Source organism: Phoxinus phoxinus (assembly GCF_949152265.1).
Source record: "Phoxinus phoxinus genome assembly, chromosome: 21".
NCBI lineage: Eukaryota > Metazoa > Chordata > Actinopteri > Cypriniformes > Leuciscidae > Phoxinus > Phoxinus phoxinus.
This window is the reverse complement of record NC_136896.1, coordinates 18,345,820-18,634,177: the sequence shown is the minus strand read 5'-3', so window position 1 is coordinate 18,634,177 and position 288,358 is coordinate 18,345,820. Positions and strand designations below refer to the sequence as shown.

At 40.3% G+C, this 288,358-nt stretch overlaps 4 protein-coding genes and 1 long non-coding RNA gene across 8 annotated transcripts in view; 2 read left to right on the top strand and 3 right to left on the bottom strand.

The window, feature by feature from the left end:
* plcd3b (phospholipase C, delta 3b) overlaps window positions 1-54,368 on the top strand; it is a 69,250-nt gene extending 14,882 nt beyond the window's left edge. The window contains exons 5-16 of the mRNA XM_079595429.1: window positions 548-677; window positions 926-1,151; window positions 1,272-1,473; window positions 4,835-4,976; window positions 5,617-5,769; window positions 8,118-8,240; window positions 18,189-18,336; window positions 18,667-18,783; window positions 18,882-19,060; window positions 41,669-41,804; window positions 53,771-53,920; window positions 54,004-54,368. Coding sequence (XP_079451555.1) covers window positions 548-677; window positions 926-1,151; window positions 1,272-1,473; window positions 4,835-4,976; window positions 5,617-5,769; window positions 8,118-8,240; window positions 18,189-18,336; window positions 18,667-18,783; window positions 18,882-19,060; window positions 41,669-41,804; window positions 53,771-53,920; window positions 54,004-54,146 — 1,849 coding nt within the window. The 3' untranslated portion in view covers window positions 54,147-54,368. The remainder of the gene's footprint in view (window positions 1-547; window positions 678-925; window positions 1,152-1,271; window positions 1,474-4,834; window positions 4,977-5,616; window positions 5,770-8,117; window positions 8,241-18,188; window positions 18,337-18,666; window positions 18,784-18,881; window positions 19,061-41,668; window positions 41,805-53,770; window positions 53,921-54,003) is intronic.
* On the bottom strand, window positions 41,831-45,033 carry LOC306989581. The gene is made up of 3 exons (XR_013795665.1): window positions 43,215-45,033; window positions 42,434-42,524; window positions 41,831-42,080 (listed from the first exon to the last, which is right to left on the bottom strand). It is a non-coding gene; the product is annotated as an uncharacterized lncRNA (long non-coding RNA).
* Window positions 54,369-61,566: 7,198 nt separating the features above from the next.
* On the bottom strand, window positions 61,567-66,019 carry nmt1b (N-myristoyltransferase 1b). Its single transcript, XM_079595430.1, has 12 exons — window positions 65,902-66,019; window positions 65,714-65,819; window positions 65,471-65,615; window positions 65,277-65,395; window positions 63,676-63,767; window positions 63,474-63,590; window positions 63,224-63,394; window positions 63,004-63,112; window positions 62,361-62,531; window positions 62,097-62,264; window positions 61,807-61,944; window positions 61,567-61,690 (listed from the first exon to the last, which is right to left on the bottom strand). Exons 1-12 carry the CDS (start codon window positions 65,937-65,939, stop codon window positions 61,670-61,672), a joined length of 1,395 nt encoding a protein of 464 aa, XP_079451556.1. The 5' UTR covers window positions 65,940-66,019; the 3' UTR covers window positions 61,567-61,669.
* A 5,366-nt stretch (window positions 66,020-71,385) lies between these two features.
* On the bottom strand, window positions 71,386-83,138 carry LOC306989444 (putative nuclease HARBI1). The gene is made up of 3 exons (XM_079595182.1): window positions 83,125-83,138; window positions 72,197-72,308; window positions 71,386-72,102 (listed from the first exon to the last, which is right to left on the bottom strand). Exons 2-3 carry the CDS (start codon window positions 72,306-72,308, stop codon window positions 71,732-71,734), a joined length of 483 nt encoding a protein of 160 aa, XP_079451308.1. The 5' UTR covers window positions 83,125-83,138; the 3' UTR covers window positions 71,386-71,731.
* Window positions 83,139-103,172: 20,034 nt separating this feature from the next.
* On the top strand, window positions 103,173-249,690 carry svild (supervillin d). 4 transcript variants are annotated; one of them, XM_079595179.1, is made up of 29 exons: window positions 103,177-103,555; window positions 112,530-112,600; window positions 141,491-141,927; window positions 155,233-155,267; window positions 173,244-173,302; window positions 176,260-176,360; window positions 184,488-184,623; window positions 185,426-185,901; window positions 187,402-187,537; window positions 203,798-203,945; window positions 204,149-204,232; window positions 204,354-204,434; window positions 204,525-204,705; window positions 207,875-208,047; window positions 209,749-209,904; window positions 210,011-210,147; window positions 210,783-210,930; window positions 226,266-226,411; window positions 226,539-226,714; window positions 227,507-227,645; window positions 227,735-228,032; window positions 228,212-228,469; window positions 228,569-228,776; window positions 229,369-229,502; window positions 231,055-231,210; window positions 231,352-231,495; window positions 238,869-238,981; window positions 244,141-244,296; window positions 248,929-249,690. In XM_079595179.1, exons 3-29 carry the CDS (start codon window positions 141,557-141,559, stop codon window positions 249,013-249,015), a joined length of 4,437 nt encoding a protein of 1,478 aa, XP_079451305.1. In that variant the 5' UTR covers window positions 103,177-103,555; window positions 112,530-112,600; window positions 141,491-141,556; the 3' UTR covers window positions 249,016-249,690. The 4 variants fall into 4 exon arrangements, with proteins under 4 accessions (XP_079451304.1, XP_079451305.1, XP_079451306.1 ...); XM_079595178.1 differs by lacking the exon at window positions 112,530-112,600 and having other exon boundaries at window positions 103,173-103,555; XM_079595180.1 differs by lacking the exon at window positions 112,530-112,600 and having other exon boundaries at window positions 103,177-103,551.
* The last annotated feature ends 38,668 nt before the right edge of the window (window positions 249,691-288,358 follow it).

Genomic DNA, 288,358 nt, shown 5'->3' with positions numbered 1-288,358 from the left:
CATTACCCACAATGAGGTTGCCTTGCTCAAGGCACCTAATGCTCAAAAAATGGCTGCTCACGGTGTGTGTGTGTGTGTGTGTGTGTGTGTGTGTGTGTGTGTTCAATACTCACTGCTGTGTGTGTGCGCACTTTGATGGGTGAAATGCAGAGCACAAATTCCGAGCATGAATTTATAATTAAGTTACAGCAGATATATTTAAGTGAAATGTAACAAAGTATTCATCATACTATAGGCTATAAATAGAAGTAAAAAAAATTATGTCAGAAAAATATTAGTTCTGCCGTTCATAAATACCAGTAGTGACATTGTCATGTTGCTGGAAATAGAGTAATTGTTATCCAAATGTATTGGTCTTTATCAATGCCAGAATTTGTGTACACAATGTACTGATTCATAATCTAGGGAGCTGATTGAGATTCTGTTATTCAGTTTATAAATGTAGGAAAACGTTTGAAAATGAAAGACAATAAACTGTATAATACTAATTTAATGCATTAAACTGATAATCCAATTTTAACCGGTTAATACCCTTGACCACTCTCACTTGGATTTATGGCTACCTGAAACAAGCTGATATGAACAAAGATGGCAAGATGTCATACAAGGAGGTCCAGATCCTTTTCAAGATGATCAACATTGACCTGAATGACGAATATGCTGCCAACCTATTTAAGGTCAGCCTTTATTCCTAACAAGTACTTGACCTGCTTTGAAATGCTTCCATTGGAAATACTTTCATTACAGAACAAATAAAGTTATGTAAAAGCAACACAGACAATAATGAACACTAAAGAAAAAATGGATTTTAAGAACATGAAAGGTATTTCATGCTCTTAAAATCCTTTTTTTATTTATTAGAATGGATAAATTAAAATAAATGAATTTGCTTGATATGTGTATAAATATATAAATTGTGTATCAGAAGTGTGATAAATCAGAAGACGGACGGCTTGAACATGAGGAAATTGAGCTGTTTTGCCGTGAGTTGCTACGTCGGCCTGAGCTGGATGCAGTGTTTCAGCAGTACTCCGCTAATGGTTGTGTCTTGTCCACCGTGGATTTGCGAGAATTCCTGAAAGACCAGGGCGAGGACCACACACTTGTGCATGCTCAGAGCCTTATTCTCAACTATGAACTCAATGAATGGGGTATTTGTACACTTAATTTACAGTAACAATCAGTATTACAGTAGTTTATTGCAATTTGCACTTTTTTTCCAGGCATGTTATACTGACCGTAGAGATGCATCTTTGTTCTGTCTTTTGCAGCCCAGAAGAACCAGTTTATGACACCCAATGGTTTCACCATGTACATGCTGTCTAAGGAGAATGATGTGTATAACCCAGAGCACAGCAGAGTCTACCAGGACATGAGCCGCCCACTCAGTCACTACTTTATCTCCTCCTCACATAACACCTACCTCACTAAAGATCAACTCATCAGCGAGAGCAGCGTTCACGCTTATATCAGGTAAAATGCTCAAATTTATAAAAAAAAGACAGCACTGGTGCTTTAAGCTGATAACGTGTTCACATTTAAATGCATACTGGACGAGATACCTTTTCAGTGAAATCTTACAAACATATTTCACACATATGGTTTTTTTATGAAAGTAAAAGAGTAGCAAAACTCGAGAGCACGTAGATGTGAATTTGAGAACTTGTACACAAACATTTACACTCACAGCTCCGATGTGAAAACGTACTCGGTTACCTAACGTAACGGCTGTTCGAGCGCGATCAAGCGCGGCCGTCCTGTCGTCGCTGCGAAGATGGCGGAGGCTGAGTGGAGCCCGGTCTCTGGGCACGGCGCTTCTTCTTCCGCGGGCCACAGGAGAGAGGCGGAGCTACAGCTTCGGCGTCAAACACGGCAAGTAGAGCCCGCAGGGTCGACATTGCCAGTTCTTCCCAATGGATGCAGCCACCCGAAGAGAGAGCGAGGGCTGCATGTTCACGGCCCAGGCAGAGAGCGCAGATCACGTGGCGGTCTCCGGCACGAGCCGCAGGAAAATCGAGGCATTTTGCAACAAACGCCTCGCTCTTTTAGCACGTGAGTTTACGGAGAGATTCTCAGTTTTTAAAAAACGATACTTCTGTTGCCGGATAGCGTAGCAGGCACGGATGGCTGAAGGTGGCGAAGACGGCAGACGACGCTTTCCTAAGCTAGCTGGTCGCTGGTTTCGACGGCGGCGGCTTCTCTGAGTCCAGCGATGCGTAGACCCCGCTGAAGAGATGAAAAATCAGTGTTAGCAGCTTCTGAGCCTTCTTATATACGCTAAGCCACCCCCATTTTGGCGGGCTATGTCATTGGGCGTGCCGTCACACGTTTATTGACGTCTATTGTATGCGATGATGTCACGAAACCCGTGTCCTCGGGGACGCTCTGAAGCGTTAACATGGCTTAAAGGGGCTATGTGGTGTTTTCAGCAGGATCTAGTGGTGATGTTTCAGATTGCAACCAATACGTTTACAAGCGAGTGCTTGACAAAAAGTCAGTAGACGAGGTGAGAGGCTCGGAAGTGCGCATGTAGGTCTAAGTCACGTCACTGGATTTCGCGGCAAATCCTACCCGGAGACTTCACATAGAAATATGAATACTTGCTTTCAGAGGTAATAGCAAAACCTTCCAAGTGGATAATTTTATTGTGAGATTACAACCCCTTCACACACAGGCAAATTATTAATTTTAGTAGAAAAACTCCACATAGCACCTTTAATGCATTAGACTGATATTAAAATAAATAAATTATATGATCAAATATCAGTAAACACCATACTAATAATGCATACTACAGAAAAGCAGATGGGCAATATAGATAGCAAAGTACTGGATATTGCTAGTCAATATAAATGTAAAGATAGGATAAATGAAAATCAAGTCAAGTCAAGAATATTTGTATAGCGCTTTTCACAATACAGATTGTATCAAAGCAGCTTCACAGTATTAAATTAAAATAATAATAAAACGTCCATGTTTGGTAATGCTAATCAATAGTATTATTCATTGATTAATTAAATTGAATATCCCCAACTGAGCAAGCCAAAGGCAACAGTGGCAAGGAAACGAAAAACTCCATCAGGTGACCTAATGGAGAAAAAAAAAAAACCTTTGGAGAACCCAGCCTCAGTCTGAACAAATCAATATCCAATATAGGACTATATGAATACATTTAAAAAGCATAAAAAAACACATAATATGTCATATATATATATATATATATATATATATATATATATATTTATCCTATTTTTAAATTTAGATTATCTTTACCGTCATCTAACACACAAGTAATAAATGACTAACACTGTTAAATGCAATCTTTAGCAAATTTCAGAATGAATATCCATTTTTAATACTTTACTTTATAACGTTTATGATTGATTTAATTTTTTATTGTTTTAGCTCTAACCATATTTTTTTGACAAAATAGTAATATATATATATATATATATATATATATATATATATATATATATATATATATATATATATTATATTATATTTATTAGTCAATATATATATATATATATATATATATATACAAGTATTGCCCATCTGCTTTTCTGTAGTATGCATTATTAGTATGATACTGAGTTTGATAATATCATTTATTTATTTTAATATCAGTCTAATGCATTAAGCTAGCGTTTCAGAGTGCCCCCGAGAAGTCCCATTTCATTGGCTATAGGCGCCAACCAATAAAAGTGGTCCTTTGAACACCCCCGCTCCCTCCCCCCTTTCTCTCTCGCCACCACTGAGTTGCAAGTGCACAAGTTAGTTTTGCACCTAATATGCAAGGGGGTAATCCATCCACCGTAAACCGAAGCTTCCCCATGAGGGGCAGCCATTGGCTTTCAAGCCATCACCCGCTGTTAGCATTCCATTAACTCCCATTCATTTTGGCGTTACTTTGACAGCGAATAACTTTACATCTGAGGCGTTTAAAGACTCAATTTGGCCATTATTTATTTCTAAAGAAACACGACAATGTATAAAAGGGTCCATTACCTTGTATCTTACGTTATGGCCCTGTAGAAGCAGTTTTTGTAAAAATAGGCTAACGATTGTCTCATAATCACCCGACTCTCTCGCACAGTTGAGAAATTATCGTATAGACAGCTCACAAGCAATCGGGGGGACGTGGAGGCATAAAGTCCGATAAAGATTCAAGGGAATAATTCGGATTCGGAAGGGAATAATTCAGATTTCTCTTGGCACAGCTACTAGAAGACTTACAACTGTCATACATGTTTTTCACGTCACATCTACGTCGTCATGCTCAGTTTGAGCCTGCGCCAGTACGCTCAGCCATCAGGAAGTGAGTGCTTCTAATTCACTTTACTTTTCTCTGTTGAAACCTATGGGGTCGCTGTGCCCAGTTTATATACCGTCTATGAATATATAGCGAAAAGAGTAGCAAAAATCAAGGCGCAAAATTTGAAATTTTAGTGATAGATTTGTGAAGGTGCAAGTGCCTAATTGAGGTTGTACTGCGAATGTAATATTACATGCAAATATATTACAAGTTTGTGACTGTCATTGTATTTTTGTGAATGGCATTTTACACATTTGTGACTACTTGTCTACAGCTTCAAATTCAGATCACAAGTTTGTGACTATTGTCTGCGAGTGCAAATTTTAACATTCAACTTCAGATTTTTATTTTACAGGTTTTCACATCGGAGCTGTGAGTGTAAATGATCGCGTACAAGTACAAATATTTATTGTACAAGTTCTCAAATTCACATCTACGTGCTCTCGAGTCTCTTTTACCTTCATACTTTTTCTTGAGCAAATATTGTAAAAGTGTTTATGTTTGTTTGTGGCACAGAGCTCTAAGACAAGGCTGTCGCTGTGTGGAGCTGGACTGCTGGGATGGGGAAAATGAGCCAGTTATTTACCATGGGCACACCCTCACATCTAAAGTGCCATTTAGTGAGGTGGTGAAGGTCATTGCTGAATATGCTTTCAGGGTGAGCACAGGAAGTAGCTCTTCATCTTCAGCTCAATGGGTGATGCATTTATTTTGGGAAATAATCCAAACGGTTATTTACTTATTTATTTTTTACCTTAAAGGGCACCTATTATGCTACTTTTACAAGATGTAAAATATGTCTCTGATTTTCCCAGAGTGTGTATGTGAAGTTTTAGTTCAAAATACCCCACAGATAATTTTTTATAACATGTTAAAATTGCCACTTTTTGGGGGTGAGCAAAAACGCACCGTTTTTGTGTCTTTCCCTTTAAATGCAAATAATTTGCTGCTCTCAGCCACCTTTCAAGAAGAGGGCGGAGCTTCAAGAGCTCATGCTCCGGTGGAAAAAAAGAGAGGACATTCTCACACAATAACATGTCAGAACCAGAAAGCGAACCCCATCCTAATGATTGCCAAAACTTTACTAATCAGTTTTATGAAGTTTATTGTACATCGTCATGCAAATTCCACTCACCAATTCGCCAAGGTGATTAGTGCTTCTAAAGGAGACCCCATTTGTCAGTCTACATATTGTGTTTAGCCTCTTTCCTTTGAAAATAAAAATACCAAAAGGCAAAATAAAATAAAACATAATACACAAATACATATGTATACATAAATATATGCTTATTTTCTAGACTTCTCCATATCCTCTTATTCTGTCTCTGGAGAACCACTGCTGTGTGGAGCAGCAGACAATGATGGCCCAACTGCTGCAGTCAATTCTGGGAGACAAACTGCTCACCAAACCTCTCAATGACAAGCCGCTTCAGTGGCTACCATCACCAGAGGTAAGTCGGCCTTTCCTTAAAAGAGTTTCCATTAAAGGGGTGGTTTACTGCTTTTTTTTCTTTGCATGATTGTGTTTATGGGGTGCAATATAACATGTCTAAGTCTTTTTTTTTTTTAAGCCTTATTTTTAATAAATTTCACCTTTATTGTAAGCTGATTTCTCCTCTGTCATTTGAACGACCGGTTGACTTCCTGATTCTATGAAACCACTCCCTCAGAAACAGGCAATGGGCTCAGATTGGCTAGTTGGGCCGGTGTGTTGTAATTGGCTAAACTGCATAGTGCACGTTGTCCGTGAAAATTCACGCCCATCACCTTTACGGGCGAAAGTTGCATGTGATCCGGTCAAATGTAAATAATGGTGTCAATACTGCCGTACAGTTTGAGCCAGAATCAGACCCAGAAAGCGGCAATGAAGAGAGTCAAGCAGAACCTCCTCAAACACGGCTCTTACAAAACAATTCTGAATGGTAATTTTTAAAAAAATTATTATTCTATTCTACTATTATTATATAATAATTTCGATACGCTGTTACTTGAAAATGCCACTGCTGCTTGTTAGCTTTTGAGATACGGTTTTCTCCTGATTAAACATTTAATATAACAGAATAAATGACTGAGTAATACCGCAGCTGAAGTTTGCTGTTGCGATTACATATAATTTTTTGAACTTTATACATGTTTGTCTTATAAATAGCATTGAACTAACTGGCTACTATAAACAAACCGCGTTGGCATTGGTTTACGTACTTGATCAAATCGGAAAATTACGTCATAAAGTATACATGGAAAATACATTTACAAAGTTAGTACATAATTACAAATTCAGGTTAAAAATGTTTGTACGCGTTTGTCATAGACACACGAAATAGCATAACTAAGTGGCTATAACGCCAGCGCTGGCATTTGTTTACGTCCTTGATCAAACTAAAACATTACGTCTGAAATTATACATGCAAATACATTTAAAATTATTAAGTCTTACTTACAGGTTGTGGCCCAACAATGGCTGCCTCTGCGTTTAAAGTTGGATGCTTCATGTTTTAGTAACAGTTTCTTGTTTAATCCGGCATTGAATTCGTGGAGATTCTGGAAGCTGTCTTCCATAAAATGCGCAGCACGGAGAGCTACCTACGATTGTAATTTTCAGGAACATAATCAAACAGAAATGTTAGCCATTGTTGACGAACTGCAGCGTCCGTAGAAAGCCCGAACACAGAAGACCTGACAGCTGCGTGAAAATAACACACTTTCGACGGCATGGCTACAGCTCTCCACTATAACTCTTCCTCTTCCACAAAGCCGCAGAAATATGGCCACGCCCCTTTTTTTTCCATATTGCGGAGGGAGGGTTGATGTAAATGTATGGGTTAGTTACGTATAAAACCCGGGAAGTATCTCGTTGTAGTCCCATTCGAGTCGTTTTTGTAGGCATTAAACTTCCTGATTTTTAAAAGACGATATCTCTGCTTACGTTGAACTTTCAGCGCAGCAACTTTGCAGATACTGTTCATGCACCAACAGCAACATTACACACTATTTAAAATGAAAAAAGTGAAATCGCAATCAACCACCCCTTTAATTGTACTCTAAAACCAGTAAAAGCAGTCTATCTGTAATGTTTTGAATTGTATGCAAAAGACAGTGCTTGATGTTTCTGGACTGTCATAACAGTTCTTTTATATAGGTTAACTGTGAGTATATCTGAGCATATGCACCTCTAATCTGTAAGAATACATAGATTTCATTGTCAATAGATGAAAAGCTAACTACAAAGTGCTTTTGAATACTTTGTGTAGACTCTATTGAAATGTGTTGGTCTCATTTTACCTTGAATATGTCAAGTCAAGTCACCTTTATTTATATAGTAGATTTTTACAATACAGATTTAAAGCAGCTTTACAGTGATAACAGGAAAATAATACAAGTTCAGTGATGGTTAATTTTTGTTGTAAAAAAAGTGATTAATTTAGTTAATTTATATATAATTTATATATAAATGTCCAGCTCAGTTCAGTTCTCATATAATGGTGTCAATGCAAGCAGATCAATAATATTGTTTAATATTAAGTGTCCCCAACTAAGCAAGCAAAAAGTCAAAGGTGACAGTGGCAGGGAACCAAAACTCTATCAGGTGACAGAATGGAGAAAATAGCAAGTGCTATTTCTCCTATTATACAGTACATCCATGTTCAACACATTGTCTATATCTGGAAAGCCAGGGGCCCTGAGCAATGTCACCACCTTTCTCCCCTCTAGCAATGGCCCTGCTTAACACTGACCATGTGAAATAATATGTGTGGTGATAGATAAAAATATATATTGAGATATCTTTTTTTTATGTCAGGGCCTAAAAGGGAAGATCTTGATAAAAGCAAAGAAGATCAAAGTGAAGCAGGACAGCTCCAGCTCTGACTCAAGCTCCTCAGATGATGAATCTAAAGCTGAAAGCAAGCCTAAAGCATGGAAGGTCAGTGTCTGTCTTTTTGCTACTTGTTTTGTGCAAATATTAGGGGTGTAACAATATATCGTGTCACAATAAATCGCAATACAAAAATGCAACAATATATTATGTATCGTGGATAGTGACACTAGCTGTGTCCCAATGTGAAGGCTGCATGCTCCGAAGGCCGTATTTGAAGGCCGATTGGCCGTATTTGAAGGCCGATTGTGTCACAGCGGCGCAATGAAGGCTGGCCCAATTCAATTCTGCATCCTCTGAAGGTCAAGGCCGTGTTCGAAGGCCGGTTGCGTCATCGCGGCACGACGAAGGCTACCCTGATTCAAAAGCGACGCCAAATGCACCCTTCATTTCTCTGTGAAAGAAAGGATGCATAAACGGATCCTTGCGGCCTGATTCTACCCCATAAGTCATTGCGCGCCGGTGACGACAGCATTTTTTTTTTTTTTTTAAATGACGGCCGAGAGTTCGGTGGTGGACGGCAAATTCACATTTAAATGTAAGTATTATGTTTTCATTTACTCAAATAGCTAGCAAAACCTGAGTTAAAAGCCACAAGTTTTGCTTTCTCATAAACTTCATCTGAACTCCTTCGTCACCATTGCATGGCTTCATTTGTGAGGTGATTTCAGGCAAAACTTGTGCAAATATTATTTTAATAATTATTTCAGGGAGCAAGGAGCAGACAGCTACATTTATTAAATTGCAATTAAATAATAAACTAAATACATTTAATTACTATTTGCACTAGTCTGTCTCACTTGTGTATTATAAGAAATATCACTCACCCTATAAAGCCCACAACAATAAGAAAAGCAGTAGATAAGGCAATGGGGTTTCACTTTTATGTGTTTTTGTAGTGCTGTCATGCAAGCTATGTCTACAAAGGTTTTAACCAAATTTGAGTATCCAGAAATATGATTTTTGAAATATTTTGTATGCATGTCCTCATCTGTCATATTTTGCAGTGTTAACAATGCTTTAATGTTAAGATTGCACCCCCGTGTTAATATTTCTCACAAGTACCCTTTTCTGCTTCTTTAGAGCAATTCTGGAGAAAATGGGTCTGCTGGGGAAGGTAACTCCCATACAGGTAAAAAAACAATAATGGGACAACTTAAAAAAAATACAAAGTAAGACAGTTAATACACACATCTTTGCTGAAATTTATTGTGCTGTTGTTGTTAACAAGCCATGGTTCATTTGCTCTGCCTTAAGGCCCTTTCACACTGGACGCGATTTTGACGCACGAATAATTCGCGCGATGGTTTTATTTTTTGATCAGCTGTTGTGTAATGAGTGCTTACACACCGAACGCGAATGTGCTGCGGCGAAAAAACGTCTTTTTTTTTTCCGCTTCGATGTCGATTTTTTTTTTACTTTCGCGGCGACAGAAAAGGCTTCAGCCAATCACACACAGTGGATTGTTTATTTGATTGCATGTAAACGTAGCCCTCACCTCAGCAGACTGCCAGACGCTGCTCCGGACCGATTGGTTCCCTGAAGTTAGTGGTTTGTCTCGTCAGATGCGGTGCCACTGTCTGAACGAGCTCCTCAAATTGTCCCTATTTCGCACGCGAACTATTCGCTTTTTCGTTTCGCTTTTTCGTGTACGCGTCCGGTGTGAAAGGGCCTTTAGGATTGCAAGTGTCCTGGGACAGGTGAGGGTGTGAGTGGGAAACCCACTGCTGAAACTTGGCCCTGGTTTGTCCTCATGGATGAGGTGTTGGGACAGAGGCACTCCACCAACCCCCCTGTCCTCAATGCCTCAATCGCTGAGGACAGACCAAGGCCGAGTTCAGCAGTGGGTGCCCACGGTGAGGAGGAGCCAGGGGCAGCACGAGCACCAGCATCAGCATCAGCACCAGCAGCAGCAGCGTGAGCATCAGCAACACCAGCACAAGCATCAGCAGCACAAGCATCAGCATCAGCAGCACCAGCACAAGCATCAGCAGCACCAGCACAAGAGCTTGAGCACCATCAGACCATGAAGAAGGCGAGACGGAGAGGACGAGTTTTTGGACTTGATTAGAAAAGACATGGGACTGCAGAGGCGAGGAGAGCACAGGAGAGTAGGGAGAGGATGGACAGGCTGTTTTATCATCTTGAAAGAATGTATATGTGTATTCTTTAACTTTTTTTTCACTTATATTTTTTAGAAGGAAAAAATAATAATTTCTGTACATTTATTTTTATGCAACTTTAAATGTGTAAATAAAAGATAATTCATTGCTCTGGACATTGTTTATTTTTGTAATGACAGTCAGAATTTCTACATGAAACAAATTCTTTTTCCCCCAACTATTTACAGCATACGTTAAACGTCTCAAAATCAACATAAACAATTCAATTTACAGTACATAAAATGAGAAAGAATGATGTAGACTTGTATTCAACTGAGCAGGGAGACCCTGGTGTGCTGCTGGACTGGGATGGGCTCCACTAGAGACCCTGGTTAGGCCTCCTGCTGGTGGGACATCATCTGGGATGGTCTCCAGAGTGTTTGAGTGCATATTTCCACTATCCACTAGGTTGTCTACCAACGGGTTTGCAGGGCTGACTCATGGAATAATTATTGAGATACTTTATTACGCTAAAGTACTTTTCATTATACGAAAACGTGCCATTTCCCACTTTTAATGTTTGATTTTCAAAGTACTATTTGAGTACCTTTAAGCCCCTTTTTGGATGAAGTAGATCCTTACCTCTAAGGAAAATGTGCCGTGTCATCTCAGGCTATCTTATTTATTTATTTATTTTCATATAACCAATGTAAATGTGTGTTTGGTCAACCCTGTTACCGACATATTAATTACTTTTTGAAAAGGTTTTAAATGCATATATAGAACAAATCTGATATACAATGAAAGATAACTCAGATATTTTAGCATAAAAATTATGATGATTCTACGGATGTAAATACTCACACACACACACACACACACACACACACACACACACACACACACACACACATCTTAAATCAAAATTTACAACATTGAACAAAAGCCATAACTTCTATTTACTCTAACTCTAACCTTGGGTTCTGGACTTAAGAGGTGGCGTCATGCACTGATCTATGATTGCTGCACTTGTTGCTTTGGCTGTTCTGTTTTTCACTTGTGCTGCTCTCCAGTTCCGCTGCTTGGCTCTCCTTTCTCTGTCATTTAGTTCACTAACTGACCGCTTTTTCCCTGTGTCTCTGTCCTTTCTCCATTTTGCCCTCTCTTTTCCTAAATATGCTTCTTGTCTCTCAGGATCAGCATCTCTATGTTGTCTGTATCTGCGCTGTTTCTCAGCTGCAGAAAGAGGCATCCTAACAAAATAAAATAAAATAAAAATACATAAAACACTTCAACAGCAACCTTAATTTATTGACTTCTCATAATAAAAGTAATAATGACTTTTGGTTTATAAAGCATTTATAAAACCCAATGCACTTGTGTGTATCAGTATAGATCAGTAACCTCAACACATTTTAGCCTACCTATCAGTAGAATAAATAAAAAACATGATTTTTAGGGATGAAAACTGTAAAAACATGTATATTATGTAAATACTACTAGTAAGAAAAGTACGACTGTGAAGATTCTCAGTCATCCAGGTCATAGTTATCCAAAAAGGGTTGATTGGGTCAGGGCTGACAACCCCACAGAGGTTAAATACAGAAATTTGAACATTTTGTGCCAGATGACGATTGGTCGGAGTATTATATAATAAAAAACAGGCATCAATGAATTATGAAATATTTATGTATGTAATATGTGGACTTTTATTGAGTCCACACACTACCTTTAATTATAAAAAAAAAAAAAAAAAGAAGTTTAAAAATGGTTTGGGTTTTTTCTTCTTCTAGCTATCGAGCCTAGATACTCACTGAAATAACCATATATTTTGGCTCGAGAGCATCAGTTCGGTTCCCGAGCAGACTGTGGAATACCTACGTTTACACTAGTGCATTTTCGTTTAAAAAGCATTACTTTTGCTACGGTTACGCGCGCCTGCCGTCCACAATACTCCGACATTTTAGACCCTTGAAAACGGAGACTGACCCCTTCAGTCTAGTCCGCAGCAAGACACGCAAGTGACGCAACCCATAGCAACGAGTCATGGCAACGGCACCTCAGACTGACAGAAACGTAAAAATAAACGTGAATTTAGGCTACTTTAGTTTTGTACACATTTTAATTTTAATTATAATCAAATGCATTTTGTTTTATTGAAAATAATATTATCATTGATATTTGTTTGAGAGTGGCACTTTCGATTAATTTTGAAAAAGGGCAAGGGCTCGAGCACCAAAAGCTGAGGATGACGGAGGATCTCTTTTCTAGTTTGGAGATGGATTCGGTCCACCGCATCTCTGAAAAAGAATGTGTGGATGGTTAGTGCTATTTAAAATTGAGAAAGGGTCCCACTGAAACTACTTCAGAGGCTCCTGGGGCATATGGTATACGCAGCCGCTCGGCTTCCTCCATATGAAGACCGCTTCAGCACTGACTTCACGGCCAAGTCCCGAGGTGAAAGGACCCTGGCCTGCCGCCAAACCCTCAGTCCGTAACAGACCTTTTGTTACCGGCTGAGGGGCCACGTACAAAGGACATGCAGTAACGGAGGTCTGGGCGCCCCTCCGACTGCATTGGCATCCATTGCCTCGAGTTGCTTGCAGTTCATCTCGTTTTGACACACCGCTACTCAGCGAATTTGTGCTGGTCTAAAAAGAAACTTCTGAGGTCGCTGCTCAATCGTGCCGCTAACGAGCCTCATGACAGCCTATAGCCCAGGGAGAGTGGAGTCTCCGTCCCCAGGCGGTCCAGCTGTTTGTGACCACTTCGAGCTGCACAGTTACATCTGTTGCCCCTCTGGATTTGTCCCTCCACCAGTTTTTCCTGTCTGAGTGGACATCCCTCGCCACAGCTGGCCCCGGGTCCCCCGCAGAAATGCGTTCCCCAGTGAGCCTTCTTACAAACAACTGTGCTAAAGTCAGGGAGGAGATGGAACAGGTCTTGCTAGTTGCCCCTTATTGGCCCAACCAGACCTCTCCTCTCAACCGCCCTTCCATGACTCCTTCCTCTGAGTACATTCTCAGGGATGGGGCATGATGGCACCCACGTTTAGACCTTCGAGAGTTCCAGGTCTGGTTCTAAAAAGAATGGGACGGGGAGGTTCTGGTTACTACCGCAATATATTTATGCCGTAGAGGGCATCACTTTTGTGAGAGCACCATCTCAATGAGGCATGCCCCTCTTAGAAGTGGAACCTATTCGCTGAATTGTGTCTTCTTTCCGTGAGGAGATCCCGAAGGTGTTCGATTACTTCAGTGCTTATTTCCTGCTAATGGGTTGGAGTGAGGGCTGTCTCCTCCACCTCAAAATGTTGTTGCCGCTGTATTGACGCACATCATGATGCAGTGGATACAAATCTGTGGGAAGCACGACTTGATCGTCAGGTTCCTGAGAGGAGCAAGGAGACTGAATCTGCCTTTACCATCTTGGGACTTATCTCTGGTGCTACTGCACTGCAGAGACCTCCCTTGAGCCCTGCAGGCAGTGAGATAAAAATCCTGTTTTTAGAGAAACAGTTCTCCTGCTTGCTTGGTCTCTATCTAGACTAGATTTCGGGCCGGCTAAGGATATGGATAAGGATAAGACCCCAGCCTGGATATGTGCCCAAGGTTCCTACCTCTCATATGGGACCAGGTGGTGAGCCTGTAAGCGCTGCCCCGGAGGAGGCAGACCCAGCCCTGGCTTTCCTCTGTCCGTCCGCTCCATTGCGGTTACACGTGCTCAGAATGCAAAGCCTGGACCTCAGACCAACTCTTGTCTGTTACGGAGACCAGCAGAAGGGAAGGCTGTTTCCAAGCATATTGATTTCTGTCAAAGAACATTTTGAGACAACATTGCTACTTTCAACTTCCATAGCTAAGCAGTATGAATTATTAGCTCTAAATCTATCTTTGTCTAAGAACCTGCAGCTCACCACAGCTGGCTGTTGTAGACCTCCGTCGACAACTAGTTGTACTTTACATTCAGTAATTAAATTTGTTGGCTTTTTTGAATTAAAAAGAACTGATCTTACTAGGTGATTTTAACTTAAATTGGATGCATACAGTATCCGATCATTTTAAAGTGCTTTGTGATAATCTAAATATTTTTCAATTAGTAGATTCACCCACTAGGCCTAACTCGAAATCAATGGAAAACTTTACTAGATCATTACAAATGTCCCACATAAATACTCGTCAGTTTCTGTATTCACTAATGATATCAGTGACGACTGTGTTGTGGCAGTAGTTAGAAATATGAAGTTACCTCAGCAAAATCCAAAAATTATTACGAGGCGTTTCATAAAATAGTTTTACGAACAAGCATTTTATATGATCTTGCTCAAATTTATTGGGATAAAATTGTTTTATACCAGATGTTGATTGCGCATGGTAATATTTTTCTGATAATTTTATGCTAATTATCAATAAGCACACACCCATGAAAATTTTTTGAGTTAAATGTCGTGATAATCCGTGGTTTTCGACTGCCTTACGTGATCTCATTCAAGAGCGGGATGCCGCATGCATGGGCTAAGGCTAGACAAACAAATCTAAATTCTGATAGGCTGCACTTTAGGTAGTTTCGAAATAAATGCACGGTGGCGAACAGAAAGGCTAAATCAGATTATTTCCTTGATAGAACTACAAAAAATTCAACAAACTCTAGGAAGTTTTGGAGGAATATCAATTTCTTTACTGGTAATAAAATTACAGACCTTCCTTCCAATATAATTAAAGATTCTATCAAAATCGTAGATAAAAAGCAAATGCTTAATAGTTTTAATAAAAATGTTATCATATCAGGGTCTTTATTTCAAACAAATAATTATATAAATTCAAACTTAGATTTTCTTGAAGCAGAACGTAATCTATGGCAAAGTGAGTTTGCTCTGACGTCTGTTCTGCTTTAAAAGAACTGGATGTGAATAAATCGCAAGGTCCTGACCATATTGCTCTGTTGTTTTTAAAATTAGCGGCTGATCTTATCTATCCCGCACTGACGTATTTGTTTAACCTTTCTTTATTAACAAACAAAATTCCACCAGTAAGCTGGTGTATGGTGGGCGTTCTGCCGCAGTATGGCTGCCGTCACTTCATCCAAGTGGATGCTGCACATTGGTGGTGGTTGAGGAGATTCCCCCTTCTATGTAAAGCGCTTTGAGTGCCGAGAAAAACGCTATATAAATGTAATTATTATTATTATTATTATTATTAGAAACTTTTGGAAAAATTAGTTAGTGAGCAATTGACACAGTATTTAAATACTCATAATATTTTGTCTATTAACCAATCCGGATTCCCTAAAGGATACAGTACGTCTACAGCCGTTTTAAAAGTCTTAAATTATAGTGGAGTCCTTAGATGACAAGAAACACTGTGCATGTCTTTTTATTGACTTATCAAAGGCCTTCGACACTGTGGATCATGATGTGTTACTAAAAAGGCTTCGATCAGTAGGACTATCAGAAAATGTTATTTTATGGTTCAGTTCTTATTTAAAGGGAATAACCCAATGTGTTCAGGTGGAAGGTATTCAGTCAGATCCATTGGAGGTCGTTAAGGGAGTCCCTCAAGGATCTGAGCTAGGACCGCTATTATTCAGTATATATAAATTGTCTGGATTTTAATATTGAAAATACAAGGTTTAATTTTAATGCAGATGACACTATTATATATTATTCAGCTTCCTCTTAGCAACAATCGGTGGCTTTTTTACAGTCTGCTTTCGATATAATCCAAAATTGGTTTTGTGCCTTGAAGATGGTCTTAAATGAGAAAAAAACTAAATGTATGCTATTTTCAAACTCTAAAATTTCAACTGAAAATTCAATCTCTCTTTTGACTTTTCAGGGTAGTCTGATTACATCAGTACCGGAGTACAAATACCTTGGTATTATTATCGATAACACATTATGTTTTGGTTCACATATCAAATATTTAAGGCAAAAACTCAAGAAAAAATTAGGATTTTATTTTAGGAACAAGTCATGTTTTTGATTTAATGCGAGGAAGAAACTAGTGTCTGCTACCTTTTTACCAGTTTTTGACTACAGGAGTGGAGTGGAGTCTAGGTCCAAGTCATAAAAATGGACAAATGTATGCGGTGAGGACCAGCCTGCCGCATTACAGATGTAGAGATGGAGAGAAACTCCTGAAATTAAAGCCTTAGAGGTAGCCATACTCCTAGTAGAGTGGCCCCGGACAGCCAAATGTGAAGGCTGTCCGACCTCTACATAAGCAAGTGAGATACTAACTTCTCAGCTACTCAGCCTCAGCTACTCACTTGCTCAATATCTGTTTAGCTTTTCCTGATCTGGTGTATTAAGGTGGAGGACAGAAGGCCTGCAGCACAAATGACCCACAAATTTAGTAGGGACCCAGGAATACAACCCGGCCTGGGGTGAAGAAAGACTATCACCAAACCAGGTGCAAATCCAAGTACGTGCAGGCCTCAGCCTCATGTACCACTGAAAAGACGAAATAAGGATCTCTCCTCAGAGATAACCCAGCAAAGAAATATTAATTTCAGAAATCAAGTACTGTACCATAGGGCAGATAGCAAGATTTAGAAGGCGTTCTCCGCACCAGGCAGAGAACAGTTTACATTTCAATGCATATTCAGTCTTCTGGTGGAGGGAGCTCTAGACTGGATTATGGTCTCTACGACCTCTACGACCATATCGGGAAATGCGTACAGGTGTAGCCTCGACCAAACCTAATACATCGCATCCAGTCCACGCGGAGCTGGATGCGTCAGGGAGAACCACAAGGGCAAAATTTTGACCGAAGTTCTCCTAAAGAAGCTCCACCACCTCAGGGTGAAGTCTCCATTCCCCGGGCCTCAGCCCCTGCCTCAACAGGATATATGCTCTGATATACGAGACCATCAGTGTGTTGTCTGGAAGGACAGGCACATGGTGACCTCTCGGGTCTGATAGGAAGTATTGAGATTCTCGGAATACCGCCATCATAATAAGCGTCAACAAGAAGCCCCCAACACTGAGCCTGGGCGAGGAACCAAGGTTCTTTCACATGACCGAGGCACGTAGGCATAGCCGCATGACCTGTCTATTGGCCAGGACACTCCCGTAAAAGAGATTTTAATCTCAGTGAGTCTTCTTTCCTGGTTAAATAAAGGTTTAAAAAAAGCAGAGGTTGGCCCACTAAATGTGGTTGCCTTCATCTTGGTGAGAAAGTTTTCCCAAGATGCACGTGCCCATCTGCGTGGGGAGCTCCTCCTAAGTAAAGAGAGTATTTCTCCCTCCTAGGCGTTGACACAGAGTGCCTCGCTGAACAGATGTTAAATAGAGTTGGGGGCTGGGCAACACGACACCTGTCACATTCGCTATCCTGTGTCAAACCGCTGATTGCCGGGGGTTAAAAGGTTAGTTCACCCAAAAATAAAAATGATTTTATTAATTACTCATATATCATATAAGCGATCTTCCGAATATTTGGTCTTAACCTCTCAATTCCTATGGATTAGTTTTACGATCTCTTTATGAACATTAATAAAATAATTTACATTTTTTGGATGAACTATCTCTTTAAGAAAAAAAGTTAGTTTTAAGACTAGTCTAAGCAGTTTATGCACCAGGCCACTTTTGTGCTGGTTAATACTTTTGTTGAAACCATGATACATTGTCTCCAGGATAATTTGATGGAAAGAAAGTTCAACAGCATTTATTTAAAATGTAAATATTTTGTAACAATGTAAAAGTCTTTACTGTCCCTTTAGATCAATTTAGTGCAGCCTTTTACACATGTTTGAATCGGTGTATCTTACTCATATCACTACTCATTGCATATACTTTTGTTTTTATTTTTACTAATTTAATCACTTTTTTGCAGTCTGGCAGTTTAACAAATTTTATTTGAGTAAAAATGTTGCTTTTTCTTTTCCTCGGAAGGACTGTAAATTGAGTCCAGAGCTGTCTGATCTGGTGGTGTATACACGCAGTGTTGCCTTCAAACAATTTGATCCATTTGCCAAGAAACCTCCCAATGAGATGTCCTCTTTCTCTGAGAGTGATGCATTGAAACTAATCAAAGAATCAGGTACTATATCTATTATTGTGTTTATTAACATTCAGTGATAAACATTGCATCCTAAATCTTTTTTGAATAAAATAGCTGACATTTTATGTATCTTTACAGAGTTAAATATTAATATAGTAATTTGACAAAATTACTGCCTGAGTGAAAATTCACAAGTGATATTTAGAGTGATTTATTTTTATTTTCTTCACACGACTTTTCATATTTCATTGTTGTCTCCAAAAGTGCAGTAAAAGTAACTTTTGGAAATATATATATATATATATATATATATAATAAAAAAAGATAAACATGTTGCATGGGTTCTAAATTTCTCTCTTTTTTTCATAGGCAAGTTGTTTGTACGTCACAACAGCATGCAATTGAGCAGGATCTACCCATCTGGTCAGCGGGTGCAATCCTCCAACTACAATCCTCAAGACATGTGGAATGCTGGTTGTCAGATGGGTAAACATTTAATCAAAGAAAACGTGCAGACTGCATGTTTTTTAAAATTACTGCACAGTCAACATTTATAAATTACTGACAGAAAAATTATTTTGCAGTGGCATTAAACTTTCAAACCCAATGTAACGAGATGGATCTAAACAGAGGCCGTTTTTTACCAAACGGTCGCTGTGGCTATGTGCTAAAACCAAGCTTCATGTGCCAGCCTGATTCAGAGTTTATCCCGGAAAACACTGGGGGAGGCCCTGGCCACAACCCAACACTGCTTACAGTCAAGGTGAGTTAATGAACAGAGGGATCTTTATGAAAACTAAACTTCTGTTGAGAAGAATTTGCCTGTCTATTTCCTGCTAGAAAACAAATTAAAATACTAGGGTTGACTACATGATGTCACAATATTTGACTTCCAGAATCCCGCCAGTGGAGCGGGCCGCTGCTATGCAACTGTGCCCTAACTCCACCTGGCGTGGAGAACCGTCTTCCTTCCCGGGCCTGTAGGTACTCGTCGGACCTATCCGGCAAGGCTTACAAGGCCTGTGGGGAAGCTCTGGCTGTGTCTGGCCGACATGCGGGAGACCGACAAGGTCCGGTTCCTTAACTCCCCTGTGTCCCAGACCGGCCTCTTCGGCGAAAAGGTCGAGAACTTCACCCTGTAGTTTTCAGCTGTACAGAAGCAGACTGAGGCCATCAAGCACATCCTGCCGCGGCGGTCAGCTGCTGCCCCCCAAGAAAGTCTTCAAACTACCGTTCAAAATGCTCATGCAAAAAGATTGGTTTGCAGCGATCGACCTGAAGGACGCGTACTTTCATGTCTTGATTCTTTCTTGACACAGGCTGTTTCTGCGCTTTGCGTTCAAGGATTGAGCATATCAGTACAAGGTCTTGCCCTTTGGTCTGTCCCTGTCGCCCTGTGTCTTCACGAAAGTCACGCAGGGGGCCCTTGTTCCCATGAGAGAACAGTGCGTTCGCCTCCTCAACTATCTCGACGACTGGCTCATACTAGCACACTTTCGAGACCAGTTATGCGAACACAGGGACTTCGTGCTCAGGCACCTCAGCCAGTTGGGTCTTCAGGTCAACTAGGAAAAGAGCAAACTCGCCCCCATGCAGAGGATCTCTTTTCTCGGTATGGAGTTGGATTTGGTCGCACAGACAGTAAGTCGGTGCTGAACTTCTTGAACACGTTCAAATGCAGGATGGCGGTCCCACTGAAATTCGTTCAGAGGCTCCTGGGGGATATGGCAGTGGCAGCAGCGGTAACCCCGCTCAGGCTGCTTCATATGAGACCGCTTCAGCACTGGCTTCACGGCCCGAGTCCCGAGATGGGCGTGGCATCACGGCACTCACCGGGTGGCAATCACACCAGCCAGACCTTCAGCCCGTGGTCAGATCCCTCGTTTCTGCGGGCAGGCGTGCCCTTGGAACAGGTGTCCAGGCATGCTTTGGTATTCACAGATGCCTCTGCCACTGGCTGGGTTGCCACGTACAATGGGCATGCAGTGTCAGGGGTGTGGACGTTCCCCCAACTGCATTTGCACATAAACTGCCTCAAGTTGCTAGCAGTAAATCTGGCTCTGAGCCGCTTGAAAAGACCGCTACAGGGCAGGGACGTGCTGGTCCGTACGAACAACAGTGCGACCATTGTGTACATCAACCGACAAGGTGGTCTATGCTCCCGTCGCATGTCGCAACTTCCCGCCTTCTCCTCCTCTGGAGTCAGAAGCATCTGAGGTCGCTTCGAGCCATGTATGTCCCCGGTGTGCTCAACCGTGTGGCCGACGAGCTATCACGACCTGTGCTCCCCTGAGAATGGTGACTCCAACCCCAGGCGGTTCAGCTGCTCTGGAGAGAGTTTTGGGAGGTTCAGATAGACTTCCAACTGTTTTACTCCCTGACCAAGGGAACTCTCGTCATGGATGCACTGGCACACAGCTGGCCCCAGGGCCTCCGAAAATATGCATTTCCCCCAGTGAGCCTACTTCCACAAACCTTGTGCAAAGTCAGGGAGGACGAGGAGCAGGTCCTTCTGGTGGCTCCCTATTGGCCCACCCGGACCTGGACACAGTCCCTCCCTGGCCATTCCTCTGAGGAAGGATCTTCTGACTCATAGACGGGGCACTCTATGGCACCCGCGTCCGGACCTCTGGAAACTCCATGTCTGGTCCCTGGACTGGATGCAGAGGTTCTAGGTTCTTACTCCCTGAGGTACTTAACACCATCACTTCTGCAAGGGCGCCGTCCACGAGACGTGTGTACGCCTTGAAGTTGAAACTGTTTGTCAAGTGGTGCTCTTGAGAAGACCCCTAAACATTTTCGATAGGGTCCGTGCTTTCCTTCTTGCAGCAAGGGTTGGAGCGAAGGCTGTCTCCCTCCACCCTCAAAGTACATGCTGGCGCTATTTCAGCTTATCAAAACCACATAGATGGCAAAAACGACCTGGTCGTCAGGTTCCTTAGGGGGGTGAGACGATTAAATCCTCCTCGACCCCCCTCCATACCCTCTTGGGACCTTTCCCTGGTGCTTCGAGCACTTCAGGATGCTCCCTTTGAGCCTCTGCAGTCAGCAGACCTAAAGCTTCTTTCCATGAAGACTCTGCTTCTGATTGCACTTGCCTCTGTCAAGAGGGTAGGGGTCCTGCAGGCATTTTCGGTCGACGAATCGTGCCTAGAGTTGGGGCCGGGTGATAACCATGTTGTACTGAGACCCCAGCCTGGCTATGTGAACAAGGTTCCTACCACTCCCTTCAGGGACCAGGTAATGAACCTGCAAGCGCTGCCCCTCGAGGAGGCAGACCCAGCCCTGGCTTTGTTCTGTCCCATTCGCGCTCTACGTATGTACGTGGACAGAATTCAAAGAGTCAGGACCTCAGACCAGCTCTTTGTCTGTTGCGGAGGCCAGCAGAAGGGAAAGGCTGTCTCCAAGCAGAGGATGACCCACTGGATAGTGGATACCATCGCCTTGGCTTACCAAGCACAAGTCGTGCCCTGCCCACTCAGGTTGCATGCACACTCCACGAGAGGCGTTGCATCCTCCTGGGCACTAGCACGTGGCTCCTCGCTAACAGATATCTGTAGAGCTGCGGGCTGGGCGACACCTAACACATTCGCTAGATACTATATCTTACGTGTAGAGCCGAACTCCTCCTGTGTTCTCACCCTAACCGGGTAGAAGCACTGAGAGGCCCCGCTCTGTCTGTTTGCTGCACCCTACCTTGCACCCTTATTGCTCCAGAGTATAAAACCTGTCGAGTCCTCTAAACACCCTCGGCCCGTACATGGCGGAGCGTCCGATGCCAGGCCTTTATCTGCTGAATCCTTGAGAACCGGATCTAGGCTGGGTGCCATATGTGTGACCCTACGGGAATCCCATATGTGTTTATTCTCCACGGCTACTCCTAACGGAAGCCTGTGTTTTTCCCTAGGGCTAAGTCACCCAGTATTCATATGTAGTACAACCTTCAGGCTAGAAGAAGTGGCTTCCGCAGCATTCTCCTTCCTAACAGAAAAGGCACGCTTTCCCAGTGTTATCTAATAATCTCACTATGGGTTATCACGGAACAACAGTGTCAGATACACTCTGTGTAAGCCTCCGATAGGGAACTGATAGGTACGACTGATAGGGAATGTCACGTTACATATTGTAACCCTCGTTCCCTGAAGGAGGGAACGGAGACGTACGTCCCGTTGCTACATCTGCTTATCAGGCTTGGCTCCTCAGCAAAAAACTAGAGTGTAAACGCACCTGCTCCTCATTATATACCCGCGCTGCAAGGCTGAACAGCTGATGCAAATGATTGCACGCCAATGTATATTTGCTTGTTTTAGTTTCACTCGAAGAAGATTGGCCTCAGTGGTTCATGTAGGTTGTCTACAAACCGGAAGGTTGGTGGTTCAATCCATGGTTCCACCTGACCAAGTGTCGAGGTGTCCATGAGCAAGACATCTAACCCCAGCTGCTCCCGACGAGCTAGATGGCGCCTTGCATGGCTGACACCACCGTCGGTGTGTGAATGGGTGAATGTGAGGCAATATGTAATGCTCTTTGGTGGCCATTGGGTCTGTGAAAGCGCTATATAAATGCAGTCCATTTACCATTTACCATCTAGCGAGATTCCTATTCGTCGGTCACGGCGTACGTCTCCGTTCCCTCCTTCAGGGAACGAGAGTTACCCTATGTAACCGAGACGTTTCTCTGTAGGTGGCTAATCATGTTATTAGATTTGTAAACACAAATTAATAATAAAATGAAAATAATCAATAATAAAAAAAATGGTGGACCAGCATGTTGTCTTTTGGGTGATGGTATGATCCCAGCAAGACCACAACAAAACGTGTGCATGTGTTACACATCATGTTTCTTAGAGTGTGTTTGTAGTTAAATATAATTTTTGTTTAAAATTTTTTTTTATTTAATAAATTATTTAAAGGGTAACTGAACCCTGAAACAACTTTTTTTAGTTAATAATCTGTAAGACTGGGGCTTTATTAGTGCTGTATTAGTGCAAGTAAATGTTTTGACAAAGTGTTTAAATTCTACAATATATGGTGTAAAAATTTCTGAGTGCTGCCCTCTTCAGGTTGAACGGTGGCTACTGCAGTTGAATTTTCCTATTGGAATTTGTGGTGCCTTGTGACGTATGATAGCTCTGCCAACGGCTCACTACCCACGCCCCTAGCACGAGCTGCAGAGGGGGGAGATTCTTTGCTTTGTGAGAATATTCGTGTCACTAATACTATTTATAAACATTTTAAAATCTCTAAAATTACTGAATATAAGACTGTAATTGTAAATGATAACACAATTTTTATTTTGCCCTCTGTTCGGGATGACACCCTCTCCGCTGTGCTCTGCCCATTTTTCCAGCATTCTTCAAATATTGTCAGTGGGTGAAGTTATGCTCTGACCAGGGGTTTAGTTACCCTTTAATAAAGAAAAACACATGTTGCTGGTTACATGTTTACACAGTAAAATCCCCAGTGTTAAACAAACACTGTTCAGTTTTCATATGGTCCTAGTCTATAGACAGTGTTGGGGATAACGAGTTACAAAATAACGGATTACAGTAACGATATTACTTTTTTGGGTAACGAAGTAAAGTAACGCATTACACTAAAAATATCAGTAACTATACTACTTTACTAGACTATAGGAACGCGCTTTCCTGCGTTACCCAAGCCGTGTTTTCATGTGTGTAAAGCTCTGATCTGTCGAAGTGGTGCGTGCACGCCTGTGTGTGTGTGCTTGCCTGGGCACCGTTGCCATAGAGATCGATTTGAGTGACGTAGCTGCTGGTGCGAAGGACAGAGAGGAATGGAGATGGAGACGCGAGTTTCGGTCTGTGGCGATATTCACATTACTTTCAGTTTATTGCTCGAAAGGACAAAAATATTTGCCAGAAATTCACTCTATGCCCTGGCAGGCAAGTACTGGCTATCGGGACTACCGGGAGATTCACGGCTTTTTGGGCCGATCCGATGCATCTAAAACTTTTTTGTTCGTTTGTCTTAACGGCCCATAAAACTCGTACATCGGCGGCCCATTCGTTTTGTTTTGCTTAATTGGCGGCGCTGGGTAAGTGCCGGTGTAATGCATTGGTTAAAAAAAGTCAGCGTTAGTTTTTTTTCTGACAGAACGGCCCATGAAACACGTAGATTGGCCCATTGGTTATTTTCTTGATTGACACTGGATTGGCCCAATCACATCTTTAAACACCTCCCCCTTTGGGCTTTGAGCGAGCGTGCAGTGTCAGTGTATCTGTCAAAATCTCTTATATACGGTCTATGGTCAAAATACAGATGGAGAAGAAAGTTTCAGTTTTGCAGTTTCCGTCAAAATAAAATATAATGTTTATCTCTGTCCAGCCCTGATCATGTGTCTACCACCACGGACATAATCCTGTTGTTTGTAGATTTTACAGTGAGGCATATTTCTTTGTGCAGACAGGGATATTGTTATTTTATATGGTTTTACATGCCATTTTTATCGGCTACATTTATAAACGTACTCGGTTACTAACGTAACCTCGGTTCTCTCTAGAAGAGGGAACGAGTACTGCGTCGAAGAACGCTACGGGAAAGATATTTCTTTGTCGAGATTGAAGCCTAAAATTAATCCTTAATTTTGTAATAATGTAAAACGCTTTTCTGAAGCATACAACCTAGGCGGAGCAATACAGCTCACCCATTGGCTGCTCTGCCAGAAAAGCACAGCCTATGCGAGGCCAGGACGCTGACCAATGAGGGCGCTTCGCGCCCTTCTGCGTCACCTCCCGCCCAAACAGGCGTGGCCTAGGCCTATAAATACGAGCATAGCTGTCTAACACGCCGATTTTCGTCAATGAAGCGACGCAGCGCGGACACGCACGGCCATGAGACGCAGTACTCGTTCCCTCTTCTAGAGAGAACCGAGGTTACGTTAGTAACCGAGTACGTTCTCTTACGTAGAGTTCTCTCGTACTGCGTCGAAGAACGCTACGGGAACCCCATGTAAAACGCCGTGCGTGCTCTTGGACCGACACAGACACCTAAGGGCGCGCGCGCCCTGGTATACAAGTGCCTACCCCAAGAAGTATAGGGAGAGCGGCTAAATTAGCATCATCCCTTTATAGTAGTGCCTCTTAAGGCATAACAGCATATATATGTAAATATAGATATATATGAGGGGTAATAGCATGCTCAAGGGACACATTGTCAGTGAGTGATGCTTAAACATTGAAGTGACCTGGGCCGCAGCGCGGGGCAGGAACACTTATACACATTAAACATTGAAGTGACCTGGGCCGCATCGCGGGGCAGGAACACTTATACATATTAACATAGAAGTGACCTGGGCCGCAGCGCGGGGCAGGACACTAATACATAGTCTTCTAGACCGAGAGCAGTTTAGCCTGCAACGCAGGAACCTCTAGGTTATAGAACCTAATAAATGTAGACGGGGAGGCCCAGCCTGCCGCCATACAGATATCTTGTAACGAGATTCCGCTATACCAAGCCCATGAAGAGGCCATGCCTCTCGTGGAATGTGCTCTGATGCCCAAAGGGCATTCCAAACCTCTAGATGCGTAGGCTAGCGCAATGGCGTCCACTACCCATCGAGACAGACTCTGTTTCGTCGCGGCTCGCCCCTTGGAGCGTCCGCTGAACGAAACAAAGAGCTGCTCCGTCTGTCGAAAAACAGCGGAGCGGGACACGTAAGCTCTTAATGCCCTGACCGGGCAAAGGGAGCTATTTCCGTCCTCTGAGGCCGGCAGGGCCGACAGGGAGATGACCTGAGCCCTGAACGGTGTGTTGAGGGACTTAGGCACGTACCCATGCTTCGGTTTCAATACGACTACAGAGTCGTTTGGCCCGAACTTCATACAAGAAGCTCTCACTGAGAGCGCTTGCAAGTCTCCCACACGCTTCACTGAAGCGAGAGCCAAAAGAAACACGGTCTTGAAAGACAGGTGTTTCATGTCAACTGAGTGAATAGGCTCGAAAGGGGCCCCTTTCATAGCGTTCAACACTGTAGAAAGGTCCCAAACGGGGACTGAGGGGGGCCTTGGAGGGTCTAACCTCCTGGCGCCTCTAAGGAAGCGGACCACCAGGTCGTTCCTGCCTAGTGAACGGCCAAGCGTTGGATTAACGAACGCTGATATGGCAGCCACATAGACTTTGAGCGTGGATGGGGTTCTTCCCTTATCCAATAGCTCTTGCAAGAAGGAGAGAATCTCCGGTTCTCCACACTGAAGTGGTGACAGACCTTGATCTGAACACCATCCAGAGAACACCGACCATTTGGAAGCGTAGAGCCGTCTAGTAGACGGAGCCCTAGCTTGCTCGATCGTGTCTAACACTCCTCTTGGGAGGTTAGCGGGTACCCGTTTATGGCCCATACGTGTAGGGACCAAAGCTCGGGGTGAGGATGCAGAATCGCGCCCTTGGCCTGTGAGAGGAGGTCTCTCCTCACTGGAATCGGCCACGGGGCAGTACTTACAGTCGCATCAAAGCTGGGAACCAGGTCTGATTCGTCCAGTATGGAGCAACCAGTAGTACTGAGCATCCGCTCTCCTTAATACGCTCCAGCACTTGAGGCAGGAGTGAGACAGGAGGAAAAGCATAGAGCGGACGGCGGGGCCAGACTCTGGCCAGCGCGTTCGTGCTCTTCGAAAAGAATTCTGGGCAGTGAGCGTTTTCCTGGTTTGCAAACAGGTCTATTTCCGCTCTGCCGAACGTTTTCCACAGCAGACGCACTGTCTGTGTGTGTAGGGACCACTCTCCCGTAGGAACATTGTTCCGTGAGAGTCTGTCCGGGCCTACGTTCAAGTGGCCTGGCACGTGTATTGCTCTTAACGAGCGCAGGTTGTGCTGGGCCCACACCAGTATGCGTTCCGCTAACCTGAATAGGTTTCGGGACCTCAGGCCACCCTGGTGGTTTATGTAGGCTACTACCGACACGTTGTCCGAGCGGACCAGGACGTGGTGTCCTTTTATCCGGGGACAGAAGCGCCTCAGCGCAAAGTCCACCGCCATCATTTCCAGGCAGTTCATGTGCGGTAGTTTGGCTCGCTCTGCCCATTGGCCAAAGAGCGGTCTGCCGTCGAGCAGTGCTCCCCAACCTGAGGTGGACGCGTCCGTGGACACCACCTTCAGGCTCGAGGAAGTCCCCAGGCTTACACCTGACCGGTACCAGTCTGACGCTCTCCATGGTGTCAGGGCTGAAATGCATTCCTGAGTGACCTTGAGGCGATAACGACCGTGTAACCATGCTCGGCGCGGTACGCGCGTTCTCAACCAGAACTGTAGTGGGCGCATGCGCAGCAGGCCCAACTGCAGCACTGTAGAAGCTGAGGCCATGAGGCCCAGCATTTTCTGAAATCTCCTGAGCGGCACTATGTGGCCGCTGCGGAAGGATTTCGCCATTTGCAGGGTATTTCGCCTGCGCTGTGATGACAGGCGTGCTGTCATAGACAGTGAGTTCAGATCCAGTCCTAAAAAGGAGATCCTTTGACTGGGAAACAGTGAACTTTTCTCCCAATTGACTCTCAGACCTAAGCACTCGAGGTGATCGAGTATTAGTGTCTTGTGGTGAGCGAGTTCTGACGGCGACTGAGCTAGAATCAGCCAATCGTCCAAATAGTTCAGAATTCGAACGCCTCGGAGTCTCAGGGGTGCCAGCGCCGCGTCCATGCACACTGTAAATGTACGAGGTGCTAGAGACAGGCCGAATGGCAGGACTGTGTACTGATATGCCCGGCCCTCGAAGGCGAATCTCAAAAATCGCCTGTGACGTGACGCAATTTGTATGTGAAAATACGCGTCTTTCAGATCTATCGCCATAAACCAGTCTCCTCGGCGGATTTGCGCGAGGATACTTCTGGTCGTGAGCATTCTGAACTTCCGCTTTGTTAGCGTTTTGTTCAGACGCCTTAGATCTAAAATGGGTCTGAGACCCCCGTCTTTTTTCGGTACCAGGAAATATCTGCTGTACAGACCCCCTTCGCTCTGAGATAAAGGCTCTATGGCCCCTTTGCTCAATAGCTTCGCTATTTCGGCTCGAAGTAGATGTGCTACTTCTGTTTTCACCGTGGTTTCGACTTTCTCCGTGAAACGGGGAGGGCGTCGATGAAACTGTAGCGAATAGCCTCTTTTTATAGTCTCTAGCACCCATTCTGAGACCCCGGGAAGTCTTTCCCATGCATCTGCACGTGTGACTAGGGGTTGAATGTAATCTGGGCCCTGGTCGCGAAATGGCGGCGACACGAGAGCAACCGTGTGCTGTGACATGGACGCCGTGGCGTGTGAGGCGGGGGGCATGTTTAACACAGTATGCATCCCGCGCGCGCTCGGCTCTCTGTGTCGAGAGAGAGCGCGCGGGACGAGTCCCGTAGGGCTCGTTATGCTTGTGAATAAACGTGGGCGCTTGGTGGCGGGCACATTTATAACACCGGGGACACTGAGTTTGTGTACTGACTGACCGTTCGTTAGTTTCGTTTTTACAGAAAACCGCGGAACGTGCAGTGTGTAGTGGTTGTGGGCACTTGGCAGTGGGTCACGCTCACTACATGTAAATCACAATCGGCATGAGCCGATTTTATGTGTGCAGACCCTGTGTTGTTCAGGGCTGTGCTTGCACGGGTTGAAAAACCGGGCTCTGGTCGCGAAATGGCGGCGACACGAGAGCAGTCGTGTGCTGTAACATGGGCGCCATTGCAGCGTGATGCGGGGGCGCGCTTAATCGAGCGGGCAGCCCGCGCGCGCTCTCAGCTGAACGAGAGAGCGTGCGGTGCGAGCCCCGTACGGCTCGGCATGTTTGAGAATAAATGTGGGTGCGTGAACGCGGGTACATTTATAGCACTGGGAAGTACTGTCTATTAGAACTGACTGACCGTGCATTGGTTTCGTTTCATAGAAACCGTGTGACATGTAGCTTGTAGTGATTGTGGGCGCTTGAAAACGGGCACGCTCACTACATATAATGCACAATCGAAATGACTCGATTTATGTGTGCAAGCCCTGTATTGTGCGGGGCTGTGCTTGTGTGTACAAATGGGCACTGGGTCGTGGGCATACAGTTACACACATTACATCATCGGCCATGGCCGGGACACCGTGTAGCACAGAGAGTACTGTCTATCAGAACCGACTGACCGTACATTCGTTTCGTTTTTACAGAAACCACGGGACATGCAGTGTGTAGTGATTGTGGGCACTGAAAAGCGGGCACGTTCACTAACTTACATGTGAAGCACAACCGACAGGAGTCGATTTTATGTGTGCAAGCCCTGTATTGTGCAGGGCTGTGCTTGTGTGTATGAATGGGCACTGAGTCGTGGGCATTACGGATACACACATTACACCATCGGCCGTGGCCGGGACACCAGAAAATACATTTTCAGATTTACCTGGGGCGTCGTGAAAACGGCGTTTGTGTGCAGGCAAACGAGCATTGATGCTGATTTGGTGACTGCAAAATACACTGGCACGGTCGCGTATGTTGGGACTGTGCGAGCGAGACATTTTAGTGAAATCCGGCCGCGGCGGGATTTTAACACTGTAGCTTCCCTCGAAGCAGAAGTGCGCATCCTGGCTAAAGACGGGGCTTTCCGGGACTCCGCGCTTTCTTCGTGAATTCAGGAAGAAAAGGGCGCGGGTCGTGAGGACGGTAACGTACGTTCCTCTGCAGAAAAACAGCCATCCAGCCGGTAAGCGCATCGATGCTGGTCTTTCTCCGTCGACGCTCATGAGCGGCGGGGGAGGTGAGATCCTCGGAGCTCGCCCATCCGAAGCGGGAGAGAAAAGCAGTCTTCCTCCACAGACGCGGCTTCACCTTCCTCGTTCATGACGGACGCGGCGGCACACAGCGGCCCTTGTCCGTCGATCATAGAGTCCAGCGAAGCGGGCGGAGAAGCTGGCGGCAGCAGCGGCGAGCACCTCATGGTGAAGGGAGGTTCCGGGCTCTGCTAAGCACGGCGCTTTCACGGCGCGGCACTACAGCAGGCGGAAAAGATGCAGCTTCAGTAAATGAACGCCAGGCGAGTCCGCAGAGTCACCGTAGGCATCAAATTACAGCGATGGCAGCCGCCATCGACGAGAGCTGAAGCTGCGTGATACTCACAGGCAGGAAACACAGCACGTGGTCCCTGTCGCTGAGCGGGGCTCTACACGAGCCACAGGAGGTGCGAGGCATCTTGAAAAAGACGCTCGGCTCTTTTAGTGGTGGAAAAACTGTGTGTCGCGACGGCGAACACACACACAAAACACACACACATAATGTAAAGGATATTCCACGCCGGAGAAGCGCAGCAGGGAACGGCGGCTGAAGGCGGCGAAGACCAGCGGCTTCAGGTAAGAGGCGCGTCCTGCTGAGGTGCTTGTTCCAAACGGCTGTGGCGGCTCGAATCCAATCCAGCGATGCGTGCAGCTTCGTTGAATTTTAGAAAATCGGCGTGTTAGACAGCTATGCTCGTATTTATAGGCCTAGGCCACGCCTGTTTGGGCGGGAGGTGACGCAGAAGGGCGCGAAGCGCCCTCATTGGTCAGCGTCCTGGCCTCGCATAGGCTGTGCTTTTCTGGCAGAGCAGCCAATGGGTGAGCTGTATTGCTCCGCCTAGGTTGTATGCTTCAGAAAAGCGTTTTACATTATTACAAAATTAAGGATTAATTTTAGGCTTCAATCTCGACAAAGAAATATCTTTCCCGTAGCGTTCTTCGACGCAGTACGAGAGAACTCTACGTAAGAGAACACTATGCAGACATGCAGGCTAAATGATGATAGGGCTATGATGTTTGTCCATGTATCTATTCTACACGGTAAATTAAGAAACGGGAAAGTAAAGTAATAAGTAGTGAAGTTACTTTTCAAATGCAGTAACTAGTAAAGTAATCTCATTACAATTTACAGAAGTAACTAGTTACTTTTTTTGAGTAACTACCCCAACACTGTCTATACACAGGTTTCTTGTATACAAACAATACCGGATGCGCGCGCATCCAAGAGGCAAGACCGCTATATTTTATGCCGAGTTCTGTAAAAGAACATTGTAATTAACGTAGATTTCGCATTGTTTGTAAATTCTTGTTGACTCAATAATAAACTGCAATTTCAGAGTTGAATCTGTTTGCTTGTGTTTCATTTGCATATTAATATAACATTATGTAAAACGTTAGTTAGTTGACTAGTATGGAATTGTCCAACTAAGTTTGCGGATCATAAAAACATGACATACCCTATGCATTTAGGTTAGTTTACAGCACTACAGCTCCGCGTTATCTCTGCTTCTGCTAGATATAGCCGTAAAGACTGTTGCTTTCTGCCTCTTAGATGCGCGCGCATCTATGTGATGACGTTGCACAGAAACCCGTGTATAGACTAGAGTGTAAAAGTAACACTGAAGCAATGTTGCAGTTAGTGAAATGAAGTAGATTCATTCTACAAGAGGAACAACAAGAAAAAGATAAAAGGGAAGAGATGAGCAGAAACACAAAAACGTACTCGGTTACTAACGTAACCTCGGTTCTCTCTAGGAGAGGGAACGAGTACTGCGTCGAAAGAACGCTACGGGAAAGTATTTCTTTGTCGAGATTGAAGCCTAAAAATTAATCCTTAATTTTGTAAACATGTAAAACGCTTTTCTGTAGCATACAACCCTAGGCGGAGCAATATCGCTCACCCATTGGCTGCTCCGCCAGAAAAGCACAGCCTATGCGAGGCCAGAGACGCTGACCAATGAGGGCGCTTCGCGCCCATTCTGCGTCATCTCCCGCCGAAACAGGCGTGGCCTAGGTCTATAAATACGAGCATAGCTGTCTAACACACCGATTTTCGTCACGAAAGCGACGCAGCGTGGGCACGCACGGCATGAGACGCAGTACTCGTTCCCTCTCCTAGAGAGAACCGAGGTTACGTTAGTAACCGAGTACGTTCTCTTACGTAGAGTTCTCTCGTACTGCGTCGAAAGAACGCTACGGGAACCCCATGTAAAACGCCGTGCGTGCTCTTGGACCGACACAGACACCTAAGGGCGCGCGCGCCCTGGCATACAAGTGCCTACCCCAAGAAGTATAGGGAGAGCGGCTAAAATAGCATCATCCCTTTATAGTAGTGCCTCTAAGGGCATAATAACATATATATGAAAATATTAAATATATATATGAGGGGTAATAGCATGCTCATGGGACACCATGTCAGTGAGTGATGCTTAAACATTGAAGTGACCTGGGCCGCAACGCGGGGCAGGAACACTAAAACATAGTCTTCTAGACCGAGAGCAGTTTAGCCTGCAGCGCAGGAACCTCTAGGTTATAGAACCGTATAAATGTAGACGGGGAGGCCCAGCCTGCCGCCATACAGATATCTTGTAGCGAGATTCCACTATACCAAGGCCACGAAGAGGCCATGCCTCTCGTAGAATGTGCTCTGATGCCCAGGGGGCATTCCAAACCTCTAGATGCGTAGGCTAGCGCAATGGCATCCGCTACCCATCGAGATAGACTCTGTTTCGTCGCGGCTCGCCCTTTAGAGCGCCCACTGAACGAAACAAAGAGCTGCTCCGTCTGTCGAAAAACAGCAGAGCGGGACACATAAGCTCTCAATGCCCTGACCGGGCAAAGGGAGCTATTTCCGTCCTCCGAGGCCGGCAGGGCCGACAGGGAGATGACCTGAGCCCTGAACGGTGTGTTGAGGGACTTAGGTACGTACCCATGCTTTGGTTTCAACACGACTACAGAGTCGTTTGGCCCGAACTCCATACAAGAAGCTCTAACTGAGAGCGCTTGCAAATCCCCCACACGCTTCACTGAAGCGAGAGCCAGAAGAAACACGGTCTTGAAAGACAGGTGTTTCATGTCAACTGAGTGAATAGGCTCGAAAGGGGCCCCTTTCATAGCGTTCAACACTGTAGAAAGGTCCCAAACGGGGACTGAAGGAGGCCTTGGAGGGTTTAACCTCCTGGCTCCTCTAAGGAAACGGACCACCAGGTCGTTTCTGCCCAGTGAATGGCCAAGCGTTGGATTAACGAACGCTGATATGGCAGCCACATAGACTTTGAGCGTGGATGGGGTTCTTCCCTTATCCAACAGTTCCTGGAGGAAGGAGAGAATCTCCGTTTCCCCGCACTGAAGCGGTGACAGACCTTGGTCTGAACACCATCCAGAGAACACCGACCATTTGGAAGCGTAGAGCCGTCTAGTAGAACGGAGCCCTAGCCTGTTCGATCGTGTCTAACACTCCCTTTGGGAGGTTAGCGGGTACCCGTTTATGGCCCATACGTGTAGGGACCAGAGCTCCGGGCGAGGATGCAAAATCGAGCCCTTGGCCTGCGAGAGGAGGTCTCTCCTCACTGGAACCGGCCACGGGGCAGTACTCTTCAGTCGCATCAAAACTGGGAACCTGGGTTGATTCGTCCAGTATGGAGCGACTAGTAGCACCGAGCATCCGCTTTCCTTGATCCGCTCCAGCACTTGAGGCAGGAGTGAGACAGGGGGAAAAGCATAGAGCGGACGGCGGGGCCAGACACTGGCTAGCGCGTTCGTGCTCTTCGAAAAAAATTCTGGGCAGTGAGCGTTTTCCTGGTTTGCAAACAGGTCTATTTCCGCTCTGCCGAACGTTTTCCACAGCAGACGCACTGTCTGTGTGTGTAGAGACCACTCTCCCGTCGGAACATTGTTCCGTGAGAGTCTGTCTGGGCCTACATTCAGGTGGCCTGGCACATGCATTGCTCTCAACGAGCGCAGGTTGTGCTGGGCCCATACCAGTATGCGTTCCGCTAACCTGAATAGGTTTCGGGATTTCACGCCCCCCTGGCGGTTTATGTAGGCTACTACCGACATGTTGTCCGAACAGACCAGGACGTGGTGCCCTTTTATCCGGGGACAAAAACGCCTCAGCGCAAAGTCCACCGCCATCATTTCCAGGCAGTTTATGTGCGGTAGTTTGGCTCGTTCTGGCCACTGGCCAAAGAACGGTCTGCCGTCGAGCAGTGCTCCCCAGCCTGAGGTGGACGCGTCCGTGGACACCACTATGGAGTTAGAATCATGACAAAACCTCGCACACGCACAAAACGTGTTTTACTCACACCCAACTATTCACAAACAAACTCAATGTGGTTTGCAAATACAAAACATCACTCACAAACTAATGCATTTTGTTCTGCAAATAAAAAACGTACCTTCAAACAAACACAGTATGTTTTACATATACAAAGAAACGTATTTCTTCAATGACAAAAATATCCTCCAAGTACAAACTAAAATCTTTCAAGTACCAAAAAAAATCCTTCGAGTAAAAAAAAAAAACCTTCAAGTACAAAACAAAATTCTACAAGTACAAAACAAAATCCTTCAAGTACAAAACAAAATTCTACAAGTACGAAAAACTGTCACGTGACTTTTGTCACTAATTTTCCGCCTTGCTGATCCACACACAAATGCCTTCAGATCCACACACGCTAATAAACGGTCATGTAATTCGCAGTCCACAACAGCAGGTGCCGTTGTTACCGACTTGCTTGACGCCGCCACGGACATGGAAAGAGAAGAGAAGAAGAAACGCTTAACGTGGTGGCGGACGGTTTTTGACAGGGTATATGCAGGAATCCTGAAGTTAATTTCAATACCTTTTTAAGACTTTTTGAAGACCTTCTCAAAATATTTCAAGACCTCATCGCCACTTCAAGTTAGGGGTGGGCGATATGGCAAAAATATCATATCACGATTTTTTTTCAGGAAAATCACGATTAACGATTTTATCACGATTCCTTTTCATGTTGGTTTTACTATTTTTCAAGTGACTGAGCATCACAGCCAAACTAATGTCCCTATTTTAAAAACAAAGCCTTTGGTAACAAAATATAAAATAAAAAGAATGGCAGACATTTAGGCCAAAGTGGCGAAGATAAAAAATCTTTGTCATTATTTTCTTTGTAATTAAAAATTAAGAACAAAGATACACATACACGACTTAATATACAAATGAAATAAACAGTGCTTTATTTTTTTCAGCTACAGGTGTATTTAACTGCATTGAAGAAAGTAATTAAATTAACAAATATGAAAATAAGACACAACTTAGACTTCACTGTATACATTGTACAAAGCTACTATTAAAGTTCTCAGTCAAGAGTGAGTGATTTGCTCTTTGTATTTTGTCGTTTTATTAACAGGGATAGTTCTCCCAAAAATTTTAATTGTCATTGTAATTGTAACTTAGTCCAGTATCTCTGTTAACAGGCTTTTAGTGCATGTGCGCGTCGGGGTGTAACGTTATTGCGCTCAGAAAAGCGCTCGTTAGAACAGCGCATCAGCAGCGAATGACATGTATAACCGGCTTTAAAGCACATGCAAATAATTAATTTTTATGAACTAGTGTCCCGTTCTTCTGCATTTCATGTGGATATACGTCGCGCTGTACAGTATGTTGAGACGGAGGCGCCAGAACTGCAAACTGATAGAACGCACAATATTTCTTCAAAAGCAGATCGTGGAGACAATTATCATCCACGATCAAGAGATAGGCCTATCGCACACCCCTACTTCAAGTTCTAATCAGCAACACACCTTTAACTTAATAAACAGTTGTTTGTGCCATGTAGAGGACGATGACACATCACCTAATAGTTTTAGTTTTTTTATTTAACATCACCTAACCGCGCGTTTCGCAAAATATGTGACATCACCTCACCTGTATGCGGCAATCTGATCTCACTGACCGACTACGCCGTTGTTTTTTATTAGTAGCTAATGGGGAGGGAAATAAATATATTCATGCATACTTTTGAGTCAAACTCTTTGGACAAAGCTTGAACAAAATGTAATACCTCATAAAATCGGGATTAAGACTTTTTAGCCTAATACCTTTTAAGGTATTTCCCAAAATGGATTTATCAACTTTTAATACTTTTTAAGACCCCGCGGACACCCTGTTTGAACACGATGAGCGGCCAACAGGTGAGTTTACAGTCGTTGCTGGTGAAAAATCAAATGTTAGTATATTTAGTTAGTAAATATCAAACTCCAGTCCAAAACGAGTCCAAAAGACGTATAATAGGTGGATCTGGCAACACGGAGGCTGCACAGCGCCCTCACAACACGCTCTGAACAACACGTTCACTGTTCTAACGTTACCTTCTCGCAGCGACATTAATTGCAAACACTCATATGAAGTGGTTTTAAACGGCTAATTAATCATTCAAAGAGCTTGACATTTTTTTTTTTAATATAAATAAAAATGACCGCGGTCCGGACCTCGGTGACCTCATAGTCATAGCTAGCTACGGCCATTCACCCTACCCACGACAGACATGTCTGGAGTTTGATATTTGCCAACTAAATATATACTAACATTTGATTTTTCACCAGCAACGACTGTAAACTCACCTGTTGGCCGCTCATCGTGTTCAAAAACCGTCCGCCACCACGTTAGCGTTTCTTCTTCTCTTCTCTTTCCATGTCCGTGGCGGCGTCAAGCAAGTCGGTAACAACGGCACCTGCTGTTGTGGACTGCGAATTACATGACCGTTTACTAGCGTGTGTGGATCTGAAGGCATTTGTGTGTGGATCAGCAAGGCGGAAAATTAGTGACAAAAGTCACGTGACAGTTTTTCGTACTTGTAGAATTTTGTTTTGTACTTGAAGGATTTTGTTTTGTACTTGTCGAATTTTGTTTTGTACTTGAAGGTTTTTTTTTTTTACTCGAAGGATTTTTTTTGGTACTTGAAAGATTTTAGTTTGTACTTGGAGGATATTTTTGTCATTGAAGAAATACATTTCTTTGTATATGTAAAACATACTGTGTTTGTTTGAAGGTACGTTTTTTATTTGCAGAACAAAATGCATTAGTTTGTGAGTGATGTTTTGTATTTGCAAACCACATTGAGTTTGTTTGTGAATAGTTGGGTGTGAGTAAAACACGTTTTGTGCGTGTGCGAGGTTTTGTCATGATTCTAACTCCATACACCACCTTCAGGCTCGAGGAAGTCCCCAGGCTTACACCTGACCGGTACCAGTCTGACGCTCTCCATGGTGTCAGGGCTGAAATGCATTCCTGATTGACCTTGAGGCGATAACGACCGTGCAACCATGCTCGGCGCGGTACGCGCGCTTTCAACCAGAACTGCAGTGGGCGCATGCGCAGCAGGCCCAGCTGCAGTACCGCTGAGGCTGAGGCCATGAGGCCTAGCATTTTCTGAAATCTCTTGAGCGGCACTAAATGGCCGCTGCAGAAGGATTTCGCCATTTGCAGGGTGTCCTGCCTGCGCTGTGATGACAGCTGTGCTGTCATAGACAGCGAGTTCAGATCCAGTCCTAAAAAGGAGACCCTTTGACTGGGAAACAGTGAACTTTTCTCCCAATTGACTCTCAGACCTAAGCACTCGAGGTGATCGAGTATTAGTGTCTTGTGGTGAGCGAGTTCTGAAGGCGATTGAGCCAGAATCAGCCAATCGTCCAAATAGTTCAGAATTCGAATGCCTCGGAGTCTCAGGGGTGCCAGCGCCGCGTCCATGCACACTGTAAATGTACGAGGTGCTAGGGATAGGCCGAATGGCAGGACTGTGTACTGATATGCCCGGCCCTCGAAGGCGAATCTCAAAAATCGCCTGTGACGTGACGCAATTTGTATGTGAAAATACGCGTTTTTCAGATCTATCGCCATAAACCAGTCTCCTCGGCGAATCTGCGCGAGGATTTTTCTGGTCGTGAGTATTCTGAACTTTCGCCTTGCTAGCGCTTTGTTTAGACGTCTAAGATCCAAAATGGGTCTGAGACCCCCGTCTTTCTTGGGTACCAGGAAATATCTGCTGTACCAACCCCCTTCGCTTTGAGCTTGAGATAAAGGCTCTATGGCCCCTTTGCTCAATAGCTTCGCTATTTCGGCTCGAAGTAGGTGTGCTACTTCTGTTTTTACCGTGGTTTCGACTTTCTCCGTGAAACGGGGAGGGCGTCGATGAAACTGTAGCGAATAGCCTCTTTTTATAGTCTCTAGCACCCATTCTGAGACCCCGGGAAGTCTTTCCAATGCATCTGCACGTGTGACTAGGGGTTGAATGTAATCTGGGCCCTGGTCGCGAAATGGCGGCGACACGAGAGCAACCGTGTGCTGTAACATGGACGCCGTGGCGTGTGAGGCGGGGGGCATGTTTAACACAGTATGCATCCCGCGCGCGCTCGGCTCTCTGAGTTGAGAGAGAGCGCGCGGGGCGAGCCCCGTAGGGCTCGTTATAATTGTGAATAAACGTGGGCGCTTGGTGGCGGGCACATTTATAACACCGGGGACACTGTGTTTGTGTACTGACTGACCGTTCGTTAGTTTCGTTTTTACAGAAAACGCGGAACGTGCAGTGTGTAGTGGTTGTGGTCACTGGACAGTGAGCACGCTCACTACATGTAAAGCACAATCGGCATGAGTCGATTTTATGTGTGCAGACCCTGTGTTGTACGGGGCTGTGCTTGCACGGGTTGAAAAACCGGGCTCTGGTCGCGAAATGGCGGCGACACGAGAGCAGTCGTGTGCTGTAACATGGGCGCCATTGCAGCGTGATGCGGGGGCGCGCTTAATCGAGCGGGCAGCCCGCGCGCGCTCAGCTCTCTCAGCTGAGAGAGAGAGCGCGCGGTGCGAGCCCCGTACGGCTCGGCATGTTTGAGAATAAATGTGGGTGCGTGAACGTGGGTACATTTATAGCACTGGGGAGTACTGTCTATTAGAACTGACTGACCGTGCATCGGTTTCGTTTCATAGAAAACGTGTGACATGTAGCTTGTAGTGATTGTGGGCACTTGAAAGCGGGCACGCTCACTACATATGATGCACAATCGAAAGAGTCGATTTTATGTGTGCAAGCCCTGTATTGTGTGTACGAATGGGCACTGGTCGTGGGCATACAGTTACACACATTACATCATCGGCTGTGGCCGGGACACCGTGTAGCACAGAGAGTACTGTCTATCAGAACCGACTGACCGTGCATTCGTTTCGTTTTTACAGAAACCACGGGACATACAGTGTGTAGTGATTGTGGGCACTGAAAAGCGGGCACGTTCACTAACTTACATGTGACGCACAATCGACAGAGTCGATTTTATGTGTGCAAGCCCTGTTGTGTAGGGCTGTGCTTGCGTGTACGAATGGGCACTGAGTCGTGGGCATTACGGATACACACATTACACCATCGGCCGTGGCCGGGACACCAGAAAATACATTTTCAGATTTACCTGGGGCGTCGTGAAAACGGCGTTTGTGTGCAGGCAAACGGGCCATGATGCCGATTTGGTGACTGCAAAATACACTGGCACGGTCGCGTATGTTGGGACTGTGCGAGCGAGACATTTTAGTGAAATCCGGCCGCGGCGGGATTTTAACACTGTAACGTTAGCTTTCCTCGAAGCAGAAGTGCGCATCCTGGCTGAAAACGGGGCTTTCGGGGACTCCGCGATTTCTTCGTGAATTCAGGAAGAAAAAGGCGCGGGTCTTGAGGACGGTAACGTACGTTCCTCTGCAGAAAAGCAGCCATCCAGCCGGTAAGCGCATCGATGCTGGTCTTTCTCCGTCGACGCTCACGAGCGGCGGGGGAGGGGAGATCCTCGGAGCTCGCCCATCCCTTGCTACCCGAAGCGAGGAGAGAACAGCAGTCGTCCTCCACAGACGCGGTTTCACCTTCCTCGTCCATGACGGACGCGGCGGCACACAGCGGCCCTTGTCCGTCGGTCAGAGAGTCCAGCGAAGCGGGCGGAGAAGCTGGCGGCAGCAGCGGCGAGCACCTCGTGGTGGAGATAGGTTCCGGGCTCCGCTGAGCACGGCGCTTTTCACGGCGCGGCACTGCAGCGGGCGGAAAGATGCAGCTTCAGTAATGAACCCCAGGCGAGTCCGCAGAGTCACCGTAGGCATCCAATCACAGTGATGGCAGCCGCCATCGACGAGAGCTGAAGCTGCGTGATCCTTACAGGCAGGAAACACAAGCACGTGGTCCCCGTCGCTGAGCGGGGCTCTACACGAGCCACAGGAGGTGCGAGGCATCTTGAAAAAGACGCTCGGCTCTTTTAGTGGTGGAAAAACTGTGTGTCGCGACGGCGAACACACACACAAAACACACACATAATGTAAAGGATATTCCACGCCGGAGAAGCGCAGCAGGGAACGGCGGCTGAAGGCGGCGATGACCAGCGGCTTCAGGTAAGAGGCGCGTCCTGCTGAGGTGCTTGTTTCAGACGGCTGGGCGGCTCGAATCCAATCCAACGATGCGTGCAGCTTCGTGAATTAAGAAAAATCGGTGTGTTAGACAGCTATGCTCGTATTTATAGACCTAGGCCACGCCTGTTTCGGCGGGAGATGACGCAGAATGGGCGCGAAGCGCCCTCATTGGTCAGCGTCTCTGGCCTCGCATAGGCTGTGCTTTTCTGGCGGAGCAGCCAATGGGTGAGCGATATTGCTCCGCCTAGGGTTGTATGCTACAGAAAAGCGTTTTACATGTTTACAAAATTAAGGATTAATTTTTAGGCTTCAATCTCGACAAAGAAATACTTTCCCGTAGCGTTCTTTCGACGCAGTACGAGAGAACTCTACGTAAGAGAACTACAACTGACGTACAGCCTCACAGCCTTAAATGAAATCAACTGCAAATAAAATCAATATCTCACCAGAGGAACTCCAAAAACAGCATTACCATATTCACTTATTACAAACCAGTTTGGGTTTATTTATTTAATATGATAGCCTACATGTTGTTGTAGTCTGTTTAAAGGTGTTTCGCCATTATGGTGATTTATTTTCCCTAATGAGCACTTGGCCATTGAATAAATTCTCTTTCAGCATTTGTTGATCAAATTTTTATTAACTGTCCAATTGAAAGCGCTCTTCTCATAACCCCTGCTATTGGACAAACTGCTAATGATTATGCTTTTATTAGGCATTTATTCTTTAAATGTTATTATGCAATGTACACAAGCTCTTTTTAACTGATTTGTGTACAGATCTTTTGAAACAGGAGACCATTAATGCTTTGAAAGGTTTTACCAGTTTACTAGTGACTGATTATTAATGTAATCATAAAAAAAGTCAGTTCTACTTTCAGGAGTGGGAGCAAAATAAATTACAAAGTTATAATCATATAATTCAATAAATCATATATTTTAATCTTAAATATTTTTTCCTTTACATCATTAATGTGTTAAATATAGAAATATGCAAGCAAAAACAATGTTTGTCCCCAAAACACTGCTTGCATACAGACAGCTGGCCTACTCACACTCAACTCTGCAAGACAATGCTGGTGAACCAGATTCACCAGCTCCGTTTTGCTTGAGAAGAGAATATGCTGGTCCACCAGCTAGACCAGCTCTAAGCTGAATTTTTAAGCAGGGATGTTCCTGGTTTCCTTTTATTTTTTTAAAACATATAATCATTTGTATTGTTTCAGGTGATTTCAGCCCAACAGCTGCCTAAACCTGACAAAGAGAAGCTCAGCTCCATCGTGGACCCTCTTGTATGGGTGCAGACTTATGGGGCTCCCATAGACAACAACACAAAGAAGACGCACCGTATTGACAATAATGGTACTTCAGATTTTTTTTGGTGGCATTTATTAATTATACACAGATGAGCCAAAACTTTATGACCAGCTGCCTAATATGTTGTTGGTCCTCTGCGTGCTGCCAAAACGGCGCCGACCCGCCAAGGCATGTACTCAACAAGACCCCTGAATCTGTCCTGTGGTATCTGGCACCATGTTAGAAGCAGATCCTTCAGGTCCTGTAGGTTGCGAGGTGGAGCCACCGTGGATCGAACTTGTTGCTCCAGCACATCCCACACATGCTTAATTGGATTGATATCTGGGAAATTTAGAGGCCATAGGGCATATTACATAAATATCTAACTTTAGAATCCTATCTTATCTGTTTGGTAACCATGGCAATTTCAGTTAGAACCTAATTTAGAAGAATAGCTGAACATTAGAACTTCTCGCCTTTGTTCATGATTAACATTTCTCCAACTCTAGACTATAAATCACATAACAATAGCTCTGTCTGAGAATGAAGTCACATTTATTAATGATACAAGATGAAGACTCCCATGACATATACTGATAGACTTTGCCTTTTCTACCAAGCTTATCAAAACTTCTCTTTCGGCAGCACTTAATTTAAAGCACACCTATTTAATTTCTCCATTCTCTAGCACTTACTTCAAAACAGCTGCTTGCCTGTTGTTGGTTGCTTGGTAACAGACCTGAGAGTTGATTACCGAACAGGATGGAGCGGTTAAAGATTTCCTAACTACAGATAAGATGAGATGAGATTTTGTAAGATAGGATAAGAATCCTAAATCAAGTTAAGATTTGCTTCTGTAATACAAATTTGTGAAAAAATCGTAAATTAACATGTCAGATCTTAACTTAAGACTTAAGATAGAACGTTTCTGTAATACGCCCCCTAGACAACACCTTGAACTCTTTATCATGGCCCCTCTTGTGGTCCTCATTTGGGAGTCACACTTGTGGTCAATGTAATATATTTTTGTTCAATAATATTTTCTCTTATTATTTTTGTATTTTGAGAGAATTTTATGGTACTAATGAATGTTTATGCAATAATTATGGTCCATTTTTCTAATTTACAATTATTTTTCAGATTTCAGATTAATATAGAGACTGAGTTTTGAAGGCAGATTAGCCCCACCTGGGGCCTCATTTATAACCGTTTTATCTCTGCGCAAGCTTTAAAAACGCAAACCTGTGAAAAAGCTAACGGCGCGCACATGCGTATTACGTCTATAGGTATGTGCATTTGAATATGTGCACTGGCGTGTAGTCTTTCTTTACAACTTGACCTCAACAAATTACTTGTCTGGCCTTAAAATGTATAATACAGAATTATGTATTGCTTCCGCGTAGCCATGTGAACCGGAACTATTTTGACAACGTTTTATATGTACAGAGGTAAAGGGAAGGAGAAGCAGGCCTTTACATTGTGGAGACTATTTGAAACTTCAAGACTGCGTTGTCGTTGTGTACAGGCGCAGGTCCTTCATCAGATCTGGATACAGCCTGGTTCCATCGGACTGCGGTAAACCTCGGGATAAACAGAGAGACTAAAATTAGCGTAGACGCCATTCTACTTATGATATAACGAGTACATCAGGATTTATGGAGAGTGTTCCCGGTTCCGGCTGACCTATTCTATGCAGCCTAACATTGAATTATAGAGGTTTATAATGTGTATGCTAGGTCAAAGAGATGTGTTTTTAGTCTAGATTTAAACTGACAGAGTGTGTCTGCTTCCTGGACAATGTTAGGAAGACTGTTCCAGAGTTTTGGTGCTAAATAGGAAAAGGATCTACCGCCAGCAGTCGATTTTGATATGTATTATCAACTGGTCGGAATTTTGAGATCGCAATAGACTATAAGAAGGACTATAATGCGTTAAGGGCTCCCTCAAGTACTGGGGAGGTAAACCATTTAGTGCTTTGTAAGTAATCAGGAATATTTTGAAATTTATACTATGTTTAATAGGGAGCTAATAGAGTGTTTATAGAACCGGGCTTAAATGGTCGTACTTCCTGGAGCTAAACCATTTAGTGTTTTTTAAGTAATCAGCAATATTTTAAAATGTATACAATACTTAATAGGGAGCCAATGCAGAGTTGACAGAACCGGGCTAATATGGTCATACTTCCTGGTTCTAGTAAGAACTCTAGCTGCTGCATTTTGGACCAGCTTTAGTTTGTTTATTAAGCGTGCAGGGCAACCACCCATAATAGCATTACAATAATCTAGCCTTGATGTCATGAACGTATTAACTAATTGTTCTGCATTTTTCATTCAGAGCATATGACGTAATTTAGATATAATTTTTAGATGAAAAAATGCGGTTTTACAGACACGTGACTTTCAAATGAAAGATTGGTATCAAAGAGCACACCCAGGTTTCTAAACGACGACAAAGACTTAACAGAGCAGCCATCAAGTGTTAGACAGTATTCTAGGTTATTATGTGAGGAAGTTTTTTGTCCAATAATTAGAATCTCAGGATTATTTTAAATTCAATAGTAGGAAATTACTGGTCATCCAATTTTTTATATCAGCTATGCATTCGGTTAATTTTGTGAATTGGTAAGTTTCGTTTTTAAGAAACATACAGCTGAGTATCGTCGGCATAACAGTGAAAGCTAATTCCATGTTTCCTAATGTTATCTCCTAATGGTAGCATGTACAGAGTGAACAGCAGCGGTCCTAGTACTGAGCCTTGTGGTACGCCATACTGAACTTGTTATCGATAAGACATCTCTTCATTTACTGCTACAAACTGATAACGGTCAGATCACTATGATTTAAACCATATTAGTGCAATTCCACTAATGCCAACATAATGTTCGAGTCTATTTAAAATGATGTTGTGGTCAATAGTGTCAAATACAGCACTAAGATCGAGTAACACCAATAGAGAGATACAACCACGATCGGATGATAAGAGCAAATCATGTGTGACTCTAACGAGAGCTGTCTCGGTACTATGGTACGGTCTAAATCTGGACTGAAAATCCTTGCAGATATAATATCTTTCTAGAAAGTTAAATAAGTAACATAGTTGTGAGGATACTGCTTTTTCTAGTATCTTTGACAGAAAAGGCAGATTCGAGATTGGCCTGTAATTGACTAATTTTGTATGATCAAGTTGCATTTTTTTAACAAGCGGTTTAATATAGCCAGCTTAAAGGTTTTTGGTACGTATCCTAGAGACAAAGACAAATTAATGATATTAAGAAGAGTTTTTAGACATAATGACTTACTTTTAAGTTTAGGATTTGAACGTATTTTTAGAAATTCTCAAATACTTATTTTTGGCAATATATATATATTATATATTATATATATATATATATATATTAGGGCTGGGAATCAAAAAAAAAAAAAAAAACTAATTAATTGCACAATTTGCTGTGGTTAATTGCAATTAATTGCATTTCCCCCAAGCTTGTAATCATCAATATTTAAACGTAGAATCACCTAATTAAACAACACAGAAAAAAAGGAACAGAAAATAGCCCTATATTCACATAATATTAAACATCAATATATCAATTTATTATTCTTCATTCAGTTCTATGCAACATACTCAGATTTAACAGATTTTATTTTTATTTTATCTTTTTTACTAATTATCAATATAAAGTATAGTCCTACAAAGCTAATATTATCAGAGCATGTGATCAGAGCAGGCAATTTTACCATTGTTGCCCAGCATGGCTATACCAGCCCAGTAGGCCATTGCAAACATAAGTCTACTACTAAGAAATTTCACGTTATTTGAGCAGACTTTGATTGGAGCGTTTGGGCCGTGAACGTTGATCAGAGAGCACAGCGCGGCGACACACACACACACACACACACACACACGGAACGGAGAGCACGGCACACACACGGTGCAGAAAAGACCAAGGGGGTAATCCATAAGCCGGAAACCGAAGCTTACCCGGGGGCCGCCATTGGCTAACAAGCCATCGCCTGCTGTTAGCTTTCCATTGACTACTATTCATTTTGGCGTCACTTTGACAGCAAATAACTTTACATCTGAGGCGTTTAAAGACTCCTTTTGTCCATTATTTATTTCTAAAGAAACACGACAATGTATAAAAGGCTTCATTACCTTGTATCTAGGGCTGGGTATCGTTCAAATATTTTCGATACCGATACCTTGACTTCGATACCGGTTCCTCAACGATACTCATTTAACAACATTACCTCAAAAAAACGTTGGTTTTATTTTTTCAGTTTGTTGACTTTTTCACTCTCATATTTTGAGTCTGTAAAAAAGCACCAATGCTAAAATGTTCTATGTATCCTAATCATTTAACAACATGTATTCTTTAGGCTACTTCAATGAGCTTGTTGTTTCTGATTTAACTTAATGCATTGTTTAACAATGAATCTAAATTCAGCAGCCATATCACCCTGTAGCCCAAGACTGGTTGCCCACTGAAGCTAAGCGGGGCTGACCCTGGTTAGTAATTGGATGGGAGACCTCCTGAGAAAAACCAGGTTGCTGCTGGTAGAGGTGTTAGTGAGGCCAGCAGGGGGCACTCACCCTGTGGTCTGTGTGGGTCCTAACGCCCCAGTGTAGTGACGGGGACAAAGACACTGACAAAGAGCGCCGTCCTTCGGATGAGACGTTAAACCGAGGGTCCTGACTCTCTGTGGTCATTAAAAATCCCAGGATGTCTTTCGAAAGAGTAGGGGTGTAACCCCGGCATCCTGACCAAATTTGCCCCGTGGCCTCTGTCCATCATGGCCTCCTAATCATCTCCTAAAGTCCCTCACGCACATACACGCAAACTCTACACAAGAGGCGCGCGGAACTCTCCACGCACATATTCATATGAGACGCGAGCGCACACACACAAACTTGCGGCCGAAAATTTGGTGGATCCAGCTTCTATGTATTTGAATTCAGCTTTGCTAATTGTAGACAGCAACTTTGTTTTGTCAAACGAGCAATCAGGCAACTTTTTAAATGCAAATATTCCTCCTAAAACTCCATCCTTGTCCTTCTCCATCATGACAGGATGACTTGGTTCGCACACTCACAATAGCAGCCGCAACAGGAAGTCATTAAAACGAGGCAAAAAAAAGTGCTGCGTCAATTGCGTTATTTTTTAAATGCGTTAAACATCTCAAATTAATCGCAAAGATTAATGCGTTTATTCCCCCAGCCCTATATATATATATATATATATATATATATATATATATATATATATATACTTACATACATAGAAATTTGAATCTGTTGACGTTTTTGCATTATTACTACGGATCCGGGCCATATCCAGATCAGATGTTGGACTTGCACCAAGACATGACCACAACGCATCCCTGAAGTGTCAGCAGAGATTGTGTCAACTAGACTCTCCCCTGTGAAGGCCTCATCGACACGACAGCCATCGGCACTGATCCACAACAAACCCGTCTCCATACCGTGTGATGACTCCAATCTTTAACCAGATGGAACTGGATAATATTCTGATTGTTGCAATCCAATCTGACTTCTGACCTATAATGCTGCCTGAATCATAATCATACACTGTTCGTTCGTTGGCCAGAGGAGAATTGGCCCCCGACTGAGCCTGGTTTCTCCCAAGGTTTTTTTTCTCCATTCTGCCACTTGATAGACTTTTGGTTTCGTGCCACTGTCGCTTTTTTCACCTTTGTTGCCATTGGCTATTGGCTTTTGGCTTGCTTATTTGGAGACAGTTAATTTAACATTTAATTTAATATTCAACAATAATATTGATCTGCTTGCATTGTGTTACGATGAGGCAAGGACGAAGCGGAGAGAGAATCCACACACCAGCACTACTTTAATGAAACAAACAGGTAAACCAGGGAATACAACCGAACTCAGGACAGGAACAAAGAACAGCAAACAGCTACAACGACCGACAAAAAACAACTGAAGCACAGAGGTTTAAATACACAGTCAAACTAGCTAAACAAGATAACAAGGGGGTGTGGTTAATCAGAAACACCTGGGGAGACTAATAAACAAGAAAAACAACAAAGGACTACAAAACATGGCACAGAACAGGAAATAACAAAAGTCCACACAAGACAAGGGGAACACAAGACAGGAATCATGACACATTGGGTGCTTCTCAATATCCCTCCTCGTCTCCTCGCTCCTCCGTCCTCCATCCTATGACCCGGAAACCGATCAAGCTCAGTCATCTTGAAGGACATCTCAATTCTCTAATTGCACCGCGAGGATCGAGGAGTGAGGAGGCTTCCAGAGGAGCTATGAGCGAGGATACACAGATGTATCCTATGCGGAAGTGTTTTATTGACTTGTGTGTGTAAACGCAAGTGTAAATTCTCCTCCCCCTTCACATCGGTCACAATAATTTTATAGCTATATCATTTTATTGCAGTTTATATAAACCACACGTCACATATCTCAACAGGGTATCTTGCTTTATTATTATTTATTATGAATTTCTTAAATAACCAAACTTCAACAACATAAGGGCAGATCTTTTGAGCGCTGCTGATGACGCTGTAAAGTGACGCTCGAGTGATCAAGTATTCCAATGTATAAAAAAGCTTTCATTCGATTCCTCCGTCCTCATTTCCTTTCCTTGCAGCCTTCCCCCGCATCCTCGGGGTGGAGCTGAGACGCGAGGAAAGGAAACGAGGATGCACAAATAAGAATTGAGAAGCACCCATTGATGCATCATCCAAGTGGATGCTGCACATTGGTGGTGGTTGAGGAGATTCCCCCCTTCTATGTAAAGCGCTTTGAGGTCTCAGATAAAGCGCTATATAAATGTAACGAATTATTATTATTATTGACACCATTATATGAGAACTGAACTGAACTGGATGATGACATCACTTTTTTCTCCAGAGCGGCTATATATATATATATATATATATATATATATATATATATATATATAAATTAACTAAATTTATAACTTTTTTACAACAAAAATGAAACATCACTGAATTTACTTCAGGGTAACTTTACATCTGCTTTACAACTTTACATCTGAAACATCACTGAATTTACTTCAATTTACTGGACTGTGACGCTATTTTCTTCTGGAAACAAACTTTGTTGCAATATTTTCCTGTTATCTCTATAAAGCTGCTTTGAAACAATCTGTCGTGTAAAAAGCGCTATATAACTAAATGTGACTTGACTTGACAGCATTTGGCATTTTGTTACACATAACATTAAAATTTTATAAAAGTGTAACAAAAATTTACTAAAATGCTTTATCACAGCTTAATCCATCTGGATCTGATCTAATTTCAACATTTTATTTCAGTCCTCTGACTAATTTTTTGCTGTATGGTTATAGCCATACCAGTTAATTTGTGTGTGTGTGTGTGTGTGTGTTTTACACTCTTGATGTTTTAGAGTATAACCCCTTCCTTGCTGTCACCTTTTATTTGACATATTTTTTCTATTACAGTCACATCAGTTCATAGGTGTATGTGTTTGTTTTGCACTCTTGATGTTTTAGAGTTTCACCTCTTCATTGCTGTGCTATTTTTTCCTGCATCGTGGCTGTAGATTTGTAGATTGTACGCACAAAAATGTTCTGTATTTTCATATTTTCTTTCCCCATTTCCCATTAATTTCCTGTGGCGGAAATTTTTGAACGTGAAGACCACAAGTGTGACAATTTTTTTGAATTCTTAGCCTTTTCAAATCATGCCCTCAATTTGAATGGAGCAATCGCACTCGGGTGCGTACCAAAAGCGTACGCTTTCAAACGAACTCTGGAGCGGTTTGTTTGTGGTGAGAACATGATCCGAACTCGAACAGACCCAACTGCCAAAGAACTGCGCATTTTTGGGCTAAACCAGCTGCCGTAGTCAGCTGCGCTGTGCATTATGGGATGAGGACTATTGTTTGTTGACAGTTTGCACTTTTAGCATGGCAGCTTGCAGACAAACTTGGAGTTGTGAGGAGGTGCGGAGCCTCATAGAAATTTGGTCTGATGACCAATGGTCTGATGTGATGTGGTCTGATGATGTGTAGGTCCCAACTTTAAAAAACTCACAAGAACAGCGAAATCTGTGTCCCAATTCAGGGGGTGCATCCTCCGAAGGCCGCATTTGAAGGCCGATTGACTCACAGCAGCGCGACTAAGGCTTTCCCAATTCTACCGTTAGCCAAGTCCGAGGTTTTCCAACGGGTTGATTTCCACCCCCGTAAGTACCATTTCGGTGCTCCAACAGCCCCAAAACATCCCTCATATTCACAAATCCTGTTGAGAATTTGGCCGCCCAAAGGAGAATAGACGATGGGCTTTTTGGGCTACTTTTGTTGCATAGACCTGGCAACCCTGCCTACCGTCCTTCTTTCCCAGGGCCGCGAAGGATAGAACGAGGAACCAGAACCAGCCAAGAGAAAACGAGACTGAGAGGATGAGCTGACCGATATATTTAGGGAGGAAATTAAGTTTCAGAGAAAGACAGAGGAGAGGAGATCACAGGAGAGCAGGGAGATAATGGTCAGATTGGTAGAGAAATCAACATTTGGTTATGTGAATAAAAATGTGTAAATGAAACAATCGTATAGGCTACATTACTTTTTAAAATTATATTTGTAAATTTAAAAAAAAAATTTTTTTGAAGGAGCCTTCAAAGTACCGACCTTCAAAGGATGCAGCCCCTGAATTGGGACACAGCTAGAGATTCTGTTGGAATTTCGTTAATTTTTGACCAATCGAAGTGTAGTTATGGAAATACGTTCAAGACACATCTGGCCAACGAGTGATGTGGATGTTGTCACGTGACTGCATTTTGGTTCGTTTCATTAACTCATCAACTGATTCGGACCAGAGCAATCAGTGTGGTGTGAAAAGAAACCAAAACGGCTGAAAAATGCTACAAAGTATATGACTCCCTTGGTCCGGACCAAATTAACTGAACTACAGATGTGAAAGCACCCATAGCCACTCTGATTGGTCTGCGTCAATGCAGCAGTGTCATGGACTGTGTCATGCAGTGTCGTGCACAGTGTCAGCAGTGTCATGCACTGTGAGTTGACACATTCCTCCCATAACCATCATTAAAATAATGAATTAAAGATCCACAGTAATAATGCCACAGTGGACGTTCAATTGGCGCTTAGCAGACGGGAAAGCCATCGTTGCCCTCATGCATGGATGAGCCTTGAGGGCACAACACTTTCTCACCGGTGTTGTGGTTTGTCTCTCCTCGGACCACCGTTGGTAAATTCTCATCACTGCTGACCATGAACAATCCACAAGCCTTGACGTTTCAACGATACTTTGACCCAGTGACCTTGCCATAAGAATTTGCCCCTTTGTCAAAGTCACCTAAATATTTATTCTTGTCCATTTCTCCTGCATCCAACACGTTGATTACGATAACTAATTGTTTGCTTACCATCTAATCTACTCAGACCTTTATGTGGCCTTGCTAGCGATATTCGCTTAAAAAATGATGGTAACGCTTTAGATTACAGCCCGGAAAGTACTGCGTAATTACAATGAAATTACAGTGTAACTTTCGGTAATTACAGTGTACCTATAAAGTACTTATGTGTAAGTGTAGGGGAACAATATGTAAAGTCTTGGGAATAAAGGGGTAACAACCAGGAAAATACTGCGTAATTAAAACTAAATTACAGTGTAACTTTCGGTAATTACAGTGTACCTATAAAGTACGTACGTGTACTGTAAGTATATAGGGAAACAATTTAAAGTTTTGGAATAAAGGGGTAACAACCAGGAAAAAAAAAAAATTATTTAGGCAAATTATTAAGTATTTTAGAACTACGGGGTACTTATACTATAATACAATCTTACTTTTGGGAGCAATTTAGCGAGTAGGCTACATACACTGCACCTTTTTGTAAGTGTATACAAATACAAGGCTTTTTTTAAATTACGGGGTAGCCTATATATCAGTGCATTTATAAAGTAGGCTAATTTGTTTTTTATTGCAAAGGTGCACTGATTAAGTTGTTTCAAGGCAAGTAAAACTATTGCAACTTTTTTTTTTTTTTTAAATGCTGGGGAAATATATAGTATGACATTGCGGGCCGTAAATTAAAGTGGTGCTTCTTACCCTCTTGTTAGTTACAGGGTAAGTACAATAAAAACACATGTAAACACACAATCTGATATCACTTGGAAAACTTTATTTGAAAAACAACTTATTTTAAAACGGATTTACAACACTTTCTCTTGCTTGGTTTCCTCCTCCTCTTGTTCCTCTTCTTCTTTCTTTCCACTGATAAATCTTAAGAAGGAATCCCATGTCTCTTGCTATTCTGTATTATGTGTTAAAAGAAAATAGAGTATAGAAATGTCCTCACCATTTACTCATCTTTTACCCTCATGTCATCCGAGATGTATATGAATTTCCTTCTTCAGATTAACACAATTTTTTTTTTAGAAAAATATATAATCTCTGTGAATGCATAATGCAAGCCCATGTGTTCCTAAAAGTTGACATCAAACAGCACATACAGCAATAACTAAAGTAATCCATACGACCCCAATGGATGAATCAATGTCTTCTGAAGTGAGACGATAAGTGTTTGTAAGAAAAATACCAAATATTTAAACATTTTAAAGACTATCGCTTCCGTTCCGACCAACTGTCACTTGCGCGTGCATGAGAGGGTTGAGTTCACGCTTGACACGCGTGACGTAAGCGCGCCGAGAAACCGAATGTCGATTTTTTTTTTTTTTATTAATGCTCACAACAAAATACAAACAATAACACATAATAATAATGAAAAACAAACAATACAGAAGAACAGAGATGGCAGTTCTCGCGCGAGTTTCACATCTAACTCCCGCGAGAACGTAATGAACGCGTGAAGCTTCACCAAACACGAAGCCAAGCCGACTCTCATGCACTCGCTGGACGCTGGTGACAGTTGGTCGGTAGCGAAAAGATGAGTAAATTACGAGAACATTTCTGGGTGTACTGTATTTTCTTTTAATACATAATACAGAATAGCAAAATACTCATTCTTAAGATTAGGCTAATCAGTGGAATGATAGAAAAAGAAGAAGAGGAACAAGAGGAGGAGGAGGAAGTAGGAAGCCATGCAAAAATGTATACTTTCTGTCAGGACTTTAGTATTTGAAATGAAAAGTTGATTTTAAAAAAGGAATAAAGAATAATAAGTGTAATATGTTGTAAATCTTTTTTGAAATAAGTTGTTTTTCAAATAAAGTTTTCCAAGTGATATCAGATTGTGTGTTTACATGTGTTTTTATTGTACTTACCCTGTAACTACAAGAAACAAGAGGGTAAGAAGCACCACTTTAATTTACGGCCCGCAATGTCATACTTACCCTGTAACTACAAGAAACAAGAGTATATTTAGCCAGCATTTAAAAAAAAAAAAAAGTTGTAGTTTTACTTGCCTTGAAACAACTTAATCAGTGCACCTTTGCAATAAAAACAAATTAGCCTACTTTGTAAATGCACTGATATATAGGCTACCCCGTAATTTGAAAAAAAAGCCTTTATGTATTTGTATACACTATTATTACAAAAAGGTGTATGTAGCCTACTCGCTAAATTGCTCCCAAAAGTAAGATTGTATTATAGTATAAGTACCCCATAGTTCTAAAATACTTACAGTATAAATAATTTGCCTAAATAATTTTTTTTTTTTTCCTGGTTGTTACCCCTTTATTCCAAAACTTTACATTGTTCCTCTATATAATTACACGTACGTACTTTATAGGTACACTGTAATTACCGAAAGTTACACTGTAATTTAGTTTTAATTACGCAGTATTTTCCTGGTTGTTACCCCTTTATTCCCAAGACTTTACATATTGTTCCCCTATACTTACACATAAGTACTTTATAGGTACACTGTAATTACCGAAAGTTACACTGTAATTTCATTGTAATTACGCAGTACTTTCCGGGCTGTAATCTAAAGCGTTACCAAAATTATTAGTCATAATGTTTTGGCTTATCAGATGTGTTTTAAACAGGTTTTTCCCTCCTCAGGCTTTAACCCCAGGTGGGACTGCACCTTTAAGTTCCAGCTTCATGTGCCAGAGCTGGTATTAGTACGATTTATGGTCGAGGACCATGACTACGCCACCAGTAATGATTTTCTGGGCCAGTTTACGTTTCCTTTCACAAGCATGCGGACAGGTATGACTTTTATTGATTGTTTACTGAACACAAACTGCCCTGTTTTGACTGCACACACTTATTCTGTATCATTTGTTCTGCAGGTTACAGACATTTGCATCTGCTGAAAGCAGACGGCTCTAGCATGTCTCCCTCCAGTCTCTTCATCCATGTTAAAATCACTCCTGGCTACAGCAGCCCTACCAGACAAGCGGGCACAGTACCTGAGAATAAAGCGTGCCGTTAATTTGAAGTGCCCCTTTTATCTGGGAAGTTACAGTTTTTTACAGCAACTTTATCCACTTTATATTTTATTAGTACTGTCAACCGATTAAAACATTAACTAGATTAATCACACATTTTGTTTCTGTGATTAAAAATACTTACATTTTTTATATATTTTATAATGTAATAATTTCACAGTTAATCTCCAAATTAATGTAGAAAAACATAATGATGGGTCTCATTCACTAATAATTTTGTGGATTATTTCGTAACACTGGAGAACTTCTCACGAAAAATCTCCGCCTAATTCACAACACATTCGTACCATAGACTGTAAAAAAAGATGGACAATGCACCTTCACTCTCTTCCATTGTTGAAAGGTCAAGCTGCCAATGTCCCAATATGGCACTGACATCTTGCGGTGGTTTGGGACCTGATTCTGCGTGGTAGTGAACGTGAAGAATACCCGCATTATCAAGGCCCGGCCCACACTCCCGTAGAAATTGTTAATTCAGTTTACTGCAGAACAACTCTTTATGTCGGTGTGAAATAAATTGAAGTATAGAAATTAAAGCTGAAGCTCCAATCTCCTCCTGAAAATGCCCCCAAAAGTCTGCCGGTACCTCAGTAACTACTTCGCTCAGAGAAGCTGTCAATCACAGCTGTCAATCATGACGTAACACTCCAGCATTTTATAGCATTAAATAACTAACTAAGGCCAAACTTATTTCAAAGAACAAACACTTAACCTTACATCATCGTGATAAAAACTACCTAAAATGACAGAAAACATCTTTGGAAAAAAAATATTTGAAGTATAATTTGATTGTTTAGTTTGCCTTACGTCCAATTAGACTAAATGGAGAGCACGGGTTTACGACCTATACTGGGGTCAACCAAATGGGGGCGATCAAGAAGCTTTGGCTCAATTTTCAGGACATGCGGCACGCTTGGTTCATACCAAGGGGGTAATCCATCAGCCGGAAACCGAAGCTTCCCCGGGTGCCGCCATTGGCTGACAAGCCATCACCTGCTGTTAGCATTCCATTGACTCCCATTCATTTTGACGTCACTTTGACAGCGAATAACTAAAGAAACATGACAATGTACAAAAGGCTCCATTACCTTGTATCTTACGTTATGGCCCCGTAGAAGAGTTTTTGTAAAAATAGGCTAACGATTGCGTCATAACCACGCGACTCTCTGTCGCACAGTCCAGAAATTACCGTATAGACGGGCGAAGAAGCTCGCAAGCAATCGGGGGGACGTGGAGGCATAAAGTCTGATAAAGTCAAGGGAGAAGCCCATAGAGAGTGATGAAGTTGATCCTGCTGCTAGCTCATGGACAGCTAATACTCATGCTCTCCGTCTCTGCGAGATTCGGAAGGGAATTATTCAGATTTCTCTCGGCACAGCTACTAGAAGACTTACAACTGTCAGACAGGTTGCTCACGTCACATCTACGTCGTCAAGCTCAGTTTGAGCCTGCGCAGTTCGGTCAGCCATCAGGAAGTGAGTGCTTAGTTCTAATGATGTCACTTTTCTCCGTTGAAGTCTATGTGGTCGCTGTGTCCATTTTATATAATGTCTATGGTTCATACCAAGCGGCAACCTCCCTGTCCCCTGTCTTGAAGCCAACACCGATGTGAATTAAACTGCAATTCATACATTTGTACAACGTTTGGTGCAAAATGAAAATTTTATTATATAATTTAAATTTGGCATTTCATACAATAATTTTAATATGTAAATTGAATACATATTTTAAAGTTTTATAAGTTGCAAAATAAAAAAATTTGTATTACAGAAATTATTAGATAAGACTGTGGCAAAATTATAATTTATATGTTATTTTTCTTAATTCCATTTACATCTTTAAAGTGAATTTTACTGCAGACCTTATAGAGATAAAAATAATAAAGTGTTTAAAATAGTAGGCTACATGTGTTAAACAAATTATTGTAAAAATTATTTTTAATTGGGGTTAAAACGATTGAAGACAAAAGTTAATCATTTTAGCATGAAAATGCAGCTTAATTTGCTGGCATTTATCAGATATCTGAAAAGGAGGAGACATAGCGATGATGTGAGTAATAATACATCTCTGATCTGTTTTACTCAGTTGGAATACAGTGAATCAATTAATTAATTACCTTAATTATTATTTGTGGAACAGATAAGGTGCTATATGGAATAATATTCCAGACTGTACAAAAAAAAAGTATCGGTTACATACAGTATGTTACCCTAGTTCCCTGAATAGGGAACGGGACGCTGCGTTGAAACGCTGTGGGAACGCCCCTGCGTGATTGCGTCATGAAGCACGTATGGAATCAGTCCAATGGTGAGACGGAACGTCATAGGCGGGTGACGCCATCGACCAGGAAACTATAAAGAGCTCCTGAATCATAACAGCACTAGCTTCTGATTGGCTGAAGCAAGTTGATCACGGGCATGCCGGGAGTATGGCAGGGTGACGCAGAATCTCGTTCCCTCTTCAGGGAACTAGGGCTACATACGGAACCAACGTAACTCAAGCTGTGTCTAAACACTGTGGGAACGCTAATGCCCACATCGCCATAAGAGCAAATGTCCGTCCGTGTGAAGTCAGAGCGCACATTCAGACGAAAGCACCTGCACCACTGGAGTGGAGCTGAAGTCAAGATCGTAGAACCTCACGAATGTGTGCGGTGAGAACCACCCTGCCGCATCACAAACATCATGTAGGGAAACTCCTGACAATAAAGCTTTAGAAACAGCCATACTCCTAGTCGAGTGATATGCTCTCCACACCAGGAAGTGAATAATCTCCACTTCAAGGCATATAACTCCCTCTTGGATGGAGATCTGGAGTTGAGGATGGTCTCCACAACCTCAGTTGAGAGACCTGAACTTATGAGCTGGGCTCCCTCAGGGGCCAAGTCCACAGTTTCCACAGTTCTGAGCGGGGGTGAAGGATCGTCCCACTCGCCTGAGAGAGTAGGTCCCTCCTGATCGGAATATCCAGAGGAGAGCCGTCGAAGATAGACACTAGGTCTGCAAACCATACTCGGGCCAGCCAGAACGCCCTTTCCAGAACTACTTGGAGCAAAGCACTCGGTCACACCTGCACCATAGTGTCCAACCCCAGAGGGGCTGGATGGCTGAGAGAGAACCACAGTGGACATTGTGATGTTTCCTTGGAAGCAAACAGGTCGACCTCAGCATGACCGAAGATCTTCCATAGAAGCTCCACCACCTCAGGGTGGAGTCTCCATTCCCCGGGCCTCGGCCCCTGCCTCGGGAGGAAGTGTTTCAGAGCCTGGAACACCGCCCACATTTCTAGACAATTTATATGCCACGATAGATGATGGTCCTGCCACAGACCTCGGACCCACCAACCCGTGAGGGAGGTATTCGTCGTTAACGTGACGCGACGACAGGGAGCTCCCAGCACGGGCCCTTGGGACAGGAACCAAGCGTCTTTTCACATGACAAAGGCACGAAGGCATCGTCGCGTAACCTTGATAATGTGGAGCAGCTTTTTGTTGTGATGGAGAACGACATCTCGATGCCTGATGCTCCGATTGTGCTAGAATCATCCAATCGTCGATATAGTTCAGTATATGAATGCCCTGGAGTCGCAGCGGAGCCAGAGCTGCCTCCATACACTTTGTGAACATGCGGGGTGACAAGGCTAGGCCGAACGTAAAAATACAATATTAGTAAGCTCTGCCCCCGAAAGCAAACCTCAGGAACTTCCTGTGTTGTGGAAGGATGGATACATGGAAGTACGCGTCCTTTGGATCTATCATGACAAACCAGTCCTCGGATCTTATTTGTGACACGATTTGCTTGAGAGTAGGGATGCACTGATACCATTTTTTCAAAACCGATCCGCTAGAAAAAATTCTGAGTATCGACCGATACGATCCGATACCAGCGCAGTTTTTTTTTTATTAAGTAGATAACTACTTAACTTCTATAACTCTGTGTTTAACAAACAAAAGAGTTGTTATCAGTTCAACACACAATCTACTTAATACAGACAACTTCATTATAAATACAGACAACTTCATTATAAAGAAAAACAACAAATCAAAAAATCATGTGATCATAATCTATGCCAAAAATGCTATTATAAACTAGCCTGGTTCTACCAGACTCTCGTGCATTTTATTTGTACAGAGAGTCTGTCCTCTCTCCATTGACGAGGGTTAACTTCCTTGAAAGCGGGTCCTCTGTTGAAGTTTAAAACTATTGGATCTGCCCAGAGCCACTCTGGATCTGCCTTAACCAATTGCTAATGTTTGGTCGTGACGTATGACGACTCAAACTAGCGCACAACCTCAACGTCATCGTTCTCAGCCACTCCTTCTGTTCACTGATTGGACCAGTAAAAAATTGACTGGAGAAAACCCAAGAATATACCACAATCCCAGACGTAGTACTGAAGGAAAATGTAAATTGAGCGGAAGTACGTAGGAGGGTGGAGCCAGGCTAATTATAAACTAGATTAGTGGATAATTCAGCAGTAGAATTTACTCTAGAAAAATCACGAGTGCACAATAATTTTATAAAATCTAAACATTTAGTGAAAAAAACATTATTTAGTGGGGAACAAATAAGAGACAATAAGTATAGTACTAAATCTGGTAAAATGTTACACATTGCTCTTTGTATTGTTGTAAAATACATTAATGAAAAACAAGATAAAAAAATCATACAATACATACATTCTATACTATAAAATTAGGATTTTTTTTTTAAATGTATAGCGCTGCTGTTTAATGAAACACACATATGTCCAAAACGGGCGGGATACTTTTCCGGAAGTGAAAAAAACACTGTAATTTCAAAAGCAGTTGAACGTGGCATTGTCATACTTGGTACGGCATCTTAAAATGTAACCATATTCTTGCCAGTGTAATGATATAATCCACATTTGACCAAAATCGAGTTTAAATGGACATACGTGCATATTTTACAGTAACGGTGGTTGATACGCGTTCTTCCGATCATTAATTAGAATGGCCAAGTCGCGTTTCATATTGACAGATGAATAGGCTACGCTCAGTTTATTAAATAACCTACGTCTCAGTTTATTAAATACGCTCAGTTTATTAAATGTCTCTTGCAAACTATGAAGGAACAATGAATCAATACACTGACATGGCAATGCTAGACAGATACTTTGTTTGCACAGTCCTACCGTTATTTAGTTCGTAAAAACTCCTCTCCACTCCTAGACGTACGTCTGGCGTCAGGGGGGAAACGTTTATCTCCATAAAGTTAGGCCTACTGTAAAGGAAAGTCATTGTCTCACCAGGCTATGTTTATTTGGCACTTTATTGCAGAAAAGAAAAAGATGAAACTTCATGAGACCAGCGCGGCGAGATGCCTCCACAGGGTGGGAGAAACGCGGCGTGATTGACAGCTTTGACAATAAATGGATATTCGTGAAAATCAGATGACATGAGTTTTACATTTCAGTTACTGTGCACGTAAAGAACAATTATTGTGCTCTGACTCTACTCCATTGTAGCACATGCGCATCACGTGTTCGGTCGATAGGTAAGCTTCCTTGTAGCTCAAACAGTAGAGCACCGGCGCCCGTCACGCCAAGATCAAGTATAATAATAGTAACATTGAATCATCTTGTTGAGAGTTTCATCGTGTTGACTGTCGAAAACCGAACTCGACGCGCTGTTTGAATGCTGAATGGAGAATGACTTGTGACTTGATTTACTGAGTCACCAAATAGGCCAGCAGGGGAAAGCGGGGAGTCCAGAAGGAACGATTTTTCTCTTTCTATCATTCCTGAAAGGCTAATTTAAAGATGTCTCTCCGTAGCCACCAGGGCTGCCATAGAACGGCCCACTGACTTGGCCGTCTCCTTGGTGGCACGGAGAGATAAAGCCTTCTGGCTTGGAGGGTAATGCCTGTGCTTTAAAGGATGGCTCGCAAGCGTCTCTTCAGCCCTGGGCATCGCCCCATAACCGATTTGTCTAGACCAGCGATTCCCAACCCCCGGTCCCCGGTCCCCGGTCCCCGGACCGGTGCCGGTCCGTGAACCCGTTTGTACCGGGCCTTGAAATATTACCAGAATTTAAAAAAAATATATATATATAGTAATTGTAATTTTTTTATTATTTTTTAAGTGCTATGACATGTCCAAAACATAAACGATAAATAAATCAAAATGTGTTTCTTTGAGCGACTTGCGATTGCTTAGCTTCTCATTGGTTCTGGAAATATGGTATCTGACCGGATTTTAAAGCACGGAGCACGTGAAGTGGCAGAGGTGGAGAGATGATCGGGTCCCAGCAAACTTCCATGGCCCATTTCATTGCGGACTGTGTAAAAGAAAGGGCGATGACCAACTCAAAAAGGAAAAGCAGGTCCAATCATAATACGATGCCTCATATATTAGATATGGATTTACGTCAACAGGCGATTCTGTGGCGCCAAATCCATTGTGTTGTTTGTGGTGAAATACTCTGCAATGAAGCCGTCAAAACAATCCGTGTCCTAACTACACGCAACACGCGATAAAATGCGTCTTTTCCATGTTAATCAGAGTTTTCGTCCTAACCACCCGCGCCGCGACGATTCTATTTTAGAAACTGTTTCTATTTTTCTGCGACGTCGCACTGGAACAACAAACACAAAGTGTGGGAATGATAATTTCAGGCACTGTTTATGTGCTTTATTTAATGTTAAAAGCATGTAATGTGTCTTAATGTTAAAAGCATGTAATGTGATTTTGGATATAGGCTAATTTGTAGCTGTAAAAGCAACAATGGATAATTTACCTCAGATCTTGAAATTAAACAGATGGAAACAACGTTCAAACTGTGAGCAAACAAGTTATTTGACAAAGATTGTTTTAGTAACTTAGTAGCCTATGTATTTGAATACTGTGTGGTGTAATATTTGTGAATTTGTTTATGTAGCTACTAGCTACTTATCCATTTTTTTTATCCCGCCTTTAATGTTCCGTCATGCCATTGGACTGATTCCATATGTGCTTCATGACGCAATCATGAAGGGGCGTTCCCACAGCGTTTCGACGCAGCTTGAGTTCCATTGAAAGGGAATTCAATTAGAGGACGCATATGTTGTGTGACATGATCCAAACGCAATTTAATTTGTGTTTCCATTTTCTTTTCTGTGCATCTAACGTATTTATTTCTTTATAATGTTGATAAAGTTCTCTATTATGTTTTTATATGTTACACAGACATTTTAATAGGTCTTAGTAACCCAGTTCTGGCAGCTTGAAAGAAGTCAGTACTGTAGTTTTATGGTTTTCTGCTCATTCAAAGCGATTAATATAAACTAGGATACTGTATTTTAAAGATAATTTTGTAAAATCCAAATAAGCATTACAGATTGTTGTTGGCAAGGGTTTAAATAACGTTTTCAATGCTTGTTCATTAAATAAACACATGGATACACATTTCAGATTGAGAAATGAGGATTTATTTAATATTTAAGAAAAGTGTACTTTTTGAGTTTTGTGCTTATGTCATTTCAGTGCACATTTGTGGTGGAAAATGCCATTACTTCAGCACAACACCCACCTGAAACATAAAATACACAGTATTAGTTAATTACATCTATTTTTTTCTACTTTTCCTTCGAACCTTCAAAAGAACGACGAAGAAGAAATTTAAACTATCACAGAATGTTTGATTACCTTGTCTGAGGATATTTCAGGGCATCTCCAGTTGTAGAGGTAATATTGCTTGTGTACCTCTCCCATTCTGAACTTAAGTGGCTCCAAAAAAGCTTTATTATCCATTACATCCATTGCAGAGAACACATCAAACCCCCTCTGAAAAGACAGAACAAGCTATACAATTAAAATAAGCATAATGACTCTATAGGTCAGGGTAGTTTGGATGTGACAGATGGGCAGTACATATCTTCATGCGAGGCACAATCAATATATTCAGCTGTATTGCGTTGATATGCCCTTTGACTTACTGCTTTACAGATGATAAGGGTGTCCTCCATTAGCTGCAGCAGAGGGGTGGCTTTACTTATGCAGTAGAGAACACAGGCTGCCTTCAGGCCTTTATGCACAGGGTGGTTCAGAGCCGTAGAGGGAAGAGTGTAGAAACTCACCATGTCAGTTACTGTACCGGTCATGCTCTGCATACAGACATATGAGTGGCATTAATGCAGCACATGACAGCTACCATATATGTCTGAATGAGAGAGTTGAAAGGTCCTTTTCATCATACTGACCTCCACAACATATGTGTCAATCACACCATCTTGAGGCAGAAGCCAGTGCTCAACATCCTCCAGGGTCAGAACAGGAGAGAGATGAAAAGCCTTTAGATGTTCTCTCAGAAGGGCCTGAACCACTAGCACATCCTGCACTGTCATGGGACGAAGGCTAGTAGTTTTTGTTGTCTGTTGTTATAGAAAATAAGGAGAGAGATTATTAGTGTTGTTAAAAGATGTACATACTTTCTCTCACATCTTCAAAAGAACTCCAAACAAAGACAATGCCACTATATGTGTTTATTTATTTTGGAAACGAAGCAATATGAAAATGAAATAAACCTATACAAATTGTTAAAAGTCAAAAGATTGGAGATCCACTGCTCTAAACTAGCCACAAATGCTTTTAATTTTTAATTTTTTTTTCAGACAGTTTGGGATTACTATGATTTTTGGAAAGATATTGATACTTCTATTCTTGTTAATCACTGTTTACACCTACTGCCTTATAGAGAAATTAATTTCAAATCATTCCATAACATTGTAAAACAACTTGTTTAACTACTTTAAAAAATATTCACTGACATAGTTCAATACTCAATGACAATCAGAATTTAAACTTATTGCAGGAGACATTAGGGACTCTGTAGGGCAGTCTGACCTCAGGAAGCCGATTTAGCTTGAGGGCACGCTGCAGGGTCATGTTACGAGTGAGAGAGAAGAAATTCAGGTCAATCAGCTTGCGTGGGTTCAGCGATCTGTGCCAGTACCTTTTAACAACCATAAAGAATAACATAATTTGGTTTTAAACAATAACACAAATAAACCAGCAGAGGTGGTCTGGGAGACTAAGAGAAATATCCTCACAATTTTCATCATACCTGCAGGTTGCAATAGGCTTTGGTAGGACCGCACTGGTGCTGTAGACTGCTTGAAATATACCCTGCCGATGGACACGTCTGGTGATCTCCTTGATTAGGACTGGTGCCACTCTTTTTGAGCGAAGTTTTTTGTGCACACACAGAAAGTTCACTTCCACCATCTTTAGCTCTCTGTGGAGCATATTTGTCATTTGTATCAACCAAAATTATTTTAATAATTTTAACCAACTGAAAAAAATTATTCACTTACGTGTCAAATACTTTCATAGTAGCAGGAATGGCATTTATGAATCCCACTAGTTTTTGACTGGAGTTTACTCTGACTCCACAGTGCCACTGTGATTGCCCTCCAGGGGGGCATAGAGCCCTGCAATAAGTGCAAAAACATAGAGAAATTATAAGATCAGTTGTTTGTGATCATATTGATGTAACTATTAAGAGATCAAACATACCAGAGCAGGAACTGTGAAGAGTAGTGCAGACGAAGTGTGTTGTCATCCTCCTCTGTGTAGTTTTCATTCAGCAAATCACAAAGTTCTCTCAGCTACAATTACATAGAGAAACATAAGGAGGGAACTGGTTACATGGTTGAAGATAAAGATAATCGTTCGTCTTTTACGGCAGTACCTGTAGTTCCCAATTGGTGCATGAGCAGAAATGCAAAAATCTATTTAAGCTATATCCTATTTGTGCGACGGTGTCATCAGACTGCTTTGTCTTAAAACAGGTATTTTGAGCAGGAGGATACCAAAGAGCAAAAACATAATAAACAGCGCCCTTGTAAAAAAATAAATGTTCTTAATTATATTGAATGTGCACTTACAATACTATTAAAATCTTAAGATTATATATAAAAAAACTGTACTTGCAGAATAAATGGCCACTTACGTGTACTTATAGGCCTACACTTTCATATGATTCTTCACTTAACACTTAAACTTTTAAAAAGAAAAAAAAAGAAGAAAAAAGGTCAAATTAAAAGTTTTACTTTACAGTACCATAAATACTTGTCACCTCATTCAGTAATACTATACTGTCACCATTGTCTATTTCAAAGACACTAAGTAATTATGAAATTACATTAAAAAGTTTACTAAAGTTCTTCTGAAGTGGGTCAAAAAAGCAATTTTAATTTCAACTAACTGCACTGAGTATAAATTTAAACTAATACATTTTCCTTTAATTTTAAATAACATGCATTCAGTGTCCGAAAACATTCAGTTTACACATATTCTTTTAAATTATATTACTTCTGTAATAATTACAGAGATAATATAATATTAAAGGTGCTCTAAGCGATCTCGCACGTTTTTTAGGGCAAAACATTTTTTTTTCACATGAACACATTGTAAAAAAACGCGGTCTCTGCTGAGAGCCCAAGCTCCACAAACAGCAGCAAAAACAAACTGAGCAATAAACAGAGCGACCTGCACCACGAAACATAACAAACTGTTCCAGCCAATAACCGACAAGAATGATGTGGGGTGGGGTTTGGGGGGTTGTTGTGTGGATGAGGAGGAGGGAGGGTCTAGCTAGCCTCCGTTTTGTTTGATAATAATTCAAACATCAACAAGAGGTTACGCCAACCGAGATCGCTTAGAGCACCTTTAATAATGAATAATTAGTAAGGGTAGTCCTTATCATTTATTTACTTTTGGTACTTTTTTTTTTTTTTTTTACTACAATTAAAAAGAGTACTTAAACTTATATTAGAGTAATATTTCATCAAGGCATCTATATTTTAGCTAAAGTGTACTTTGTCCATCCCTGGATTTCAATTACATTTTTGTTCAATAAATAACTTTCGATGGACTGAATATAGCACTTTCACAGACCTAATGGCCACCAAAGTGCTTTACATGTTGCCTCACATTCACCCATTCATACACCGACGGCAGTGTCAGCCATGCAAGGTGCCATCCAGCTCGTTGGGATCAGCTGGGGTTAGGTGTCTTGCTCATGGACTCCTCGGCACTTGGTCAGGTGGAACCAGGGATTGAACCACCAACCTTCCAGTTTATAGACAACCTACAAGAACCACTGAGCCACTCACCTGCTCCTGATTGTCCAGGTTGAGCGTGTCCCAAATGAATTCCTGTGGCAGTGAATACGACTCTTCTCGAACGCTGGGCATCTCTAACTTAATCGGTCCATATGATGTCACTTCCTCATCTAAAAGAGAATGAATGCCATTTGTAGAGCTGCACACAGGTAATGTTGTTTCTAGTTGTGCACAGTTTATTATACCTATCTTAGGGACTGGCTGGGTATCCCAAAAGCGGTATGTGTGCTTATAAGCCTCCAGTAGACTTTTAGGAGGCCCTTGACCAAAAGAAAACAGGTGCATGGCTTTTTGAATCTCCTGTTGCTTCTCCTCAGGAAGAGAGTCCAGCTGGAAACAAATTGAAGTTATTTGAAACAGGTAAATATACAGAAAAAAAATGATACACAAATAAAAAAAAAGATACATCGAGGCAGATTATTAGTTACCATTTCGAAAGGGTCCTGTGGCCCCTCTTTAGCCCATGTTTGGTCCTTGTGTTTCTTTGTCTTCTTCTTCTTGCCTTTGGCACCCCTGTTTTCCTCAGAGGCTAAGCTGTTTAAAATCAGTACATTTAAAAATAAAATAGAATTCAAAGAGAGAGAGAAAAATGACAATGAATAGATACAGCACTTACAGGCTTTTCTGCTTGTCCATGAAAGGGTTTTCAGGCATTGGAGCAGTGAAGTGATCATTCAGCTCTATAGTTGTGGGTGTTTGTGCTATAGGAGCTTATCTTAATGTGCTGTTAGGGCAGGAGGGAGACACCCAGCCTCCAATATGAGTATCTACCAATCAGCTGCCCTCCACACCCGCACATGATCACTTATCTCAGTGTAACACTTCAAGCTTGCTTTCAGAGCCACTAATAGTAAATTTTAAACCATTAGACTGCATAAGTAAGGGTAATGTGTTAAAATTCCTATAAACTTTTTTTCAAATAGATTTAATAGCCTCACTGGGGCAATACATGTTTCCCTTATCAATACTTTGATTAATTTTTTTGCTTTTTTTATCATAATAATAATAATAATAATAATACATTTTATTTGTAAGGCACTTTACATTTGACCCCAAATCTCAAAGTGCTACAGTGAAACATAATTAAAACATAATTAAAAATCGATACATTAGACAATAAAAACACAACATGTTAAAATGACGGGGCTAAAACAAGCATTAGCTGTTAAAATAAGCCTGTGTAAAAAGATGGGTTTTTAGTCCTTTTTTGAATGTGTCCACTGTTTGCGGGGCCCTGAGGTGGTCTGGGAGGGCATTCCACAGACAGGGAGCAGCGACTTGAAAGGCCCTGTCGCCCATTGTTTTGAGCCGTGTCCTGGGCATGACCAAACGGTGCTGTTGGCCTGACCGGGTTCTGGTTGATGAATTTGGAGTGAGCAACTCAGTGAGATAAGGGGGGGCCGCACCGTGCAGACAGTGATGAGTCTGAAGAAGGACCTTATATTCTATGCGGGACTGAATGGGTAGCCAGTGCAGTGAACGGAGGATGGGGGTGATGTGCTCATGTTTTCGCACCCCCATCAGGACCCTGGCAGCGCTGTTCTGAACATACTGGAGCTTTTGAAGGCTCATGGCAGGAATCCCGATGAGGAGTGCATTACAGTAATCCAGCCTGGAGGAGACAAAAGCATGGACGAGCTTCTCTGCAGCAAAAAGGGAGAGGGAGGGGCGCAGTTTGAAAATATTGCGTCGGTGAAAGAATGCCGTTTTGCAGATGGAGGTGACATGACTGTCGAAAGAAAGGTGGGGGTCAAATTTTACCCCTAGGTTAGTAACAGAGGAAGAGAGAGGAGTGGTGTGTCCAAAAAGTGAAACAGTGGTGATTGGAGAGGAGCGGAGTTGATGAACGGTTCCAGTTTGAATGGCCTCTGTTTTGGAGCCATTTAGCTGCAGGAAATTTTGACTCATCCACGCCTCTATCTCCTCCAGGCAGGAGTTAAGGCGTGCAGCCGTGGCAGAGGGGGAACTAGAGGGAGTGACTTGAAAATAGAGTTGTGTGTCGTCAGCATACCAATGGAAATTAAGTTCATGCCTGCTGACGACACGACCCAAGGGGAGCATGTAAATGGTGAAGAGGGTTGGACCGAGTACGGAGCCCTGGGGGACCCCACAGATGACAGTGTGGGGTCTAGATTTTTCATCCCCCAGAGCTACATACTCGGTTCTATCAGTAAGATAGGAGTGAAACCATTTCAGGACAGTACCTGAGAGACCTGTGTAGTGTTGAAGTCGGTGCAGGAGAATATGATGGTCTACAGTGTCAAACGCAGCAGAGAGGTCGAGAAAAATAAGGAGGGATGTGGAACCGGAATCAGAAGCCATCAGCAAATCGCTGGTGACTCTGATAAGAGCGGTTTCTGTGCTATGAGATGGACGAAAACCAGATTGAAATTTCTCATATAGCCTATTTGATTTGAGATGATTATGGAGCTGGGTAGAAACAACTTTTTCCAGGAGTTTGGAGATGAATGGGAGATTAGAAATTGGTCTGTAATTCGACAGCAGTGTAGGGTCCAGGGTGGGTTTTTTGAGGAGGGGTTTAATGAGAGCAGTTTTAAGGGAGATGGGAACATAGCCTGTTTCTACAGACATGTTTATTATTTTGGTTATAAGGGAACTGATAGAGTTAGTGTGAGTTTTAAGCAGAGGAGACGGGAGGGGATCAAGGCGGCAAGTGGATGTTTTGGATTTACGAATTATGTTTTCGACCTCCTGCTGCGTTGTGGGGCACAGTTGTGATAGGGTTTGGGCAATGGGTGTTGCGGGCAGGTCTAGTGAGGTGCTATTTAGAAGTGGAAATGAGGAGCGAATAATGTCAATTTTTGAAGTGAAAAAGTCAAGAAACCGGTTGCAATTTATATCGGTTGGACTGTAGAATGAGGAGATCTGTGGTTTGATGATGTGATTTATTGTGGAGAACAATTTTTTGGAGTTACGTGGGTTGTTGTTTATAAGTGTTGAGTAGTGTTCTGACCTAGCCTTGGAGAGTGCTTTGGCATAAGCCCTACGATGTTCCCGGTAGGCCAACTTATGCACCGTCAGGTCAGATGTTTTGCAGGCACGCTCCAGGACACGGCCAGACCTCTTCATCCCTCTCAACTCGTTTGTAAACCAGGGGGCAGAGCGAGTAAACGTGACTGTCCGGGTTTTTAATGGAGCAAGACAATCCAGAATAGAGGTGAGGCTGGTGTTGTAGTAGTCCATTAAGTCGTCAGCTGATGAGTTTGGAGAAGGGGAGAGATGCTGGAGATGTTGACAGAGGGAGGTGGCGTCCAAGTTCTTGATGTTCCTGAAGGTCATATGGCGTTTTGGTTTAGTGGGAGGAACAAATATTGAGACTTCAAATGTAACCGCCAGGTGATCGGAGACACCCACGTCATACTGAAACTGAGAGGGAGTCTGTAATGACAAGATCGAGTGTATGCCTCCTATTGTGTGTGGGGGTATCCACAAACTGTTGAAGGTTAAGACAATCCAGGGTTTGTTTGAAATTTGAGGCCAGTTTACAGCTATGGGACTCAACGTGTATGTTGAAATCACCAATAACCAGAATATTTGAGTAAGCTGTGCAGAGGGAGATTAGAAAATCATGAATGTCAGAGATGAAAGTTTTTTGTGGTTTGGGAGGGCGATAGACGAGGGCTATTGTTGCTGAAAAAGCTTTTTTGCAACTGAAAACCAGACTTTCAAATGAGCCAGTACTGGGCACAGACATGGGGGATAATTCAATGTTGCTGCGATGTAAAACAGCTAGGCCCCCACCACGGCCAGTTGTACGAGCCTTATCGAGGTATTTGTACCCGGGTGGGCAGGCCTCATTTAGGGATGAGTATATTCCAGGCTGCTGCCATGTCTCTGTAAGACAGAAAATGTCTATCCCCTTATCCAGGATGTGTTCGTATATAAGTCCAGATTTGTTTGACAGGGACTGCACATTCAGCAGTTCAAATGTCACTTGAGCTCTAAAATCCAGTTTATTTACAGGGCGGAGAACCCTGCGATCCACTCCAGGTTTTACAGTGCACCGTTTACACCCAGCACTATCTATGCCAGGAGTGGCGGTACTCTGATGACGCAGACGATGACGTGTCAATTTCGCAACGGGACGCGATCCCGACCAGAGGGATGGGATGGAGCTGTGGTCACCGGATTTTAACACAACAAACCGGCGCCTTGATCCCCTATGGATATATCGAGGTCGGTACGGAAGATCCAGTTGCTGCAGGGGAGCTCGGTTTTTGTTATTGAGATCTCGGAGATGTTGCATCGAGGTGTCGGACCACAACATGATGCGTGATGTGTTAGCGGCTAGCCGATATCCAGGCAAGTACTGGTGAAAGACAGCGACACAAGCCAAAGTAATCCACAGCTTCCACAGGGATGGTATTTCACGTGCAGACATCCGCTTGAAGGCAGAGGCAGTGCAGAACCCGAAGTTTGTTCCAGGGCTCAGGGATTTGAAGTCAAAGAGTGGAAAATACACTCTAACTTTGCCGGATTCAGCTTTCTACTTCTGTAGCGCTATCATTAACTATAATAAGAATAGTACGGTAGGGCAGGATTTGCATGAAATTGCAGAGAAATTGCAGAGAAATTGCAGAGAAATTGCAAAGAAATTGCAGAGAAGCGGCGAACAGCCAGCGCCAGCGTCCTCTCTGTCTTAGCACCTGGATCTGGCTTCTGTACTGGAGCACGTATCATAACGTGCTCAAGGATCATAACAAAATCCTATGATTTTAAAGTTTTCTGTAAACTAAAAGGTTTAGTTTGCTATAATTTGTCAAGATGAGTAGTCAAGTCAAGTCATCTTCATTTATATAGCGCTTTTAACAATGTAGATAGTTTCAAAGCAGCTTTACAGAGATAAACATATAATTTAAGGTAACAGAGATTGTTTTGGCTTTATAGCGGTTCTTAAATAATGTTATTTTCCAGCTAAAGTTAGTTTTGATTGATTCACTTCGAAATGATCATTTGTTATTAAATTAGGGGGCGCTAAGACGACACCGTTCTTTCTAAACAGACTTTAAACTTGAACCTGTGATAAACGCTGATGGCACTCACGTGCGCATCAATAATTAATTATATAGTTATGTGCGTTGGAATATATGTGCACAGGTTTGTACATTCCCTACAAACCATGCCTAAACAAAATACTTGTCTTGCCTATAAATGTTGATACAGAATTTTATTTGATTTTATCACTTCGGGGTAGTCAAGTCAAGTCATCTTCGTTTATATAGCGCTTTTAACAATGTAGATTGTTTCAAAGCTGCTTTACAGAGATAAACGTATAATTTAAGGTAACAGATTGTTTTGACTTTATAGCGGTTCTTGAATAATGTTATTTTCCAGCTAAAGTTAGTTTTGATTGATTCACTTCCGTCGAAAGGATAATTTGTTATTAAATTAGGGGCCGCTAAGACGACACCGTTATCTCTACGCAGACTTTAAACGCGAACCTGTGAGAAACGCTGATGGCGCTCACGTACGCATCAAGAATTAATTATATAGTTATGTGCGTTTGAATATATGTGCGCATGTTTGTAATTCTCTACAAACCAGGGGCCTGTTGCACAAAACTAGGATAAGGGATTAAGCCAGGATATCTTGGTGATCCTGGCTCAATTGATCCGTAATCCGGTTTCACTAAAGCTGAATAGGGGGCAGGAGGATATGTTATGGTATAAATTACCATGGAGATTTATTCTGTGGAGCTAGCCTGCTCCAGACCAGGCTAAATTCCAGGATCTATTTAATCTCATCCCTAATGTCAGTCAGCAGTCACCACAAATGGAAACCAATAGTAATTTCACTGCTCACTATACATTGTTATCACATATAACTAGACCCACTGTCATTATTTAAACGTTTGTGATCATTAATTTCAATCATTTTGGATAAATAATGATTTTTAAATGATGTTGCTATCATTAGATAATTTACAGTTTCCCATAGACTATAAGGCTATATATAAAATGATAGAATATTAGGGCCATAGAGGGGAAAAAAAGACAAGTCATAATATTGTAACCAGTTGTTTTAAAGGAGGACAGTTGTTAAAATGACAGATGTGGGGCATTTCGTGAAATTGTACTTCAGTATGGTTTCATAAACAAAGACATGCTGATGTGCCAGAATATTAAGTATCACATTGTCATAAGTATCAAAACTGTAAAAAGAATATGTAGCTTTTCTGCAGAAAGAACCAGCCTCATAAATGTATGACTTTATCCTTTTTCCTCAGTGTGGCCCTAGTACTCTGTCATATAAACAAATACACATTCCATATGAATATAAAAACACAATGTGTAACATTATGTTCCTTTATTGAATAAGGACAAAACAAAGCAGGTAAACCATCAGCTCCTTTCGAAACTGAAGTCACAGTGACTCTACAAGATGGAAAGCACAGAATCAAAGCATATTATACTATTATACACATACTAACTAAAATAATTCAACACATATTGGTCCCTCAGCAGCCGACCACTGTCGTCATCAGGGAAGATTGCCGGATTGTGCCAGTCCATGGCTGGTGGCACTCTGGGGGCCCTCTCCTTCCTCAGGCAGGCCACATTGTGGAGGACAGCACAAGCCACAGTAATATCACATGCCCTAACAGGGCTGACCCTTAATTTGTGAAGGCAGTGAAAGCGTGCCTTCAGGAGGCCAAAGGTCATTTCAACTCTGGCCCTGGTCCTGGCATGGGCATGGTTGTAGGCCTGCTGTGCTTCCTGGGGGTCTGTGAAAGGTGTCAGGAGAAAAGGCTGGCAGCCATACCCCCTGTCTCCCAGCAACACACCAGAGAATTCACCTGTCAACACAAAATCTCATCATTACTACCTCATAAACACAGTGATATTCTTGACACAGCCATGATGGTTATAAATAGGGGTTGTGTGGCTTACCTTGTGATAGGCACTGATAGATTTCAGAGGCCCGAAAGATTCTGGAGTCATGGACTGAGCCAGGCCATTTTGCCACAACATTGCTGATCACACAGTCAGCATTGCAGACCATCTGAAATCATAAGATGAGGAAATTTACACCAATCAATGCACATCACTGGCAATGCAGAATGTTCTTGTAATTGATTTTGACCTGCTGCCATGTCCGTTTTGGCCCGTTCATGTTTAATCTACATCACACGCACACACACGCACACACACACACACGCGCGCGCGCACACACACACACAAACACACACACACACACACACACACACACACACACACACACACACACACACACACACACACACACACACACACACACACACACACACACACACACACACACACACACACACACACACATTCTTTATCACAAGAACATTTAATGGAGTCACACTGCAAAAAATGACTTGGTATTTTTGTCTTGTTTACAGTAAAAATATATTTAAAAAAAAATCTTAAATAAAGATGTATTTTCTTGATTTGCTAAATGACCTAGCAAAATAAGTATAGTTTAGACAAAAAATATAAACTTTAAGTAAATGTGTGCTTAAAACAAGCAAAAAAAAATTACAAATCTGTCAATATAATAAGAAAAATTCTCTTGAAATAAGTTAACTTTTTCCATAAACACTTAATTTTAGAAAAGTTCTCTTGTTTCACTGGCAGATTTTTTTGCTTATTTTCCTAGGTAATTTTGCTCAAGAAAATATTTAAGATTTTTTTTAGATATTTTTTTTAAACTGAAAACAAGACAAAAATACTAAGAAAGACATTTTTGCAGTGCAGTGAGCAACCGACCTTGAGTCCTTTGAAAGGCGCTATATAAATTAAAGTGATTATTATTATAGCTCAACTATTTATTCAATTAAATTTTATTATATATATAGCACTTTTCTCAATTGTTTCATTCTGTCAAAGCAGCTTTACATTAATAAAAGCAGGAGAAACACACAAAAAAACGGTGGACAACATAAGAAGCAGAGTACAATGGCTAAGATTAAACCGTACTGAGCGTAGTAACGTTAAATAATAATGTAAGGCTTTAATAATAATTTATCATAGCTTTATACAGTGTGATGAAGTTACTTTACACAATTTCACTCATATCTGCAGTGCATTTCAAGTAAAAATTTAACCGTTTCATAATTACAGTACAACTGCGTTTTTGGAGATGTGAATTAATTATTTGAATTGTAATTGTGATGTTTCAGCGGAGCGGTGAGTGTGTAATTGTGCACTACTTACGCATTCAGGCGGTCTGCAATAGGGGAGAGCGGGGCACAACCTAACGCATTTTGGTTTTGGCTCAATTATTTAAAAAATAATTAGGTTAGATTAATCTTTTTTTTTTACACAAGAAACATACACATCTCTGCTACAAATGAACACTTAAAGTTTTTTTCTAGGACCTTCCATTTTCGTACAGTTGCACTGAAAGTGACAGAAGTGCAAATGTTACAACTTACCCCATATGCGGGGTTAGTTGTAACAGACAGAGGGGTTAGTTGTAACACTTGTAGTTGTAACACTTGTAACACACATAATTCAGTACTATTTTATCTGTATAGTTTGATATTGTTTGTACATCTGTATAGATAGATATCCATACATCCATCCCTCATCCAATCATCCTTCTATTATGGATCAATATCACGGATAGAGATATAGGAAAGGGCTGCACAGTTTTGCATGCAAAATTATTATTATTATTAATAGTAACAGTAATAATAATAAAAACAAGCTTAAAATCACATTTTAAAGTGTTTATTACATGAAAACAGGCAATATTTTTAATAAATAAACAAGTGATCAATAGAGTAAACAAATCCCATAGCCTACAATATTGTGAACACTTGGCGGCTTAGTTGTAACACTGTGCTACAACTAACCCCGCTGTGTAAAAAATATTTTAAACCTAGCTAACAGTTGCTAGGAGTTGCTGACATGTTTCAAAATGGTGCCATGTTTTAGCCAACAAGACAGTGATTAAGGCAATATAAAGTTAGATTTGGTGACATACACACACAACTCAGAAACAGAAAAATACGTACGATGAAAAAAAATACTTAGATGGTGTCAAAACACTCTTTGTCCCATATCTTTACAAAATATTACCAAAACTATTCACCAGGGCCGTTTGAAGGAATTTGGGGGCCCCAAGCAAAATGGACATGGACATAGAACTTTCACAACTAGCCTACCAATGCTTAAAATCATCACAAGCTAATGTTTGATGCACATAATTTATTGTGTGGTTTTCCTAACCCCCATAAATAGATTATCACGGTGGAATAATTAGTAGGCTATAGCATGCTATGCCACTTTCATCAAAACCTATTACAAGCTATAGCAATGTCATGTCATTAAATACGATAAACAGTGACTCTGGAACAGATCTGCGTCTTCCTTATCCCGTTAAAAAAACACATTACAGCAAAAAAAAGTTGCACTAACTGTTCGTTACCAGCAGCATTTGCCGTCAGGCAGGTAGCTAACATACACATATTTTTGCTAGCCTACCTGCTGCAAAATTACACCACTTGTACAAGACAAGTAGAGCTATTTTATCCAGTGTAATTTATCACTTACCACTATCTTGTTTTTCTTTTTCTTTTCTGGCTTCCTGAAGCATAATTCCGCTTCATTATGACTACCGAGGAGGTTTTGTATTTTGCCGGCCGCAGAGATCGCGTGGTTGGCTGGCTGCTGTCAGCGAGAGGAGCCCTCTTGAGGGGTATCCCGATAACAGTGTCATTGCACTTTACTGCATTGACTATCAAAGGGGTGCTCACGCAGTTTGTCGTTGCATTTTATTCTTAACCAGTCGTTGTCTTGGGGCCCCAGGCCAGCTCGGGGCCCCAAGCAATTGCTTGGTTTGCTTGCCTTGTCGCGACGGGCCTGCTATTCACAAATCCACGGGAGACCGTCTTCTGGCAGCGAGAGAAAAAGAGCGTAAACACAACCCGCGTGACCCTGAGTAACTACGTAAAAGGTCCGTGTTACATTTAGCCCCGCGTTAGGTTGTGCCCCGCGCTCCCCTACTTTGCCACGCTTCTTCTCTTTGCTTTATCACTGTGGCGGTGTTGCCTTTCTTCTTAATTATATCTTTTACCTCCTCGTATGCTTCCGACGGGGAAAAGTACGCGGCTCTAGTTGCCATGGTAAATCAGTTAATCTGTGATCTGTGGCGGGGTCTATTTGAGTGAGCCGTGAGCGCGCACCTATCCAGGATTGGTTTCACCTGGCTTAATGAATCCGTGTCTGCTCATCCTGGCTTGGTGTTTGTGCAACCAATTAAGCCTGGACGCACATGTTTTGGCTTCATTGAGCTCAGCTGAGTCATTTATCCCGGATGTCTTAATTCTACTTTTGTGCAACCGGCCCCAGGCCTAAACAAACTACTTGTCCTCCCTATATGTCACGGAACGCACGACAACGCCTCCTCCTGGTTTCACTAGATCCCTCTCTCCTGCATACTAGGACTTCATTTCCCATTATCCTTCATGCTCGTTATTCCCTAATCACCTAATTATGCTTTCATCAGTCTCGCCTGTGCACCCTCAGCTACCCTTTATCTGGACTGTTCTGTGTCATTTGTGAAGTATTTTTTTACCCAACCTCTGTCTCAGTGTGTAACCCTTGTTTTCTCTGTGCTTGGATTTGATCTCGTGTGTTTGAACTTTGACTCTGAAGTCGTTTTGTGAACCTTTGCTGCCTCCCTCTGAACTTTGCCTTTTTGACTTCGATTCTGGATTACCCTTGACATCTTTTGAGTTCCTGTCTGATTATTCTCTGTTTGTCATCACCTTTAATAAATATCTGCAAATGGATTCGACCGTCTCCGCCTCTACGTCACAGAATACTTCACCAAATCAGGATCCAGCTGATCTCAGTCGACTGACCTCCGAGGTATCTAATCAAGCTAATGTTCTCACTGCTCATCAGCAACAGCTGGTAAAATTAACCGCTCTCACAGAAAAGCTCGCAAGAACTGTTCAATTCCTATCGCAGCTGTGGATCAACCTTCTAATCCAACTGCACCACCTGTCGTGAGTAACAACTCCTTTCAACCCAAATTATCGCACCCAGAGAAATTTGATGGCTCACCCCCTGCTTGTAAGGGATTCCTGTTGCAGTGCAGTTTGTATTTTGACCAGCAGCCACAGTCCTACTCCACTGATGGAAGCAGCGTGTCCTTCATATGTTCCCTACTCACGGGTCGAGCTCTGGAATGGGCCACTGCACTCTGGTGTGGCGGTCAGCTCTCTTTCCCATCTTATAACGAATTTCTGACTCCATTTAGAGAGGTGTTCGAGCACTCAGCGGGAGGAAAGGATCCAGGTGAACTGCTGCTTACGTTATGCCAGGGGAATTCGACCGCAGCGGACTACACGCTCTCTTTCCATACCCTGGCTGCCCAAACTGGATGGACGGAGGAACCCCTCAAGCTCATTTATCGCAAGGGACTTAACCCGAACCTCCAAGGAGAACTGGCGTGTCGCGACGACGGTAAAACTCTAAATCAAATTATGGAGCTTGCTATCCGCCTGGACAACTTGTTACGCGCCCGACTCACACCTCTTAGATCCAGTCCTCTTGAGCGTACTCTCCCCAGTACGGAGTCAGAACCTATGCAGATTGGCTACACACGCCTCTCCACGGCGGAACGGGAGAGGAGACGCCGTAATCATTGAATTATAGAAGTCTATAATGTATTATGTGAATGCTAGGTTAAAGGTTCAAAGGTTGTCCGCTAGGTTCCCGGACAATGGTAGGAAGACTGTTCCAAAGTTTTGGTGCTAAATAGAAAAAGGATCTACCGCCAGCAGTCGATTTTGATATTCTAGGTATTATTAACTGGCCGGAATTTTGAGATCGCAATAGACGTGAAGGACTATAATGCGTTAAGAGCTCGCTCAAGTACTGCGGAGCTAAACAATTTAGTGCTTTGCAAGTAATCAGTATTTTTTATTTTATTTATACGATGTTTAATAGGGAGCCAATGCAGTGTTGACAGAACTGGGTTAATATGATCATACTTCCTGATTCTGGTAAGAACTCGAGCTGCTGCGTTTTGAACTAGCTGTAGTTTGTTTATTAAGCGTGCAGGGCAACCAGCCAGTAGAGCATTACAATAATCTAGCCTTGAGGTCATGAACGCATGAACTAATTGTTCCGCATTTGTCAATGAGAGCATATGGCGTAATTTAGATATATTTTTAAGATGGAAAAATGCGGTTTTACAGATACTAGACACGTGACTTTCAAATGAAAGATTGGTATCCGTTAATTTTGTGAATTTGTAGGTTTCGTTAGGTTTTGAAGAAATATACAGCTGAGTATCGTCAGCATAACAGTGAAAGCTACTTCCATGTTTCCTAATGATATCTTCTAATGGTAGCATGTACAGAGTGAACAGCAGCGGTCCTAGTACTGAGCCTTGTGGTACGCCATACTGAACTTGTGATCAATAAGACATCTCTTCATTTACTGCTACAAACTGATAACAGTTAGATAAGTATGATTTAAACCATGCTAATGCGATTCCACTAATGCCAACATAATGTTCGAGTCTATTTAAAAGAATGTTGTGGTCAATAGTGTCAAATGCAGCACTAAGATCGAGTAACACTAATAGAGAGATACAACCACGATCTGATGATAAGAGCAAATAATTTGTGACTCTAATGAGAGCTGTCTCGGTACTATGGTACGGTCTAAATCTGGACTGAAAATCCTTGCAGATATAATTTCTTTCTAGAAAGGAACACAGTTGTGAGGATACTGCTCTTTCTAGTATCTTTGACAGAAAAGGCAGATTCGAGATCGGCCTGTAATTTACTAATTTTGCATGATCAAGTTGCGTTTTTTTAACAAGCAGTTTAATCATAGCCAGTTTATAGGTTTTTGGTACGTATCCTAGAGACAAAGATGAATTAATGATATTAAGAAGAGGATCTATGACATCTGGAAGCATCTCTTTTAGTAGCTTAGTTGGTATAGGGTCTAACATACATGTTGTCGATTTAGATGAATTAACGAGTTTGCTAAATTCTTTGTCCCCTATAGCAATAAATTAATTTAATTTTTCCTCAGGGAGACTACAATGCACTCCCTGATGCGATACTGTAGTAGACGGTTTTTGCCTAGTTATAATTTTGTTTGGAAACTTCTGGGTTTGAAGCTTTCTTTTTCATTAGTTTAGCCACTGTTTCAAATAAATACCTAGGCTTATGTTTATTTTCTTCTAATAGGGTTGAAAAATAAGCAGACCTAGCAGCTTTTAAAGCCTCTCTGTATGCAATCGAGCTCTCCTTCCATGAAACGCGAAATACCTTTAGTTTTGTTTTCTTCCAGTTGCGCTCTATTTTTCTGGCTGCTCTCTTAAGGGCCTGAGTGGGCTCGTTGTACCACGGCGTTGGACTATTATTATTTTTTTAAGTGCAATGGAGCAACTGTGTCTAAAGTGCTGGAGTTAAAAGTTTCTGTCGCAATATCAAGTTTCAACTATATTAGATAGTTAGAAAGATTGATTAGTTAAAAAGATAATAGATAGATAGATAGATAGATAGATAGATAGATAGATAGATAGATAGATAGATAGATAGATAGATAAAAATAGTCAGATGATAGATAGATAGAAAGATTAGAAATATTAGATAGAATGGAAGCTTAAATGAGTCTCGATTGATTGGAAATAGTACATAGAATGGCAGCTCATGGAGTCTAGTGGGCCTTTTCTATTGTCAAAAGTTAGAAAGAAAGAAAGAAAGAAAGAAAGAAAGAAAGAAAGAAAGAAAGAAAGAAAGAAAGAAAGAAAGAAAGAAAGAAAGAAAGAAAGAAAGAAAGAAAAGTTAAAAAAGAAAGAAAGAAAGAAAGAAAGATTGTTAGTACCAAAGTTTGAATAAGTTTTAAAAGTTTGAAGGTTTTCAGTTAAAAAATATTCGATAGAACGGCAGCTAATGGAGTCTAAAGTACGAGGCCTTTCCAACTGTCAAAATTTGAATTTAGTTTGGAGTTCGTAATAGTCCCCCTATTTATTAATGCATTTCTATCGTGAGTTAAGACTACACAGTAGTTGTAAAGTTAGTTATTTCTGAATGGATGTGAAAGTATGAGGTTTAATTATTGTGTTCGACATGCTAAAAAAAAAAAGGAAAGCGTGGGTAAAAATAGATGTATCTTATGTCGTTGTCTTACTTTAATGTAAAAACATATAGGCCTACCTGTGTAATATCAACTGAAATGGTTAGGGGCAAAATATATAATTTAATCCATGTTGTTTTTGTATTTCATGGTTAATCTGTTGATTGGTAATGGAATAGTGTTCTATTGGACTGTGGCCTCAAATAGTTATTTCATTTTTTTTGTGTGTCAAAGAAGTCATAGAAAAGTTGATAAAGACGACTGAATGTTTAAAAAAAATTGGCTTAATGCATACAAATTCACACAGTTATAAAATTTGAAAAGTTATACAATTTTAATTTTTTATAGTGCACTCCTATTAGCCTACAGTACCATCGAAAGTACAATAACATACTGTATTAAGTCATGGTATGGTAACTGTAATAGGACTGACAGGAAAATGCTGCAAAGAATTGTAAGTACAGCACAGGATACCAATGGGACCCAATTACGAGACCTGGACTTATAAAAGACCTGTCTCACCCAAGTCATCACCTGTTTAACCTTCTGCCATCTGGGAGGAGATAGGAATATCACTCCTCGGACTTCGAGGAAGAAAAATAGTTTATTTTCCTGGGCTGTGAAAATACGGAACACAACTTCTGCTACCATAATTCATTATACCTTGTTACAGTTCTTTTCAATTGCCAAGAAGCGTTTGCCAATTCTTAAAATACTTTTTATAAACTCTTAACACAGCAACACACCTACATCACACAATTAGCAAAATAGTTAATTTTCTGAACAAAACCACAATTTGTTAAATAAATACATTTTACATTTTAAAATGCAAAAAAAAAAAAAATTATATTCGATTTTGATACGGGTTTGCAGTATTTTGATAGAGATAGGTCCTCCACCCTTCGCACGGCCTTCCTAGTGGAACTGACAGTGCCATGGGAGGACTCAGTGCAGGAGGCATATGAACGTAAGAGACTAAAGTACTCAGAGCTGGCAGCTGATGCTGAGCAGCGTGGGTGGAAAGTAAGGATCTACCCAGTGGAGGTCGGCTGTAGAGGGTTTGTCGGCCGCTCCTCAGTCCGGTTTTTGAAGGACCTAGGAATGCGAGGTCAGGCTCTGCAACAGATTGTGAAATCCCTTTCCAATGCAGCAGAGGAGGCCAGCCGATGGCTGTGGTTGAAGAGAAAGGATAGTATCTGGGCCTGTAGACAGTAACCGTAGTTGAGCAAGGGGGGATCACAGGCCGAGGGGGGCTCACCTGGGACAATCATGGGCACCTCAATCATCGAAACACTCGTGAAGGAGGGTGCCCACCTGATGACCCCAGTGAAGTCAGTGATCCTCAGCACTTGTCTCAATATCTCTCCTATTTCCTGCTTATAGTATATCCATCTTGGGATATGTGGATTCCGGGATTGTAACATCTAGTCCTTTACCTAAGCTATCAAAACACTGCAAACCCGTATCAAAATCGAATAATTTGGTCAAAACTAATTTTCTATCCAATATGAACACATAGTCAATCATAGCGCAATGACTGTCAAAATACTAACAGTTGGTGGCATTACAAAAACTGCATTACTTGTCACGTTTCAGTTCTATCTGTATAGAACATACAGTATGAAAGTCATTTTTTTATTCATTCAGCTGTGTGTGTGCATTAGATAGTATGTGTACAACATGAAATCTAAATGTGAAGAAGTCATCAATACTGAATTAATCTACAACTGAAAAAACAAAAACAAGTGACAGAATTGCTGCAGTAAATGCTTTATTAGCAATATCAAATTGCTGTCAGTGATCGACAAAACTAAACAAAAAAGAGAAACATACATGGTCTTTGGTTTAAAGAGATTTTAAAGAGAAGGCACAGAGGAAATTCCTGTTCTAATCGATACGATCTTCATCATTTGGCCACATGTTTTCGTCTACATCACATTGTATGTTGTCTCTCGCTGTACACCTTGGATAGAAATGTCACAGGTCGGGGTGGACTTCCCTCCCCTTCAGCAACGTACCACCTCGAGGAGTTACCTAGAGACACCAAGGAACAGACAAGGTAATGATCAAAAACGTTTATTTTTATTTACTTAAAACAAGTCCAATCTCCTTTTCTATCCAGCAGGTGGCGTGGGTAGTTCACCCTTCAGTTCCTCTCGACCAGAAGTACGTGATGGAGCAATCGCTGTTAAAGCTTCGCACAGTGGTTCCTCTTCGGCTGGAGGTAAGTAATGGAGGGTAAGTAGTGGCTCAGGCACTGGCGGGGGTTTGCACAGCAACTTCTCTTCGGCTGAAGGTAAGTAATGAAGGGTAGGTAATGGCTCAGACACGGACGGGGGCTTGCACAGCAACTCCTCTTCGGCTGGAGGTAAGTAATGGACGGTATGTAATGGTTCAGGCACGGGCGGGGGTCTGCACAGCAACTCCTCTTTGGCTGAGGGTGAGTATTGAAGCAAGCGTTAGTGGGAAACTGACAGCAAAGACAGGGGATTACCCATCTCACAGGACAGCATCAATTTGTTTTGAGTGTCGCCTCTCTTTGAGATAGCGGGGAGGGTCGGGAAGGGAATCGTCAGCCGTGCTCCAGTACTCCGTCACGGATGGTCCCCCGAGGAACTCTCTCGCTCCCTCCACAACAGTCAGGCCACAGCACCAATCAGTCTCTTCCCCTCAGAACAGTAACGGCTACTGACGCCAGCAGGGCAATCCTCCAAGCCACAGTAACAGTGTTCGATGGCAGGAGGGGATAGGTTCTCTATGTGCACAGAATGATCATAGTGAATCGAAGACTTAACATTCAGCCACTGTATCTTCTTACCACAGGACAGCGATGACAGCATTCGATGGCAGAGAACAATTCCTCACAGAGCAACGATGGCAGTATTCACGGGCAGAGGACAATTTCTCTATGTTCACAGAACCCAAGAAGTGTATACAGGTTTCAGTCGTCAACAGCTGGGCTTTCACTCCACAGGACAGCAACAACAGCATTTAATAGCAACAGGCAGTTTCTCTATGTTCACAGAGCAAACGTGATGAATAACAGACTGAACATCCAGCAACTGAATCTTCTTACTACAGAGCAGCGATGACAGCATTCGATGGCAGAGAACAATTTCTCACAGAGCAACGATGGCAGTATTCACGGAGAGAGGACAATTTCTCTATGTTCACAGAACCCAAGAAGTGTATACAGGTTTCACTCGTCAACAGCTGGGCTTTCTCTCCACAGGACAGCAACAACAGCATTTGATAGCCACGGGCAGTTTCTCTATGTTCACAGAGCAAACGTGATGAATAACAGACTGAACATCCAGCAGCTGAATCTTCTTACCACAGTACAGCGATGTCAGCATTCAACGGCAGCGAGCAGTTTCTCATAAATCCACTTCCACTTGGACAGGACAAAGTTGCATTCCTACACAGCGTATACTCAATACACAACAGTTAGCACATTCCAGTTCGGCCTTCAGAGCCTACGAAGAGACGACTGAGGGCAGGCAGACATAAAACTTCAGTTTCCACACTAGTGCATAATTCAGTCACTTCAAATGATCACACGTGTTCACTTCACAATAGGCACTGCAACTCACATCAACTCACAGTGAATAAGGTCTCTTATCGTAGCCCCCAGTCGACTCGCTCCGCTCCACTGGCAAACCGTGCATCCAAACTGTATATATGGTTGGCGTTAGAGTCTCAACTGGCATTAAAAAGTTCAGAACAGAACTCACCGGACGCCGGGGGGGTTCACCACATCATAGCATTTTCTTCCTAGTAGGGAGTTCTTTCCCGATCTGTCCTCTTATCGTCCGATACAACCAGTAAATCAACCGCAACGGATTGCCTCCAGCCTGAGTTCGCCCAAAAGTCCTCTTGCCCAAACCTCCAGCACAAAGCGCAGACTTCGCTGTCACGTTTCACAAAAAGAGCACTCTCCCCTTCTGCCCATCAACCGGATCCTTTTATAATCCCCCTCGTGGCTCAATCTCTGCTTCTCGCCCAGCTGTCACTTGTTTCCCTAATCAGCAAGCTCCGTCAGATTGTTTACACCGGAAGAACCCGGAACTGTTCCGGTGTTACATTGAACTTGCTCCCTCTGGAAACAAACATAGAGCGGGGCAGTTCCACTTGATCGTCACCCCGTGACAGAAATGCTTAGCATGCCTTATCCACCCCTGACAGTCTTCAACTGAGATGTCTCTGCAGCCAGCATCCATGGCATCCAGGAGGGACATTTGGTCATGTGGCCGATGATCACATACTACTTTCCACCTCCAAGCAGAATAACATTCCTCAATGGGGTTGAGGAAAGGAGAGTACGGAGGACGAAAAACAGAAATCTTTCTTGGATTTGCTGCAAACCAGGAACGCTACATTGTCCCATGTAATCACAAATGTCCTCATGTTTCCTCCCACCTGTTCTCCTTCTGGCACCAGTTGTTGGTGGAGGTCATCTACTGTAAAAGCAAAAGGCGGCGCTCTGTGTTGTAGGGACCAATCTGGCTTTTCTGCAGAACCAAACCAGCACTTTACCATACCTGGTCAAGTGCCTAGACCATGCTGGTGGCCAGCAGTTACTGTAATACAGTAAATAGCAACTGCATTGATAGCCCTTATGAAATGCATGACTTACCTGTTGGTTTGTTGAAAAATCCAGATAATGGAAGCAATGGTTGACTCATCGTCTTAATCATACTCTAGATTTAATTATATCATATGGAACCGATCCAACCGATATAGATATTATACCGCAAAGTGATGATGTCACTGATCATTACATGGTAACTTGCATACTACGTACGGCTGAAATGTGTCATGTTGTGCCGCGTTATCGACCAGGCAGAACAATCCTTCCTACTACTATAGATAGATTCTTGAATAGCTTACCTGATCTATCTCAGCTTCTCAGTGAACCCAAACAAACAGATGAGCTAGAGGAAATGACTAGCAGTATGAGCACCATTTTCTCTAGTACATTAGAAATTGTTGCACCAATTAGATTAAAATAGGTTAGAGAGAAAACGTACTCGGTTACTAACGTAACCTCGGTTCTCTCTAGGAGAGGGAACGAGTACTGCGTCGAAAGAACGCTACGGGAAAGTATTTCTTTGTCGAGATTGAAGCCTAAAAATTAATCCTTAATTTTGTAAACATGTAAAACGCTTTTCTGTAGCATACAACCTTAGGCGGAGCAATATCGCTCACCCATTGGCTGCTCCGCCAGAAAAGCACAGCCTATGCGAGGCCAGAGACGCTGACCAATGAGGACGCTTCGCGCCCATTCTGCGTCATCTCCCGCCGAAACAGGCGTGGCCTAGGCCTATAAATACGAGCATAGCTGTCTAACACACCGATTTTCGTCACGAAAGCGACGCAGCGTGGGCACGCACGGCATGAGACGCAGTACTCGTTCCCTCTCCTAGAGAGAACCGAGGTTACGTTAGTAACCGAGTACGTTCTCTTACGTAGAGTTCTCTCGTATTGCGTCGAAAGAACGCTACGGGAACCCCATGTAAAACGCCGTGCGTGCTCTTGGACCGACACAGACACCTAAGGGCGCGCGCGCCCTGGCATACAAGTGCCTACCCCAAGAAGTATAGGGAGAGCGGCTAAAATAGCATCATCCCTTTATAGTAGTGCCTCTAAGGGCATAATAACATATATATGATTAATATAAATATATATATGAGGGGTAATAGCATGCTCATGGGACACCATGTCAGTGAGTGATGCTTAAACATTGAAGTGACCTGGGCCGCAACGCGGGGCAGGAACACCAAAACATAGTCTTCTAGACCGAGAGCAGTTTAGCCTGCAGCGCAGGAACCTCTAGGTTATAGAATCGTATAAATGTAGACGGGGAGGCCCAGCCTGCCGCCATACAGATATCTTGAAGCGAGATTCCACTATACCAAGCCCACGAAGAGGCCATGCCTCTCGTAGAATGTGCTCTGATGCCCAGGGGGCATTCCAAACCTCTAGATGCGTAGGCTAGCGCAATGGCATCCACTACCCATCGAGATAGACTCTGTTTCGTCGCGGCTCGCCCTTTAGAGCGCCCACTGAACGAAACAAAGAGCTGCTCCGTCTGTCGAAAAACAGCAGAGCGGGACACATAAGCTCTTAATGCCCTGACCGGGCAAAGGGAGCTATTTCCGTCCTCCGAGGCCGGCAGGGCCGACAGGGAGATGACCTGAGCCCTGAACGGTGTGTTGAGGGACTTAGGTACGTACCCATGCTTCGGTTTCAACATGACTACAGAGTCGTTTGGCCCGAACTCCATACAAGAAGCTCTAACTGAGAGCGCTTGCAAATCCCCCACACGCTTCACTGAAGCGAGAGCCAGAAGAAACACGGTCTTGAAAGACAGGTGTTTCATGTCAACTGAGTGAATAGGCTCGAAAGGGGCCCCTTTCATAGCGTTCAACACTGTAGAAAGGTCCCAAACGGGGACTGAAGGAGGCCTTGGAGGGTTTAACCTCCTGGCTCCTCTAAGGAAACGGACCACCAGGTCGTTTCTGCCCAGTGAATGGCCAAGCGTTGGATTAACGAACGCTGATATGGCAGCCACATAGACTTTGAGCGTGGATGGGGTTCTTCCCTTATCCAACAGTTCTTGGAGGAAGGAGAGAATCTCCGTTTCCCCGCACTGGAGCGGTGACAGACCTTGGTCTGAACACCAGCCAGAGAACACCGACCATTTGGAAGCGTAGAGCCGTCTAGTAGACGGAGCCCTAGCCTGTTCGATCGTGTCTAACACTCCCTTTGGGAGGTTAGCGGGTACCCGTTTATGGCCCATACGTGTAGGGACCAGAGCTCCGGGCGAGGATGCAAAATCGAGCCCTTGGCCTGCGAGAGGAGGTCTCTCCTCACTGGAACCGGCCACGGGGCAGTACTCTTCAGCCGCATCAAAACTGGGAACCAGGGTTGATTCGTCCAGTATGGAGCGACTAGTAGCACCGAGCATCCGCTTTCCTTGATCCGCTCCAGCACTTGAGGCAGGAGTGAGACAGGAGGAAAAGCATAGAGCGGACGGCGGGGCCAGACACTGGCCAGCGCGTTCGTGCTCTTTGAAAAAAATTCTGGGCAGTGAGCGTTTTCCTGGCTTGCAAACAGGTCTATTTCCGCTCTGCCGAACGTTTCCCACAGCAGACGCACTGTCTGCGTGTGTAGGGACCACTCTCCTGTAGGAACGTTGTTCCGTGAGAGTCTGTCTGGGCCTACATTCAAGTGGCCTGGCACATGCGATGCTCTCAGCGAGCGCAGGTTGTGCTGGGCCCATACCAGTATGCGTTCCGCTAACCTGAATAGGTTTCGGGATCTCACGCCACCCTGGCGGTTTATGTAGGCTACTACCGACGTGTTGTCCGAACGGACCAGGACGTGGTGTCCTTTTATCCGGGGACAAAAACGCCTCAGCGCAAGGTCCACCGCCATCATTTCCAGGCAGTTTATGTGCGGTAGTTTGGTCCGTTCTGCCCACTGGCCAAAGAACGGTCTGCCGTCGAGCAGTGCTCCCCAGCCTGAGGTGGACGCGTCCGTGGACACCACCTTCAGGCTCGAGGAAGTCCCCAGGCTTACACCTGACCGGTACCAGTCTGACGCTCTCCATGGTGTCAGGGCTGAAATGCATTCCTGAGTGACCTTGAGGCGATAGCGACCGTGCAACCATGCTCGGCGCGGAACGCGCGCTTTCAACCAGAACTGCAGTGGGCGCATGCGCAGCAGGCCCAACTGCAGTACCGATGAGGCTGAGGCCATGAGGCCCAGCATTTTCTGAAATCTCTTGAGCGGCACTATATGGCCGCTGCGGAAGGATTTCGCCATTTGCAGGGTATTTTGCCTGCGCTGTGATGACAGCTGTGCTGTCATAGATAGCGAGTTCAGATCCAGTCCTAAAAAGGAGATCCTTTGACTGGGAAACAGTGAACTTTTCTCCCAATTGACTCTCAGACCTAAGCACTCGAGGTGATCGAGTATTAGTGTCCTGTGGTGAGCGAGTTCTGAAGGCGATTGAGCCAGAATCAGCCAATCGTCCAAATAGTTCAGAATTCGAACGCCTCGGAGTCTCAGGGGTGCCAGCGCCGCGTCCATGCACACTGTAAATGTACGAGGTGCTAGGGATAGGCCGAATGGCAGGACTGTGTACTGATATGCCCGGCCCTCGAAGGCGAATCTCAAAAATCGCCTGTGACGTGACGCAATTTGTATGTGAAAATACGCGTCTTTCAGATCTATCGCCATAAACCAGTCTCCTCGGCGAATCTGCGCGAGGATTTTTCTGGTCGTGAGCATTCTGAACTTTCGCTTTGTTAGCGCTTTGTTCAGACGCCTCAGATCTAAAATGGGTCTGAGACCCCCGTCCTTTTTCGGTACCAGGAAATATCTGCTGTACAGACCCCCTTCGCTCTGAGCTTGAGATAAAGGCTCTATGGCCCCTTTGCTCAATAGTTTCGCTATTTCGGCTCGAAGTAGATGTGCTACTTCTGTTTTTACCGTGGTTTCGACTTTCTCCGTGAAACGGGGTAGGCGTCGATGAAACTGCAGCGAATAGCCTCTTTTTATAGTCTCTAGCACCCATTCTGAGACCCCGGGAAGTCTTTCCCATGCATCTGCACGAGTGACTTGGGGTTGAATGTAATGCGGGCCCTGGTCGCGAAATGGCGGCGACACGAGAGCAACCGTGTGCTGTAACATGGACGCCGTGGCGTCTGAGGCGGGGGGCATGCTTAACACAGTATGCGTCCCGCGCGCGCTCTGTTCTCTGAGTTGCGAGAGAGCGCGCGGGGAGAGCCCCGTAGGGCTCGTTATGCTTGTGAATAAACGTGGGCGCTTGGTGGCGGGCACATTTATAACACCGGGGACACTGTGTTTGTGAACTGACTGACCGCTCGTTGGTTTCGTTTTTACAGAAACCGCGGAACGTGCAGTGTGTAGTGGTTGTGGGCACTGGACAGCGGGCACGCTCACTACATGTAAAGCACAATCGGCATGAGCCGATTTTATGTGTGCAAACCCTGTGTTGAACGGGGCTGTGCTTGTGTGAATGAATGGGCACTGGGTGGGCATTGCAGTTACACACATTACACCATCGGCCTTGGCCGGAACACCAGAAAATAAACTCTTTTTTCGATTTATCTGGGTCGCCGTGAAAACGGCGTTTGTGTGCAGGCAAACGGGCTTTACGGCCGGTTTGTTGGCTGCTGAATACACTGGTACAAACACGGAACTTAGGGCTGTACAAGCGGGAATCTTGGGTGGAAGTCCGGCCGCGGCGGGACCCGAACACCGTCTTTTTCCTAGCATAGCTAGGATGGCGCCAAGGCCTCGGGCTTGAGTGTTACCTTGGGCCGAGGACCACGCGGTGGCGGGCGGCGTCCGGCGGAGCGAGACCGTGGTCTCTCTCGGGCCTGTTGCTGCTGGGCCTGTGCGGCGGGCGCGGGGCGCTGCTGAGTTCGGGCAGGCGGCTGTTTAGGGCGGCCTGTTGCGGAACTGGAGCGCTTTGGCAGGAAATGTTTCATGGCCTGCGAAGTCTTCTGTACCTCGGCGAATCGGTCCGCGAAGTCCTTCACGGAAGATCCGAAGAGGCCAGTCGTCGAAACGGGAGCGTCGAGGAACGCCGAGCGCTCCGACTCCGCCATTTCGGAGAGAGTTATCACAGATGTCTCTCGGAAACGGTAGCTGAGGCCATAATCCTGCCGATGGCGTGTGCGGCGGACTTTGTAGCACGAAGAGCTAGGTCTGTGGCGCTACGTAAGTCCGGAACACTGATCGCGCCCGGGCCTTCCTCGTCTAGCTTGCGGAGGAGGTTGGCCTGGTGGATTTGAAGCACCGCCAAGGTGTGCAGCGCCGATGCAGCTTGTCCAGCGGCGGAGTACACACGGCCGTTCAACGCTGACGATGTGCGGCAAGCTCTGGATGGTAGGACTCCCTTAGCCCGCCGTCCAGCAGAGGGTGGGCAGAGGTGAGTCGCTACAGCTTCCTCGACCGGAGGGAGAGCGTGGTAGCCTCTGTCTCGAGCACCGTCCACTACGGAGAATGCTGGCGAGGCAGAAGTACGCACTCTGGCTGAAAATGGCGCCTTCCACGATTTCGCTACCTCTTCGTGAAGCTCAGGAAGAAATGGGGCGTGTCTGGAGGGTGGCGCAGCGCGGTCTCCAGAAAGGAAGCAGCCATCCAGCCGGTTAAAAGCAGGTTGTTCGGGCGTCGACCACTCGAGGCCGAGGCTCGACACGGCCTGTGTGAGCAGACGCATCAGCTCTGCCTCAACGCTGATCTTCCCTCCTCTGCGTTCCGGAACAGCGGGGGAGGGGAGGTCCACGGAGCTCGCCCATCCCTCGCTCTCCGAAGCGAGAAGCGAGCAGCAGTCGTCATCCCCCTCAGATACAGCTTGCTGGTCATCCTCCATAACGGACATAGCGGCGGGCTGCGGCTGTTGTCCGTCGGTGAGCGACTCGAGCGAAGCGTTGAGAGGAGCTAGGGGCGGTGGCGGCGGCGAGCTCCTCGTGGAGGGAGGTTCCGGGACCCGCTGAGCGCTGCGCTTCTTACGGCGCGGCGCTACAGGGGGTGGGTGAGCAGCTTCGGCAAATGATGCAAGGCGAGTCCGCAGAGTCGCGATGGGCATCATGTCGCAGTGATGGCAGCCGCCATCACCGAGAGCGATAGCTGCATGTTCCTCGCCCAAGCAGGAAACACACAGCAGGTGCTGGTCCCCGTCGATGAGCGCGGCTCGGCAGGAGCCGCAGGAAACGCGAGACATCTTTAAAAAGACACTCGTGCTCTTTCTGTGAGAAAAAATGCGTGTCGCAGTAGGCGAACACACACACAAAACACACACAAAGCAAAAGGATATTCCACGCCGGAGAAGCGCAGCAGGGAACGGCGGCTGAAGGCGGCGAAGGCGGCGGCGACTTCAGATAAGGGCTCGTCCTGCTGAAGTGCTGTTCCAAACGGCTGTGGCGGCTCGAATCCAATTCAGCGATGCGTGCAGCTTCGTGAATTTTAGAAAATCGGTGTGTTAGACAGCTATGCTCGTATTTATAGGCCTAGGCCACGCCTGTTTCGGCGGGAGATGACGCAGAATGGGCGCGAAGCGTCCTCATTGGTCAGCGTCTCTGGCCTCGCATAGGCTGTGCTTTTCTGGCGGAGCAGCCAATGGGTGAGCGATATTGCTCCGCCTAAGGTTGTATGCTACAGAAAAGCGTTTTACATGTTTACAAAATTAAGGATTAATTTTTAGGCTTCAATCTCGACAAAGAAATACTTTCCCGTAGCGTTCTTTCGACGCAGTACGAGAGAACTCTACGTAAGAGAACTAAAGCACCATGGTACAACAGTGCTACGCATGTTATCAAGAGAGAAACTCGTAACTTAGAGCGCAGATGGAAACAAACAAATTTAGAGGTCTTTAGAATCGCGTGGAAAGACAGTATGTCACGTTATAAAAAGGCTCTAAAAGCAGCCAGGGCTGAGCATCTCCGCAAACTAATAGAAAATAACCAAAACAATCCAAGGTTTTTATTTAACACCGTGGCTAGATTAACAAATAAACAGACATCACCTGAACAAAATATTCTGTTACATTTGAATAGTAATGATTTCATGAATTTCTTCACTGAGAAAATAGAAAGCATCAGAAACACAATTGTAAATGTACAATCTTTGACAGCGTCTTATGATTCAGCCTCAATTATCGCCCCCCAAGAACAACTACAGCGCTTTACAACTATAGGACAGGAAGAGCTAAATAAACTTATCACTGCATCTAAAACAACAACATGTTTATTAGATCCAATACCCACTAAACTACTGAAAGAAGTGTTACCTGTAGTGGAAGAGCCTCTTCTCAATATTATGAACTCGTCTCTATCTTTAGGACATGTTCCAAAAACATTCAAGCTGGCAGTTATAAAACCTCTTATTAAGAAACCACAATTAGATCCAAATAACCTAGCAAATTACAGACCCATTTCAAATCTTCCATTTATGTCTAAAATACTAGAAAAAGTTGTGTCCGCTCAACTGTGCTCTTTCTTGCAAGAAAACGATATCTATGAAAAGTTTCAGTCTGGATTCAGGCCACATCATAGCACAGAAACTGCGCTGGTTAAAATTACAAATGATTTACTTTTAGCTTCTGACCAAGGCTGTATCTCAATACTAGTTTTACTCGATCTTAGTGCTGCGTTTGACACTATAGATCATAAAATACTCTTAGATCGACTTCAAAATTACACTGGTGTTCAGGGACAGGCATTAAGCTGGTTTAGATCGTACCTATCAGACCGTTACCATTTTGTCCATTTAAATGGGGAAAAATCAAAGATAACGTCAGTAAATTATGGAGTGCCGCAGGGATCTGTATTAGGCCCCCTGCTATTCTCAATTTATATGCTGCCACTTGGTAATATTATAAGAAAACATGGAATAAGTTTCCACTGTTATGCTGATGACACTCAATTATATATTTCATCAAGACCAGATGATAACACTAAATTATCTAAAATGACAGAGTGTGTTAAAGATATAAAAGATTGGATGACGTGTAATTTTCTTCTATTAAATTCAGATAAAACGGAGGTATTACTGATTGGTCCAAAAAGCTGCCCACAAAACCTCTTACAATACAACCTTAATCTAGATGGACGTCCTGTTACTTTATCCTCTACAGTAAAAGACCTGGGTGTTATACTAAACCGCAACTTGTCTTTTGAAAATCATATTTCAAATGTCACAAGAACAGCCTTTTTCCACCTTAGAAACATTGCTAAGCTACGTAATATGCTATCAGTTTCTGATGCAGAAAAGTTAGTTCATGCATTCATGACCTCGAGACTAGATTACTGTAATGCTTTATTAGCTGGTTGTCCTGCATCCTCCGTAAACAAGCTACAGCTAGTCCAAAATGCAGCTGCTAGAGTTCTTACTAGGTCAAGAAAATATGATCATATAACATCAATTTTATCATCTCTACACTGGTTACCTATTAAGTTCCGTATCAATTACAAAGTATTGTTACTGACCTATAAAGCCCTAAATGGTTTAGCTCCTGTGTATTTAAGAGATCTTCTATCGCCATATAATCCATCGCGCTCTTTAAGATCGCTAAATTCGAAGCTTCTGGTCGTACCTAGGATATCTAAGTCCTCTAAAGGAGGGAGGGCATTTTCACATCTAGCTCCTAAACTCTGGAATAGCCTTCCTGATATTGTCCGAGGTTCAGACTCGCTCTCCCAGTTTAAAACTAGATTAAAGACGCATCTCTTTAGCCAAGCATTCACATGATGCATCTCATACCTTTTATACTACAGTTAAATCAGATCAAATGCATTCATATTATGAACAGCAGCTACGCTAATTATTTCCCATCTGTCTTTTTTGTTGTTATCTCGGGACGCCTGTCCCGAGATAACTCAAATAGAGTTCGTCAGCTCCAGTTATGTATCCAGCCTCTCATGGAGACTTCAGATGCCCCAACGCCTGTGATGAGACGACTCGACGCCTGTGAAGAGACGACCCAACGCCGGCGATATGTTATGCCCTAAATTTTATGATTAACTAACTGTATTTTTGTATGTATATTTTTGAAATGCATTTTCTGTAAAGCTGCTTTTTGCCTCTCCCTGGTCCAACTAGTCCTCTCCCTGGTTCAACTAGTCCTCTTCCTCATCAAGACATTTTCTTTCTTTTTCTGCTCCTCTGTGTTCTGTGTTGCTTTGAAGAAAACTTATCCAAAGAGTGCCTTTTTATTGTGTACGTCCATGTAATGGAAAGTCTTCAACACCTGGCTATGTCTCTGATTGAGATTGGAATCAGCTATTTCTTACTGTAATGATCAGTAATTTGAAAATGCTTATCAGCTGTTTGAATATGTTTTTCCAATATTTGTTTCAATACTTTTAAGTCAAGTCAAGTCATCTTCTTTTATATAGCGCTTTTAACAATGTAGATTGTTTCAAAGCTGCTTTACAGAGATAAACGTATAATTTAAGGTAACAGATTGTTTTGGCACTTCAGCACTGCGTTGTCATCGGGTCTAGGCGAAGGTCCTTCATCAGATCTGGATACGGCCTGGATCCGGCAGGCTGCGGGAAAACCTCGGGATAAACAAAGACACTAAAATTAGATGCAATTCTTCTTATGATGTAACGAGTACATCAGGATTTAAGGGAAGTGTTCCCAGTTCCGGCTGACCTAATCTATGCAGCCTAACATTGAGTTATAGAAGTGTATAATGCATTATGTGAATGCTAGGTCAAAGAGATGTGTCTTTAATCTAGCTTTAGGCCCCGTTTACACGATGGGAAAACGCAGATATTTCTCTGCGTTTTGGCCTGTCATTTACACGAAAACGCCGTTTTTATCCCAGAAAACGATCATTTCTAAAAACTCCGGCCAAAGTGGAGATTTCTGAAAACGCCGGTTATGTGTTGTCGTGTCAACTGGGAGAAACGGGGTTTTAGGTTCTCTCTTGTCGATTCTGAGGATTCTGATTGGCTTGCATGGCTTTATCCTTCTCCCTACACTGCCGCCCATAGGTTTGGCATAGTTATAAAGGCGCTCGACGGCGTATTTATGCGGGTTGTGTGCACGATGTTATTATTGAAAACGGAGGGGGAGAAATATTCGTTTCTCTAAATACCCGGCTATGTGTAAATGTGGCCTTAAACTGACAGAGTGTGTCTGCTTCCCGGACAATGGTAGGAAGACTGTTCCAAAGTTTTGGTGCTAAATAGGAAAAGGATCTACCGCCAGCAGTCGATTTTGATATTCGAGGTATTATTAACTGGCCGGAATTTTGAGATCGCAATAGACGTGAAGGACTATAATGCGTTAAGAGCTCGCTCAAGTACTGTGGAGCTAAACCATTTAGTGCTTTGTAAGTAATCAGCAATATTTTAAAATGTATACGATGTTTAATAGGCAGCCAATGCAGTGTTGACAGAAAGGGGCTAATATGGTCATACTTCCTGGTTCTGGTAAGAACTCGAGCTGCTGCATTTTGAACTAGCTGTAGTTTGTTTATTAAGCGTGCAGGGCAACCACCCAGTAGAGCATTACAATAATCTAGCCTTGAGGTCATGAACGCATGAACTAATTGTTCTGCATTTGTCAATGAGAGCATATATGCGTAATTTAGATATATTTTTAAGATGGAAAAATGTGGTTTTACAGATACTAGACACGTGACTTTCAAATGAAAGATTGGTATCAAAGAGCACACCCAGGTTCCTTTCCGACGACGAAGACTTAACAGAGCAGCCATCAAGTGTTAGACAGTATTCTAGGTTATTACATGTGGAAGTTTTTTGTCCAATAAATAGAATCTCTGTTTTTTCAGAATTTAGTAGTAGGAAATTACTAGTCATCCAATTTTTTATATCAGCTATGCATTCCATTAATTTTGTGAATTGATAAGTTTCGTTAGGTTTTGAAGAAATATACAGCTGAGTATCGTCGGCATAACAGTGAAAGCTAAGTCCATGTTTCCTAATGATATCTCCTAATGGTAGCATGTACAGAGTGAACAGCAGCGGTCCTAGTACTGAGCCTTGTGGTACGCCATACTGAACTTGTGATTGATAAGACATCTCTTCATTTACTGCTACAAACTGATAACTAATACACTAATAAAGAGATACAACCACGATCGGATGATAAGAGCAAATCATTTGTGACTCTAACGAGAGCTGTCTCGGTACTATGGTACGGTCTAAATCCGGACTGAAAATCCTCGCAGATATCATTTCTTTCTAGAAAGTACTGTAACAGTTGTGAGGATACTGCTTTTTCTAATGTCTTTGACAGAAAAGGCAGATTCGAGATCGGCCTGTAATTGACTAGTTTTGTAGGATCAAGTTGCGTTTTTTTAACAAGCGGTTTAATCATAGCTATCTTAAAGGTTTTTGGTACGTATCCTAGAGACAAAGATGAATGAATGATATTAAGAAGAGGATCTATGACATCTGGAAGCATCTCTTTCAGCAGCTTAGTCGGTATAGGGTCTAACATACAAGTTGTCGATTTAGATGATTTGACGAGTTTGCAAAATTCTTCCTCTCCTATAGCAAGGAATGAATTAAAATTTCCCTCAGGGAGACTACAATGCACTTCCTGATGCGATACTGTATTAGACGGTTGCATAATAATAATTTTGTCCCTGATATTATCGATCTTATAAGTGAAGAAGTTCATAAAGTCATTACTGCTGTGTTTCTTGGAAGCTTCTGGGCTTGAAGCTTTCTTTTTTATTAGTTTAGCCACTGTTTCAAATAAATACCTATGATTATGTTTATTTTCTTCTAATAGGGTTGAAAAATAAGCAGATCTAGCAGCTTTTAAAGCCTCTCTGTAAGCAATCGAGCTCTCCTTCCATGAAATCCGAAATACCTCTAGTTTTGTTTTCTTCCAGTTGCGCTCCATTTTTCTGGCTGCTCTCTTAAGGGCCTGAGTGTGCTCGTTGTGCCACGGTGTTGGACTATGTTCTTTAATCTTCTTTAAGCGCAGCGGAGCAACTGTGTCTAAAGTGCTGGAAAAGAGAGAGTTAAAAGTTTCTGTTGCAGTATCAAGTTCTTCTAAGCTATCCGGGATGCTGAGATGATGAAACTGATTAGGAAGATTATTGATAAAGCAATCTTTAGTGGCAGAAGTGATAGGTCTAACACATTTATAACACGGAGTCGGCTTTGCAGCCTTGGCTAAGACTATATGATCTGAGATGTCATCGCTCTGCTGCAGTATTTCAACGGCATCAACATCTATTCCATGTGATAGTATTAGATCTAGAGTATGATTACGACAAGGTTCTGACACATGTTGTCTAACTCCAATTGAGTTTACAATGTCTTTAAATGCCAATCCCAATGCATCTTTTTCATTATCTATGTGTATATTAAAATCACCAACAATTAGTACTTTATCTGCAGCCAATACTAATTCTGATAGAAAGTCCGCAAATTCTTTGATAAAATCTTTATGGCCAGCAGAATTTTCAAACGTGATTTATCGTTTACACTATATATTTTTAAATTAAGCACCAGCACTTCAAAATAAATATATTTTAAACTAGATTTCTTAGTGGTTTTGAAAATATTACTATAAATTACAGTAACACCTCCTCCTTTGCGTTTCAGACGAGATTCATTTTTATAACCGTAATCTTGTGGGGTTGACTCATTTAAAGCAGATTTTTGAGCTGATATTGTTGCAGAAGTAGATACTTTATACTGTATCTATGTTTTGGAACATTACGTCTTCATTTCTGGCAAGATGCATTTAAGCATTTATAAAAAATGCTTAACTAATCCTAACTAATTCTTTCTAGACACTTTTAAATCCAAGATGGCCGCCACCAGTCTAGTTCTTTTGTTTGTGTGCATGCGCTGAGTACTCTTTATGTGTTTTTATTTTCCTGGCTTTTGTAATACCTAACAAAGGAAAGTGAATTTTTCCCGGGAAACTCGAGTTTATTGAGCTATCACATGGTGCCTTGTTGTACTTGGATCTGTCCTAAAAGGAGTGGGATTATTGCCCGTCGGCCTGCTGAGGATTTGATCTGCTGAAAGATCCAGGGAAATTTGAAATCTACTTTGTATTCTGGATGGTCTGGGCTCGGTTTGTCCCACACGCCTGGATGGTAGTGATGTAAAATAACAATAACTTGGATTTAGCGTGCCCATGCTCTTCCTGCAAGGATCACGGATGCTGCATGCTGGTTAACACACTGCACCTGTGAAGCGTCTCAGGATGGATTAAACCATAACAAGTTTCACGGATCACCGAAAAGCTTGCGTGTTGGTCAATATATTTGGACAAGCGAAAGCGTCTCAGGATTGTTCTACAAGATTTGCAAAACTCTGCAGTAAGCCCTTGGAACCTTTTGTCTGTTCAGCTTATGTTTTATGAAAGCACAATGCATCTTTTACTACTTTTATTACTCACAGCATTCAATGATGGATTTAAGTCGCGGCCAACCCCATTTATTGGAGAGCAAAATCGGGTGAGTACATTGCAAATATCTTATTTCTCAACTAAGGAGGCATGCAGTTATCACCAGTCTATCCATCCTGCACAGCAACAAACACTCTATAATCATCTATTTCAAATGAATCTTTCGTTACACCTGTTAATAATGAACTTTTTAAATAACTATTTTACTGTGCAACATGGATTTTCATCACACTTGTCAGCCAGTGATTGTGATGAAAAATACAAGGTGAAATCTATTGTCTTACTACATTTGCTGTTATCTGGGAACGTACAGCCAAATCCTGGACCTGACTTACTACAAACTATAAATTCCCCATGTGATTTTAAAAACAGATCCAGTCTTGGAATCATGTATTTTAATGTTAGAAGTCTTCTTCCAAAAATGGACATGTTACAGTTTTTTACGATTACTATGACAGTTTTTTTTCAATACATTTAACAATTTTCCTAAACTCTTAACGCACCAACACACCTAAAACACACAATTGGCAAAACGGTTAATTTCATGCTCAAAATCACACATTGTAAACTAAACTCCAAAACTAATTTTCAAATTACAATAATACACTAACACAATACACTATGTCTAACAAAACACTGCAAACATGTTTCAAAATCAAATAATTATTCAAAACACTAACACATGTTCTCTTCCAACAGGAACATTTAGTCAATCATAACACAATGACAAAAAAACCCACTAACATCAGCTGAAATTAGAGAAACTGCATTATTTTATGTGTCAGGTCTGCCCTTATACAATAGACAGTATATTGTATTGATCATAGATTGTGTTTTGCACTGTTTTGTTTTGTTGGGTTTAGTAAATGCATGCATTTTGTTTCTTTTGCTGCAGAAATTCAATACAAAAAATGAATGACCCTCTCAGAGTAGCTTTAGTTTATGAAAAAAATAAAATAAAAGACAGAGTCAGAATTCCTGCAGTAAAAACTTTATTTGCAAAAGGACATACTGCAAGATATACCTCTCCCTTGTTCTGGTACTCGTCTTCCTCTCCCTCGTGCAGGCTCTTTCTTTCTTTCTTTCTTTCTTTCTTTCTTTCTTTCTTTCTTTCTTTCTTTCTTTCTTTCTTTCTTTCTTTCTTTCTTTCTTTCTTTCTTTCTTTCTTTCTTTCTTTCTTTCTTTCTTTCTGTGTTGCTGTATATTGTTCCTTTTCCACACAAGATCAGCCCAAAGAGTCCTCTTAGAACATATGATCATGCGATTGAAAGGAACTCCCAGGAAACTCAAGGTTTATTGAGTTTCTTCATATGGTATCACATGGTGCCTTCTTGTACTTGGATCTGTCCTAAAAGGAGAGGGATTATTGCCGCCGGCCTGCTGAGGATTTATGAATAATATTGGAAAGGATGTGCAAACTGCTAAACTGCATCTTTATGCAGATGATACTGTGATATACTCAGTTGCCCCTTCAGTGAACCAAGCCACGAATGACCTTCAATTAGTCTTTAGACTTAATTGACTTAAATGAAAATGTTTCATCATACAAGTATTTAGGTTTTTGGCTGGACAACAAACTTTCTTTTAAAGTTCATGTGGAAAAGCTTGTAAAAAAAACTGAAACTAAGACTAAAACTTGTGCAGACTACTTTTTTAAGTGTTTTGGACTATGGTGATGTTGTTTACATGCATGTTGCCTCTAGTACTCTTCACTTTTTAGAGTCTGTGTATCACAGTGCTCTGCGCTTTCTAACTAACTCTGGTTCCCGTACTCATCATTGTACGTTGTATGAACTGATTGGTTGGACGTCACTAAGTCTACGTAGACAATTTCTTTTGTATATTTTTCTATACAAGGCCATGTTGGGTAAACTGCCGGCATATTTAATTTATGTAATATTCTTAAGAAGAATTCCAGCAGTTTTCATCTCCGTTCCACCAGGTGGCTCTCTTACCAGGTTCCAAGGGTTTTTACTGAGCTGGGGAAAGAAAGCCTTCTTTTACTTTGCGCCATGGTCTTGGAATAATTTGCAAAACTTGCTACATCTAAATTATTTAGTCCCATTAAACGAATTTAAGACCATGTTAAAATGCCATATAACTAAATTTAGCCTAACTGTATTATGTGACCTGTTCCTTTTTAGTTGTTATGTTTGGATGTTTTGACTATGTTGTATTTGTATCTAAATTGTAACTGGTGTGCCGTCTCGGCCAGGTCTCCCTCGGAAAAGAGATTCTGTCTCAAGGGACTTTCTGGTTAAATAAAGGTAAAAAAAAAAAAAAAAAAACACTATAGGAGAGAGTGGGGTGATTTGTGCCAGGGGGGAAGTAGATCCACTCCTTGTTTTTGGAAAACCATAGAATAAATTGGTCTTTTGACCACATAATTTTGAAAAGCTATTAATTTTACTCATCCTCCAAAGAAGAGAGACACATGGCATGAGAGGTAAACACATTTTAGCTCAAAAAACAGTTTTTTCTTTTCAAAGTACAATTTCTATGATTAAGGTTTTTGGATTGTAGTGTCTGAACAAATATTGACAAGTTTGAAAACATTTCACACATGTTTTAGTGCTTTAGCAGGCTATACAATGAGTCTATACAGTTAGCATGAAGTTAGCTCTTAACTGCTGGATCATGCTAGTTTTTCAAACTTGTGGGTCTGGGGTGATTTGTGCCAAAGGGCCTGGGTTAAGTTGTGCCAGATCCAGACCACCTAGACCTACATACTGACAGGGTATAATCTGGAGAAGTGAGGAGATGGGCATGCCTCATCAGTGTTTGACTTAGGCTTACCTGCCATTTGTTTAATTTAGCTAACACTGATTTCAGTTTTGAGTTTGCACTATGTTATTAAAGAGAAGTTTTATTAAGTTTTTAAGTGGCCTAAGTCACAATAGGATGTTTAGAAATTAGTCACTTTATTCTTATATGTTACATAATTGACAGACAGCGTTCTATGTCAATAGGCATCTATTGCCAAAGCCCTTTTGCCTGAAATGATTCACAAATATCATATATTGTGTTGCTTAGGTGCTCTAAATGGTTGCTAGGGCGTGGCTTGATAGCTTTACAATGATCCTGAGAGACTGATTGGTCGTCTGAGTAAAATGAGCCCGCCCTCTTGTCTCTGTTACACTGTGGTCCAGAGTTATGTTCAATACAAAATCCCTATGCAATTTACCACATAGGAAAAACGCATGCTATGGTATTCTAACAGTTTAATAGGGTGACACTATCTAAATAAACCTTAAATGAGTAGTTTTGAGTTTAATTTGTCTTGCTTTTATATAGCATTACAGTTCATAACATTAAAATGTTATTTTTTACTTCAGAAATCACTGGCACAATTTACCCCAACGTATTCCCCCAAAGGCACAACTTACCCCGCACCAGGGGCAAGTTGTGCCACGAGACCACTTTTTTCCCAAAAGCTATATTTCTGAAACAATTTATTTCAGATCCAAAGTTATTGTTCTCAGGGATGCACCACATCCTGAAATATATGTACATCTTTAAGTTGAAGGCATTACTGTCATGGCCTCACTTTAAAGTCACTTTGAGTAGAAACTGGCACAACTCACCCCACTCACCCCTAAAGATCCATGATTTTGGTATTGGGTATGCTTATATGTAAAGAAAATGTAGGCATTCTAGAAACGTGTTAATTGACTGCATTTTGTGTGAAAACAACATGAATTGTGTTAATGGTATGGTCACAACAGATAGATGTTGTGCTAATTGTGTTTAGAGTTTTGAAAATGTGACTATACTGTAGATTGGACGAAAGGAGGTTAGCAATTGACAATTAAAAAAAACTGTAAATTATCAAAGTCCACAGAGGCTAACATGTTAATCTCATCATTGTAGGCCTATATTGCTACTCTTTTTCATCCCATTTTTTTTTGTTATTTATAAAAAAATATTGTTAACCCCATGTGTAGTTATTGTTTTCTAATATTTGTTGTTTGCTGAGTATGGTGACTTTTTGTAATCTTGTTGTTTACAATGATAATAAAGCTCTATTCTATTCTATTCTATTCTAAATTACAATGTTATAGTGATTGTTGTGATACATCTGCATTGTTGATCTAGTCTGCATGTTAATGTTAACCAATGTACTGAGTGACGTGTGCATTCAATTTCTCTGTTATATGTTATGTGTTGAAAGAGAAAGAAATTAGCTCGATGCGCAGACAACTGTCTTCTCATTTATTAATGTCTATTTTCCCCCTTTTCCAGGGGTGCAACAGTTACAACATGACATTGCACATGTTTTTGTTACACCACCAGATGACAGTATACTCACTTCAAAAAAGAAAAGGAAAAGGGTTTTAAAGGCCTTCACTCTATTTTAATATGAAATATTGCATTAATTGAAAAATAATAACACATAAAATAAAAAGTAGCATTCATTTTTAATGGAAATTTCTTTTAAAATATTGTATAAATATTGCATAGTATCATAAAATTCCTTCAAAATTCTAAAGAATACATACAAAATTAACAAAAATATATAACTGATATTCCTGAGAAAAAGAAAAATTACATTTCAAGGCTTCGGTCACTTTTGACTGCGAAGGAGCCAAGTGTGACAAGGAGCCAAGTGTGACCCCCAAATGAAGAGTCTCAGAACACACATCACACCAAAGGGAAAATCTGATAAGTCTGTATAACCATCAAGATAATCGGGACCTTTAGGATTATCGGAATTTTGGACCCAAAATCGGTCGGATCTTGTCTGTGGGTGCCTTGAGCTGAAGTGTTTAATAAGGGAGTAAGTAAACCAATATCCTTTAAAAAGGTCTCTTCAATATAACGGATAATTAAAAAAAATGTTGAGTAAAATTACATAGTTCAAAGCCTATTGCACAATACTGGGTTTGGCATCATCACTGCAGCTGCAGCTATGTCCTCATCTCATATATGAAACATGAAAAGTTACTCATCACAAATGTTTTGCAGTTACCGGTATGTGTGTGACGGCTGCATGGCCCACCTCACATATTTGGCCTCTGCCATGCTTTAAATGGGCTATTTTGAAGTTTAATTTAATATTGTTTGTTATTTTATTTATTAAAACCCCTCATTAAAAAACACAGGACAAGTTAACAGTTTATTAAAATCTTGAATGTACAGCAGGGTGCACACTTCTTATATTCCTCTTTGCTATTTAAATCTACCTGAGTCCTATATTCCTCTGGTCCATAGGTGAATGGCTGCATCCCATGTGTCAGTAAACAAAGGGAGAAGACAACTCACCATATTATCCGTCGAATGCACACGTTTCACTTTTTCAAGCCATTGCATTGATTTAATAAAGTATATTTGACATTAAATGGCAATACTCTTTGTCAGTATTTACATCATGAACATGAAGAAAACAATATTATAATAGTCAAATGGGAAACATTTTACAATTCGGATACATATTTATTAATATATTTTCAAAAAGTTAAAAGTCCTAGTTTAATTTGCTTAGTTATTATGCAGTAGGCCTATGAACAAACAACAAAATAGTGTATGTAGGCTATCCATTGACATGACAATTACAACAAATATATTGCTCATTGTACAATTATTATTATTTTTTAATATTTTAGATATGGATCCGATTAAAATCCATGTGAAAATAGCTAATATTTAATAATAATAATAATAATAATAATAAAAAAAACATTACGTCTGTGTACTGCAATTCTCTTAACGATGAGCTCCGCCCCTCGCTTCCGTCCTGTGGCTGCTGGTTAAGTACTTGTGCTGGTCTGGCGCTGCTGGTCTGAAACTTCTGTCGCTGCTGTTATTGCAGCTGGATATATCTCACCACTACTGGCGTGGACAGGGGGCGGGATTTCAACTTTCAAACACTGCTGGCAAACGCACTCGTCTTCTGCAGTCTTTATATTGTAACTGTTATTTGTGCGATTGTTTATGGTAACGTTAGTACACCAGGAGCGGTGTCAAGCTATATTTTAGTGTTTCGCCACACGGATATTCGGTGCTTTAACCCCGGCAGAGCGCACTCTCTCTGTCGCTGACTCTGACCTTAAGATTCATGTGCGATTTCAGGTGGTTATGTATTTGTCTGTTAATTCACGCGTAGTTTTTTATCTGTTAAATATTCCGGACCTATGCTCGTGTCTAATGCCCGGCTGTGTTAATCGGATGGTCCTATTGCATTTGTTTTGATTCAGCGAAATTCTGGAAAAGTAGGTGAGTACCTCGTCCGAAATGTAGCCTATGACATTTTTCATTGTTGTGTTCTGTTGCTGAAAGTTGTATCTGTTAATGTTCTCGTAACTTTGTTATTCTGAACATGCTTCAATTTAACGACATTATTTGTTTAAAAACCATGGATAAATGTCAGAGATGTTAGTGTGTGATCATGGGCGGAGTGTGTTGCTTAATTCGGCTAAAAAAATTGTAAAAAAAATCTTTTACAATTTTGACTTTAGATTCTGAGTTCTGGCTGAAATGTGTGAGTCTGTGGGTCCGTTTTTGTTGAGATCGGATGACATGACACTCGATTTAAATCATCAATTGACCTTTCATTGTGATTGATCTGTTTAGCCATTTCCGTCTGTATTCTGCAAGCTGGTTGTAATTCAGTTCAGGAACATAATTGTCTGGTTTATAAAAGAAACAAATAGTTCTCTTTGAATTTAGAGTTCTGAGTCTTAAAAAACAAAGAACGCCAATGAGCTGTTTGGGAAATCGCACAGTAACCACCTGCAAAAACAAAGGCATTGCAAGTGAGGCGGACTAAACTTGAGGAATGATTTCACTTCAGCAGTGTCAAAGAAAAGTTATGTAAGGGGTGTGAAATTGAGTCATTGTGTTAGACGTCGGGGGCCGTACAAAACGTAACAGAAATTCTTACATTTTGACCAAAAAATCTTATTACAAGTAGGACTTGTTTAAGATTATGAGCTATTTATAAAGTAGCTAAAAGCAATTTTTAGCAAACACAGATTCTAAGGTGCTAACTGAGATTGCACTTAAAGGGATAGTTCACCCAACATTTTTTAATTATCCCATTTACTCTCAAGCCATCCTAGGTGTATATGACTTTCTTTTTTCAGCCGGACACAATCAGAGTTACATAAAGAAAAAAAAGAAAAGAAAAAATCCTGGCTCTTCCGAGCTTTATAAAGCTTTGAATAGATTTTGAAGGCCAGAAAAGCACATCCATCCATTATAAAAGTAATTAAATACGGATCCAGGGGTTAATAAAGGCCATCTGAATAATTAAAGTCCCTGTAAAGGCAAGAAAAAAATAATAATTATAAACACATTATAAATGTTAGAAATGTATTGCTAAAACATATTACAAAGACTGTGAACTGTGAAGTACTGAATTGTGGAGTTAGACCGTTAAACAATTTTTCATCGGTGTGTTCCGGATTTTTTGGGCGGGGCTGAAACGGGGGCTCGATGACGCACTGGAGCCCCTGAGCTCCTGGACACGCCCCTACTTGACGCACTGGAGCCCCTGAGATTCACATTCACATCAGTTTGCCGCTCAATCGCGAGTTACTGTCAGTACTATTTGTTACTACAGCCTACAGTTTGCTAGCTAGCTATCCCTTCTTCACGGAAATGCGTAGGCCTACTGCGATCACGTACAAAACAGATCGGTGTCCTTATTTAAATTTACCAAAAACAATCACATCAAGAAGGGGTGGATTAATTTTGTGAAGAGCCACCTTGATGGAGAGCTGAAGATCACCGGCAAAACCCGCCTCTGTAATGATCATTTTACACACGATAGATATATAGACTTTCGTCGGAGACAACTGGGCTTCACTGATGTTCCGCTGTTACTGGTGAATGGAGCCGAACCGACTATCTCCCGCCTCGGCCTTCATCCTCCCGTCGCGCCGACAACTGTGCCATCATCGGCAGTGCGTGCCCACCAATGAGTGTAAGTTACCTTGTGTGCTTATAAGTAGGTGGCGTGGTTTCAGCACAGCCGGCGGACACGTCCACAGCGTTTGAGATTAGAGACTACTGCTCATTTTTTCAAGATTTTGATACTTAATTTTGACTTTACAGGGACTTTAAAGCAAAGCAAGTAGTAGGCCTACATATAGCCTACTTTACCTGTGCTGTGCACGCAGTTGTTGTTGTCTCGTCTCTCCTCAGACACGGTGCTGCAATAGCGGAATTCAAAACGCACACAAGATGGCGCCATTTATCGGTGAATCCGATATTACAAAACCGACACCCGATTATGGGAAAATGCTTAAATATCAGGAAAAATATCGGTAAACCAACATATCGGTCGATCTCTAGCCAAGATGTTTTAAAATAACTTTGATTGTGTTTGGCTGAAAGAAGAAAGTCATACACCTAGGATGGCTTTAGGGCGAGTAAAAAAGACAAGCAGCTAAGGACTACGATGATGTTAACCCCAAAAGCCCAAAAATGGCCACCCTCAAACTCTGAATCATCCGAAAGTGAGCCTGCTGCAAGTCAGTGTCAGGACACCAGTCATGTCATTTCAATTAAATAATTTAATTAAACATTGAAACATTGATTTTAATATTTACATTTATTTTAAAATGGATTTGCATTGTGCAAAATGATCACATATGTCTCATTTATAGTTAAAGCAATGACGTAAACGAGTTCCATCAAAGGCTCCAACCACTCCAGGGAAGCTTGCAATCCTTATAAAAGCGGCTTGGTTTTTTTCGCGTTGTTTACAGATCAGCTGGAAAGTAAATGAACTGCCATACAGTAGTGTCCAAAAGTGATGTCTGGGTTAGGAAAATTTACATCTTCACCCTTTATTCAAATATTATTTAAAATGCGTTAAAGATTTTCATATTGCGTAGTTGTGCTTAGTCAATTGTTTTATTTGTGATAACGTAATGAAACATGCCAATGAACACATAAAACAAAAGAGAACCAGTGATTATGAACTGATTAGCCTATATTGTTGGCAATGTATTCTTTTTCCTGTGAGCTACAGCATGTAGTTTGCCTTTTTTTTGCCAAATAATTCTGTCAGATAAATACCTTCCAAGTCTTTGTTGTTCCTTCATATTTTAAAATATTTAAAAAATATTTTCCTCATATTTTGATGGTTTAAGTGAACTTGTAAGCTCATTAAAAACTAAAAACAAAAACCTTCTGACATCACTTTTGGCCACTACTGTATGTCTGGTGGTGTGGTTAGTGCCACAATAGTGGTATGGACTGATGGTACCAAGTGCACTGCTGCATTTTTCCGGTTGCCAAAAATGTCATTATTACTTTCATTACTGCAGTCAGAGCATTGATTTGTAAACGAGTGGCATAAGTTATTACATTTCTTATAAGGTCAGTTACAAAAATAATACATTTACAATCAAGCCTGTATCGTTTTATCAACTCCCTGTAATCATATTACCACAATACACTATATCTTTGTTGGAAAGTGTGTGGTCTTCTCCTATCTGCAGCCATCTTGTTACTCCTAACTAGGTTAGGATACCTCTCCAGCACTCTTGAATAATATAGGAGCTGAGACCTAGACTTAACTTAGGAACCTTTATGAATAAAACTTCTTAAGTCTAGATATAAGAGTAAATTTACATAGTTCTTATAATTTTGACACACTTAAGACAAAAATGTTACGCTTTATACAAATGGCCCCTCATCATTTGTAAGCTTTGGTAAACAGTAAAAAATATTTTGATTCAGGCATTTCAGTGGTGCAAATGAATGCCTAATACCTATGAGGGTTTAACATCATTCTTGGATTGGAACCTTGTGGTCTTACAAGCTGGGCTTGTTTAGAGAAGCCTTTGGAATATTTAGTTAAATTATTTGGGAGAAGCCAATAGGTCTAATTACGTCTACGTGTTTGCATGTGTTTGTGTAAAATTGCTAAAATCTAGAGCCTAACTTTTTCTGTTTACACAAAACAAATAGGCAAGCCCTGCCAATTGCCTTGGCATAATGTCATTGTATGGGTGGTTAAAAACTTTGCATCTGATAAAATGACAGTGTTATTGTTTTAAAATACACTGACAAGACTCAACTGGATTGTATTGAGTTGGCTTAATTGATCCCTGAGGGGAGATTTTTAGACGGATCGGGATCAACGAGGAACAGGAATGCTTAGGAGAGCTCAGGCCTGATTTTCAAGTACAGTCCAGATAAATAAAGTATCTATTTTTTGATTTATATTCATACACTGTAAAAAAAAATCAAGTCAACATTTTCTAGTGACTGGTCTCATCTACATTTTTCAATTAGTCTGACATATTATTTCTCATTGAGCCTATGTTAACAGACTATTGCAACAATTAATTCAATTTATTTTTACAGAATTTCACTTGGGCCAATTAATAAATTTAGATGTGACCAGTCACTAGAATATTTTGACTTGTAGAGGCAAACATTTTTTTACAGTGTAGTTTTTGTATTTTATGTTGTCTTATATTTCTCTCTCTCTCTCTCTCTCTCTCTCTCTCTCTCTCTCTCTCTCTCTCTCTCTCTCTCTCTACTGAACAAAATTGTAAAGGCAACACTTTAGTTTTTGCCCCCATTTTTGTGTACACAAAAGGCCTATTTCTCTCAAATATTGTTCACAAATCTGTCTAAATCTGTGTTAGTGAGCATTCTCCTTTGCCGAGATAATCCATCCAACTCACAGGTGTGGCATATCAAAATGCTGATTAGACAGTAGTGTTGTCACGATACCAAAATTATGACTTCGATATGATACCAGACTAAAATACCTCGATACCAATACTGAATCGATACCATGGGGAAAACTAAAACAGTAAAAGTAATTGAAAAATATGACAGAACTTACAATTCATTGTTTTATAAATTAATTTAAAAACAATCTTAAAACTCTGTTCCTGCCCTACTTTTTGACCATTCCTTCCCCTTTATAAAATAAAATAATAATAATGACATGCCAGTGTGTACGTCCTTACAAAGATGTTAGCAACATTGAGATTATTATCAATCATGTTAGCATTTGCTAACCTTTCACAATTCTGAACAGGTTTGGGATGACCAAAATCTTATTTCATGAAACGAGTTATTTCATATTTTTTTAATCTAAATTTATAATTACAATATAGATATTTAATTCAATTTTATCTTTGCTATTAAAAGTAAGCAAAAAAGCAAATTACAAACAATATGACAAATACTATAGGAGACAAATGAAATAAACAGTGCTTAATTTCTTTTTTGCATGCTGTTAAATAGTAGTGTACTGTAGCTGAACAACTAAAGTCTTCACTCTATAAATCAACTATAGATTGATTCTTAATAAATAGATCAAATTCATTCCGTCAAGCTTTGGGTGATTGTCTATTTTCTGTTGTTGTTTCATTAACATTAATCACACAGAATATTAGGCTGCTGGTCCAGCCCTTTAAGACCTCAACATAGGCTACCCAATGGAACACATACGATTTATTTTTTCAAACGGTTTTCGTTCACTAAAGACATACCCGACTGTGTTTACGTGAATAGTCGCCAGGACGTACATTTTTACCAAGAATTTAGATTATTCAATCCTAATGATGCGCGAAAGCGCCTAACTGAAGTCGTGATCACATGCTGTGTGAAGGGCATGTGCGCGCACTTTAGGTCTGAGCCCGGCAGCGCAAGCATGTCCCGCGCTTTTTCTCATGCATGCATGTTTCGCTGTGTGTATATATTTTACTGTTCTGCTTCCGCCGTTTAGTGATTGAAAACAGTGGAAGCAGAGCTCTGCACACACACATCTTGACTCTAGCTGTCACACATCAACGCAAAATAAAGAAATACTGCTCTTATTATTTAGAGGGCTGTCACTCTTAAAGTACCGGTAGGCTACTAATAAAATTTCATATCGTACCAATTTTAATAGCTGGATTTCGCTATACCTTTCTAGTATGGGTGCGCGATATTGACAAAATGTGATTACGATATCGATATTAATTTCGATATTTCAATTCCGATCGCTCAAATCACTTCAGGAGGTTTGCTGGGCCGCATTCCAGACGAAACTGGACAAGTGTAAATGCATCTGGTTGTTGAAACCAAATGTAAATTTTACTCCAAACAAAAATGCTAAAAATTAAACGTGTGAGAGCGTGTTATAGGCTATGTGTCATGTTATAGCCAGATACGACGATGCTACTGCAGCACGCATCACTGAAGCTGAGCATCGATTCATCAAGCCAACGTGCAAACTATCGCAAATCAAAGTGAAAGTAAGTCGCAGACGCTTAACACACAATCATCTTCATTAAAAGTAAAGAAATGAAATGATCTTACCAGGGCTGTTGCCGCTCTCTCTTATTGCGGTCTTTGATTTCGAAATTTTAGCTGACGATCAATAAAATGCAGCTCATAACTGCTTTCGGGTACGTGGACATTAAATCTGCATATAGCGCGGGAATTGAAGATCGGATTTATATCCGTTTTGCAAAAATACATTTATGTGACCAGGTGTAAATGGAATCATTTTGATAAATCAGATAGCTATCCGATCTGAGAAAACACATGAAGCGGCCAGGTGGCCTGATGTTTATACTTGTGCGCTGTGTGTGTGTGGGGACTGTGTGGTAGAGCGAGGGAGAAGTGAGAGAGTGGCGATTGGCTTTGGAGCTAGTAGCGACTAGAGTCATATTGAGAGAAACAAAGTGTCTTCTTTCTGACTACTGTGGGAAATCTGTAGCATGAAAAGTTAACCCTCTCCTTGATTGCATGTTGTTTATGGAGGAGGAGAACCAGGAAATTAGTCGGGGGAAATGCAATGCTACCAAGCGACGTGTATTTTTCTAGAGGTGCATGTCGGACGCATCATAAACAAAATATCGCAAGACTTTCGATATTATATCGGGCGACGTGATATCGCGATAACGATATTGATTCGATATATCGTGCACCCCTACTTTCTAGTACCGGTATATCGTGCAACACTATTAGACAGCGTGATTATTGCACAGGTGTGCCTTAGGCTGGCCACAATAAAAGGCCACTCTAAAATGAGCAGTTTTATCACACAGCACAATGCCACAGATGTCGCAAGTTTTGAGGGAGCGTGCAATTGGCATGCTGACTGCAGGCCCGTGAATTGAATGTTCATTTCTCTACCATAAGCTGTCTCCAAAGGGGTTTCAGAGAATTTGGCAGTACATCCAACCGGCCTCACAACCACAGACCACGTGTAACCACACCAGCCCAGGACCTCCACATCCAGCGTCTTCACCTCCAATATCGTCTGATATTGAGACCAGCCACCTGGACAGCTGCCCCAACAATCGGTTTGCATAACCAAATAATTTCTACACAAGCTGTCAGAAACCGTCTCAAGGAAGCTCATCTGCGTGCTTGCGTCCTCATCGTGGTCTCGACCTGACTGCAGTTCGTCGTCGTAACCGACTTGAGTGGGCAAATGCTCACATTCGATGGCGTCTGGCACTTTGGAGAGGTGTTCTTTTCACGGTTGAATCCCAGTTTTCACTGTACTGGGCAGATGGCAGACAGCATGTATGGCGTTGTGTGGGTGAGTGGTTTGCTCAACGTTGTGGATCGAGTGGCCCATAGTAGCGGTGGGGTTATGGTATGGGCATTCATCCACGACCATCACCTCATGTTGCAGCATGCTAATGAACGGCCCCATGTTACAAGGATCTGTACACAATTCCAGGAAGCTGAAAACATCCCAGTTCTTGCATGGCCAGCATACATGGGATATGTCATCCATTGAGCATGTTTGGGATGCTCTGGATATATGACATCGTGTTCCAGGTCCTGCCAATATCCAGCAACTTCGCTCAGCCATTGAGGAGGAGTGGACCAACATTCCACAGGCCAAAATCAACAACCTGATCAACTCTATGCGAAGGAGATGTGTTGCACTGCGTGAGGCAAATAGTAGTCACACCAGATACTGACTAATTTTCGGACTGCACATTTTAGAGTGGCCTTTTATTGTGGCCAGCCCTAAGGCACACCTGTGCAATAATCATGATGTCTAATCAGCATCTTGATATGCCACACCTGTGAGGTGGATGGATTATCTCGGCAAAGGAGAAGTGCTCACTAACACAGATTTAGGCCCTGTCCCAAATGACGCACTTCATGTGGACTTTCGGTCTCGTGGACTTAAATTGCGCGTGCTCGCTGAGTCTACGAGTCCGTAAGCCGTCCCATTCATCATTTTAACGCTCTGAAGTGTGCTCAGCAGCGCCCCCTTTGTACCCTTGAAGCGGTCTTCCGCGAAGCCCGCATAGATGCAGGCTTCACGCACTTTAACTACCCAGAAATCCTTGCGAATTTGCGAAAGGCCAATCAGACAACGAATGGGAGAAGAAAATATTTAAGTGTAAATATCATTATGGTTTTTATGACCTATGTGTACATTTTACCAGTTATTACCTACAGTTTATACAAACATATGGTCATCAACCAGTGGTTGATGTCTCAAACATAAATATATATTTATATTTATAATATAAACATAATATAAACACACTGAATAATAGGCTACGATCGCATCATGATTCATTAAATAAATATAACCGAATGTCAGGGCTTTACTGAATCATATGTAAATGTAGAAATATAATATTTAAACAACAACCAGACCGTCTTCCTATTTCCGGCGTGGCGATCGAGTCTGTCCCAAAAATACCTCTCAATGCGCCCTCGTGCACTCGCGCAAAGGGCCCTATAGGTCCTGCACTACATGATGTCACCAAAGTGTGGACTCTGAGTAAGTCCACAAGTCCGGAGTGTGCCATTTGGGACAGGGCCTTAGACAGATTTGTGAACAATATTTGAGAGAAATACCCCTTTTAGAAAAAGTCTTAGATATTTGAGGTCAGCTCATGAAAAATGGGGGCGAAAACAAAAGTGTTGCGTTTATATAAATATTGTTCAGTGTATGTATAACTTTTTCCCGATGTCTGCCTGCGCTTTTCTACCAAACAACCACTGTGTGTTAGTAAATAGCTCAAAACCTATTACCTTTTTTACCTAAAACTCCTAGCTAGGAACTCTTCAGAGGACTCCTAGTCATTAGATAAAATTCTTTGTCAATACAGCCCTGGTTCCTGTAAAGTAAATCATGGTTTTAAACGCCTGAGGAGAATTGCAAAGCTTGAACATGTTCCAACAAAGCATCTGAGAGCTCATGATTCTTCTCTTCTTTTGTTTATTTTGATCCATGTAAAAGCAGGGGTGGACAGAAGCCTCTTTGTCAGGTGGTGAAAGTGTTGCGGGCCAGTTGTTGAAGTGCTGTTTTTCATGGTGAGGTCAATTATTAACTTTTCCAATAAGTTTTTAGATTTTTACCTGTTATGGGCATGTTTTTCCCTAACCTAATTTAATGTATAATTCTTGCATTTAACCAATAAATTAAATTAGAATAATACGACAAATAGGGATGTTATTATGTCTCGGCAATATGGCAAAAAATATGATTATTTTATATTTTTTTATAATATATATTTTTTTCATATTGATCAATATCTATATTTATCATCATTTGCTTTCATTTCCTGCATTTGGGGGCATTCTAGCTAGGTTTGCTGCGTTAGTTGGTTTTACCTGTTACACTTCGGCTGTACACAAATTACATTACTTGGCCACCGCGGCAATAGCTGCAGAGTTGCAGCACATTGCAGCAGGAGTCAGATTTCAGTTATCACGTGGCGACAGTGAGCGATTACTGACAAGACAATGGCAAATATTAAAAAAAATATTCAATACAAGGCTATTCATTGCATTCCTGAATACATGACTTCTAATTAATCACACGTTGCAATGTTGTATGTAGAGGTCAGAGTTCAACTTTTCTAAGCATGCAGTAGGGAATCGTGTTCAGCGGTGACCTGACTTCCCTCTTAATCTCGCTCTCTGCTGCTCCTCCACATCCCAACTTTCCATTTCCTGGGTATTGACAGTAAAATGGGTGTTAGGAAGTTCCTCACTGTAAATATTTACATGGGCTCAAAGTTTTTTTTTTTTTTTTTACACTGTCTAGGATCAGGAGCTACAGAGCCTGGGCCAAACTGAGCAGAGACGTTCTACTAATACACTTTGAGTGTTAATAATGGAATGAAAATGGAGTAAATAGAAATCTGCCAAACTACATATTTAAAAATTGTTCAGACAACTCAACAACTTGATGAAATTTTTAAGTATGCAGTTTTGCACGTCCTAACAATGCACCAAATGCACCTGACCCGCGTTTTTTTAAAGTAGCTATAGTAAATGCTCATCGTAGTCATGGGCCATAGACAGAGGAACTAGGGGTGCGCATTTTTCTGAATGCTGTATGATATCGCCTAGTGTTTTGTAACAAAGGCTTGATGTATTCATTTATTTCGTTTCATTTTCTTAACAATTAAGATGATGCATGTGTTTATCCAGTCTAATCGAAGTGTGCGTCTCTTCCCCGACTTTCCCAACAAAAACCCCGCCCCCTCTCATCAAATACATAAAACTGACATTACTGAGCTATATGCGTTTAAAAGTAGCCTATTAAAATGGCACAATGGCATTGCTCAGTTCAACGCGTTGGGAAATCGGGCATTTTGTCCCGCGTCAGCTTTTATTCAAAAGTTAATAAAGCGCTCAACATTCAGGTAAATAAGGATTTCCCACTGTCATCTCTGACTGAGCTTGTGCGTCACCCTCGCGCAGTTATTCAGCCAATAAAGTGTAGACCTATGTATTTCATAGAACATTGTGTCTAGTACTATATAAATTACAAAGGTTTAATTGGCATCTTTATTTTAAAGGGCACCTATTATGACATTTAAAATGTTCCTAATATTGTTGTGGGAGTCCCCAACAACAGTTTTACATGCATGCAATGACAAAAAACACTTTTGTTTTCGTATAATATGCATTTATTTTTACCTGATTTGCTCACCGACTCCCAAATGATTCGTTCAACGACTCGTTTTTCAAACCCCTCCTTTGCGCGACGCTAATCTGCGTTGATTGGTCAGATGACCCAGCAGTGTTTACAGAGATAATACTTATTTTTAACACGGAGTGCAATGATGCTTTTATCAATTAAATTGTATTATAATAATGATTATAGTCCACTGCTTTATAGTTTGTAGTAAAAAACGAAAAATAAGATAAATAATTTAATGTTATGTTAGCGAGCATAGCCCAGAGTTCATATTGTAAAAGCACAATCAGTCTTTGTTTGCATTAGCCGGATGCATAAACATAACGTTTTTACAAAAAAAAAAATGCAGTTACGTTACTACGAGGTATTACTCTATTCTTTAGACAACTCCGAAAACAACGACAAACACTTCACATATCTCAATACAATTGTCATTGAAGACCTAGAAGCTAAACGGTGCTTACACAACAAACAAAATAATTAAGTATGCTACATAAAATATAAAAGCAAAAATTATTAATAACACTTACAGGTTGTGATACGGAGGAGGAAGCTGATGCAAATACACTTGGAACTGAACCATCCTTCAATATCAGCCAGCTCGCGAATCCAAGTTTGATTGCATTTAAAAAGCAATCGTCTTCAAAATGACGCGAACAAAGCACAAGGCTCGGACTATACTTCTGTGGTATAGTGATTTATAGCCACTTAGTCTTCAAATGCTCCTCCTTGGGCAGATGAAAAAAGTTTGCTTTTGAGCCGCACTTCAGAACACAGCGTCTCGTCGCCATGATGTTTTCCCTGCTGGCCTTGGAGCGCAATAAGTGGGCGTATCGTATTCAAATAACTTGACAAGTTGACGTCATATAGTCAGAGAAAAAGCTTCGGTCTTCTAACGATTCATAAAAATGACTCAGAGTCGACTCTCACTTTTGAAAGACAATAACTTTATATACGGTGCACTTTCATATTTCAAACTTTGCAGGATGTTTTTGTTCACTTAGATCTATGTTACACACTACATGAAAGGTAAATTTCAAAATTCCATAATAGGTGCCCTTTAAACGACCCGACCGACCGCGACCCGAATATTAGTGGTGTCAACAATAATCGATTCGGCGATGCATCGCAATGCGGGATATGCACGATTCAGCATCGATGCGGCAAAGTGCCATAATCGATTATGTCACTGTTTATTTTCTGGCCTTGAGTTGGACAATAAAGTTACTTTCGTGGGCATAACAACAACAACAATCAAGACGGCTGAGGCGGAGGGAGATGACCGCGATAGACGGGTAATTAAAAACGCACCCAAAGCTTGGAAAAGCGGACATCTGGGCACATTTCGATTCTACGAAGTTAATGGGAAACTTAACAAGACGAGGCTGAACACAGGAGCGCAGCTTCGCGGCTGAGACACGAATAGACTAACATAAAGCTTTTACTCTTAAACACAAAAGGCACGTCCATTTGAATAAACAAATAATATTTATTAAACAAACCAGATCAAGAGCAAAAACGAAATAAAATGCATAACTGAAAAATAAAGCATAGGCTCAAAACTAATACAAACAGTGGCACTGCGCATTGGGCTCCAATAATTATTTTCCGTCTTCTAAAAAAAAAATGCTGCCACACTGCCGATGTCTTTGTTGACATGGTAGAGGAGGACTGACTATGAATTAAACGGTCTCTCAATTAAATAAATAATATTTTGCAAACCTTCTAGCCTAATTTCTTCAGTCTGTCTCTCTTCTCCGGTGGGTTGGGCTAATCCAAAAGAAGTGAAAACAAGGGGGGTGTTCTGAAGACACACTGTTACCTGTGAAACAGGGGTGCTCTGAAAACACCCCCATTTGCAATTAGTGCTTTCCACCTGATGAAACGAACGCGGCAAAACTGATGAAACGAACGCGGCAAAACTGATGAAATGAACGCGCAAAACGAATAAAATGAACGCGGGAAAACTGATGAAATGAACGCGCAAAACGAATGAAATGAACGCGGCAAAACTGATGAAATGAACGCGGCAAAACTGATGAAATGAACGCGGCAAAAAATCGACCAATCAGAATTTTGGTCAAGCCAGAACGTATCGACCAACAATCAACTGGGAGATTACAGCCCTAGAAAGCAGTGATTTATGTTTTCTTTTTCAGGTTTGAAAATGCCATATCCAATACCCTGTACCATTCAATTTTATTTTGTTTAATGACATTTATGTCAAAGATACAGGAGAGTGATAATACACACATAGCAGCCAAAAAAATCTGTTGTTCAATATATGACTGCTTGTATTGCCTCATGACTGATGAAAAAATTGCCTTGTTGTGTGCAGTAGAATTTTGATGCATCGCAATGCATCGTAGAATCGAATTGAATCGAATCGTTACCTGGTGAATCGTAATTGAATCGAATTGTGAGGGCAGTGCCAATGCACACCCCTACCGAATATCATTAAAAATATTTTTGGATGACTCGTAACCACGGGTGACCGCAGGCACCCGCTCATTTTGGATCAACCCGCGCATCACTGCCATACAAGTCTGTGAGTCAGAAGTAGATATAGGCCTGGTTTCACAAACAGGGCTTAGATTAAGCCAGAATTAGGCCAGAATTAGGCCTTAGTTCAATTAGGGCATTAAAGCAGCTTTTACAAGCATGACTTAGAAAAAAACATTACTGGTTTGCACCTTGAGACAAAACAATGGCAGTGTTACAAGTGGCAAGTTACTTTCAGTTAAAACCGCTCAAACATGCATTTTAGTCTGGGACTAGGTTTAAGCCTTGTCTGTAAAACCGGGGGATAGTCACGCTGGGAGTACAAGCTGAATATTCCGTGCACAGTACATTGTTTTCTAATTCAATTTCACAGACCTCAAATCGGCTCAGATTGGCATATTCAATCTTTTTACACTTCCTGCACAGTACTTCTGTGATAATTTGAATTATTGTAGTAGCACATAATGAGATTGTGTGGAAAAGACTGTGAAGCTTTTTCATGACAACCATACAAACACAGATTTGAATGTTCCGTGGTACCTGAGGTCTGATCGGTTAGTCATACTTTTCTTAAAGGAGAACTCCGGCGCAAAATGAACCTTTGGTCTAATTACACATTGTTACCTAGTCAACCTTTATCTGAGATTTGTTTTCATGATTATCGAATGTAAATAGTTTTATCTCTAAAAACAGTTTAGCCTATAACGCTAGTATAACGCTAGTATATAGGGCATAGAGTAATGACAAATAAAAATCACTTGTTAATACCTCTAACAAGGCTCAAAATAGCCCCACACTAACACGGTAACATAATGAGGGTCCCTACCTTCAAACCGAAGCATTGAGAACTTTGTCAGTGTCCAGACAGTTTAAAAAGAAGATATTTTATACATAGTCAACTTCGCGTATACAGGCAGAAGCCATCTTTGAAAAACAGTCTTTACCAGTCGATCTACGAACGCCGATCCAAGTGCGCTGGACCATATGAGATTCTACACACTTCAGCTATTTGTATTCTTAAATAAAGAATAGTGTAGAAAATAATATACAATTTAAAAACATTTATTTTAAATGTTTTGCACAGCTTTTAAAAGGGGCAACAATATATGGCAGAAAAAGATGGGCTATTAATAAACTTTCAGAGCGCAAAACTATCATAATATGAAAGGTTCCAATACAGAGCACCACAAATAGCTTATGCATCCTGGGTGCAGAACGATGTGTTTTAAAGCAACATGCTGTAACAGCGCCCAGTGCTCCGCTTTGAAAAGGTTAGGGCACAAAGAGAATATATGTTGTGCGTACAACTCCTAGTGTATTATCCAACAACATGAGCTTTTTCTCTTCATAGGTTTAAATGTCAGTTACTGGAGACATCAGCTCTGTGGAATACTTGATTCTGATTGGTAAATCGCTCCATTCCAGCGGTAGCCTATGTTATCCCCCCGATAACAATTGGTAAAAACTGTTTACGCTTGCTTGAAAACTTTTTTCCTTGTGGAAGGTTAGCATTTGGTGAGCTAATAAAACATTAAAACTCAAATCAATATTTTGTCTAGTTATTTAAAGGGGTGGTAAAGTATGATTTCACTTTTCTAACTTTAGTTAGTGTGAAATGTTGCTGTTTGAGCATAAACAACATCTGCAAAGTTACAACGCTCAAAGTTGAGAAACCCATAGAGAGTGATAAAGTTGATCCTGCTGCTAGCTCATGTACAGCTAATACTCACGCTCTGTGTCTCTGCGAGATTCGTAAGGGAATGATTCAGATTTCTCTCGGCACAGCTACTAGGAGACTCACGTCACCTCTACGTCGTCAAGCTCAGTTTGAGCCTGCGCAGTACGCCTGGTGATCAGGAAGTGAGTGCTTCTAATGGGCCTCACTTTTCTCCGTTGAAATCTATGGGGTCGCTGTGTCCATCTTACTAACACACGCGAGCTCTTGAAGCCCTCTGTGCAGCTCATTTGGATTTAAAGGGCCAGGCACAAAACGGTGCGTTTTTGCAAATCCTCAAAAATGCTTTATAAAATGCTTGATAAAAATATCTGTGGGGTATTTTGTGCTAAAACTTCACACACACATTCTAGGGACATCAGAGATTTATTTTACATCTTGTGAAAATGGCATTTTACTACCCCTTTAATTGTTTAATGGTCTCACTCTCTTTTGTTTCTTGCAAACGCTGCTTCTGCCATTTTGCGACGATTGTTTTGTACACTGTAATTGATTATAAGATAACAAACAGGTACAATTTTAAAACAATTTAATCTCATATTAATATCTCTTATCCCCATTATTATTTAAACCAGTTGGAAACAGGGCTTCTCTCTTGCACGCTCAATTTCCGGGATATTATTTGCGGGCACTATCCCGCAAATCCCGGTAGACTCCTGGACCCTCCCGGAATTCTGTTTGGCTACTGTGCGCTAGACACGTCCCGATATATGGTAATATGATATAGGGGCCTGTGGGCCTAAAGTTAATCATTTTGGGTTGGTATTAATGTAAACACAAAAATCGGATACCAGTCGTCTAAAGGGAATGTAAATAGGCTGGGCAAAAACATTTATATGGTAAAATAAAATCTGATCTGTGCATTAAGCCTTGAAATGTAGACAGCCACAATTCTTTATTATTGTTTGGTAACGCTCTATAGGTTCCTTTAGTAGTTAACAGTAGTTAACATGAATTAACAATGAAAAACACTTCTATTATTTTTTTATTTAGTTAATTTCAACATTGTCCCTATTAATACATTATTAAAATCAAAAAAAGTTGTGCCTGTTAATATTATTTGATGGGCCTGAGCTAACATGAACTAACATCAGTTAGATCAGTTGCATATTTTATTAACCAATAAATGTAACACATGTACAGTGGGGAGAACAAGTATTTGATACACTGCCGATTTTGCAGGTTTCCCCACTTACAAAAATAAGAAATACAGAAAATCACATTGTCTGATTTTTAAGTAATTAATTGACTTTTAAGATGAAAATTCTCATAAACCATTTATTGCTTTAACTAGTTGTTGTGTGACTAACTGACCATCCTGCCCATCTCTGATGTCAAAGGTGGTTGCTAAATGAGTCTTGAGTGTTTAGAGACTCACAGCCAGTGAACATCAGGGTCATGCTGATAACACTGTGATTATGAAATGCTGGATATGCTGTAATGTTTGTACTGTAGTTTTTTTTTTGGTGAAACAAATGCACTTCCCTATCTCAGTGGTCTCTTTTTTTAAAATTCACTGTTAAAATATGAGAAGTCACCTGGTTTCAATGATTTGTTGGTGATAGAGCTGTAACATGCAGCCCAGATGGTTTTCTTCCTGTTTACTTTTAAATAAAACATCATGCCTCTTCAGAATGCATAATGTCATGTTGTTTACAGCTGTATACACATCTACAGTGCAAATGCATCCTTGCTTTTGTCACGTGATGCTGTGTTCAGTGTATTTCTTCTTACATGTGTTTGGGCATCTACATTTAGCTTAAAGGACCTATTTGCAGAAGTTCCCAGCTGTGTTGACAAAGTATTATGTGGAAAGACGTGCAGTCAACTAAATGCCTGAGCTTGTTTTCTTGTCCACGATGTTGTGATTTTGATCAAATAGTTATGAACTCGCAAATTTCTTAGTCAAGTCACCTTTATTTATATAGTGCTTTTTACTATACAGATTGTATCAAAGCAGCTTCACAGTGATAACATGAAAATAATACAACAGTTTGTTTCTAGAAGAAAATTTCATCATCGTCCACCTGAAGTAAGGTAGATCAACAATATTATTGAATATTAAATGTCCCCAACTAAGCAAGCCAAAAGCCAAGGCAACAGTGGCAAGGAACCAAAACTCCATCGGGTGATAGAATGGAGAAACCAGGTTCAGTCGGGGGCCAGTTCTTCTCTGGCTAACGAACAAACCGTGTATGATTATGATTTAGGCAGCATTACAGGTCAGAAGTCAGATTGGATCAGAACATTCACAATATTCATCCAGTTCCATCCATTTTCCTTAATGTGTGTGTGTGTCAGATGACCGGTTCATCTGCTGTTCACTACAACGATTACCAAATTACATACCACAGTTGCTACACTGTAAAAAACGTAGCTGTGGTTTAGGTTTTACAGATTTAACTTAACATGCCACTAATATGCTATTTTAAAGGATCCTACTTTTGTTTTGGAGATCTCCTACAACAGGTGTACATGCATCAAAGATAAAATAAAAAAAAAACACTTGAATTTTCTCATAATATACATTGCACATTACATTTTTCAGTGATTCTCGATCTCGAACGACTCGTCGGCCCAGTCTGTTACAATTGGTCTACCGCGTACAGACCCGTCGCCAGACCTCAGTCTTAAGGGGGGCATATGAAATGCATGGTAGGGCACAGTTATTAGCCTACAGTAATCGTATACTCTATTCGCGCAGCACGTAATCATAACCAACAGCAAAATGACCAGGTAGCCTATAGTCTACACATAGGCGCACATCAATCCGTTGCGGAGAGACTCTCTCTTCGTTCTGGTGAAATCACAAGACATAATGCACACAAATGTGTCCCTGCTTGATATACAACGACTGATTAAACGATCGGTTTTGATGAGGAAAAAAAAAAAACTACTTAGGTTCTGGGTTCTAATCCGCACTATGACACGCTAGGCAAAAGTTCTGCCACTGGACCATTAAAGTACATGTAGAATGGTCGGATCTATGTAGTTATTCTCGCCACTAACAACATTAGATCTCATTAAACGACAAATTAAGCACAATGTAGCCTACTATTTTATATATTTAATGTTTTAATGATAAAGAATGCAACACAAAATTAGCAACTATGATAATATACAATTTAAAGTATTTTTTTGAAGAGATCAAGTGGGGGGGGCACAAACATTTTGGGGGGCGGGCCCCTATGGCCCACCCATAGCGACGGCCGTGACCGCGTTTAACACTTTTTGGAAACGAAAAGACCATTGCCATAACTGGTAATGGCTTCAGCTTCAACTTTAGCTCCAGTACACACTGTAAAGAGAGTAACGATGGCGGCGATTTGACTATATCAATCCGAGCGCGTGCCCGATGATAAAATATGGGAAGAAATAGTTATTTAATCCGAACCTCCATCAAAAGGATGACTTGAACAGGACTCAGTTTGACGTACGTTATGAAATATTACAACTGTTATTCTTCACCATCAGCATTAACAAGTGTATGTCCATCAACAAACCGATATGTATATTTCTAATTTATTGCCATGCACATGCGCAAACTGTAACAATAACGGCGCATATAGCTAAGGACTAATGTGAATGACTGATGTAACATTAAAGTTTGTAAAACAAATCTTTCTCAATCCTTCATCATTTATAGACACAGTTTTAGGCTTAGCAGAACTAGCCTATTTCATTAAGACAGTAATAACTTTAGCCGGAAACTTACACAAAATAGAGCCCAAAACTACATATTTTGAACACCCGTTGAAAATATATAGTTCACTAATTAATCATACTTACAGGTTGTGATTCTGAGGAGCAAATAACTTGGGTACTGTTGTATTATAAATGTATTAACATTTGTAATTTAGGTTCCAATACAATAGTATATAAACTGAGAAAGTTCTGTACATTGTGTTTAGCTTTTAAGGTTATGCAGTGTCCAGCAAGAGATTCCTGCCAGTCCTGTTCTCTCTATAAGTTAAATGAGTCAGATTACTCACCTTTTGTATTTTATGGCTCTGGGAGCCCCTGGCCCAGTCGTTGAATAGTCAGGCTGATTGGATTAGCATCTATGCATATTTGAATGACACTGTTATGCTGATAAGATCAGGGATGAGGAAATTTTTGTAAACGAGCTGAGTCATGTACTTAATTTACATGCCACCTCTCTGTAAATCCCTCCCCCTTGGAATAAACTACAATGTATACTGCTTTAGTCAGACCTGGATGACTACAGCGACATGCAGCAAAGTCCTCAATAAAGAATAACTTCCGCTTGAAAGATACGACCAACGTCGCCTGGTCTCTGCTTTGACGAAGGAAAAGTTTCCAACAGTACTAAGTCTGACCTATCTTTCCAGAGCAAGTTTTCTTGTGAATCTCACATTGAATGCTTGCTAATGGAATTTTTATTTGAGGAATATATCAGTTTTACATTACTCTTTCTTTCTTCCATCAGTCTTCCAAAAAGCATTTCATTTTCCACCGCTCCTGTTTCTTTTTTTTTTCTCTCTCTCTCTCTCTCTCTCTCTCTCTCTCTCTCTCTCTCTCTCTCTCTCTCTCTCTCTCTCTCTCTCTCTCTCTCTCTCTCTCTCTCTCTCTCTCTCTCTCTCTCTCTCTCTCTCTCTCTCTCTCTCTCTCTCTCTCTCTCTCTCTCTCTCTCTCTCTCTCGAGTCTCTAGTTTTCAGGCTTGGAAAAAAATTATTTGCTGAGTGAGCTGGGAAACCCATCTGTAAAGCAAACGAGCTGGAATGCCATGATGAATCAGCCTACCTTAGGCCGAGGTGAAACCCCTCCTAACACATAAAGCTCTGTGTAATATTAAAACAAGGCCTGTAATCTGTCTACCTGCTCTTGTTTCTTGTCACAATTCCTTACGGCGTCTCTTTGTCCTTATCCACTGAAGATAATCCGACAGGGTTATGTTTGTGATCGCTCAGTGAAATGAGCGGGAACACAGGCAATATGCCCTAATGAGGTGAAAGCCACATAGACTTAAGTATTTTTTTTCCCATGCCTGACTGTCAGGGACTGTAGTGAACAGGACAGTACCCTACAAGGGCAGGACATTCAGCCAGTGTCTTCCTCTGTAGTGTTATCACAGTGTCTCAGGGTGGACGTATATGTGGCTTATACCTAGTTTGAGGGGAAAATGTGTGTCTTGTTAAACCTCTGTCTAGGTTTACTGATTATTTTATGAAATGTTTTTCTGAATAATCATGACTTTTAGAGACTAGATTGGCATTGGTATGTGTAAAAATGATGCAGGAAAGTGAAGACTAAAGACTGAACACTAGGCTCTGTTAGGGGTGGGCGCTAAACCGGTATGAACGTAACAACCGGTATTATGGTGTGCCATGATATGGATTTTGCGATACCGAGGATACCGTTTGATATTCATAAGTTCAAATTTTGTAGTTATATTGTTTTGTTCAATTTGGTGCTCTTTTACAACTTTTAACACTACTAATGACGATACAGAATCGAGGCTGAACTGAACGTTTAACCTTCTCCTCTACTGTGTCCAACTCGCGGGATGCACAGGCATTAATAATCAAACAGAGAGCATGGTAACAGTCCAAGTTAATAGAGCACAAACCCGCCTCCTTAAACACAACAGCAAGAAAGCGAGTATATGCAACTGCAGTTTGCGAACGCGTGAGATTTAACAGAGCTGCCAACGCATTCAGCGTGACACTTTCACACGCCACACTTCCATTTTCTCACGCACAGAAAAATCGAGAAAGCAAAGAGGACACGGAGACCAACATACAAGACAGAGCAGGTTACTTATGATAGCCTATAAAAAGTCTCAGCTCTCGGATTCTGTCAATTTTATTACGAAATTCAAACAATAAATGTTTCCGCTTGTAAATGTGACGTGACAGATCCTATAGCGCATCAATTCAAGCGGCACGTGAACCGATCATCTCTACTAGTAAATAAACACGAATGAACAATGTAGAATGTGAAAGATACAGTACAACTTATCAAAATGTATATTCCTCATACTCATACATAATATCGACCAATCAGTGTTTTCAACTGCGGAAAGAGGTCAATAAAACTATAGAGTATTTTGGTAAATATGTGCACTATATTACATGTTTATTATATATTTTTTTACTTCATTGAATAAAGTTGTTATAATAAATGCATTATATTTAATTTGAGTAATTTTTAACCTTAAATTATAGGCTACTACCAGCTGATATAGGGCTCTCTGTGTTTACAGCATAAGGTGTTTTTTTTTCTTGAGAAAATTAACACCCATCTTGTGTAGGCTACCTAATAAATTGTAAAATATTTTTCATTTCTATGTCCAATGAAATCTCTCACATTTTTCTAGTTATATAGGGTTTAAATGCATATTTTGCCTGTCATTTAACTAATAAAATGTGATTCCACATTTTTTTCTCATATCGCAATATAATATCGATATCGTCCGGATATCGAAAAATATCATATGTATTTTTGCTCATGTCGCCCACCCCTAGCGGCTCTGTTTAGAAAAGCAGTGCACTTTCATTCTGTCTGTGTTGACATGAGGCATAATGGCAAATGCTTAATCACACTAGGACTTTGCCTTTGAGAAATGTCATGGGAAATACTCCTCAAGCTATATTTTTAAACGTTATGAGAAAGTAGCAAAACATTTAAATGGTAATAGCATAGCTATGCTTAAGAATACACCTGATTTTAGGTGTCAGTCATGTCTGTAACAAAAATTGTAAAGATGAGTTTAACACAAGCCTTCTATAGAGTAGTGTAGGTACGATGTCACTTTGTTGGTCAATCGGCAGTTGGCATCACACTGGTTCCCTCAACAAAAACCCAATAGGATTTTTCAATAGGCTTTTGGATTATTGCAAAGAACAAGCTCTGTGATCAACGAAAGTTAATGATACTTAGAAGTTTTGTCCATCAAGATAAAATTACTAATGAACACAACTTTTATGAATTTTGAAGCCTAAATGCAGTTGCCAGAAGTAAAAAGCTCAACTACACCACGGTCCCACAACTTATTCAAGCTCACCACCACTAATCTTCCAACAACTCAGTTTTTATTTTCCTTTGTTTTCATTTTCTATCAATTATGCCTATTGAAGACTAATCAACCAATCAGAGTAAATGTAGGGCGGGACGACACGTGAACCCCACCCCGATCTGCAAGCTGCAGCCAGGTGTACTTGCTCACTCGTGCACACACTATCCTCCCAATAACAAAACAACAAAAATGACAGCGGTGAGAAAACAACAGTTAAGAAAGCATCTTACAGCGATGTGGATATGCAATTCACTGACATCATGTCAACAGATGAGGTACCGGTAATTGAAATTACACTATAGACTTTATAAATATGGCTGTGTGAGACTATAGTTTCAATTAATCCCTTTTCTTTGCATGACATATTGACAATACAGTACAGAATGGTTATTTTGATATTATCATGAACATTGTATAATCATTCATTTCATGTGTTGTAGTTGATCTTGTCATTACAGATTAACTTTGTCACTGTTACTGTAAAACAGCAAACCTTTTATTTTACTGTAAAACAGCAAACCTTTTATTTTAGCTTGTGTTGGAGTCTGTGTTGTGCTGTGCATTTGTTGACGTTAGTGGACTCCATGTCTAAGCTATCATTAGCTGTAGGGAACACAAGAGAGGCTCCCAGGAGTGCACATAAATGCCACATCCTTCTGATGTTCCTGGCAAAAACGTCCTTCACATGCTGTAGAAATCAGTCTACAGACTTTCATTGACAACCTAGGAAGTCAGGGAAGTTCTCATTTTTGAAGTTCAATGAGAAATGAATTCTTAGATCCTGCAGTAGATTTATTATTTGGCCTCACTAAACGAGGAATCGACACAGTTTCTATATAGTGTTCTACACTGGTACTTATATCACTTAATTTGGGACAGCAAAGAATGTGATTTGGACTTTGACTTACTAGTCATATGGTGTGTAACGTCTTGGAGATGTTGTCCGACAGAACAAGATGGCTTGTGCAGGTTACGTAAGCTCTTTCAGAAAGCGAGTGTTTAATGAGTCATATTTTCTCCTAAACCATCAAGTGGCTGTTGGTCTGTATTGCAGCTTTCTCAATCTGATTATGCTCAATCGCCATGGTGCTGGTGCCACTTTTGCTGTGGACTGTTTCATGCCTAAGACTTGTCTTAGCATTTGTCGGATAATGTTATTGGATTACACACTGATGATGCACACTGTGCTTCATCTCCACACGGCCTGTCACCTGACCCACAGTGATTAAACACAATCACACACTCACCAAACAGCCACACTCACTATTTAAAAACACGTTTGATATTTCTGTGCCATATGGTGAGTCATAAAGAATAGATATAATTCTACTATAGAAAAACAATGACACTATTTCTTATTTTGTTTAATTTATTGTCATTATAATACAAATCATAAAAATAACTATACAATTTTTGTTATTATACTGTCCTACAGATATAAACACAATATTGTGCAAAATTGTGCAGACCCACAAATAAGCACAGCAAACCTGGAGCTTTTCATTAAAAAAAATAGCATTTTAAATTGTAATCAGAAAAATTGCAATTTTATTTAGGGTTCGCCCCAACCCCCCAAAATCATACCACTAGTTGGTGAGTTACCTGAACAACTAGCCAACTAATCTGAGTAAGCCCTGTAGAATTAATTACCCAATTTTCGGTAATCATAAATATATGTACACAATTAATCCCCAAATGTAAAATCATCATAAATTAAACAAACATTAGTGTAGCTTCAGGAAGTGTTTATGATTATATCCTGCTAAAAATATCAAAACTAAAAATAAATGTCATTTAATTTTTTCGGTGTACAGAAGCATCACTGTATGGCATACTACAATCAGTCATTTATTTGAATTGAGATTTACTGGAGGCTGATGGTAGACATATCACTGCTCAATGCCAACAGTACTGCCCAGTCCCCATTGATATCAAAGCTTGTCATTGCCTTTCTTAATGTATTGCTGTTTTGCCAACAATATAAGAAATTTTGTGTAAAATCCCAGTGACAATCAATTAGAGCGGCATGCAACGGATGTTGTGATATTCTTTTCTTCCCTATAATTAAGTAGGCTATATCCGAGTGAAATGGCTTCTGGAATGAGAAGAATGTAGGTGGGGATTTGATTTCTTCCTTCTGGAATTATTAGGATCTTCTGAAGTTGGGTGTTCTAATCAAATGGAGGCAGATCTGAATTCCAGTTTCCAGTCAGTTGTGAAGTATATTTAGTCCCACCCTCCGCCAAGACATACGACATAAAGAGAACAGACATCATTCCAGGGGGAGGAAAGGTTAATGTTTTTGAATCGAGATTATGGGGGCATATATATATATATAAAAAAATGTGCACGGATAAATCTTTTATAAAAAGCACTGCAACATTCTGTAATGCCAACTTTAACTGCATGGTATTGACACCAGCCATCACATTTGAGAGAAAAAGTTTCGCTTGAGCAGAAAACATCAGAACAATGAATCAGACCCACAGGGTCCTTTGAGAATAATACTATTCTGTCCACATGAAGACTGACTCTCATTTGCCTAGTTGCAGTTTATGCTAATGATGGCGATTTATCGTTCACATACAGCCTGCGTGGTCCTTCAACACTGACTGTTTAGGCAAATATCTGGATGCTATGGAAGCTTGTTTTCCGCCACTGAATAAAAAAAATTAAAAAGGTAATTGCGACTGACAACTTTTTTTTTTTTACTTTTTAAACTTTTTTTCAGAATTGTGTGATATCAAACTCGCAATTGTGAGAAAAAAAAAGGTCTGAATTGTGAGAAGTTGTAATTACCTTTTTTATGTTTTATTCTGTGGCATAAACAAGATTCCATAGCATGCCTTCGTACACATATCAGTGAATCAGTATGCCAGCTAGTGCTCAATGTGGTGTCACTGTTTTAAGCAAATAAACACCCAAAGGCACCTCCAGCGATGCAGGTCAGTCAGTGGATTTAGCCTCAGGTCAGATTAGCCCAGACGTATCAGGAGCACAGATAACAGGAATGTGTTTGAGCCTTTGAGTTAAGCTAATCTTCCGTGGTGCAGCAGGATTACATTTAAAGACCCCCTGTAGTGAAAATCAAATTTTTAAATGTTTTTAAAATGTTAATAGTTTTATATGTCTGTGTGGTGTTTTTAATATGCTTTAAGTAAATTAAGACAAACATGTACAAATTCATCAGTCAACACTGCTACTGTTCTTTTTAAAACTGCAGTGTCCCAAAGACAGTCTCCAATTTTTGGGCAGTTTGAAACCACCCAATTACTACCGTCACAAATATGTAGCTAACCTGTCCCGTCAACATGTGGGGCGGGGCTTTTCTTCTCATTATTTCTAAGGATGCTGATTTTTAGAAGGCAGCTGTCTGACTTTTGAGATGGTCAACAGAAACTTTGTGTAACATTAGCAACACATTCATGTGTAACATTAGCAACACATTCATACCGCATTCAAGATGCACCTGTGTGGTTGGCCAGCCGTCTATCTCTGTTTCTCTGCCTGCTCTCTTTGTTGTGTCTGTTGCGTTGTGTTTGGTGTGCACTTTTGTTTTACGATCGATAAACACTGCTGGACATTCAAACCTCTGTTCTTGCCTCCAGCAAGGCCGGCGTGGAATGTTTTATAAATGAAGCATATGGCTTTAGTTTTTTTACATCGGATATACCAGACTGTATGGCGATGGCCTGCCATATGCAATGGATGGCCGTCGGGCATTTTTAGTGCTTCGGCCGACTAAGTTTTCTCAGTGTGTTCCGCACCGTGGGCAGACATTAGTCCTCGTCTGCTTTGTTTCGGCCGATTCGACATGTTTAATCGGCATCGGGCCGTTGGTGAAGGAGGGAACTCTGATTGGCTGTTCAGCTTAGTGAACGAGTCAGTGCACAAGAATAATAGCAAAACAGCAGGCAAAAAAGTCAAAACGGTACAGATAGAAGGCTATTCTAACGCAGACGACGCGAGGTGACAACACAGTCGGCTTTCATCAGCACTAGTTCTTTGATGTCGGTTAGGTGTGTTCCAGGCTTAACTCTACCCGTCAAAGCGGTTAAGGGAGTGGGTTAGTGACTTTCTTTGACTTTTTTTAAAACTGACTTTCTTCACTCGCTGTCAAATAGTTTCTATTAAGGCTTTTTCTACTTTTGAAGTTCAATTACTAAGTTTTGAGTGGAAGGGCCCTGTTCTATTAGCAGTGATCTATCGCCCCCCACATCTTGTTAAATATTTTGTTCTTGAATTTACAGAATTGATGGGGTTTATTATTGCAACAAATTTTGATAGCTTTTTATTAGTTGGTGATTTTAATGTTCATGTTTGCTGCCCATCAAATACGCTATCGAATGAGTTCTTAACCCTCATCGAGTCTTTTAACCTGGTACAGTGGATAAAACATCTTACTTGCATATATGGCCATACTTTGGATGCATTTCTTCACTCTTCACCCAGAGTCCTCGATCTCTGAACTTGTAATATCTGACACGTTGTTATCAGACCATAAGCCAACTCTATTTTCTTTGTCTCTCCCTGAATTAAACCGTCTCTTCTGTTGAAGCTCCAACACAGTCTCAGTACTACTAATCTCATTTTAATTCTGATTTTAATGAGCTGCTATTTAATGGTCTGAGTTCACAACTATTTTGAACTACTACTTCGGCTGGATTCGTCGTTTCCTGATCTGGATGTCGACCAACATATTGTGTCGATAAATACTGCATGGTTGGACATTTTAAATGCTCCTTTTAATCTGTTTAAACCAAAACAGATCATATGCAGACCTCGCCTGCTCAGACAAGCTTGTAGAAAAGCAGAGCGTAAATTGGAAAAGGACAGACTTCAATCCTCATGATATGTTCAAGGACTGCCTTCGGGGTTACCAGAATGCTGCCAAGGCTGCAAAAGCTGCTTATTTTTCTAATTTAATCACAATCAACTATCATAGACCTACAGTAAGGTCTTGTGTTCAGTTATAAATGCTGTTTTAAACCCAACTGTTAACCATATTCCAAATCCTTCAAATGCACTCTGAATCCTCTTTGGGTTTTTTCATTGAAAATTTTTCAAATTTAAGACCGCAGGCGATATGTTCACAGAATGATCCTTGTGCGTCTATTGAGCCGCTGGCCTCATGGGAGGTCTTTGATCCCATTTCTTCACACTATCTCACTGAAATTATAGCAACCCTCAGAATTTCTATCTCTCCTCATGATGTGATACACCCCCGGTACTTTAAATTCTTAACTGAGTCTGTTGGCCCTGGTCTGTTATCCAATAAATGTTTACTAACTGGTACAGTTCCTACATGCCTCAAAGTAGCAACTGTTACTCCTCTACTCAAGAAGCCTTCATTAGACACATCTGTTTCAAGGCAAGGCAAAGCAAGGCAAGTTTATTTATATAGAACATTTCATACACTATGGTAATTCAAAGTGCTTTACATTAAATAATTTAAATAATCACAAAATAAAAGCAAGGAAAATGAAAACAATTCTAAAATAAATTAAAATAGATATATGATACAGTTATAAAATGAATTAAAGATGAAAAAATTAAAGCAAAAAGATGATACATCGATAAACTTCTCATCTGGCAAAATAAGATTCAAATTTCTGAAGTCTTAATGTCAGGGTCAAGTCACCTTTATTTATATAGCACTTTTTACAATACAGATTGTATCAAAGCAGCTTCACAGTGATAACATGAAAATAATACAACTAAGTTTGTTTCTAGAAGAAAATTGCATCATCGTCCACCTTAACCCTCTGGGGTCTAAGGTGTTTTTGGGGTCCTTGATGTTTTGACATGCCCTGACATTTGGGCTTTTTTCAGTTGCTTATAAACATATTAATGGCAAAGGTGTTTATTACACTATATTTATCACAAACAGGACTACCATAATATGTGAGCAACATGTATGTACATGTTTGTATTTTTGAGAGAATAATGTTTATGCATGGTTATTGAAAAAACTAAAACTTCATGATTGATCATGAATAATGATGTGGTTCACACCTGAGAAGACAATGACCTACATAATGAGCTGCATTACGAGCCTTTCATTCAGGTGTCACTGGGTACCACAAAAGAGAATGTGAGGACATATTTTGTATGCATGCAAATTGTATAATATCCAAGGTAAACATTTCTAGTAACTATGCTGTTAATTCTCATACTGTATTTTCAGAACATTTTGGAATATATCCTCTCCCCAAATTTAATAAAAAAACAATAATAAATAATTTAATGATAAGGCTTATATTGACCTATTAAGATGTTGCTTATCTACCTTGTACATTTTTTTGTTGTTGCTATTTTATTAAAAAGTTTTCACATGTAAATCAACAACAATTACAATTTTAACAATATTTCAAGTGTAATCTTTCTTTGTAAAAAGTATACATTTTATCATAGTTTTTCAAAGTTAATGATTAATTAGTTTGAATATTGGAAGAAACACTATAATAACATCTTAGTTGATAATTCAATATACCTACTTTATTTTTGACAAAACATTTTCGGACACGTTTGAGAATGGACTTCACTGACAGAGAGAAGGCAGAATAATAAAAACGTTTAAGATAATAAATGTCCCCAACTAAGCAAGCCAAAATCCAAGGCAAACAATGGCAAGGAACCAAAACTCCATCAGGTGACAGAATGGAGATAAAAACTAGGTAGAACCTAGGCTCAGTCGGGGGCCAGTTCTCCTCTGGCCAACGAGCGAACAGTGTATTATTATGATTCAGGCAGCATTACAGGTCAGAAGTCAGATTGGATCAGAACATTCAAAATTTTAATCCAGTTCCATTTGGTTGGAGGTCGGAGTCATCACGTCGGTATTGAGACAAGTTTGTTGAGGATCAGTGGCGATGGCTGTCGTGTCGATGAGGCCTTCACAGGGCGGATGAGGCTGGTACTTCAGGGATGCATCATGGATGAGTCCAGGTGCAGGTCCACCATCTGATCTGGATACGTCCGGGATCCCGTTGACTTTAGTAACAGGGAAGGGACTGGTTGACACTTCAGGACTGCGTTGTCATCGTTTCCAGGCACAGGTCCTTCATCAGATCTGGATACAGCCTGGATCCGGCGGACTGCGGTAAACATCGGGGTAAACAGAGAGACTAATATTAGTGTAGACGCCATCGTTCTTATGATGTAACAAGTACATCAGGGAGTGTTCCCGGTTTCGGCTGACCTAAACTATGCAGCCTAAATTTAATTAATTATGTGTTATGTGTATGCTAGGCCAAAGAGATGTGTTTTAGTCTAGATTTGAACTAGGGATGGGCAACGATTAATCAAATCCAAAATAAAAGTTTGTGTTTACATAACGTATGTGTGTGTACTGTGTATAATTATTTTGTATAAATAAATACACACATGCATGTATATATATTTAAGATTTTTTATTTATGTATATCAAATATTTATATAGAATATTAATTATATACTGTATATAAATATATAAACAGTACATGAAAATATTTTTTAAATATACACATGCATGTGTGTGTACTGTATTTATACATACAAAATAATTATACACACTACATGGGCCCTATTTTAACGATCTGAAACGCAAGTGTCAAAGCGCAAAGCGCAAGTAACTTTGTGGGCGGATCCCGGCGCTGTTGCTAATTTCCCGGCGGGATAAACGACTCTTGCGCCTGGCGCAAATCTAAAAGGGGTTGGTCTGAAGTAGCTTCATTATTCATAGGTGTGGTTTGGGCGTAACGTGAAATAAACCTATCAGAGCGTCCTCTCACATTCCCTTTAAGAGCCGGCGCGCTTGTTCCATGGCGGATCGCTATTATAACGGCGGATTTGCCAGCGTGCGTCAGGAGCAGTTCACAGCCGAGGAGAACGACGTTCTCGTCAGGACCGTAAAACACAGAGAAGTGACATTGGGGATGATGGGAGAAACCCACGCAAATTAGCTTCGGTTAAACAGGCGTATAATTTGGGTAAATGTGTAGCCTAATCTAGATAAAAAAAAAAAAATCTAGATAGATTTTTTTCACATCTTCACGGACACAACAATGATTTCCCTCGTGTGTTAAATTTTTTTTCTTGTAATAATGTATGATTTGCAAAAATGAAAACTGCTGCGTCTGTTTATAATTATTAGAGAATCAAAGTGGATGTGCGTTAACACGCTACATTATGGCCAAGCACGCGCCCTTAAAATACCATATCACCAATGCGCAACGCGCCACTGTCTTTAGACTGTTTTTTTTCCTGGTTAGTGGCGCAATTGCTTTCTAAAACTGGAAAATAGCACCAGGGAAGTTTTACGCCAGAACACGCCTCCTCTTTGCGCTGAAGATCATTCCCTAATTTACCGACGTGCGTCTGTGGAGGGAAAAGTCCGCTGTGCGTGGGTGCAAAATAGGAATGATACATGCGTCGGTGTTCAAAGTCAATTGCGCTGGGTGCAAGATAGGGCCCCATATATATTATGTAAACACAAACTTTTATTTTGGATGCAATTAATTGCGATTAATCGTTGCCCATCCCTAATTTGAACTGACAGTGTGTCTACTTCCCGGACAATATTCGGAAGATTGTTTCAAAGTTTTGGTGCTAAATAGGAAATGGATCTACTTCCAGCAGTCGATTTTGATATTCTAGGTATTGCCAATTGGCCGGAATTTTGAGATCACAATAGACGTGAAGGACTATAATGCGTTAAGAGCTCGCTCAAGTACTGCGGAGCTAAACCATTTAGTGCTTTGTAAGTGATCAGCAATATTTTAAAATGTATACGATGTTTAATAGGGAGCCAATGCAGTGTTGACAGAACCGGGCTAATATGGTCATACTTCCTGGTTCTAGTAAGAACTCGAGCTGCTGCATTTTATCTGCCGTGCACGCGCTACGTGGTTTGGAGCACAGTCTCTGTCTCGCGGGCGTGCTCGCTGTAGATTCCGGAGATTTTAACTAATTCGCGGGCATCAGTGAGCCGCTATAAATATGCAGGAGACTTCCGGGAGGCTATTTTTTTGGTGCCCCCTCAGCTCTTGGTGCCCTACGCACAGCGCGTGATGCGCATGGTGGGAGCGGCGGCACTGAGATCAAGTTGTGTTTTTTTACAAGCGGTTTAATCATAGCCAGCTTAACTTTTTGGTACCTATTCTAATGACAAAGATTAATTAATGGAATTGAGAAGAGGATCTATGACCTCTTGAAGCATCTCTTTCAGTAGCTTAGTCAGTATAGGGTCTAACATACATGTTGTAGATTTAGATGATTTAACGAGTTTAGAAATTTCTTCCTCTCCTATAGTAATGAATGAATCAAATTTTTCCTTAGGGAGACTACAATGCACTCCCTGATGTGATACTGTTGCATAGTTTTAATTTTGTCCCTGATATTAATAATCTTATAAGTGAAGAAGTTCATTAAGTCATTACTGCTGTGCTGCTTGAAAACGTCTGGGCTTGAAGCTTTATTTTTTTCGTTAGTTTAGCCACTGTTTCAAATAAATAGCTAGGGTTTTGTTTATTTTCTTCTAATAGGGTTGAAAAATAAGCAGATATAGCATCTTTTAAGGCCTCTCTGTATGCAATCGAGCTCTCTTTCCATGAAATGCGAAATACCTCAGGTTTTGTTTTCTTCCAGTTGCGCTCCATTTTTCTGGCTGCTCTCTTAAGGGCTGTAAGACTATATGCCTTATTACTAGAGAGAAGAGTAGCACCATCCCAGGAGGGTTCATGGTTCCACATACTTAATGAAGCAAGGGTGTAGTTACATTCAAGCTATTTTAAGGCATGAAGTAATTATTTTCACAAGAAAAAAAAACATTGAAATATGTCATTGTGATTATCAATGATGAGTTGTAAGGGATAACATTATTGACTGGAGGGGTACTTCACAATATTTTTGCACCAGTCAGAGCCATTGTCTTGTGGGCAGTGCTCTGTCCATAGGTGCCAATTGGTTTCTGCCAATAGGTGCTCACACTCCATAACCCTGGTATAACTGGGCAAAGGAAGGTGACACATCATACACATATAAAAAAAAAGGCCCTTAAAGCATTTTAACATGCTCATTTCTCGATAATTAATTATACTTGGTGTTAGTTTTTCAAGAGTACTATCTTCTCACGAAGACAAACACACAAAAAACACAAAACCACTTATTCTTTCGAATGCAAGTGTCTAACCTGATTATTAATTAGAGTTAATTACTTAAAATACAATTTGTCATTGTGCAAAAAAACATAAAGCACAAGCTTTTTTGTCAGGTTATAATGTTTTAATGCTAAATATAACAGTTGAATTGTATTACGACCCGCCGGGACCAGATGTGAGATCCACCAATCAGAGATGTTCCCGAATCTCAATCGATTTATTTGATAGGTTAAAAAGAATGGAAAATATGTCATGTTTTTTTGTGGGTGCTTGGGGGTTCTCCATACAAGGCTCCGATATATAGTCCAACAGCCCTTAGGGTTACCCGAGTTTGAGTCCCAGCTCATGGTCCTTTCCTGATCCTGTGCCCCTTTCTCCTCCCCTATCGCCTACGGTCTCTTCTTGACTGTCCTATACCATATAAAAGCAAAAATGGCCAAAAATGTGTTTAATCACACTGCACTATATTAGTATATAATATAATATAATAGAATATAATATAATATATTGAAGACTACTTTTATGATGCTTTTTAATGGTGTGATCTGATGTTTTTGTCTTGTTTTGTGTTCTACAGAAGAAATAACATCATATAAGTTTGTAATTACATAATAGTGAGTAAGAGTAATGTAATTAATACATTTTGGGTGACCTTTTAAAAGTTCAGCACAGGATGGTTATTTCTCAATGAAGGTGGTCAAGTATATTCAAGGAAACTGTTCTCTGTTGTGAATTGGAAGGGGAAATGTTGTCTGTAGATTCAGTGTCAGGGGAAATCTGGTGTCGAAAGCGGTCCAACGCTCTTCCCTGCTGCCCTGTGCTATCCTTCAGAAAATTATGACCAAGGCTCAACTGTTAGTTTTGTAAAATAGCTGGTTATGATATAGCTGATTTAAATTTCCAAACATTTTATTGAATGTAGGCCTGATGGATGTACTTGGCAAGCACACGTGGGTTACTGTGAGATTTCAGGATATTACTAGGGAAGCTGCTTTTCAGGCAACACTTCCTCTCTCTTTCCATTGTGACTTCAGAGATCAAAGGTCGGACCGTTCTTCAGGGCTTTATTATTCGATTTGGCTAGAAATCAAACACATGATGTCACTATTTGTGATATATCAATAAAGATTTGGACACAGGTTTCCTCCACTGAGTCTTTAAAGCATTCAGAAAGCATTTTCAGCCTTTGAAATATTTAGTGCAATTGCTCAGCTCTTCAGTCTTTTGAAAGAGTTTTTAATGCCTTTGACTTTGCTCGTCTGCACAAGCACTGATTACTCCGTTACGTAACTTTAAAGAAACAGAGCGAGCTTGAACTTAGTCAGAAGCTGTTTGGTATTTTTTTATACCATTTAATATGTTTCCTTATGGGTCTTATGTTAATCAAGGTCTTTTTTTTGTTGTTGTTTTTTTGTTGCTAAAATCAGTCAGAACTTATTTTTTTTATGATGATTTCCATTCTTCTCTCTTACCCTTTCTCACACTAGGAGTCATTGATTCTGTGCCTTCTGTTGATAAAGAACTCTGGCAGACATGTAGGAACTGGTTTAAAAACTGTTGTTACCAAATTTGCTGTTCATAGTTTCTCTTTTTTTTTTTTTTTTACCTGTTAAAATTTTCCATTGGTAGATTGTACCTACCGAGTATAACCAGTATCGCTGTATGTAACAAGAATAGAGGTGTTTTTATGTATGTGTTCACCCTCATAGCCTTAGACACAAAACTACATTGCACCAGCATGAACGTTGAAAGTCATTTATTGCAGTGTGCATTTCACTTTTAGTTGTCATAATGAGAGGTAGAGAGAGAGAGAGGACACTGTAGCGCTCAATCACTCTTACTGTTTTTGCAGAAAATATTTGCGTGAATTCCCTGCATTATAAGCACAAAACTTCCTGCTGCTGATGTCTTTCCAAATGTATTCTGTTCTTGATATAAAAAATATGTACTTTTCCAAACAAGTGAGTTCTTGGTTTAAGCACTCCTTTATAGGTAGTAACAAGGAACACACAGTGGGACCCCTAGATGGCTTGTAGAATTACGCACACTTCTAATCATAGAGCAAACGTGAGCCGTTATGCCTCTCGTGGGATTTACTCCCTTGGAAGGAGAATTGTGGGTTCAGTTGTTTTTGGCATTTTTGGTCATGTTCATCAACATATTGATTTTATGATGACTCCTGGACCCTGTTATTGTTGGAAGTCCTCAGATGATCATATATTAATTTTACCTTCTGCATAGGTTCAACTTTAAGGGTATGGATTATTTATTTATAATTTTTCATGCTTTGTAACCAGACCTTGATAAATGTCCAGATAAATAAAAAATGTCTGGAGCTGTAAGAATTTACTTTGCACTGGCTCTTTAAATCTGCTGGTCTCAAACCAAAAAATTGGAAAATTACCAGGAACAAAATATTATAAATATGATTTGTTATAATGTCTGACCATTGCATCAACAGCAGCTCTTGATGGCATAAAAACATGAAAATATGTTCTGAAAACTCACTAACAATAGAAATAGAGAAAATGTGTTGCATATGTCTTTAGTCATGGGAGATTACGGCTCCTCTCAAAATGATGTAATCTCATCTGTGACTCCGCTATTACCTTGTTCCTCTTCCCTGCCATTCCACACCCTCCTCCCATCTGTCTTGTCCTTTGTTTCCATTATTTTATTATCTCACCTTCAATACTCTATCTTCATCAGCAATCGCCTTGCTCTCTTTTGGGCTCTATCACAAACTTATTATTTCCCCTTCCAATTATTGTTTACCACATCCATTTTGTTTCTTTCTGCCTTTCTCCCTCTCGTCCTTGCTCCGTGTGGAAACTATTAAACGTGAGGTCCCAGATGTGGCCCATTAACCCCTGCCCCCAGCAGCAGGAATCCAGGAGCGCCGTGCTAACTTCTCTTCGTATCCCCAAACCCCCGTTAGCATGCAAACACACCCTCACCAGCTCATAATTCATAGATTTCTACAGCAAAATCAGAACCTCCATCATTCACAGTTGTTTACAGACACACACACATGCACACACGGATACAATGCTAAATGATTATGTTGCCTTATAAGATACCATCTGCAACAAGCTCAGTGGAAAAAAATAATAATTATATTCTCCGAAATATTTATAGAACGGTAATTATTTAGTATAGTTCCATTAGACATTGATACATACTGTATATTGCCATTTATTTATTTACTTATGTGCTTACTTATTGGCACTCTATAGCCCCTTTCACACAACGCGTTGATCCCAGGAAATTTCCAGAGTGCCTTCTGTGTGAACGCAAACACGTCCCGGGATTGATGCCGGGATCGATCCCAGGTTGGGGACCTAGTAACATTGCCGGGATCAGTCCCGGAACGTGCCCTGTGTGAACAAAAGCCAGGACCAATGCCGTAAGAGGTGTGTCGTAGTGATGTTCGTGCCATCGCGTTTATGACACCAAAGTTTGTGTTCGTCATCAACAAAGAAAGAACGAAAAAATTTCTGTAAACTGGAACGAAGCAGAGACCAGGGAGCTCCTTACTATCCGCGCTGAAGCTGAGATCATTCACCACCTTTGTGGAACAGTACGCAATGCGTTAGTGTACATGTTTTCGACGCATACGTTACACGTCTCATCCTGATGTCACGTGTCTTTACGGGCAAACTGGCAGGTCCAGTAGTAATACAAATATTTATCTGGAACTATGTTATGGAATCTAGCATGTATAAACCTTAATTAAACAATTTAGTAATCAATTAAAAAGGTATTTATACCTGTATTATATAATATTACACTGTAGCCACATTGGACCAGCTTGGAAAATGCATGGACGATTCACCTGCGGGCGCCATCTTCTGGCGAGACGCGGGAATTCATTCGGGGCGACCATCACAGTGCATTATGGGTATTCTCTAGCCGTTGAGCCCAGGGCTGTGTTCGAAATCGCCCCTTATACCCTTAAATTGGCCAATATTTGAGAGGGCAGCTTTTTGCAGTGGTGCCAGAAACCATAGTGGACATTATCTAGTGCACTTATTTGATCCTACAATGCACCGCAATAACGAGTGAACGACTAATGTACGCTCAACGGCTAAAGAATACCCATAACGTACTGTGAGAGTCGTGCCAAATGAATTCCTGCGTTTTGCCCGAAGATGCCGCCCACATCTGAATCATCCATCCATTCATTTTTCAATGTGGGTACAGCGTAACATCATAGAGGTCTAAAGTCATTTTTAATTATTTTAATAAAGGGTATTATACATGCTAGCTTCCATGACAGTGTTCAAGATAAATTTTTTCATTACTACTGGAGCTGCTAGTATGCTAAGATTCAAATGATTATTAGACCGCAAAGCGGCAACCCTTCCGGCACACTCAGTGTGCGAATTTACTCGTTTACATTCACTCCTTCAAGTGGACTATATTAGTGGATTCATAAATGAAGGTATAGGGGGCAATTTCGAACACGGCTCTGAAGTGGGTGTGTCAGATAAGAGAGGCATGCATAATGTGTAGTGCTGGGGGTTCTGCAGGACAGGTTTGAAAACCCCTGTAGTAGTCATCAAACCGCCCTCATCAAAATCACTAATGACCTCCTGCTTGCTGCAGACAATGGCCTTATCACTATCCTCATCCTCCTTGACCTCTCCGCAGCTTTTGATACAGTTTCCCACTCCATCCTTCTTCACCGTCTCTCTGAGCACATCAGCCTCAGTGGCACAGCACTGTCCTGGTTCCAGTCCTACCTCATTTCTCCATCTCCTGAGGTACGCAACCTGGGCGTCATCCTGGACTCCACTCTCTCCTTCCGGTCCCACATCAACAACATCACTAAGCCTGCCTTTTACCACCTCAGAAACATCTCACGACTCCGGCCTTCACTCACACATTCAGTAACTGAGACACTCATCCATGCCTTCATCACTTCCCGTCTGGATTACTGTAATGGTGTCCTGTCTGGACTGCCCACTAAGGTTCTTAGCAGACTCCAGTATGTCCAGAACTCAGCTGCCAGGGTTCTAACCCACACAAAGCCTTGGCAGCATATCACTCCCATTCTTCAACAGCTCCACTGGTTGCCAATTAAGTCACGCATCACCTACAAGATCCTTCTGCTCACCTACAAATCTCTCCATGGACTCTCACCACAATATATGACAGATCTCCTCCACCCCTACACTCAGTCACGTTCCCTGCGATCCTCTGACAAGGACCTGCTGGACACACCCCGCACCAGGTTACGGACTTTTGGGGACAGGGCTTTCTCTGCCAATGCTCCCAGACTCTGGAACAGCCTACCCCTCCACGTCCGCTCTGCCCCATCCCTGCTCATGTTCAAAATGCACCTCAAAACATTTCTTTTCTCTAAGTCCTTTGATTCCTAAACCCCTACCCTTCCCCTTTTTTGTTAAGCGACCTTGGGTACTATGAAAGGCGCTATATAAGTCGAAGTTATTATTATTATTATTATTAGTCAACAAGGCGGCTCCATAGGTGTCAAAATAGAGCAATTGTGTGTGTCAAGTACACTTTGGTGCTAATCTCTCTCTCTCTTTATCTTTCTCTGGGGCTGTTAAGGGTAATCTGAGAATCACATCAATGTGGGCAGGTGTTCGAGTTATGTGTGTTTTCTTTCAGCCAATCACTTCTCTCCTTTTGCAGGCTTTCATTCGACAGGTCCTGGCTGACAAAAAACTGCCATAGGAAGGATTAGAGTGGAGGTGTTAGTGATTGTGCCAGTGTTTTATATTCAATTGCATGTTTTTGTTCGTATTTTTGTTTCATTCAGAACTTAAACAAAAGCATTTTTATTTATCTAAGAACAGGTATCTCATTTTGTTCGTCTCTCTCTCAACAGTGGAATGGTATCGGCAGACTTGTTGTCCACAAGGAAGTGAGCAAAAACGTGTAACTGCTGTGAGAGATGATGGATGCTGTGGACTCTTTGCAAGGCTCATCTCTGGAATCCAAAGCTGAACGTATCGCCCGCTACAAGGCTGAGAGAAGGCGGGAGCTGTCTGAGCGGTATGCCAACTTGGAGGAAAGTTCATCCATGCACACACGGAGGGAAAGACACCGGGAAACCACAGACACCTCAGATCCAGTGCCCAGCTCTGAGCTAAATAAAACAGATGTTTCCTCTGGACTGAGTCAGTACAATAATGATAACGCTGCTCTGAGTGAGCAAGGAGACAAGAGCAATTTTGAGGGAAAGGCCAAAACAAATGCCACACCATCCTCTAACATCTTTGTTAGTCACAGCAACAAAGTAACAAGTTCACATCAATGTCACAGGTGAGTGTCTCAATGTCAATGACCATTGAGTAACAGAGATCTCATGTTTCACTGCTCAATAAATTCAGACTGAGGGCAGCATTTAGACATTGGGAACTGAATAGTCAGGGAGATTGAGCCATGCAGAGGTCTACAACAGGAGGACACATCCTGTTGTTTTGACATCTGAGCTTTTTGTTTTGGATTACATTTACAGAAACTCAGTCAACATGGATTGTTTTTCATTTCTTGGCAAATACAAACTGATAAAAGCAAATGTGCGGGGGTTGGATAGGCGCCATAATTCTACCAGTTTGGAATGTTCTTGTATGGAGAACGGAGTAGAACTTTCTCTTCATTGTTTGGTTCTAATTGTCTACATCAATTGGTCTCAAACTGCCGGTCTGTGAACGATTCCAAGTAATCTTTTAGTTGATTGATTGATTGATTTAAATCCGGATTTTTTTTTTTTTTTTTTTAATAAAGCAACTAACAAATTCATAAAAATAACTATTTGTTAGCATTTTTATATTATATTATTGGCACGGATAAGTGGCTGTAGTAAAGCTCACGACAAAGGAGATACTCAAGGAGACTTTTAATATAATACTCAACACACCAAACAGGAGAAACTCTAGGAGAATGTACCACCGGGGCGCCGTATAGGGGGGAAAAGTTAGGACGATTCCAAGGGCCCCTGACTGACAGGGGCCCCAACAAATACGTAAAAAGTAATTTACATTTTTTATTATATTATACACTATATAAACCATCATCATTGAGTATATTTCAAATAATAATAAAATTAATGATGTCTTTGATTGTACTTATTTTGGCAATAAAAGTTATATATCCCCATTGACCAAAAAGCAAACATCCACCCCCCTGTATCTGCATGAAATGGTTTGGTCCTGCCTTAGCGCACTCATCAGTAGCCGCGTTTCTATTACAGATTTGCGCAGAACTTTTGCGATTTATTTTCTAAATATCGATACAAAACTATTGCGAAATGACGCCGTTTCGATTAACCGATGACTAACTTAATTTTCCTCTCGCGAATAGTCATTTAAAAAATCATGCCAACGGACGTTGGTAGGTTTATATATCCCAGCCACCGCACTAGACATTATTATTATTAACGGAAGGAGACGTAGGCGTGTTATTCAAGCATCAATGGCAAGCTGTTTCTTACACTGTGAGCGGCAGATAGAAGTGAGGAGTTTCTGGGTGTTTCTCCCTCATTTCTGCTTCGATGTCTTGATTGTGGCATTTCTTTGAGGTTTAGAATCCAGTATTCCTGTAATTCGTTAACAGATTGACACCCTTTCTTTTGTCTTTCCTCTCTCTATTTTCTCTCTTTCGTTTTTTTGAAAACCAGATTTTCTTTTCCTATGCAACTTTGTGGTTTCTGGTGTTTCTGGCAACTAAACACCGTCATCCGTGTTTCAATTACCCTTCAAATTGCGCAAATTGAAATGAGGTGGTTTTTCAGGCAATTTTGAAAAATAAATATTTCGCAAAACTGCAATGGAAACGTTTTTTGCGCATTTACACTCACATGATGTAGATGGTGCGGTGTGTTCGGACAGAATACGAGACGAGTTGTTTATTAAATTCATAAGACAAAAGAATTACAGGAATACTGGTGTATTTCAATTTATTTTTAGAAGCTTGCACACACACACACACACACACACACACACACACACACACACACACACACACACACACACACACACACACACACACACACACACACACACACACACACACACACACACACACACACACACACTGTTTTGTAGCACTATAATAACCATGATGTGGAAATTCCGTTTTACACGTCAACTTTATTTTGTTGTTGGCATATATGTGCAGTTAAGTTAAACAATCTGATGTTTTTATTCTTTTGAGATGATGATGTTCATTTATTTTGATTAAAAAGCTAATATATATTTAGTTTTTTTTTTTTTTTTTTTTTTAAATCTGTCATTAATTTTACAATAAAAATACATTGAGACTGTAAAAAGGATTGCTTTAAGGACATTTTTATGGTGGCTTTTAATCTTGCATCAAATAATGAATTGCGTACTGTATGCAGACTTGCATTTACAAATCACCAGCAGTAAATATTGTGCTAGTACTAGTATTGAACTACAAGAAGCAAGACATTTGCAAGCATTTGATCAGAGTTATGTAAAGCATCTGATGGGACGGGTACGTCCTAGAGATCTGGTGACAACAGCTGTGCAGGGGGGGCCCAATGTTATTTTTTTGTCATGGGGCCCAAAATTCCTGGCGGCACCCCTGCCACATAGCACTTAAAGGTCAAGTCAAGAATATTTATATAGCGCTTTTCACAATACAGATTGTATCAAAGCAGCTTCACAGTATTAAATTAAAATAATAATAAAACGTCCATGTTTGGTAATGCTAATCAATAGTATTATTCATTGATTAATTAAATGTAATATCCCCAACTGAGCAAGCCAAAGGCAACTGTGTGTAACTAAAGGTGCTGTGTGTAACTTTTTCACTCTACTAAAGCATAAAACTACCATAATATGTTTGCATATAGCATATATTGAGGAAACATGCTATGGAAGTTAAATAATGGCAAATGTTTTTGAAAAAATAAAGCATGTTGAATTGCACTACTTGAAACAAATATGCATTGCAATAACCATGCTTGCATTTTAATGCATTGTATTTTTAGGGCTTGCATTTTTATGGGCTGAAATTCAACATGGTTGTACATTTAAGCTGTGAATATTTCTATTCAAAACATTTCAAACACATTTTCATTAATAAAAATTCAATAATCCATATTCACCTTTCATATTTCACTTCCAAAATATTCATACTGTTTAAAAATACAACCTATAATATTCAACAGGCAATTTTCGGTCGATTTTATTTCGCTTTACAAATTAGCTTTCACAAATTCAGTGGTTCAAATTCAACAGTAAATTCAACATTGACATCCAGGAACTGCAGGAAAAGCAATAGATTACCGAGCATAATCTCCATCTGCTGTTAATCAACCTCACCAGCAGGTGGTGCAAGCGCGTTTTGTGGACGAAGAACAGAGCAACAGTTAGAGCAAGTAATTCATTCATAAAAACTGATTTATAGAAATGTAAGTGTATTTGTGATTATTATGAGGGCTGTTTTTATGTTTAATTCAGTGTCTTCATGGTCCCTGTGTAGCCTACATGCATCTTTCTCTACCGTAAATGAGATTATAATGTTATTCCCCCGATGCTGATGTACAGAACAAATGATCAAGCGTAGCGTTAGTTCTGGCAGGTCACGTTAGTCAAGCTCGCGTCAGCTGACTCTCAGCTGATCCACATCTACCTATAGGAATATGACGCCTATCACCGTGTACATAAATAAGCTCCTTCAGTATTATCAGCAGCTATCGCATTTCTCAGGAGCTAATTACCCTCTTCCATCCCCAGCTCCTCCTCTCGCCCAGTCAGGAATTGGCATTCTGATTCCCCTTGAATTAAATATATTTGCATACATGTTGGTTATGTTCTGTTGACCCCAAGGGGGGTTTATTGCTTGCTGCTCTCCCTGTTCTTATCCATGCTATGCTGCATGGATGCGCAGGGAGTTCTTGCCCAGAACGGAACCATACCGCCAATCCAAACTGTATGCTTAATTGTCAATCATATTTGACGATAGTGGTCCTGACAGAATTCATTTGAGGTAGACATATTTATCTTGGTTGTTTAGTTGCATTAACCTTATATCTCGGCGATGTGCTGCAGTACTAGGGTTTCCCTCAATAATATTCAGGATTGCTGGACATATAAAATGCTTAGTTGAATGGACTAATACAGTGATATAAAAGACCAAACTCACACCTTATTGAGAAGGCTGTACTATATGGCTACAGGCAAACAGATGGACTCAGAATATTAACTTAACACGCAAAGTTTCATGCTAAGCGTTTCCCATTGAAATACTGGTTATAAAGTTGACTTGATATTGGACATTCGCACATTTAGGGACCGTCTCTAAAGTTACATACAACATTGGTATACACGTTTCTCAGCCAGTACCTCAGTTTCTGGAGCACCAGTATGTTGAGGTCATCGATAAGAGTAGAAAATACATTTTTGGCTCATGTGGATGAAAGACAACAACTCCCAGAATGCACTTGCTTTGCTGCCCTACGAGGCCACTCCCAAGACATGCCTACCGGTAAGAGCTCAGTTAAACAACTAGGCTAGGCTATTAGTTGACTCTAAACTTAAAAGACGGCTTTTTATTGTGAGTCTCTGTGACAAGTCTGCCTGGGATTGTCTGGAATTGGCCCAAAATGTGCGGGATTCGACTTTTGCGTTCTACAGTCGCCATTCATTATGTTAACTGTGGCTAGCAGGACAAGGTTGAGGGCCAGGGGAGAACGACGCGAGGCTGGCACTGTGATTACTGATGAGTGGCACCTCTGAGACGCACCGGTCTCGTAGGCTATCTCTCAGGTAGAAGCGGGAATTTTCTTAGCAATGCTAAAACGCACATCAACCGATCACTTGTTTAGCGTTCATGTAAAAACTACATTCAGATTCACCAATCGGAATGAATTCAGTTAGATTGAAACAAAAGGTGTGCATGTAAACAATGAATGGCAAATGCAGAAAGCAAAAGCCGAATCCCGGACATTTTGGATGTATAGTAACCCCTACTACACAGCTTTCTCCACAGAACAAAAGCCTGTTAGCTTAGCTTCCAAAAAAAGATGGCTGACACTATTTGTACATTCTCTGAGTGAGATCCCACCCTATATGGGCGGTTTGAAAACATGCAGAACTAGCTACTACTACTGGCTGTAATCTCTAGCCTCTGGCCAAAAAAATCCTCAGATAACGCAAAATGACGATTTTTGCATCATCTGAGGATTTTTTCAGACAAAAAATACATAAATCTCTCGTCTCAGGGGGACATGAGGGAGGGAAGCATGGTAATTCAAAAATACTACAAGTTTTCTACTGATACAAAGCTTAATGCTAAATGCTGAAGTATTCCTTTAAGCACCAACACTTTATTATAAAACAATTATATTTGAAACTACAGACTTCTTTGTAAATATTACTATAAATTACAGCAACACCTCCCCCTTTGCCTTTAAGACGAGGTTCATGTTTATAACAGTAATCTTGGAGTTGGACTCATTTAAAGTAATGCAATTGTTTGGTTTTAGACAGGTTTCTGTCAAACACAGCACATCTAGGTTATAGTCTGTAATCATATCATTAACAATAAGTGCATTTGAAGTAAGGAATCAAATATTCAGCAACCTGAGCTTTATCATTTGTTCATTTGTATTATATCTGTTTTTTATTTGTTGAAGTTCAATTAAATGTTTACCCTTAGATGGGTTTGGAAGTTCTTTGTATTTCCTAATTCGGGGAACAGACACCTATATGATGATATCTTGGTGAAAGAGGCTCTATGTTTTGGGATTTATCTGACCTCAGTGATGTGAGACAGCTAGCAGACGGTCGGTTTAGCCAGTCTGTCTGCTTTCTGACCTGATCTGCTAACTATCTCATCACTCCTGTGGACAGGAAGGGGCCAGAGCAAATTACAGTGCCTGACATCGTACTTGCGAGTTCACACACCTCTTTAACGTTAATTTTTGTGATCTCCGCCTGGCGAAGTCAGATAATCTTGGGAAATTTACGATTAGCATTAGCCAGCACTTTTAAATTTGCTTTGATGTCAGGTGCTCTGGCTCCCGGCAAATATGTGACTATGGTACTGGTGTCTCTATTTTCACGTTCCGTGTAAAATAATCGGCAATAACTAGGGCACATTTAGCAGGATTCTCAGTGGGTGTTTCATTGAGTGGGGAGAATCTATTTGTTATGGTAATCGTAACGGAAGAGCGGTGTTTTGTCCCGTGACTACAACATCTCACGGTCACCCGATTGCCCTGCAGCACAGGCTCTACTTCAGCCGGAACCGAACAATGTACAGAGTTCACTAAGCTAGTCGCATCCAAAGCAGTATCTAAAGCCCTTGCACTCTTACAATTCGCCTTTGACTAAGCCACGCCCTATAATGTAGATTGACCAATCACAGCGCAGTCAAGAACGAGCTCCCACAGAGGGTCCGACACTTTTTCACGGCGCTCCATTGACTTCAACGCAGGAGGCTCATATTTTTGGTCTCGGCAGGCTATTACGTCGTCGTTTTATAAAAAATATGGTTAAACGTTTGTAACAAGGTTAGATGTTATGGGAAGAAGGAGGCGGGAACCGGCGAACGTTCAAACATTTTAATAAATAAATAAACAAATACAAAATGAAAGTATAAGCCAGCAGTCCCTCGCGGACGACTGGTGGCTACAGAAATAAAACACAACACAAACACAGGCCTGTCCTCTCTCGATCTTCACTGTCGTTGCTCCTCCTTTTATGCCTCCGCTCCTCCGTGAGAGATACGAGACCGGTGCGTCGCGCAGGTGTCGCTCATCATTAATCACACCACCGGTCTCGCGCCGCTCTCACGTCCTTCGACCTCGTCCTGCTCGCCACATACTCCCATCGCCCCTCGCAGGCCGGGGGGTACCCACGAGACTGCGCTCAACTCCCCCCCTCCCCCTCCCTCCGGGGGAACCGATCACGGTGGCCGCGGGACGTGGGGTTATGGATAGACGAGGCGAGAGAAAGGAGACGGAAGCATGGAGCGACAGTGACGAGAGAGGGGAGAGAGGAAAAAAAATATTGGACCGGTTCCCACAACGCGCTGTCATCTGGACCTCCACCAGCTGGGCGATCTTCTCCGCGGTGCCTGGCAGTGACGCTGGATAGCCCTCAGTGAACGGCTCGACACTCCGGCCGCCTGGTGGACGGCGACGACTCCTCCGGGTTCGGGCAGACGGCCGGAGTCCCCTGTTCCCTGCTCCTCCCCGCCATGGCGGATGGCAGCAGGCTCCGGCCCACGGCGAAGGGCGGCGACTCCTCCACTCCCTCACGGACGGCAGCCGCCCCTCCAGCACCCAGGCGACCGGCCGCGAGCTCGACCGTCTCCCGGGCAACTCCAGCGCGCCGCCTCGAGCGTCCATGGTGACGGAAACTGCCCACCATGCTCGATGGCACCACGGATTCCACAGCGGCGAGGGCTCTTTGACAGCACGTTCCTCCTCCTTCCCGGGTTTCGGCACCAGTGTAACAAGGTTAGATGTTATGGGAAGAAGGAGGCGGGAACCGGCGAACGTTCAAACATTTTAATAAATAAATAAACAAATACAAAATGAAAGTATAAGCCAGCAGTCCCTCGCGGACGACTGCTGGCTACAGAAATAAAACACAACACAAACACAGGCCTGTCCTCTCTCGATCTTCACTGTCGTCGCTCCTCCTTTTATGCCTCCGCTCCTCCGTGAGAAATACGAGACCGGTGCGTCGCGCAGGTGTCGCTCATCATTAATCACACCACCGGTCTCACGCCGCTCTCACGTCCCTCGACCTCGTCCTGCTCGCCACAACGTTGTGCCTGGGGCATTTGTAAAACAGATACGCGTTTCCCAGAGAGGTTGGAGGGGGTGTCCGTTTTTTCCCCTTCCCGAAACCGAAGTTAAATACTGACAAGTGTCGTCTTTGGATTAAACTGTGTGGACGTCCTCAGTCAGCGAAACCCCTCAAGGATCAACAAGCTCACCTTTGCTCTAAGATACATTTACCTTTTAACCTTACTGTGAAGTTATACTAGTTACACAGTTTTATGCTGGTTTAGGTTATGATTTCGGTTCTCTGCCCTAATTGTTGATACGCTAGCACACGCTGCTAATAAATACAACTTTATACTCGCGTAGTCCGTTTGCTTTGTAAATAATAACGATTATAGAAGTGAATAGAGACCTACCCAGCTTTGTATGAACAGTGTTTCTCCTGATATTGTTAGTCCCAGCCTCCGTCTCGATTAGGATATTCGGTGGTTCATTTTTTGACTGTGACCGTTATGCTTTTGCCTGTATTTGGATGCCTTGTTGCTGCTTGCGTTTCACCGTATGTCTTGAATAAAGCCTTCAAACGCATACTGCAAACACTTTTGCCTACTTCTTATCGGACACTTTATTTGCTGCTTTATAAAAGTTTGATAAAATTCCAGCAGGAAGAGCCGTCACAGCATAAGCCATGTTGATACCAAACCAGAGCCCAGATGAAGTTGTCGGAGGTAGCAACAGTAACTAAGGGGGGTGGGGCTTAGCCAAAGGTGAATTAACCTCAATTAAAGTTTGGATGCGTGTCTATAGTTCTGAAATCTTCTCCCTCAGCCTGACTATCTCCCTGCATTTATCACATGCAAATGCTGTGCTGACAGAGAAGGCTATGCTACATGTTACATAAAGTGCAAGTGACAATAAGAGGAGAAGATGACATGACTCACCGTGTTTGTTGACTGATCGTACTCACCACAGTTTTTGGATATGTAAAAGGCGCGCGAGCAAAATAAATAAATAAAGAGCGCACGGATGGCACACTAATTGGCTAGCGAATTACTAGCGTGTTTGTGCTGGCAACACTTTAGATTGAAGCTTGCGATGTAAGGTTAATATGTGATGTTGAGTAAGTTATATTTAGCAGTATAAACAACAGGGAATGATAGTAAATAATGATTCAAAACAGAAAGATGAACAAAGCTTACAGACGCAAACCAAACTCAGCAGAGCAACAGCAGCAAGGCAGACAGGAGCAATTGAGCAGGAATTTACATGTAGAAAACATGTTAACACATGAATATAAATTTCTAAACAATTCCATTTAATTTTAGAACAAAATTCAAGAAATAACAGCACAAACTAAACCAGCAAAAATATTTGACACACACACACATATATATCATTATAAAACCACAACTAACAGGAAAAAAAACAAGTTTTTTTAAGACAGCACATATGGCTAGAGGCTTATCTACACCCAAGGCTGTATGTTAGAACTAACATAACTATATTTAGCTAATTGTAATGAAATAAGAACTGGCAAAATTGTAGATCTGTAAATGTAAAGCTATTTCAAGATGTAGGGTATAAACTAATGTGACTTTACATTACTTAAAGACCCCCCGTGGTAAAAAACCAAGCTTTGTTTTTTATTTGTCTGTGTTTTAAAAAAAATATACTTTCAGACAAACCATTGCAAATACATAAGTCATCACCATTGCAGAGTACTTTCTCCTTAAAATGGCACTGAACCAAAATCTCAACAACGAGTTTCTGACGTCACAAACTACTTTGTAACCAATCACGTCAATGTGTGATCATCAACGAGTGGATCTCTGAGCTGGTGTGAATAAATGGAGACAGAGCATATTGCATATTCATAGAACCGCGTATACTGAGTCAAGAGTATATAGTTTACATTCAAGCTATTTTAAAGCATGAATCCTTTTATTTTTTTCAAGGAAAAAACATTTAAATATGTAATTTTGGTGATCATAGATGAGTTTTAAGTGATACAATTATTGACTACAGGGGGACTTTACGATTACTTAATCTGAATTAGTCTGTGGTTTCCTCCAGATTTGTGTTTTTAGGTAGTCCTTAATTTTTGTTTTATTGTTGAAGTGGTCCACCACTTAAAGGCTTGGATTTAGTCTATAGATACTGATGTATGATGTGCTTTATTGCAATTTGTAGGCCTGACATCCATAAGAAATGTTTTGTATCTTTTAGATGAAAATGCAAATTTCAAAAGAAACTGAGACATTTCTGACCTGTAAGTCATGATATAACCAATTATTTGTACTTGCCACCAGCATGTTGCCCTTATCTGATTTGTTTAAAGTTCTGTGGTGCAGTCACTTGCTTTTCTAGAGATTTACAAACATGCCAGCTTTACTTATTACCTCATTAAAATTGTTAAGAGTTGCATGTTGTCATTGTTCATTCTCAGACTTAGCCACTACACGTTAAACCAGCCTGTCCTGTCCCGGCATGTAACTGTTTAGTATTTAGTTGTCTGTATTGTAAGTGTCTTATCTGGTTTGTGTAGGCGTATGTGTTAAAGTGAAAGTAAACCTGAATGGGACGTTGAATATCACTGACAATGGCCAAAGTGCATGCGATTTATGAGGTGACGCAATGGTATTCTTTAGCTATTTTCTCAGGTATGTTTAAGAATCGGTGAGATTGTGTGCTGCAGACGTGTTGGCGGTGGATTTGATCTGACCACATGATATTCTGCCTTGGTAATCTTTCGATCAAAGAGGTGTTATCTTTGAGCATTTGCACCTGTAATTTAAATTAATATGGAAATCTGTACTACCAAAAGTTTGTCAAAAATTTTAATTACTTTTTAATCTAAAATTACCCTATTTCATTTCAAAACTAAATTCAATGGGTGGGTTGGAGCGGAGTGAATGATAAAGGAAAAGCAGCCAACAACTGCCCAGCACCAGCATGCATGTCAATACAGTTTGAAAAAAGCATCTGAGGATGCACCTCATTCTGAAGAATGTGTAGATGTTTCCAAACTTTTGACTGTTATAAGATAAGAGAAATGATGTTGGATTTTTTTTTTTTTTTTCTCTCATCTGTTTTGTGTTATAACAAATGCAGCCATGTGGCAATACAATACAATACCTTTGGTAAAGGAAAGCTTAAAATACAGAGTTGGTTCAAATTAAAATTTGTGTTGCAAAGCTCAGACTATCCTGACCTGTTATAGAGTTCGAGTAAAAATATGAGATATACTAAATGAGAAGAATCTCAGGATCTTAATAGATATGTGCTAAATGACTAGTAGTGGAGGGAAGCAATATACAACCGGATTATGTGTACCTGTGCAATTCTGTCCTCTGAAAACACATCCAGCATGTCTAATAGGGTTCAGCTGCAGGCTGCTGTAATATCAAGGCCGTTCTTTATGAATGAATGAGTTGGGTCATGCTTTTTCAACCCCTTACCTACTCTTTCATCAAATGTTTTCATTTCCTCTGCTCTTTCTTCTATTCTGAACTTTATTGTTTGACCTTCCCAAACATCCTATTCCATCTTTTTCCTATATTTCTTCCTCTGTTGCTGTTGGCCAGGATGAGTGCATCCAAGTCCTTTGACCTCTCTCAGAAACCCAACACGTCAGGTTCAAGGAATGGATTTTCAGAACATTCCTGGGGCAAAGGATAGTTCTTGCCCTTCCAGAAATTGTCTTCAGCCAATCAGCATTTCTTTACTCACCCTCATGTTGTTTCAAAACTGTACTGTATGCTGTATTTTGTCCCCATAGAACACAAAAGGACTGCAGCAGTTGGTGATCATGAGCTGACAAGGTCCAAAAATAATATATTTTGAATATATTATTGAAACATATATTTGAATAACTTATATTTGGTCTGTTTCTCACACATTGATAATCACCCCCTCTGCTGCAGCTTTAAAATCAGATTAGAATGTTGCTCAAATGCTCATAACCAATTCCCATGACATCAAACCTGTGCCATAAGCACCATGTGGTCATGAAGAACTTATGAAAAGTTCTACAGTATTTGAAGATTTTTCAGGTCGTTTTGTTTCACTGCAATAATAACAGCAATGTGCCTTTGAAAGGACATGAGAGTGAGAAAATGATGACAATAAAATGTTTGGGTGAAGGTGAACTTCCTTTAAAACTTTATACCAAGAACAAACACGTTATTACAATTTAAGAAATTTGCAAACAACAATATGTAGTATTTACATTTTATATTATTTTTGTAATTTTCTGGAAAAACTTTGGATAGCTAAAAAATGTGGATGTTGTGTAAATCTCCCTTTAAATTTGTCATGTTATTTAGAAGCGTTTCACCCAGTGGGGTGTCTCTTACACATTTATGCCATGTTTCTCCCCTAGCAGTAACTTGTACACTCTAAACACAGAAAGCTTTGTTTGTTTCTCAGAAATGTTAGTTGTATGAGCATTGATTCATTGTAACACAACCTTTGGTGAACTCTCATAGGGAAAAGAAAACTCTACTAGTATGGTAGTTCGTGGCTCTTTGTGCTTGCCTTGGGTGTAGATAAGCCTCTAGCCATATGTGCTGTCTGATAAAAACGAGTTTTTTCCTGTTAGTTGTGGTTTTATAATGACATGTCACATATTTTTGCTGGTCCTGTGTGTGCTGTTATTTCTCGAATTTCGTTTCTATTCCTGTTTTTACATGTTCTCTACATGTAAATGTATATACATACACACACTTTTTTTGTTGTTTTTAAATAGTCAACAGGCTTTAGTTGCTTCACAGCATAAAACAGCTGTGGGTCCGATCAACAGGGTCCATACACAGTGTTCACTGCTCCTTATTCACTGAGCACGGGATAGCGAATATGTCTATTCACTAAATAAGTTCATTTGGAACACCCTGCAAATGTCTATTAGATGCTTGATTCGTGATATGAATATGAATAGAAGGTATGACATAATATACTCTAAATAAATATAAATTACCTTACATTAGTGTCATTTAGATTTGTATAAAATAAATCCATGTGTGTTTAGATAAATATAAATGTATTAAGTATTATAAATTTAAGTAATATAAATGTGTCTTATTTGAAAGCGGTAAACTAAATGATAAATATCTGTTTTTTCATATTACACACCTTTTATCTTATTAAATATATTATCATATATTAACCATAATATGATAGTTACATTGTAATTGTTGCGTCTCTTGTACTTTATCCTTGCGAACAGCTGTGTACAAAACCACACGTGAATAATTAAATGGGAGTAATAATGCCGGAACAGCTACTCACCGCCTGAATTTATTTCAAACGTCTCTATGTAAATAACTGGTGTGTATATTTCCCACTTCCTGTGATTTTCCAGACCAAAAACGTGATAGCTGCACACAATACTTTTTAGGTGTGAACTAGCTTATGGCCTCGAAGCATTGATGAACTAAAAGGCACACATTTTTAAATGTATGGTTTCATCTCAGATATGTGCCTTTCATGATTTATTTGTTTTTCACAGATTTATCCAAATATCGCAGTGTTGTGCAAAAAGTCCATGACACAGCCTGCATGACTGTAAAGGAAATTACAATGACTTTACAAGTTCTAGATTGACCTGTTGTTAGTCTTTACAGTGCTTGAATAATCCTTTACCAATGTGTAGCAGATATTATGTGTTGTGTGTGCTTTCTCATGCTTTTATCAACCACCGAGTTCCCATTCTTATCTGCCTTAAGCAGGACAATGGAAATGCCGTGAGGGGCGACAAAGCGGTGATTAGGTTTCAGGAGCAGCTGTGTCATCTTTTGTTTGCTTGCCACATATTAATTCATAAGCTCATTAGTCTTTGCCTTTCTCTTTCTCACACACAGTCCACTGGAAGCAGAGGAAGCCCAGAAGCCACAGGGTAAGTCTCCTTTCCTTTCATTGGCTTCAAAGAGCCCCTTTTTGAAACACAGAGTTCCTTTCTCTTGCCTCAATTGTGCCACACTCTCCCTTTTTAAAAGAGCAGAGAGACAGGGATGTACTCACATACAGCTGGAGAAAATGTTGTGAAACACACAAACAGCCTTACACACATATGTGCACATGTGTAATTGTGTATACAGCCATCCTGTTCCGCTAAGAGCTTCACTTCAAAGTTGTGATACTCAAAGTAGACCCAGACCCCGAGTGGCCTGCAAACCACAATCTAATTTTTTTTTTTTCCTCGGAAAGGGAGTTTCCGTGTTTAGCATATTTGTCTACATTGGATGAGTATGTTGCATCACTTTTGATTTTGTTGTGTCATTGTCTTGTTCATTATGGTAGAATTTTAGGTTTTTTCTTGTCAATTGTTTATAATATAGATGAGGTATTTGCTGGCCAAAGACAATAAATTAGGGATTCATATAATATATCTGCATCACATTGTTATCTGTCAATAATATTTTTTTTATTTGTTATTGGAAAATATTAGATCCGTTCAAAGATTGGGGTTCAACACATTTTGCTCTAAAAGTCTATTATGCTCTTAATCTCCATTTATTGAATAACAAATACAGTAATATTCTAAAATATCATTACTACTTAAAATAATGAATTTCTATTTTAATATATTTTCAAATGTGGTTTATATCTGTGATGGCAAAGCTGAATTTTCAGCAGTCTTTATTCAGGTCTTTGGTGTCACGTGATTTCTCAGAAGTCATTCTAATATGCTCATTTTATGCTTAAGAAACATTTCTCATTTTAATATTCAGACCTGAGATTTTATTATCATAAATATATATTAATTATAATAATATCTTTTTGTAAACTGATGTGTCCTTGCTGAATGATATTCAGTATGTATTCATTTCTTTGAAAAATAAAAAATCTTACTGACCCCAAACCTGAGTTGTAGTGTATATTAGGTGATATTGGATATTTAATTGTACATGGTCTTTTCAGCTTATTTCTACACTTAGATTACCTTTAGAGTTAATATTTGTTAACACATATAATTTAATAACACTGATAAATATAATCTTTTACGGTCTCAAAATGAAAATCTGTTTTTCATACTTTCACTTATAAAAAAATAATGATTTTTTACTGTTTACATTTTTTTTAACACATCATGGAATCTTCTTCTTTATCCTAGCGTGTATCCCATATTTATATAGGGTCCCCTTGTTTGCATGCTTTGCATGACCTTGGCACCTTTCCATATTGTTTCTTGTATAATGCAGGCGGTATCAACGCACCGGGTTCTCAATGAGTTGGCCAATTTGCGGGTTCTTCCAGTATGCGTCCACTTTTCACGTCGTTCGGGCGGGGACGGCGTGCGTCGCCTGTGGGGGACGCCCTAGCATTCGGATCCAAATGTCGTTTTGGCATTGCGTTTTTGATGCAACATGAATTTTTGGTCAGCCGACACATCCCACCGTCTGTCACTGACCGTTGGCCCGATCAAATAAATCGTCAGTTTCCATCACATCATGGAATAGATGATTAATTTTGGCCTTTTGTTAGTTTTTGTTAATAGTATCACATAAAATATTGGCTTTTGTGGTATATTTAAAGTATAATGTGAATTAATGAATCATTCACATTAAGACCATGAATATGTATTAAAAGTCAATAGGCTCCTTTTTGCACTTACAGTATGACTTATGACTGTTTTAATAAACAAGGTAATTGAAATGTTCAGTAACCAACAACCACAGCTACATGTAAGAACAGACACATTTTTAAGCCACATAAAGTATGATTACTTTCAGGTCTGCAAGTGGCCCCCAAACCACGTAATTCGAGTTTCCCTACTTAATGGGTTGGTTTGAGTGATCACAGTTTCTGTGTGCTGTATTCTAGTATTTTCTTCTCTAATCTGCTGTAGAGTATTTTGCAATGAGGTCATTTCATTTGAATGTGTGAACTCAGCAGATTTTAGGATTTGTCCACATCATTGATGCCTGTGGAGGAGTTGGACATTTTTGTGAAGTCCGCTGCCATTTTACTGTAAAATCAACGTGGAAGCGGGTTGATTAACAATTTTGACTGACAAAGGTTTCAACAGCAGTAATCCTTTGTATTGTGTGACTCACAGACCTCCCCTGTTGTTAAACTGGACTATAAAATAAGTAGGGATGCACCGATCCGATACTTAGTATCGGTATGATACTGTCATTTTTGCCGGATCGGGTATCGGTCAGACGAGGCCAATCCAAATCCGATATTGTATACTATTCTGTGTTATTGTTAAACCCCACAAAAGGCACAAAAACATTATAAAGCACCATAAAGTTTTCTGCACTATATTATAAGTGTTCTGAAGTCATTATATAGTATAATGTGAGATCGAAATTAATATGTAAGTCATTAAATTCAAGATCACGTACATTTTTCCCTCCGGCTGTCAATCATTCTCCATTCAACATTCAAACAGCGCGTCGCGTTCGGTTACGACAGTCATCACGATGAAACTCTCTCCAAGATGATTCAATGTTACTATTATTATACTTGATCTGTAGATACAGGTCTAACGGTTTTGCATAAAACAACTTTATCTTGCTGGACTTTATTGCTGTAACTTAATCATGTTACTTTCTACCGGGGGCCGATACCATGAAGCCAGTTTAGGTGTCTAGCCAGCTATGTTTCAGTTTAGTTTCCGCCAACCCTAGGTTTTAGGTACTATGAAAGTAGCTCTGCTTTAATCGGTGTTCGTCGCCATGGTATCTTACGCTGCATGGCTAACCTGCTCCGGGGCAGGTTATGTTCTGGATTCGAGATCTCAGACTGAAGTTTGACCAATCAGCTGTGAGCAAAGAAATATATAGGTGACATAATTAATTCCCAGTGTCTGTTGCAATGGCTTCACCTTTTGGACAACTCGGCACAAATCGTTAGACGAGCACTTCGCAGAGAAAGAGTTTTTAGGGACAGACAAAATTCCCTTACCTTTCCTGCTAGTTACTTGTATGAAAGATACAGATTTTCTGCGGAAGGAATATCTTATCTTTGCAAACTTCTTGAGCCGCACATGAAGAATTTGACACGTTGAATCCATGCAACTACTGTACCACAAATGGTATTGCGTTGCGTTTTTTTGCAAGTGGTACATACTTGCATGGTCAGTGATGCACAGAACCTAGGGGAAAACAAGGTTTGTCGAACCATTCGCAAGGTGGTCCTCGCTCTGCAGGAGTACATTAATAGTTTCATTAATAATGTTCCCCGGACATTTATCGACCATGTCCATAAAAGAGGGCTTTTATAAAATTGCCGGTAATATATATTGATAGGGTGACATCACATGAACAAATATTTTCTTTCAAAAAGCAAATTTCACAAATGTACTATACAATACAGTACATGTTAAGAATTATTTTAAATATTTTTTTATTATTATTCTGTTAATCTTATGATAGGATTCCCTAGAGTCATTGGACTTACATATTGCAATCTCCAGTGCTCTAGGAGAACATGAGGCAGATTATGTTAATAGGAAGTCCTTTCACAGCCTTAATGTTCAGGTAGGCATACATGCGAGATGATTATTTTCTGTGGGATATATCTTTAAATTAATAGTAACATTAACAAATATAACAATGATCTACTAAACATTTCATCTGCAGATAACTTGTGATCATGAACGTAAGTTTGGATGCCAAATGGCCTGGCTCCAGTGCATGACTCATGAATTTTCTGAGTGTGTTTTGTCAGTGCTTTGAGGAAAGCAAGTTAAATTTGGTACAGTACAAAACACTGTTAATTTGAATTGGGACAGCAAAACCTACACAATGACCCCCTATCATGACCCGCAGACAGGGCCACAGAACCGCTTCAATGTGGCTCTCAGTAAAACCAGAGTGAAGTTAGAGATGACCTTTGGGATCCTAAAGGCACATTTCAACTGTGTTCAGCGCTTAAGAGTCACCAGAACGGGCATCACAGATAGTGGCTGCATGTGTAATTCTGCACAATATAGCCACCATTAGAAAGGAGCGAGAACCACCACAAAGCTTCTCGTCGATGAAACTGACCCAATCACACTTGACCACCCAGCTGGTGCAGATGTAGATGCAATCATAATACAATATTACACTTAATAAAAGCACATTGAAACTGCAGATAGGTCTCAAACTGTTTTATTGGTTTTGTGGTGTAACGACTGAGACAAATCAGACACAATTATTTGGTATATGTACCAAAAAATCTTTAAAACTCACTCTGGGATCTGTGATCCCATCCCCCAGTGAGTGCAAGAAGGTCTTGGTTACCATGACCATGATCAGATAAGTTGGTTTTATGGCTGTTAAAAAATGTGGTCACATGCTCAAGACAGAGACAATGGGGGAGACAGAAACAATCTTTAACCCTCTGGGGTCTAAGGTGTTTTTGGGGTCCTTGAGATGTTTTGACATGCCCTGATATTTGTATTTTTTTCAGTTGCTTATAAACATATTAATGGCAAAGGTGTAATTACACTATATTTAGCACGAACATGATTATCATAATATGTGAGCAACATGTATGTACATGTTTGTATTTTTGAGAGAATATTATTTATGCGTGGTTATTTAAAAAACTCAAACTTAAATGTTCTGATATAAGACCACAAACGACCAACTTCACATATTCCCACAATACTTTTGACTAATGGATGTTGTCGCCTAGAGTTTTTACTTCAAAATTATCTGAAAATCATCCGGGCTAATCGTTCACATTAAACAATTTTGAACGATTTTCAATTTTGTAAGACTTTTTGTTTGGAAAGGCAATATGCAGGTGGGCGTGAATGATCCAACAAGGTCATGAATAATGTCCTCATTCACACCTGAGAAGACAAAGACCTGCTAATGCTGCATACTAATGAGCCTTTCATTCAGGTGTCACTGAGCCACAAGAAAGAATGCAAAGACAACACACACACACACACACACACACACACACACATATATATATACACACACACACACACACACACACACACACACACACACACACACACACACACACACACACACACACATATACATACATATATATATATATATTACAGAATTGGTTCAGAGTTGGAAACATCTTGAAGAAAAGTGTATTTTTCCACAAACTTTGTATGCTTGCAAATTGTATAATATCCAAAGTAAACATTTCTAGTAATTGTGCAGTTAATTCTCATTCGTATTTTCAGAAAGTTTTGGATGTAGGCCATCCTCTCCCCAAATTTGTCACTAATAAAACACAAAAATAATTTAAAGAGAAGGCTTATATTGACCTTTTAAGATTTTGTTTTCACCTTGTAAATTAGGTTTTGATGTGGCAGTAAAAACTTTATAATCTATCCAAACCGAAATGTTGTCTTTCATATTTCGTCTGTAACATATCGTCTTTTATAATATATATTAGGGCATAAATGTTAATTTGCCGTTTAATATGTTGCTTATACAAAGACATTTTATTTCAACGTATTCAGTCGATTTTTACTCATCTCAGTAGGCAATATAGATAGTTTGCTAAAAGCTAAATTCATTCACACAGACACGCGCGAGGTGTAGTAAACAACAGCATGTATATGTGCCGTTCATTCATTCAAACACAGAAACGCGATTCAAAAACAGTCTTTTGCGGTTTACAGACACCATTTCATATCGCGACTAGAACAAAGCACTTACTGATCTGCAGCTGGATCCGTTGTTAGGCTACTGATTCTTGGTTCTGATTCTCTGCTTGCAACAAAGGCTATATTACGATTTTGATCCTGTTACACACTCTAAGCGCTGCACATGCTAAGAAATAATCATTTTTCTGTGGCCATGAAAAACATCCTTTTCTTAGAATAAATGATTAATCAAAAGAGTGCGTTGGACGGACTGATTAATTGATTGTAATATTAATTTAGCTACATTAAGTTAATCCAATAACTGACCCAAATATTTATAATTAATCATAACACGTTATGAGTTATTATTAATATTTCCCCTTTGAACTAACTTGTTACTGTGGGATGGGAGGGAGAAAGAGAGCAAGAGAAAGTTGATTTAATAAATATTCATGCTAAAGTGTTACTTGGTTAAATAAGTTCACATACTGAGATCAGTTTAATCCAGCGGTTTGATCTCCAAATAATTTTTTTTATTTTAATTTGGAGCCTCCTCAGCTCACAGTCCGGCTCCTTTAGTGTGCAGTCTAGCTCTATAGGCTTCTTTTGTAAAGGGCCCTGACTGAGTCGGTTTCCTCCTGAAACATAATTCCACCACAAACATGATCATACAAGTTTTCTGGAGGCTAAACAAATCACAAAAGTTCCTTGACTTCCTACAAACACAGGACTGTAATTTATGTCAAGGGTTTTAAATCCTTACCTTGTTCACATTTCTTCTGAAGCCTATGGAGGTAGAGGCTTCAGTTTCTGGGGCAGGTTGTGAAAAATCCTACAATAAAATAGATGTGTAAGGGCCAGTCCCTTTTTTATGCCACACATTCAAATGTTTGCCATAATAAAAAGCCCAGTGCATTCACCTCAGCAACTGTCTCAGAACACAGAGTGTCTTCATCATTTCCTCCACCATAATAAATAAAGTAGGCCAATATAAAGCATAACTGTTGTAAAGTATGTTTCTGGTGTTCTGTCTGCTGCATACTGACCTCTGTGTGGGATACTGTGTGCATGTGTGCTGGCTTCAACAGGGACACTCTACTAAAGAACATGCAGTCAGCCATATTTAAAACTTAAAAAAATAGTAATGTATTGCACACATACCCCGTGTTACTTGCTTAGAGGAGCCAGCACCAGGGTCAGATTGTACAGCACCTGTAATCCCATCCATAATTGGCCGTCCCTTATTGCTACTCAGAGCCCACTTCTCCGCCACTGTATTCTGGAGGAGTGACCCTCCACCGGTTTTCTGAATTTCACTCTTTTTTTCTGTTTGCTGCAAACAAGTGTTTGTGATTTAAAATGTTCCAGAAATAATAAAAGGTTGTGGTACGTAAATACTCATCACTTTGAATTATATTTTTTCTTTATCTGCTGTCAAGAACTTTTGGAGTTGGGGTTGCATCTAAAAAACAATGAATATGAATCTTTCTTAGTATATACATGCACATTTTTAGATATGATAAAAATATAGGGCAGGCTATATTACACGCACATACACATAGGGTTTCACAGGGTAAAGTAACACGGGGCAAGTTGTGACACACTTGTTTTAAATACTTTAAATACCACACATGTCAGCATGACGAAACTTTGTGTATTTAACCATAGCAAAAGTACATTTCTTGCTTAAGTTAATTTTTCATCTCTATTTTTAGTGTTTATTTACAATTAGACAAATCTGATATTATTTTAATCTCCAATCTGTTATTTAAAGGATAATTCCGGTATTTAACACCTTGAGTCTATATTGTAGTTTGTTTTGGATGAACAAGAGTGGTGGACAAAATTTTTTTGACAATGGTTCCTCTCTCGAGTTTTTGACTATAAAAGAATTGGCCATGGACCCATTTAACATTGGAGTCAATGGCCATGTCCGAAAATGTCATTAAAACTGCCAATAATGTTCGTTTACAAAACTGTTAAACTCACCGAGTGGTTAGTGGTGTTCGTTGATGATTATAAACAATATACCGTCGCAATATATGATTCCAATCCGTTTATTTTGCTATAGTAGAACTATTTTTTCAGACACTTCACAACCGTGTAACTTCCGCTCAATATTTGAATCTGAAGCATTAGCACACTCCCGACCACTTGATGGCGATAACCGATGTTTATGTCTCACGGGACACTCACGGTCACAGTCGAGTTCAACTTCATATTGCACTGGTCAGTGGTCACGTCTTTCAATATTTTCAAGGTTTTGTTTGTTTATTTCGCTTACTCTCCCGGAGCACAGTTGCTCTGCTCGCTAGCCTTATGAGAAACAGAATCGAGCAAAAAGACTACATCGACCAAATGTAAACAGCCCCCTTTCCGTTTCCGGTAGCGTATTTATATTAACGAGCACTCAGTCCTTCAACAGAGTTCAATGGGATTTTACAAAATGACGAATAAAACACGACAGAAACTGTATTTCGCAACACTTTTTGTTTCTGGAACATCAACTAACATCACTAATCACTCGGTGAGTTGCACAGTTTTGCAAACTAATGTTAAAGGTTGTTTTAATGACATTTTCGGACATGGCCATTGACTCCAATGTTAAATGGGTCCATGGCCAATTCAGTCAAAAACTCGAGAGAGGAACCATTGTCAAAAAAATTTTGTCCACCACTCTTGTTCATCCAAAACAAACTACAATATAGACTCAAGGTGTTAAATACCGGAATTATCCTTTAACAGTTGAGAGAGTTATTTAATGCTTCGCTAACCAGTAGAACTAGCAGGGTTTAAATCCCAGTGCCCGGTTGCATAAAGCACCTTAAGTTTTTCCCTTAAGTATGACACTTAAGGGGCGATTTTCCCTTACCTAAGAGAATAACTTAAGGGTGTTGCATATAATCTCTTAAACGATTCTCTTAGGTAAGGGAAACATTTAAGTGTTTCACGACAGCGATCCTGGATTCACGTTATAAAAGTCTGTTGTTGCCATAGATACGCAAAACACTAACACTAGCGGTTTCATCAAATAAAGTAGCCTAGGCTATCGGAATCATAGACAGTATAGCTATAAACGATCAGAATGGATAAAGAAAACAAAAAAAGAAAGCCTAATTGGACAGAGGAGGAGAAATGTATTCTTCTTGACGAATATAGTAAAAGAAAAACACTTTTGAAAAGCAAACTAAATCCCAATGTAACTGCGGCGAAAAAACAGAAACAGTGGGAAGAAATAACGGAAACAATTAATGCAAGGAATCTTGATGTGAAGAGGACGGTTCAGGAAGTCGTTAAAAAATATGAAAACATCTCTGTATTCGCAAAAAAAGAGCTGAGCGCTTATAAGAAAGAAGCCAACAAAACAGGTAATATTAGACTAACAAGTTACGCTTTTAAGATTGTACCGCACCATGGTGAAGAGTTCGCTAAGACCTAACGATACAAAACTGACCAACAGGTGGAGGACCCCCACCGGCTGAGTTGTCGGACTGTACTATAATGGTTCAAAACATCATTGGAGCTGACTCACCTGTCCTGTCTGGCATCTGTGGAGGTTTAGAGAGTGAGGCTGAACCAGCGCAACAGTGTAACGTTAACATAGAGTGAGGCATTATTGTACTGTATCAGAATATAGCTAACACTAGTGGCTTAAAGGATACATTATTATTTTGACATAATTAGAGACATAATATTATAACATAATGATATAACTGACATTCCTTTCACACTTAGACCCTTACAGCACTCTGAACAAATTCAGCACCATCAGATCGCCAGCAGAGCGCCGTTACAGGCAACCCCCAAGTAATGATTTATGTAGCGATTGGTTCAGCCTATTATTAATCTATTAAATTAATAAATTTAAATTAATAAATAATCTATTATCATTAATCTATTAATAATTAATCCAATGTAGAACAGCTTTAATATTATTTTTAAGATTTCCGTAATTTTCCCCATCACTTGCGTATTTTCAGAAGACCGCAAACATCACCTGCAAGTGCAACCACAACCACAACTAGAGAAGATGTGCTGGAACTGCAGAGAGAGGTTCTACAGCTACAAAAGGAGAAACTGCAGCTGGAGATTGAAAAACTCAAGAAGGAGACGGAAAATCAACAGCTCTATTTCTCAGTTGTGCAGCTGGGGCATGTTGTAACACTGCATTACAATGTGCCCTTATTAGAAATATGCTATTATATTCTATACTTTTATGAATTCTATTGAGAAAACATGAGAAACATGTATATAAAGACTAAGAGTCAAATAATTAATTCTTATTTTGTTTCGAACTATGCTGTATAGCTGTGTTTTCCGGTGTGTTTGTTGTATTTAAATTATTAAATAATATATATTTAAATTAGGTCTGTAGCACGAGACCAAATTAAGAGTAGAGATGATACAAATATGGTTCAAATTAGTTTAATTTGTCTAAACTGCGCCTGGCCATTATTTTCTGACAGCCACGTGGGGAGACTGGGCGGGGATTTATATGACGTCCACCTGTGAATTAGTGCTGGGTATCGATTCAAATTTCAAGAATCGATTCGATTCCGATTCTCAAGATCTTGAATCGATTATCATTATTCGATTCGATTCGATTCGATCCGATCTTATATTCTTAAAATATAAAATTTTCTAAAGTTTTAACTGTTCATGAACAATCAAGTGTTTGTATTAAATAACATTCAAAAACATACATTAATGTTGTAAAAATATATTGTTCACTCAATGTGTTGATGTTAGATAAGGCATTAAGTAATATTAATGAATGGTATCTTAATGTAGTGTTACCAACTAAACAGGAGATAAAACGTGTTTTATTTGACTTGACTGTCCTTTTATTTAATCCAAAACTGCGTTCATATTTAAAAGGCCTTTTAAACTAGATACAACCGCACACGATACCACTTTAGGGGCCGTTCACATATCGCGTTTTATACGCGTGCAAATTCAGTGAGAAGCACTTCAATGCATCTCAACAGGTCATGTGACAAAAACCAGCGGCCTTTCCGTAACAACATGGAAAGCTCGGCCGAACAGCTGATCATAGCTGTACAGGGCGGCTTTTTATTTCTCATCTCAATGAATATATCTAGTAGTAAAGCTAATGCAAGGGCTAGAAATCAATAAATGTTTTGATGATACTTCCTTGTCATCTTGGAGAGTGCAGTTTGCACCGCTTTCTCCTTTCCACAAGCGCGTGCTTTCCCGTTGCGTCTGCCGTTGCTAGGCAACCATGAACAGAGGCGCGGCTGGAAAACTAATTTGCACGCGCAAAAAACGCACTGTGAACGGCTCTTTCCTCATTTCTGGTCAACAAGTCTTATATAACGTTACTGTCTATGGTGGATTCAGAGAGACCGCATTAGCAGCGCTGCCGGTCGCCATGTCTCAGTGTGTTTATGGGGAAAATATAGGCCTGTTATTAAATCGATCCTTTGAGTTACGGATCGATCTTTAGAAATTAATATGAAAATCGATTCAGAATTGGTGAATCGATTTTTTCAACACAGCACTACTGTGAATGCAGACACGATGGCTGGATTGTGTTTACATTACACTGAGATCCGATCACAATGCATCCTCGACTACCTCTGAACCAGGACATGCTGATCGGATAACATTCCGATCAGAAACGCGTTTACACTTTTCAATGTGTAAAGGTCGCTTGTTAATGCCAAGTGTAAACGCAGAGGATCAAAGCCTGAGTTGACAGAGAAAGTTGATGAGCTGCATCAGAGTCCTGCACGGGTCCATTTTTGGAGACCTGTGCCCGCAAAGTTCAGCACCAGATCCGACCCGTCACCCGTGATAATATCAAAATTAAATCCGCACCCGCCCAGACCCGTTAATATTTGGTCCGTTACGCGACCCGTGCCCGCTATAAATCACACACGCTAAAATCATTCCAATTAAAGTGCTTTATTTTTTATCTCGCACCTCTCAACATCACAATATGAATGGGCTAATGAAACAGGCTAAAGTGTGCTTTGTTTTGCGCCATTCAAATAGCCTCATCGTTCAGCACCTAAATAGGCTATGGAACCTGATAACGCGCAAATAGACATATGGAAAAAAAAAAAAGAACAAGAAAAAAATACAACCGATCTGAGCCTGTCGCTCACAAACAATAGCTTATGCCTATGCATTTACTTTCCCTTAAGGTTACTGTGCAGGAAAAGGATATCGTCCACAGTCCAAGGTTTAAGTTGCGTTCTCCGTTCTTGAATAACAAATCCAGCTGTGGAAAAGTCTCTCTCACTCACAGCGCTCGATGCTGGGATGGAGAGAACAATCCGCGCAATCATTGCCAGGTTGGGAAATGTTTTCGCATGCTCCTTCCACCACAACAAAACATCGAAAGGATCCCCCTTGAGTGGCTTGAACTCGATGTATGCAGATATCTCGTCCTCGGGCAGCACAGTGTCATCGCTGGAGTCCTCTACGTCTGACAAACAATCAGCTGTTGAAACCAAACGAACTCACTTCACAGCTGGGCCCGCCGAGATGCTGTGACCAGGTAGCAGATCTTCGCCTTTCTCCTCCTCGAGTTCTATTTAAAATGAATAGACACATGGATGTATATATATCACTACATTATTAATTTGCCCATTAACAATAATTGTTAATTATTAAAGACAAGACAGCATATAAGTTTGTGACTGAAGCTTACCTTTCACAAGACACCGTGCTTCGCTATGAACTCCCATAATTTCACCATGGTCTGCCAGCAGCTTCAGGCTTTTCAACTTTGGATGCAAGAACATTGCCAGCTTGTGCAAGAGATGCAGCTCAAATTTCTCATTTAAAATCTTGAGGCATTTTTCTTTAAGCGATGACAATGTCAGACTGTCGGTAGAAGACGGCTGAAGGTGCCGTCTGAGGCGCTCCAACCACACAGCTGTCAAGTGAATGGTCGGAGTTTTGGATGCTTCCAGAGCTTTTGTGGCTTCTTTGAATCGTGCCAAAAAAATCACAATGTCATGCAAAGTATCCTTGCTCATGCAGTTTAAACGGTGTTCTTCGTCACGTTCCTCCAGAAGAGCACGGATGGCCTCGTACTGGCTGCTAATGGAGTTCAGCATCGTGTGAAGCGAGTTCCATCGCGTCTCCACGGATGCTTTCAGCTTTTTTTTGCAGACGATTCTGGAGATGTGACTGCTTAAAGTAAGTCACAAGCGACTTAGCAGACTCAATGACACCAGATACCTCTTCGCCAAACAAATCGTCCCCAGCAGGTTTCCCAAGTGTGATATACAGTACGGTGTTCAGGATATGTGCTGCACAACTCAATCTCGTGACTGTGCGGAGGGCCGCAACAATGTTTGCACCTCTGTCAGTTACGTACACTAGTTTGGGAAAGAACTCATCCAGTCCAAATTTGCGGAGTGCTTGGACGATGTCTGGCCTGAGGTTGTCAGCTGTTTTACGTAAATTGCTGTCCCATTCAGCTGTGCAGAGCACCCGCTCCTGCAGTTCCCAATTGCTTTTAATGTAATGTATTGTCACACAGAGATATCCAATTTTTCGGAAATCATCCGTCCACAAATCCAGCGTCACAGCCCCGTTGCTCTCGGTCAATTGTTCCCTCAGCTCCGGAATTATGCCTTGTCTTTTATCCTCGGCATATTTTGTGATCCTACGGGAGACAGTAGTTGAATCGGGCAGAAGCTGGCGCGCATCCACAAGGCCAGCTCGTGCCCCAGTGTCTATTAAGCCCTGTGCCAGTTCCAAAAATCCATCGCCGCACACAGTCTCAATTGATCTAATGTCTCGGCACACAAATTGCACAGCCAATTGTGTTATCGCCTCCTTGTCTTCCCCGCACTGGAAACCCCTGCTGCTGTGCTCTTGCAAGTCTCGACGTGCTTCCTAAGAGAAGACGTGCCCAGCTTCCGGCTATCAAACGCCAAAACTTTATGGCATGTTTTGCAAGCCGCAAAGCCGCTTATGATGTTATTTTCCTGATCACGTATTACACCACACTTTCTCCACACATCCGATTTTGCCCTTAAAGACTCGTTGTCAACAATTTTATATACTCCACTCGCCAACTTTACTTTTACATCATCCATAGCTACTCCTGTCTCCTGCAACGCTCCAACTAGGCTATGAGAAGCATCAACGAAAGTCGCACTGTCGCAGTGGTGACGTGATCGTGATGGGTCCAAAGGTCATATCGTTGTTGCGTTCCGTTGCGTATGTCTGCAATGGTAATTTAGACACAAATATTGCACATATTTTTCATCCGCTACTTCCCGCCCGCAATGAGTTAATTATCCGCCCGCATCCCCGCCCATGAATTTTAGGAATGTCACACAATCCACCCGTTTTAGACACTTTTACGCGGGTGCCCGACCCGTTGCAGGACTCTGAGCTGCATCATAGTACCAAAAGTCTGATTGCATCGGTTTGGTTTTATCAACTCAACTAATCCTGTAACCCCGAGTTAGTTCAGCTACCTTTATGGTACAGGCAGTGTCTGTTAGATCACAACATTAGAGTCAGAGCACTATAATTATTCTTCACGCGCAAAGTAACTGAAACTTAAAACTGTTAAAAGAAAAGGCTCAATAAACTATTGCATTGATAGATACTGTATAATACACTACGCATCAATATGTCTTTCCTTTGTGCTTTGAACTTTTCAATGCAGACTCGAAGCGTTGCGCGCTGTGACTCCATGTTGCTTCAAGCGCATCATTCTGCCCTCGGGATGCGCATAAGCTCTTTCCAGCACCACTACCGCCGACCACAAGCCCAGCTCCCGCAAGAGATCCAACACCACTATCATGAACACGAGCCCAGCTCCCGCAAGAGATCCAGCGCTACTATCGTGAACACAAGCCCAGCTCCCGCAAGAGATCCAGCACCACTACCGTGAACACAAGCCCAGCTCCTGCAAGAGATCCAGCACCACTACCGTGAACACAAGCCCAGCTCCCGCAAGAGATCCAGCACCACTACCGTGAACACAAGCCCAGCTCCTGCAAAGGATCCAGCACCGCTACTGTGGACACGAGCCCAGCTCACGCAAGAGATCCAGCACCACTACCGTGGACACGAGCCCGGCTCCCACTAGAGATTCAGCACCACTACCGCCGAACACGAGCCCATCTCCTGCAAAGGATCCAGCACCACTACCGTGGACATGAGCCCAGCTCCCACAAGAGATCCAGCACCACTACCGTGGACACGAGCCCAGCTCCCGCAAGAGATTCAGCACCACTATCGTGAACACAAGCCCAGCTCCAGCAAGAGATTCAGCACAACTACCGTAGACACGAGCCCAGCTCCCGCAAGAGATCCAGCACAACTACCGTAGACACGAGCCCAGCTTCTGCAAGAGATCCAGCACAACTACCGTAGACACAAGCCCATTTCCCGCAAGAGATTCAGCACCACTACCGTGAACACGAGCCCAGCTCCCGCAAGAGATCCAGCACAACTACCGTAGACACGAGCCCAGCTCCCGCAAGAGATCCAGCACAACTACCGTAGACACGAGCCCAGCTCCCGCAAGAGATTCAGCACAACTACCATGGACACGAGCCCAGCTCCCGCAAGAGATCCAGCACCACTACCGTGGATATGGGTGAACAGAGACGGTTGATTAGCCTACACTTGAATTGCTTTTAAAGGTTTAACTTTCAATTTTAAAATGTTTGTTAAACAAGTTTAAATGTAGGCAGTATTGTACATGTTAAAAATAAATATCATCTGAAATAAAGGAAGATATCATGTAGCCTAAACGAGTCATTGTCGTGTATTTTGCAAAGGTTTAGATGATTGCGTAGTTTTTTTACAGTATTACCACATATTACCACATACTTTATTTGAGTAAGAAGTATGTGGTAATTCTTTATTAATTACTAATGGGTTCCCTATATTTTCACTTTAGAATACTGTTTCAGGTTCTAAGTAATTCTTGAAGAATTATCTAATAATTATTTATTAATTACTAATAAGTTCCCTATATTTTCACTTTAGAATACTGTTTCAGGTTATAAGTAGCCTAATTCATGGATAATTATTTGATAATTATTTATTAATTACTAATGGGTTCCCTATATTTTCACTTTAGAATAATGTTTCAGGTTATAAGTAGCCTAATTCCTGGATAATTATTTCATAGTTCTTTATTAATTACTAATGGGTTCCCTATATTTACACTTTAGAATACTGTTTCAGGTTATAAATAATTCCTGAAGGGTTATCTAATAATTCTTTATTAATTACTAATAAGTTCCCTCTATTTTCAGTTCCCCTCAGTCGTTGCCTCAAATACATGAATTTACTCAATGCCATTCTATGCTGAGGAAAACAGACACACAGTACTGTATATAAAATATAAAAACTAATCCGAGGTTAGTTTTGTATGACTGTTCATTAGTTACTTCTTAGTTATTTTTCTTGAACCTTAATTAGTAGATAATTAGTAGTAGTTCTTCAGGAGGTATGACAGAATTCATTAGTTATTGATTAACTAACTGTTACTTAACACAATCATAAACTTATATTACATACTGATTAGTTAACACATCTTCCTTAGTAGTTAACAGTAGTGAAGAAGTAGTTAATGAAGAATTACCTACAGTTCTTCAATAATTTCTTATTAGTTATGCCGTAAGTAAGATACAGTATTCTAAAGTGTTAGCATTCATGTGACTCATGTCGTAGTTAAGGTTAGTTCCATATTAGTACATGTCTGAACTCATCATTAGTTCATAGTGAAGTAATTATTAATTCAGGTATTAGTACATGATTATTCATGTACTGTTATTGTAAAGTGTTACCAAAACATGTAAATAGTTTGTAATTTTTATTCTATTGTTTGTTATTTTTATTTGGTCAGTGTTTTGTGGATTTTGGATATTTTGCTGTTTGTAAACTGTAAGGACCTTTGCAATAACTGAAATAATTTGGCGAAGTGATATGGAGCTGTAATGCAGTCAAGACCTGTCTGGAACAACTTTAGAATCAGCATTCAACAGCCCCACAGTATAATTCCTTTAAAATGATATTTTCTTCATCCTGTTTGCTCTCATAATTTATTTGAAATTGAATTGAAAAAAGCATTCTCATCTCAATCCAGAACATTCCAAAAGCATTCTCATCTCAATCACACAACCCCGGGGAACATAAAGGACTGTATTATCCAAACTCACACGTTCCCTTCTACAGTTGAGAATCAAATGCTTAAGATTAGGAATCAGATACGTTCAGTATTGATTCGGAGAGGAGGGGTGCCTTGGAGGAAAAAAGTTTGCGAACCACTGACATAGAATATAGATTAACATGGCAGAGGTAGAGCTGCATCTTTCACCAAATAATTACAAATCCAATGTTTGGAAACGCACGAAGTCAGAAGCCACTTAAGTTAATTTCAGATTTTCTGTCTGTCTTAACCAAAGCGAACTCTCTGTACCATATTGAATTGTATATCATCGTATTGCATTGAATTGCAATTATTGAATCGAAATCGCATCACATCGTATCGCATGAGTAGCTGCTTTATATGTATCTTTAATGTATCGTATCGTTGTCTATGCATCGAGATGTGTATCGCATCGGTTATGGAGATGCACATCTCTACTATATTATATATATGAATACTACTTCTATACTTTTCTAGAACTGAAAAACAATGTTTATTTAAATTGTATCTTTTATTTATTTGAGCTATTGCTAATTTGTTTATTTGTTATTTTATTACTGACTGTACTTGTCGTTAATAATGTTTGACATTTATATCAGTTAGCCATAGGCAAAAGTTCCTTGTGTTCTTTAGGCTAATGATTTTTGTTCATGCTTTTTAGCTGCAACTAAATGTTTTGCAAAAAGATACACAGAATAAATATGTTTGATCTCAATGTTTATTTAGACATTTCTTTTACCACATTTTAAACTTGGAATCGATAAGAATTGGATAAGCAGAATCAGAATAGTAATTGCTATAATTCAAATGATAGCCAACCCTATTCCCTTCTTATCGTGCTCTCACTGAACAGGTGGTTTTTGTAAGGTCATTCACACTGTGGGTCGAGGTCAAGAAAAGTTCTTGAAGATAAGAGTTTATAGTAGAGCATAAGTGTGTATGTGTGAAGGTCTCTTTTGTATGAGTTGTTTTTCTATTAAATATCAAAACCAAAACAAACTCTGAAACGATCCTTCTGGGAGCATGACTTCACTCAGTGCATCTGATATTGTGTGCAGTATGAGGAAATTTTACTTCAGGCACGTTGATTGGTGTGCATGCATGTGTGTTTGTGCACATTCTGACATTACTCTTTGTTTGTGTGTTGACAGATGACGGGAAAGCAGATGATGCCAAAACCGCTATGCCTGCCAAGACGTCTCTTTTAAAAGTAAGTGCCCTTTATCTGTAAGCACTGTAATGTACAGTTCATCTGGCTGTCACCTATGGAAGCATATAAGTAGCAATATTCAATTTGAAATGTAATATGCAAAATGACAATGCAATATGTAAAATGGCAATGCATTTCTGTATTTGAAATTACATTTTCCATTACATTTGTGCAACGTTGGTGCAAAATGAAAATGAAAAATCAATTATAATTTACATTTACCATTTCATACACTAGTTTTAAGCATATTGATCAGATATTGATAAATATATAGGTACAGTAGGATCATGTCATGCATCATACAGGGGTCATGTATTTTTGGCTTAGCCAAGACCATGGCCAGCTGGTTTGCTGCAGGACTGTTCAAGTAGGCTTGCCTATTGGGTGTTAACTTGCGTAAATAATGTAATGAAATATGAAAAGAAAGAAAAAAACATAGGGCACATATATATATATCAAATGTTCAATTATATCTTACCTTGATGCGATTTTGTAGGCTAGTGTATTATTTTTATTATCTACATAAACGGATCATTATAAATATATATATAAATTACTGGGAACATAATAAAGACACCTGGACTCGGTCGAGACCAAAAGCCATATTTGGCAAGACCAGTGGCCGAGACCGAGACAAGTCCGAGTACGAATACCAGCGAGTCCGAGATCATAGAAAAACGGTCTCGAGTCCAAGATCGGACTCGAGTACTACAGCCCTGCCAAAAACTCCTGAAGCCCTCTCTGTCTCGCCACCTTCGTGGTGCTGGTGGTGGTGCTGATGCTCGTGCTGATGCTGATGCTGGTGCTGCCCCTGGCTCCTCCTCACCATGGGAACCCACTGCTGAACTCGGCTCTGGTCTGTCCTCAGGGATTGAGGCAATGAGGACAGGGGGGTTGGTGGAGTGCCTCTGTCCCAACACCTCATCCATGAGGACAAACCAGGGCCAAGTTTCAGCAGTGGGTTTGCCACTCACACCCTCACCTGTCCCAGGACACTTGCAATCCTAAGGCAGAGCAAATTAACCATGGCTTGTTAACAACAACAGCACAATCAATTTCAGCAAAGATGTGTGTGTTCACTTTTTTTTTTTTTAAGACACGCCCTCAGAGGGGAAAAGAGCAGAGAGAGTAATGAACTGTGCTCGGAACGGAGTAGAGAGCACCTTAGGTAGCCATGGCCATGTCTTGGTTTGAGGATGACTTTACAGTGGTGAGGCCCAAACTCAAGGCAAGAAGCACTCACCGAGAGCACTTGCAAGTCGCCCACTCGTTTGACTGATGCTAGGGCTAGCAGGAGAGCGTTCTTCAGCAAAAGGGACTGTAGTTCGGCCGACTGGAGCCCTGAGGACCGTGGATAGGTCCTATGTAGGAACCTTTGTTCGTCGCTGAAGGAGAATTAGTCGATGGTGAATGTACTCGGTTACTAACGTAACCTTGGTTCCCTGAGATAACAGGAACGAGTACTGCATTACTTGCAGTCGAATTGAGCTGAGTTCCTATGGCAGAATGTCCGCATTCTATAGAAGGGTAGCCCTGCCCATTTTGGCATGCTATAGGTTTCACGCTATAGGTTTGTGCTGCTATGCTGCTCAGCCATTGCTTCATGCAATTTATTATGAATAAATTCCTTCTTAAAGTATTATAGTATGTATTTTAATCTTACACTAGGTTACATAAAACACATTGTTAAACTCAATTATTTGTCTCACAAGTAATTCATAATCAGGGACAGTCCCCTCCTGGAATCCTTGTGCATATCTTATGAAATTTACTGGGTTTACTGTCTATACATGGCCATGGCAGGAGTTGAAAAATTGGATATAGGCTTAACTTTACACATCTACGGTTAGTACAGTAAGCAATTGTATCACACTAGTCACTTGTAAGCAATTGTATCACACTAGTCACTTGTAATATGTTTAAATATGTTCATATGTTTAAATGTATAATATGTTTGTAATATGTTTAAATGCCACCTGGGGCGGCAGTGGCTCAGTGGTTCATGTAGATTGTCTACAAACCGGAAGGTTGGTGGTTCAATCCCCGGTTCCACCTGACCAAGTGTCGAGATGTCCTTGAGCAAGACACCCAACCCCAGCTGCTCCCGACGAGCTGGATCGCCTTGCATGGCTGACACCGCCGTCGGTGTATGAATGAGCGAGTGAATGGGTGAATGTGAGGCAATATTGTAAAGCGCTTTGGTGGCCATTGGGTCTGTGAAAGCGCTATATAAATGCAGTCCATTTACCATTTAAATCATGTGGCTAAACATTCTAATTGGTTAGGGTTACATTGATGGTTATCTCAATGCAAATCATGCCCATGTTTGTTTGTTTGTTTGTTTGTTTGTTTATTTATTTATTTATTTATTTATTTATTTATTTATTTATTTATTTATTTATTTATTTATTTATTTATGTTCATGTTGTTTCCTTTCATTGTAAGTGTAACAAGGTACAAGACACAATTGTTTTTTTTGTGCTGCATCGACAGCATGTCACAGGTACTCCTGACTGAGCTTAACTTGTATTTAACTCAAAACATTTATTTTAATATATATTAAATGAGTATCGTCAAGTTTCCACATTTCTCTCCCCCCTCAGAGCTAGTGTATTGAGAGCAGTCAAAACCACTCTGACCTCTACGTCCTCCCACAAGCCTTCTCCCACAGGCCTCATTAAATCTTAAGACAACAGCTTTTCCCAGCCTGTGTGTGTGCGCCTTTAGGTCCCTGCAGCCCCTCTGGCCCTGCCTAGGCTTTGTAAAAAAATAAATAAAAAAACACACAAAACCGCCTGGCTCTGAATGGCTAATTGTAATATTCTGAATGGACCATCCCTGGAGGATTAGTTTGATGTGGAAAGTACCCATGGTTCCTTTATTTCAAGTTTGAAGTTCCTGTATTCCTGTAGTTCTTTTATGTATACTGTATTTCCCCCCCCCCATTTGGCCACCAGGGGCTGGAGAAGACGGACATCTCTGACACCCCAAAGAACCAAGCAGATGACACAACCTACAATGTAGAGCATATCAGTGAGAGGAGGAAAGTTTCCACTAGGTAATACTATTTTGTTAGATAATTCAAGTTAAAGGGTTTTTGTTCAAGTTAAAGGGTTAGTTCAGCCAAAAATGAAAATTATGTTCTTATATTAGAAATATCTTCTAATGTGTTCCATGGAAGAAATACATGCATACAGGTTTGGAATGACCTGAGGGTATGCAAATGATAAGTTTTGGCTGAACAATCCCAGTTTAATTTGTATACAGTCCCTCTGTGGTGATTCGCACAAGGTTAGTTTTGGAAGTTTGTAATCCTCTGTGCTGGTTTAGATTTGATCTCTGCCCTGCCAGGAAGGCAGTGAGTCATAGCAGATGAATGCAAAATGCCTGTCTGTCAGATAAGCATCTCTGTGAAGCCTGAGGACACACTCTCACTCTCTCTCTCTCTCTCTCTCTCTCTCTAAGTCACATTTATAGAAACCAGCCTTAGTTGGTGGGGCGGGGCGGGGGGTGGGGGCGGTTGCAGTTCTCCTCTGGCCAACAAACCAACACTGTATGATTGTGATTCAGGCAGCATTATAGGTCAGAAGTCAGATTGGATTGGAACAATCAGAATATTATCCAGGTCCATTATCCAAAGTCATCACACCGGTATGAGGACGGGTTTGTTGAGGATCAGTGCCGATGGCTGTCGTGTCGATGAAGCCTTTGCAGGGGAGAGTCTAGTTGACACATCCTCGGCTGAAACTTCAGGGATGCGTTGTGGTCATGTCTAGGCGCAGGTCCTCCATCTGATCTGAATACAACCCGGATCCGGCTGACTACATCATGCATTGTGGTCGTGTCTAGACGCAGGTCCTCCATCTGATCTGGATACGGCCCAGATCCAGCTGATTACAGTATACCTCGGAAATAAGCAGAAATGCTATCATTAGCATAGATGCCATTCTTTATATGATGTAACTAATACATTGGGTGTTATAGGAAGTTTTCCCAGTTCCACCTGACCTAAATTATGCAGCCTAATAATAATTTACCTGATTTGAATAATATAAATGTATAATTTTCTATGTGTTTGGCAGGTTAAAGAGATGTGTTTTTAGTCTAGATTTAAACTGACAGAGTGTGTCTACTTCCCGGACAATGTTAGGGAGACTGTTCCAGAGTTTAGGTAGTAAATAGGAAAAGGATCTACTTCCAGCAGTCGATTTAGATATTCTAGGTATTATCAACTGGACAGAATTTTGAGATCGCCATAGATGTGAAAAACTATAATGCGTTAAGAGTTCACTCAAGTACTGGGGAGCTAAACCATTTAATGCTTTGTAAGTAATTAGCAATATTTTAAATTGTATACAATGTTTAATAGGGAGCCAATGCAGAGTTGACAGAACTGGGCTAATATGGTCATACTTCCGCATCTGTCCAGGACGGAAACCGAGGGTAACGCGGATATGACGCCATTGACTGCCGACTCCCAGCTCACCCCTGCTCACACGACCCGTTTTCTTGGTTCAATACTGCAATTTTCTCATGATTTAAAAATAGTTGGAAACATTTGGGATATTGTAAGTAATTAACTTAACAAAATGTATAACACTGGCCTTGTGATTTTGGCATATTTTAATGGTAAAATCTTATTGTACCTTTAAGGTCATCAATTGTTAGACAGTATTCTAGCTTAGTACGTGCTGAGGTTTTTGGTCCAATTATTAGAAACTCAGTTTTTTTCAGAATGAAGTAATAGGAAATTACTAGTCATCCAAATTTTTATATCAGCTATGCATTCCGTTAATATCTTGAATTGGCAATTTTCGTCGGGGCGCGAAGAGATATAGAGCTGAGTATCATTGGCATAACAGCGAAAACTAATCCCATGCTTCTTAATGATATCTCCCAATGGTAGCATGTACATGGTGAACAGCAACAGTCCTAGTACTGAGCCTTGTGGTACTCCATACTGAACTTGTGATCGATAAAACATCTCTTCATTTACTGTTACAAACTTATAATGGTCAGATAAGTATGATTTAAATCCTGCTAATGCAATTCCATTAATGCCATCGTAATTGTCATGTCTATTTAAAAGAATGTTGTGGTCAATGGTATCAAATACAGCACTAAGATCGACTAACACTAATAGAGAGATACAACCACGATCGGATGATAAGAGCAAATAATTTGTGACTAATGAGAGCTGTCTCAGTACTATGGTACGGTCTACATCCTGATTGAAAATCCTCAGATATAATTTCCTCTAAAAAGGAACATAGTTGTGAGGATACTGCTTTTTTAGTATCTTTAACAGAACAGGTAGATTTAAGATCGGCCTGTAATTGACTAATTCTCTAGGATCAAGTTGCGTTTTTTAATTTTTTTATATAAGAGGTTTAATAATTGCCAGCTTAAAAGTTTTCGGTACATATCCTAGTGACAAAGATGAATTAATGATATTAAGAAGAGGATCAATGACGTGTGTGTGTGTGTGTGTGTCTGTGTGTCTGTGTGTCTGTGTGTGTGTGTGTCTGTGTGTCTGTGTGTGTGTGTGTTTATTTTCAGTGTATGTCTGTCTTCACACTTGATGACACAAATTATAAGCTTTCCAGTAGGTAAACCAGTTGCTCAATCGTGACATGTGTCTGAGGTTATTATTCCTGTTTGTGTGGGTGTCACACTTGCATGTTTCTAGACATAGTGAGGCCGATATATTAAAGATTGAAGGTCTCATGCAATTACAAATCAAGGGCTTCTGGGATAAATATTCCACCAAAGCTGCTGTTCTAAAGGCTGGTTTTAGGGATTTGATAGAGTGTTACTGTACAAAAGACAGAGGTCTGCAGTAAATGTGACTTTTTGTCGGAACTTTAGACTCAACACTTCTGGATCCCATCTCATCTGGCTCCGTTCACACAGCAGGGGTCTGAAAGATTGCGTGTGTGGAGTCTGATGTGGTGTACATCTACAATATCCAGGTCCTATGCACTTTTTGGGTTGCATAGCTTTTCAATGTGTGTGTGTGTGTGGTAGATGTTTTTGGTTCATTGGCACACAGTTTGCTGCGAGCTTCACTTTTCAGATCTTAACAGTCTGCTTTTATCTTCTGGGTGTAGTTTGACAGTCCTGGGTCAAAGGTTTTGGTTTCACACAGATTGCTTTGAAGTGAGAGTAAGCAGTGGTCTCAAACTCATACTTATCTCAATCGGAGACTTTATTTGTTAAATTTAACTTATTCATCTACATATATTGGATATTGTCTAATATTGCCTATCACATTAATCTGACATAGCTAGTTTTTATCTAAATCATTATCGCTAGCACAATACGCTAGTATCTCGCTAGCCTATTAACCTGCCATCCGTGCTTGCCATCTTTTTTTTCTTTTTTCTTTCCGTGCGCTCGCGCCTTTTACGAGTCTATCAAGCAACTAAGGTAGGATCAGTCAACAAAAGTGAGTAATGTCTTCTCCTGTTATTGTCACTTGCACTTTGTGTCACATGTATAGTATAGCATTCTCTGTCAGCATTGAAGGATTTACATGTGATAAATGCAGGGAGAAAGTCAGGTTGATGGAGAAAATTTCAGAACTAGAGACACGCATCCACACTTTAATCGAAGATAGTAAGAGTGCAAGGGCTTTAGATACTGCTTTAGATGCGACTAGCTTAGTGAACTCTGTATTGTTTGGCTCCGGTTGTAGAGCCCGTGCAGCAGGGCAACTGGGTGACCGTGACACACTGTACACTGTGGGACAAAACACAGCTCTTCTGTTCCGATAACAACATTAAACAGGTTCTCCCCACTCAGTGAAAAAAGCAGTATCCTCACATCTATGTTTTCTTTTTAGAAAGAAATAGTCTCTGTGAGGATTTTCAGTCAGGATTTAGACCGTACCATAGTACTGAGACAGCTCTCATCAGAGTCACAAATGATTTGCTCTTATCATCCAATCGTGGTTGTATCTCTCTATTACTCAATCTTAGTGCTCCATTTGATACCATTGACCACATCATTCTTTTAAATAGACTTGAAAATTATGTTGGCAGTAGTGAAATTGCATTAGCATGGTTTAAATCATACTTATCTGACCGTTATCAGTTTGTAGCAGTAAATGAAGAGATGTCTTATCGATCAAAAGTTCAATATGGGGTACAACAAGGCTCAGTACTAGGACCGTTGCTGTTCACTCTGTACATGCTACCATTAGGAGATATCATTAGGAAGCATGGCATTAGTTTTAATTGTTATGCTGATGATACTCTGCTCTATATTTCCTCACGCCTTGACGAAACTTACCAATTCACAAAAGTAACGGAATGCATAGCTGATATAAAAAACTGGATGACTAGTAATTTCGTACTACTTAATTCTGAAAAAAAACAGAGATTCTAATTATTGGACAAAAAACGCCCTCGCGTACTAACCTATAATACTGTCTAACACTTGATGGCTGATCTGTCAAGTCTTCGTTGACGGTTAGGAACCTGGGTGTGCTCTTTGATACCAATCTTTCATTTGAAAGTCACGTGTCTAGTATCTGTAAAACGACATTTTTCCATCTTAAAAATATATCTAAATTACATCAGATGCTCTCAATGAAAAATGCGGAACTCTTAGTTCATGTGTTCATGACATCAAGGCTAGATTATTGTAATGCTATTATGGGTGGTTGCCCTGCACGCTTAATAAACAAACTATAGCGGGTCCAAAACAGCAACTAGAGTTCTTACCAGAACCAGGATGTATGAACATATTAGCCCATTTCTGTCAACACTGCATTTGCACCCTATTAAATATCGTATACATTTTTAAATATTGCTGATTATTACAAAGCACTAAATGGTTCAGCTCCCCAGTACTTGAGCGAGCTCTTGACGGATTATAGTTTGTCACGTTTATTGCGATCTCAAAATTCTGGCCAGTTGATACCTAGACCATTGTCCGGGAAGCAGACACACTCTGTCAGTTCAAAGCTAGATTAAAGACACATCTCTTTGACCTACCATTCACATAACACATTATAGACTTCTATAATTCAATGTTAGGCTGCATAGATTAGGTCAGCCGGAACTGGGAACACTTTCGATCAATCCTGATGTACTTGTTACATCATAAGAAGGATGGCGTCTCTCTGTTTATCTCGAGGTTTACCGCAGTCCGCTGAATCCAGGCCGTATCCAGATCTGATGAAGGACCTGGGCCTGAACACGACGACAATGCAGTCCTGAAGTGTCAACTAGTCTCTCCCCTATGAAGGCCTCCTTCCCTTCCTTTTACCTCTGCACAGATAAAACGTTGTCGGGATAATTCCGGTTCATGTAGCTACGCGGAAGCGATAAAAAATTCTGTATTGTAAATTTTTCAAGGCTTTGTGCAAATGAGTGGCCGGATCGCATTAAGGGTTTTCTGTTAGAGCGGTGTCGTGTTAGTGGCCCCTAACGCTTGTTTCACACATACTCCGTTTGCGGTGTGTATTTTTTTCCGTACCCATGTTAACAGGTTAGATCTTTCACACTGCACACGGATACAGCCGTATACAGCAGTGCAGCGATCGTTTACGCACAGAGTCTATTTTCTGCTGTGCTGCACCGCACTGCAGCGTATTGTTCACATTGAAATAAATATAGATTGACAAGAAACTGTAATAATTTGATCATATAGCTACTCATAATTACAGTTAATGTGTTCTACATTTACTAAATTACAGGATCAAGAAATTAAAAACGTTTTAAACGAGAATATAAATATATATTATTGCTGCATGTTGTTCTATTTAAACATGAATATAGGCCTACTGTGTTGCCCTTTTTATTTATTTTGTTTATCGTCACATTCAACCTTCATGTCATGCGAATTTATTAAATGTAGTCTAAATTAACGTCTGAATATGTAGTTGTAGCCTATATCGGAATTCATAAGTAAATCATATTATATAGTTTTATTTTTGAATATACAGAAGTTAAACAGGGTGTAATTATACATTTCTTATAGTTATTTAGGCAAGTTATAATTATTTTTGACTATGTAATTGTAAATCAAAATGTTTAACTTTTTGGTGCTACAGCCAGCCTTATTTATAGCAGAGGAAAAATACTGGATAAGTATAAAAAACAATAATTAATATATCAAATGTTAATTTCCAAAAAGGTCCTTTGTCTTCTGGGGGCTAGCCCTCTCTTCCGTTTTTTTTTTTTTTTTTTTAGTTTTAAAATATGCATTTATAATCAGTATTTATACATTTGTATTCTAATTTAAAATATATGTGTATTATAGCAACAGATATAGCGCGATAGCTTTTCTTCTGTCAACAACTCGAACTAAAACAAAGAATCACAATGATTAAAATTAATTTCATACTGTTGTAATGTCTGTAACAATGTCAAAGTTAAAGTTTGGATTTAAAATCAAAATTACTTAGCCTACCCATTTTTTATTTTGTGACACAGAAACTACGTATCAGTAGCGCACTGCAAACGCAGCATATATGAAAGCACTATAGCGCGTGCTGCTCCAGTAGGCTACCGCACACGCACTGCAACACGCACCGCAAACGCACTGCAAACGGAGTATGTGTGAAACGGGCGTAAGTTAATACCTAACTAATACGCGATGGAAGGGAATCAATCAAAACTAACTTTAGCTGGACAATAATTTTATTCTAGAGCTGCTGTAAAGCCAAAACAATCTCTGTTACTTTAATTTCCTATCATCACTGTAAAGCTGCTTTGAAACAATCTATATTGTCAAAAGTGCTATATAAATGAGGGTGACTTGCATGTAAAAAATAAAAATAAAAGAGTGGTTTTACAACCATGAATTTTAGCCATAAACATTTTCAGCCAGTTATTTAAATATATAAAGGGTACACATTCATGAAAATTAAATTGACAATTAAATTAAATGAATTAAGCCTATTAAATTAAAATCAAACAATGTGCACAATTTGGGATCAAACAAAAATAGTAACATATTATATAACTTTCTATTTCAGCTGGCACAGTATCATTAGTCTAATATAATATTCGCCATTCAAAAAGGGAAACCTAAACTAGCACTGCAGATATACCAACCGTAAACAAAGCAGCGCTGGCTTAACATTTTAAGTATCAATCATGCTGATCATTTTCTTCATTTCAGGCGGCTCACTTTGTAATGAAAATATTAGTGTATTGCAATGCTCAGGTAAGATGATGTAAAATTCTAAAAGCCTTCTGTCTGCGCCATCGTGACTTTTTTTACTTCCTTTCATCACTTTCGCTTTTTTTCTCATGCATATTTTATACTCATTCTCGTTTGCAAAATTAAATGGCCAATTAAAGCGATCTTTCTAACTGACGGCCCTGACGCTGATTCAACTGTAAATTGTAATGAAGACGCATGCATTTTCTGTAAAGCTGCTTTAACACTATATTTATATTGTGAAAAGCGCTAGGCCTATACAAATAAATGTGAATTGAATTGAACTGGTGTCGACATGTTGAACACACCGCAAAAACTAGCCCGACAGACGCTCACCAAGACTGCATTTGTTTGATAAGACTTTAATGTTCTGAAATATTATTTAAATAAAATTTTATATATTTATTTTAAAACATTTTAAAAAGCAATTTATTCCTATGATGGCCATTCATTTCCTTATTGTGTATGTGTGTGTGCGTGCGTGCGTGCGTAGAAATTGACGTTTGATTTGCTGGTCAAATTGAAGGATAAACTAATATGTATAAACTAAATCTGTTTTAAAGCATGAGGTTGATTGCATGTGTGTGTGGTTTTAGGTGTGCGTTATCAATATTAGTTGTGTGTTTTCTTGTCAGCTAGTGTGAGGTAATAGTGTAGATTATATGTTCTGTTTGTGTATATGTTTGAGTTGAGTGTTGAATCTGTGGAATTTGGACCAAATGCTCTTTTGCTTTCAGTGTTTGGCGGCAGATATCTCTATGACTCACCCCTTAATATGTGTAAACAGTCACAATGATTAACTTTATGGAAAGCAGCCTGATTCCTCATACAACATTATATTATATGTCAGAGCATCTGTTTTCATTTATTTATTTGACACATAGCATCCGCTAATCTCCACTAATCACACATACTCAGCTTTTTGAATGAACAAATAATAAAATGATATATACAATAATACATTTGATTATGAAATGAGATCCCTACCAAATATATCTTCTCTCTGCAGCCATTCCTCCTCAGATGAGGGTGCAAAAAGTTCTGGAGAAAGAATACATTTCAGACAGGATGAGATCTTTCAGCATTTCACTGCAGGAGAGCAGGATCCGAGAAACAATGAAAATGAGAATGTGAGGGAAGAAATGGTAAGTAGTCATGCTGCACCCCCCAAATTGACGAGAATAATTTATAATTTATACGATCCACAATGTGGATCTTTAAAAAAACAAACATAATCAGTATAAAAAAGGTTTGGTTTCAATTTGGTTTGTTTGAGAGCTTTGTTAATCAGCATTATACGTTAATGTTGTTTGCTATCAAAGTAAAGCAGCAACAGATTCCTGTTGGGCTGCACTATTAATTACATTTACAATCACCCAATCAGAGCTTTTCTATTAAGTGGATACATTTTCTGACCAATGTTTTACTTAATCTTCCCGACCTAGCAACCATGTGCATGTGTGCACTCTGCTCACATAAACCCACATAAACCCTGCACATGAGTTAAATGTCTCTCTCTCCATTGACATTGACTTAAGACCAGGTTTTTGTTGGTCAATGGCGCAGTCTATTTCAGTTGTCTCAAAATAGCAACGTGCCAACAATGCACCTCTTTTTCAGACTAGCACGCCCATGGGTGCACAAATGGGCGGAAATGCATTTGCTATTTAAACAACGTGGCGCAGGACGTGAAAATGATAACTGCGTTGGGCTGAAACTTGCAAAAAACACTTGCGTTTCGCCTGGCGCCCTATTGCGCCAGCTGTATGCCCTAATGCTGTTTAATAGGAAACATTTATATTTTAACGCTCATACTCACTAGTCTTGAGAAAAAATCATCAGTCTTTAAGAAACAAATAGAATCTACAACAAAACACCTACCAACATTTGCATTGAAGGGGTTCAAATAAGATTCCCTCTTCTCTTTTTTTGCATTGTGTCTTCTAGGCTAAACAGAATGAGCAGAAAGCGAGAGAGAGGCAGTGTTCTGTGGGCACAGAAGAACTGATTTTTTCTTCTGGAGTACTTAAGGTGGATGAAGAGCCAAAAGCTGCCATGCCAGTCCTACAGAGACAGGACTCAGGTCAGCGCAACATAAAAGGCATCCTGAAGAAGAGCCGCTCAACCAGTCTGGACTCTGAACACGCTGAGCTGGAGTGTATCACAACTCCTCCCATAAAAACCTGCAAGGAGCTGACTGTCCTTGATGGAAAGAAGGCCGAGGATGAAGAGGTTGAGGATGACGAGGAAGAGGAGGATGAAGACGAGAGGATGCTGCAGAGAGAGGAAACCAGCTCGAGTGAGACTTCTCGCACTCATTCCCCAGATTCTGTGGACAAAACCCCGTCTATTTCCCAATCTGAAGAAGAGGAGGAGCTAGACAGTAGCCTGGACGGGAGCATGAGCTCCTCCCTCAAAGAGAGGTATGATGGGAAAGGGAGTTTTAATGCTTAAAAGCATTTATGCAACTCAAACAGTAGAACATGGCTCTAGCAACGCAAAGGTCATAGGTTAGATTCTCAGGGGGTGCATGAACTGTTAATATGTATGCAATGGAAGTTGCTTTGGATAAAATAATCTGCCAGATGCATTAATAAAACTGTTATGATTGACGCTGATTATTTGTTTAAAAGTAAAAAAAAAGAAAAAAAAAAAGATAATAATATGTATTGACATTATTATTTTATTATATTCATTCACTGCTGTTTTGTGGTTGCAATTTTACTTATAATTTTTTTTTTTTTTCCTTTTCTTAATTTTCATGTGTGTTTGAATAGTTTAAAGGGGTGGTAAAGTATGATTTCACTTTTCTAACTTTAGATAGTGTGAAATGTTGCTGTTTGAGCATAAACAACATCTGCAAAGTTGCAACGCTCAAAGTTCAAAGCAAAGGAAGATATTATATTATAAGATATTATAAGAAAAGGACTACAACAAACAGCTGGTAGGGACCACACGACATTCCTCCGGGTTTAGTGACATCAATGCAAGTCTAAAATGTACATAAACTCCGCCCCCGGGAACACACAGTCCATGTTGAGAAGAGGAAAAGTTGTTGTATAAGAGTACATTTGTGAGTCAGCTCAAACTTTAGCATCCATCTTTTCACATGCAATAGAAAGTCACTCTGTGTGCATCTCACAACAGTTCCTATACGAGTGATTTATAGATTTACCATGACAGAATATCCTAATTGAAGATAGTTAACTCCACATCAGCAACATAAATTCATCAACTAACCTTTCAGAGACGTCCTGTTACATTCTACATGTGACTTCTTCTTGAGTCTCTCCATCTTTGTCTGACTCTGTTTTAACATTAAAGGCAGAACAGTTTCTGTCATTTTAGTGTCTGCGTGAGGTAATCGCAGCTGCTAACACACACTAGCTCTTGAAACCTCTGTGCAGCTCATTTGCATTTAAAGGGCCAGGCAAAAAACGGTGCGTTTTTGCAAATCCTCAAAAAGTGACAACTTTAACATGCTTTATAAAAATATCTCTGGGGTATTTTGTGCTAAAACTTCACACACACACTCTGGGGACATCAGATATTTATTTTACATCTTGTAAAAATGGCATTTTACCACCCCTTTAGTGCTTTAGTGCTATGCATAAAAAAAATTATATTGTTACAAAGATGTTACAGTTAAGATAGAATAAATATAAATTAAAAATATCTGTTAAATAGATTTTTAGACTATCTCTACTGGGTTTGAACCTACATCTCTTTCATGTGCACCAAGGAACGACATGCACTTCTAACTTCAGTTTTTACCTTTTACCCAGCTTTGAATGAAAAGTCCAAATGAAAGTCTATTGATGGGATGTTTGTTTTACTGCTGACACAGTCTAAACACAGAAGCTTAAGTGGAAAGTTCACTTTCTATGTCTGTTTCTATAATACATTCCCTCTACATTTGGCAGGCTGGCAGAGTTTAAGAGCGGTGAAGACGATTGCCGGGGCAAGCTTAAGAAGAATAAGCAAACCGATGTGGTCCAGGCTTCCCTGGCTGACCGTTACTCCCTGTTGCAGGAGAGTGAAAATGCCTGGAAAAAGAAGGTACCCACACACTCTTTAAAACAGCAGCCACTTTTTCCTGTCAGAAGCAGAGAGAAATGGGCTGAATTAACCTAAAACTCTCAACACTTTTTGTTGTTGTGTTCAGTTTGGGGTTCATGGAGTGTCCGTGTTGGATGGCTATAGGGTGGAGACAGCATAAAACAATAGACTGCAGATGAAGGTCTCCTGATGTGAGGAGCTGTTTGTGGGATGGTGAATCCACTGGGAGGGGTGGGGCAGGAAGAGGTTGTTTCCAGCCCTGAGTCAGCAAGTTCCTCAGCTTGGCTGTCCTGCTGAGAAGGGGTGTGAGCACGGGAGGAGGATTTCCACTCAGTTTTACCAATTCCTGAAATTTGATATGCATCATCCTTCTTTCTAGTTACATTCTCATTACAAACATTTAAACCCACACATTAATATGGAGAAGTGCGTTTCCCCTATTGCTTTAAAATATATTGTTCATGCTAAAATTATTTACTTGGATAAATTGAATATATTGGTAATAACAATTTAGTTTTGTAGAAAAAACATTCTAGTATAAGCAGTTTTTATGCTAAAATTGTGACAGCTTCCATTGATCTCCTGTGCACACACAGGCCCGATCTCAAATGGCACACGTCAGACTACTTTTATTTAGATTTTTGTATGTGTATTTTTTTTGTTTGTCTTGGAAGTGTTGTAGTATTGGGAGAGCTGCATACAAATTCTTCTTTTGTACAAGTTTCTCCTTTTGTGTTCCACTGAAAACAAAACCACATATAGGTTTGGAAAAACATGAGTTCTAAATGGTGAAATAATAAAAGTTTTTGGGTGAACTATTCCTTTTAATACCTAGTAACTTAGTAAGATTATCTTAACACATTTAATACCGATCAGTCTATGTTACTGCTCACAAGAATACAGTAGCTGTAAGTAGAAGAAAAACTAAATAAGACTTAAGCCAGGCTCAGACTACTGGGTAGTCACATAAATGCACAAGATATAGTACCTTCAATGCTCTGTTGATGGTGATAATGCTTGTTTTGAAGCAGAAATAAACTGCTGCAGAAAAATTTAAATGCCATGCAAAATGTAATTTTGTAATTTCATTATTCATCTCAAATGTATTTGAATAAAGAAGAATACTTGTTAAAAAAAATCAAATTGAGTATAGATTATTAGATTATTATAAGATATTATCAACTTTTACACTCTAAGTGCAACGTAGCCAAAAAGATACCGAAGTAGAGTAACTAACTATATTTACTCAAATATTTTACGCTACTGGACATTTATTTATTATGATTAATTTTATTTGCCATGTAGCCTGCAACACGGAGCAATGCACATTCTGTTTAGATCCGGTGTATGATACAACCAGATTCAAAATCAGGTAGTATTTAAAAACTAGCGTAGTCTGAACCCAGTCTTAATATGTCCTAGATAAGAATGACCAAATCCAGTCCCATCTTGAAGAGAACATCTTTAATTCAATCTTTCCAATCTCACCCTGCTCCCATTAATCAAAATGGTGGAAAGACATACTTTATGCCAAATTTCAGTGTATAATCTTTTTTAATCTGCAGTGCATAATCCTTTGGTCTGGGTCTCACACTGTCTCTGTGGAACTTGCTGTCTGACTGCTGTCCTTTTTCAGGAAGGTTGAGACTAACCTGACTTCTACCTATTCCTCGGCTTTATAAAATAGATAAAAACATATATTTTTGTCTGTCAAATGTTTGTTTGACTGCTAATCTGTGTATTTGATTGTTGATCCTGCTTTGTGCTGGTCCATTTTTTATAGCATTCAATTTTAATCAATATTTGATGTCCATTTATTTACTTATTTGGCAGGTTAGTTTGGTAATAACACAGTCAGTCTGTGAATACGGTAAAGGTAAACCCGTTTCATGAGTCACTCTATGATCACTCTTTCAGGGTTTATTTAGAGATTATGATTGTACATTATCCCATATGAGGTTTATATTGGGCATATTCTAGCTATTTCACTGTTATGTGACAGTCAAAGCTAAATTAAAAGCTTGTAAAAATGATTTCCCTAATGCGGTTAGACCACAGAATGTAGATCTGAGATCCAATAACATACAGATTGAGAAGTCGCTAAGATACAGTTATAAAATAAACTCAGAATTGTGTAATGTGACCAGAAACAGGCCTGGATGCAGAACATCTGTGTGATTGTGAGAAGATGAGATCTGTGCAAAAGAAAAATGAGAAATGTTGCCTCTCTTTTTGGCTCTGAAAAGAAAGAAATGAAAATAATGCAATTCTGTTGTCAGGGGTGCACATTACCGTTAAATGCACCCACTTACAGATGCTTCTGGTTAGCCAGGTCACTCTAAGACACTGACCATGATAACTCTGGCTTATAGCAAACCTGTACCAAGCAGACATCCTCATTTGGTTCAGCTTCACTTGTGCTGCGTTACAGATTTTACCAATAATTCCTTTTACATGAAATGAGCTCAGTGTCGAAAGCTTCGGACTCCCACTGAGCATTGCTGGACACAGTCAATATGACTAAATCATTTACTCGCTTTGTCAGATGTTTCAGCAGATGGTAAGGATCACCTCCTACGGATTATCATGTTGCTCCTTTTCAGATAAATCTTATTACAGAGAAAATCTTCACGAAGTCCAGAGATTTCATCATCCCAAAATCAGTTTCTCTCTTTGTCTTTTCATCTTTCTTTTATTTGTTCTAACTCACACTTTTTTAGTGCTCACTGGAGAGGCTGTTTGAAAAGTGTGAGCTCAGCTAAAACAGAGTTGAAGGAAAACCTTTTTATGGCAATTCAAATTTATGGAAAACCTGCTTGGGAACTGTAACAATGACCTCAGCCCTCTTTCTTTTTCACACTCTTTAAATTTCTCTTTCTCTGTTCAATCCCCCTGGATGGGCTCCTAGCTTTGCACCTCTTCAGTCATGATTCTGACATCCAGTCACAACATCTAATCTTTCTCTGGACCTCTTGAACAGTTTATTTTTGTTGAGCTTCTGACTTTACGTAGTTATTTGAATGTTGAGTTTGAGATTAGTTTGGATTTGAGAAGCTGGAGCCTTCATAAATGCCTTTTCTTATTTTTTTTCTTATTTTCCTGTGCCCTGATTTACCTTCCTAACAGGTGAATCTCACAAAAACTGTCAATAAATGTCATATTTCACCCCTGATTCAAAAGAATAAATATTTTTTATAAAGGAGCAGTATGCGCTTTCAGAGAAACACTGTTGAAAATTAAAATGAACACCCTAACAAACAATTTTGTGAATATTTGCTAGATGTCTAAAAAATATTGGTTACACTTTATTTTAAGGTGTCATTATTACAGTGTAATTATATATTTAAGTACAAAGTAATATAAAGTAACTACATGTACTTACTATAGGCTATTAGGATTAAATTGAGGCTTATTGCATGTAATTATGCATAATTTACTGACATTGCTATGGTAAGTACATGTAACATATGTAACAAAGACACTGTAAAATAAAGTGTTACCAAAATCGTGTATTTGTATAGTCATGGCTGTGTAAATAAGAGAAAAAAACAAAGTGGATCAAACCAATCAGACAAGCACCATAACATTCCAGTAGCCAGCCAGCAATATGGGGGAGTATCATGATAGGGGAGGAGAGAGAATGAGCAAGTGAGACTTTTGTTGAAAGACTGTAGAAAAAGAGATGGCTGAGATATTACTTAAGATGAAAAGGCCAGAGGAATAAAATTGGAAAAAGAAGGATTACTATCAGGCAAGAGCTACGATCTGCATTAATAAAAGCTTTGAAAGTATTAATAAAATACTTTCACGAGCTGTCTGATGCGCTAGCTGTTAGCCGTGTCCTGTGTTGCAAAGCATGTTAATAATTTTGGGGGGTGGAGCAATGAAGAGAGGGGTGTGTCTCTTTTTGGTAGGGGTGTGTTTCTTTGGGTGTCAATTTCAAATATGAATAGTGTTTCTCAGAAATCGCTTACTGCACTTGAAGCCATCGATATGCTTGCATTGTATACTTGTGTAATAAAAAAAAATAGTCTTTTTATAGGCTACTGTAATATGGGAAAAATATCGTATTACTTGAATGCGAAAATATATATTATATTATTGTTTATAATATTATATTTTTCTATGTGAATTAGGACCTATATATTTATTTTGTGAGATTCACCCATCTTTATTCAGAATTACCTTTTTGACTTCTGTCTTTATCATCTGTGTCATTCCTTCTTCACCTCAGGCACCTGTTCTGTCACCTCAGCTTTCCCTATTTGCCTCTGCATAGTTTGTAGTGCTCCACTCCCAGGTGAGTTCTTAAGCTTGTGTTTTGTGGTCATTTTGTATGCATTATGACTATTCTGTTGTCTTTATGTCTCAATGATCTTTATTCCTGCTGTTACACTGCAAAAAAATCATGTCTTGTGGCCCTGGCAGATTTATTCTCACAAAATATGGTTAAATTCAAGATGCACCAGAAAACAAGTTAATATCTGATAAAATTTATCTTGTTTCAAGGATAGATGGAAAACAATGCGGAAAGGTTTAAGAATATAATTTTTTGCAGTGTATTTTCTAAGTGTGTGTGTGTGTGTGTGTGTGTGTGTGTGTGTGTGTGTGCGGTTGAATTTGTATAATGACATTTTACTGCTATTAAAACGTAAACGTGGTTTATGAGGACATTTCATGAGTCCTCATAATTAAAATTGCTTTGGCAAAGTTAGCAGTGCAGGCTGCAATATTAATTATAATTTTGTTATTTTATTTTATTAATAATGGTTTGTCTCTTAGAAATGCACATTTTGACAGTAGTAGTAGCTTGAGTTAGGATGCAAATGTAAATTTATGTTCAAAAACAGTAACATCTGTAAAAAAAAAAATGTACAACCTCATTTTTATATGGTAAAATTGTAACATTCAGACTGTTTGAGTTTTACTAAAATCAGCGAGTAAACACATCTGTTATAGTAAGCTTAGCTCGCGCGGTTAAAAATGTTGAGCCAAACGGAAAAATGGTCCTTGTGGCGTGGTTCAAATGAGTAGCGATGTTTTGTTCCGCTTTTGGTGCATAAATATAATAATTTTTCAATCCATTTATCATTATCATTTATCAAACTCGTTATCGTTTTATCGAGGAAAATTATATTGTAATAATTATAATTTTATCACCCAGCCCTAAGAGAACTATTGTTCCAGACTAAATTGGCAGCTCTCTGATGTTGTCAATATCTCTCTTTAGATATACAGTAACTAAGCTTTGGTTCTTTGGAGTTTCTTGGGAAAAAAAAGCTGTCTTCTATTGAGGCTTTGGGGCAAGTATTCCTATTCCTCCTGCACCACCACATCAGGAATTCCCAAGAAATGATTTGCTTAAAAGCTTTACGGCTTTTGCCACATTTGTATGCGCATAAGTGTGTACACATTTGTGTATGGTCAAATTCCTTCTCAAGGGACCAGGAACATGTCAGATATTATTTATCCACAGGGCTCTGAACAGTAAATTCTGGGATTTACAAGGGCATTTATTCCACTCCGACATAGAAAGCAACATCTGTGATGACCACATGTTCAAGCTGTGGGGAGGCATTAAGCAGTGTGGGCCTTCAAGCCTTCAGATTAATAACTCAAGTCTCCATCCTGTTCAGTCCTGGGGGCCCAGGACTCAGTCAGTTACTCCTTATATGGGGCTCATTTTTGAAGTGTCTGATTCATAATGCAAGAGTGGCTGATGAATGATGACAGATAATTTCATTCGGACACCTTGTGGTGCTGTTTTTTTCTTTTCTCGAGGATCTGATTTCGGTTCAATTTTGATTGTCATTTTATGCAGCTTATTGTAAGTGTTTCATAGCATTGGCCTGGTTATTGGTGCACACATTGATCATTGATGCTTGTGTGGGTGACAAGTTTCAAATTTGGCTTGCAAAATGTTCGAATCTATGTTCTCCCTCATTTCCTGTCCTCACTCTATTGTTGTTGGTAATTTAGTTTATTTTGATGGTTGGATTCCTCCAGAAGTAAAGTCTAAGGTAATCTAAAATTTGGTGTCTTTTTTTTTTTTTTTTTTTTACTCACAATGGAAAACTTAGAATTATAAACTAAACCTTCCAGGTGAAGTGAGCCAGGTCAATAAGAAATTTGAAAGCAGTTAAATATATTTGAGTTTATGAGCAGCTTCATATTGCACCTCAGTTGCTTCAACCCTATATTTCAAATCTCTGTGGTCTCATGTAATTTATCCACATGCAGACGATGGTCCCTCTAATTAAAATTCCCTCCACATCATGTCAGCTAATTCAAATAAACCACTTTGGACTATTTTTCTGTTTAATGGATCCAGCTATTTCAGACTCTGCAAATTCCTTGGAAAGATATGTGTTCTGTTCCATTCGTCCTGACTGCCAGAGGTGGTGCTAATGCTAATACAATGCTAAATCAGATACATGTACAATAACAATTTTAGGAAAAAAATAGCATTACACTGTCTAGAAATCAATTTCAATAGTAACGTTACATTGGGTTTAATTCTTTTAAAGGGGCTATGTGGAGTTTTCAGCGGCATCTAGCGGTGATGTTTCAGATTGCAACCAATATGTTTACAAGCGAGTGCTCATGCGTGTGTTTTTTTTTTTTTTTTGTATTATTATGTGGAGTTTGTGTTGGAGTCTGTGTTGTGCTGGTCGTTTCTTAGTATTAGCAGACTCCATGTCATAAAGATGCAGTGTCGTCGCTGTTGAGTGCAAAGTCAGTAGACGAGGCGAGAGGCTCTGGAGCGCGCATGCAGGTCTCAGTCACGTCACTGGATTCCGCGGCAAAAATGTATTATGAGATTACAACCCCTTCACACACAGGCAATAAAAAATGGATTCATTTTAGTAGAAAAACTCCACATAGCACCTTTAATCTCTACTAATAAAACCTTTAAGATCTACTAATATTGTTAGTGCCGAGATTTTTCACGTGAATAAATGCATAGATCTGCAGATACTAGCCGCATTTCCATTACCCTTCAAATTGCGCAAATTGAAAATACGCCCAATGGAAACACGTCAATTTTGCAAGAACTCCCATTTATCGCAAAAACGTTTTTACTCTCGCATGTGGTGGTTTTTCAGGCAATTTAAAAATAAATATTTCACAAAACTGCAATGGAAACAGTTTTTGTGCATTTACAGTCACCTGACGTAGCCTATACTGCAGATGACGTGGTGTGTTTGGACAGAATACGAGGCATTTAGTAAATTCATAAAAGACAAAAGAATTACAGGAATACTGGATTCTAAACCTCAAAGAAATGCCACAATCAAGACCTGAAAGCAGATCAACTAGAAACACCCAGAAACATTCACGTGTGTTTTTCCTTAGTATTAATGCTTGGATAACACACACACGTCTCCTTCGATTAATAATAATGGCCAGTGCAGTTACTGGATAAACCCATAGATATACATAATAAAGGCTAGATGTCTTAGACGGCGGAGTCTCTAACGTCATCACCGGCGGCCATCTTGTCACAGGCAAGCTTTCTGGCGGTCTCTATGGTACCTGATGTAAGGTGAGTGATGTGCACGAACACAAATACTCTTATCTCGCTAAAATCTTGACGGATTTACAAACGGTTTGGTTTCTTACAAATCAAATTAACGTTATTAACGTGGCTATAATTCTGGATGCTTGAACATTTTTAAATGGCAGCTTTTCTTTTCGAAAAACGACTTAATCGTGCAGCATAGTTGTGTATCATGGTTGCGCAAGTTATCAAGGCTGAGACCACAATCGAGCGTTCTATTATATAGGTTTTAGACACCAATAAAGATTTTATGAGAACTAATCTTTTGTCTAAATTACAATCTTTGTGGATGTGGTTGTAGTTATTAGCTGGCTAATAATGGTCTAAAGTACTAATATTTCATTCTATATTGATCTGCTTTTGGATACAGCTTCACAAGACCTGGTGCTAGGGCTCAGTTGTGTTTCTAAAGTCATATCAAGTGACCTAGAGGGCTGAAATGTGGTCAGTTCAGAGACGCTTGTTATCCGGCAGAAAGAAAAAAACAATATTCTATACAAGTGTACGGTATATATATATATATATATATATATATATATATATCATGTTGCCATTCTGTACCGTTTGAAAATCGGTAGAAAATTGAGCAAGTTATGGTTATTTAAAAAGTGCATGCACCATTAAAACACAATGTTACGAGTGAGCGAGCTAACTGTGACAAGATGGCCGCCAGGTATGGACGTCGACCTCCATTGGCCAGCAGCGCGGACGAGACATCTAGCCTTTATTATGTATATCTATGGATAAACCTACCAACGTCCGTCGCCATGATTTCTGGAATGACTTATCGCGAGAGGAAAAAATTAAGTTTTAGTCGCATAACATCGGTTAGTGGAAACGGCGTCATTTCGCAATAGTTTTTTGATGACATTTAGAAAAAATCACAAAAGTTGTGCGCAAATCTGTAATGGTACCGCGCCTATTCTATGGTACCATTTGAATTCTTCAATTGTCTTGTGGTAGATCTTTTGCCAAGCGTGTCAGAGGTTACGAGTTCCAATCCGCACTCGTATAGTTTTTTTCTCATCAAATCCGGATAGGTTCATCAGTGGTTGTATATCAAGCAGGGACACGTGTGCATTTTATTTTGTGATTTCACCGGAGAGTCTCCGCAACAGCAATAGATTATAGCTTGAGTGAACTGTGCGCGAGCCACAAGAAGAGACTGATCCATGCAACTCATAGCAGCGGCAATGAGCGCTCAGCTTGATTTAAAAAACAACACATTTTAGCACTAGATCGTCTAACTATGTTAATTAATGCTCTGCTATTAATTAATAGCAAATTAAATGAATGCTCTGCTAGTTAACTGGAGATGTTTTATTTATTTGTATTGGTAACATCCGTGCCTCATAATGTTTTAAAAAGTGGTGGGGGACAATATTGATCCTGAGAAAAAGCGGTGGGGACATGTCCCACCCGCAAATTACACCTATGCACATGATTAATAAAAATGAAACTTTTGGATTCACATGAATGCTTTGACTTTGCATGTCAGAATGTTTGAATCCATGTGCTAACACACTATAATAGCCGCGTTTCCACTGTCGGGCGTGCTAGTGCGTGCCAGGGCCAGTCCATAGACAGTATATAAACTGGACACAGCGACCCCATAGGTTTCAACGGATAAAAGTGAAGTCAATTAGAAGCACTCACTTCCTGATGGCTGGGCGAACTGCGCAGGCTCAAACTGAGCTTGACGACGTAGATGTGACGTGAGCAACCTGTCTGACAGCTGTAGGTCTTCTAGTAGCTGTGCCGAGAGAAATCTGAATCATTCCCTTCCGAATCTCGCAGAGACGGAGAGCGTGAGTATTAGCTGTCCATGAGCTAGCAGCAGGATCAACTTTATCACTCTCTATGGGCTTCTCCCTTGACTTTATCGGACTTTATGCCTCCACGTCCCCGCGATTGCTTGTGAGCTTCTCTGCCTGTCTACACGTTAATTTCTCGACTGTGCGACAGAGAGTCGCATGGTTATGACGCAATCGTTAGCCTATTTTTACAAAAACTGCTTCTGCGGGGCCATAACGTAAGATACAAGGTAATGGAGCCTTTTATACATTGTCGTGTTTCTTTAAAAATAAATAATGGACAAATAGAGCCTTTAAACGCCTCAGATGTGAAGTTATTTGCTGTCAAAGTAATGCCAAAATGAATGGGAGTCAATGGAATGCTAACAGCAGGTGATGGCTTGATAGCCAATGGCGGCCCTCCAGGGAAGCTTCGGTTTCCGGCGGATGGATTACCCCCTTGGGCCAGTCGCGTTTCCACTGTCACTTCCGGGGCTTGACCGGGGCTTACTCGGGGCCAACGGCTGGGATTTCTGGCTAGAGGAGTGGTTCTCTTTCAAGCATACGTTTCGGTGTCTCACTATGGGATTCGCCCCTTCCGCGTATTCCTCAGAAGCCCTATTACATTACGCCAGCCCCAATTGGCTGGCAGACGTGACGTAGTGTCTGGGAGGGGCTACCCCACTCCTCGGTATAAGAGGAGCAGCACAACGTCATACGACATTCAAAACAAGCACACCTCTTCCTCGCTTCACACAGCAAGGAGGGTGATCTGGTGAGACACCTCACTTAATGCTATCAGAGAACCGGGGTTACGCAAGTAACCTATTGTTACGTACAGAGGTGGAGTTTACCTGAGTCTGGAGATGGCAGTGCCGGATGATTCTGTCAGCATTAAAGACTTTTAAAATAAGTTAACTCACGTTCATGTTTGAATGCCTTCTGTTTGTGATCCGATGTGGATTCTGATCACCGTAATAAATATTTATCGTATCGATGCTTGGGGTTTAAATATTCAAGTAAACAACAAAAATGCCAGCAAATGGCCGCTTTTATCATGTTTGTTTTGCGATCACGCTGTTTCCAGTGATTTCTTTCTTGTTCGTTTTCTGATAAAATGTCCATTTGTTGGTGAAAAGATGGGTTAGTGTGATGTTGTTCCAGAGAGGCGTGTTACGGACGTGTTTTAGTGAAGCGCTGTGGAGCTTCTGGCCCGACAGTGGAAACGCAGCAGATTTTGGGCCCGGTGCTACTGGCCCGAGGTTATTAGCCCGGCACGGCCCGTTTAAAGCCATGGCTCGCACTGGCACAACAGTGGAAACGCAGCTAGTAGCTGTGAAGCTGCTTTGAAACAAACAAATATGTATGGTAACAAGCGCTACATTAGTAAAGGTGCCGACTGCCGACCATCATATATTCTGCTATATAAATAGCATAAAATAATTACAGCACCATTTACTTTTACTCAAATGTACTCAAAAAAAAGTATGGTATTGTTATTATTATTATTATTTATTGCTATACTTCATTATGTGAATTATTCCATCAGAAAATTAACCCTTTTAACGTTGTTAGACTTTAAAACAACGGAGTTGTTCACTTCAGTTGATATCTCCGATTCAGAATCTGACACAGACTGATTCATGTTCCATACTGCTCACACAAATTTCAGTTCAGTTAGAACCAGATGCATATTTGTATTGATGATTCTAATTTGATTATTTTATATCCAATTGTGGATATTTTAATAATTTTATTTTTATTTGGGCTAGTAAAATTAATTTCGGGCTACCAAAATCTAAAGAGTGCCTGGCCGAAGGGCTACTAGCGATTTTGAAATTGTACTCTCTAAGAGCATGAATTACTGGAACCATGTCCTGTGGTCTGATGATACTAAGATTAACTTGTTTGGCTCAGATGGTGTCTAGCATGTGTGGCGCGACGCCCTGTTAAGGAGTACCTAGAAAATCGTGTCTTGCCTACAGTCAAGCATGGTGGTGGTAGCATCATGGTCTGGGGCTGCATGAGTGCTGCTGGTACTGGGGAGCTAAGTTTCATTGAGGGAAACATGGATTCCAACATGTACTGTGACATTCTGAAGCAGAACATGATGCCCTCCCTTCAGAAACTGGGCCGAACGGCATGATAACGACCCCAAGCACACCGCCAAGTTGACAACTGCCTTGCTGAGGAAGCTGAATGTGAAGGTGATGGAGTGCCCAAGTATGTCAATATTCGGTCTGTTTAAAAACATCCTATTATATTCTACAGGGCATTTTCACTCCATTTTATTTCGCTTTACAAATTAGCTTCTGCAAATTAATTGTTTCAAATTCGACAGAAAATTCAACATTTCACATACGGGAACTTCAGGAATAGCAGTAGAGTACCGATCCATAATCTCCTTTTGCTGTTAGTCAGTTTACCAGCAGGTGTTGCAAGCGGCTGTAGACAAAGACCAAAGCAACAGGGAGAGAGTGTCATTCATTCACAGAAATGGATTTACAGAAATGAAGTAAGCGGTAAGAGTATGTGATGATTATCAGGGCCAGTATATACTGTATGTGGAAAAGCTGATAATGACACAAAAGTTTACTTTTAATTACAGGTACAATATGTAAAAATGTTGTATAAAAAAAACACTTGTTATATACAGTGTTATAACAGTGTTATATATTTATTTCAATTGTGTACTTCCATTATCCTAAATGTTTCCAAGAATTTGTAAAAAGTGCCCGTCCCTGTTCACTTGTCCCCTGTCAATGACGTAATATCCGTGTTATCCCTGGTTTCCGTGTGTACTGCCACAGTAACCATGGCGGCAGACGTGGACAACTGAGTAGTGCGTAACGTCTAGCGACACGCTATTGTTGTTTCGTTCAAACATTAACATAAGCAGACTTTGTGACAAAAGGAGAACTAAAACGAGGATCAATATCAGCGTGGCGTTTTCGAGATGCCGAGAGCTCCACGTCCGCGACTAACTTGGACTTGACAGAGCTTCACGAGTCACGACTTGACAGGGACGCGCGTCACTCTTGCATGTACTTTATTAGACTGGTGAGCAAATGTACGTAAAACAAATCAAAATTAACGTCAAACTCTGCACTCTGCAAACTCTGCAAAATTAACGTTGGCTCTGCACTTACCCGTGTCCGTAGCAATACACCTGTCAAGTTTGAAATCCATTGGACTAATGGTTCGAGAGAAAAGTTGGCCACATTCCACCCATTGGCCCTTGCCAATCATGGCCTCCTAATAATCCCCATCCACTGAATTGGCTTTATCACTCTCTCTCCTCTCCACCTATAGCTGTAGTGTGATGAGCGCAATGGCGCTGTTTCACTGTGGCTGCCGTCGCACCAACCAGGTGGATGCTGCACACTGGTGGTGGTTGAGGCGAGACCCCGACATCATTGTAAAGCGATTTGGGTGTACAGTAGTACATATGAAAGCGCTATATAAATGCCTCATTCATTCATTCATATGCGAATAACACACACACACACACACACACACACACACACACACACACACACACACACACACACACACACACACACACAGACGTTCCTGCAATTTACAGATTGATAAACTGTCAAATCATGTGTAAAAATTGCAATTGCAGTAGCGCTCATACAAAAACTATGGCATAATTTAAACTCTATAGCATTTGAAGAGAATGACTTGCAGTCAAAACCAACTGTAAAGTGTTTATGTAGGTGTTATGAAGCACTATTATGCTGATGATACTCAGCTGTATATTTCTTCACGCCCTGATGAAACTTATAAATTCACAAAATTAAAGGAATGCATAGTAGCAGATATAAACAACTGGATGACTAGCAATTTCCTACTACTTAATTCAGAAAAAACAGAGATTCTAATTATTGGACAAAAAACTTCCACACATAATAACCTAGAATACTGTCTAACACTTGATGGCTGCTCTGTTAAGTCTTCGTCGTCGGTTAGGAACCTGGGTGTGCTCTTTGATACCAATCTTTCATTTGAAAGTCACGTGTCTATCTGTAAAACCGCATTTTTTCATCTAAATTATGTCATATGTCAATGAAAAATGCAGAACAATTAGTTCACGCGTTCATGACCTCAAGGCTATATTATTTTAATGCTCTACTGGGTGGTTGCTCGACACGCTTAATAAACAAACTACAGCTCGTCCAAAACCGCAGCAGCTTGAGTTCTTACCAGAACCAGGAAGTATGACCATATTAGCCCGGTTCTGTCAACACTGCATTGGCTCCCTTACGTTTTTAACAACGTATACATTTTAAAATATTGCTGATTACGTACAAAGCACTAAATGGTTTAGCTCCGCAGTACTTGAACGATCTCTTAATGCATTATAGTCCTTCACGTTTATTGCAATCTCAAAATTCCGGCCAGTTAAAAATACCAAGAATATCAAAATCGACTGCTGGCGGTAGATCCTTTTCCTATTTAGCACCAAAACTATGGAACAATCTTCCTAACATTATCTGGGAAGCAGACACACTCTGTCAGTTCAAATCTAGACTAAAAACACATCTCTTTGGTCTAGCATACACATAACACATTATAGACTTCTATAATTCAATGTTAGGCTGCATAGTTTAGATCAGCCGGAACCGGGAACACTTCCCATAAATCCTGATGTACTTGGTACATCATAAGAAGAATGGCGTCTACGCTAATATTAGTCTCTCTGTTTATCCCGAGGTTAACCGCAGTCCGCTGGATCCAGGCCGTATCCAGATCTGATGAAGGACCTGCGCCAAGACATGACAACAACGCAGTCTTGAAGTGTCAGCTAGTCCCTCCCCTGTGAAGGCCTCCTTCCCTTTACCTCTATACAGATAAAACGTTGTCGGGATAATTCTGGTTTGTGTGTCTACGCAGATGCAACAAAATTTCGGAATTATATATAAAATGCCTAACAAGTAGTTTGTTGAGGGTTGATTTGTGAAGGACTACACACCTGCGGACATATATTTTCAAACGCGCATTCAAATTTACATTTATGCATTTGGCAGATGCTTTTGTCCAGAGCGACTTGCATCGCATTCAGGGTGCACATTTGCATTCTTGTCGGTTCTTGCTTTGCCGGGGGTCGAGCTCATGATCTTAGCGTTGCAGGCGCTGGCGCTCTGCTGTTTGAGCTACAGGAAAGCTAACCTATTGACCAAACACATGATGCGCATATGCGCACCGTCTGTGTTTTCGCGGGTTTGCGTTTTTGGGGTTTGCACAGAGAAAACGGATAATTGTTTGCACATTCGAACCTATTTCAGGGAATGCGTTCTCGAGACACCAGGCACTTTTTGTGCGGATGGGCGGAGCGTGTTAAGGGTTTTCTGGTAAAGCGGTGTCGTGTTAACGGCCCATAAGTTGATGACTAATGATCTTCACAACTTCATTGTTACGCTAATTTCTATTATCACTGTAAAGCTGCTTTGAAACAATCCATACTGTTAAAAGCGCTATATAAATGAAGGTGACTTGACTTCACTTGACTAGGTGTCCGGCATGATGCACAACATGTTTTTATGACTACGCTTTTTCAAAATGACAATCGCATTTACTCTAAATAAATTTCAAACAGCAGCTTATAGCAGCTAGAATACTTTCTGTATGAACGAACAACTAAAGTCCAGAGCCCGTATTCTGTTATCATGCTTGCCATGAATATCCCCTGCAACCATGACAGTGATTAAACGAAGTACATATCAAAGATGCCAAAAAAACTGGACATTATTATCACAGTGGTATAGACAGACCACACAAATATGCAGTTCCAATGGAAGACAGAGTCATAAACCTTTACATGACTCTCAGACATATGCTCATATCTTCATCTCTGTTATTACGAAACTAAAATGAAAACACGCTTGCCCATACGAGACACTTATGTGCAGCGAAGAGCGGTTCTTTCACTGTATGACGTGACAGACAACTAGTTGTCCAGAGCAGTTCACACAACGAGGGTTTGCAGAGAATGTGGTTGCGAGTCCCGAAAGTTTACAGGTGTGAGTTCGGTGATAGAATGCGGTTGTCACTCCCATAATTAACTAAACTGTGTGTGAATGCAACCATATTAAGGAGTCAAATACATCACAACCATATTCTATGCCTTTGTGAACAGCCATAGTAACCTCTGGTGCTCAGATACAAGCAGCTGCCTAGCAAGTTTGTGGAGATGGTGAAAATAAAGAATTTAGAGGAGCATGAAACATTTCTGGTGACTGGACACACACACACACTGAAGAATTTGTAAGCTGTCCAGGTGGAAAGTTAACCTCGTAGTGAAAGCCCTGCATAATTAATTCCATAATGAGACTATTGTTTGTTGCCTTTTTCTATTTTTAAATTGTCTATGGACCTAAATAATGTTATTGTTATTGAATTGAAATGTTATTGAAAAAATTCGTTTTTAGTAAATTAATAATAATAGTAAAATATTTGTTTTTTCATTGGCTCTTTCAAGAAAATGTATTAATGAAAAATGAAAAAAATTGCTCTTTGGTGAAAGAAGGTTCCTGACCCCTCGTCTATCGAAAGGGGAAGGTTTTTGTGTTTGACTTTGGCATTACATTTCTTCATATTAGGATGTTAATTTCTCACAGTTGAAAGCTCAGCTGGAGAATGTAGCATCTGTATGGGGATTATGGCTCCCATTACACCTTGCATTAACATGCAGTTTGTATCCGGATAGTGTCTGAACTTTTTTATATTACATCACCAGTGTTTTTGTCAGATGAGCTCAATAAGGAGAAGGTTTTCTCTTGTAAGACAAACTTATAAATCACAATTTGAGCATTTTTGACTTCTCAATCTCTGTAGCACAAGTGGGATTTCAGAGTGGAACAGCTTAACGGATTCATGTTGTTTTTCACTTTCTCTTTTCAGAAGTCTTCTGCAGATGTAGAACCAAAGATGTCTTTGGCTGATCGGATGAAGATCTTGCAGGAGAGGGAGGAACAATGGAAAACTAAAGGCAAAGGAGCTTTTAATGACTCCACCCAGTTCTCTGTTGCTGGACGAATGGCTAAGAAAGGTGGGGATAAAATAATTTGCCTAGTTTGTTGCCAAATACTAAGCTTTGTGCAGAGACCTGAACTTTTTCAAGGTAAATGCACAAACCAAGACGTTTGCTGCAAACCATAATTCCTCCACATTGGAAATCAGGTTTTAATGTGCATTCTGTGGTTCAAGCAGTGACAAGTATGTTTTCATGTTGACACATCTGTTTCCCCTCAGGCTTAGTGTCACCCAACAGAGAGGATGTTCCCATCATCCTTAGCAAGAAGGCCAGCAACAGTGCACCAGTCAAACCATTAGAAGGTATACGTCTGACATCTTCTGTGACCCTGTTTGAAAACTCTTTTGCGTCAATAATGTACTGTCAGGGCCATTGTTTCTACAAAGTGTTCTTCTTTCATGTCTGGAAATGTCCCTCGAACAGAAATCTCCACACGTCCTGATGCTGAGGGAGATAAAAGACTGGACAAACTGGAGTCCTTCTTAGACAGACTTAGCAATAAAGGTTATTCATTAAAATACTCTAAATAATTAGCAGGTTAATGTATAATATAGTTGTATAATACAGTGATCTGTGTCTCTCTTCAACATGCAGGCACAGGCATGAAGAACTCCACCATCGAGGTGATGGAGGAGAAAGAGAAGGAGGTGATGACCCTGGATGATGAAGAGACGTTTGGGCGCTTCTACAGTAGCTTATCACCCACCACTCTGAGCTCCAGTGTAATGCTAGGCGAGGAAGAAGACTTCAACATCCTCCTGTCAGATACGCCCAAGTAAGATACTGCTCTAATTTCTAGGGATGCTTAACCAACAACCCCAAAATTCAGTCATCATTTACACACCCTCATATCGTTCTAAACCTGTTTGACTTTTTTGGGGAGTGGGGTGCTGGGTGGCAGAGGCAGGCTAAATACACTTTAATTGCACAGATATTAGCATAAATAAATATTATATTCAATAAAAATGAACATGAATAAGACTTATTCATGGTTATTTATTTTTATCGATTGCAAAAAAATTAACTAGATTAATCACAAATTTTTTCTGTGATTACTCACAATGAATCGACATTAAAAAAACCTAATGTTTTTAATATATTTTATAATGTAATAATTTCACATTTAATCTCCAAATTAATGTAGAAACAACAAAGACAGTATTTTAAATATTTGTCTAAAAGGTAGGAAATATACAGAAATTTAATAAAGTTATCTGTCAGGGTTTGGGTAGGTGGAAGTAGCGAGGACTCAAGTGCAGAGGAAAAATTGGCTTTTAATGATAATAAAAAAAATAAAAATAAAATACAAACAAAAACTACCCAGAGGGGGAAAACAAGACAGACTTGACTTGGACTTGGCAACAGGATCTAGGCAGGACACAAGGGGTGCATTCGACGACGAAACAGCACAGAACTGGAAACACGGGGAGAATAAATAGGGAGAACGAACAAAGGAGGTAACGAGGGAGGACAGGTGGGGCAAATGAATCAATCAGGTAACAAGATGGGAGGGGCTAGACCTGTTTTAAGAAACAGGGTTTTCTGCCTCTCTGTCTCCGTGAACTTTTTTCTGGAGCACGTCAAACTTAAACAAAACTCAGCAAATACTATTCACCCAGGCATGAGCAATATATCTTTATAATAATTTAAGTGTCTACTAATAAATTATATAATTCAAAACGAAAACAAATATTCTCTGTTTATGTAATCGGTATGAAAAGAGAGAGATATCAGTCGTTCTCATTTCAGCTCATTATCTACTAATCTGATCATGCCCACGGAGAGCATGTGCTATTCAAACGCAAATGATGGCAATCCTGTGAATGCCCACATCAGCTCAATAAAACAATCAAGTTTAATCAGATTCATGTATTTTACGTCGTCTTGGGATGCTGTGAGGATTAATACTATCATAATAATAATCCTGGAAAATTTACCTCAGAAGTGCTGGTTTAGTTTCACTTCGAAGAGCAACGGATCCAGCTGAGGATTGTGAATAGTAAGTTCTTTATTCTTAAAAGCTTTGTTCTAATCGCAATATGGAATTAGCCTGGGTTTCCCCATACTGCCTTTGCGCAGCGCGATTTTATTCACGCTGAAAGGCAGTCTGGATACCATGGACCAGATTTTCGCCTCATCTAGGGAACCAATCACAGAACGGGGAGGGAGCAGCAAGACGATGACGACATCTATGCGACACAACTAAGCAGTTTGTTTGTTTATATCTATGGATTCAACATGGCAGCAGACGCGAAGCTACCTTTTGATGCAGCCTTAGATATTGTTCTATGTAGTTTAGTCTGTGGAGTGTCCATATATACCTTCGACCCTCATGTTTATCTTGCACAAACGTCATTGTTTACACAAAAATATCTTACCCATTGTCTTCTTCCTTGTCTAATTTCTGTCGCTCTACATACGTCATCTGGTATAATGGAAACGATTGGCTATGAGCTACGTACAGGCGCATTTGATAGACATTCTTAGCACCCAATAAACGGCGCCGGGCATTCGTAAACCACGCCTCAAATACGAGAAAATGTACATGTGGTTCCCAGACCCAAGTCTCAACGAGAATTGGGTCTGGCGTTAGCCAGGCTAATATGGAATAGTGTGTGTAAACCACAAAAAGACTGTTTAAATTTGAATAGCGTTTCTGTGTGTGAATGAATGGCAAAAATGCGCGCTGTTTACAGGCACTTAAACAATATTATAAAGTTTTTACTGTAAAATAGACTGCCACATCAAATAAGCTTTTGTTCGCCAATTTATGCTCATATGTTAAATATAGACTATAGTATGTTTTGTCAAAAATAAAGTCATCAACTAAGATGTTATTATAGTGTTTGTTCCAGTGTAGGCTATATTCAAACTAATGAACCCTTAACTTTGAAATACGTATGATAAAATGTATACTTTTTAAAAAGAAAGATTACACTTGAAATATTGTTAAAATTGTAATTGTTGTATAAAATGTTGTATATCGGTAATAAAGAAGCAAAACAATATATTTACATGTTATATGTAAACAGAATCTTAATAGGTCAATATACGCCTTTTCAATTAAAGTATTTTTATTGTTTTTTTATTAGTGACACATTTGGGGAGAGCATACATAATCCAAAACTTTCTGAAAATACAGTATGAGAATTAACTGCACAATTACTAGAAATGTTTACCTTGGGTATTATCCAATTTGCATCAAAATCTGTGGAATAAAGACAAAAACAAATTCAAGATGTTTCCAACTCTAACTTCAACTCTAACCAATTCTGTAGAATGGCCCATATAGCCTATTTGAACAGGATTTGTTTCCAGGTATGACTATGCACTAAAAATGTGCTTTTGACTTTAATTTATATTTGGATTTATATTTTTGTTTTGACCTCACATTCATTCTTGTGATACCCTCAGTGACAACATCCATTAGTCAAAAGTCGTGTGGACACATAGTATGTGTTTTGTGGCTTTATTTCAGAAACTATCAATTTAATTTTTTTTCAATAACCATTCATAAACATTATTCTCTCAAAAATACAAACATGTACATACATGTTGCTCGCATATTATGGTAGCCCTGTTTGTGATAAATAGAGTGCAATGACACCTTTGCCATTAATATGTTTATAAGCAACTTAAACAAAGCACAGAACCAGGGCATGTCAAAACATCTCAAGGACCCCAAAAGCACTTTAGACCCCAGAGGGTTAAAAACACCACATAGACATATAAACAACATTTTAAAAACTTTAAGCAATTATGCCTGTAATATCCTAAACTCTATATCTTACTTCTGTAGACAGGGTCTATATCTCAAAGATGTGGGTGACTGCATGGGGTTGAAAACCTTTGGAACCTAAACAGCAGTTCACAAAAACAGTTAACAAGTACTGCCCTAATGTCTTCATTCTTGCTTTCATGAATGTGTTCTTGATTAATTGCAGACTAACATCAGCAGGTGAGGAACATAAGCGTTCAGTGCGGCCCTGCAGAAGAACCAAGTGCTCTAGAAACCCTCTCCGTGCCCTGGCAGCACGAGACGACCTCAGACAGGCTTATACTGAACAGAGACTGAATGTGGCCTCTGTGGAGACCAAAAGGATACAAATGGAGCGGAGTACGTTTGTTAGTTACATTTTGTGGTGAATTCATCGAATGTTTGCACCACTTTTATATGTGGTATTTCACCACAAAGATCGGTGTTCCAGCTTAACCTGTTAACCATGTTCTTTGTTTAGATTAAGACTCAAACTTAATTTTTTTTGGTGAAATTAATTTCTAAATTTGTGTCAGAAGTTCTTAAAATGAAAAACATCTGAAATCTATCTCAGTGTTTGCAGAGAGGAGGGAATGAGACATTGTGTAAGATTCCATGTTACAGTATGCAAGTATCATTTTACTTCCATCTAAAGATTCTGAGGCAATAACTGTCCAGCTCCTCCTTATATGGCGAGAAGGAGTAAAGATAAATCACCAGTTTGCATGCTTGAAAGTCATTGGTAAATCCTACAGTTTGGTGTTATTCAATAGGGCTTCAATGTTACTCAGAAAAGGAGTTTCACCATAGCGTCTACTATTGACGCAATGTAGATGGAACTGAAATTGATACCTTTAATATGAAATACAAGCCTCTGCCGCATCCATGAAGAAATACATTTATTGGGCTGAATTCATGGAAATATTCTTAAGAAAGAAGTTAAGAAAGTTCTTAAGACAAATTCTAAGGAGTTTGTTAGAATGTTAATAAGTCCAACATCTTAATTTTTTTCTTAAGAAGAAAATGACAGGCTTTGGTGTTAGGGGCGTCACTAGGCCTATTTTAGGAGGGCTTTAGGTAGAGATATTCCTCTAACAAAATCAAAATATTTAGCACTTTTTACTGTACCGTTCTTTTTTATGAACCATTGAACTTGACATGTAGGACAATGCACACTAAGCCACATTGCGCTTTCAGTCCATTTCGCAGCACTTTTAACTAGTGCTGCCCCCTAAAAGTCGACTGATTTTCCCTGATTTTGCATAGCGCCCGATGCAACATCTTCTCTGGTCTCAAAGCATACTTGCATGCTTTCCACCAGTGGTGGGCTAGGACATCCACTCACAGTGTGGGCCGCCCCACAGTTCAAACAGCCGGTGACATGGACTGCTTGAATAGACAGGAGTTGTCGATCTGCCCACAACAAAAGGCTCTTTGCGAGCTTCAGCAGGAGACATGAGTTGATACCTCCTTGATGATTTATGCATGCCATCATAATCTGATGAAACGGAGCATAAAAACACTCAAGAGCAAGTTGAACTGCTCTCGTTTCTAGACAGTTTATGTGCCACACTGTGTGCTTCCAGACACCGAAAATGGCCATCACAAAGGGCTCCCAAGCTCATGCTTAATGCAACCTTTGTGACAGTTTTTGCATCTGCACACCTGTCCCATTGCTACTCCCCGTTTGTACAAGGGCCCTTTGCATCTGCGGGTTATCAGGTTCCGCAGCAGACCCGTGTGCCAAGCATGAAACGGTACATGGTCTTTTAACCAGAGCTGAAGCGGCTTCAATGAAGCTGGCCCAGCCAATATACTGTTGCAGCTGCAGCCCGTGTGTTCTTTTAAAGCATTTCAAAAAGAGGGTTTACCCTAATTCAAACATTGTGAATAAATTTATTATTAACTACCAGCGCTCAGATAAGAGGTGGGCTCTCATAGAAAACTAATTCAGACCCACGCCCAGGAAAGAGCTTAATTTACACTCTTTAATTCCTCTCTTTTCTTTGTTACATCGTGGCAAATATTTAAACAGTTAATTGGTTTCTCTTCTGTCTACAGTGTCCAAGCACTCAAATTTGGCAGATGCGGCTCTGGCAGGTCTGGCCAGCAAAGAGAACTTTAAGAAAGTCAATCTGCGAAGCGTGAAGTCTACAGAGGTGGTGACCAACAACAGCGCTGTGCCTTTCCACAAGCTCATGCTTATCCACATCAAAGGTGAAGCGGTCAAAGATAACAATTTCAGTGCAAGTTTGTATGTCCTAAATGGGCATGTTTTCCTTTTAATCACTGGCTTTTAACACTTGTCTGTTAATTCACGCAGGCCGCAGGCATGTTCAGGTGCGTTTGGCTGAACCCACTGCCCGCTCTCTGAACAGCGGAGACTGCTATCTGCTCATCACTCCCAAACACTGCTTTTTCTGGAGTGGAGAATTTGCCAATGTCATCGAAAAAGCTAAGGTACTACCAAAAAAAAAAAAATCCAAGCCTATTCTATATATAACAGGGTATTACACCAGTCTTATTTTAGCATTGTTTATATACTATTATATTATTTATTAATATTTTGAATTAAATATATATTTTTTTATATTTTCAGTTTTCATTGTATATCCTTTAAAAAAAATATATTCTCCTAAAAATATTTTTTCCCCCCCTATAATTTTATTTAGCTTTAATGTATTTTTTTGTTTGTTTTAGTTTTAGTAATTTTAGTACTTCAGCTCAAACTGATTTATTCCAGTTAGTTGCTATGGCAACACATTTTTTTTAAGTTTTTCATCTATTATTTATTTAAATTAACGAAAACAATTTTAAATTGTTTTATTTAACAATAACAACAGATGAGATTTTTTTTTAAGTAGTGACCCATTCTCTCTCTGTGTGTGTACGTGCGTGCGTGCGTGGTTGTTTAAGAGGACCAAATGTCTCCACAAAGATAGTACATGTGAAAAATTTGACATTGTAGGCCCATCTGGTTGGGCCCCACGAGGAAACCATCTCTTAAATCATACCAAAGTTATTTGTCTATGGAAAGTGAAGATATAAAAACAAGTTTGTGTTAAATTTTGTGTGCGTGTGTTTGTGTGTATCAGAGCTCAGAGATGGCTCAGTACATCCAGACGAAGAGAGATCTGGGCTGCAAAGCTCCTCACATCACCGTGCTGGAGGAGGGAATCAACACAGAGAACCGTTCGGCCACAGAGTTCTGGAGTCTGTTGGGAGGAAAGGCTGAGTACAGAGGTACAGGCACTTACCAAAACACTTATCCTGCCAGGCCCTGCACATGAAGCACAGATGTTTCTATTCAGACAAGCTTTTAATACATAGCCTCTGACTCGACTGCTATTTTTACGTACATTTATGTTTTTATATATTGTTGACTTTTGATGTTTTACTGGAAAGCGCCTTGTGCACCTTTTGGCTGTTGTAAGGCGCTCTACAAATAAAATTTGATTGATTGATTGAGATGTTAAATAGCAATATTTCACTCATCTTAAACGCACACATTCATTTGTAATTTTGTATACACAGACCATTGACTCTAGGCCGGAATTTACTAATGTTGCATAATCAAGTTCAGTTTATCCTCCATTCTTGCAGTATTTTGGTGCTGGTTTACCTGTCTTTTTTAAAAGATTTTTTAGAGTTTAGATTATCATCCGTCCTTCGGATGAGACGTTAAACCGAGGTCCTGACTGTCTGTGGTCATTAAAAATCCCAGGATGTCCTTCGAAAAAGAGTAGGGGTGTAACCCCGGCATCCTGGCCAAATTTGCCCCCTGGCCTCTGTCCATCATGGCCTCCTAATCATCCCCATATACTGATTGGCTTCATCACTGTCTCCTCTCCACCAGTAAGCTGGTGTGTGGTGGGCGTTCTGGCGCAATATGGCTGCCGTCGCATCATCCAGGTGGATGCTGCACATTGGTGGTGGTTGAGGAGATTCCCCCCTTCTATGTAAAGTGCTTTGAGGTCTCAGAAAAAGCGCTATATAAATGTAACAAATTATTATTATTATTATTACCATAGTTTAAACTTTACACTAACTTCCTCCTCAGAAACCTGTTGGGAAAAAAAATGCTTGTAAAAATAAAATAAGTATACTTGCAGACTAATTATCAGTATACTTCAAGTGTGTTACTGATTAGTTAAAGTGTGCTATTTTGAAACAACTCATTTTGTACTAAGTATATTTTAGTTTAGTTAAATTGTAGTAAAGCATAACTTTAAGTGTATTTAGTGTACTTTTGTGTACTAAATTGGAACAACTTCAAGTATACTTCTAATTATTTAAGCATATGCCTGTGTATGGACTAATTACATGCTTGATTAGTGATATTAAAGGGGTGGTAAAGTATGATTTCACTTTTCTAACTTTAGTTAGTGTGAAATGTTGCTGTTTGAGCATACACAACATCTGCAAAGTTACAACGCTCAAAGTTCAAAGCAAAGGAAGATATTTTATTTTAAAGAAAAGGACAACAACAAACGGCTGGTATAGACTACACGACATTCCTCCCGGGTTAGTGACATCAGCAACCCTAAAATGTACATAAACCCCGCCCCCGGGAACACGCAGTCCATGTTGAGAAGAGGAACATTTGTTGTATAAGAGTACATTTATGAGTCAGCTCAAACTTTAGCATCCATTTTTTTCACATGCAATAGAAAGTCACTGGCATCTCACAACAGTTCCTATACGAGCGATTTATAGATTACCATGATAGAATATCCTAATTGAAGATAGTTAACTCCACATCAGCAACATAAATTCATCAACTAACCATTCAGAGACGTCCTGTTGCATTCTACATGTTGTCACTTCTTCTTGAGTCTCTCCATCATTGTATGACTCCGTTTTAATATTAAAAGCAGAACAGTTTCACATCCATTCACATCCACTTCCTTCAAATTCATTAAGAATAGGTGTCTATCCAAGTTCATCCGCCCTACTCTTCTTACTAAAGCACAAGCTATTTGTGTCCAGTTCTGAGGCTGATTATATAGGAGTCTTTGAGCAATCTGCAGTCTAAAACCAGCTACCTTGGACTTAATGTATTTAATGCCTTGGCCTCCTTCATTTAACTGCAGATACAGTACTGATTCTCTTAACCATTGTTGTCCATTCCAAAAATGTTTTACCAACACTCTTTGAATTTCCCTAATGAGTTAATCTGGTGGGTTTAACACAATTAATTTATGCCATAATATAGAGGCTTCAAGATTGTTTATGACCAGCACTCTCCCTCTATATGATAATTGAGGTACAATCCAATTCCATTTTGATAATCTATTACAAATTTTATCTTTAACACTTTCCCAGTTTTTTCTTTGATGTACTTCTGAACCTAAAAAGATGCCTAAAAACTTAAATCCATCTTTTCCCCACTTTACATTTCCAGGGATAACAGGTTTTGCATTGACATGACCACATTTATCCTTATCATTGCACCAAAATGCTTCCGTTTTACTCCAGTTCAGTCTTGCAGATGACGCTCTCTCATATAAAGAGATAATGTAAATAACCACATCAATATCTCTTTGATCTTTCACAATTACAGTAATATCATCTGCATATGCTGTTAACTTAAACGCAATGCAGTTATCTTCAACATTTAGACCAGACAGTTATTTTCTTCAAATACATAGGAGTGGTTCCACTGCTAAAGCTTATAACTAACCAGACAATGGGCATCCTTGTCTTATACCCTTAAGCAGGGGTCACCAAACTCGGTCCTGGAGGGCCGCTGTCCTGCAGAGTTTAGCTCCAACCCCAATTAAACACACCTGAACCAGCTAATCAAGGTCTCACTAGGCATAGAAACTTTCAGGCAGGTGTGTTAGACCTCGTTGGAGCTAAACTCTGCAGGACAGCGGGCCTCCAGGGCAGAGTTTGGTGACCCCTGCCCTTAAGCAACCTTATTGGTTCACTTAACCCACCACCTATTTTTAGAATACAAGAGGCATTCAAATATACGATTTTGATCCAGGAAATAAAACCCTCTACAAACCCAAAAACACTCATTGTTTCATACAGAAAACCATGATCCACTCTATCGAATGCTTTCTCCTGATCCAGGAACAGAAAGCCAACATTTTCTTTATATAATTTAGAGTACTCTAAAATGTCTCTGATCATAAAGATGTTGTCATGTATGGTACATCTCCTAATACAGTTGTCAGCCTGTTTGCCAACACTTTAGCTATTAGCTTATAGTCAGTTGTTAATATTGACACAGGCCTCCAATTTTTAAGATCACTCAAGTCACCTTTTTTTTGGTAAAAGTGTTAATACTGCCCGATGGCTACTTGTGGGAAGGCGCTTTTCTTTAAAACACTCTTGGATCACCTCATTAAAGTCTCTTCCGATGTAGTTCCACACAGCTTTAAAAAAGTCTATTGAGTCCCTCAATTCCAGGTGATCTACCCGGCTTAATCTGTTTAATGGCATCAGTTAACTCCTGGAATGATACAGAACTGTCCAGAATCTCACTCTGTGCTTTAGTGAGAGAAGGAAACTGCTGCAGTATCTGTGACACACATTCAGAATCTGTTTCTTCTTTTCTATACAAGTTTGAATAAAAGTCCACAGCAATCTTTCTCATTTCTCTTGCATCAAAAGTATTTTGTCCATCAGGTTTTGTCAAACAATACATTTCATTTTGTTGTTTTGACACTCTTTCTAAATTAAAAAAATATGCAGTGGGAGCATCTATCTCATGTACACGAGATTTGTTCAGGGCACCTTTTGCCCGCACTTTCAACAAATCCTCTAGATCACGTTTCCTTTCACCCAACATGCCAGCTGAAGTTGAATTCAATTTCTGAATCATACCAGATGTGATGTATATAATCTCTTTTTTTTTCTTGTTGGAAAAACAAGTATACTCCTGACAAAATATTTGTATTTGTGTCTTTCCTATTTCCCACCATTGTATCAAATTCATTTTTCTTAGAACCCCATTCATTCTAAAACATTTCAAATTTCTCTATGAACTTTTTTTCTTTCAACAATGCAACATTACATTTCCAATATGGACTTTTAGATTTAGCCTGTGTCAGAATAATATTCACTGTAATAAATTGTGATCTGATAGACAACATGGAAAAATATCAGACCCCATTATTCGAGAATCGGCAACAATAATTCCTTTTTCTTCAAGGCTGTTTACAAATTTTCCATCTTTCTGACACACCACCACCGCCTTGTTCATTCTGGACGCCGATGCTATATTTTCGTGCCCTACAACCTCGGCCATTGCTAAAAGTACGTCTTCTACGGTAAATGCTTGATCCGAGAACACTTTGCACCCATTTTTTATAGTTAACCCCGGTGCTCCCTTGCAGGAGAGAACCATGGCCATGCCATGGCCTTTGTCAAAATACTTCCTCACACCAGGTTTTTCTTAAACTAGCCTATATAATAAACTGAAAATTGTGCATGACTAAAACCCAGGAAACAAACAAATTATTTAAACCTGAAATCAAATTCAAACGTGCCGCTCTCACACCCCACGCCACACTTCCGCTCCCAGCATGCAACACACACGCAGCGAGAGAGAGAGAGCTTTATTCTGCATTAACTCGGTACTTTACTAATGATTTAAACATTCCACCCAAATCAATATTTTCCCCCTCATTTTTACATGTGTGGGATTTTAGAATTGCCAACTTTGCCTGCCCTAATAGAAAGTTACCAAGAGTGCACTGTGCTTTCCATTCTTTCTTGTACTTCAAGCCCAAAATAAACAGATTTTTTGTAAACATAAACCCAAGTTCACTGAATATTTTATCCAACAGTTCAAACAAAGGAGTTCATCTAAGACAATCAGGAAAAAAATTAAAAGCAGTGTCAGAACATTACAAAACGGACATGCAGATGAAACCATTGCATTAAATTGACACAAAATTATTTGTTGCCACAGCACAATGGAGTATTCTCCATTGGAGATCTCCAGATCTCTTAGGAATAGGGGGTTTATACAAACACCTCCATGATGGAGTTATTTCTGAAGAAATTAATAAATATTCTCTCCATTTAATATCAGTACCTCTTTTCAATTGAGCATAAAACAAAGATTTCACACACATTCCATACATCATCTTTTTTTCAACATTTTGAAACAATACATCCTTAAAATCCCTTTAATAACAAAGTATTATTTAAATCTTCATCCAAATCAAAATTTATTTCTACTCTAAGATCTGGAAAAGTCAACGATTTTTCACCATTTTTTTTTTTTTTTTTTTTACAAAAGTCAAATAAAATTGAGGAAAAGATTTTTTAAGATTCTCAATTAACCCTTCAGCATATCTTTCTGATCTAAGCCTTGGTCAGCTATTGATCTAGTCGCATGCCATTGGCCTTTTGTAGAGTCAATTAAGTCCATTACAGTAGCTATTACAGTCTTTAAAAACGTATCAACTACTGTACCTGAAATCGGTGAGTATCTTTTAAAAAGAGGATTAAAGAATAATGGTTCCAAAACACCATAATGTTCACTCTCCTTTCTAACCTTCTTTAACATTTGCCAAGCTTTGAAAACAGAGACGTAAAATTTAAAAAGAGAACAACTTTCTTTCGAGACAAAAGATTTTTCAATTAAGAACAACTGCTTATCTATTCCGATTCCTCCCATGTTTTGTAGAATCGACAAGCTATATGCAATCCAGGGTATCTTATCTGAACAGTATAGCAATATCTGTAATGTTTGAAGTCTCATTGTTTTAATTCTTACTTTCCAAATGTATGAGTCCTTGTCCTCCTTCAATCACTGGGAGATATAAAACTCCAGGAGGAAGCCAATGAAAACCATCCCAAATTTGAATTGTAACAAGCAGCTCTTCAGGAGGATCCAACACTGTAAACCTGTTCCACAACATTGATGTTGCCAAGTTATTAACAATTAAACATTGTTATCCATCTCCACTTTTGTAGTCTTCCCGTAACTTTATCAGCTAGACCTTCCCAATTATTTTTCATGTAAGGGTCAGTTCCCAAATATACCCCAATAACTTTAATACCATCCTTAATCCATTTACATTGTTGTGGAAGCAGAGGGTCTATATTTTTCCACTCACCTAGTTGCAGGGATGTACACTTATCCCAATTAATTTTAGCAATTGTTGCATATAATCTGCATATGCTGTGAGTTTTACAGGTGGAATTTCTGGAAACCTAGGAACAAGTCCATGCAATTGTTTCCTTAAAGATGATAGTAAAGGTTCAAAATAGTTGAGTACAAAAGTCCGGAAAGAAGGCATCCTTGCCGTATGCCTCTAGTTACTGCAAAAGGTCTAGTCAAACTTTTGTAAGTATAAATGGTCCACTCTGCCAAAAGCTTTCTCTTGATCTAGAGATAAGTCCAATATCAATTTGATGTTGTTTGGCAACTGTAATAATGTCTCTTAACAAAAATAGGTTGTCGAAAATTTTTCTTTTGGGGATACAGTATGACTGATCCTCATGAATTATAGTTGCCATACATTTCTTCAACCTGTTGGTTATAGCTTTTGACATTATTTTGAAGTCAATACACAGTAATGAAACAGGACATCAGTTCTTCACTTTTGGGTATTAATGTCAGCACCGCTCTTCGGCAGCTCAAGGGTAGAATACCTTGATTGAAGGACTCTAGAAAAACAGGATACAAATCTTGTCCAAGCATGTTCCAAAAACCTTTGTAGAACTCAACAGACCGACTGTCCAGGCCAGGTGATTTGCCACTGTTCAGCCCTTGTACAGCACTTGACAGCTCAGAAAAAGTCAGAAATCCCTCCAGCTCCTTCCTCTCTATCATTGACAACTGTGGAATATCTAGAAGAAGTTCTTCAACTGCTGCTTCCTCACAGTGTTCTGACTGATAGAGGTTCTCATAAAAAGAAATAGCAGAAGCTATAATTTCTCGCTGGTCAGTAGTTTCACTGCCATTATAAAGTTTCAGTTTATGAAAAAAAATTCTGCTCTTTTGGCTTTTTCTCTAGTCCAAAAAAGAAGGCAGTTGGAGCATCCATTTCGTTGTGCTTTATATGTCTTGTTCTCACAAGAGTTTCCTTCTCCTTTTCTTCCCATAAATCCTTCAAAATGCTTTCATTCGCTTTAATGATAGCTGACAATAATCTGCCGGCTTCTCTGTTGTAGCTTTGCTGAAGAATTTCCTGTTCCAATATCTTCATTTTCATTAAAAAGATTTCTGTATTATTTCCACCTGTCCCAAATCCCACCACTGACTTAAAGATGAGAGAGAGAGAGAAAAGTATCCTTTAATTCCTAATTAACATTCTAAAAACATCAACTTTATTACATCAATCTTACAAACACTTTGTATTGTTAAAAAGATAAAACCATCTCTCCATCATCACCAACAACACAAATAACATTTGCAACAGACCATTTTCAACAAAACACTGTAAATTATTTGTCAACTTCTAATAAGCATGTTCAATTCTAAGACGAGCTGCTATTCCTAAAAAGACCCCATTAACTTATTTTGACCCTTTATTCTGAATTATGTGTTTCCTTGAAAGCCATATGGAAAGTTTAGCCACTCCAAAAACATGCCTTTGTTTTTTCTTAACCGAATATTTTGATCCAAAAATTAACAAAGAAAAAGAAAAACTTTCTCCCCAAATCAAGCACCACTGCTCTAATAAATGAAACAACTCTCCTAACCTACATCATCCACAAAACAAATGAACCAAAGTTTCATTTTGGGTACAAAATGGACATTCCACCCCTTGACTGGGATCATACACTTTGCACACATCTAATACATCTCTCATTAAAAATAAATAGTCCATTATGGTCCGATCTGGGATACAATAGGTCTGATCCATATGCACAAGTAAACCAATATAAGGCTTCAGCCTATTAGACCGAGCTCTAGAAAGCACTTTAAATTCAGTGCATAAAAGCGCAACAGGTCTCCAGTTCTTAATATGAGATATATCTCCTTTTTTAGGAAGTAATGTTAGAACAGCTCTTCTACAGGAGGTTGGAAGTAAGGTTTATTCAAAAGAGCTCATCAGGACCTCATGAACATCAGGTCCTATAGTCCCCCAGAAATGTTTAAAAAAGTCAATGCTGAGTCCATCTATTCCAGGTGAGCGCCCTAAGGTCAGCTTATTAACAGCTATAGTGAGTTCCTCCAAGCTTAGTCCTTCATCACATTGTTCTTTGCCATACAACTCTGTATAAAAAACCACGGCGCATCTTCTCATTTCCCCTCTGTCTGTTGTTACATGCCCATCTGGACATCTCAGACATGTCATGCGCTGATCTTTCACACTATTTTTTTCCAAGTTGAAGAAAAAAGTACTTGAGGCATCCATGTCTTTTAATTGAATGTATCTTGACCTCACGAGGGCCCCTTTTTCTTCTTCCTGCAGCAAGGAACTCAGCTCCACTCTTTTTGTTTTCAATGGGTCATTACTTTCAGCATCCCCACCATTCAAAAGGCCATTTTCAATCATTTTCATAAGACATTTTCAAGTCTTATGGCCTCCTCAACTTCCTTTATGGCCTGTTTTAACATAACAGAAGAAAAATAAGTATATTGTTGACAAAAAAAATCTGATTTGAGCTTTTCCAACTTCCCACCACTTATTTAATGACTCAAAACAACGTTTTTTTTTTCCACTTCTGCCACAGAAATTTTAAAATTCTCACAAAATGTTTATTATTGGAGCAATTTATTGCCACTGAGATCTATTAACATCTTGCTTCAAACAAATCATCACAGTAATAAGGTGATGATCAGAAAATCCAACTGGTCTAATTACACTATCAATTAACTTTGATATAAGTCCTTGTGACAAATCAAATCTATCCAGTCTTCCTGCACTCACTCTTCCATCTAAATTTTTGACCCATGTGTATTGCCTTTCATTTGGAAATTTAATTCTCCATGCATCTATTAGATCAAACTGGACCAGTAAACTTTTAAATTCCTACTAGATTGAAAATGTGGCTCCACACAAAGACTGTCATTGTTAAAATCAACAGTACAATTCCAGTCCCCACCTAGAATAAGATAGTCAAAATCATTTAACTCAAGAGCTTTCTTTATATTATTGAAAAAATCTATTCTTTCAGTCCCAATATTAGGGGCATAAATATTAATAAAACAATAGACTGAACTATCTATGTTAGCTTTAACCATTTGACCTCGACCTTTGACTAGATCACATGAACTTAAAACATTAATTTTTGAATTACTAAAAAATAGTATTGCTACCCCTCCACTCAAATTACTCCCATGATTTAAATAAATTTGACCACCCCAAGATAAACCCCTATCAACTTCATCTTTTATTGTGCTATGTGTTTCTTGTAAAAAAAATTGCATCTAGTCTGTTTATTTTTTCCACCTCCTTTAACCATTTCTCTCTTCTGTCTATCCCGCCCAACATTCATATTTAAAGAGCCCACTCTTAAACTCCACATAGAAAAAAAAGAAAGAGAGGGACAGACAGAGAAAAAAAATATGCAAAAAGTGCAACAATTATCAAGGCTGACATCACTTATTTTTTGCTAAAGCTTTTTTTCCTTTTCTAGTTTTGTTTGACTTGGAAAACTTTTTAAGTGCCGTGACATGTTTTCTCAAACGATACCGCTTCCGTTTATCCAACAAATCTAAACTAACCATCTTTTGTAATATTGCCACCGACCTAATGAATTTGTCGGTGTCAGCAAAGTAATCATCAACCTTAACTGACTGTCCAAACGTTTTGTTGTGGCAAAAATTCATCAAACAAACATCACTGCGTAAGGGAGTCAAATTATAAAAATTAGAAGTATTTATTCTTGCAAGAATAGGAGCAGTCTAATACACAGCTGTTACCCTGTGCAGAAGAGTGACACACCCCCAGACAGACTGAACCAGCTTTTATCTCCGTTCCAAGGCCTTCTTCTGCCAGAGCCTTCCTACCAGTAGTTTTCTATAGACTAAGCCCTCCTTCACCAAATGGCCTTCTGACATCTAGGTCAGAGGTCCTTGTTCGTCTGTTCTCTGGAGTGTCTCTCCCTTCTGCCTCCCCAGGTACATAAAAAGAATCTTCTCTCACTACAAGTGAGAGTCACACATGTGACATTCTTTGAATCATCTATATTTTACTAAAGATCAGTGAATATCATAAAATCGCCACCACAACGTTTCATCCAGGAAATTATTCATTTCCTCCAAAGAATACAAATCTTTCACTCTATTTGACCCATCAAATCCTTCACCATCTGACTCATCCTGTTCCATCTCTTCAGCATCACTTTCCACCTGACTTCCAACATTCAACAAAGAGTTGATCAACATTCTCATTAGATGCAACAAGAGCATGCTGTTCAAAACAAGGTACACTTTCACCAGTGGCTTCAATTTCACTGATTTGTTCCCCTGTAATTTCTACATCCTTAGAAAGTACCACAGCGCTCTCAACAGAAGTTGATGGCTCCGAAGATCCATCATCTCCCTTACCCTCTCGATTTGTCTCAATATTGTCATTGACTACACTATGCATTCGTTCTCCCTGAGTAGTGGACATACTCCTAGAAGCTGTGACACCTTGTCCATCAGCTTCATGCATTTGTTCAATGTGATTCTCTGGGCGCTTGTGCTCCACATCCCCACATTCAAATCATTTCATGCTCCCTGAATTGGCATACACAGTATAATATCCTCATATATGCTTTATCTTAAAGGATACAAAGACTGTGTTGGAGAATCTAGGAACATGAACACTTGCCTGCAAAGTGAGATTACATGTTTAAAACGCTCACCTTTACACCCGAGCGTCACCGTCAAATGTTGTGGCAAAAATTATAAGAGACACTCTGAATCTAATTGTCTTTTAAAAGTATTTATTCTTGCAAGAATAGGTGCTCAGTCAATCACACAGTCGAGCAGCAGGATGAGTGAGACGCCCAGGAAGAGTTGGCTGGCCGTCTTAGTGTTCTTTTTAAAGCTATCTCTTGTCACCCACTAGTTTAGACAAGAGGAACAAAAGGAACTTTATGGCTACCCTTAAGACCCCAAGTGTCTCATACCTTCCAGCAAACAGTACTCAGAATACAGATAATTAACCCATATGGCAGTCCTTTGCTAAATCTACTGAAATCAATGAAAAAAAATGTTCCACCCCACATAATTTCCAAAACCTACGCAATTCTTGCTCAATCAACTCATTCTGAATAAAAGGTGGTACACCTGAAACAACTACTCTTGTAGACGGCACTGATAACAGCGAAACTTGAACAATCAAATAATTGATAAATCCCCCGCTTTCAATAAAATTATGTACCAAGCGTTCATCTTTCAAAAAAAACAACTGGAGCTTTGTTCATTCGAGACGCGTGAGATATATTATCAAAACCTACCTGTTCACCAACTGCAAGCAGAGCCTTAAACAGCATTTATGGCCTTCAACTGAACAGAAAAACAGTCAAAAACACACATCTAAATGTCAGAGCACGTCATGTGATGCATCTGAACGAATCACGTTGTCAAAAATTGACATCAGCCAATGAGATTTCTTTTAGAGTTAAATGCCAATTGTATTTTCACGGTTGGTTGCTGATATAAGGAAATGACCATATTTGGATCCGACAACAATGTACAGGAGAGAGAGAGCTTTCCAACGGTGTATGTGATGACTGGGTGCAGACAACGATCGCGGAGCAGGATGTTGATTTAGAACCCCAACTTTTGTTGAATTTAGGAGAAATCTACAGACGCAAATAGACAAAGAGTAGTAAAATAAAGACCTAAATGTGTACTTTGGACTTTTTTTCACCACAGGTCTGAAAGAAGATAGCCCAAAATCTCAAAATTGACCAGTGAAAAAAAAAAAACTATGTTTTTGCCTGCCGTGTCTCGCCTTAATTACAGAAACAAATGCGTTACAAACAAATAGCCCCATATAACAATATCCATTGCAAGTCCCCAATTCTCTTAGACAATTAACAATTAAACACTTTGACACAAATTTTATAAAACTCCTTTCCAGATGTACATTCCACAAGACTAGTGCCCTCACAATCGCTCATAAAGGAAGTTAAATACAAATTGGAAAATGGATCACTACAATCCGGGTTAAAATACCCCACAGAATAATCTTTTAGCAATTTCAACTCATTTTCCGAAAGGGCTGACCTCCATGTATCAAGTACTCTGGCAACCAAACGGGTAGACCTCACCCCCAGCTGTCCAGTCATTAAGTTCACATCTTTTAAATCATCTCCTGGCTATCCATTGTACATGTTCAATAGTTGAAATTCCAGAGTTGAGAGATTCTCTTCTATCACAGAGTAACCCAGTTCATTAGACCGATCTAAACATGAGCCAACAATTAAAGGTTATTGCAGCAACCAATAAAAGGAGTTTACAGTCCTTCTCTTTGGTACTTCAAACAAAGCCCAGACTTTAAAAAGATTTCGATAAAAAGCAGGAAGCTTGGAGAGTTTTAACTTTTGAGGATCCATCCAAAATAAGGCTTTATCCAGCCCTAGTCCTTCAAACTCTCTCAATAAAGAGAAAGCTACAATCCTCCAGTTTGCATTCTCTGAGTCTTTTAAAAGTCTTTGTATAAATTGAATCCGGAGAGCTGCTATTCGACTCTGCAGATGTACTAGTCCATGACCTCATTCATCCTTGGAAAGGTACAGTACATGTTTTGGCACCAAATGCAGCTTATCCCAGAAAAAGTCTATTAAGATTGACTGCATCTTTCTCAAAAAGTCTGCTGTGGGGTCTACACAAATCAAACGATGCCAGAGAGCGGAGACAATTAAATTGTTAATGATCAATATTAGCCCCTTGTAAGACATTTTCGGAAGTAAAAACTTCCACTTATTTAAGCGCCCCTTTACCTTTTCAATAACATCTTAGAAATTTTTCCTAACAACATTCACATTTCCCCAAAAAACTCCCAAATATTTAAAACCATCCCTGGTCCATTTCAGACCAGCTGGAAGAATGGGGTCACCACATAACCTGCTCCCAACACTTATGGCTTCACTTTTTTGCCAATTCACCTTTGCAGAAGAAACACTTTTAATCGCATCATCATGTTCACATCATTTTGATCTTTAATTAGTACCGCATCATCAGCATAACCTGATAATTTAACAGTATAGGTGGAATTTGGCATATCCACACCTGGCATATCTGCTCTTAACTTATTTAAAAGAGGTTCTAAGGCTAACGTATAAAGCATGCCAGATAATGCACAGCCTTGTCTAACTCCTCTTAAAACCTTAAAAGGAGAGCATACGTCACCATTTCTTAAAACCGAAATCTTCAAAAACATTCCACAAATAACTGTGCTCGACTCTATCGAAAGCTTTTTCTTGATCGACTGAAATTAAACCAAAATCTGAAAATTTCTTGCCATTATCCAAAACATCTCTTATAAAATAAATATTATCACAGATTTTCCTGCCAGACACACAATATGTCTGGTCTGAATGAATAATTTGATCTGAAACTTCTCCTAATCTATTCGCCAAGGCTTTCGAAAGTACATTTCTGTATCTGTATGGCTCACCTCCCGAACATCAAGTCTTTTAATCGGTTTACTGGCATGGCGTTTCTTCAACTTTCCTTTTTGAGGTGCTTTAAATGAATAATCCTCCATTTCAAACGCAGAGCCCTCAGTATCCACATTCATCGCGTTCTGTTCGCCAGATTCAACCTCACTGCTTCCATTCTCCGATTCAATTATTCGAGCTGCTGTTGTCTGACCATTCTCTGCGAGATTTTCATTCTCCTGGTCTTCAACGACCACTAATTTTGCACTTTCAATTGGTTCGGCTGTTGTCGTCTCATTTGTATTTTTCCCCGCATCTATTAATGCAGTGGGTGCACAAGTTACACTTGTTCCCGGCCTTTCCGCATCCACAGCGGGAGTTACGTTCTGCAATTCTCTAGCAATTGTACTCATAGAAATTGTGTCTTTTTTCTCAGCGCTTTTATTATTTGTTTTATCCACTTTCCTTGGGCAATCGCATACAAGTTGTCCATTTTCTCCACAACCAAAACATTTCATTGTGTTCGTTGTAGTGAAAATCACATACCGGTAATTGAAATCTTTGTGATGAAAATTTAGAGTTAAGTCCAAATCTTCGACATTATCCTTTAGAATCATATAGACATAATGTCTAAACGACACCACGTGTTTTAGTAGAGAAGCTTTTCCCCAATTGGGATCATCTTTATTGTTGACACCAATTTTCCATATCTGGAAAGCATCTCTACTAAAACCTCATTTTTAATAAAGGGTGGCACCTTAGATAATGTCACCCTTTTCGAAGGTGTAGAGAGCGGAAGCACCTGCGTAAAAATGCCACGAATTTCAACACCAGTTGATTCACCAATTCAATTGTCTTAACCAAAACAACAACGGCACCATTCATCCGCGATGCTGACAAGATATTCTCACATCCAATTAGCATACCTATACCTAAACCACATTCTTCGACACCAAAAACGTAATAAATTTTTACAGCATGCCGTCTCGTTAAAAACCCGAGATTCTGCACACCTGGAGTCGCCATGCTCCCAGTACAAACACTGGGAGCAGAGAGCCCAGCAAATTAACCACTTCACCAACAATCACAAAGTCAAAAAACCACCCACCAAGAACAAACAAAACACACACACAAAAATAGAGAGAGGGGGAGGGAGGATCAGGAAAGGTCCACGAGTCGGGACTCGAAATCGGGTCTCCCGAAGCACATGTCGGCGTACTTGCCTACGAGGCTATCGTGGTGTGATATTTGAGTAAAAAGTAGATGCTCATTAATTTGGCTTATTCCAAATAATACAACTTTGTCTTCAATAACAAATGTACATTATTAGACAAATAAAACTTAGCTATACTTTGTACAAAATACTATTGTATACTATAATGTATTTTGAAAGTATACTTTCAATGCAGTTACAATGATCATTTCCAGCACACAGTTAAAAGATTTTAGAAAATATACTAAAGGATATTTTCCTTTAAAGAAAATATACTTTTATTTTAAAGCGTGTTAAAAGTTGTAATGTGAAAATAGGTAAAAGCATGATGCTAATATACTTTAAATATATCTAGAGATAGTAAAATTGTTGTTAGAATATTTGAAATGTACTATTTATTTCAAATACAATAAAGTATATATTTTTTTCACTAGGGAATCTCCATGTGTTCCTTCTCTTTCTTCAAAAGAACAGTGTTTTTTCTTGACACACCGCATTTGAATAACCATGTTGTTCCCATGCTATATCCACGTTTTACCCCTTATTCTGTGCTGAATTTAGTGGAAAATTATGAAAGTTCCAGATCTACACACTTACTGGTAAAATCAAAAATCTATTCACATGACTGTGAGGGTGAGGCTTACTGTATTTTAGGCCTAATGTCCATTATCAGATTGCATCCAAGTGGGTAAAAATCGGTCATGTCCAACAGTATTTCTGGCTAGATGTTTAGTTTTTCTCAGTAATTTTGTGAAATGATGGAAGTTAAACACATGTTGAGAATATGCTGTCAATTTAGTGGAGATATGTTTTTTTTTTACGTGTGTGCGTGTGTGTTTTACAGGTGCAGGGGAGCCAGAGGAAGATGAACTGTATGAGAGTGCTGTAGTAGAGTCAAACTGTGTCTACAGGCTGGTGGAGGATAAGCTGGTTCCTTTTGAGGAGGCCTGGGCATCCATTCCCACTGTCTCTCTTCTCAACTCTAAGGAGGTGTCACATTTATAGGCTCTTCTATGCGGTTATGTCCTAGTGTGTGTGTGTGTGTGTGTGTGTGTGTTGGTAAACTGTGCTTGATTCCATTGTTCTGAAATTAACTGTGTGTGTGTGTGTGGGGCAGGCGCTGGTGTTTGACTTCGGAAGCGAGGTGTACGTCTGGACAGGAAAGGATGTTTCTTTGAGTGACAGGAAGGTGGCAGTGCAGCTGGGCAAACACATCTGGAGTGGCGCATACGACTACAGCACATGCGGGATCAACCCCCTCGACCCCTCCTCAGCCAATAAAGACACCCCTAAGTGAGTGACACCTCCATTGACTATTCCTGCTTCTAGCTCATGTTCTCTGTCTGTGATAAAAAAAAGTCTAATTTTTAAGTTTTTGATTATGATTTTGTATGTGACGCATTGGGCCTTGATAGAGTGGTTTATAAAGCTCTCAGAAATGTGTTTCTACTCAGTAGAATATCAAGAACAGCCATAAAAACCAGGACACATGAAAACGACTGGTATATGCAACCACAATACTGCCCTCAAGTGGTATAATATGATTAGAGCATATTAGAGATTAATAAAAGCATTTATTTTTGTAAATTTAATAAATGATTATTTTAGTCTAGGAACAACAATCAATATTTTTAAAGTGCCATTTTTTAATGTGTATTTTCAAACACACACTGAACATGAACAAAGTTAACAAGTACTTGTTCTCGTTTCAAGCTGGAGAAGATGAAAATAAATGACTTAGTTCAGTTAGTGAGTCAAGATCTGTTCCAAACGATGCAGTGAATTAGTCTTGAGTCAATCTTTTTGATTGAATTGGTCAAAGTCAGTCAAAGAGTAATTTTTTTCACAAATTGGACTACACTTGTTGCTTTGTTTTTGAGTTTTGTTTTTCAATGTAACTGGAGGACAATGCAGTAGAAACAAGTGTTGTCTATTTGTTTTTGTACTGTTTAATTGTGTTCATTCAATCTCTCTCCATGCATTCAATTCTGACTAAAGAATGTAGACTTTTCAAGAACTGTTTCTGGAACCAAATCAAATGAGAATCCTACTCCTTTTCTCACTTGTGTCTGTGTTTGTGAGCAGACAAGGTGAGGGCAGGCCGAGCTGGGCCCTGTTTGGCCGGCTGTCAGAACACAATGAAACTGCTCTATTCCGAGAGAAGTTTCTAGATTGGGCAGAGAGGAAACCCCCCAAAGATGAACTGGTGGTGGAGGAGCTGAAGGTAACCGACAGCGAGACACTCAGAATGGATTCCAACCTTCTTTCCTTTGAAAAGATAGTGACAACCTGCATTATGTCTTTCTCCTCTAGAGTCCAGTCTGTCAGCACCTTCCCACCTGTGACTCTGAGCTGAAGCCGTGTGACATCACTGAGATGCTGGCGGGAACAGCAGGCCCTGTGAAGATGGTGCTGGAGGGTGTGGACGTGCAGAGAGGTCATGGATTGGTCCGTTCTGAGGATGGGCGGCAGGCTGAGCTGTCCACCGTTGCTGTGGACTCATGGCATATCCGTGAGTTTGATGATTTTGAGATCCCGCCAGAGAGTGTGAGTCAGCTGCACGAGGGCGACACCTATGTCATCCGCTGGAAATACTCTGTCACTAATGTTGGTGAGTAAAGCATGGAACTTCATTTATTTGTGATGTTACTTTTGTACTTGGTATGCATAATTTCAGGTGATACAGTGCTTGTCAACCAGGGGTCCGGGAACCTCAGCAAGCTGAAAGTGGCATAATTCAAAGAAGCTAGAAGAGGCTAAAAAAAAATATTTTATCGTATGTGTTCGCAGTGGGTAAGAGACAGAAGCCTGGTGAAGTGAGTACAGCTGGCCCAGGCAGGGAACGCACAGCATGCTTCTTCTGGCAGGGACGTCACTCCAGCGTCAGTGGGCGGGGCACATCTGCCCTCATGACTGTAGAGCTGGGCAACCACAGGGGGGCGCAAGTGCTGGTCACACAGGGCAAAGAGCCACCCTGCTTCCTCCAACTCTTCCAGGGAGGGTTAATCATCCACCGAGGCTCCAGGGAAGATAGCTTTAACAACACAGGTAAAAAACGCAGAAAACAATGAGCACAACTTACCAGATCTCTTTTATATCTCACAGTAATTCCATGTGTGTGTTATTTTGATGTGGATTTTCTGTCAGGAGACTGGCGTTTGTTTTGTGTGCGTGGAGAGGCAGTAATGGAGGGCTCGCTGGTTGAAGTGGAGTGCTGTTGTGACAGCCTGCGCTCTCGTGCTAGTTTGCTGCTGCTGGGGGTACAAAAGGGACAACTCTACCTGTGGCATGGCTGTAAGTCTCATCCCGGTACCCGCGAAGTGGGCAAAAGGACCGTGGAGTGCCTCACTCAAACGTGAGCAGATTTACCCATATAGATTTAGGTTGTACTCGCACTAGGTGATCTGAACTGTGCCCAAGCATGTTTGACCCCCCCCCCAAAGTCTGGTTCGTTTGACTAGTGTGATCGCATCATGCCTGGGCGTGGTTCGCTAACCGTGCCCTGGCCCTCATGGAAGAGGTGGGCCAGAGCGCGGTTCAGCTGGGCTCGGACATGGTACGCATGTAGTGTGATCGCTAACCGCACCGGAGCACGGAACAGCTTCTACTCTTGTGTGTCATCATTATGACAGCAAACATCATCTATTACTGCTTGGATAGTACACTTTTCAATTAATTTACGTATATCTAGGTTTATAGCGGGTCTGGTTTTCACCTTATTGACGAACAGGAATTGTAGCTTGTGAGTAAAGTCGCAAATTCCTCCATCAAAGTCATCTGCCTCTGTAATCATTTTCTAAGTACAATTGCGCGAGACAATTGGGGGGACAATTGCGCGGGCTCGGTTCAAGGCAACCGTGCCGAGTGGGAGTACACCCTTAGACTTTTCCGGAATGTAATGACCATGTGGTGATTTGTGTGTATGTGTATTTATATGCATGTTACAGTTGTCCTCGTGAGCTGGGTTTGAACAGTAACAGCAGTTTGAAAGTAATTGAAATAGAGGAAGGAACTGAGCCCAAGGAATTCTGGGAAGCTCTTGGCAAGCAGGACAGGAAAGCCTATGACTGCATGCTGCAAGGTAATAAAGAAAATGTTTATTTCCAAGCAATCAATTTTTCCTTGTTATAATGTTGCTAAATTGGTATGTCATTATAATCATACACATGCATAATATTTCCTTATGATGCCATAGCCCTGTTCCAAATCTAGTGAGCTTTTTTGCTGTCTACTGCTGACATAGGAAGGCAGCATCTGAAATGGAACTTCATAAGTGACTGATTTGAAACACTCTATGAACAATATTTAAGTACGTCTAAAAAAAAAATTATTAGGACACTTAACTAACCACTGATTTCAAGTTTTCCATTAGCATGTTCCTATCCTAACAGCACAATATTGGAATAAGTTTAAAATATAGTAGAACAGAAAATATTGGCAACATTTTAATTAAAACTGGTATCGCATGAATTATATTTCTAATAGACTTTTCTCTCATCTTGAATAGATTTGTTGGTCCCACTTTATATTAAGTGGCCCTAATACCTGTGAACTTACATGGTAACTACATGTGTACATAGTATGTAACTACAGTGTAAGTACACATTAGTACATAGTACTACAACTGTATTATTAGAGTAACTACATGTATGTAACAACCCACGTAATGGTATGTGTAAGTACAAATGTGTAACAGGACATTGGTAACAACACTTTTTTTCACATTAGTAAGTACACATGTGTAACTACATTTTGTATCAACAATATGTAGCCTATTTGTTGTTCCAATTCCACATGCAGTCTTAGATACTGCAGTTACCAGTTTGGGTATAAATGTATTTAATTTCCAACAAGTGGACAGTTCCTGTGGAATTATCATGTAACGACACTGATGTACACAACAATTACCTTAACAACTACACTTTATATTAAGTGGACAGTTCCTGAGGAGTTACCATGTAACACTGGTATCACAAGGTGAAACTTGAGTTGTAATTCAACATTAGTCCTGCCAGTCATAAATACATGTATTCCAACTTGTAACTGCAGTATCTAAAACTGCATGTGGAAGTGGAACAACAAATAGGCTACATATTGTTGTTGCAAAATGTAGTTACATAATTACTGTTACACATGTGTACTTACTGAAGTGAAAAAATGTTGTTACCAATGTCCTGTTACACATTTGTACTTACACATACCATTCTGAGGGTTGTTACATATGTGTAGTTACTCTAATAATACAGTTGTAGTACTATGTACTAATGTGTACTTACACTGTAGTTACATACTATGTACACATGTAGTTACCATGTAAGTTCACAGGTATTAGGGCCACTTAATATAAAGTGGGACCGATTTTTTTTACTGAGCTCATTTTGGAAAATTTCTACGAGTCACATGCAATGTTGCCTTAGAATTTGGCCCAAAGCAGGGAATCTTTACCATAATCTCGCTGCTTGTCTGTTAAGAAAAGCTTTTATGTTGAGGGTGTGTCTGTGATGCCTTAAAATGCAGCCTATGTAGGCAGCTTACTTAAGTTTTGGAGCAGGGCCCATGTGGTTTTTATTATTATTATTATTATGTGATTCAGGTAAATTATCAAATATATTACTGTCTCTGTGTGCTTGCAGATCCAGGAAAGTACAATTTTACACCTCGTCTTTTCCGTCTGAGTGCCAGCGGTGGGACTTTTCAGGAAGAGGAACAGTTCGGGCCCGCCCAAGTGACAGGAACCATCATGGCCATGCCATTTCTGCAGGAAAACTTGTATTCAGCCCCTCAGCCTGGTACATAATGTCATTACATGTGACTGTAACCACGGATTCTCACAATGTCAACTGAAATTTAATTGCATCATGTGTTGCACATTGTACGGTGTCAATAGTTTATATTTTCTATACATCTTTCTCTGTTATTATTCTCTGTAGCTCTGTTCTTGGTGGATAACAGGATGGAAGTGTACCTGTGGCAAGGGCTGCAACAAGAAGATACGGAATGTACCGGCTCGGCCAAGATCCGCTGGGACAGTGAGAGGAAGTGTGCCATGGAAACAACGCTACAGTACTGCCAAGGTTAGGAGATTAAGTGTTCACACAGGGAAGAGGGCAGGATGGGTTAATAAAGGAAATTCATGCTAGTCCATAGGTCTTCAACCCTGCTCCTGAAGACCAATAAACTGCACTGAAAAGTTTATATCCAATCCTGACGATCTTGATTGGCTGGTTTAGGTGTGTTTGTGGTAACTTACTTTTTGTGCCATCAGTCACACACGCACTCAAGCTCCGAGGATCTCCTATTCTTGGTTTTTGAGCCAGACAGAGGTGGAAAGTCCAGGTTCAGAAAGTAAAAGTCCTCCTCAGTATTTTGTTCCAATCACCTGGATTTGCTAATTAGCACAGTTTTTCAGCCAGGAGATGGAACTAATTAGTGAAATCAGCTGACTGAGTTCATGGGTGGAATAAACATAAATGCAGGGCTTTTACTTTCTGACCCCTGGACTTTCCACCTCTGGAGCCAGACTTGTGAATTACAGATTGTATCAAAGCAGCTTCACAGTGATAACATGAAAATAATACAACAAAGTTTGTTCCTAGAACAAAATTGCATCATCGTCCACCTTAAATAAGGCAGATCAATAATATTGTTGAATATTAAATGTCCCCAACTAAGCAAGCCAAAAGCCTAGGCAACAGTGGCAAGGAACCAAAACTCCATCAGGTGACAGAATGGAGAAAAAAACCTTTGGAGAACCCAGGCTCAGTCGGGGGCCAGTTCTCCTCTGGCCAACGAACGAACAGTGTAAGATTATGATTTGGGCAGCATTACAGGTCAGCAGTCAGTTTGGATCAGAACATTTTGAGTATTTAGCCATTTCCATTTGGTTGAAGATCGGAGTCACGCCGGTATGGAGACGAGTTTGTTGAGGATCAGTGGCGATAGCTGTCGTGTCGATGAGGCCTTCATAGGGCTGCTGAAGCTGGCACTTCAGGGATGCGTTGTGGATGGGTCCAAACGCAGGTCCACCATCTGATCTGGATATGGCCCGGATCCAGCTTACTTCAGTAAACCTTGGAATAAACAGAAAGACTAGCATTAGCATAGATGCCATTCTTCTTATGATATTTTCAGGCACGAAACACAGGATCCAAGTGCGAATAAATGATGAAGGTTTATTTATGAACAAGATAAACAACACAGGTTGAAGTGAAGTCTCTGGTCGGCAGTAGGTCCTTGGCAGCACAGATGACTGCAGTGGGCTGAATTTGGTTCTAGAAAACAAGGACGACTGAAGAAACCAGCGGAAACCTCAGCACAGGCAATAATCCACAGCGCTGACATAGAGGCACAGGAAAAGTCCATGAAACAGGATCACTGCACAGAGCACAAGACCAACAGAGAACCGGCAAACAATGATCTGACACTGAGCATGACAAACACAGAACTACATACAGGACTAAACGAGACGCGACTGATCTGATTGCTCGTCAGCGCAGCTGCTGATGCTGATAGGAAACCAGATCAGAGCAGTACACACAGAATGAAAAAGCAAACCTGTGAACCGTGACAGATATACAGCTATCGAGTATATCAGGTGTTATAGGAAGTGTCCCCTGTTCCGGCTGACCTAATCTATGCATCCTAATAATAATTTAACTGATTTGAATAATAGAAATGTATAATGTTCTATATGAATGCCAGGTAAAAGAGATGCGTTTTTAGTCTAGATTTAAACTGACAGAGTGTGTCTGCTTCCCGGACAATGTTAGGAGAACTGTTCCAAAGTTTAGGTGCTAAATAGGAAAAGGATCTACTGCCTGCAGTTGATTTTGATATTCTAGTTATTATCAACTGGCCGGAATTTTGAGATTGCAATAGACGTGAAGGACTATAATGTGTTAAGAGCTCGCTCAAGTACTGGGGAGCTAAACCATTTAGTGCTTTGTAAGTAATCAGCAATATTTTAAAATGTACACAATGTTTAATAGGGAGCACAGTCAATTAACAGTCAGTTAATTCTCATACAGTATTTTCAGAAAGTTTTGGAATATATCCTCTCCTCAAATGTGTCACTAATAAAAAACAATAATAAATAATTTAATGAGAAGGCTTATATTGAACTTTTAAGACTTGTAAAAAATATGTTTTGTTATTTTATTAAAAAGTTTTCACATGTAAATCAACAATAATTACAATTTTAACAATATTTAAAGTGTAATCTTTCTTTGTAAAAAGTATACATTTTATCATACGTATTTCAAAGTTAAGGATTCATTAGTTTGAATTTTGAAACAAACACTATAATAACATCTTAGTTGATAATTCAATATACCTACTCTATTTTTGACAAAACATCACATACTATATATTTAACATATGAGCAGAAATTGGCGAAGAAAAGCTTATTTGATGTGCAAGTAGTCTTTTTTACAGTAAAAACTTTATAATCTATCCAAAACAAATCAACGAAATCTTGTCTAAACATTCATATTTCATCTGTAACATATCGTTTTTATGATCGCATATGAATGTTAAGTTGCAGCTTAATACGTTGCTTATACAAAGACATTTTATTTAAACATACCGTATTTCAGTCGATTTTTACTCATATAGCAATATAGTTTGCTAAAAGCTCAACTATAGTGTCCATGTAAAATAACATGTTTACTAATGTAAGAGTGTGAATTAATGGCACAGACAGGCGCTGTACAGCTGTAGTAAACAGTGCGCGTCTGTGCCGTTCATTCATTCACACACAGACACGCGATTCATATTTAAACAGTCTTTTTGTGGTTTACAGACACTATTGCATATTGCGATTAGAACAAAGCATATAAGAATAAATAACTTAGCCTACCTATCCTCAGCTGGAACCGTTGCCCCTCGAAGAGTGAAACAAACCAGCACTGAGGTGGCCTATTCCCAGGATTTTATTATGATAGTATTATTCCTCACAGCGTAGCAAGACCACGTAAAGTACATAAGTCTGATTCAACTCTGTGTGTTTTATCCAGCTGATGGGCGTTGCATGTATTGCCTCAGATCATTTGCATTTGAATAGCGCGCGCTCTCCGTGGGCGTGGTCACATTAAAACTTGATGAGCTATAATGAGAACGACTGAGATCTCTCTTTTCATACAGATTAGATAAACAGAGAATATTTGTTTTTTTATATAAATTACTTCATTTAAAAGAAGAGAATTCAAGCTTCATGCCAGTGTGCCTGTATGTCTGCGTGAGTATTTGCTGAGTTACAGTTCATTTTCGGACGCGTTTCAGAATGGACTTCACTGACAGAGAGAAGGCAGAACTCGCATCATGTTTATTTTTCTTTATTTGGCAAAAAGCACAACACTTTTATTATTTGTAAAAATGTTTTTATTGTGAGTACACACAAAAAAAATAGACACTCAACAGATCGAATGATGTATAACTCGTATATGTAAGATACAAATCAACAGAGTATTTTGATTCTCTTTTGCACTGATAAGAAAAAAAAAAGAGCTGGTATCGCCGGCGATACCGACGACTCCAGGGGGTTAAGAATAGTATCTATGACCTCTGAAAGCATCTATTTCAATAGCTGAGTCGGTATAGGGTCTAACATACATGTTGTTGATTTAGATGATTTAACAAGTTTAGACAATTCTTCCTCTCCTATAGCACTGAATGAATGCAATTTTTCCTCAGGAAGAATACAATGCACTGTCTGATGAGTTGACGGTTACATAGTTTTAATTTTCTTCTCTCTAATATTATCAATCTTGTAAGTAAAGAAGTTCATAAAGTCATAATTTCTGTGCTGCCTGGAAACGTCCGGTATTGGAGCTTTATTTTTCGTTAATTTAGCCACTATTTCGAATAAATACCTAGGGTTGTGTTTGTTTGTTCTAAAAGTGTTAAAAAATAAGCAGATCTAGCCGTTTTTAAGGCCTTTCTGTACGCAATTGTGCTCTCTCTCCACGCAATGCGAAAAACATCTAATTTTGTTTTCTTCCAGCAATGCTCCATTTTTCTGGCTGCTCTTTTAAGGGCCCAAGTGTGCTCGTTGTACCACGGTGTTGGACTATTTCCTTTAATCTTCTTTAAGCGCAATGGAGCACCTGTTTCTAAAGTGCTGGAACAGAGAGAGCCAATCATCTGTTGCAACATCGAGTTCTTCTAAGCTATCTGGGATGCTGACAAGATGAAACTGATCAGGAAGATTATTTATAAAGCAATCTTTAGTGGCAGAAGTGATAGTTCTACCATATTTATAACACAGAGTTGGCTTGGCAACCTTGGCTTAATTTAGTATACACAAGATTAAATAATGATCTGAGATGTCATCGCTCTGCTGCAGAATTTCAACGGAATCAACATTGATTTCATGTGACAATATTAGATCTAAAGCATGATTACGGCAATGAGTAGGTCCTGACATGTGTTGTCTAACTCCAATAGAGTTAAGAATGTCTCTAAATGCCAATCCCAATGCATATTTTTCGTTATCTACATGTATATTAAAATCACCAACAATTATAGGACTTTATCTGCAGCCAGTACTAACTCTGATAGAAAGTCCGCAAATTCTTTGATAAAGTCTGTATGGTGCCCTGGTGGCTTGTACAGTAGCCAGCACAAATCTCAAATGTGATTTATCATTTACACTAGATATTGTTAGATTAAGCACCAACACTTTAAAATAATTATATTTGAAACTAGACCTCTTAATAATTCTGAAAATATTAATATAAATTACAGCAACACCTCCCCCTTTTCTTTTTAAACGAGCCTCATGTTTATAGCAGTAATGTTGCGGGGTGGACTAATTTAATGTAATGTAATTGTCTGGTTTTACCCAAGTTTCTGTCAAACACAGAACATCTAAGTTATGGTCTGTAATCATATCATTAACAATAAGTGCTTTTGAAGAAAGGGATCGAATATTCAGAAACCCCAGCTTTATAATTTTTTCATCAATTATAATTGTTTTGTATTTGTTGAACATCAATCAAATTGTTACCCTTAAATGGGTTTGTGAGGTTTTTTTGTATTTCCTAGTTCGGGGAACAGACACAGTCTCTATGTGATATCTAGGAGAAAGAGTCTTAGATAGAAGAGCAGCACCATCCCAGAAGGGATGAATACCATCTCTTTTCAACAGGTCAGGTCTGCCCCAAAAACTTTTCAATTTGTCTATGAACCCTATATTATTTTGCGGACACCACTTAGACAAATATATTATGATACATAAATAGTGTGTGAGTAGTGTATTCACACTGTCCTTAATTACCTTAAATTATACGTTTATCTCTGTAAAGCAATTATTAAAAGCACAATCTACATTGTTAAAAGCGCTATATAAATGAAGATGACTTCACTTGACTGAAAATTCCAAATAAAAAAGTACACTTAGGCCCAATCCCAATTCTACCCCTTTCCCCTTCGTCTACCCCTAACCCTTCGCCTTCCCCTTCCCCTTGACCCTTGAAACAGAGTGGCAAGGCGTAGGGGTGAAAATATTCCCCTAAGAAATGGGACACCACTACTACACCGTTACACGTCATTATATGTCGTCGCCTACGTCACAGGAGATGCGCCGATGTTTATCACAAACTTCCAAGATGCACAGGACTTGTTTTCTGTGGTGTTGTATTAACACGTTGGAGGTACGGACCTATGTTTGTCCTATTTTGACCTATTTATTTATTTACTGTGTGAAACTGTGTGAAATACGACATTGTGTGGCGTTCATGTGCGTTCAACTCATAAATACGATCTTTACGAGATGACTTGAACGCACCAATAGCTTGTGTGCTTTGTTCGGGGGAGAAGAGATTTTTTTACAAACGTTTCTTTGAAGGAACTGACCGTAAATATGAACACAAGATTGAATGTAACATAAAGCAAATCATTATTTGTCGTTAAAATACTTATTAAAGTCAACAATTCTTACATTTATGGTCTAATTTTTTGCTTGGGCAGCCATTTAGCGTCTGTAGCCGGTGTATGCAGTGACACTTCTCATACCCCTTCGTTTGAAGTGTGGTCCCGAAAAATCTTCGTTTGAAGGGCTATCTGGCCCTTCCCCCTAGCCCTTCCCCTCCAACCAAAAGAGAATCGAGACAGCCCTACCCCTCCACGTGCACGAGCAAAACAGAGGGGAAGGGGTAAGTGAAGGGGTAAGGGGTAGAATTGGGATTGGCCCTTAACTAACCAAAGAAACCTAATTTGGAATGTTGGACACTTCATGCACTCGACTGTCGCAGCTTTAATTATATAGCGGAGGGGCTATCAGACTCTGATGTTGAATGACAAAATAACCTTATAAAATGTGTACCCTTCACAGTTGAGTAGCCTATATAGAGCACATAGTTCATAAGTGCATAGTGTATAGTGCGTAATTTGGGACACAAATAGTGAGTTGTTGACTCGAGAACAGATGCAATCGGATTGGTTCAATTCAAGAATTAATCTTTCTTTGCAATTTGCGAAACGATTTAAAAGGTTGATTTCAAAAGAATCAGCTCGTTCACGAATCGGATAGCGCAATCGCGTCTCGAAGTGGGTTACGATTTCTTCAGTTCAGAGTAACAAGGAACCACATGTTTGTATGAAAAGTAATGGAGTAAAAAGTATGACATTATGCTAGAGTGTACTGAAGTAAAAGTTTCCCAAAAAATAAAGATAAAGTACAGATACTTGAAAACATTTATTTAAGTAATGTTTACTTAAGTAAAAATTTCTTACGAAAATTTCTTACGAAAACACGTAAATTTGATCATGTCACCCCTACCCTGCGAGCTTTACATTGGCTACCTGTCCAGTATAGGATTGAATACAAAATTCTCCTATTCGTGTTCAAAAGCCTGCACCACCTTGCTCCAAGTTATCTATCAGAACTCATACACCTATACAGCCCGTCCCGCGTCTTAAGATCCAGTAATCTTAATATACTTGCTGTTCCTTGCACAAGGTTGAAGCGCAGAGGAGATAGAGCCTTTTCAGTAGTGGGACCTAGATTATGGAACAACCTGCCCAATACAAATTAGAACAGCTCATTCGCTACCAGTTTTTAAATCCCTACTGAAAACCCATCTATTCTCCTTAGCTTTTAACATCATCTAAGTGTTCTCTCTTCTGTATCCATACATTTTAATTTGATGTTGAATATATGCCTATAGTTTAAATTGTCTAATTACTATACATGTAACTTCTCAGCTGTTGTGTATTTTAACTGAATGCTATGTTCTATTTAATGATTGTACAGCACTTTGGTCAGTCCTGTGACTGTTGAAATGTGCTTTATAAATAAACAAACTCAAACTAAGTACATCAACGAAGAAAAATTACTGTCCACCTTTTCATTTGACTTATTCAGACTTTTAGCCTCAGTCACTATTCACTTAGTGCATATTTTATTACTTTGCTGTGTAATAATGACCTTCTTGTGTTTGTTTTTCAGAGAAGAACTCCAGACGCCCTCCTCAGGCCTACCTGATCCTGGCTGGTGCAGAACCACTTACCTTTACCAACATCTTCCCTTATTGGGAGAAAGACACAAATATTAAAGTACAGGTACGTTACACCACCCATAGCTTTCAGAATGCCAGAGGTGTAAAAAGTACTTTTTCTCTGTTAACTGTACCCATATTTATTATTAAAATGCATTTGGAAATCACTTTAGGTAAAATACTCTGATTATTGTGATGGGGCCAACTACATTAATAAGAGGAAAGTTATGCCACAATAACCTGCAAAATATGTACAGTTGGTACTCAACCAGTAAAATTGCGGGTCTGTATTTGCTGCCTTTGAGGCGCTACAATCGCAGACTTTGAAAAGTGTCAGTTTATTCTCTCTATTGCGTAATCTGCCGCCGCGGCTCATTGAGAGTGATTGAAATATGGTAGCAGATCAATTCAAGTGAAAAATTGTAGTTAAACGACTTCATAATCACAATACTGAAATAAAATGTAATGCATTTAATAAATAATGAAAACATTTCAACATAAAACATTGCAATAGAAAAATATTAGGCTACATCAATGAGGCTTTGCAAGAGCATAAGACGTAATATTGACAGCGGTCTGACAATAGCTCTGTGGTTAACGCAACAGCATGAGCTTCACGGAGCATCAAGCGATGCGAGATCGAATCTCATTGTAGCCTAAATGCTGTTGGCCAATAGTGTTCATGTTTTACCATTCTTGATGCTTAGATAGGTAACTGTGTATTAAAGTCAAGCGTTTTGTTTAATTATCAATGGCACATTACAACATAAATTTGCTACATTCCAGTAGAGAAAATGATGAAGCTAGTATTTAATCTGCTAAATTATTGTTTTGTGAATCATTCACGAAATTGAGATGACTGACCCGCCATAGCAAAGGAATACATTTTTTAAAAACAGATCCATGCATTGATTGAACAAATCAGACAGACTGATTTTGTTGACTTGGCTACACAAAATTACAGGATACTAAATAGTAGGCTATTGCTTTCAATATAAAAAACAATGAAAATGTAAAAGAACACTAAAATTAAGTTTGAAACCCCATTGCACATTTCAAGGTTTAAATAAAGTGCAGTTTATTTATTTAAAACAGGGTTGCATCGAGTTAGTTTATTTTCTAAGTAAGAAACATAGAAACTTATTCTTGCGACATTTTAAATTTGTATTGCCAAATAAATTGCAGCTAAATTAACACATTTAAAACAGTAGCCTACCCTACAAAACGAAAATAGTTCAAAGCAACATAAATTAAGATCATGCGTTTCTCTTTGCCTCTCTCTCACGCTGGATCTCTTTTTCAGCAAGTTTATTTAGTCTCCCTGCACTGCGCGCGCCGGGTCTCTCTCGAAATGATACATTTCAGGGTTAACATTTAAAACACATCATACAGCTGATAATACTGTATGTCGCTGTGTGTCATCCATACAAATCACGAAAAAAAAACTGTAACAAATGAATTTAGCCTTTGTTGCTTCAACGAACAGAATGCCTGGTTGAATTCACCTTACAATAAAACAAGGTGGATCACGAATAAAAGAGCTTTGTATCTGCTGCTCACTCGCATTCGTTTAGTTGGCAAGAACGCGTTTCGTCAATAGTTCATGTTTAGATAATGCCAGATTGTTGACAAACACACTGCTCAAACATTTTAAAAATCTACAAAACCAGTTGAAACAAATGGATTGAACACTTCAACTGAAATTTTGTGTGAAAAACCTTTAAATACAATACATAAAACTACAATATTTATAATTTAATAGGATATAGGGCCTACGTTTGGACACATCGAGAGATTTATCCTTAAAAGTATTTTGCCTTTGCCTGGTCATCAGGCTCACTCTTCATATAAAAAAAAAAGACAGAACATTAACACCTCCTGAACCCCCAACCCCCCACAGGCTATCTGAGTTTGAGACCGACTTAAAACAAAGAGAAGTCGCAATTCGCCTTTGGCTAAGCCACGCCCTAGAATGTAGATTGACCAATCACAGCGGAGCCAAGAACGAGCTCCCACAGAGGGTCCGACACACTTTCACGGCGCTCCATTGACTTCAACGCAGGAGGCTCATATTTTTGGTCTCGGCAGGCTATTACGTCGTCGTTTTATAAAAAATATGGTTAAACGTTGTGCCTGGGGCATTTGTAAAACAGATACGCGTTTCCCAGAGAGGTTGGAGGGGGTGTCCGTTTTTTCCCCTTTCCAAAACCGAAGTTAAATACTGACAAGTGTCGTCTATGGATTAAACTGTGTGGACGTCCTCAGTCAGCGAAACCCCTCAAGATCAACAAGCTCACCTTTGCTCTGACTAAGATACATTTACCTTTTAACCTTACTGTGAAGTTATACTAGTTACAGTTTTATGCTGGTTTAGGTCATGATTTCGGTTCTCTGCCCTAATTGTTGCTACGCTAGCACACGCTGCTAATAAATACAACTTTATACTCGCGTAGTCCGTTTGCTTTGTAAATAATAACGATTATAGAAGTGAATAGAGACCTACCCAGCTTTGTATGAACAGTGTTTCTCCTGATATTGTTGGTCACAGCCTCCGTCTCGATTAGGATATTCGGTGGTTCATGTTTTGACTGTGACCGTTATGCTTTTGCCTGTATTTGGATGCCTTGTTGCTGCTTGCGTTTCACCGTATGTCTTGAATAAAGCCTTCAAACGCACACTGCAGACACCTTTGCCTACTTCTATCGGACACTTTATTTGCTGCTTTATAAAAGTTTGATAAAATTTCAGCAGGAAGAGCCGTCACAGCATAAGCCATGTTGATACCAAACCAGAGCCCAGTTGAAGTTGTCGGAGGTAGCAACAGTAACTAAGGGGGGCGGGGCTTAGCCAAAGGTGAATTCACACTTAATTCTAGACATTAGCATTAGGCTATTAAAGTGTTGATAATGAAGGAATATAATTATTTAGGCTACATGTATAATATTTCTGTCATAAAAGTTTATTACTAAACATTTAATTATTTCAATAATTGAAGAAATAAAACGCTACCTCGGTTTGGGCCAGCTTTTTCCAAGCAAAACTAAATACAATCTTCAAATGTTCATTTGTTGTCATGAACAAAATGTTCAACTCAATGTTGAATTCCACAGGGATCTTTGGATCCTTACAACCAGGGTGCGCGATTTGGGAATTATTATTACTATTATTATTTTTTTATATATAAATCTCGAACCACAGTGCTTCGTGGTGCTGCTGCTAAACAAAATAACATTTATAGAATAATTATGAACTTAAATGAAACAATATCGACAAATAAATTATCTGATCTGTTTTTACAATTTAATTCAGGGCGATTTAGCCTAGACTACATTTAATTATAGCGAGATTTTCACCCTTGTCCGTTCATCATTGGGAAGCAATGAGTAGATCCTCTGCACCTCTCGGTTTCATACGGATTACCTAATCAGATAACATTTATTAAATATTTAGACATTTTAAAGGCTTTAGACATAGCCGATTTCTTATCGTGACTGAGGTGGCTTTCGGTTCATTTTTGTGATGCGCAGTTCCCAGAGACAGAGACGACAGATAAACTTTTGTCGTTAGGCCTAATATGAATAAAAGTTTACAGTTTTGACCGATGTAGGCTACTCTACTCTTATGTGTATGACTAAAAAACTACGGAGTAGCCTATTAGGGCCTAAGTTATTTTAGCTGTTATGAGAAAAATAAATCCAAATGAACATGCCGCCGCGTTTGTCGAACACTAATTCAACATGCCAAAATAAAACCCGACTTTAGAACAATGGATAGCGCCACTCGGCGTGGTGTGCCAAAATACTTAATTATAAACTTCAATATTTCATTCAAAATAATCTCAAAACGCTTTGTGACATTTTGAAAAGCTGTGCATGCATTAAGGCCACTGGAACCATGAACTTAACTGAAACTGGTTCTGATTTTATTGTTTGTCGTTTAAACGTGCCTGTTGCATATCTTTATTTTATATGGTCTATTGGTGAAGTAATTTATAGCATTGATTACTGTGGAGGGAGGAGGGGGGATTGTTAGATCAGAAGGAAATCCCCGTCACCCCTGGCAAATCGCACCTTGCTTAAAGTCCGCGTGAACTGGAAGTTGCAAACGACTTTTCTCAAGTGTTGTGACGCATTTCCGAGTGAAACGGAATATTGAACAGAGGGCAGGGTTTTACTTTAACGCTCCTACGTCATCAGAAAAAGACCCATTCCAGACCGGAAGTAACTTTTCAGACTTTGATTAAAGATAACCACGGCAAGCATTTTTTTCTGTGTATTAACTTGCACGGATTAAAGTATATAGGTTCAATTTTGATTTCATGGCTATCCTATATATGCATATTTAGGCTATCCTATATATGCATATAAAAATGTTTTGTTTGTTCGTTTGTCTGCATTAATAATAGGCTATGACATGCATTAATAGGCTAATATAAAATGTACAATAGTACATGTTTGTTCGGGATTTGAACCCTGTGTCATCTAAATGATCGATACGCAAGTTCTACCACTTGGGCATGAATTTACTCACTGAAAAATGCCCAATCGTAGGTTTCTCCAGTGTGTGTTCGCTCACATGAGTGAGAAGTGCTCTTCATTCGACTCATTCCTCAATAGAATAGTAAAAAATAATCAGCTTCCTTGCACCTAATTTATTTTTGTTTGTTATTTTTGTTATTATTATTATAATTTTTTTATTTTATCACGCTGCTTATGTCGCCCACCGACGTCTAGGCGTACAATATGAAATAAAGGCTATATTGTTCTCTCGTCTCTATTTTTAAATTATGATTCTATTTTTCTGTCCTAAAAAAATGTTCTATAGTATTTCATCCTTACTGTTAATTGACATTAACCCCACTTACATTTAAAAATATGGCAATTGCTGCTGTTTTGCACAATGTCCCTTTGCGCCACCTGGTGGTCATTTCGCGAATGACTCTGAAATGCGACTGGATTATTTTTACCGCGGTAGTTTTCGGTAGGCATTCTGGTTGACTACCTACTGTACTTTGAAGGTCAATATAAATTTATTTTATATTTCATTTCATTACAGATACAAGAAATTCCCCCAAAATAATACTTAAGTATAGTCATTTTAAGTACATTTCAACTCCAATATGAATCATACATGAATAGATGGTGGTCGATTTTAATACAGCCCAAAGCTCTTTAATATTGAAGCCAGTGGATGATGAAACTGTATGTTTGAATATCTGTGCAGGTTGAAGGAGCCCATAATAAAGTGATTCTGGTTAGAGACGCCCTGTCCAAACTCAGCAGGCTGCAGTACACTGTGGAGGAGCTCACTTCCAAACCCCTACCAGAGGGAGTGGACCCTCTGCGCCTCGAGTGCTACCTGTCAGATAAAGACTTTCAGGTAACAACCCTATAAAATGCCCTTTACTACTGGTATTAAAATTCCAGGTATTGCAAGTTCAGATGATGTCATGCAATCTAACAATATTGTGTGAAAATATCAATAAAATTAGTGTAGAATGACAGGAGAGAAAGACAAAACTGCTGTTGAACAGTAACCAACAGCATCATCCAATTTAAAACTATAAATAAAAAAAAATACATAGTTTTGGAACATGGCAAAAAATAGTTGCTGATATTAGAATAAATATATTGTTCCACACAGGCTAGTACACATTAGAATAGTTTAAAACTCTGTAAAAATCACAGTGGCAACCTCTGAGCAGTTGGTTTCAAAACCATGAAATGAACAAAGACTCCTGTAAAACACTGCCATGCATCACAATTGTTGGCAAAAGACGAGGTTCATATACTTGGGGTTTATTTACCTTTCACAACTTATTTTTCTGTCACTGTCTATTAGTGACTGTCTAAAAGGCACACAGTATTGATACAAAAACCTTAGCTAAAATAATGTTTTTATAATGTCTAAGTACTTGTTCAAAACAATCACTTTAGCAAATGTTTTTTTTGTTCAATAAATATACTGTCATTAAAATGTTAATATAAAAAATATATTTTGAAAAAAACAAACAACATTTTTAAAGAATAAAGATTCTAAAAGCAGTGAATGAAATCCTTAATAATTACATTTAGATTTACAGTACTAACATTAAATCATATTTTATTATATGATTTGATTAATATATATTTTTAATATGATAGTTCCATTATAATGTCATGTCAACAAATGGAAGAGTCTGCATGTTAAATGGGTGGCATAATGGCAATATGTAAAAAAAAAAAAAAAAAAAAAGTCTCTGTTGTCCCCAGAGTGTGTATGTGAAGGTTTAGCTCAAGTGTGTGTGTGTGTGTGTGTGTGTGTGTGTGTGTGTGTGTGTGTGTGTGTGTGTGTGTGTGTGTGTGTGTGTGTGTGTGTGTGTGTGTGTGTGTGTGTGTGTGTGTGTGTGTGTGTGTGGCTCCGATTACCTCAAGCAGAGAAGCACCTAAATGTCAGAAACTGTTCTGCCTTTTATGTGTAAACTGGAGTCGGACACTGATGGAGAGACTCAAGAAGAAGTGACAACATTTAGAACGGAACATGACGTTTCTGAATGGCTTAGTTGATGAATGCGTTGCTGATGTGGAGTTAACTATCTTTAAGTCATTGATTAGCATATTCTGTCATGATAATCTATAAATTGCTCATGTGGGAACTGTTGTAAGATGCATACAGAGTGACATGCTGTTGCATTTGTTACGTACTGTATTGCAATAAATGTGAAAAGACGGATGCGACAGCATGATCAGACTCCCAAATGTGCTCTACTGCAATAACTCTTCCTCTTCTCATCATGGACTGCGTTCCTGGGGGTGGGGTTTAAGTAAATTTTAGGGTTGGTGATGTCACTAACCCCAGAAGAATATTGTGTAGTCCCTACCAGCCGTTTGTTGTAGTCCTTAAAAAACGATTTATTTAAAAGCAAATATCTTCCTTTGCTTTGAACTTTGAGCGTTGTAACTTTGCAGATGTTGTTTATGCTCAAACAGCAGCATTACACACTAACTAAAGTTAAAAATATACATAACCATATACATAACCAACCACCCCTTTAATGATTGTGCCTTTAGCCCCAACAGCAGGGGTGCCTTTTACCCCAAATACCATACTTTTACATATTCTTCCGTTATTAAAAAAAACGTTGCTTAAATTAGCTTGAACAAAACTGAAAATCATTAACAAGACTTTTGTTTAAAAATATATTAAATCATTTTAACAATTCTCATTTGCTACTTAAATCTACATTTTAAAAAACACATAAAATATTAGATCAAAGTAGCGCATCAACCCACAATCATGTCAAGGATCAGCCAAATTTCCACATGCATCTTGAAAAGCGGATGTGAAAAATGCTGCGGCAAGTTTTTGTGCCATCAAGTGGTTTAGAGAAAATTTTGAAAAATGTAATTTCAATAAACCGTACATTTCAAATGGGCATTTTGCTTTAATAATATTATTTATGATTTTCTTTAATAACCAAACTTTAACAACATACGGGCAGAACCTTTGAGCGCTGCTCAAAAGCGATGATTTTAAGTGACCTTTGAGTGACCAAGTTTATTGCAATTAACAATTAAGCTTTCCTTAGAAAAAATGTCCTGTCCTCATTTTATTCCCTTGCCTCCTTTCCTCAAATCGAAAGAAAACGAAGTGAGTAAAAGAAAAGAGGATGCACAAATAAGAAATGAGAAGCACCCATAAAGACAGTCAAGTCACCTTCATTTATATAGCGCTTTTAACAATATAGATTGTTTCAAAGCAGCTTTACAGTGATAATAGTAAATTTAAGTAACAGAGATTGTTTTGGCTTTACAGCAGCTCTAGAATATAGTTATTGTCCGGCTATAAAGTTAGTTTTGATTGATTCACTTCCTTTGCAAAGATCGTTAGTTATTAAAGGATAATTCCGGTATTTAACACCTTGAGTCTATATTGTAGTTTGTTTTGGATGAACAAGAGTGGTGGACAACATTTTTTTGACAATGGTTCCTCTCTCGAGTTTTTGACTATAAAAGAATTGGCCATGGACCCATTTAACATTGGAGTCAATGGGCATGTCCGAAAATGTCATTAAAACAACCTTTAACATTAGTTTTCAAAACTGTGCAACTCACCGAGTGATTAGTGATGTTAGTTGATGTTCCAGAAACAAAAAGTGTTGCGAAATACAGTTTCTGTCGTGTTTTATTCGTCATTTTGTAAAATCCCATTGAATTCTGTTGAAGAACTGAGTGCTTGTTAATATAAATGCGCTACCGGTAACGGAAAGGGGGCTGTTTACATTTGGTCGATGTAGTCTTTTTGCTCGCTTCCGTTTCTCATAAGGCTAGCGAGCAGAGCAACTGTGCTCCGGGAGAGTAAGCGAAATAAAAAAACAAAACCTTGAAAATATTGAAAGACGTGACCACTGACCAGTGCAATATGAAGTTGAACTTGACTGTGACCGTGAGTGTCCCGCGAGACATAAACATCGGTTATCGCCATCAAGTGGTCGGGAGTGTGCTAACGCTTCAGATTCAAATATTGAGCGGAAGTTACACGGTTGTGAAGTGTCTGAAAAAATAGTTCCACTATAGCAAAATAAACGGATTGGAATCATATATTGCGACGATATATTGTTTATAATCATCAACGAACACCACTAACCACTCGGTGAGTTTAACAGTTTTGTAAACGAACATTATTGGCTGTTTTAATGACATTTTCGGACATGCCCATTGACTCCAATGTTAAATGGGTCCATGGCTAATTCTTTTATAGTCAAAAACTCGAGAGAGGAACCATTGTCAAAAAAATGTTGTCCACCACTCTTGTTCATCCAAAACAAACTACAATATAGACTCAAGGTGTTAAATACCGGAATTATCCTTTAACTTAAGGGCCGCTTACACGACACCATTCTAACAGAAAACCCTTAATGCGAATGATATCTCCCAAGGGTAGCATGTACAAAGTGAACAGCAAGGTCCTAGTGCTGAGACTTGCGGTACTCCATACTGAACTTATGATCGATAAGACGTCTCTTCGTTTACTGCTACAAACTGATAACGGTCCGATAATTATGATTTAAACCATACTAATGCAATTCCATAAATGCCAACAACATTTTCGAGTCTATTTAAAAGAATGTTGTGGTCAATAGTATAAAATGCAGCACTAAGATAGAGTAACACTAATAGAGAGATACAACCACGTTCGGATAATAAGAGCAAATCATTTGTGACGCTAATGAGAGCTGTCTCGGTACTATGCTACTATGGTAGATTCGAGATCGGCCTGTAATTGACTAATTCTGTAGGATCAAGTTGCAATTTTTTTTCACAGGCGGTTTAATAATTGCCAGCTTAAAAGTTGTTGGTATGTATCCTAATGACAAAGATGAATTAATGATATTAAGAAGAGGATCTACGACCTCTGGAAATATGTCTTTCAGCAGCTTAGTCGGTATAGGGTCTAACAAACATGTTGTCGATTTAGATGATTCAACGAGTTTGGAAAATTCTTCCTCTCCTATAGCAATGAATTACATTTTTCCTTCGGTTGACTACAATGAACTGTCTGATGCGATACTGTAGTAGACGGTTGCATAGTTATACATTTCTCCCTAATATTATCAATCTTGTAAGTAACGTTCATAAAGTCATTACTGCTGTGCTGTTTGGAAACGTCTGGGGTTGAAGCTTTATCTCTTGTTAATTCAGCCACTGTTTCAAATAAATATGTAGTTTTTTTTTTTTTCTAAGAAGGTTGAAAAATAAGCAGATCTAGCAGCTTTTAAGGCCTCTCTGAACGCAATCGTGCTCTCTCTCCATGAAATGCGAAAAACTCCATTGCGCTCGCAATATCGAGTTCTTCTAAGCTATCTGGGATGCTGAGGAGATGAAACCGATCAGGAATAGTATTAATAAAAGCAATCTTTAGTGGCAGAAGTGATAGGTCTAACATATATGTAACACAAAGTCGGCTTTGCTAAATTTGGTTTAATAGTTTTCTAAAGTTGTCTGACATTGAAATGTTGTATTTGTATTGCAGAGTGTTTTGGACCTGACACGGGATGAATTTTACACCCTTCCAAACTGGAAACAACTGAATCTGAAAAAGAGCAAAGGCTTCTTTTAAACAAATTAAATGTTTGTGTCTACGATCTGTTGTATATTCACTTAAGGTAATCACCAAGGAACTTTGCGCATTTTCTCTGTGCTTTTTTCACCAATATGTACAGTTAATTTTTTTTTTTTTTTTAAGATGAACCTACCTATGGCCTTAGTAATTTCATATTTCATACATCAGTAGCTTTTATTACAAGACTTTTCTATACATTTTAAATTTGCAAAAAGTGTAAGTTTTGGGAATAATTTGAAGCATATCAACTGTAAATCTATGTCTCGCTACTCACAAGCTTGAATTTTAAATATGTATCCCATTTTATTGTTTTACCCCGTTTAACCCTGTTGCTGTTAATCAAACTGTGACCTTAAAATGCATTAAACACTAATGGTGACAATTTATGTAATCAGTGGAAAACAAATGGTGGCCTTTCACTCAGTCACTGAGCTCTGTGCAAGATTCACAGTGGAAAGTGAATAGCTTTTTAAACCATAATGTGTGCACATATTATGTGACTGTGATCTTTTTAATGTGACAATACAGTTACAACAATATTACAGATAACAAATCAATATGTATGTGGTTTCTCAAAATATATAAATGTATTGTTTGTCCAGAACAAGAATTATGCCACTTAAACATATACTGTAGCATCTCTTGGTTGACAATAAATGTTATTCAATATCATACCACCAGGTGTCGCTCTTTTTAATCCTTTCTCATGGTCTGATAATAAAATGCAAGTCAGTATTTCATCCTCAAAAGATTGTAAGCAAATATTATATCAAGAATTTTACAAGATTTGTTTTTACTATTAAAGATGCAAAGACACCTTGACGATATCAAGCAAAACCAATACTTTATTATTGTTATTTACTTTGAAAGCATTTCTAAAACAACCTAAATATGCTTATCTATACAGTATATACAATCTCATACAAACACAAAAGTGTTCCTGGGTCTGTAAGATAAGGATATAACAGTGTTGTTCTACACCAATATTGAGCACTGCTGAGCAGGAGGAAATGCTTTTGGCAGAGGGGAACTGTGTGTGAATCACTGATTACCAGAACTTTGACAAAATGAGAAAAGTACCTATATTGATGATGCATTGGGTAAGACAGACACTGTGATTAAATTGGCACATTTTTCTCTCTGTGACTTGTACTTTTCTATCCTGTAAATATATCAAACCTGCTGGGACATGTCTTCGTCTTCCATATTTGAATATACAGTAAATACTCTGGTAAAAAAGTTAGAGGGTGGTACGAATTTATGTTTTTGTTTGTTTTAAGCCTTATGCTCAGCAAGACTGCACTTATTTGATCAAAAATACAGTAAGATGCTAATATTGTGAAATATCATAGTTTGAAGTATGCCTAACTGTTTTCCATTTTAATATATCTGAAAATATTTATTCCTGTAATAAATAAAGCTGAATTTTCAGCAGCTATAACTCCAGTCTTCAGTGTCACATTATCCTTCAGAAATCATTCTAATATGCTTATTTGGTGCTCAAGACACGTTAGGCTTGTTCGACATGAACCGGCGCTGCACAGACCGATCGGTGAATGACGTCAAAGTACCGCAAGAGCGATTAGAGAGCAGACGGCTGCGTATGCTTTTGACTCACTCTCGCGGTGCTTTGATGTCATAAACCGATCAGTCTGTGCAGCGCCGGTTTAAGTCGCTACAATGGCCACAGGCAGCAGCAGAGTGACAGTGTTGTCTTTTAACGTTTAATCTCGTCCCTTCTAACTTTGTTTTTAAGTGATCTGCGTGTGACGGTGATAACAATGACTCGCCTCAGTTTGACGGGTTGTTTTATTTTTTTTACGCTGTTATGCAAACTTTTGGCCGTACTCTGTGAACACCAGGAGTCCCTCCAATACACCCGTGAGTTTCTCCTGTTCTTGCGTAACTCCGATGCAGGCATCGTGGACCCCCCGGCGGCTCTTTCACCTGAGATCATCCTGACAGCAGCCACCCCTCCCACAGAGAACCAGAGTTGGGCACCCAGGACAGGAGTGAGGAAAAGGGGGAGACGCGGCGGCGTACGGCAAAGACTGAAGCGACAAGGCCATTGTCGAATACCTCTTCCTTCAATCATCGTCGCCCATGTCCAGTCCCTTCGTAATAAAGTGGACATATAATAAAGAACTGTGCGGAAAAACAGTTTTATTTTTAAAATGTCCTTACATCTCCACATCGTTCCTCGCATTTGGAAAGACTATTGTTCCGGATGCCTAAAAATAAAACTCCAGAGTCTCTTAATGACTTTAGGACTGTGGCGCTCACGTCCCTCACTATGAAGACATTAGAGAAGATCGTGATCTATACACATCTTGAGAGTGCAAAGAGCTTTGTGCGGCTGCTTTTTATTGACTCTTCTTCAGCTTTTAATTGCATCCAACCACATATTTTAGCAGGGATTTTAAAGAGTACTTTTAACATTGATCCTTGTCTTATCTGTTGGTTGATTCACTTTTTAACTAACAGGTCTCAACGCGTGAGAGTGAATAGTATTTTATCCAATGTCCTCCTTTCCTCTACTGGTTCCCCCCAGGGCTGCGTCCTCTCCGCAATCTTCTTTATTTTATATACAAATGCATGCCAAAGCCAGCACACCAGGCGTCATATCATTAAGTTTACTGACGACTAGGTAATAGTGTCGCTGCTGACACACAAGGACCCTGAGCATGGCGCTATCTTAAATGAGTGGTGTAAGTCGTCTTTTATTAACATTAATGTGGCAAAAACTAATGAAATGTTGATCGATTTTTAGAAAGAACCCCCCTCCTACCCTCTCTTCTACCCTTATTAATGATCAAGATATAGAAGTGGTGAAACAATACAAAAGGAAAAGAGAATCTGACCGCGTGAGGAACCGGAGAAGAGTCACTCGGTCAGAAAAAGTTAATCTGACCGCGTGAGGAACTTTACAATAGTTGTCATTAGACAATAATCATGTCTAATGACATCCTAACAGCCAATGTTATGAAATAATGCAACGTACATTTAAGTTTATCGATGTCATCTGGCATTTTGTAATGTTTACATTACAATCAAAAAACACAAATGAAATTATAGAGTAGGCCTAGACTATAGGCTATTTACTTGTGATTTAGCTGCAATCATGTAAAAACGTCAAATGCAGTAGGCTACTATTATTATTATAAAGTAGTCTAACACTTGACAAACTTATTATTATCCTATTACCATCATCAGTAGTTCAGTAGACTATGCAGTAGCCTAATATTTGTATGAAATCGTGAAACACCTGTTCAATATCTCCGGAGTCTATCTGTGCCTGTTCCATGCCCGACGCTTCTTACGACAGTGCAAGTATTCCACAGCGACACTAGCGATCGCCGTTTGACAAAAACGGAAAGCTGCATAGTATGCCTTTAACAAAAGCAAAAGCACTCACTTTGCCAATCCAATGCCAAATGCTCAGAATATTAGAAAATATTACACAGCCCTGAAAGGAAAAGCAGTCATGTCCTTGAAGTGCTGGCTGGGAATAATTATTGTAAGAATGACAAGAGCAAAACAAACCTCAGGGATAATACATCCCAGGTTCCATGCCAAAAGTTCATGAACCACATTCTTAAGATGCATGGTGCTCAACAATTGAAGTGTCAAATTGATATTTTCTCCAAATTCAACACTTTTAGCCATACCTGTCAACACTCCTGTTTTTCCCGGGTTTTTCTTGGGTTTCTCCCGGTTTTTTTGCCTTATCTCCTTGACCCCTCCCGGTTTGTTATTTCTCCCGGGAAACTCCCGTAATTTGCATGGCCCAAACTCCTTTATGAATAATCGGACCAATATGTTTGTCTGTTGACCAGGTGCCAGATTGTACTAAATGCATTATATTCACACAATCCACACACCATATAATTTCAACCCATTTGTCACCTCAACCTGGCAACCTATAACCCAGTTGCGCAGTTGCGGAAAGTTTAACCCGAAAGCGAGCCGATAGACATATGATGGCAGGTGAAGGCGGTGTCCCTGCAAAGAAACTGAAGTACAGTTGCAAATTTTAACAATGTTGGACGCAACAATTTATGTGCATCTTACCCAGTCATATCGACAACCTCCACGCTTTTTGTAAGGTGTGTCGCATTGATTTTAATGTAGGCCACGGCGGGAAAAATGACATTAGCCAGCACATTAAAACACAGCGGCACCATCACGCAGAAGAGGCAGGGCACACAGGCGATCTCATCCTTCATCACGAAAGGACAGAAAGAGGCAGAAAACGTGATGCATGCCGAACTGAAGATGGCAATGTTGGTAGCGCAGAAAAATGTTCCATTTGCTTTTTGTGATGACTTCACTGCGAGTGTGGCAGGCATGTTCCCTGATTCTGCCATCGCCAGGAAATATTCCTCTGGAAAGACCAAAACAACTCAACTCATCAAGGGTAAGTTTATTTGATTAGTAGGCGAATGCTAGATTTACAATGTGGTTGTGGTAACGTAATGCTAGATTTACAATGTTGTAACGTTAGCCTTCTGACATGACATATGTTGATATCAGTGGTGGGCCGTCAGGGCCAGCAAGGCCTTCTCTGCTGGCCTAAACACTATCAGAATCACTGACTTGCACTTTAATATATTAATATTTGATTAAATTATTCCCAATAGTCCATTCTCTTAATGTCATAGCTTTTCTCTTGGTTGCGCTGCTTCCAGTAGTGTATGTTTATTTTAGCGCTTTTAACCAATCATATTTCAGCCATCATGTGTTGTCAGGGTCAAATATATCTGCCTCGAGGCCTTCAGAATCGATAGTGCAGGCGCTTGTAGCTTAAAATGAATGGCAATAAAACTGTTGCTTTAACCAATCAGATAATCAGTCAGATTAAATCAGCCAATCAGATTTCGATTAGACTCCAACAGGGTCATCTAGCAGGCGTACAATAACGTCTGCATTTTCTCGTCCTTTGATTGGATGATCAGAGCGTGTACTACTATTACTGGTAGTCAGAGCTAGCTAACCGCATCTGTAGCAGTCAGAGAGTTTGGGAATATTAACACATGATTTATACTCAAAATCAAACATTTTAAAAGAGAACAATACATACCGGTTGTTTAAACCAATAAGCATTAAGCTGTGTCATCAGCAAGTCGTTTCCACAGACCTATGGACGTTTCTCTTTGCGGTTTTGATCAGTGCAGCAGTCGGTGGAGAGCAACTTCTCGCCACCTATGGTAAGAATATACCCTGAAGAAAGAAAGCCTATCTAAGCATCTAAGCTTGACCAAAGCCTTGTCTGCCTTTTAAATACATTCTAAAATTACAACACAAGAATATTCCGTTTTTGAAGGGCACGCCATAACAGAAGTGGCATGTCTAAACCACATTTTATGTTCACCATCAAACAGTCTGCCCAAGAGCAGCACTGACCAAAATGAAAAATACAATAGAAAGACCAGCAAATGCAATAGTGCCACACCGGCTAGGGCATATTAACCCAGACCCCCTTGTGGTACTATAACAAAAGCCTCTGTATCTTGCTCCAAGATCCACCAATCCAATCAAGCACGTAACAGCTTGAGCCATGCGTTAAAGTGCAGAGGAAGAGCAGAAATGGACGCATTCCCTATGACTTGGGTAATTTATTCTGAATAGCATGCAAGCAATGTCAAACATTGAGCAGAGGAGAAGTAACTGCAGCCTCAGCAACACTTAAATATGTGCAAGGCTAATGCAGCAGGCAGGAAAAACAACAGATGCCTGCAAAAAAACAGCATGGATGAAGGACAGCAGATTTATCTGCATAAAATATGAAAAAAAACCTCTCATTTGTGACGATCAATGAACTCAGTAGAAAAAAGGGGTAATTTTACATTCGATGTGCAGTCTGAGCATGGGAAAAACAAACAAACAAATCAGAGGCATCATGGATGCAATTTTCTTTTAAATCTCCATCCATCCATCCATCTTCCGCTTGTCCGGCATCTTCTTCCGCTTGTTCGGGGCCGGGTCGCGGGGGCAGCAGTCTAAGCAGAAATTCCCAGACTTCCCTCTCTCTGGACACTTCCTCCAGGTCTTCCAGGGGGACACCGAGGCGTTCCCACGCCAGCCGGGAGACATAGTCTCTCCAGCGTGTCCTAGGTCTTCCCCGGGGCCTCCTCCCGGTGAGAAGTGCCCAGAACACCTTCCCGGGAAGGCGTCCAGGAGGCATCCGGAACAGATGCCCGAGCCACCTCAGCTGGCCCCTCTCGATGTGGAGGAGCAGCGGAGCTCTTCCCGGGTGACCGAGCTTCTCACCCTATCTCTAAGGGATCGCCCAGCCACCCTGCGGAGAAAGCTCATTTCGGCCACTTGTATACAGGACCTGGGGCCTCATTTATAAAACTTTGCGTAGGATTTGCGTCAGAAGTGGCGTACGGATGAAACATAGGACGTGCGTACGCACAGAAATATTCGGATTTATAAAACCGTGCGCACGCACATCCTACGCAGTTTTCCCTTAATAAATCACAATCAATTCTAAATGTAGCGCAGCTTTTGCGGCTTCATGTCACGCCCATAGTTGCCCATAAATAGTCCGTGAAACGCCCACAAGTTAATATTCATCGATTGCGAAATCATGGCAAACACAGAGAGGAAATAAAAAAAACGTAACTTCACTCAATGTGAAGTAAGTTATCGTTGGCGAGGTGGAAAAGAGGAGAAAAATGTTGTTTGGAGGGCACAGTGTGGGCATTACTAATGCCAAAAAGGCACTTGAGTGGCAATAGGTTGCAGACGCCGTAAATGCTGTAGCCTCACAAACTCGGACCATGGCCGAAATAAAAAAGAAATGATCGGACAAGATCAGCCATTGTGCGTCATTACGCATTGTGATGGGGCATTTTATTTCCATCCATTTAATTGCATCTGACAAGTTACAGATGCCGGTTATAATCTACGTGGAAATGGGAAATAGTTCAGTGCAAATGTAATTTGTAGCTTTCTGAATAGTTGAGACATACGTCATACGTTATTTTATCAAAAATAAAACAAACTAAAGGCACATGCATGAATACCATGATTCCATAGCTGATGAAGACATTTTTACTATGAAAACAACTTTCCCCAGTGGACAATTAATACATCTATCTTACATCATCTATCTATTTATCTATATATATCCCTAATATCTATCTATCTGTCTATCTAATTGCATCTATATCTGCTCCGCCAGACGGACACATTGACAAGAATATCTGTTTTGTACATTATTTCGTTCTGTTTACCACATTATTTATGAGGAATTGCATAACATGCCAATATTATTGCAGAACATATTTCACTTTTCTTTTTGCAAATATGTGTTAATTTGCATTTCTGTTGTAATTTTTGTTTGATTTTGTTTGTTTTATGCAGATCGATCGAACGGGTGTTCGTGTAGGCTGTTAATTGTAAGACTTGCTTTGTGAAGTCTTCATGTTATTTATGAGAGGCAGTATTGCCATTTCTTTTACACAACGGTCTACAGTTTCACACACTTTCACGTGTTTCTTCCATCTGCCGACGGTGTCGCCATTTCTCATTTCACCCGTTTTTGTGCGTACGCCTGGGTCAGAGCTTGCGTGAAGGACCGCACATTTTCCCGTGAAGTTCGCTTTTTAGAAATACCAATTATTGCGTAGAGAGCGGCGTACGCCTTCTTTTGTGCGCACGCAACGTTTATAAATGAGGCCCCTGGTCCTTTCGGTCATGACCCAAAGCTCATGACCATAGGTGTTTCTTTTACATTTATTTTACTTATGTATTTATTTTTGTTTAAAAAATGTCTAACAACAAAGATTTTAGTAAAATGTATAACATGTTTATCAGAATAATTGCACTCCTATTTAGTTAAACACTCTGTTTGACGCACATACACTCCATTGACAAGTGTTAACTTCCTTGTAGGCGGGTACTCTGCCATAACCAATCGCTAACGTTTGGTCGTGACGCATCAGGCACGCCGACCATTTTCCCCGTTGTTAAACTAGCAAAATTGGATTATGAAACGCCCTAAGTGCACTTGCAGACCATGCGCTTAGATCAGAGGTTCTCAAACTTTTTCGGTCATTCCCCACTTTGGACAAGGGGGAATTTTCAAGCCCCACCTGCCCCCATCGCCCCAACACAATGCGAATGAAATACGCAACAAGCTTAAAATGTTCCAATTTATTGAAGTAAGAAGTAGTATCAGTATAGTAACAAGTTGTATCTAAATACAAACTAACTATCTACATCAAATTTATCCATGTTGTGTTATTGCCCACACTAGCCTGCTACCAGTAGCACGGGAAGGCGGGTGCTGCAGCCCCCCTCGTTATAGCATCAGCACTCCCTGGTCGGGGGCTGTGGACTTAACATAATGTTGTACTTAAAAACGTGAAATATAGACATAACAGTGTCTACTGTGTTTGATAATGTAATGTTCAAGCTACAGAGATGCTTGTCATCCTTTGTTCCGATCAGAGCATGTGAGCGGAGTGCGCATTTCTGAATATTCCGCTCTGCTCGTTTAATCCAGAATGGTTCGAAAATATGTGGAATAAGGGCTGCCACCAACTAAAGTTTTTTCTAGTCGACTAGTAGTTGTTCATTTTAGCCATTAGTGGACATATCGCCCCTTTATATGCTACCCATCGGCGCGAAACATAGATACACATATATCTATGGGCGCGAAAGTTTGTTTCGAAAATTAATATGCCGACGTCACATCAATCATTATTTTGGGGGTGGGGAGGGAAATTCCTGTTACACTTGGTGTTGCCCCCGGGGGTGATCGGTCTAATAAGCGGGAACACACGGCTATAAGGACGGTTTGCTCTCACACGCGCTGCATTTATAGTCACACAAACACGCGCGCAGTCACTCTCTAGTCTAGTGCGCGGTCTTGCTCCAGATTCCGGGAGATTGGATCTCATTTGCGGGCGTCAAGGAGCCGCTATCAATATGCGGGAGACTCTCTGAACTTCCGGGACAGTTGGGATGTCTGGATAAAGATTTAAAGTCATAAAAAGGAACATTTCCTCCCGTTTGGCGCACCCCACCTGTCACATCTCTATTCCCTACCAGTGTGGCGCGCCCCACACTATGAGAACCGCTGGCTTAGATCGTTAAAATGGGGCCAATATGTCACTTAGTGAGCTGCCTATGGAAGCAACAATTGTAAGCATGATACGCTGTTAATTGGAAGCCACTTAAATAATGCTCTTAAGCAAAATCGTATGCATCTTTAAGGGAGAGAACAATGCTGGAATGCATTGCGACAAAATCTAAGGTGGCAGATTATAAATAATATGAAATAAATAAAAAATATAGTTTAGACAGTTATATTTTTATGTCTTAACTTGCACCAACAATCTTAAAAGGAATAGGTTACCCAAAAATGAAACCTGTATGACTAACTTTCTTCTGTGGAACACAAAAGACGATAATTTGAAACACACACACACACACACTGCAAACCGTGACACACTTAGAGCAGTGGGCAGCCATTATGCTGTGGCGCCCGGGAAGCGATTAGGGGTAAAGGGCCTTGCTCAAGGGCACTTCAGTCATTGGTTTATACTATCTACTTAGGCTGACAATGTTTTTGGGAAACCCAAATTGCCCATATTAGTCACTTACGGGTGATGTTTCATGAACATTTTGGTTCTTCCTAATAAGGCAGTTGCCTATGTAGCTCATTAGATTTTGTAGATTTTCATTAATTATGAGCTGAGTGTGTGTGTGTTGTATATTTTATGGGCTGCACAGTGGCTACATGTTTGGGACGCCTCACACCATAATAGCTAACTGAGTTTCCCAACTGAAGTGCTGACCAACTCCGCTAATCTTCTGGGACCAATAGATAATTAAGTCAAACGGTCCACTCAATTATAAATTCTATAGTGTTTTCAGACTCTCACACACATACCCTTAAATTATTTCAGTTGAAACTGTTCAATGTTCCACTTTTTCTCCCCTTAAAGGAACACTCCACTTTTTTTGGAAATAGGCTCATTTTCCAACTCCCCTAGAGTTAAACAGTTTTCGTTTTCGAATTTATTCAGCCGATCTCCGGGTCTGGCGGTAGCACTTTTAGCATAGCTTAGCATAGATAATTGAATCTGATTAGACCGTTAGCATCTCTCTCACAAAAATGACCAAAGAGTTTCGATATTTTTCCTATTTAAAACTTGACTCTTCTGTAGTTACATCGTGTAAAAAGTTGCTACATTTCTAGGCCAATATGACTAGGAACTATACTCTCATTCCTGCGTAATAATTAATGAACTGTGCTGCCGTGCAATGATATTACGAACTTAGTGCCGCTAACGTTGGAAGTTACCGAGCTGGGGACTATTTTCAGGTGCTGCGTAATATCATTGCACCTGCTGCACCCATGGTACGGCACTTAATATAGTGAGTGGTTGGCATGCACCTCATTGTCTTCCAAATCTAAACTGAACCCTTAGACGTAAATTAAACCTCTGTGGCTGATGACTGTTGCGCTGCGGGAGCTGGCAGCACACGTCTGTGGACGACTGTGGTGAGTGCTCAATAATAAGTACAATGCGTTGGTGGAGGCTGCAATTTAATACCGGTGTCCAAAACACAAGGAGTTTGATCCATCACAGAGAGAGATGGATGATGGAGGCTGGAAGGGGATAATTAGTTAGGTGGGGGGTGAAAAGCACTGCGTGAACCCCTCGCTTTGTTTACTCCATGGGAATAATGAACACACTGTTTCCAGAATGCTCTCAGTGGTTCGTAAAGTGTTTTTGATCATCTCTCCTGCTGATAGTGTGAGTGTTTTCCATCCTTACCTGGCCTCACTGACCTGTCTCTTCTGTCCTCCCTCATCACTCACCCACTCTGTCTCTCCACAGCTAAATGGCAGATGGATGATAGAACGAAACAGGGCTTGTAATAGGTGTAGGAAAGCTAGGCGAGGTTGTTGCAATTTACTCCTATAGCCCTAACTAACTATAGTTGCCGCAGTGTATAGTTGTCATTTTCCTTTTGTAAGTATTTTTCTAGATGTTATCCATGTTTAATGTCTAAATGACATGCAAGCAAACAACCAAGTAAAGGATTTCAAGAAGAAAAAAAGGTATTCACTTCCTTTCTGTCACATGAGGCTATCAACTTCCTACCCCTACTTCCAGGAAGCATGGCGAAGGCAAACCCTCCCAAAGAAAGGTCATTTTCATGTTAATAATAAAAAAAATGTTGTTGACATATATATATCTACATAATCATGAAGGTCTCTAGAATCATCCAAACAAAACAAATCTTAAAAGAGATCTATAGTTTGTTGTATACTTAGTCAAAAGTCCAAGCGGCAATGCCATTTAAGTGCATACATCATGGGAAAATTGAGTATACTGTGTTAATAGGTTAATAAATCAAGGTTATTGGTCTTTTTAGTGCATAAACATAACTTAACCCTTTAAATGACATCTGTATGCACTGCTATTTTTGTTATTTGCCATTTTGTTATTTGTTTTTTTGTTTGTTATATAGATATGTTTTTTCTTCATTCTATTTATTTGTATTTATTTATTTATTTTCATTTAACTTTTTGATGCACAATGCCCTGGTATGGCTGCACTTTGTTCTGAACTATGTTCCACCACTTTAACCCTTGTGCGCGTTTCGTTTGTGGTTTACAGTTGGGCTGTTTGGAGTCTTGGAGACCCCAGGCAACAAAATGTAATTTTGTAACAAAATTATTATTTTTTTGTTTTTGTTTTTACAATGTAATTTTACTCAGTTTATTAATGTTTTTACTTCTTTGCTGAAAGGCAAATTGACCTTATAATGTTCCTTTTCCATGTCCTTTTCCCATTACAACAGGGAAAAGAATATAAATAGCCATTAGGGTTGGCCACTTGCCTGTGCCAACAAAATAGCTTGGCCCAGGGCATCCCACCTGCCTGAGGAATGGCAGGACAGCAGGCCAGACCTCTCAATAGGTTTCAGCCATATTTACTGTCCCTCTAATGTCCTTCCAGCCAACCACCACGCTGGACATGACAGACAGTCTGGCCACAGACAACTACAACAGCCATGTCACGAATGTGTCTGGGCACACCACCTCCAGTGGTCTCACATTTGTCTCCTCCAAATTTTAGAAGTGATCTAAACAACTTTGCAAAGTGTATACCAAGTCAAATGTCTCAATGTGAACTCAAACATTCCTACCATATACAGTTAGTCAAGCAAATTAGTCAAGGATTGGGTTATACGCCATTTATTTTGCCTTTCAGCAAAGAAAGCTCCAGGGTTACCTTTCCTGTAGCTATTTTAAAGTTGTTGAGATCTCATCTAAACTTTTGAGGAGACAAATATTAGTGCTTCAAAGTCTTCAGCCAAGGAGAAAGATCTGAGCACAGTGTGTGATGTAATTGAGATCTCTTCTAAACTTTAGAGGAGACAAATGTGAGAGATCCAGAGACTCTAGCTGAGGAGAAAAACATGACATGCACTAGTATTACATTTGTTAAAAAGAAAGTATTTATCTTAGACTAAACATCTTACACTTGTCTAATCTCTCGTTTGGAATATGTGCTGCATATACAATGCAGAGCACTGAAGATAAATTTAAACCAGAAACCCTTGATATTCTGAAATGTATACTGCTGTGAAATGTACAGGTAAATGGAACACCTGCTAGGCATTGCTGCAAGTCGCACCTCCTCCGGTGCACACGGGTCAGCTGCAGGGTAATCAGCCAGGAACCACCATTCACCAATGTTTCACTCCTTTAATCCTGGAACGTCTCCTGGTGGCGGAGCAGTGACAGGGACGTCTCCCTGTCACCCCCTGCTGCTGATAGGTATTACCCTCTGCGGCTGTTATCGGGTTAGTTGTTCTTTCCCCAGCTCTTGTCTTTCCTCTTCAGCCAGAGCCAAAAGCTCCCCTTCTCTGCCTCCTCCGCTAGCTCTTTAGTTGCATTCTTTAGGTTCCCTCTGGTCACTCCTACGTCCCTCAGAAGGCTTGTGGTTGAAAGTCCCACGTAGCCTCGGCATCCAACCTCCACTGGATAGATGAAGGTCTTCCAGCCAGCCTCCCGGCACTCAGCAGTCAGCTCTAAGTACTTGGCCTTCTTACGTTCATAGGCAGCCTCCATCCCCTCCTCCGCTGGTATTGTGAGTTCAATGAGGAGCATGGATTTTACCTTGGTAGACCACACCACTATGTCGGGACGGAGAGATGTAGCAGTAATCTCGACCGGGTAACAGAGCTGCCTGTCGAGATCAATTCTCATATTCCACTCCTGTTCAGGGGAAAACGACCTAGCTGTTTCTCTTGGCCTGAGGTTTCTTCTTCCCCCATTTTCCATGACAAAGGGGATGTGGTTGTGGTTCTCTGCTGGTGGTACCCCTTTGCTGCCCTGTCGACGCCCCTCTATCACCTCGGCTAGCTTTCTCAGGACCTGGTTGTGACGCCATCTATAGCGTCCCTGGGAAAGCGCAATCTTACAGCCTGACAAGATGTGCTGGAGGCTTGCGTTAGGGGCATTGCAGAGTGTGCAGCCTTCCTCATTCCAGAACCACTGGTGAAGGTTCCGAGGACAGGGAAGCGTGTTGTAGGTTGCGCAGATGAGGAAGCTGAGCCTTGCACTGCGGGATTTTCCACAGGTCTGCCCAGGTGATGTTTCGTTGACAATTCCCTCCCAGGTTGTCTACCTTCCCTGTCGGTCCTGCGACACGGCCTTGATCTTGTAGCGCTCTTTCTCCATTCTTGTCACCTCCGCCACCACCATCTCCTGGCGCTTCTCCCCACCCTAGCCCTGCCTTTACCGCCTGGAATCTGCCGACAATCTCTTGATGTTGCAGACGACTGACGGTTTGGGCGTTCCACTTTTGGCCTGTCCGAACCTTAGGGTTTGCGTTCCTTACAGCCTGGTCAGCGGACTCTCCCAACTCGAGAACCAGCCCTGTCTTTTCCTGCTTGTAGCCCAGACTGATTGATTGAAATGGCAGCTGCAGGGTGTTCCTTTCCGAAGAGGCCTGTTTCTGAGAGGCACCGTGGCAGCCCCAACTACTTTTGGATGAATGCGTTGGCTTTTCCATCCATCTTGCTTGCGGTGGATGAGGGGATCTCACTCATTTTCAGTGGCCACATCACCCTCCTGTAGAGTGTAAGCTGGTAGCACCAGACCTTGTACTTTCCTGGGAGTTGGCTTTGATCGATCTTTGCCAGTCCTTCTGAGAGCTGTTTCATCACGGTTCTCCGTGTACTGCCTCCCCAGGCTTTTAATGGGTTGCTCAGAGAGGAGTGGGATTTTCTCTCCCCCTACGACGAAAATGATGCTGTTGTTTCTGACTCCTCTTCTGAGAGACAGGCTCAGTGATTCTGATGGCTTGATCTTCATTTGTGCCCATGACATCAACTCGTCCATCCTTTTCAGCAATCTTGATGTGGATGCTGCTGTCTGAAGGAGGCTGGTGACGTCGTCCATGTATGTCCTCAGTGGGGGTAGTCTTTGCCCAGATGGTAGCTTGATCCCCCCAACCATTAAATTATGTTTCAGTATTTATAATATAAGTAAAAAAAAAATTAATTGGACATGTTTCTCCTACAAAAATAAATATTTAAAATGTTTTAAAAGTTAGTCTTCTAAATGTTTTTCCTTAAGCCTGGTAATAATTTCTTAAATTAAAGTAATTTAGATCTGTTTAATTTGAATTGGAAAAGTAAGACTGATTGTCCTTTGGTTAACTGATACTTAGTCAAACTAGTTTTTAAGTTACTATGCAACTATGCTAAGTTTAAGCAACTGTCAGAAAAAAAAGATGATACCTAAATGAGACGTTGTAACGACAAACTGAGAGGAAACAAGTGCGAGTGCACAATATGTTTATTGATTAACAAATACTCTAGGTTGATGACAGGCAACGGATTCCTCCTGATGAGATCGCCAGGAACACAGCAAGAGGAGAGCGTGACACAGGGGCTGAGACAGGCGATCCGTGGTGAGAGTGCAGGTGAAGAATCCGTGGTGAGATCGGCGGTGAATAATCCAGTCCAGTGCAGTGCAGGCGAAACACGAGGGGGTAACAGGAACCGGCACGCAGACGGGGAAACATCAAACAACGATCTGACAAACATGAGGTGAAAGACAGGGCATTAAAAATGCTGTGATATTACCCTCAGCTGCCGCTAATCAGGATGATCAGTGACAACGCCCACATGAAACAATGAATGAACTGAGACACACCCACACCCTCACACACGTAAACACACAGACTAGAATGAGACAGCGGATCTACCAACCGTGACAGACGTATAAGAGAATAAGCAGCCCTTATATCCTGAGCTTAGAGAAACCTCTGTCTAAGCCATAGCATTGTGGGAGCACATCAACATTGAGGCACAGCAGCGCCTTGGACAGCACAAGTTCGATTCCCAGCTAAAGGTGCTTTCCTGCTCCTGTTCCCTTCTTGTCCTACAGTCCTATCCAATAAAGTTGAAAAACTCAATGTCATGAGCAAAAAATCAACCCAAATATTTTTTTAAAAATTGTCTTGAAAGAGATTACATCAAGACAATAAAGAGATCCATATTTCTCGTTTCTCATTTTGGACTCCTTTCTATTAGAACTTTCTCATGTCTCAGTTGTATCTTCTTTTATTTCTCAGAATGTGGCAGTATAGATTATTGGCTTCGGGCTACGATTGGTTGCTTAAGGATTATCTATTAAGCCTATCACAGCTAAAGGTGGAGCATATATATACCTGTTTGTTAATGAATCTCTTCACGGAGCTTCTTCCTTGTTTGTCTGGTTCCGCATGCTGAGTGGCATGCGGGAAATTTGTCTGTTTGGTCCCTCGTATGGCATGTAGGAGATCAAGGACTGTTTCCCATGGCTGGCGTTCTTGTGTAGACTCCCCACAGGTAGGAACGCAAGGCAAGGCAAGGCAAGTTTATTTATATAGCACATTTCATACACAGTGGTAATTCAAAGTGCTTTACATAGAATAAATTGAAATAATTACATAAATAATAAAATAAATAAGAATAATTAAAACTGTTTAGAAAATAAAATACAGTGCAAACAGTCGGACGAACAGTGGCACAGTGCTCATTCAGTAAATGCAAAGCTAAGCAGTGGTAATTCAAAGTGCTTTACATAGAAGAAATTAAAATAATCAAAAGAAATAAGAATAATTAAAACCCTATCTGAGATGGAAGTGATTGAGCAGGTTTGCGGTGCCACTGGACCTACAATCCAGGGATGTCCTCTGCTGGGGTGGTGTCCCCCACAGAGCACGTTTCACTTTTGCTGTTTTAAACAAACAGCGAACCTCTATACTCTCCGTAGTATAGATAATCTTCACTCGCCTCGTCGGAGTGAAGCTCTCCCGTTCCCCTTCAAAATCTCTTCCAATCAGACAGCCCTGATAATTAATCATCACCCCTATCTTAGATGGAAGTGATTGAGCAGGTTTGCGGTGCCACTGGACCTACAATCCAGGGACGTCCTCTGCTGGGGTGGTGTCTTACACCAGTATTGCCCAGTGGGGCCCCCACAGAGCACGTTTCACTTTTGCTGTTTTAAACAAACAGCGAACCTCTATACTCTCCGTAGTATAGATAATCTTCACTCGCCTCGTCGGAGTGAAGCTCTCCCGTTCCCCTTCAAAATCTCTTCCAATCAGACAGCCCTAAAAATTAAAAAAATCTTCCTGAATCACAGTTTGGAAAATAAAATAAAAATAATAAAATACAGTGCAAACAGTCGGACATATTTTACATCAACCGGTATCTTTCTTTTAAAAGGATCTTCTTACGACCTACATGTATCAACTTTCTTTTCTCTTTCAATCTTCTTACGACTTCCATCTATCAACTTTCTTTTCTCTTTCAATCTTCTTACCATCTATCAACTTTCTTTTCTCTTTCAATCTTCTTACGACTTCCATCTATCAACTTTCTTTTCTCTTTCAATCTTCTTACGACTTCCATCTATCAACTTTCTTTTCTCTTTCAATCTTCTTACCATCTATCAACTTTCTTTTCTCTTTCAATCTTCTTACCATCTATCAACTTTCTTTTCTCTTTCATTTACTTGCACATTCTTTTCACTTTCCTTAGCCTTGCATTCACATTCTTAGTTCTTTCTCAGACGAAAACTTTAATATCGTCATTCAAATACTGTTCTACAATGCTCATTCAGTAAATGCAAAGCTAAACAGATGTGTTTTGAGTCTGGATTTGAATGTGGCTACTGTAGGAGCACACCTGATCTCTTCTGGAAGCTGGTTCCAGCTGCAGCTGGCATAATAGCTAAAAGCAGACTCTCCTTGCTTTGAGTGAACCCTTGGTATTTCTAGTTGATGTGATCCTAATGATCTGAGTGATCTGTTGGGTTTATATTCAGTGAGCATATCTGCAATGTATTGAGGTCCTAGGCCATTAAATGATATATATACCAGTAATAATACTTTAAAATCAATCCTAAATGTGACTGGAAGCCAGTGTAAAGACCTGAGGACTGGTGTGATGTGTTCAAATTTTCTGGTTCTGCTCAGAATCCCGGCAGCAGCATTCTGTACGAGCTGCAACTGTCTTATGGTCTTTTTGGGAAGGCCAGTGAGGAGTCCATTACAATAATCCACCCTGCTGGTAATGAAAGCATGCACAAGTTTTTCTAAGTCCTGACTGGAAACAAAGCATCTAATTCTTGCAATATTTTTTAGATGATAGTATGCTGATTTAGTTATTGCTTTGACATGACTACTGAAGCTAAGGTCTGACTCTAGAGACACACCAATATTCCTGTCTTCATTTTTAGTTGTTTGACCTCTAGAGTGAAGGTATGCATTCACCTTGAGAACTTCATCTTTGTTTCCAAACACAATGACTTCAGTTTTGTCTTTGTTTAACTGAAGAAAGTTTTGGCACATCCAACTGTTTACTTCATCAATGCATTGGAACAGGGAGTCAATGGGGCTGTAGTCGTTAGGCGATAGGGCTAAGTAGATCTGTGTGTCATCTGCATAGCTGTGGTAAGAGATTTGGTTCTTTCTCATTATTTGGCTCATTGGAAGCATGTACAGGTTGAATAGGAGTGGCGCAAGAATTGAGCCTTGAGGAACTCCGCATGTCATGGATGTCCACTCAGACTTATGGTCTCCTATACTCACATAATAACCTCTCGCTTCTAAGTATGACCTGAACCATTTTAGGACTATCCCAGAAAGCCCCACCCAGTTTTCCAGCCTGTCAAGAAGTATGTTGTGATCAACAGTGTCAAAAGCAGCACTGAGGTCGAGTAGTACCAGCACTGATAATTTGCCTGTATCAGTGTTTAAGCGAATATCGTTAATTATCTTTATGAGCGCTGTCTCTGTGCTGTGATGTGACCGGAAACCAGATTGAAAATTGTCAAAGTATCCATTCGAGCTTAAGAATTTGTTCAGCTGATTGAAAACAACTTTTTCAATGATCTTGCCAATGAAAGGATAGGGCTGGGCACCGAGTCTCGATACTTTTTAGGTATCGACCCAATTGCCTCGATACTATCGAGTATCGAAAAATGACATGTTGTTCGGTTCCAGATTTCGATACCTAAGGAGTTAACTCGTCAACGTCAGTGCTCAAACAAATAGGCTACATATGAAATGCACAACGACACACATAAAGTCGCTCACGCACATACACACAAACTCTATTCACACGAAACACGCGGAACTCTCCGCGCACACTCATATGAGACGCGCGCGCGCACGCACAAACTCTCGACACGCATACTTATGAGCCGCGACCCGCGAGCACACACACACACACACAAACTCTCCGCGCACATATTCATATGAGACGCGAGCACACACACATAATACCTTAAAGATGTGGAAAAATCGATCAAAAGTGTGGGTACATTTCTCCAGACTCGATGCCAACAGCGCGCGCGATGCAGTATTGCTGCAAAGACCGGTACCACGACAAACACGATGAAGACCTTGACAGTGCACGGAGTAAACATAAGAGCAGAAAGTTGCTCCGTCTTCGACTGGTAAATGAAGAGATATCTTGTTGATCACTCGGACAGTGTTTATATTACAATAAATAATAGGCCTAACCTACTGAATGTACACTGCCGTTCAAAAATGTGTTGGTTAATGGTTAGTCAGAATTTTTTTTCAGTAAGGATGCATTAAAGTTATCAAAGGTGACATTAAAACATGTGTAATGTTACAAAATATTTCGTTTTTAAATAAATGTTTTTCTTTTGATTTTTTTATTCATAAAAGAATCATGAAAAAAATTATCAGTTTCCAAAATATTAAGCAGCAAACCGTTTTCATATTCTGAAGGGTCATGTGACACTGAAGTAATGATTTTGAACATTCAGCTTTGACATCACAGGAATAAATTACATTTTGAAATATATTAGATACGATTTTAAATTGTAATACTATTTCACAATATTACTAAAGTTTTACTGTATTTTTTTATTTAAAAATTCAGCTTTGGTGAGCATGAGCGCTTTATAAAACATTTTTATTCCTTTGTACACTGGCTAAGGAGCATGAGTCAAACTGAAAAAATAAAACTAAATACATAAAAAATAAAAGTTTTTCTGAGGTAATATGTTATGTAATCTTGTTAAAATGGATTTCATAAAATTGGTATCGAAAAAAGTATCGTTAGGAACCGGTATCGAAACTGAGGTATCGAAATTGGCATCGGATCGAAAGATTTTGAACGATGCCCAGCCCTATGAAAGGAAGATTTGAGATCGGTCTATAATTGCTTAATATAGTCTTATCCAGATTGCTCTTTTTCAGGAGGCGTTTGACAACTGCAGTTTTCAGGGAGTTTGGAAAACTTCCAGAGAGAAGTGAGGCATTTACCGCTTCTAGGAGATCTGCTTCTAAACAGCTTAACACACTTTTGAAGAAAGATGTGGGAAGAGCGTCAAGGGCGCAGGTTGATGTTTTAAGGTGCTGTGCGGTTTCTTCTAAAATTTTGCCATCAATTTCTTTGAAATCAGACATAGTAACTACTTTCTCAGGTAGTGGTCTAATCTGTCTGACCCCAGTGCAACTCAAGGATCTGCTGATCACCTTTCTGATATTATTGATTTTCTCAGAGAAGAAAGAAGCGAACTCACTGCACTTGCTGTCTGAGAGCATTTCACTGGGAATCTGGCTCGGGGGGGTTGTTAATCTCTCAACAGTAGCAAAAAGAGTGCGTGTGTTGTTTAAGTTGCTGTTTATAATATTTGAGAAGAAAGTCTGTCTAGCTTTGCCTAGTTCCATATTGAAAGCATGGATGGTGTCTTTGTAGATGTTATAGTGGACTACAAGTTTTGTCTTCCGCCACATGCGCTCTGCTTTTCTGCATTGTCTTTTCATATGTTGCACTGCTGTTGAGTTTCTCCAAGGTGCCTTTTGTCTACCACTCTTCCTGACCTTCACAGGAGCAATATCATCAATTACACTTTTAACTTTTGAGTTAAAAGAATCAAGGAGAAAATCAACAGAGTCAGCAGATATGCTTGGTGTTGAAGATATAGCCTTCATAAATAGTACACTAGTGTTCTCATTTAAGCATCTCTTCTTGACAGACACAGATCTAGCTTCAATGGCAGGAGAGATCAATATATCAAAGAAAATACAGGAATGATCAGACAGTGCTACATCCTTAATAACAATCGATGAAATGTTTAGACCCTTACTGATAAGTAAATCTAGAGTGTGTCCACGATTGTGTGTCGGTCCATGTACATGCTGAGTCAGATCAAAAGTTTTTAAAACAGTTTTGATTTCTTTTGCCATATTGTTTTCTGCATTATCCATGTGAATGTTAAAATCTCCAGCAATAGCAAAACAGTCAAACTCTGAGGAAATGGTTGATAACAGTTCTGTAAAGTCCTCAGAAAAGGCTGAAGAGTATTTTGGAGGCCTATAAACAATAATAAATAAAATGCATGGAGCACCTTTTAACACAATACCCAGATATTCGAAAGACGGGTAATTACCAAATGATATTTGCTTACATAGATAGACATCTTTAAAAAGAGAAGCTACTTCCCCACCTCTCCTACCCGCTCTGCAGACACTCATATAAGTAAAGTTAGGAGGGGATGTTTCATTGACGACAGTTGCACTGCAGTTGTCTTCTAGCCAAGTTTCATTTAGAAACATAGAATCCAGGTTGTATGTGGTTATTAAGTCATTGACTAGAAGTGATTTATTTTTAAGTGAGCAGATGTTTAAAAGTGCTAACTTAACAGTCTTACTTTTTGTCCGCGCAGCAGTCTTAGTTTGGCGTGTAATAGGCACCAGATTAGATGGGTTTGCTGTATGGCTTTTGAAGGCCTTAGACTTTCTATCATGTAATCGAACAGCAATAGAGAAAGATACAGGCACACAGGGTTCCCGCTTGTTCTGTAAACATTTGAGAAAGTTACTGTTATCATAGCGGGGACCCGACACATATCAATGAGAGCTGGTATCAGTTGTTTTTGGTTCACCTCGAGCAGAAGGAGGAGGGTGTGAGACCTGTCGTTGTGGCAGAGCCCGAAGAACTCTTGCAGGAGGAGGGGGAGGGCGAGCGGGGCCAGCAGGCTTTGGTGGTTGTGAGGCTTGCCGTGTTTTGGTTGATATCTGGGGGCTTGCAAAAGAGTGGGATAGTTTGGTTCCAGCGTACACCAGTTTTTCCATTTTCTCTGAGAAGCCCAGAAGTGGAGATAGAGATAGCGTGTCTGGTGAGAGGGGCTGTTGTTGTTCTGGTGTTATCGGAGGCTGTAATATGCTGACCTGGTTTCCCTGGCTGTTTTCCAGGAAGTCGTCCTTGGGTGCTGAATCTTGGAGCAGTTCTAGTATGTCACAGTCTGTCTGTGGTGAGCTCTGTGGGCAGGGCTCAGCCATGAGCAGAAGTTGTTGTGGCTGAGTGGTGTTATCATTGTCCTTGTGTGACGTGTCAACCGCATGTCCATTCAGGTGCTGGAGTGAAGTCCTGTGGTCATTCATACTGTGTCCAGGTGTGTGTGTGCCATTCAGGTTGAATGGATTGGCACACACTGCAGAAGGATGATTGAGGGAGAAGTAGATATTGTCCTTTAGCACTCTTGAACCAAGTTTGTTTGGGTGGCCGTTCTGTTGGAACAGTTGCCTCTGACTCCAGAAAAGATTGAAGTTGTCAATGAAGTTCACTCCTTTTATATTGCAGGTTTTTTGGAGCCATGTATTAAGCCCAAGCAACCGTGAAAACCTGTTTGTTCCTCTTGCTGGGAGTGGTCCACTGATGAATGTTTGTACTTTCAATCTTTTAAGTGTTTCAAAAAGTTCATTGAAATTATTCTTGAGGAGTTCTGACTGCTCTTTATGAATATCATTTTTCCCCACATGAATGATGAGTCGATTTGCAGTCTTATGTTTCATCAGAATGTTCTCAAGTTCCCTGTTTACATTAGAAATTGTTGCTTGTGGAAGGCAGCACGTAGTTGTATTCCTGCTACTAATGTTTCTGATTATGGAGTCCCCCACTATCAGAGTCGTGTGCTCGGCTGCGCTCTGAGCTGAGTGCCGCTGTCTGCTCGACCTTGAGCGCAAGATAGCATCAGTGTTAGCTACTGGCTTATTCAGTCTGTTCGATCACATTCATCACGTTTGGGGATTCCTCATTTACATTCATTAATACTTCAAATCTGTTCTTAAGATGTATAGGCGGTGGTAGGAGACCAGTGTTTGCAATCCTTGTCAGAGCCGTATCTGGGGTAGAGGATGCTACTGCGGCAATATGTGATACTCGTGACAATCTGATGTCTCGAGTGCCTTTGGGTCTCGCTCCCTGTGTGTGCCATCGATTTGTAAGTCGATCGGCTTGTTTCTCTACACTCATATAGCCTGTTGAGGAGCAGTAGATTCATGAAACTCACCAGCTGTATGCTGAGGGCGTCCATGACGGAGCTCTGTTGTGTGTTCCGTCTGGTTTGGTGGTCCCGCAAATAACTTTGTTTCAAGAACTGCAATCCTTTGTAAAAGTCTGTGGCAATTGCTGATTGGTTCTTTACATTCGCACCGAATGGCAGTGATTGGTCAGAGTTTTTACTGTCCTACAGCTGCTACAGAGGTCAGATTTTTTTCATTCCTTTTTCTGAACACATAATGTATTGACTACTATCAGAATGGAAGGACCATTTCACCCAGTATAAAAAAAAATGTTTCTGAACAGGATTACCTACCCTAGCTTTAAGTGTATTTATTTGGTATGGATGTTGTGATGTTTGCGCTATTTGGCGTAGTATTATTTTGAAAAAAATTTCCTTGTATTGTCTTTGTTTAGAATTATATTTACTAACTTTGTGTCATTTAATAAAAATAATTATTTTTTCATCCACGTCTCCTGTCTTAGGGGAATAAATCTGTGCAGCCTATTTATTAGGTTGATTTTCCTGGGTGGAGAATTCCCAGGTGGCGTAGTCAGTACATTAGATCTTTAGTAACTTCTCTTCATGCCACACTTACAATGATATATATTTGAGAATAACAACAAAGTTTACTAAGCTTAAAGGCCGTGTTACTAAGTTACCAAAGCCCGCCTTGAGAGCGACTAGAGAGACGAGTAGTAGACGAGAGTATTCAGATAGCGCAGGTTATAGAACATGATCATTGTCTATACAACACATCTCTAGTCACCTATAGGCCTAACTGTTTAAGTTGTTCATAAGACTTCGTGTAAAAAGTAAACAAACAACATACTCGTGCGTGCTGGCTTGAAGGGGACCATGATCCTGCCTGAAATGGGTGTATGCTATCTTCAGCACAAACGGATTCAGGCAGCATTCCTCCTGGATGCTGAGTGAGGCACGTCACATCTGGTCGCGGGGTGAGCTCCTTGACCAGCGACCAAACATGCACTCACTGCCCTATAGCACAAGCTTTCCAACGCAGTTTCCATGGGACGGCACCGCCCGCACAAGCACCTGCCAAACACTGCGACAGACATGTGGCGGCTACGTTTGCAACATCATTCTCACCGGAGGAAGAGAAACGCTTAGAAACGCCCATATAGCTAGCACGATGCCTTCTATTTCTAGATGACAAAGACAAAGTTTACCAGTACTGTGACAAAGGTTACCGATACTTATCTGAACTAACGTCATGATCACTGCCACTATAAAGAAAACGTTGAAAAAAAATATGTGTCGTTATCTCATTGCTGCGTTGCTAAATATTGTCTAATATTGCTTCAAAAGTCACAGGTCTTTTCAACACTTAACCTTACAGAACTCAATGACAGAGCTATCACACGCATTGCAATTTCAATAGAAATGGCAGGAATGTGTGTATGTTGAGGCGGTTGAAGCATGTTCTGAGCTATACACTTGTCACAGCAGAAAAAGATAGCGAGAGAGAGAGGATGGGAGGAATGAGGACAGATGCCAGCTCTTCCATCGCTCATCTGTATTCATGAAGGAAAGCGGAAAGCTTTGTGTTGCTTATGGATGGAGAGAGCACATCAACTTTCACATCAGGTTGCAGCTGTGATTTTTGGGTAATGTTGTTTTATTATAATTGTGCATATTTAAACACAACATAATGGCTTATTCAACAAGCTGATAATATTTTACTGAATCTTTAAGAATTTTGAATCCTAAATGTCCCTAATGTAACAATTATAGTGAGAAAAAAGTAGCACTGATTAAAACAAGCTTTGTGTGTGATAAAAGACAAATATAAAATGCCAAAAGATAAAAATTTTAGTCCCAACTATAAAATCTCTACCCCAGTTTATCTAAAATCATTTAATCATTATCATTTAACTATTTTGTATTATAATTTAACTATGGCTCCGAGTCCTGTCCCTTACCCTCATTTAGATAAAATTAAAAGTTTCTTTCAAGGACATGTCTGTAATGACCCGAAGTTTAATGAAAGTTCTGACAGCTGATAAGACACCCTCATTACAGACAGAGAGAACTATGTCAATAATTCATACATCTATTATTCAAAATGTCATACATCCATTACCACATCCATATCTTTGCAGAAGCTGAATTCATGCACTTTCCATATTGTGGAAATCAATTTGTATCAAAACTGTTGGGTTACCAACATTCTTTAAAATATCTTCTTTTGTGCTCCATACATGAGGGTGGGTAAATGATGACATAATTTTCATTTGGGTGTGAATTGTCCCTTTAAACCATATCGAGGAACTGAAATTGTATTTTGCCCTCTCTCAATATTCAACACAACAGCAATGGATATTTCCAAACTCTTACAAATGTTATAAGAAAATGTCAACCCCCAGTAAAGATCAAACATCAGGTCATTTCAAACCTGCATGACTTTATCTTCTGTGGTTTGACATTTTGAAAAGTATAGAAATTGTATTTTTTGGATGAGCTATCCCTTTAAGAATTTACAGGAGTCATTTAAATTGTAAAACAAAATTTAAAACATTCATGTAAACATAAATCTATGAATATTGCATGCATTCAGTCTCACTCTCTGTTTGTTGGGTGATTTAGAGCACGTTCATGGGTGGAATCGCAGGGGAAGATGGAGCAGATGGATAAGACTCTGCACTATTTCATCCTGACTGACCCAATAGTACGCCACTTTTCTGCTCTCGCAGACAAAGCAAGATATCACAGCTGAAACAGCTGATGTCCTGCCTGTAGCAAATGTTGTGTGAAATGACACACAAGATCACGCTCACTCAGGTCGCCCTTTGCACTTCTGAATGGTCTATGAGGGTGGGTGCGATTTTTCATATGGTTGTGTTGGTTTGAAAAAAGACCACACTGCCTAGGTTATGATGAAACAGATAATTAATAATAATAATTCATTACATTTATATAGCGCTTTTCTCTGCAATCAAAGCGCTTTACATAGAAGGGGGAATCTCCTCAACCACCACCAATGTGCAGCATCCACCTGGATGATGCGACGGCAGCCATATTGCGCCAGAACGCCCACCACACACCAGCTTACTGATGGAGAGGAGACCGAGTGATGAAGCCAATTAGTATATATATATGAGGATGATTAGGAGGCCATGATGGACGGAGGCCACTGGGCATATTTAGCCAGGATGCCAGGGTTACACCCCTACTTTTTTGAAAGACATCCTGGGATTTTTTGTGACCACAGAGAGTCAGGACCTCGGTTTTAACATCATCCTAAGGACGGTGCTCTTTGTCAGTTTAGTGTCCCCGTCACTACACTGGGGTGTTACAACCCACACAGACCACAGGGTGAGCGCCCCCTGCTGGCCTCACTAACACCTCTTCCAGCAGCAACCTGGTTTTCCCAGAAGGTCTCCCATCCAAGTACTAACCAGACTCAGCCCTGCTTAGCTTCAGTGGGCAACCAGTCTTGGGCTACAGGGTGATATGGCTGCTGCAATGTAGTGTAGTGACAGATCTTTTTTTTCTGTATTGCAATGAACATCTGAATGTATTGGCTTAAAACAAAAGATTCTATGCATGGTTTGTTGATTGGATTCTGAGATAAGGGCGTTGATTGGAGAAGTCCTGCATATGTCACCTTTGAGAGAAGTCTGCTATTTAAAAACCATACGCTATTTCTCAGCCTTTGACTATCATAAAACACTTTTTTCAAAACACTACACACAATTATCTACCTAAAACACAAAAATCTAACAAGAAGTGACTTGCCTTCCTTTTCCAAACACAACCAATCAAAATGTTACACTTATTCACCAGGTCAAACACACACTCCTCACATGTGCAAACACTACAGTAATTGCTGATCACTAACCAATCTCTGCTTTACTGTAGTATAGGCCTATCAATAGGTCAAAGGTCAGATTACCTGTTTTGAACAGATGCCAACAATGGACTCTCTGTAAGAGGAGGAAGAGGAAAAAGAGGATGAGGGCAAAAAAGAGAAGGAAGGAGAGCCATCTCTGATGAGATTAGGGCAACACTTGTTGATCATGTGATCAACCATGGTTTGACTGCTTGTGTTCTTTACTGTATTCTAAAGAATATACTTTTGGTTTACATATGTTTATGGATTTGTTGTATTATGGATTTGTTGTATGTTACTGTACAACAGTAATGTTTGGCCTAATAAATATTTTCTGTTTCTACAGTGCATTGGTGTTTACAGTGTACTTGTTACCCCTCTCAGCAGATTACTTTCACTGCAGAACATTGTATTGAAATGTAGATATAAGCCTATGAAAGACCAAAGAGCTTTAGATTTAGAACAAGTGTTTACATGATATATCCAAAAATGTACTATTATAAAAGAATAGTTTGACATTTGATGCAAATGCAGTGTTACATTTTGAAGGAGATGTGAGGCATTTTGCATTTTGTGTGTGCAGTTTGGGTAATTGTGTGTAGAGTTTTGAAAAGGTGACATCGTTTTGAAATTCTAAGAATCTCTTCCCTCTACCACTACTAAGGTGACATCGTTTTGAATCTCAGAATCTCTTCCCTCCGCTACAGTCATTTCATTCTCCATTCGAAGAGCATTTCACATTCGATTACATGCTAAAACTGTCTCCAAGATGTTCCAATATTACCATTAGAATGCATAATATGAACATTAAGTTCTGTGCTTTTGACTGTATTTTGTTGGAGTTTATTGGTGATTCTGAATGGTGTGGTACTCGCTATCAGGAGTCTGTTATGCCACCCACACACTACATGATTTTAGCCCTGACTTTACATTTACATGCAGTTAATGGAGACCATTGCAAAAACCCAAAATCTGAGGCAAATGAGTGCTCATTCACATGAGTGATGTAGATTTGAAAAAAAGAATCACGGAAGCTACACCAGATGTTTTTGCCAAGAGATTTATTATTTATACGTGTCATGACATGCAGACAGAGAGAGACAGGCATTTAAGAATAAGGCTAGGTGAGGTCTTATTTCCAGATTTCTCTATTCCCCATTTCTCTATCCTCTCACCCCATCATGCCATCATGAAAATGGTTTCTGGGTTTCTCCTTCCTTACCCTATCATCATATGTTTCTCCTTTCTCTCACCCCCTCATGCCTTTATGGTACAGTAAGATTTACCTTATATACATTGTGACGGTTTCGGGATGAACCGCACAGGTTAATTATGTATTTATAAATAAAAATGTCAGAGCCAATCAAAAGAGAGGTGTGGAGGATCGTCAGAGGAAATAAACAAACAAAAGCGGAAGCAAAAGCAGATGGGGTGAGGTTGGGTAAAGTGCATTGCGGAGATATTCAGAGGCTGCAGAGTCCAGTCGCGGGCAGATTTGAATTGCACAGGATTAACGTACCTGCCGTTGGGACGGCTTTCGGAACCTTCTAGCAGAGACTCAGAGCGCTGGTGTTGTTGCTGATTACGGAGTGTCTTGCACGAAAACTTGCCGGTTCACCTCCGAGGCTGTGCGATGACTGAGCGTTCGGTTCTGCGTTACCGAGGCTGCCTGCAAAGAGTGCTGGATCCATCCGTGGGTATTTCTCCTCGATGCGTGTTTGGGTTCAGTGGACAAAGAGGGATTAATCGTCTTCGGATCTCTTCTCCCCTCCCTGGTGATTTTTACACTGCCGACTGGCCGCAGGTACTCTTTAAAGATACGCACTTTCTCTGACTCTAAACTCAAGCTCCCCTGCGCAGAGCCTTTGCGACACGCACACACATAACACAAACACACGGACAAAATACATTTATGCATAATTCCTGGTTAAGATTGTTTTGGTTTTGTTTTGTTTCTTTTTGGGGAATCAGAAACTGCTGGTTTTGAACTGTTTATTTTTTTCTTAATATCTTGATTATTGAAATTGAGTGTTTATTTCTTTCTTTTTTGAATAACCCAAGAACTCTTGAACTGATAATCTCTCACCACGCCCCAGCATCAAGAGACTTCCGATTTGTGCCTAATGCTTTTCCATGTGAAATAGTGTTGTTTTTTCCTGTTTTGATATTTGAATATAACAATTTGCTATTTGAACCTATAGTGTGTTTTCTTTGTGAACGAATTTCAATACTTTATTTAATAGTGTGTAATTGGTGGTTAGTATTTTGTAATAGTTTAGTATATTTAATTATTTTGGTGGATTTTATTCCACCTGGCGCCCGAATTTACTTATATTTAGTTTAAGGAATTAAATTCCAAATAAAATTAAGGTTGCCACCGTTACATAAGTGGCGCCCGAACAGGGACTATGAAAATAATTGAGTGAATAAGTCTAAATGTGAATGGTTACTGACTATTTTGTTGTGGTTTGATAGTGCATTTGCATTTTTGTGAATTGAAGTGTGGTAATCCTGTTAATTTGCCAAACCTGTGTTTTGGGATCCTCCTGAAAATAGTTAAAAAAAAAAAATGTTGTTGTTCTTACTCCATATTCTTTATTGAATTTAACTATAGAGAGTAACCAATTTGAACTGAAACCTATTATTTAATGTGGATTGATTGAAAGTGGTGATCATGGACTTATTATCCTAAATTGTATGGTCATGTTTCTGATTTCTTGATTGATTGTTGGACAATTGCTTTAATTCTTTGAACTGTGTGAAAGATGAATTAACTGACATACACAATACTGATTTGCACCACTCTTATTGCATCATTTATTGATATTATATTTTCTCCCCATAATTATGGCAGAGCACCTTTCCCCACACACAACGTTTATTGATATGGAGGCTCCAGATGTGGCCACCCCTAACTGGCCACATGTGCACCGTCCAGCTCCTCAGGAATCCTATGCTCCAACCTTCTGCCACACGCCCACCCTGTTCAGTCGCATTGTGCAGCCAGGACCACATGTGCAGTTTGTGTCCACCCCATTAGGTGGCAGCCCTCCAACTCAAGCTTTCCCGCGGGAATCAAACCCTCCAGAACCCATGCAATTATGCACTCCATCACCTGGGACATCATCTCCAGCCGCTGCTTCACCACCACCTTCTTCTTCTTCAGGGGTACAGTATGACCTGCCTAGAACTCTCCCAACACCTGGAAGAGAGATTGGTCAACTCACTGCACGAGCACAAGGTAACTGGGACCAGTTGCATGATTTCATGACCAAACAAGAGAAAGCTGTAACTGAACTCACTAAGGAACTAAAGTCCAATTCGTCCAGCCATGAGAGCCAGATCACTAAACTCGCTGGAAAGATGGATGAAATCAAGCAACAACTGTCCACTACATTATCTGCAAACAAGCAGCAAGCTGAAACTGAGTCTGATCAGACAATTAAAGCTATGAAAATGATGATGGCTCAGGAACTGCAAAAGGTAGAGAATACCTTAGTGTCAGAAATGCGCTTCATGGTGCAACAGTTGCAGTCTGAGATTCAACAGGACATTCAATCAGTTCAACAGCACTTTCAGAAGGAGTCTGATCAACTGCTGGAAAAAAGTAGTCAATTGACATTACTCACTGACAAATTGTCCACTAACCTGAAAGACCTGCAAAATAAAATGGAAGCAAAGTTTGAGAGTCAAGGAAAGATAATGGCTGACCTAAGTGGAAAAAACCTTCCTTTTCAAAACCCCATATCTCAATCTCCAACACCATCACAAGTAACTAATCCAGCAGCTCCTGCTACTGCTAGCAAAAGTGACCACATTAAGCTCACATTTCCCGCATTTGGAAGGCCATCAGACGACGCGGATCCTCTGTTGTACATAACTCGATGTCAAGACTTCCTCGCTGTACATCCTCTAATGGACGCTGACATCTTAGCCTCCTTCAGGACAGTTTTATATGGTACTGCGCGAGACTGGTGGGAAGTAGCAAGATCATCTGTTACAACATGGGATGAGTTTCAGGCTGCTTTTCAGGCTGCTTTTTTGGCTGAGGACTATGAAGATGAGTTAGCTGAACAGGTTCGCCATCGGATTCAAAAAGAGAAGGAGTCCATTCGGGATTTTGCCTTTACCTACAGAGCTCTCTGTAAAAGGTGGAAACCAAGTTTAACTGAAGCGGATATTGTTAAGATGATTCTTAAAAACATAAAACCTTACCTCGCCAGTCACCTTCGTAGCCGTATAACCACCGTAGAAGAGTTGGTTCGGCTGGGGCACCAATTGGAGAAAGACCATGAACAACAGAAGCAGTGTGACAGCAAAGCTGGTTCTAAATCTGTTGTCGCATCACCCAGAGGGGTGACTCCTACCCAACCTACTATACAGTGTTGGCGATGTCGAGGACTCCATGCACCCGGTACTTGTCCTTACTTCACTTCTCCAGACCAACAAACCCAGTCTTCAGGTCACCAGCCCTACAGTAACAAACGAAATTTCCACTCACCTAAGCCGCCTGGCCAACCTTCAAACAATTCAATGTCTTCTGTAATTATAGAGAATTCTCTCGCACCTCCAGATAAACCCAATTTAACCATTACATCTGGAAGTATGTCATCTACTCTCACAAATCCTGTCAGTGTACCTCAACAGTTAATTGTGCCTGTCAGTGTTTGTTCGTGGAAATGGAAAGCCATTGTGGACACGGGTGCAAGCTATACCCTCATCCACGAAACTCTTTGGAAGAACATTGCTCAAGCACCCCATGTTCTTCAACCCTGGACACTCGGACCTTTGTATCTAGCAAATGGTGAAGCAGAGGTTCCTATTGGATGGCTGAATATCTCGATCAATCTTCATGAAAAAGTATTCACCATACCAGTAGCAGTTCTAGCATCCAAAGCTCTGTCATATTCAGTGGTCCTGGGCCTGGATTTTATCTTCTTTAGTGGGTTACAATTAAATGTAATCGACAAGAAGTATACCTTCAAATCTACCCCTGATGTGGAGTACCCATTTCAACCAGGACGTGCAAGTGTACAGACCCCGATCCAGAAAAGGAATGCATCAAGGGAATACAAATCAAAGTGTCTCTCTCTTGAGTTCAATTTCTCCTCCTCAACCTGAATTTACATTCAGCACAGATGACATGGACATCCAAAATTTTATTGACCGTGCTGTGAATGAATCTCACTTACCGACTGATGGAAAATGCCAGCTACGTCAAGTCCTGGAAGCTAATCCGAAAGTCTGTGCGATCAGTCCAGGTCGTACTGATGTTCTCCAACATCATATTTACCTCACTCAGCAAGTACCAATCAAACAACGACCATATCGCATGTCCCCTGCCAGACACGCTGTTGTGGAGAAACAATTGGAAGAGATGTTGAGTGCAGGCATTGTGAAACCCTCTTATTCAGGTTGGGCCTCACCTGTCGTCCTTGTTCCCAAAAAGGACGGGAGTCTACGGTTTTGTGTCGACTACCGCAAGGTAAATGCTGTTACAGAAAGTGATGCATACCCACTTCCAAACATAGCAGAGATCTTGGAATCTCTTTCCGGAGCTGCTATTTTTTCCACTCTTGACCTGAATAGCGGTTACTGGCAGGTGGCCATGGACCCTGGAAGTACAGCAAAGACAGCATTCATTACGTCCATGGGATTATTTCAGTTTAATGTAATGCCATTCGGACTGAAAAACGCCCCAGCTACCTTCCAAAGATTAATGGAAATGGTGTTGGGTGAGCTATGTGGTCAAAATTGCTTTGTGTATATAGATGACATTATCATCTATTCTCCAACTATTGAACAGCACTTCCTTGATCTCCAAAGTGTCATCCACAAGCTGGAAAAGGCTGGTCTAACTATCAACCTTAAGAAAAGCCAGTTCTGTCTGCAGGAGTTGATTTTCCTTGGTCATGTGGTGAGCATTCAAGGCATCTCTGCTGATCCCAGCAAGGTTGAGGTCATTCGCACGTATCCAGTTCCAAGATACCTCAAGGAGGTTCAGCGCTTCCTTGGTTTAGCCGGCTGGTACCACCGTTTTGTCCCACACTTTTCCCAGATCGCTGAACCACTCAATTCCCTGAAAAAGAAAGGCAGAGTTTTTCAGTGGACGCCTCAATGCCAGCAAGCTTTTGAGCAATTTAAAATAAGTTTGATGACACCTCCCATTTTGGGACACCCAAACTTAGAACACTCTTTTTGTGTCTACACAGATGCTAGTGAAACTGGTCTGGGTGCTGTGTTGACACAGAGGCATCATGGGTAAGAGGAAGTCATGGCTTATGCTAGCAGAGCTTTGATCAAAGCCGAAGTAAATTACTCTGCAACGGAAAAAAGAATGCTTGGCAGTAGTTTGGGCTCTAGAGAAGTGGCAGCATTATCTGGAACACAAGATGTTTACTGTTGTTACTGACCATTCAGCACTGCAATGGGTGATGGGATCCACCAAGACCTCAAGTCGTTTGATCAGGTGGGCCTTGCGACTGCAGAGATTCGACTGCATTGTCGAATACCGAAAAGGAAAGCTAAACGTAGCACCTGACGCTCTATCTCGAATTCCAATAATTGTTGATTGTAACTTGTACGCCGGCCACAAGGAGCCTGAGGATCTCCCAATCTCCCTGGATCAAATCTGGGAAGAACAACATAAAGACTCAGTGATTATGAAACTACTGCAGACCATGGCAGAGGGTGATGCCAACCTGAAGGAACAATATGAGGTGCTGGAAGACAAGCTTTACCGCAAAACTCATCTAGCTGACAACCAGCTACACTATCGTGTTTGTGTCCCTGGTAGCCTGATTCCACAGATCCTTCAGTATTATCACGCCAGCCCCCTAAGTGGCCATGGAGGAATATATAAGACATATAAGAGGATTCAAGAAGTGGCTTATTGGCCAAGGATGTGGAGTGATGTCAAGCAGTGGGTAAGCAGATGTGTAAAGTGTCAACAACTTAAGAGTGACAATCAAAAGCCTGCCGGGAAAATGCAACACACCACTGTCACACACCCCAATGAAATGTTGGGTGTGGACATAATGGGACCTTTGCCGAGTAGTTCAAGCCGAAATGTTTATCTCTTAGTGTTTGTTGACTACTTCACTCGTTGGGTTGAGCTGTTCCCCATGAGAAATGCCACTGCCCAAACAATCGCTGCAATCTTCAAGAAGGAAATTCTGACCAGATGGGGTGTGCCTGATTTCCTGCTGTCCGATAGAGGTACGCAATTTGTGTCATCTATATTTAAGGAGGTCTGCGAAAACTGGAATGTTACTCCTAAACTGACTACTGCATACCATCCTCAGACCAACATGACTGAGAGAGTCAATCGCACCCTTAAATACATGATAGCGGCCTTAGAGCCCTGCATTTCAGCCCGAGCCCGACGGGCCCCGACTTATTTACGTCCCTAGGGCCGGGCTTCGGGCCAATTTTCACGTCATAGTTCACACGCGGGCCGGGCCTCGGGCCTGTTTTAGGCTTATCCTTCTTTTTATAGCCTATTTCAGACATGTATTAAAATTAAATATGATAAGTTGACTATGGAAAAACAAACATAGAAGACGTTTTAAACCTATCACACTGACATATGACTGACATATGACAGTCTGCTCGCGCGCGCGCAACACACACACGCACGCACACAGGTTTCCCGGCGGCACGACCCAAGATTTGCGCGACCGGCTCGCTGTTTTTAGTGTCCCCGCCAGCAGCAGAAGTATAGCGAGCGTGACTTCAGCGCAGCTGGAATAGTTAAAGAAAAAAGTACGACTGGATTAAAACCTTCCACTGTGGATGATGTGATTTTTCTTCACGATGCTCTGTAAGAAACTGTTCTTAGCCATGTTAGGGGCTGTCTTGTTGGTTTTCGTTTGAAAACGACTTTATTTTTATCAGTCTGTTGGAAACTATTGGAAATAAGAATGGCCATGTTCTGTAGTGAAGACTTGATTTTTGAGGTAAGATAATCTGCATATAATCTGCATGTTTGTTTTTAATTTAATGCCATTTATTTGATTTGTTTAGATTGTAGGCTATAGCTCATTTCGTTTGCGAGCGCTGTTGCGACTGTGAGCAGAGCGCCTCAGCTTTTAAAAAATGATAATAAACGTTTAAACTATAACTGTCTATGTGTGATATGCTTAAGGTGTTTTATGGATTTTATTGTAGCCAAGTAAAGTGTTGATTTGAGAGGCTAAATGGATCAAACATGTTTAACTCGCTGTCGGCTGCTTGGTCGTCAATAAAAAAACAAAAAGAAACTGAACATTTGTCTAAATTAACTTAATAGAGAAATGAAAAGAAACATAACTAACAAAACGGACCTATTTTAATGGCTGCAAATAGCTAGTTTGCCCTAGGCCAGGCTACAGCTGTGTATATTTAAAAAAAAAAAAAAAAAAAAAAAAAAAAACGGGCTCAGGTCGGACTCGGGCTGATAATTATGATGAGCTGTCGGACACGGGCCGGGCTAGGGCCTGAGCGTCTCGGGCCAGGGCCTAGATTTGAAGCCCGTGCAGGGCTCTAAGCGGCCTACCTAGATGAAAAGCACAACAAGTGGGATCAATACTTACCCGAGTTCAGATTTGCCATTAATTCTGGTCTCCAAGAGACCATAGGAATGACTCCAGCGGAATTGCAACTTGGGAAGAAAACTACAAGGTCCAATGGACAAACTTCTAGGAAAGAAACTCACTCCTGATGTGCCAGCCTACGATGTTGTTCGTTGTTTATCCCAGCTTTAATCCAAAGCAATGGAAAACAGCAAAAAAGCACATGTTCGACAAACAAGAAACTACAACAAACACAGACGGGAGTTAACATTTAAAGAGCAAGATCGTGTGTGGAACTTTCACAGGAAACTTTCCACAGTCTAGCGCTAAAGCTAAGTTCACTGCTAAACTAGCTGTCAAGGCCCTTATCGGGTAATAAAACAACTGGGTCCACTCAATTATCGTGTAGCACTGGAGAGTACTGGGGAAGATGTTCGCACAACCCATGTGTGTAATATGAAACCGTGCTACCCAACCGCTGAAGAATTAGAGACCCAAAGCAAGGGAAAACTTCTACAAATTTTCCAAGACACCTCTGATGAGGAAGAGGAGTTTCAAGGTTTTTGACTTGCAAACTTTTTCAACCATAGGTTGTTTTTTCAAGGGAGGGGGAATGTGACGGTTTCGGGATGAACCGCACAGGTTAATTATGTATTTATAAATAAAAATGTCAGAGCCAATCAAAAGAGAGGTGTGGAGGATCGTCAGAGGAAATAAACAAACAAAAGCGGAAGCAAAAGCAGAGGATGTGAGGTTGGGTAAAGTGCATTGAGTATGCGGAGATATTCAGAGGCTGCAGAGTCCAGTCGCGGGCAGATTTGAATTGCACAGGATTAACGTACCTGCCGTTGGGACGGCTTTCGGAACCTTCTAGCAGAGACTCAGAGCGCTGGTGTTGTTGCTGATTACGGAGTGTCTTGCACGAAAACTTGCCGGTTCACCTCCGAGGCTGTGCGATGACTGAGCGTTCGGTTCTGCGTTACCGTGGCTGCCTGCAAAGAGTGCTGGATCCATCCATGGGTATTTCACCTCGATGCGTTTTTGGGTTCAGTGGACAAAGAGGGATTAATCGTCTTCGGATCTCTTCTCCCCTCCCTGGTGATTTTTACACTGCCGACTGGCCGCAGGTACTCTTTAAAGATACGCACTTTCTCTGACTCTAAACTCAAGCTCCCCTGCGCAGAGCCTTTGCGACACGCACACACATAACACAAACACACGGACAAAATACATTTATGCATAATTCCTGCTTAAGATTGTTTTGGTTTTGTTTTGTTTCTTTTTGGGGAATCAGAAACTGCTGGTTTTGAACTGTTTATTTTTTTCTTAATATCTTGATTATTGAAATTGAGTGTTTATTTCTTTCTTTTTTGAATAACCCAAGAACTCTTGAACTGATAATCTCTCACCACGCCCCAGCATCAAGAGACTTCCGATTTGTGCCTAATGCTTTTCCATGTGAAATAGTGTTGTTTTTTCCTGTTTTGATATTTGAATATAACAATTTGCTATTTGAACCTATAGTGTGTTTTCTTTGTGAACGAATTTCAATACTTTATTTAATAGTGTGTAATTGGTGGTTAGTATTTTGTAGTAGTTTAGTATATTTAATTATTTTGGTGGATTTTATTCCACCTGGCGCCCTAATTTACTTATATTTAGTTTAAGGAATTAAATTCCAAATAAAATTAAGGTTGCCACCGTTACAACATCACAGAGAGACTTTCAACTTCCTTGGTAGCAAAAACATATTGCTTATATTTAAAAATGGAATGTATACCTAATGGATACAAATGGTACAATCCACTTTCCACATTAATAAACTATTTCTCAGTGTATACATTAGTGGTACATTTGCATCAGTTGAAACATTACTTTAACATGTACACATTTAATGTATCATCATTATTTGAACATCTCTGCTAAGTGAACATTGCATTTTACACATAGGCCTTTAAGCAAAATATAACTCTACCAGCTCTCTGCTCAGCACACATGTATAAACATAGTCCGACTTCACAAAAAACATTATGAAATTATAAAGAAAATGAATAAAGAAAAATAATACAAAAAAAAACATTAAACAGTAACCCTTATAAATGTATGTATGTATTAGGGCTGGGTAAAGATATCGATTTCTAGAATTTAATCGATTCTCAATTTTACGAACCGATATCGATTCTTAAATCCCAAGAATTGATTAGGCCAGTCATCCTAATGATTGGAACATTGTAGCGCGCATCCCATCCAATAAATCACAATAATCTTTGTGCTTCGCTAGATATGAAACAATGTCTTCAAAACAAACATAAATACCATTTTGGTGCTGTGCTGTACTTCCGGGTCTGGAATGGTTCTTTTTCTGATGACATAGGCTTGACGGCTTAGGTTGGTTAATCGCTTAACCACTCCCCTCAAACCGTTACTCTGATATGGGCGAGAGATGGAGAGGAGGAGCGCTAAAGTAAAACCCTGCCCTCTGTTCAATATTCCGTTTCACTCGGAAATGCGTCACAACACTTGAGAAAAGTCGTTTGCAACTTCCGGTTCACGCGGACTTTAAAATGACAGAAACTGTTCTGCCTTTAAAGGGACATTGTGTATGAATTTCTACCATCTAGCGGTGAAATTGTATTTTGCATTCAAACGAATTGTGCTCTCCAGCACTTCACTTTTTCAAATGCGTGTTGCATCTACGGTAGCCGTTATGTACCAAAAAGCTATGACAGGATGTCTTCTAATAGCACTTCATCAAGTTTTCCTTCGGGTGAACAGGTTTGTTATTTAAAAAAAACTGCAACTTGACACAACGAACATACGAATGTTACAGCATGAATTACTAACTGTGAAAAATATGAACTATTGTAATTAGTTATGCCTTCTTTATTCGTTATATTTTCTGAAGTAGCCTACGTGCATTGTTAGATATCATCATCAGATGATTCAACAGTAGGAAGAGGAAGAGGTAAGGATTATTTATATAATAAAGTACACAACCAAGCAATGAAAAAAAGCTTGTAATTAAGACTGTAACATGTCGAGAAGAAAGCAGGCAACTTCAGCGTCTCTTTTGAAATCCTTCTCCTGAATTAGCTCTTTCCACCTGGAAAAAGCTATCCCGACAATAACTCTTGATTTTTGAAATCTCCGGTCACGTTTCCTTTTACGACCTATTTTGGCCTGTTTTGGCGATGAGGATTTCTTCTCCTGTGGCTCGGCATATGTACGGACCTCCATTATAACAGTGCAATGCAGCCTTTTAAACTTGCCGGGGCAGTTTCAAGTGCCTCTCATTGCTCTGCTCCTCCGTTTCTGCTGGTTTCAGTCACGTGACGCTGGCTCTGAACGAAAACGCGCTGTGGAAACGCGTTGGCCTAGTACTTTTTGTCCCTCTCTGCTATTATAGTTTTTCAAGATGGCGGAACTACATGGAAGCCTCCATGGACCTACCCGTTCTACGTATTTAAAGATAATAAATTCTTCGTTTACGAGGATAAGTCAGATCATTAGCAGAGGTATTTGTACACCATTGAGGACATATTTATGAATGAAAATATTGATTTTAGATAATAAAATACCTAAAAAAAACTACACATTGTCCCTTTAACTCTCTGGGGTCTGAGGTGTTTTCTGGGTCCTGGAGGTGTTCTGACATGCTCTGACATTTGCACTTATTTCTGTTACTTGTGACATTTTCATGGCTAAAGTCTTATTACACTGCATTCAGCACAAACTCTGCTACAATAATATATCAGCAGCATGTATGTAATTTTTTTTTAGTTTTGAGATAATGATGTTTATGCGTGGTTTGTGAAAAATAAATAAAAAATTGTCACTGAAATAAGGTCATAATACCCATACTGATTATTTTTTCACAAGACTTTTGAGAATTGTATCATGTAGCCTAGAATATTTGCTTCAAAACTATTCGAAAATCATCCTGCATACTCATTCAGACAAGACAATATATTGATTTAAAATTTGTAAGACATGTCTTGTGTAAGAAAGCTTTATGCGAGGAGGCGTAAACCATCCATGAATATTGAGTGTTTCACACCTGAGAAAGACAAA

Bases quoted from the DNA above. Each gene is read 5' to 3' on its own strand.
- LOC306989444 (XM_079595182.1), bottom strand. From the start codon at position 72,308: ATGGTCTGCAATGCTGACTGTGTGATCAGCAATGTTGTGGCAAAATGG. The intron at 72,103-72,196 runs GTAAGCCACACA...TTGTGTTGACAG, and splicing joins CTATCAGTGCCTATCACAAG to GTGAATTCTCTGGTGTGTTG.
- svild (XM_079595178.1), top strand. From the start codon at position 141,557: ATGATGGATGCTGTGGACTCTTTGCAAGGCTCATCTCTGGAATCCAAA. The intron at 203,946-204,148 runs GTGGGGATAAAA...GTTTCCCCTCAG, and splicing joins TGGACGAATGGCTAAGAAAG to GCTTAGTGTCACCCAACAGA. The intron at 209,905-210,010 runs GTGAAGCGGTCA...TAATTCACGCAG, and splicing joins CATGCTTATCCACATCAAAG to GCCGCAGGCATGTTCAGGTG.
- nmt1b (XM_079595430.1), bottom strand. From the start codon at position 65,939: ATGCCTGAAAACCCTTTCATGGACAAGCAGAAAAGCCT. The intron at 63,591-63,675 runs GTATGTTTGATC...CACTTATTGCAG, and splicing joins TCTTCACAGTTCCTGCTCTG to GGCTCTATGCCCCCCTGGAG. The intron at 62,265-62,360 runs GTCAGTATGATG...GTCTGTATGCAG, and splicing joins TTGACACATATGTTGTGGAG to AGCATGACCGGTACAGTAAC.